The sequence below is a fragment of the Watersipora subatra genome, chromosome 2 (genome assembly GCF_963576615.1).
Source record: "Watersipora subatra chromosome 2, tzWatSuba1.1, whole genome shotgun sequence".
NCBI lineage: Eukaryota > Metazoa > Bryozoa > Gymnolaemata > Cheilostomatida > Watersiporidae > Watersipora > Watersipora subatra.
This window is the reverse complement of record NC_088709.1, coordinates 31,839,008-32,127,365: the sequence shown is the minus strand read 5'-3', so window position 1 is coordinate 32,127,365 and position 288,358 is coordinate 31,839,008. Positions and strand designations below refer to the sequence as shown.

The 288,358-nt window shown below is 36.7% G+C and overlaps 11 protein-coding genes and 2 long non-coding RNA genes across 14 annotated transcripts; 6 read left to right on the top strand and 7 right to left on the bottom strand.

The window, feature by feature from the left end:
- Nucleotides 1-27,706: 27,706 nt before the first annotated feature.
- Nucleotides 27,707-39,442, bottom strand: LOC137388129 (uncharacterized). Its single transcript, XM_068074641.1, has 10 exons — nt 39,129-39,442; nt 38,097-38,280; nt 37,539-37,692; nt 36,990-37,149; nt 36,485-36,681; nt 32,624-32,795; nt 32,279-32,313; nt 32,011-32,119; nt 28,657-29,361; nt 27,707-28,233 (listed from the first exon to the last, which is right to left on the bottom strand). Exons 2-10 carry the CDS (start codon nt 38,264-38,266, stop codon nt 28,094-28,096), a joined length of 1,842 nt encoding a protein of 613 aa, XP_067930742.1. The 5' UTR covers nt 38,267-38,280; nt 39,129-39,442; the 3' UTR covers nt 27,707-28,093.
- Nucleotides 39,443-53,176: 13,734 nt separating this feature from the next.
- On the bottom strand, nt 53,177-55,424 carry LOC137388699 (uncharacterized). Its single transcript, XR_010977999.1, has 3 exons — nt 55,367-55,424; nt 53,918-54,037; nt 53,177-53,280 (listed from the first exon to the last, which is right to left on the bottom strand). It is a non-coding gene; the product is annotated as an uncharacterized lncRNA (long non-coding RNA).
- Nucleotides 55,425-56,132: 708 nt separating this feature from the next.
- Nucleotides 56,133-58,937, top strand: LOC137387780 (uncharacterized). Of its 2 annotated transcripts, XR_010977947.1 has the most exons (4): nt 56,133-56,356; nt 56,809-56,967; nt 57,767-57,861; nt 57,964-58,937. It is a non-coding gene; the product is annotated as an uncharacterized lncRNA (long non-coding RNA). The 2 variants fall into 2 exon arrangements; XR_010977946.1 differs by lacking the exon at nt 57,767-57,861 and having other exon boundaries at nt 57,964-58,866.
- A 20,943-nt stretch (nt 58,938-79,880) lies between these two features.
- Nucleotides 79,881-98,063, top strand: LOC137387364 (ankyrin and armadillo repeat-containing protein-like). Its single transcript, XM_068073767.1, has 11 exons — nt 79,881-79,997; nt 81,807-81,959; nt 85,076-85,279; nt 86,797-86,799; nt 86,912-88,078; nt 88,857-88,959; nt 90,056-90,206; nt 91,163-91,319; nt 92,623-92,770; nt 93,588-93,707; nt 97,392-98,063. The coding sequence occupies exons 1-11, from the start codon at nt 79,943-79,945 to the stop codon at nt 97,651-97,653; spliced, it is 2,523 nt and encodes an 840-aa protein (XP_067929868.1). The 5' UTR covers nt 79,881-79,942; the 3' UTR covers nt 97,654-98,063.
- Nucleotides 98,064-100,014: 1,951 nt separating this feature from the next.
- LOC137388774 (pre-rRNA 2'-O-ribose RNA methyltransferase FTSJ3-like) lies at nt 100,015-133,685 on the top strand. The gene is made up of 16 exons (XM_068075224.1): nt 100,015-100,143; nt 101,588-101,740; nt 102,268-102,447; nt 107,830-108,145; nt 109,457-109,565; nt 117,074-117,174; nt 117,755-117,919; nt 118,381-118,513; nt 118,976-119,160; nt 119,298-119,421; nt 122,284-122,377; nt 126,426-126,595; nt 126,814-126,977; nt 127,173-127,350; nt 128,897-128,997; nt 133,068-133,685. The coding sequence occupies exons 1-16, from the start codon at nt 100,074-100,076 to the stop codon at nt 133,306-133,308; spliced, it is 2,484 nt and encodes an 827-aa protein (XP_067931325.1). The 5' UTR covers nt 100,015-100,073; the 3' UTR covers nt 133,309-133,685.
- LOC137388775 (N-terminal Xaa-Pro-Lys N-methyltransferase 1-like) lies at nt 133,485-141,174 on the bottom strand. Its single transcript, XM_068075225.1, has 5 exons — nt 140,887-141,174; nt 138,850-139,249; nt 136,900-136,991; nt 134,685-134,827; nt 133,485-133,625 (listed from the first exon to the last, which is right to left on the bottom strand). The coding sequence occupies exons 2-5, from the start codon at nt 139,217-139,219 to the stop codon at nt 133,508-133,510; spliced, it is 723 nt and encodes a 240-aa protein (XP_067931326.1). The 5' UTR covers nt 139,220-139,249; nt 140,887-141,174; the 3' UTR covers nt 133,485-133,507.
- Nucleotides 141,175-141,408: 234 nt separating this feature from the next.
- LOC137387652 (kinesin-associated protein 3-like) lies at nt 141,409-165,471 on the top strand. Its single transcript, XM_068074133.1, has 18 exons — nt 141,409-141,501; nt 144,123-144,252; nt 147,195-147,354; nt 147,442-147,534; nt 148,114-148,220; nt 149,376-149,516; nt 150,527-150,713; nt 151,904-152,082; nt 153,006-153,168; nt 153,369-153,469; nt 157,240-157,369; nt 158,609-158,718; nt 160,221-160,386; nt 161,435-161,613; nt 163,819-163,997; nt 164,824-164,969; nt 165,109-165,225; nt 165,338-165,471. Exons 1-18 carry the CDS (start codon nt 141,464-141,466, stop codon nt 165,442-165,444), a joined length of 2,433 nt encoding a protein of 810 aa, XP_067930234.1. The 5' UTR covers nt 141,409-141,463; the 3' UTR covers nt 165,445-165,471.
- Nucleotides 165,472-165,610: 139 nt separating this feature from the next.
- Nucleotides 165,611-178,806, bottom strand: LOC137387653 (14-3-3 protein epsilon-like). Its single transcript, XM_068074134.1, has 6 exons — nt 178,625-178,806; nt 173,932-174,134; nt 173,503-173,609; nt 169,310-169,507; nt 167,681-167,826; nt 165,611-166,320 (listed from the first exon to the last, which is right to left on the bottom strand). The coding sequence occupies exons 1-6, from the start codon at nt 178,686-178,688 to the stop codon at nt 166,262-166,264; spliced, it is 777 nt and encodes a 258-aa protein (XP_067930235.1). The 5' UTR covers nt 178,689-178,806; the 3' UTR covers nt 165,611-166,261.
- Nucleotides 178,807-179,466: 660 nt separating this feature from the next.
- Nucleotides 179,467-198,405, bottom strand: LOC137386932 (gametogenetin-binding protein 2-like). Its single transcript, XM_068073164.1, has 13 exons — nt 198,209-198,405; nt 196,507-196,697; nt 195,241-195,396; nt 193,352-193,450; nt 191,277-191,387; nt 189,248-189,451; nt 187,751-187,925; nt 187,175-187,336; nt 184,717-184,930; nt 182,732-182,929; nt 181,534-181,613; nt 180,327-180,383; nt 179,467-180,183 (listed from the first exon to the last, which is right to left on the bottom strand). The coding sequence occupies exons 1-13, from the start codon at nt 198,293-198,295 to the stop codon at nt 179,983-179,985; spliced, it is 1,935 nt and encodes a 644-aa protein (XP_067929265.1). The 5' UTR covers nt 198,296-198,405; the 3' UTR covers nt 179,467-179,982.
- Nucleotides 198,406-198,627: 222 nt separating this feature from the next.
- LOC137387117 (ATP-dependent RNA helicase DDX55-like) lies at nt 198,628-241,469 on the top strand. Its single transcript, XM_068073423.1, has 15 exons — nt 198,628-198,763; nt 210,752-210,889; nt 212,897-213,051; nt 214,181-214,274; nt 214,674-214,729; nt 217,015-217,201; nt 220,447-220,571; nt 224,668-224,760; nt 226,230-226,322; nt 227,828-228,022; nt 230,076-230,164; nt 233,032-233,158; nt 237,003-237,135; nt 239,034-239,156; nt 241,018-241,469. Exons 1-15 carry the CDS (start codon nt 198,632-198,634, stop codon nt 241,063-241,065), a joined length of 1,788 nt encoding a protein of 595 aa, XP_067929524.1. The 5' UTR covers nt 198,628-198,631; the 3' UTR covers nt 241,066-241,469.
- Nucleotides 241,470-242,849: 1,380 nt separating this feature from the next.
- LOC137388128 (general transcription factor II-I repeat domain-containing protein 2-like) lies at nt 242,850-243,515 on the bottom strand. The gene has a single exon (XM_068074640.1). It carries the CDS (start codon nt 243,513-243,515, stop codon nt 242,850-242,852), a length of 666 nt encoding a protein of 221 aa, XP_067930741.1.
- A 6,148-nt stretch (nt 243,516-249,663) lies between these two features.
- On the bottom strand, nt 249,664-255,782 carry LOC137388127 (uncharacterized). The gene is made up of 7 exons (XM_068074639.1): nt 255,730-255,782; nt 253,632-253,713; nt 253,304-253,380; nt 253,045-253,181; nt 252,652-252,756; nt 252,437-252,482; nt 249,664-250,470 (listed from the first exon to the last, which is right to left on the bottom strand). The coding sequence occupies exons 1-5, from the start codon at nt 255,780-255,782 to the stop codon at nt 252,737-252,739; spliced, it is 369 nt and encodes a 122-aa protein (XP_067930740.1). The 3' UTR covers nt 249,664-250,470; nt 252,437-252,482; nt 252,652-252,736.
- LOC137388794 (probable serine carboxypeptidase CPVL) lies at nt 254,968-259,533 on the top strand. The gene is made up of 4 exons (XM_068075244.1): nt 254,968-255,100; nt 256,308-257,376; nt 258,295-258,464; nt 258,771-259,533. The coding sequence occupies exons 2-4, from the start codon at nt 256,315-256,317 to the stop codon at nt 258,958-258,960; spliced, it is 1,422 nt and encodes a 473-aa protein (XP_067931345.1). The 5' UTR covers nt 254,968-255,100; nt 256,308-256,314; the 3' UTR covers nt 258,961-259,533.
- The last annotated feature ends 28,825 nt before the right edge of the window (nt 259,534-288,358 follow it).

The following is a 288,358-nucleotide window of genomic DNA, read 5'->3' as shown; positions in this document are numbered from 1 at the left end:
CCAGAACATGTGTTTGTATTGGTTGGGCGTTAGCACGATCCCCAGCCATTGTTGATTATCTAGAATACTAGTTTATTATTAGCGCTATCTGAGTTTAAGAGTGCCGATTGCCACAGAAAAGCGCAGATTCAATGGCAGCGAAAGGGATTGACGACCTAAGGCTAAAGGATAATTATGACATCACATTGTGAGAACCACAACCAAGTGTTTTTTATTGCAGGACATACTTTTGACACCCTGTTTTTCATAGTTCTATTATTCTTTGTGTATTGAATATAGGCTCATTCGAAAGCCAAGACTCTGATGCACCAAAATGTATGATAAAAGTACTTATGTAATTTATGTGCTTTAAGTTAAAAGGGCTTTAACAACTTCTCATGATGCTGGCATGGTCAACATAGAACTATTTAAAATACTATATTATCACATTATAAAATTAGCATCTACAGAAGCCTTTATGTGTTCAACAGACCTTAGTTTAACTTTATTTCATTATTTACTTACTTTCATTCATTTTTTAATAACTACCCAACTTTTTGAAGTCATTATCGCCATGTTTTAGTTCTATATACTGCTGGAATATAACATACACTAGATCAAGTTTATACATAGAAAAAGTGACACTCACCTCTAGGTGTCTACTACACATCTTTCTATTACAAGTGCTGCAGTAACTAACTGCTACTTCATCTTTCACCTCTTTCTCTACACAACTATCACAAACTCTCTCTTCTTGACCAGCGGTACCAGGAAGTCTGGCTAATGTCACATCAAATACCTCTCTGAAACAATGTCTCAATTATATAGCAGTAGCATGTGAGATAATGTAAGCCAATTATAGAGATCTACCAACAATCACTCTATAAGTGCTAACTAGATAAGAGCTGTATTTTCAGAATGACTTCAGAAAGTCAAGATAACTCAATAATTGTTCATAGTTCACTTGTCATCAAAAATTCAAATTAGTAATCATAAATTACATTACTGAGGTAAAAATAATAAAGTTCTTTAGAACATCTTTTATACTAATTTAAAAGTATGAACAAAATTAAAATAAGAAGTCGTAGAACAAGAAAAAAGCAAAGATAGATAACAAAAGCAAAGACTAGATGAATCTGCAGATATCACTTAAATGCACGCATAGTAACTACAGTATGTTAGACACTATACTAGTCTATTAACTTACCTGCATGTGCCACATTTGACTATTCTCCGAGTCTCAAAATCTCTCACCAAACAAGGGTAGCAATGAGTATGTTTACAAGGGAGTGACCTTGGGTCAATCAGCTGGTCATTTTGCTCCATACAAAAACCACATCTGATTGGTTCTTTTGGCTCCAAGCCTGCTCTTGCCATTCTAGAGAGATAACTAATAGTTTTATGTGTAAATAAATAGGTAGTTTAGAAGGGCAAAAAATGATGTAGCAATGTGCAATACAACACAAAATATGTAAGTTTTGTAACAAACAGGGACATCGCAACAACAACTCCCCAGTTCTCTATTTATTTGACGATGAAGCTTGCAGATGCAGTGTCTGCCTAATGAAAATTGTGTAGCGATTGTCAGAAACGGTGTTAATTTAGAGCATTATTCTTTTAGATGTTCCTATTGTATTTTGAAAAAAACACTAGAGTTATAATCTTGTTAGTTTTAGTGATGTATTAATGTTAACATTGTTGTTTATCAAGTACATTGATATGTGCAAAATTAGTATACCTGACTAGCACATAGAAACAAAGAACTACAAATTATACATAGTAGGCTATAGCTAACGCAGTTGCCCTTCCGAAACAAAAGCCATGATTCATGACTGGCATATCCTATGAACTAAGCATTACCATCTAATTATACATACTTCAACGGAACCAATGCTGATGTAAGAATTAATAATTTAACCTTGAAAGACACACAGCATTGGATCCCTTATGGCTCAAATAAGGGTAAAGACAGCCTACCAGTTTCTAGATACTGCCTCTGAGTGGTTGATTTTAGAACAAGAAATCTGCAGCTCCCAATCTCGGTGAGCTCCAGAGACTTGAAGTTGGACAACCAACACTCAGAGGTAGACATACCGACGAGCCCTGCAACAAGTCGCAAGCCTAAGTACTTTGGTGAGTTAATGTGCTCTCTTGTTTTCTATGATTCATAGCCTGTAAATACTTATCATGACTAATTAACGGTATAATTAAATAGAGCAACACAAAAGGCTTACACGTTGATATCAAGTTATATGTAAACAGTGGAACAGTGAAAACAAACACTGCATCTTAAGGATAATGTATCTTACGGACAGTGTTCGAAATGGAGGGGTACGCAGGGGTACGGCGTACCCCTAAGAAGAATTAGTGGGGGTACTCTCTAGGACGCGTACCCCCTCATATAAGGTTGCTCATATCTTATTAAATGCGGTAAAACCGGAATGAAGTGAGATATTCATACAACGTTTTTTCCTTTTCTTCCCGAACATATATTAGTTCGAGTTCATTACATCGAAAACAGTGCGCGTTTTCGAGACGAGAAAGTTACGCTACTGATCTTTAATCAGTTTTTTGCTCTTATAGCGGATCAACTAGATTGTTTTGTTAAAAACCTAAGAACCGATCAGTTTTCTATCAACCGACACAATCGACGGGACCCTGTGTCGGCCGCCCTGTGGAATCTTCGAATAGCTTAAGATTAATCATTGCTTGGAGTCCTCTCTTGTGTTTTGGATGGTAGTTTTGAATAAATTCTTGCTTATTATACTAGTTTCTTCGTTTCTTTCAATTCATAATGAAACAGCATGGGCCAATAGATAGCTTCTTTAAAGGTGAGTAAGAATTAGTGACTGTCATGAATTTAGAGTCTGTATTTTTAAAAAATAGTGAGTGGACTGAGCTTATCATATAATAATATTCATGGTGGCTTGGAGATGGGATTGTCTTGTGTCTGGGGTCTGTGTGGACTGTCCATAGGGTTTTTTGGCTCACTCACATCACAACCTGGAGTCTCCATAGTCATAGAGCACACAGGTTGTGCAGCTAAGCCCACTTTTAATTTCTTACTGAACACAACACAGGGTTTTAAGTTATGGAAAACAGCATAATTTAGGAGCATTCATGCTAAAAAAATTTCCGGGGGAGTACCCCCGGACCCCCCTTTACTGAGAGGACCCAGCACCCCTCTCAGACTCACCCTGTGAGCGGCGAGCAGGGCCATTGGCCCTTGAAACTACCCTCCTGGCATGACAGAGAGTACCCCCAAGAATCTCTCTCCACTTCAGACACTGCTTACGGAGTTGAAGCTGCTTTTGGAACAAATGTGAACAACTTATCATATGTTTCACAAGCATTTTTGGTGTTATTATCGCATTTTCTATAAATAGGCGTATGGTTGATATACAAACAACTTGTACATTACTAGTTGTATCGCCTTTGTTTAAAGTGACAGACTCAGGTGCTGATGCATTAGATGTAAAATAAAGGTTATAAAATTATGCTGAAAGCTCATTTATTACTCACATTGGCATGTATATGAATATTCTTGTTCGGGTATTTCGTAATTAGTGGGCGTTGCAAACACCTACTCAGATATTTTGCTGACAGAAACGAAACTGCCAGCTCGTAGCGCGAAAGGTAGAAATATAGCAGTTGTGGTTTGAACCACGACTGGTAACAAAACCAAAACTAATGCTCGGACGCTATGCGAAAAATATATCCCTGAACTCCGCTATCACGTTTCGTAAGTACCAAGCCGAAGTTGTGAAGAGTCTTTGTAGGGGAGCACACAAGTCGCCTAACTATTCGTTGTGAAATCGTGTTTTGTAATGAAATAGATACCTCGTTTGTCACATACCGTACACTGCGTACAGGATGAAAATCTTCGTTGGTTTTAAAAATTCGTGATTTTGCGAACAGACAACTCCGCGAATTATAAAATTCCGTGAATAATTAGTTCTATTTTTAATCACAAGGGAGAATAACTACTGCAACAAATTAAAAACTAGCCGCTAGGCTGGTTTTTAATATCAATACTAAACGTAGTTGAGTTTCAAAACATTTTTAAAATCATTGCCTAAGCTTTGAGCTAACACCATCACATTTCTTTACAAATTTATTCAAGGTTGTCACAATATATGCAGAATGGCGTCATCGCAAAAATAGCCACTATGCAGAAGTACTAAACGTAGCCGAGTTCCAAAACTTCTTTAAAATCATCGCCGGGCTTCGAGTTTTATTGCCATTGCATCAAACTTTACAAAATTATTCAAGGTTTTTACAAGTTATTCGGCATGACTTCGTCATCGCAAAAAATCTCTCCTAGTCTTTTTACATTAAAATCAACTCCATCAATCTCTAATACCGAAGTTGAGGACGATTCTGATCTGGACATTATGGTATGTGTTTGCTTTGCAGTGCAGATACGTTTTTTTCCCATAGTTAACTGCATTAGTTAATTTGTTTGTTTAAAAAACGATCGCTTTCATTAAATACTTCAGCTATTGTTTTTGTACTTTCTTAACGCTTATTAATATTTTTTCTTTTTTGTGTTTACTGCATATTGAGAATGAAACAACCTACTCCAATTACGAAAACTAGAGACAAGTAGTAATATTCACCGTGGCAGAAATATTGGCAGAGAAGCAACCAGTCAACCTAGATCATCCCTTCATCGACAACAACTCCTTGATATCGCTGCAGCAAACATGATTAAATTATGTATTTTATTTCATGTATAGATATATTACAATTTATTACAAACTTGAGTGTACAAATTAAATATTTCAAATACAAATAAAATTTTACAAACGATGAATGGAGTAAATATAAACAGTTTAGTCTATATGGCGGCTGTCTAGAGCAATAAAATTAAACTGATACTCTTGATAAGTGAATACTAGGGTGTAATGGTGTTATATTGACATTTCACTAAAACTCGATACCGACACGGAATGGAACAGATTACAGTGCACCCTCGAGATACGATGTTGATTCGTTCCAGAGTTGGCATCGTATGGTGAAAAATTCGTATATCGGGGTATAAAGACCATTGTAATTATACAATGCAAACACCCCCTGGTAAAAATCGTCATTTTGTTTATAAAAATGTGTACATATTGACAATTAGCAACAAAATAGTATGTTAACTTCAGTAATTATAGTTACCTGCAGTAACTGTATTGTATTTAGTGTATTTTAATGGTTATGATCTGCAATAAAACGCAAAATTATAATGTGTGTACCAAATGTAGTACGTACGGTAAGGAGTTCTTGCCTTCAAAAGGTACGCATAACATAAACTTTGAATTCACTTCAAGTAAGTTTAGCTTGCTAAGCCTACACTTAAAACTAAGTTTTAGTATGTATTTTGAACTATTTTACTGAATTTCAACTTTTTATTACGAAATTTTATCCTTCAGCAGTTCCTATCGTCACTTTCACTATAAACTTTAGCCTATCTGGTAGAAATCTTATTCGACCTAAATCAATAAGGCCGAGCGATGCAGTTATAGAAAGCGGCCTCTCGCACACTTGACCATTTAATGGCTACCGAAAAGAAAAATAAAGTTATATTTTCTATACTGGACGTACATGCCTTTGGAGTAACATAGCTGGTACATGTAGCGGGTAAAGCAGAGAGGAGGCAAAAACGTATCAATGTTAATTATGGTGCTGTACACTTGAAAATAAATTTAAAACGTAATGAATTGGAATTTTCTAGCACACTAAAAGAAGTTGTCCATTCCTGTCCAATTTTTCTACGAAAAAATTGATGGTGCAATGCAGAAAATTGCTAGCTAGCGCTTGTAAAAGGATCCAGAGAATGTGGTACAGTAGTTTGTCTTGTATGAAATGTGCACAAGAATCAATGTAACCATACATACAAAGTTTGTACATATTTGTACCCTATGGGGGACAGGGCTTTAGCAAGTTTCAGAAAGTAATGTGGATGCGTCAACTATCTTGAGTAGCTAGTTATATGAGTTACATACATACATACGATGAATTGTGTTCACTCAGAAAATAACAAGCCCATATGCAAAGACATGGTTAAACAAGAAAATATAACATAAAATCAAAAGGAAACAAATAAAATGAATAAAATATGAAAAACATGTCACACAAGAGATAAATAATATATATTACACATGCATTGTTTTAATGTACCAGTCCACATCAGTAAATTAAACACTTGAAACATTTCTGCGAATGTGGGATTTTCTAAATCCTCGCCTTTACTAAATGGTTGCTCCTTTTGAATGCTGATCGCGTGCATGACCTAGCTAATTCAAATCTTCAGTCGGAAGCTCTTTCTTGTGCTTGCTTTAATGGAGTTCTTGTTTTAATAATAATTGCAAATGCTGATTGGTTGCGATCATATTCCTTGACAATGTTAATAATACGGGTCCCTTCTTCTTATTTACGACATCCAACGTTGTTGACATAGAAATCATTTTTACTTCGTTTTGTAACGTTTGCATCGGTCTCAAATTCCATAGAGAACGAATTAAATGTAGATAGTTGTAGTTATATACGTATGCTGACTTGAATGTTTATAGTAAAAGCTATAATAACGCTACAAATGAATATTTGCTCTCGCTTGTGTATTTTACACGAAATTTTCCACACGGACATGAGAGAAGTCGATCATCGTGTCTCTTCTAAATGTTCTAAGAATGTTTTCGGTAAACTATATTTCAGTGTCTCTTTTATCTCGACGTGTGTTATGAGCACACCGACGGCCAAATTTTAAACTTTTAAAGAACTCTAAACTTAGAAGATACAACCACCACTAGAAGCTGAAATCCAATCTTCTGCCAGCTGACACCGGACACTGACAAACTAACTGAATATATCATCACATTAATCTGGTGAATTTCCCTGACGTACACAACAGAAGCAACATCATGCAACTACAACACTCGCCCCACCAGGACAGCGCTTTTCCGTTGACGTACTCGAAGTCAGTGCTCCCTCAATGACCAACCACAGTAACATAGAGACACAACCCTTAACACTTATACGTCTACCCTCAGGCTAATCATATGCCTATAAAAGAGAACATTTGTAGTAGTTTATCCCCTTTTGACTGTGACCTCTTGTAGACGTACAAGACAGAGCTTAAGGGCAGATTCAACTAGTTGTTGGCGTAAGATATATTTTATTACTTAGCTTTTATTACTTATTGTTGCTTTGCTTTATTTTAGAATTTTGCTATTTGTGTATTAAGGATTTGGTTTATGAGAATAAAGAGTATTTCTATTGCTACTCTGACAGCTAATAAATAGCATAGTTAGACTTGCACTAAAATCTGGGTCAAGTCCTATAAATTGAATTCTTGGCAACAATTCTTGACAACCATAATAAGGCGGCTTGCCTTCAGAGACACTAATCATAAAAGCATAGTCTGGATAAAGTGAGACAAGGTAATCACTAATCACTGATGTTAGTGTGGTGTTCGAGTGAGTAAATTCCTTAAATACCACACATAACAATGGTGCTCTCTGATTAGTTATTTTGGTAATATCAGCTCTATATCGCTGTCACTGTCTTGGGTAGATGTTAAAGGCGATTCTCTCGCTACTACATAGCTGATAAGGAAGTTATCATCAGAACTCTCCTCGTGGCTTACTATTGCAAAGTTCTGCCGGTTGGCCAAAGATTTGTGCTCGTAAAGGCGTTTTTGTTCCTTTTTTTAAACAGATATATTCTCTTCGTAAGTAGCTGCGGTCACTTCTGCCTCAATTTCCAGACCTCCCTGAATAATTGGTGATCTTTTAAGAATGACATATACCACCCTTGCAGTCATTGTGCTTGCGTGTATGATGAAAAATCTCTCTCTCACACTAAAACAAATATTGAAGCGGTAAGGATGGAAAAAATAAATATTGCGTTATACCGAAGAACCAAAGTAAAATTGAACTAATTTAGTAAATGGTTTTGAAAAAAAACTCATTACTTACCACAAATTGTTGGTTCATCAAAGGCCTCCAAATCTATGAATAATTATAAAAAAACCTCTGAACGCAGCAAAAAAAATTATAGCTTAGCCCGATCGACCCGTAGTTGTAAGCTAAATTGAAAACGAAACACGCAATGCGGGCATGCGTATGATTAACTCTATTGGTAGACGTAATAGAGTTAACTCTTCATAGAGAGTGACAGTTTTCAGCCGCGAATAAATTAATCCGCGAATATGCATGAAATGTTTATTTTCGCGAAATATAACTCTGCGAATAAATTCATCCTGTAGGGTATAGGTACTAGGTAGGTTAGTTATAAACCTGCTGGAAGAGAGTTTAATGCAGCTAAACTATTACATGGAGAACAATGGAGAACACAGATTAATTACATATTTAATACTTCTGGATTTTTAAGGCTTTCGATTCAGTGAGCCACTGAAAGCTCTTATTTAAGTTGGCTAAGATTGGAATAAGCCCTGAATTTGTAAACTAGGCAAAAATTATCTTTAGTAATCGAAAACAGGAAGTTGTAGATGATGGCTAGGAGTCATCCTGTGGTGAAGTCTTGTCAGGGGTACCACGGGGATCTGTGTTAGGCCCGAGTTAAAACCTTTTTTATTTTTAAATTACACAAACGGTGTACCTTCGGGTCACCTTCAGGTATTACATATAAATGTCGATTATTTGCAGATGATGCTATGCTTTATAATATCCGAGATAAAAGTAACATCTTACAAATAGACTTTACTAAACTTGAGCTTCAAGCTAAAACATGGCAACTATCTTTTAATGCTAAAAAGTGCTCAGTACTTTCAGCGGAGGAAATGAACTCACAATAAAGGTTTTTTCTAAATGGGAAGCTGCTCCAGAATGTCAATTCCCATCCCTACTTAGGTATTGAGTTGAGTAATAATCTCAAATGGGAACAACATATAAATAACGTTTCTTCCAAAGCTACCAGACTTTTTAGAATACTTGAAAAATTTTAACAGATACAGACACCCAAAACTAAAAAAGTGGCTTACGAGGCCCTTGTTCGACCAATTCTTGAATACGAGTGTCAGGCTTGGGATCCATACCTGAAGGATGACATGAAAAAATTAAAGATCGAGCTTTTAAAAAAGAGTCAGTCAAGGACTAAAATTGAAGGCATAACAGTGATGGAATAAAATGCATTTATTGTTTTGCAAAATCTGAATTGTCTAGTTTCACACATGCCGTAACAATAATATTTACACAGTTGTAAGTAAGCACAGCTGATTCCAATTAGCTTTTTGTTGTTGTAATGGCTTCTTGACTCAAATTCATGAAGTAAAAGATTCTAAATGGGAACTCATCATTAGATGATTTAAGCCGCCACTTGTCTTTCCAATGTAATACTATTTCATATTTTCAATAGAACTCATCTTATACTAGCTGTCCTTTTCATGATGACACTATCTAACATCAAATAAAATATAACTTTCTATATATGATAGAGAATATTCTTTTATGTCATTTTAAAGCTAATTAGTTTAGCGTCTATAAATTAAACTACAGTGCACCCTCAGGATACGATGTTGATCCGTTCAAGGGTTGGCATCGTATGGTGAAAAATTTGTGAGTAATATCTTGAGTAGCTAATTATATATGAGTTACATACATACAATGATTTGAATTTACGTAGTAGAAAACAGGGCCACCTGCAAAAACTTTGTTAAACAAAAAAATAAAATTAAGTCAAAATTAAATAAATAAAACAAAATAAAATGAATAAAACAAAAAAAAACATGCCACACAAAGAAGATAAATAATGATATATGTTATACATGCATTGTACAGTATAGTTTTTATGTACCAGTCCGCATCAGTAAATTAAACACTTGAAATTTGTTTGCCAATGTAGGTTTTTTTGTCTCCTTTACTTCCTCGCCACCACCAAATGGCTGCTCCTCTTGAATGCTGATCTCGTGCATGGCCTTCAAATCGTCAGTCGTAAGCTCATCCTTGTGCTTGCTTTAATGGAGTTCTAGTTTTTAATAATTATTGCAATGGTTGATTAGTTGCGACCATATTCTTTGGCAATATTAACAATACGGGCGCCTTCTTCCTATTTATTTATAACCTCTAACTTTGTTGAAAAGGGAATCATTTTTCCTTCGTCTTGTAACGTTTTATCGGTCTCAGATTCCATAGCTAACAAATTAAATATAGATACTTGTAGTTATATGCGCATGCTGATTAAAAGTTTATAGTAAAAGGAAGTATAACGCTAAAGACGAATATTTGTTTTCGCTTATGCACTTTTTACAAGATTTCCAACGCAGAATGCTGTCCTGAGAAAAGCCGGTCATCGTGTCTCTTCTAAACGTTGTGAAAATGTTCTTGGCAAACCGTATTTCAGCCTCTTTGTTATTTCAACGTACGTAATAAGCACACCGACTGCCAAATTTGAACTCAAACGAAAATTTTCTTGACTTCGTATTGTGAAATAAAATTTGTATGTTGAGGTGAAAACCTCACCATGTTCAACTTCGTAAGATGAAAAAGTCATATATCAGCGTAATCGTATCCTGAGGGTGCGCTGTACATGATTTATTTTGAGAATTCTGTAGTTATTTCAAGTTTGGCATGTGAAAGCCTTGTTGTGTTGTCATCAGTGTACATCTAAACTACAAGCAACTACTAATAGTTCTCAGCAAGTATATATGATCATGATACTGTATATGGCTACTCATTAACTCTGGTATTTATCTGCATTGCCAGTTTAATGAGTATCTAAGTTCAGTTCTAACAACCTAAATCAACTGTACGAGTCTGTGATATAGTTAGTTGGCCATTTCATTATCAATGTTGTACAGAATTATTGGCCTTATTGTAGCTTTAATTGACTGTACAGTGTATGTGTGGAGACTAACGTGAACAGCTAACACGACTAACACAAATGTGACTAACGTTTGTGTCTCTGAGACAACCACTTTAGGTTGTCTCAGAGAAACAAAATTTTTGTTAGGTTGATAGAAAAAAAAACTGGTGTAACATAGCTTTGCACACAAAGAAGGTCAATCTGGAACTCTGTCAGTACAATGGAGTTGTCATACTTTTTGAAAACAGAACTAAGTCACTCACTGGTTAGTCACAAGTCTTCTCATCTGTTCTGATGCAATACAACTGACTGCCACTCTCTATCAATAGAACACATTCTTACTAGGTTTTCAACTGTTAAGTATCTTTACTCTAAAGACATGAAAAATATGATACAAAAACCTTTCAGTATTAACAAGGATGACAACCAGGTTGTATGAGATGCAAAGTAGGATGGTAAATTCACCAAACTACTAGTGCAATCCTTATGACTATGAAAAAGGATTCTAGCGAACCTATAACAAAAAACGAATAATTAAGAAACAATACCATATACCCTGTTATTTAATTTGAACAGGAGAGAATTGCAATGTACATTATAACTTCTGTGGAAGGAGTGAAGGTGCTTTCATTGTCTTTAACTCATCTGATTTTACGCTGCTAATCACTTATGAGGTCTGTACCTGTTTATACTGCTAGTATTTTGAATGTTAGTAGTTAAACAGAACAAGAATATTTAAACAATAATTACTAACTTAGTATGTACTCAAAGTACGTACATATTATGTACAGTATTAGAACTTACACTTCTATATATATTGTGACTATGGAGATGGCTCACTATCACTGTGTGTGGTATAATTTAGATAACCCAAAATAATCACTGTGTGTGGTATAACTTGAAAACATCAACGGTTTTCTACAGTATATTTTTCATTATAAATAATAACTGTGTGTATATTTTAATCACTGTGTGTGGTATAATTTGAAAACATCAATAATTTCTTGCAGACCCTTCTGAGCCTTTCTGTCGTCTTTTTAGAAATCCCGTCATTCAGTTTCCAGTTTGGTCAAAATGAGCCAATTGTCTACAAGGACACAGGGTTGGGTGGCACCTACCACACTAAAACTAGATGAGTGTGAGAAGAAACTAGTAGATGTTGTATCACTATTTACAAAACTAATAAAGTAAGGTTATTAGGAATGTTTACCTTGAGATAACAATGTAAATATATGGTTATAGCTCTGAAATGTGATGGCAATTCATTGTTATTCTACTTCAATTATCAGTCCTTCATCACAGGCTGCCTCATAGCTGCTCATCTGAGTATGAATATTGTGAACTTACACACCAATTCTCTCTTGGACTATGTGATTCATTCCAAGATCCTTCTTCTTAAACAATTGCTTGGTGTGGATATTTACTCTCTGATCTTTGAGAATGAGGAGCACTTACCGTGTCGTGTCAGACCAAACTGTCAACAATCATCCATTCAACCAGTCTCTAAAGCAAATTCTACATATGATTCATCAGGTAACAAAAAGTCAAGTTTGAAGAAAGTTGGTAAACTGATCTCTTTACCAAGTATTAAGAGGAGTTTGCTTTTCACCTTGATAGGGAAAAATAGAGTTAAATTATCAAAATGCCCAAGAAATGAACTTGAACAATTTAGTTCAGCTGATATTAACCAAAGTACAGTGAAACGAAACCAAACACATAAAAACCCTGATGTCCAGAATATAATCAAGCAAAAAATTATAAATGGCAAAGCTCAGCCGTTTTCACATTCAACAGCTGACTATAAAAGATGCGCATTGCCTTCTATGAAGAAAGTTGCTTTTCAAAAAGCTCGGTCTGCAACTACAGCTATCATATTCCATCATTAGTTTTAAAACGTGACAATACTGTTGACCACAAAGCAATGAATGGGAATCAAAATACAATAAAAACCAGAAAAGTCAAGTGGACAATCAAAAGAGGATATACCAAGTCAGCAGAGTGTTTATCTATGACCAACTGTGAAGAAAATGAAATTCAGCCAAGCTCTGTATATAGTGAGTCATTCACCTATCATCCCCTAACACTAACCAACTTCTCTGCCGGTGATAGCACTTCACTTTCAATTACCCGCAACAGAAAGTCCATTTCTGAAGTAACTAGTCAACTTGCATTTGTCAATAAAGTTGAGCCTGATTACAAAACAAACAGGACACCAAACAAGGGAAGAAAAGTTATTTGTACTCGCAACCAAACAGAAATCTCAAAAGATGAAAGCATTTTGGCTGAATCGACTAATGCTAATTTTTCCATGCCAAATGTCAGCAGTCAGGGTGATGGGATACAAGATAAGCACTTCGATAGAGAAGAGACCCGATCAGACATTGTCTCAGTTTACAATGAAACAGTTGAGAGCAGCAGCTACAGAATTATGCAAGATGCTAATCAGCAATCTCCCTCTCTGTGTGCACATCGGAAGACATGTTCTGACGTTTCTCTTCCATCACTACCGAACACATCTCCATTTCATCATGAACTCTTTGCTACCTTCACCCCTACAGGGTCCTTACAAGATGTCATTACTAAGCAAAATAAACATGGGGATAATTAGAAGGTTCTTGAAAGGAATGTTATGAGGAATGTGAAGAACTTTACAGGATACCAAAGAAATACTCGATCAAACAAGAGAGGAAATAAAAACAGACAATTTGACGTACCTATAAAAAAACTAGATGAGTCAGTCTCACTATCAGAAATGTCTATGAGCAGTCGAAGTGGTGCTGACCAGAGAATAAGCCAAGCAAGGACACATCTAGGCAACTCCAGTTTTCTTCAGGTATTAGATAGTCATTGTTATGCTGTCTTTAGAATATGGTTTGCTTAGTATATTACTAGGGAAATCTTCTTTCTTTTACCTCTGATGAATCATAGCACATTCTTTTTTTGAGGCATAAGATAATATGTAATTTCTGAGAATACATGTATTTAATAAATTAATTAAAAGAAATATGACAGAATATGGTAGTGTTTTGGAGTTTAAATTATATTAGAACAGTGTCTGCAAAAAATAGTGAGATGAAAAATTAATATTGATAATAAAGATTGGAAACTAACAAAGTGATAATATTAGTGATAGGAAAATGAACAATGCTTAAACCTAAAATGAGATATTCAAATTATGTTTAAAAAAATGCAAATTTAAATAATAACGATAATGAAAAAACTTTAAAAACTTATACTATGAACTTCAAAAGTTATTAGAAGTTTATAAATGTAATAATAAAATGTAAATTTCTATATATGAATGTAAATATAAGAGTGTGAGGAATAACTGATAGTAACCTTACATGATAGTATCGTAGTCTTACAGATGTTTGTTGTAAAATGTGAAATTAATCATGGATTACTTATTGGTTAGGTTTAGAAGGAAAGATGTGTAAGCTAATACACAAAGCGAGCACTGATAATAAACATTGTGAAACAAGTGTGTAACGAAATCAAAATTCATCTTTTGGAAAAAGGAAATTACTCATGCTAATATACTATATTGATATTAAAATAAACATACAAACAAAAATGTTTTAAACTTCTTGAAGAAGTTATTTGAATTTTAAAAAATAACGTAAAAGCCATAAATAAATAAAAGATTTTGTTTGTATTTAATGATTGTGGAACACAAGGTACCAAATGAGAATCAAGGAAACATAGGGTAGCTGGAAAAAAATTCTTCTGAGCATATAGAATAAGTTAGTAGAAAAAATAAATGTAGATGTGAAATAAATAGCAAGTATGTAAACTACGAAACAGATGATTTGTTAATGATACTGTTATGGATTACAGGGTCGTTCACAACAGGTAGAATACGTCTGTAGGAATTTGGGCAGAGTCTTGGTCTAAAGCTAAATTGGTAACTTTGTATCTTGTTCACGTAACCACAGTCTCTTGGTAGACCAATCCAGTCTTGCCAGAGTTTCGCCTACAAGCAAGAGGCTAGATTCTTCCCACTATACCTGTTACCAGATGGGCTACTCTAGCCATGGTTCAGCAATAAGTTCTATAGCAAATGGGCCTCTCCATCCAAGGTTTGCCAATTATTGAATGGGACGTGCCCACCCACAGCTCAATAAAACTAGTTTGGTGATGAGGAAGACAATCCGTCCATTGCTCATCGGGTTATTCCAATTGCAAGAGTATAGCTTAGATCCTGGCTTTTACTAACCTAGTCTGATAAATAATTTACAGTCTATGTTTGGTCTAACATTGACCATGTACGTAGAGCAATGCAAAGCCAATTCAATCTAACCTACTAAGTAGAGAGAGTTGGGAATTGTATGAGGTTCACACATATTCTGATTCTATTATACCAGAGCCGCAGCTGATTACATACATCTCATTTTACTGTGATTGACTAGACTGCATCATCAAATGATAACCAATGAGAAAACAAGAACACAGATGCGGTATTGATGAATCAGAATCCAATATTTCTGAAAACAGCCGATCGCGAGAATGCTCAAAACAGGATACGGCTAATACTCAAACAGAAAATCTAAGTAGCGCTTTTGGTTAGTAACAAGTACACTGTAAAAAGAAATCCACCACCTATAAAATATAATTGACTATTATTAAAACGAGTATTTAAATTTGGCAATAAGACTTTAGAAAAATTGAAATTCAAGATAAGATGCGAGAATAGCACTACTGAGAATACTAATAAAGTCTATATGTATATACACATATATATATTTATATATACAGTCAAACATGGATAACTCGAACTTCACGGGACCGAGCAAAAGTGTTCGAATTATCAGAGCGTTCAAGTTATCAGAGCACTGTCACAAGTCCATGTATTTACTTATTTATTAGTAGATACATGTACATATGCAAACTATAATATAAATCAAAAGCACAAATGGCTTGTTTCAAATTAAATGCTTCTAATGTAAAGTTTAAAACGTTTTTATCAAAAAGTATAGAGATTTTTCTATCACTTGAGATTGGTTTGTTGTTTGAGGTGATGTTATTGCCAGGACGTTTTTTTAGATTGACATTGGCTAAACTTGATCGTTGTTGAAATGCTCAAAAGAAAAGACATCTTTTTCTTTTGAGCGTTTTACCCACGATCAATTTTGCCGATTTTTCTTGAAGTTTATGCAACTTCAAGAAAAAGTTACCAAAGAAAAATCCCTTACTTTACCTGGGATTCGTTAAGAGTAACACTCCGAGGCAGTTCAATTAAAAGTTTTACGAGGTTTAACGGTACATTGTATATCACTCACGCTTTTTGAATGGATACTTATTGAATGTACACACGTATTCTGTGTTTAGGTCAAACGATGAATAGTTTTTTTAGCTAAGACAACGTATAAGTTTAATAAAAACAAATTTTAAGACGTTTTAAACATTCAACATTCCGTGTTGAATCAACGTCAGAAAACTATTCGTCACGGGCTAGCCGGGACACGCACTCAAGGATTTTCGCCACGCACATACAAAACAACATGATGTTTTTGTTTTGTATGTGCGTGGCGAAAATCCTTGCGCGCGTGACCCGGCAAGCCCGTGCTATTAATCGTATAGCAGTATAAATCAAATTTGACCAAACCTTTAGAAAAGTCATTGACAAAATTATTTTGCCGATGGTGGTAATAACGACGCTTATGAATTACGAAAAGATGAGGTTTACCTCTATGGCTTTGAATAAAGTGATTTTCTAAAGCGATAACAACCGTTTCAGTAGCCGTTGGGCAAAAAAACAGTTCGAATTAACAGTGTTGAGTTCGAGTTATCTATAGCAATTTATCATTACGTGGGAACGGACCAAAGAAACCGTTCGAATTAACCATGTGTTCGAGCTATCCGTGGACGAGTTATCCATGTTTGACTGTATAGAGATATATATATATATATATACTACAGGACAGATAGCACAGTTGATAAGGTATGGGGACCGTGATCATTAGGTCCTCAGTTCAAACCCCAACAACTGCACTTTTCTGGTGGTCCTTAGACAAGACCCTTGCTTGTATAATGTCTATGAGTGCAATAACCAAAGCCATGCCGGCTCAAACGTCGCCCGGTCAAACAAGGTCCGCGCTGCCTGTAGCTGAACCAGGACAAGGCAGTGAAAAATGGGCTACTGGTTCAAAACGGATGAAATGGACTCGGACTGATAACACGGACCTCATGCAGTGCTACTTTATGAGTGAACCTCAAAAGTGGGGCTACATGGGAAGGATGCGTCAACTGTGGATAAACATGCGCCCTGAATTGCCACTAACCGCTAAGCAACTTGTAGCTCAGAGAAGTAACTTAATCAAGCGGCACCTCATATCGGAACTTGAGGTAGATGAAATTAGGGAACAGTTCCGAGGTAACCTCGTCGACCACTGAGGAGTGCATATCAACACACACTGTCACACATACACGATCATGTGTTGACTCACGGGTTGAAGAAAACATGCACTTGGACCTTGACCCAAGGGTGAGAGAGTTTGCGGAAAATATCATCAACAAGATGTCAGCTGCTAATGATTATGGAAGCAGGGTACCACTACGAAGAGTTAGCAAGGCCATAGAAGCTGTTAGAAGACATTAACTTCACTGGAGTCGATCTCAACTGGATCAATCAGTGAGACTAATGCCCTAATCTACAGTACAGCAACCGTCAATTTGGAGGAGATGGGTAAGCCACTGCCATTCCATCCTGGCAGCTGAGGCTACAATATAAGATCAAGGACTTGCGCAAGAAAGTTAGTAGGCTCAGTGAGAGATCTAACCACAGTTTGGAGCGTCCAAAAGCTCTAGAATCTGCCAAACAGCAGCTAGTAGCACTCTCGGCATGACTGAATTGGTACACCAAAGAGCGGGATAACAAGAGAATGAATAAACTGTTCATCAATAATTCATCTAAAGTGTATTCTCTGTTCAAAGGCGAACTGCGAAGGTCAATGTCAGATCCTCCCCGATCTAGCACCTCAAAGTTCTGGAAAGACATCTGGGAGAAAGAGACTACTCATAACACCACTGCAAATTGGCTGAAGAGGCTTAAAGAGAGCCACCAACACACTGTGGCTCAGCAAGGACTCACCATCAGCGAAGTGGGCATCAAGTGCAAAGTGCAGCGTATGAAGAACTGGGCAGCACCTGGCCATGACATGATTCAAGCCTTCTGGTTGAAGAAATTGACATCACTTCACACTAGAATGGCTAAGCAGATGGAATGCCTAATAGAACAAGGTGACCATCCGGAATGGCTGACCAAAGGACAAAATGTACTTCTGATAAAAGATCCAAAGCAGGGGCCGATTCCCAAGAACTATCGACCAATAACGTGCTGGCCCACCACCTGGAAACTGCTCTCAGGAATAGTTGTAGACAAACTAGAAAAACACATGAGTCACTATATGACCAGTGCTCAGAAAGGAATTGGGCGCAACACCCGAGGAGCCAAATATCAGTTATTGGTGGATCGGACGGTCTGTCAAGACAGCAGGAGAAGGCAAACCAATCTTGCCATGGCTTGGATTGACTACAAAAAGGTCTATGACTCAATTCCCATAGTTGGATACTTGAGTGCCTCAGTATGTACAATGTTCACCCTGCTCTTGTGGCATTCATCAAGATGTCAATGACCAAATGGAAGACGGAACTGGAGGCTACTGACAAAAAGCTGGCGAGTGTAAAAATTAATCGAGGTACAGTATCTACCAAGGTGACTCCTTATCACCGCTGCTCTTCTGCATATGCCTAAACCCTCTAAGCAATATGCTGGAGGAGACTCAATATGGGTACCAGTTTAAGAGTGGCACCAAGATAAACCACCTCTTCTGCATGGATGACATCAAGCTGTACGCTAACAAAGAAAGGAACATTGATTCGCTAATACACCTCACTCAGGTATACAGCAAGGACATCGGAATGACCTTCGGTATTGAGAAATTTGGAAGGCTAATTCTTAAGAAAGGCCATTCTATGCTCACAGATGGCCTAAGAATGCCAAATGGTACTATCAAAGATATAGAAGAAGGGTACAAGTACTTGGGGATTATGCAAAGCAACATCAACCCCGAAGCCGAGGTACGTCACAAAACCATTACCTAATACAAGAAACGCCTTCGGCAGGTCTTACGGAGCCAGCTCAATGCCAAGAATCAAGTAATGGCAATAAATACCTACGCACTGCCAGTAATAAGATATCCAGCAGGCATAATAAAGTGGACTGAGGAAGCCATCAGAGAAACAGATATAGGAACTCGTAAACTGCTGACCATGCATGGAGCACTCCACCCAAAATCTGATACTACTAGATTGTATCTCGATAGGAAAGATGGCGGTAGGGGACTCAAAAGTGTACAGCAGACAGTGAAAGAGGAGGAGCAAAGCATCAAAGCATATGCAGCTTCCATGGCCACTTCAGATAAGTTGCTAGCTGAATTTCAATCAGCTGCTCTTACAACGGACCTACACCCTGATGGTGAGGAAATTGACTGGCACACGAAACCTCTTCATGGTGCTTACCACCAACAAATATCTAAGGTTGGCGATCTTCACCAGACATATATGTGGCTGAACAAAGGAAACCTAACGGCTAATACAGAGTCGCTAATCATGGCAGCCAAGGAGCAAGTGCTCCCAACAAGGCAACTCCAAACAAAAATCTATCACACTAGAGACGATCCTAGATGCAGATTGTGCAAAGATGCACCTGAGACCATCCAACACATCATCAGTGGATGCAAGCAGCTTGCAGGAAACGCATACACTGAGCGGCATAATCATGTCGCAGGTGTTGTGTATAGAAGTCTATGTGATGAGTATGGCCTTAATAACCCACAACACTGGTGGGAAGCTCCTGGTAAGGTCAATAAAAATTACCGCGCTAAGATCCTCTAGGGCTTCTACATCCGAACTGACAAGCATGTCCTAGCAAACCAACCAGATATAGTGGTGGTAGACAATTAGAACAAGAGGGCTACTATAATTATAGATATAGCAGTACCCAATGACTACAATATAGCCAGCAAAGAAAAAGAAAAGGTAGAGAAATATCTCCCTCTTGGAGAAGAGATTGAAAAATGCTGGAATGTAAGAACAACTGTAATCCCAGTAGTCATTGGGGCACTGGGCGCAATAACACCGGTGCATAAAATGTGGCTTGCCCAAATACCAACAGCAATCAACTCAGGTGAGTTGCAGAAAAGTACGTTATTGGGAACAGCTAAGATCTTGAGGCGAGTGCTCAAACTCCCAGGTCTCTGGTAGGAGACCCGAGTTAGAGCAGAATTTACACCCATACGAGGTAGCCGGGGTGAAGAAACAATTTTCTACATATTTATATGTATACATATATATATACCGTATATATATACATATATATGTACCGTATATATATACCGTATATATATACCATATATATGTAAATACATACATATGTATATCCGTATATATATGTTATACATATGGTATATACACACCGTATATATACCGACAGCATATATATGGTATATATATATATATGTATGTATGTATATATACATATACTGTATATGGTATATATATGTATGTATATATACCATATGTTATATATATGGTATATACATACCGCATTTATACCGACGGTATATATACGGTATATATATATATGTATGTATATATACATATATATATACTGTATATATATATTCATATATATAAATATAAACACATTTATATATAAATCTGTGTGAGCGTGCGTGCGTGTCACGTGGTGTGGTGGGTGTGGGTCTGTGTGTTTGTGTATACACAAAGTACCAAACTACAATACGTTTAGTAAAAAAACCGAAATAAAAAACTAAATAAAAACCAAATAAAAATCGTTACAAACTAATAGAAATCAGTACAACAATCGTCAAATTTCTATTTCAAGATAAATGTTTGTTCATATTGTTTGACGGAAAGCACCATGATTTATAGGGGCGTAGTAACCTGTAAGCGCAATGTATCAATAAATAGTACGTAATTTGGCTAAAATTCTGTCATTTATTTGTTTGCGAATCTGTTTTTGCTACAACGAATAACGATAAACTCGCCATGGCGAGCAACGTATATCTCTTAATTCTTTCACTACCATAAGCCAATGTATCGGCTTATCAATAGGGTTTCACTTTTCTTTTTGTTACGAAACCTACACATTAGCTAGACCAATCAAATTTTGTCTCCAATGAAATAACCTTGCTACCAATCATATACAATCAATCAAAAGTTTTTTTGGCTCAGTAATTCCATTTCTAATTATTTTTTCAAACGAGAAAATTAGATCGTTATTGTCATGGCAATACAAAACCCACCGCAATTATTCAACGCAAAAAAAAGCGTTGGAGGTTTTGCAAGAATGGGGTTCACTAAAAAATTTTATACTTATCTTATAGAAATTTATGTTTAGAATAAGATGCAATTTACAGTAAAACTGTATCTGCATTGATGCTCAAGATATTGCCTAAATACTAGCAATATATCAATTTTTCAAAACTTCGTTTGAATTAATTTGGTCAGAATAACAATTTTAGCGCAGTAGTGAAATAGTTAATAACATTCATATCACGGTAATGTATATAATCAGTACACAAATTACCAAATTTTAATTTCGAAATAAATTATTGTTGATATTGTGATGAATTTACCAAGCTGAGCTGCTTTAATTACCATAAGTGTTCAGCTATGTCAGATTAGCCCTGTAATTTATAAGCCAGCTTGCGTGGAAAGCCCGTACATTAACGCTCAGCCCTTGCTATATAAGCAAATGTGCTCCAGTGTTAAGGATGGGAACACAAACGAACGACAAAACAAAGAACTGAGAATTACGAAGAGTTATGAATCATTAAGAACGGTGTGGTAACATTAACTTACATGTATCTCTGTGCAGCTTTGTGTATACATATATGTCTTGACATTCTTACATTTACAAGAGTAACTGTTTGAGTATTTATTATTTTGTAAACTCAATTCAGCTTACATTCAATACATTATTTAGCTTAATTCAATACAATTATGCTTAATTGTATTGAATTGTATTTTAATTGTACTGTCTTTTAATACTTATAAAGCTTGTGTAATAGAAAGCCACTCTCATTCACCAGTCACTTTGCTTGCAACAACTACAGTTGTGCATGAGAGCTATTACTCATTTGGTGTAAGACAACTTGTACGCAAGAACCACTTGCAAGTGGCTAGTCAGCGCTGACTTCCACAACATTGGTGGCAGCAGTGGGATATCTGTAAACCTGTTGCTACTGAAAGTTTAGCTGTACGCACAACCTAGTAATTGTTAAACAGTTCTCTGGAAAGAACAGTTAGTGCTGTTTTCCACAGCAATATCGTGTGGCAAATTAGCCCTAACCCGAAAAATACAAAGAAGCATCGTGTTGTATAGAGTTAGGCCAAAACTATTTCTTAACAGAAACATCGCAGCGCGTAGGCGCAGTGCTAAAATAATACCTCATGTAGCGTGTGCTTACACCATACGGTACATGGTGGTGTCTTGATCATATCCTTATAATAACGAACAAACTAGAGATAAAACAACTCTGTGTCGTGATTTTGTTAGTTAACCAAGCTAACATGTCAAACATGTATTGGTTGTATGAATCATTATATACAGGATTGTTATAGTTAGGTTAACTGTTCTTCAATATTACGCATTGCTTACTTTAGCACTAAACCTTTTAGATTCAAAGGTTGCTCTTTGAAATATATAATAATTATATTTATGTACCATTCCGTGAAACACAAGATAGATTGAACTTCCTATAACAAGCGATGTTTAAAGTAATTTATTTAAGCAAGAGCAGACAACCCGTGTAGGACATTTAATTTTAGCCAAGTCTAAATTGTTTTTTCATTATACACCATTTGCATTTGTCTCAAATTCTTTCAAAATTTTAACCCTTTGCATATATGGTTGTTCTTGCTCGGTCTAGGGTACTTACATATACTGCATTGTCTTCCTTACCACTACACTGTAAATCATATATTAGGTTACTTATTTAAATAATATAATTATGTTAAAGTAACATTCCATGAATCACACTAACAAGTCGGCCTCCTAAAATAAGTGATGATTCTCGTAGTATGCCAGAGCAAGAACAGAGAATTCTAAAAGCTAATTTTTAATTCATCACATTGACTTGCCTCACCCTTCACTTTGGTCCCAATCCCCTCCAAACACTGCAAGTCAAGATCCGCTTTTGAATTTTAGAATCCTTGGTCTCATCTTTGATGTAGATACCCTTTACCCCCTTGGAGCTAGAAAGTCCACCTCTCCAGCTACCAGTGTTTTCATAAGTTATAGTGTTAGTAGCTACAGCTACCTGATTTTCTCTGCAGAGTCACTAGTTATCAGTGCTGCCATCAGTACTAGTGTTGGTCATTACAGCAGTATTGCCATAATATTCTCCTTTCTACAGCATTACTGGTTGCACTACGTCCTCTGCAGGTGCTATCGACAATTGGATTCTAGCCAACTGTGGTTCTACTTCAGTATCATGTTATAGAACTTTCTACATAAACAGACACAGTCTGTTTCATGACAACAATTTAATGGACCATTACGAACTATCTCTGAAAGCATGCTATGATCTATAGCCATAAACTCTCAAATGTAGCCTTATTTCTTACGCTGCAGTACAGCCCTTCCCACAATCTACGTTTAAGCATATAAGGCTTGAAATTATAATTCTATTGTAAACTACAGCCATCTCTTCAGCATTTCATAAGTTCACTCCTTACTACAGACTTACCGGTTGCACTACATTCTCTGCTAGTGCTACCATCAATCAGATTCTAGCCAACTGCGGTTCTGCTGCAGTACAATTTTATAGATCTTTCTAGATAAACAGGTACGCTCTGTTTCACTACAACAGTTTGAGGGCATTGAGAATTTACTCTAAAAACATACTATGATCTACAGCCATAAACTCTGCAATGTAGCCTGATTTCTTACGTTGCAGTACAGCCTTTCATGCAATCTATGCTTAAGCTTATTTAACAATTTATAATTCCATTGTAAATTTGTTACTGAACTTCCTCTGATGAGAGTTTTACCATAGTCGGGCCAGCTAGCTGAGCTAACTTTTATATCTATTTATAGCTGATACATTGATCATTAACAAAGGTACAAAACAATATGGGTTATAATATAGCAATTTGTTTGTTAAATTTAATTCCTAAATCACTTTATTGGTTTTGTACTCTGGGATCAAGTCACTCCAAATAAAAGATTTTAATTACAACGTGACTGAAAACAACTAGAATATTTCTACCAGAAAATTAGCACTTACCAAGAAGTGTTTCACTAGTCTTCTGTTCAACCAATTACTACAATCAGACCCGTATTTCCTGGAGCGGCTGGGTGGCTGAGCCGCCCCAAACTTCTTAGTACTCTGGCTGGGTGGCTGAGCCGCCAGAGTACTAAGAATTACGTTCTAAGCTCATTCATTTGGAATTTCCAAGTTTTGAAATTCCAAGACCGGTTGGAATTCCAATAACTAATCTATTAGGTAGCTACCAGCGTTCTACTAGTATAATTGTCTCCGTGGTGATCTTGCCAAATGAGTGATCTTGTAAGACTTTGTTAAGACTTGCAAACTGAACTTTATTGCTTATAGTTGGGGATGTGAAGATGACCCCAAACTTGCATCTTCACTGATTTTCATGCTCACTAATCTTTGGTATTGGTTTTGCCTGCCAGTAATGCAGTGAGTGAGAGTTCCTTTTCTGCATTGAAGCAAATCAAAACATCAACGAGGAGCACTATGGAGCAGGCTCGGCTAAATAATTTTCTAATATTATACAGATATAAAGATGTCGAAATAGATACAGAATCAATTTTGAAAGATTTCTGTCATCGACACATTGACACAACTATGGCTATTGCAATAAAGAAGGAATAGCTCTTGTTCTGTCAATGCCCCTTACAGAAATCTGTAGTGTCATGAGCTTTATATCATTCGTTAAATAAAGAAAACGTTTTGCCTACTATAAACCATAAGCAATATTTTTATGTAGATTTTGATGCTTACAATTGATTGCATTTATGCATACATTGAGGTTGTTGATGCTTCAAAGGTCCAAACCTCCAGGTGTTCATAACTAGTCGCCTAATATTTGCAGGCCCAACTTACAACCAGGGAATACAGGTCTGACTACAATAAGTCCCGTGTCTGGTTCATCTGTTGAGAATGAATTTTGAAGACTGAAAAAACTGCGATACTTGATAGATAGTAGTTGCTAGCACGCCATAAAACCAGTATAAAAGTATCAAGAATTTTAAAAGCTGACCTAATCTAATTTGATAGAATCAACAATCCACAATGAGCTCTCCACTACCCTAACAACTATGTTAACACTTACAGGATATTGTTGCTAGACAACAGAAACAGACTAGTCAGTAGACTATTAAGAGGAATGTTTTAAGGATTGTGAGGCATTTGGCAGGATGCCAGATAAATGTTCTATCACAAGAGAGAAAAAAAGAAAACCACGTTGATGTGACTATGAAAAAGGAATAGTCTACAAGCAGTCTCAGTGTCATGCTGACAAGGAAACAAGTTAAAGAAAAACATGTTTGAAATTCTAATTTTTTTCAGGTAACAACAGACCATTGTCTCGTTTTCGTTATAATCTACCAAGTTTAGTATATTACTAGGTAAAGTGTATATAAATCATATTTGGTAATGTCTTGGGGAAGGTAAAACTTTTAGTTAGTAGAATGTTATTTCTAACCTTCAGTATCTTAAAAATAAAGTTTAACACATTCTGTAAGCCAATCTGTTGGTCCAGTACGACTTTGTTCTGGGATATAAAAAGTTGCTTGTCATGTCAGCCCTTTTTCCTGTTACAGAAACTAGTCTGGTATCTAAACAAGTTTGACAATCTGCACCTACCTTAGCCATATGTCCTCCCAATTACTAACTAATAAATTACATTGTTATATCCAGTGCGCCCTCAAGATACGACTATATTCCATTACAGGGTTGGCATCGAAAAGTGAAAAAATTGTATGGTGGGGCATAGAAACCATAGTAATTATATAGTACCAACATCTCCTGGTAAAAATCATCAAAATTGTATACAAGTACTGTACTAATTAAAAATTAGTAACAAAATAGTATGTTAAACATAGTAATTAAAATTATTTACAATAATTTTAGCATATTTAGTGTATTTATTGGTTATGATCTGCATTAAAATGTAACATTGCAATGTATTTATGTGCAGTACATACCATAGAGAGTTCTGAACTTCAAAACAAATGTACGTATAACATTAATTGTGAATTCACTTTGAATAAGTTTAGCTTACTAAACACACACATAAAGCTAAGTTTTGGTATTTATTTTAAACTATTTTCCTAAATTTCAACTTTTTATCACTAAGATTTTAGCACCTATTAGCTTCTGGCTTCATTTTCAATATAATTTAAGTCGATCTCATTAAAACCTTTTTCAACTTATTTTGGCAAGAAAACTCAAATGATGCTGTTTTTGTGATGAAATTGATTTTTGTTAGCATGTTAAGAAAATTTGTCTGACCACTAGACCTTCTGTACAAAGAGATCGCACCTCCAACTTCTCTACTCATTTCAAAAGAAAAATATTAGGCCTACTGTTTTACACACAAGAATTGCTGAGCTGAGAGAGCACAGCCATCATGTCTCTTTCAGGCATTGTGAAAATGTTTTCGGCGAACAGCAGGTCAGCAGCAGAACAGTAGGTCAACAATCACTCTTCGAGTGATTGTTGACCTACTATTACTATGTTTATAGTTGTACTATGTACCTAAAAACTTATATACATGTAATAGCTTATGACAATCCTAGTTTCAGTGAGCGCTTTTACGAAAAATTTCACTTTGAGCTCTGGAGTGAACTTTAAAACTTTAGCAGAACATGGAAAGCTATATGTAAAGCTTAGTTGCAACTATGGTAATGAATCATTATCTTGAAGAGGTCATTGTTGCAGCTTTGATAACTCTGTGACAGTTAACCGTACTTTTAAGAGGTCATTGTGATAGACTAACCTATTTGAACAAAAAGAGGTAGTTTGTCTAAACTAAGTTTATTCGCATGCACTGTAACCACAGTGGCAGACACTGTGGTAACAGTGGCAGACACTGTTACCACAGTGTCTGCCACTGTAACCACAGTGGCAGACACTGTGGTAACAGTGGCAGACACTGTTACCACAGTGTCTGCCACTGTAACCACAGTGGCAGACACTGTGGTAACAGTGGCAGACACTGTGGTATGTCCTGGGGATAGACAGAGAAGACCTCAACTAGACATCTTGAAGGGTTACTTGTGGACCTACTACAATAATGAGAATGAATAAGATGAGTTTCTCTTAACTTCAGCACTTGAAGCTCTGATCTCAGGTTCACCCAGATTCAGTGGTCTTTTAGCTGAAACAGTATTAAATCCCAGGTTCAACTAGCTTTTAGTGCACGACTAGCATGAGCATTTTTCATGGTGATGGAATGAACCGACTGATTTCACACAAGGTCAAAGTTTTTCCATGCAAGACATTAATTGTAGATCAGGTGGTCATGTCTTTGACTCTGTCTGGGCGGTAGCACAGAGCACCTTTATCTGGTAGCAATGGTAACCCTCTGATTTCTGCGCATGGTAATTTTTTCTTGCTGGTTTTTATGGCTAGTTAGGAATATATATCGTTATGCAGAGGCAAGATTATGCCGTCAGATCAAAATGTCAGACATTTGTAAAAATTTCCAATAAAATTCTTCTGCTCTGCCATTCATTAATATCAATACCTTGTAAACACACAAAATTACTGACAATGTTGTATTATAATGAAGTGTTTCCTTGCTAGTTGTACAGCTTGTCGCTCTTCAGTTATTGAACAGTCTGCTATAGAGCTGACAATAAAATTATTATCTTTTATTGTATTTTAGAAAAAAACTAAAAGAGAGATACAGATTTTAAGGAGAAAATAACCCAAATCTTTATACAGTATTAAAAGCTGAACAGATCACTAAGTTCAATATATAATGTTGAAGAGGAACTGTAACATATTTTACCATGTTTAAAAACAATCACGACAAAACAAACTCTCTACAAGTTCACCTATACCACAGACTGAGCTCTGCCCTGCAGTTGTCTCCAGTGTTCCATTTATGGAAACTGTCATGCTGTCATTGAAGCTGTAGAAATATCTAACCAGCAGCAAATAATTTGTTACATTATTAGTACATGTTACCAAAGATAATACTGTTTAGCTATTGCTGTAAAGTTATTCTCCTTTTAATTCCCTCACTTACTCATCAATTTATAGTATAACACTGCATTCTGATTCTTTCTTGGTACTATAAGAGTGTCTCCTTTTACACACAAGTCAAGCACTTCAGAGACAGCTCTCTTCTCTGTATCCATCAGTTTACCAACATGATTACCTGAGAGAACAGATAAACTACAATGCAAAAAAGCGTCGGAGGTTTTGCAAAAGTGGAGTTCACTAAAAATTTTATACTTATCTTAAAGAACTTTATGTTTAGAATAAGATACAATTTACAGTAAAACTGTATCTGCATTGATGCTCGAGATATTGCTTAAATACTAGCGATTTATCAATTTTTCAAAACTTCGTTTGAAATACATCGCTTTGGTACATCTATCACAACAGAATATAACAATAAAGTAAAGTGTTTAGTCAGTGAAGGTAAAGTCATGTAACAAGTTCTACCTGTTAAATAGACTATTAGTAAGACTATATATAATATAAGAATCATATCAGTCAGTGAAGATCAAGTAGTGTAACAGGTTCTATAAGTAGTATAATATTATATTACATGATAACAGTAGAACTTACTACATACCAGTATCAGCGTGTAGTATGTGTATCTCTGTATGGTCAGACTCTATAGGTGTCACCAATATGTACTTTTTTGTATAGCAGGTTACTCCACCAGGCTTAGTCACAGCTGTAGAAGTCCACACCACCTCCCCTGTTTCTATATTCACTCTGAACACTGTTGATGTGTTATCAGAAGATACCACAACAGATTCTTGGTCAGGAGCACAGAGAGCCATAGCTTTCAATTCACCATCTTGTGGACAAGGTATGTGTTTAATAACCTGTCCATCTAGTGAATAGACTGAGATACGTTTGTTAGACCTATCAGGGACTACTACCTTTTCTCCAGTAACAACTAGTTTATTAATATAAGTACATTTATCAGGATGAACCCAGCTGGTGATTTGTGTAGCTGTCATATCAGTTATAATAACTTTGAATGGATATGCCAGGATATACAGTTTTTCCTCATAAACACAGAGTCCATTAATGGCAAGTACTCCTTCTATAGATGGAAGAGAAGAAACTGAACTGTCATAGTCATTTATCTTATACACATTTTTCTCTTTACCACCTACATATGTGACTCCATCAGAGTGACAGACTGAATGGCACTCTACTACATTATCAACTACATTATTGAACATAAGGGATGTCGGAGGAAATAGTTGGCAGACAGGTATATCGACAGCATCCACCATCTTCAACTCTATTTCTCTTGCTTCAGCTGTAGAAATATAAAGACAGCTGAACAGAGACCAATATTATAATAACATAAGCACATATATACTTCACCGTGAACTTTAACCTGAGTTGTAATGTAAATACGTCAAGTTCACAATTGGTTAGTGACGCAGAAACTTTAGTACACATCTGACTACTAATATTATAACTTTAAACCATAACTGCCGCGTACAACTTTTATAATATTTTTAGGTAAATCAGACACATTGATTCCGATTTTGTACTCAAAATAAAAATCCGTAAACTAACTTTCAAAGTCATGGAGGCTTTTTTAAAGAGTTTCAATATTCGTCTCAAAAACAACACAATCGGCATAACAAGCCCCGCCCATAAATGTGTGACGTAGCCTAGCTTTTTAGGAACAGAAGTTAGGGATGTTCATTCCGATTTAGAATGATAGAGATGAGTGTCTAAAACCCATTACTATCTAAATTCAGTCAGCAAAATCTTCTCAGTTTTTATGAAAGGTAGATAAACCATTTAAAATTGCTCGTAGCTTGTTACAGGATGTTTAATAGGCTGAACGTCAAGAAAAATTAGCTCAAAAAAAGTGCGATTTAATTACAAGCTAGCATTGTTATCGCGCTTTTTTGAGCTCATTTTTAAATATGCAATGTTAAGTAGCTTATCTTCCTTTCAAAAAAGACTGAGAATATTTTGAAGGCTGAATTTAGATAATAATGGGTTCTAAGACACCCATCTCTATCATTCTAAATCAGACTAAACATCCCTAACTTCCGTTCCCGTTCCTAAGAAGCTAGGTTACATCGAATATTTATGGGCGGAGCTTTTTGTGTCGATTGTGTTGTTTTCGAGACCGATATTAAAACGCTGTAAAAAGCCTTCATTACTTTGAAAGTAGGTGCATGAATCAATATTTATTTTGAGTACAAAATCGGAATCAGGGTGTCTGATTTACCTAGAAAATACGATAAAAGATGTATGTGGCAGTTATGGTTTAAATACTATTCTATAATGTTGAGTTTGCCCTGCATTGCTACATGTAAAGAGAGCTAAAATTACAGGTCCATAGTCTAATTTCCTACATGTTCTCAGACATATTTATGGAAGGAAAACTTATCAAATTATCAATAGTAATAAACTGAAAATTTCTGAAGTGGAAACATTTCAACAAAACTACAGGTCAATAAGTTATTTTCCTCAGTGGTCTCAGACATATTTATCAGGCAAATTTATCAAATATGCAATAGTAATAAACTGAAAATTCATCCATATTAATTATTTTATACATTCACCAGGAGAGATTACATACAATAGATGCTATTATAACGTAAACCTATAAAGTAAATTCCACATAACGCAAAGAATTTATGTAGTTTTTACTTTGTACTAAGTAAAAGATTTCATGTAATGTAAATTATCAAGCTGGCGCAAGCTGTCAAACTTGATTTGAATAATAAGAATCTTGTAATTAGCCTTAATAATATTTCTTTCTTTCTTGCCGCATTTGGAAGAGAAAAACCACATAACCCCTCGATTATATATGATTGTACACTAGTATGATTAATAAAGTTTTGCTTCCTAACAAGTACCAAAATTATGAGAGGAGCAGATTAATATCTATGTCTGAGAAGGTAGAGGTGGAACGAGACACGAGACGTCTCGAGTATCGACCTGTCTCGTCTCGTATCGGTCTCGTCTCGACTTAACTATTGCCAAACTCGAGACAGGAAATAGAACTAAAGCGCCTGCGCACGGTTGTTAAAACATGGCTTCTTGCGGTAGCAACAACTCCATATATTGTAATGGATTGCGGGCAACTGCCTTTAAAGTTATACCCGGTCCATTACTACCTGTTGCTACTGATTATGTTGGCCACTGAGTCTAATCATGTAGTCCGGACAACGGCCCTGTTATTTTTTAGTTCGGTTCTGTGTCCTTAAAACAGATACCGGGTCGTATCTAATTACTCTTCGGATAATCCAATTTAATAAATTAGACTTTTGCGGGTAAAATGTCTGTATTTTATCGTATAGTGTCTAAACACCAACTGCCCTTCATAAAATTCGGGCCTCTTTTACGTATATACTACCAATCGCGGGTAAAACTTGCCCGGACACAGAGAAACGAACGAAAGGCCGTGTCGACCATAGTCCGTGTTCGGTTAACAATGACGTTTTGTTAGCTCAATATAAGAATATACATGTGCATGTATACAGTAATTAATATAATTTCATGAGTACAATTTAAATATAATTCACATACTACAGCTAATGCACAAACAAAACTTAACATTAATGAAACGATAAGAATGAAAGTGTTATCGTGTGTTCTTTTAGTTGCGGTATTTCTTTGTAGAGCGACGGCTATCGGTTTCATTACACATTACATTAAAAAGTAAGAACTATTCAATAGATGGTAAAAATATACATGTACAAAGCAATATGTTTATAATAATTATGATCAATCAAGCTCAAAATTCTTAGAATATATAACTTCGGTATTTTAGAGCTGTTTGTGTCACTTTTGTTTACAAAAACTACATGCATATCACTATTAAAATGTTGTATTTAAATCGTTTACACCAGAAGTGTAAACGAATGATAAATGAATCACTAGAGTGGCCTAAAACTTCCTATTCATGATGAACTCTAATGAACTACTAAGATACCTTGGGTGGAGAGAGCTTTCTGATTGGTCAGTTTAAAGGAAGGCAGGTCTTCGTCAATAAACCTCTGGATGTCATTGGCTGTAGTAGCATAACGTTCTGCTAAGTCAACCTAATCAATAGTCATATAATATGGTAAGTTATGTACTAGAGTCATACATAAATTATTGTAGTAGAGAATCTGAAAGGAAGTCATAAGATAATATGAAACTATATATTAAAGATAATAGTTAGATGAATCATCGGACAATCTAGAAAAAACTGTTATTACAGCTATTTGATTGAATGGCTCAAAGAAAAACTTTACTTTAAAGCCAATTACATAAAAACACAGAATCATAGCTATAGAGTCCCTAGCTAGTACTGATATCCAATATGGCAACTATCAAGGGACATCATATTCCATAAGCTATCTCTAAGTTAGTGACATATTAGTAGATGTAAACACTTCATATATAGTGAAGATAGAATAAGTTCTATATTGACATCAAATATAAATAATTACACAATATGCTTATTACTAACATATTGTAGACTGTCTCCTAGTCAGTCACACCATCTGTACTAGACTATCTATAGCAAGTCTGCAAATCAGTGGAAAGATAACTCTCATTACCTGGTTGTGCATCCTTGAACCTGGTGTTTTGCATAAGTAGTAGAGTATTAATCTCCGTCATTCTCACTCCAACTTCTCTCTCCATAAATTTCACCAACTGTTCTTTTGACCTCCTCCTGTTTTCTAGAAGGTCTTTTTCAAGGTCATCATATTTGTTACGTAACTCGGCAAGCTGGAGAGAAGTTTAATGAAACTATTAATAATACGGGAATTCAAACACAATTCACCAATCAGAATATCAGAAGTCAATAACACCTGGCGATTATGCCCTAATGGCGGCAATAAATTTGGACGCCACATGTGCCAGCGGATGTGGAGTGGAGGCTGTGCTGTCCCAAGTACAGGAGGGGTGCGAGAGGGTCATTGCCTACTACAGCAAAACCCTCATCCCCTCGGAACGCAATTACTGCGTCAATCGACGAGAATTGCTTGCGGTAGTCAAGGCAGTTAAGCACTTTCGGCCTTTTCTGTATGGTCAGGAGTTTTTCCTACGGATGGACCACGCTTCATTCCGATGGCTATGTAGGAGGGAACCCTCAAACCAAGTAGCCCAGTGGCTCAAGATCCTGGTGGAGTTCCGCTACGTTCTGGAACATCGGTCAGGGACTCGCCACTGGAACGCAGATGGGCTGAGCAGGCAAACCTATGAGGACTGCCGGCAATGCGCGAACATTAAGCAGAGGGACGGGGGCCCCTCACAGAAGGAGTTGGCAAGGGAACAAGGGCCATTAGCCGCGTGGGTACCGACCAGTTGCCTGGATGGGTCCCCCGCTCTCGACAGGGCGGGATCGATCCTGGGCAACGTCGCATACCCCGGGAAGCTGGCCGGCAACTCACACGGGACTCTCGCCCCAACAGTGGCGGATTGAACCTGGCTGCCGGAGGTTCCTCCGAGGAGCTACCGGCCACACCAGGGATGACAGGACCGAAGGGCAAGCTGGCAAGGACACAGGCCACCGGACATCATGTATCGTGCCATCGCCACAAGAGAAGAGATGCCAGCGGAACACCTGTAAGTCGGAAGCAGAGAGCTGAGTATCCTGCATCACATGCGAGGCTTTCTACGCATACGACAGGACAGCGTACTTGAAGCACGCGTGGCCCCGCAGGGCCACGCCAGATTGAGGCGCCATCTGCCCCCCGGCCATGCAGGAGACCACGGTGTGCCAAACGCATACCCTGGCTTACTCTGGGGTGGGAAGAACGATAAGCTGCCTCCAGCTGACTTGGTACTGGCCTGGACTGACGTCCACAGTCAGTCGGCTCATCAAAAGTTGTGAGGCGTGCCAGGCCGCAAAGCATGGAGGGAAAAACACGGCCAGAGAGAAACGAAGGCTCTACGCCGGGAGGCCCTGGCAGAAGGTGGCCGTAGATTTGGTCAGGCCATTTCAGGCCACTCCAAGAGGAAATGAGTGAGTGCTGGTCCTCACTGACCACTTCACCCAATAGCAGGACGCGCCGGCACTGCCTGACGCCACGGCACCAATGGTCGCGAACACGCTGGACGAGCGGGTGTTCTGCTACCTGGGGCTTCCAGAGCAGATCCACACGAACCAGGGGGCGCAGTTCAAGAGCCAACTGATGGCCAAACTGTGCCAACTCTGGAACATGGAGAAGACACATACCACTCCTTACAACCCACAGGCCAATGAATCGTAGAACGGAATGCCGATGACTCTGAGATTTCTTGAGGGCATTACTCCTGGCCCAGGGACAGGATGAATGGGATCTGTTGCTTCCGCACCTGATGAGGGCATACCAAGGCACCCCCCACTCGGCAACTGGAGAAACAGTCAACATGCTGATGCTGGGACAGGAGCTGAGGTTGCCAGACCAACTGGAGAGTCACCCTCCACCGACCGAGTTTTTTCCTGCCCACAAGCACACCCTCAAGGTGCTGCAAAGGCTACAAACCGTACACGAGGCTCTACGACAGAGCCAGATAGAGGTGAGACAGGAGGACCGGGAGGAGCCACCGCTGTACGCCCCAGGCAACTGGGTATGGCTCATGAACAAATGCTGGAAACGGGGAGAAAATCTCAAGCTGTAGGCGAAGTTCGTGGGACCATACCAGGTCCTGAAGGCTTGGGGCAACCACACATATCTGGTGGAGCGACCGGGCCAGTCTTCTATCCAGAGCGAGGCAAGACTGAAGCCATACCATGCTTGCCCAGAAAGACTGGGACAAGCCCCGGCCACTCTGGAGCCAAGGAGGGGGTCTAACATGAAAGGGGCTCAACCCAGCAGGTCGGAGAGAGAGCCGGAGGAAGTCAGGAGTGACCCAGTGCCAATGATGCCCCCCCACTGTGGAAAATTGTTGATGGAGGCCACAAAAAAATGAGGACAGGAGACAACTCCCAAGGAAAACCCGACCGAACCGGAAAAAGGAGAGTGCCAAAGACCGAGTTCAGTAAAAATCAATCCGGTCCCACTAAGAGAAGAAGTTCCGGGAGAACCGGAATCAAACTCGGAGGAAGCCGGAGAAACTGCGAATCCAGAAATCCCATCAACTCCAGAAATCCCATCAGCTCCAGTCCGGCACAATCCGAGACCGGCCCAGCCCACTAGGAAGCCGGAATGGTACGGAGATGGGGTATGCTACTCCATGGAAGTGTCGGAAAACGGTCCGAAGGTCGAACAGGGAGGCAGTTAAACGGTCCTCACGGACGCGACCAAAGCTTTCCTTTTAAAACACTCGTTTTCTCTAGACGACGTTAGAGCACTCGAGAAGATGGACACTGAAGGTAACATCTCGCTACAGGATTTATTGACGTTGGTCACAACTAGCTTGAAAGAAGCTGAGGAAGCACTGGGTGCACTGGAGCCGGTAGGTGTGGCAGCACCTAAAAGAGATCAGGAATGGGAGGAGGAGACTGTCGAGGCCAGCACGGGCTGCCCCGGAGAAGCTGTCTCCGAAACAGAAGACAAGGACCTGGAAAGAACCTTGACAGGAGAGAAGGTCTGCCGAGTGACTACTATAAGCTCTCTCCCAAGGTCTAGATTGGAGACCGTGGTCACCAATGGAGGGGAGAGTGTTGTGGAATGTGATCCACTGAGAGCTGAGCCTAGGGCTGAGCCAAGCCGAGCCGGGCTGGGGTCAGTCAGGCAGAATAACGAGGTGAGAGTTAAGCCAGTCAGAGCCAAGCCGAGCCAAGTAGAGCCAAGCCAAACCCAAGCCGAGCCGGCCCAGCCAAGCAGAACGAGAGGGGGGCCTACCCGCTATATAAGCCTGAACATTTGTGCTAGAGAGCGGAGCTGTTCTGGGCCTGTTCATTGCCTCTTACTTAATCATTCTTGTACAACTTATGAACTAAGCAGAAAATATATGTATAAACTTATGCACCGAGTCTTGTACTAGTGGAGAAAAGTGAAGGTCACACAAAACCTTTACAATATAGCAGACTGAAGTCAGTCTATAACAACTGTGTTGGTTAAACCTATGACCGAATGGGCACAAATTTGAAAACCAAAAAGTACATTTCTCCTGCTACACATTCATCAATCAATTACACAGCGGCTTACCAATAATACTTAAGCACATACTAGCATGTTGATGTTGAACATAAGAGATAATAAAGCTTGGTAATAAAGAACATAAGCTTGTTGGTCAGATTTGTCATAAGTGCAGTTTTGAAGCATTATGGGAACCAGTTTCAAAATTCTCTAACGTCGTTTACAACAAGTACTGAACATATACAGGTAGCCATTGATGACATCAGAAGTCACTGAAGCAAGAGTAAGCAACTGTTACTGATAGAAATAGTGAATTCAATAAAGGTGATCCATTGTGGTGATTTACAGGAACTAACTAGCCTGGATTCCACAGTTATCATGCAAAACACTATAGATGCCAGTCCTGACCTGTTTATCTCTAGTACTGTGCAGTTGTTTAATCAGTTCCTCTGTCTTCTTCTCATAGTCAGAGTGTACTTTGGTACTATATTTGAGGAGAGCAGATAACTCCCCTTCTCTGATCTGAGCCTCGGCCTTCGCTTTGTCTCTTTTAACCTTTAGGAGTTTCACTAGTTCTTCCAGAGAGACTTGAGAATGAGCTGTATCTAAAATATCAACTTTTTGCTGCAGCAGATAAACAAATAAAATAATTACAAACAGCTGGTAATGTTGATATATTCACTTTGGCTTTGCAAAGCTCAGATGTGTATCTATGAGGATCAGGATCAGATCTAGAGAGTTTATCGCCATGTAAATTTGTGATCAGACAAACAGACAGATTTCATGACTTTTTATAGTATATTAGAACTAACTGCCCACTGAATGGGTGAAAATGTCAGAGGTCGACTAGAAATGATTAAATTAAATAAAAAACAGCCAATCAATGTGATAAATAGTAAATAAATGGACTCACCATTATCACACCCATTTTTATCAACTATACAAGTAGTGCAGAGAGCTCTACAGCAAGTTGAACACCCAGTTGTGATTGGTAAATCTTCGTGTCTTGAGCAGCTTCTATACTCCTCTATTTTAGGGACATCTCTATGTAGAGGGAAAAACTCCTCATGAAACTGACACAAAAAAAATGGATAAATTTATTAAACTACTACATATTCATGCTTTACATAAGCTTTAATGTGCTGCACCAGCCTATATTTAACCTTAAGTTAAAAGGACATTAATAACTTCTTATGATGCTGGTATGGTCAAAATAAAACTATTTAAAATAGTATATTATTATATTATAAAATTTGCCTTTACAGAAGCCTTTATGTGTTAAACAGGCCTTAGTTTAGCTTTATATTGAAACGTGTTTATGAAAATGAATAAAAATATTTTATTTATTTTTTAATAACTACCCAAATTTTTGAAGTCATTATCGCCATGTCTTTAATTCTATATACTGCTAGAATATAACATACACTAGATCAAGTTTATACTTGGAAAAAGTGACACTCACCTCTAGGTGTTTACGACACATCTTTCTATTACAGCTGCTGCAGTAACTAACTGCTACTTCTTCATTCACCTCTTTCTCTACACAACTATCACAAACTCTCTCTTTTTGACCGGCTGTACCAGGAAGTCTGGCTAATGTCACATCAAATACCTCTCTGAAACAATGTCTCAACTATATAGCAGTAGCATGTGAGATAATGTAAACCAGTTATATAGATCTACCAACAGCCACTGTAAAAGAACTAACTATATAGGAGTTGTATTTTCAGAGCTACTTCAGAAAGTCAAGATAACTGAATAATTGTTCATAGTTCACTTGTCACCAAAAATTCAAATTAGTAATCATAAATTACATTACCGAGGTAAAAATAATAAAGTTTTTTAGAACATATTTTATACTAATTTAAAAGTATGAACAAAAATTAAATAAGAAGTCGTAGAACAAGAAAAAAGCAAAGATAGATAACAAAAGTAAAGACTAGACGAATCTGCAGATATCACTTAAATGCACGCATATTAACTACAGTATGTTAGACACTATACTAGTCTATTAACTTACCTGCATGTACCACATTTGACTATTCTCCGAGTCTCAAAATCTCTCACCAAACAAGGGTAGCAATGAGTATGTTTACAAGGGAGTGACCTTGGGTCAATCAGCTGGTCATTTTGCTCCATACAGAAACCACATTCGATTGGTTCTTTTGGCTCCAAGCTTGCTCTTGCCATTGTATAGGATTGTTCTAGAGAGATAACTAATATTTTTATGTGTAAATAAATAGGTAGTTAAGAAGAGCGTAAAACAATGCAGCAATGTGCATTACAACACAAAATATGTAATTTTTGTAACAAACAGGGAGACCACAACAACAACTCCCCAATTCTCTATTTATTTTATGATGAAGCTTGCAGATGCAGTGTCTGCCTCATGAAAATTGTGTAACGATTGTCAAAAATGGTGTTAATTTAGAGCATTATTTTTTTAGATGTTCCTACTGTATTTTGAAAAAACTGCTAGGGTTATAATCTTGTTAGTTTGTTAGTTATTAATATTAATCTTGTTGTTTATCAAGTACACATAAGGCTTACACGTTGTTATCAAGTTATATGTAAGCAGTGGAACAGTGAAAACAAACACTGCATCTTAGGGATAATGTATCCTACAGAGTTGAAGCTGCTTTTGGAACAAATGTGAACAACTTATCATTTGTTTCGCAAGCATTTTTTGTGTTATTATCGAATTTTCTATAAATAGTCGTATGGTTGATATACATGTACATACCTGCCAACTCTCACGCATTGGGCGTGAGACTTACGCAATCACCCCAAAGAAAAAATGAAAATGCGTGAGATTTTTGCACCAATTTCCACAATTTTATATATACTACCATTGATACATCAATTGCCCCAAAACCAAATCTCACGCATTGCCCCACTCTTGGGTTGGCAGGCCTGTTGATATACAAACAACTTGTGCATTACTAGTTGTACCACATTCGTTTAAAGCAACAGACTCAGATACTGATATGATGATGCATTAACTATAAAATAAAAGCTATAAAATTAATTTGAAAGATCTTTTATTACTCACATTGGACTGTATATGAATATTCCCGTTCGGGTATTTCGTAATAAGTGGGCGTTACAAACACCTGCTCAGATATTTTGCTGACAGAAACGAAACTGCCAGCTCGTAGACCGAAAGGTAGAAATATCGCAGTTTTGATTCAAACCATGCATGGTCACAAAACCAAAACTCTGAAACTATGTAAAAATTATATCCGTATACTCGCCATCACGTTTCGTAAGTACCAAGCCGAAGTTCCGATCCGTCTTTGTAGAGGAGCGCATAAGTCGCCTAACTATTCATTGTGAAATCGTGTTTGGTAATAAAACTGATATCATGAAAGTATGGCGCCTTACAGTGCCTCGCGTTGCGTGTTCGCAACTCGAGTTGATCAACTCGAGTTGCACAACTCGAGTTGTGAACGCGCAACACGACTTTTCAAAAGTAAGGTGCAATATATTGGTATTACGGTAGAATAACCGTAGATCTGGTTATATTAACAATGGTATATCAATAGGCACCCGTTAGCTAATAGAAATTAAACTGTATGTACTGTAAAACTACAGCTAATAGCGAATTATTAGAATTATACTGTGCCGAGTTTGCAACTCGAGTTGTACAACTCGAGTTGTGCAACTCGAGTTGTACAACTCGAGTTATATTTACAAACTCGAGTTGTACAACTCGAGTTGTGCAACTCGAGTTGTACAACTCGAGTTGCAAACTCGGCACAGTATAATTCTAATAATTCGCTATTAGCTTTAGTTTTACAGTACATACATATAGTCTGGTGGCCACAGGGTTTTTGTGTCGTTTTTTTTGCCAAGGTGGCACGACAATGGGGTATGACGAATCTTAGATTTAATGGATAGAATAAAACATCTCCTAACTTTTTTATTAAACCTACCGGAATTATTCTTATCAAGCAGTGATTATTTGCCATTAAAAGATGGGTAGAAATGCATAAATGAGATTTCCCTTGCGCCATGCGCAATTAGCCATATCAGCCAATCAGCTAGGTAAACATAAATCTATACATTTGTTTAATACGGGGCGTATTTGCATTCACCGATAACATTTGTGCCCTTAGTCTGTTTCCGCTGTTCCGTGTTAGAAACTGCCGTATACGTCAGTAAGTAGTAACGCAAATTTAGTATCTTCTATTTAAATTGATTACCACAGCTAGCTATTATCAGGTACATAATTCATTATAATCAAGTTTTACATGCTAAGAAGTCAACAAAGTTTTACTAACGGAAAAAAGCGATAATCCAAAGTTTTTATGAGATGTAGAGCACCATCTACAAACAGCCAGATCGCAGCTCGCAGTGTTAGTCGTATGTAAATGCCACACTGAATGATTGAGGAAGATTGCTAGTGAGTCGAAATAACAAAGAGCTTCTCAAGTTGCAAAGAATCTCAAACCCCTGAAAAAAATAAGGTGAGATGATAGCAAACTCATTTTACTTAATATTTATGAATAATTAATCAAAGATTAAATGCATTGCTTTATTGAAAATCTTGCGTTTCCTTCACTGTGTACTGTAGTCAGTTGGATCAATGAGTGATAGGTGTTGATTATAATGAATCAAACTCTCAAGTCAAACTTCTCAGTCCAGATTTTACATATTGGTTACAAACTATACAATAAACTAATCTCTGTCGTAGGTATTGTTGCTGTGTCTTCAGACACTCACTGTTTCATACACTCAATAGCTTAACTCAGTTTGTTTAATTTTTAGGCTAAAACGGTAGCACTACATAACATTATAAGCTACTTATATTACTTATACTAGAATACCTAGATTGGGTATTTTTTTAATAAACCAGTAATACTGGACTATTTGTAATATAGAATGCCTCTGCTGATTTTTATTAAGACTTAGCTCGCCTATTTACAAAATTGGAGACTGTATTGCTCTTTGAAACGTCAAACCAATATCAACACAAAGTGTAGTACCTTTATGCAAATGTATGATTGTTATTTAACTGATGGTTTGGTTAGTTTTAAGTTTCTATATTGTGTCATGCAGAACTTATCAGTACTGTATTATTATGTTATTACACTATATTCTATTGTATTACAATAGCTGTATTATGTTGTATTGAACTGATTTGAATTGTGCTATAGGACTGATATGTTGCATTATGTTGTGTCATATTATATATATTAATACATATTTTGTTGTATTTTAATCAATTATATTGTATCATTATAGCACTCACATATCAATTATTACCTTACAGAAGTATGCGATGTATGAGTTAACTAATTATTGTTGTGGTTAAAGCTAAAGGGGGTACATCTATTACTTTTATGTAGGGCTATGCACATTGCGTACACGTTCAAATCAGTATTGTAGCTCTTCCTATTTTCAAGTTTTAAATTTATTGCTACATGCTTTGATAGATCGTTTTTTGGGTAGGTTATGATCGATAAATATTGCACCATAAATGTATGTCAGCTCTTATATGTCTATATGATCATTTTGTATTTTGAACTCATTGTCTCTAATGGATGCGATTCTTTACATTGTAGTCTGCCGCCAGGGACTTGATATGACAAACATTTTTCGCCATCGCCTTAGCCACTGATCTGCCAGAAACCCTCTTCATACTCGTTACATTGATACCTGTACAACTACTGATTGACAGGCTATACTGTATACCTCATTGGGTACACTGGTTGTGACGCAGACTAACTAACAAATCTAATGTAAACTTAATCTTTTTAAATGAAATTATTATTATTAAAATTATTTCTTTTTTATTTAACTGACATCAATATGTGAAATTTCTGGCTTAGCTTTAGATTTATTGTACTGGTAGCATGTTAACACCATGCAGTATTTTGAAACCATGTATGGTTGAAATGTTGAATGTAACCAGTGTGATGGAATGTGTGGTTCAGTATGTTCGATGACAACCAACTTTCTGGATGATTAATTAATATCATGTCTTTGTATGGGTATCTTAGTACTTATGATGACTAGTATGAAGACTATGAAGACTTATGAAGACTAGTATGATTATTATATAGCATGTTTACCAAAGTACATAGTCTGTTTATCATGATACATCAAAAACTGTTAATTGTTTCTAGAAAGCATATTGCAAAAGTATTCAATAAAACTATTACATAATTATAATCTTAAAGCTCATCATCACCGTCTAATTGATTACCATCCTCAATCTCGTCAGTCATTTCATTACTGCACTCTACACAGCCGCATAGACTTGCAAACTTTTTTTTTGCATGAGCAACTGGTCCATTGGACAAGCTGCCTAGGAATAGCTCTTTGCTCATCAGGAAAGCATTGCCCAGAAATCTCATCATCATCTTTACTCCAGACATGGTTTGTGGGATCTGGGGGCACCATTAATGGTTGAATTTTCCACTGCTGTATTGCTGCTTAGTAATTGACCCTCATTAAATGCCGACGGAGAGAACCCTCTTGGTGGAAGGTTTTTTTCATAAGATGTCCTTGATGAGAACAACCTGTATCTGGCGTCGGCTTCACTTGTAGAATCAGACTTGCCATAAAGATGCAGTGTTGAACGTGTTAGTGCGTTGAACAACCTTTTATCTAATATAATGTAGTAGTTGATTATATTGAATTATGTAATCCATGACAGCTAGCTTTGGAAATCGGTATAATTAGTAAATTAAAGTTTTTGATCATTACTCCAAACGCCGGCGGTCGCTCGATGAGACAGGAAACTGACAACAAACCTAATTGATATCGGGGTAATTTAATACCCCCGTACTACAACATGAGGTAAATGTTGGTCTACGGCTCTGATTAGCTGGTCCGACTGACTGCACACGGCGTAAGAAAAAATTTATTTTTGTATAACTACTCACCATTAATGGCAAATTACTCTTAGCTTATCAACTAAAATAGCGGTAGAAAACTAAATTAGTAATGAATAAATTAGAAACATGTTAAAAGTGTCAAGTTACCATAGACCCCATCTTCTGCCACCTGTTGACACGATAATGCCCTGTGGCCACCAGACTAATAGTTTAATTTCTATTAGCTAACGGGTGCCTATTGATATACCATTGTTAATATAACCAGATCTACGGTTATTCTACCGTAATACCACTATATTGCACCTAACTTTTGAAAAGTCGTGTTGCGCGTTCACAACTCGAGTTGTGCAACTCGAGTTGATCAACTCGAGTTGTGAACGCGCAAGGCGAGGCACTGTAAGGCGCCATATGAAAGTGCTGGAGGAGAGATGTAGTTTGATGTCCTTGACATTATACAAAATAAAAACCGACGAGGCGTTTCAACGCTACACCTAGGCTGCCGATTAAAAAGTTATACTTGTGCGTATAACTTGGTTCTGTTAAATGGTAAGAAAATGAGTAGATCAATGCAGTGTGGTCACACCTGATGTAAAAGAAACTCTATTACCGTCTGAAAGAAACCCATGGCTATACGTTTAATGATCTAGCTATAAATCGAGAACACGGACTAATTACATATTTAATAATTCTGGATTTTCCAAGGCATTCGATTCAGTAAGCCACTGAACCTTTTATTTAAATTGGATAAGATTGGAATAAGCCCTGAATTGGTAAATTGATCGAAAAAAAAATTTAGTAATCAAAAACAGGCAGTTGTAGACGGGTGCCAGAGATTACGCCTACAAGTGATTTTGCCTACAGGAGATTACGCCTACAAGTGATTTTGCCTACAGGAGATTACGCCTACAAGTGATTTTGCCTACAGGAGATTACGTCTACAAGTGATTTTGCCTACAGGAGATTACGTCTACAAGCTGATAGACTATGCCTACGATCTAGGATATTGCCCCTACTTTAATTCTGTGAATTGTGATGCAGAAAATTACGAATGGCACGATGAATGCATGTTATGAACGTGTGTTGATGTATTTTATTATGTAAATTATTTTTTATATCAAATCCTATAATCATCCATATATCAAATCCTTGCAAATATATAAATTTAATTCGAGTTGATTATTGGGAACCATGGTGATTTAACAGTCGTTTATTTGCAACAAACCGTGTTATTGAAGTTAAAACCACATTTTTATTGAATTATTAAGCAAAAAACAAGCGTATGTATTTTTGAAGTTGTTACTCTTATACATACAGACACATGTCAATAACTGAGTATTTCTATGTTATCAGCAGCCCATCACTAAAAGTGATCAATGGTTGTTGGTCAATACATCATTTCATAACTTTGGAGTTGTTTTTTTTTATCTCCTATTGCATACCATTATGTTTCACTTTTACATGGAGCCTCCCTCACAGCCGGTTGAGATCACCCTTTGGTACATATGCATATATACAGAGTAAATTACAAATACAAGTTATATGATTTACAATAGTGTCATCCATCATAAATGAGCAAAAGAAGGCTCTCATAAAAATTTGATTTTTCTGCATATAACCTGTTATTTCACTTTGATACAAAAGAAATTATTTACTAAACAATATTGTTTTAGCAAGAAAAAATATGACATATAAAGGAGCCAACTCTAAATTAACAAAAAGACCACAAAACAATTAAGCACGTTTGATAAAATTATGCTAAAGTGGCCATAGCTTCAACCACATTGTAATGCTGTAATAAATATCTTTGAAATGAAAGTAAAAACCCATTTCTCAATCTCCTTGCATGGCTACTATAACTGCTCCTTCTCTTTAGCTTTGCTATATAATAAGCATACATTAAAAGACTATTTCGAAGTGAATATCATTTAGACTTATACAAAATTACTCACTTTTGTATAATTTGGAGGAATTGGGCTACTTTTGTACACACAACAGTTCATATGCTAAGTACACATTCTTGCAGTATTTTTACTTGCTGAAGTTTTCCTATTTCATCAATTGAATCAATAGATAGATTATAAGTTTAGGATTTATTCTGCAAAAAAATACAAACATCCAGTTACAGATTTATTTGCTCCATTTTCTCATTCATCACATATAAGCACCATCATGTCAGTGATACATCTTAAAATGGTAGTGTAGCGAAAATGCCACGAATCGAGATGACAGCAGGTTTTGCGGTGGTTTAAACTGAACTGATCGTATTCTGGTAGATATGACTGTTTATTTTACTGATAGCCAGAATAGACCGTGAAGTCTACAAAAGTACATGTCACAATAAAACTACAGTGTAAAGCATAATAACATAAAACAAACATTATACAATTGACATGAAAGTCACATTAAAACAAAAGCATTCAATTTAGTGAAATCAAATACATATAAGTATATAATAAAACTGACCTTTTGCCTCCGTAGGCCTGCTAGTCTCTCACTTATAATTTTGTCACTTATTGATAATAAAACTTTCTGTGCTGAGTTACATGCTGCCCACAGCACTAAAACTGATACTGTGTGGCTAATCTGAAACTGGCGTATATATATGTAAAGGCAAATATGAGTCAGCACGTACAATGTCACCATTAAGGAAACCAGTGGAAGTCGTTTAGAAAAACCGTTTCCAGCGCGGCAGCATGAGTATGTTTTAATAAGCAGTGTAATTATGGCATAACTGATATTTTAATGTGTTTCGGCAAGGTTAATGGGTTTCATGCGTGGCCCGGTGGTGGCAGCGAACTATAGACATTACAATGAACTGTAATTTGTGAGTGCATAGGAAATGGTACTAGCTGACTTTACACTTCACACTCCCACCTAAATTTGCATTAAATTTAAGATGAAGGTTGTTCAAGTTTTGTTTTGTATTATGTAAATATAATTGAACAGTAATATGAATTCACTATTCAAGTTGCATATGATCATACGATAAAGTGGACTATAAGCAATTGAATAAATGTACTAGCTAACATTCTTAAGGTGACACAAGCAGGATCAGTTTCTGTACTGGTCTATCTATAACCTTTCTATTGTCGATAGGTTTTCCCTTAGCGTCCAGATCTGGTGTTGCAAGCATTACTGTTGCTTTTCTCACTCGTGAGTCAGCTCCGAAATGTAAGGCAACTATCTTTCCAGTTGACCAAAAGTTCCTGGGCTGGTTTTCGTCTATGATCAAAACAACATCTCCCACCTTGAGGTTTGGCTGCGGATGCTGCCATTTACTTCTCGTTTCTATTTTGCTTAAATATTGACTGTTCCACATTTCCCAGAATTCCTGTGCTAGCTGTTGGGTTTTCCTATACATGTGCCTTCCATACAGCTCATCCGATGTGAATTCTCCTGGGGGTGGTAAAATATTCTGAGATTTGCCCGTCAGTAAATGGTTGATCGTTATAACTGGTTCGGTGTCCGTTGCACTTATGGTTGAGAGAGGCCTGTTGTTTATGGCTGCTGTAATTTCCATGAAGGCTGTATGCAAACTTTCTGTGGTTAGTCGTGCGGAATATTTTGGAGTCATGCTGTTGAGGATACTTCGGATTGTGCGTATTTGTCGTTCCCACAAGCCCCCCTGATGACTTGCTGAGGGCGTATTCATTTTGAACTGTATTTTGTTGTCTAATAAAAATTGTTTGGCTCTGGAGTCTTTCATTTCTAATAGATCCCTTTCTAGCTGATTTCTCCCACCAACGAAATTTGTGCCATTATCGCAGAATATTGTTCGTACTTGTCCTCTTATGGCTTGAAACCTTCTCAAAGCTTGCAAGAAACTATCAGTTGTCAAGTTGTCAATCAGTTCGATATGGATACCTCTGGTATAAGTACATGTGAACACTATGCCCCATCTTTTAATCTCTGACCTACGCTCTTTGACAAGAAAGTGACCAAATACGTCGAGCCCAATGTGAGTAAATGGCGGAGAAGGGGTGGTGCGTTCTTCAGGTAGCAATCCCATGATCTGCTCTGTCGGTCTGCTTCGCTGTAGACGGCACTTGACGCAGTTAAAAACAATTGATCTCGCTAGGGCTGTAGCTCCTGTGACCCAGTAGCCAGCTTGTCTGACTGCTGACACAGTCACATTAGTGCCTGAATGATGAGTGGACTGGTGAAAGTGGCTGATGAGCAGTTTGGCTAAGTCTGTTTTGGGAATGATTAGCGGCCGCTTTTCTTGAAAGGTTAAGATAGACGTCGACCTACTATTGACTCGTAGCAATCCAGACTCATCAAGAAATGGTGTCAAACTGCGGATTTTGCTGTCCTTGTTGATTTGTTTCCCAACTGCTAACTTCTTGATTTCTTGCAAATAAGTTGTTTGTTGTAGTAGTCGAACTATAGCTGTCTCAGCGTCTTGCATTTGCTCTACAGAAAGTTTCAACACTTTCTTCAAGCTCTTGTTTCTTAAAATGGATTGAACGTTTGCTATGGCTCTAACGAAATGTCTCCACGAGCTGAATTTCTTTGAAATTGTCTCAATGAAGGATTCTGAAGTACTTTTGGCCATTAGCGCTGTTTTAAGGTTCTTTACCTCTGGGTCGTTTTTTAAAGTTTCTTGATAGTCTTTGTCACTCTTTACTTGTTCATCGATAGTAAGTTGCTGGAGAAAGGCTGGTCCTTTGTACCAATTGCTTGCTGCTAGTTGTTCGGCTGAAGCACCCCGTGATACAATGTCGGCTGGATTTTCAACTCCTGAGATATGGTACCACTGGTTGGGGTTGCTGCTCTCTCGGATCTCATTAACTCTGTTTGCTGTGAACATGCGGAATTGAGTATCACTGTTCTTAATATATCCCAAGGTGGTTGTAGAGTCTGACCAAAAGTATTCTTGGTCAATATGTGTCTGCAGCTCTGTTCTAATAAAGTTGGCAAGTCTCACCGCTTCCACTGCTGCTTGTAACTCTAAGCGAGGAATCGTTAGCCCTTTGACAGGTACTACTCTAGATTTGGCAGAGATCAGTGCAACGTGCACTCTTTTTTCTTTGTTGATAATCCTCAAATAGGCACAGGCACCAAACCCTTGCAAACTTGCATCACCAAAATAATGCAGCTCACTTCTGAGAGCCTCTCCAAAACCAGCTGGTTTTAGACACCTTGGTATTTTAATGTTTTGGAGTTGGTCAAAACCATCATTCCATTTTCTCCATTTTTCTTGTAAATCAGGGGATACGGTTTGGTCCCAACTTTTGTCCTCTTTACAAGACTGCTGCATCAAGATTTTTCCTTGAAGGGTAAAAGGTGCGATAAGACCAATAGGATCGTACAATTGGGATACAGAAGAAAGAATGCCCCTTTTAGTAGGTGGCTTCTCAGTCTTATTGTTAGTAAAAGTGAAGGTGTCACTGTCTGTGCACCATTCCAGGCCAAGTGTTCTTTCTGAAGGTAGCTTGTCTTTGTAGATGTCGAGTCCTTGCAAGTTCTTGCTTACTTCAGTGTTTGGGATGGTTTCAAGCACATTTCTGTTGTTGCTGAGAAACTTGTGCAAACGAAGGTTGACTTTTTTGCATATGCTCACTGCATTCTCGATCAAGTCTGTGGCTTCCTGTTCGGTTTTGACGCTAGTTATGCCATCATCTACATAAAAGTCATTTATGATGAACTTTGCTGCTTCGGGATATTTGTCTGAAGAGTCGGCTGCTACCTTGTTTAGAGCAAAGGTAGCTACTCCTGGAGAGCTTGTAGCTCCGAATAGATGTACAGTCATCCGATACTCTTTGACAGTCTGCAAATCAGCCTCTACCCACAAAAACCGTAAATAGTTTCTATCTTTTTCGTCGACTTTGAAATTGTGAAACATCTTCTGTATGTCGCATGATATGGCTATAGGTTCGCGACGAAATCTTAATAAAATTCCACGCAAGTTGTTCATTTGGTCAGGCCCAGATAGCAGTTCTTCATTGAGACTTCTGTTTCCATACCTTGCACTGGCATCAAATACAACTCGAAGACTTTGCTTTTTAGGATGAAATACAGCGAAATGTGGTAAATACCATGTCTGCCCTTCAGGTGTGCTTCCGTCAGGCACAGGTTCTGCGTGTCCACTGTTTATCATATCCTGCATAAACTTGAAGTACTCACTCTTTAGAATGGCATCACCCTGCAATCTTTTGATGAGCTGTTTAAGTCTTTTCAAGGCTTGAGATTTGTTGTTTGGCATGTATGGAGTAGTAGTAAAAGGTAATGGTAACGAAAGAGAACCATCATCTGTCGTTTTAGTTCCACTTTCTAGTATTTTGAGGAAGGTCATGTCATTTTGCGACATCTTTCTTTGATCGCTTATGTCATCAAACTCGTCGCTTTGTGTGGCGAAACAGCTCAATGGGAGTGCATCAGCGCTTGGATTTCCTCCACATAGTGTCTAACCTAAAACTGTTCTTATAGCAAACGGCTCTGACGCATCTGCAATTATCGACTCATGTGGTGCTAATAGGTGAGAATTGTCTCGTCCAATCAGCATGTCTACAGCAAGGTCCAGCTTTGGTGAGATGAGGTGGGCAATATGACTCAAATGAGGAATGGACTTTGCTACCTTTTCAGTTGGTGTTTGGTTCTCATTGTGAGGTATAGTTTTCTGCTCTAGCGCAACAATTGAAAAACTAGAGCTATCTGCCGCTGGTCCTGTTCCTTTAATGGAGAACTTATACTTCTTTCTGTACCTAGTTTCTTCTCCTGCCAAAGTACAAATTGTAACCTTTTCTGGTTCACCATAAGATTTCAGCTTTATCTGATCTACAGCATTTTCTGTGATATATGTTGTGTCAGATCCATTGTCTAGTAACGCATAGACTGTCATTTCGCGTCCATTTCCTGATAAGATCGTTACTGGAAGAAGCATACTTAGTAGTCCGATTTGGTTGGGTTGTTTAGCCATAGCCACAATATGTTGCTTAGATGGTTGAGTTGAGTCTTTAGGGCTTGCTTGCGAGCTCTGAGCTACGGGCATTTTTTCTGTTTTGTTGTACTGCTGAGGCTTTTCACTTTCCCAATCGCTGCGTGATTTATGGAGACAATCTGGATGTCCACGTTTACAGACCTTGCACTTCCACCGATTAGAGCATTCATTGTGTTTGTGATTACCCTTTCCACAATGGAAACAGAGGTGATTTTCCTTAAAGAACTGTAAGGCTTCTTCGTATGTGGCCTTGACAAGCAAATTACACTGGGCTGTATGGTGATTGTATTGATCACACTTCTTGCAATACTTGGTCGATTGTTCTGTTGTCATGCTTTTCCTGTCTTTCGATGTTAAAGCTTGCAATGTTTGCAACTGCTTCGAATTTGCTCTTCTATTTAGCTCCGAAAACTTGTCACTGCGTGTACTTTCTTTGGTTCCCAAGATGTTAGCTGTTGAAGCTTCCTCATTAATGAACTCCTTGAATACGCTGAAGGGAGGGTAGTCATCATGGTCTTTTTCATACTTACGTATTTGGTACTTCCACTTGATCTTTAACCAGTCAGGCAGCTTCTCGAGCATTTCTTCGTTGCTTTCAGATTCATCAAGACTGTTCAAATGTGAGACTGCTTGTTTTGCGCTAAGTAAATGACTGAGAAAGTCTGCAAACTGTTGCAATGCTTGACCATCCCTGTTTCCTATTTTAGGCCAATCTTTGAGTTTTTTCTTCAGATGACGAGCTATGTTCACCTTTTTCCCAAATCGTTCTTGTAAGAGTTTTCTTGCTTCAGTATACGAATTTAATGAGTCATACAGCAAAAAGCCTTCAACACATCGGCGAGCATCGCCACTGATAAACTTCTTGAGTATGCGCATCTTTCTAGCACTTGTTGTGATGCCTTCCGCGTCGAGAAATTCATCAAAATCGGATTCCCAATCTCTAAACTTCATCGGGTCGCCGTAGAAGATTGTGGGTTCGACTATAGTACGTTTTGTAATTTTGACTGCTTCTGTGATGGAGTTTGTTAGTCGTTCTAGAGCACCGTACTCCTGACTCGTGCTTGTGAGCTTTGGTGTCGATTCCTGTGAGAGGCGATTGCTTGCGTGTTGTGTTGGCGACGACTTCACAACTGACCTAGAGAGAACTGGCTGCTCATTTAAACTTCGAGAAGGAGATTGCATATCAATGGTTGTTGGCATCTCCACTTCTGCTGATTGGTCAAGTTCAACACTGAGTGGTTGACTAGTAACTCTTCTCAGTGTTGGGTTCAACCGTTCTTGAAATGCTCTTCTTGCTTCTGCTTGCCTCTTCCTTTGCTCCTCCAGCATTGCTAGCCGTCTCTCCATCTCTTGCTCTATTAAAGCTTTCTCCTCCTCTTCCTTAGCTTCGATCTCATCCAAAAGCGCATTTAATGATGCAACATTTTCTTCTCGCTCGCTGCGATAAATTGCTCTCAGGTTTTCAACTTGTTCATCTGTTTTATTATTACACAGAGTATAAAATTCTTCACAAAGCAATTGTATTTCACTACCATCATCTTTCTCAAGGTGAGACAAATAGGTATACAATGCATCATAATCAGTTCTGTCTATGCTAGAAAAACTCTTTTCAAAAGAATCTAGCTTTGAGCTAATCACACTGATTATTTCTGTTTTTAGTTGGCTGGCTTTATTCTGTTTACTTTTTTCAGATGGCTTTCTATAGCTTCGCTGTTTTACAACATCTATACTGCTCAAATGTGTCGTACTTTGTTCACTAGCTGCCATGCTTACAGATGGTGCCTCTGCACTTTCTGTTTCAGTTACATTTTCAAAAGAATTTGTGGCATGATTTTCTTCATCAGCCATCGTTACTCAACACGGTGACACACCAAATATTATGTGTAAAATCAAAGTTTCTAATAGCTGTGATGAGTATTGCACTTGGTTAATTACTGCTGCTGCCAAATCTGCACGTATTACCCACAATGCCGCGGCAGCAAACCACAAAATATGTAAGGATTGCGATGAGTTTGTGCCAATATTAATAGCCTATTAATTCATCTCACGCGCAAGCGACAATAGAACGGCTGACTAAACTTCTTCCACCGTAACCACAAACGCTGGTGACACTCTAGCTGCTTTTAACAATTAACGAACACAAATTTTCATGTAACTGCCTTTCAGATTAGCCAGCACGGTTTACAATATGATTCTAAATAAATCAAAACCAAATTGTCTAAACAAAGACTGATAGCAAGCTTGTTCCAAGTTACTAAAACTGGAGTTGATTGCAAGTTTGAAAAGAAAGCTTGCAAAAACACTGATTGAAAAGTAAGAATAGAAATAAATTGCTTATCTGTTCCTGTTGAGGAAAGTTGGGATGCTGTGGTTTTCTGCTGATGCAATAGGTAACTGCCTTTTGCTGAGTTGACTGCTTTAAGACGATAATGTCCTGTACTGATAAATGTTACGTATCCTGATTCTCTTGATATACTGATCGACTGCTGTGGTTCTTTCGTTCCACGAATAACTGATTGTTCAACAATTCTAACGATATGTCTCTTACATTGAATAGCTGACTGTTTTCTGATGATCCAGAAGATTTGTTGCTTCTGTGCTGATTTACTGATTGTTTCTTATTCCACCATAGGATAAGACTTCACTGTAGCGAAAATGCCACGAATCGAGATGACAGCAGGTTTTGCGGTGGTTTAAACTGAACTGATCGTATTCTGGTAGATATGACTGTTTATTTTACTGATAGCCAGAATAGACCGTGAAGTCTACAAAAGTACATGTCACAATAAAACTACAGTGTAAAGCATAATAACATAAAACAAACATTATACAATTGACATGAAAGTCACATTAAAACAAAAGCATTCAATTTAGTGAAATCAAATACATATAAGTATATAATAAAACTGACCTTTTGCCTCCGTAGGCCTGCTAGTCTCTCACTTATAATTTTGTCACTTATTGATAATAAAACTTTCTGTGCTGAGTTACATGCTGCCCACAGCACTAAAACTGATACTGTGTGGCTAATCTGAAACTGGCGTATATATATGTAAAGGCAAATATGAGTCAGCACGTACAATGTCACCATTAAGGAAACCAGTGGAAGTCGTTTAGAAAAACCGTTTCCAGCGCGGCAGCATGAGTATGTTTTAATAAGCAGTGTAATTATGGCATAACTGATATTTTAATGTGTTTCGGCAAGGTTAATGGGTTTCATGCGTGGCCCGGTGGTGGCAGCGAACTATAGACATTACAATGAACTGTAATTTGTGAGTGCATAGGAAATGGTACTAGCTGACTTTACACTTTACAGGTAGTATCTGTACTTGTACTAGTATTTGTACAATAACGTATGTATCGTCATATCACCCTATCTTCTGACTGTCATCATTCTTTCTCAATCGACTTTCAATGTTCTACAAAGTAGAGTAGAAGGTCATAAAAAAGCAATATGTTTTTTGAGAATATTAGAAAGTATGATAATGCAATTTACTTTCTCTAGCTCGATACATCAGAAACCCAACACTGAGCGGATAAGAAAATTTGCACAGAGAACAAATGCAAGATTTTGCAAGATTTTTGCAAGATACAGAACAAATCAACTTAAGCTAGGTTATAGGTATAATATTCTAAAATGTTCAAACAGTAATATAATGATTAAACTTTTGCTTCATTTTTGTGAGCCAAAAGCCCTGCTAATCATTGTATGAGCTAATTTAGCCTGTTTAGACTAGCTTTAAGAAAGGAGTCGTGTGTTCAACAACAGCAAAACTCTAACAGACAACTCCCAAACCGCTTGTTGAGAGAGTCTAGAGCTATTTTTGTGCCTGCTACATATTGCATAAAATGATGCTTGGTAGGCTAAGAGACGAGGTATTAAGGGACTCCATGCGAGTGCCAAGAAAGTGGCCGAAGATGAACTGACAACTTAGCTGATAACACAAAGCCTCAACAGCTACACAAGACAAAGCTCCCATGCTGCAACAAGATTTATGCTCTCTTGAATCTTGAGCCAAAATTTGGCAGCTGAAATTTAATCCACAAAAGTATTACCATCTCTCTATTGGCAAGTCGTCTTTGCCGATGGATACAAATAACTTTCTCATCTTATATGATCACCATCTTCAAAGTGTGACTTCTAATCCTTATTTTGTGGTAGAGTTGCAGAGTGATCTGAAATTTAATCAACATATTTTTAAAATTGAATCCGAGGAAAAGCAATTAATCGGCATGCTTACAATGGTTCTGAAAGATGCAGATCAAAAGACAAGAAAGATAGCTGATACTTCACGAGTTAGACCTGGTCCTGAGTATGGCTGCATGGTTTGGGACCTTTACCTTACAAAGGATATTACTTTACTAAAGTGAACTCAAAACGCTACACTGAGATTTTTGTATAAACAAAAAAGCAGAGTTAGTTTTCTTCAACTATGAGAAATTAATTATTTTGAAACCTTGAAAGACAGATGAGTTAAACTTTGTCATAATGTTTTTAGTAAAATTCTGGGTGGTGATATTGACTTATTGATCAGGACCAATATCAATATACCAATATTGACATTGGTCCCATTCGCTACCTGGGACTTGTAATTTAGATGTTGCGTACAAAGCTACATACATGGAAAATGGTAGCGTACAGCCTGCTACACGGTATTGGCGTTTCATAATTTACAGTTTTAGACTAATTGTACTGCTCAGAGGATGAAATTTTTAATGTAATGTTACTTATCACAATTAGCCATCCCAAGACAAACAGTTTTAACTCATGATTCAACCTTTCGATCAATCAACCTTGCTTGCAACACAAAATAATAAAACCACTACATAATTATATGTAATATATATTATGTATATGGTATAATATACCAAAGATATAATATTACTACTACTATGTATATATTAGCAATGCATAAGACATTGCTAAAACAATGTTTTACAAAGCAAGCTAAAACAAAGCAATGCGTAAAACATTAAAAGTGACCAGAAGAATGGAACAATTTAGTTATAAAACAACTATTTATTTTTTTGTTATTTATTCGCAAATAATCATATTATTTTGTCTCATTCATTTACCCACACTCGTTTGACTATTAAATTACTATAAGCAGACAGACCAATGCCCAATATATCGAATTATTAATACTAGTTCACCGTTAGTTGCAGACTATTAATTAATTACAAACTATCAATAAATAATAATTCGTAGTACAACGAATGGTACTACCACCCTAAGGTGGTGATGATTTTATCAGACTCAAAGCATCTACCAAAGCTTTGAGATTTTAAGCACACATCTTAGCGTTCTTGTGGCTCCGAACAGCCACCAGTAGTAATAGTAGCAGTGGTAGTAATCGTTAAGAAAGCCAAGAAAGGAAAGGAGATAATAAATTGTTTTTATTTTACACTTCCACGATTTTCGTTCTGATTGATAGATGACTTTAATCAATAGTATGTTTTTCAATCAATGTTAAGTGAAAACACTATTATTGCATTACTTCTTACCATTTTTCTTACATTTTTTCTTCAACAATCAATGGTATGCACCATCTCCATAACTGTAGACGTAATCTCCAGGAAGTGTAGACGTAACCTCCAGGAAGTGTAGACGTAACCTCCAGGAAGTGCAGGCGAAACCTCTTGTAGCCGAATCCTCTTGTAGGCGTAATCTCTGTAACCCTTGTAGACGATGGCTAAGAGTCATCCTGTTGTGAAGTCTTGTCAGGGGTACCACGGGATCTGTGTTAGGACCACGGGCTAGCCGGGTCACGAACTCAAGGATTTTCGCCACGCTCATACAAAACAAAAACAACAGGGTAGACACACTTTTCGCGGTCTTCCGCACGAATATTCAAAAATACTAACAGATGTCAATTCTATCGGCCAAACACAACCTACTAATGGATGAGCAACCTATTAATGTATCCGAATACCTCATATAAAGTAAGCCAACCAGGTTACATAAAGGTTAATACCCACTTTATCTCTGGAAATATGCCTGCCCGCGGTTTTTGGCCAAGATTAACCAGGGTTCATCATACACCAAAATGTCTCTTACGGGTTCTGTAGGTAGTCCGTTATTTAATATTATCGGGTGGGTCCATTGTCCCCGTACCAAAACTTAAACTATTTTTAAGCCAACCAAATTCACGCGTTGAATAAATCATGAGCACGTAAATGAACTACCCATTGAACTTAAAACCCCTGGAATGGCAAGGGGTCATTCGCGAGTACGGAAATCCGGTCGACGCCATTATCAGTTAATGTTCAAGTTAATTTCATTGTGTTCAATGTGAGAAAGAAATCTAATTTCAGATTTAACAGCTATGGAAGGTCACGAATACACCGCTCAATCAAAGGAACAGGCTACTGAGATTGCTACTAATAATTTATGTACGAGAGATAAGGGTGTAGGTGCACAGTGCTATTGCTATTCCATGAACTGCAAAAACCGCAAGAATGGACTTTTAAAGGAAAAGGCATGACATTTCACAAGTGAGTCACTTCTACTACTAGTTCTGTTACTATTGCTCAAGTCTACGACTACTAATAGTTGTGCTACTACTAGTTAGTACTGCTACTAGTTAGTTCTACTACACTAGTCACTGGGTGAGTGAGAGTCGATCAGTGTCACTACTGAGTGTACGAGTTTGACTGTATTTTGTCGGTGATTAGATAAATTTATAAGCTAGTGAGTGAAATGTTCTTCCTTCAGAACGAAGGTTTTTTATTATTTAAATTTTGAATTTTTTTTATATTAATAGTTTGGAACTACACCCCATTAGGTTATTTCTAAATATTTATATTTGAAGGAAGTGTTTGTCGTGCTTATAATATTATTTATTGTTGTACCTGGATCTAGCTAGCAGTAAGGAGATAAGAGTAATAATACTATTGTTATTACTACTGTTGCTAACTAACTACTACAGTTTCATTTTAATTTTTAGATTTCCAAACAAAGCAACTGAGAACTCTCGTTATTTACAATGGTATCGCAACCGCAGAAGAGTGAATAAGCCTGATCCTTGAGCACTTATCTGCAACGAACATTTCAATGATCCATGTTTTAACAGCAGGTTAAAACGTTCGACTGAAGCCATTTAAAGGTAATATTTTTCAATGTTGAATGATACTTTTCAATGATTAAATTTAAAACCATATTGTCAAGCACAGTGCTGCAAGGTTGCTCAACTTAAAGTAGCTATATCTAAAAAAAATTTAGAAGCCTCAAACAGCACCCAAAACAGTGACAGCTGCCACAGCAAGTGCCTATGAATATGTCTGCAGCTTAGCAGTTGTGTGATCTGTTCTCTGTGATTCTTCATCTTTGTTTCTGGGATTTAATGTCCAACGCATAAATTATGCTGTCCTTTTTATCGAATGTTAACTGTGTAAATGTTTTTTTCATTTCCTAGTTGTTGTAATAAAACTACATAATACTCCTGCAAATCATAAATTCCAAATTGATAGCAATAACTTGCAATTTAGAACACAAAACATCTTTTTGGAACAAAAAAAATCAAAAAAATCAATTTAAATTAAAAAAAATCAAATAAAACAATAGAAATCGATTTTTTTGATTTAAAAAAAATCATCGATTTTCAACAACCCTGCCTACAACACAACAGGGTAAAACATGGTGAATCTTTTCATATCAAATAACGGTAATGTGAATTTTGTTGCAAGTCAACCATTAAGCTTTATGCCTAAGATGGGTGTGAATGACTTCCAGTGAAAATTGCTACATTTTCATTTTGCATAGCGATATGGTAGCATTTTGAGCGGTTTTATTTTCATTTATTTTATTACTTGTATGGTTGTTTATTAAGGGTACTATGTTTATGTGAATAAGACATTCATTTTTGTTGATTTTATGTAATTGTTATAATTGATGCTTTTGTTTAGGGGGTTGGAATAATAATCCTACTGTTACTCAGTTTAAGGCTACCTTCGCAAACTTATCATCAAATGTGGTGCAGAATCAGATGCTAGTAAGACAGGTAATGTTACTGCTCAAAACGAGATTCTCATCATACTGGCTACTCCAGAAGTTGATCAGTTTGTGGAACTCAATGATTTCAGATGTCAAATTTCTGTTATAGGTAACAGTATAGTCTATATAGCTGGCTACATTGTGCAAAAGCTAACTAAAGTGCTGTCGTGACATTGGCCGTCAGTTGCTGGTTACCACTAAGTCAAATATCCAGTACCGACATCTCTATACTCTACTCAAGCTACAAAACAATGGAGGATTGGTGCGTCCATCAGACGATGTCATCAGGATCCTGCTAGTTGCAGATCAATACTTTCGTATTCATACAAAGCCAGATCCACTCCATTGTGTGGTGTATTTTATCAGTAGTGTAAGGTCTAGTGATGTGTTATGCTTTGGGAAACACCTTACGGATACGGCAGATGGCATATCCAACCACTGCATCATTGATGAAAAACTTCATTCAGTCGTTTTATGATCTCCGACAGCATCATTATGCTAAAATCCTGCACTCAAACTGCAAGGTGCATCTTTGTGGCATACAATACTAAAGTAGTACTTTTTAAAGGCCAGTAACAATATAATCACTGTAATATTCATCTGCAGCTGTTGTTGTGCTGTTATTCCTAATCTAATTTAGTTCTAAGAAACATGCACCTTGGCTCAATATCCACTTCTATACAAATCTCCTTTTACACAGTTTCTGTATCGTGTATGTATAAGTTTAATCATCTGATTACACTAATTCCTGCATTTCCTTGTTTGCATTATTTTGATTATTCTCTATTACAACGGTTTTTAATTTCTGTTTAGTTGTTGCAGTAGTTCATTCCATCTTTTACAGATACTGTATTATACATATCATACATTCATAAGCTATTATCACTTAAATCTTGAAAACAGTTTCTGTTTTGACAGCATACCTATGTGTTGTTTTTATCGAAATACTTCATGTGCTAAGTTTTTCCATATGCATTTATGCATATGTAATATAAATTTTAATATAATGGAACAGTTGTTATTTGCCTGAATATATCATTTGCTGGGTTTATGCATTTGTAATACAACAGTTTGTATGAGTAACATGGTCCACGAAAATCTATTATACATCTACTTATCATTTGATATATCCTACTCCATATGTTATAAATAGGTTTTCTTCTATCAGGGTTCTCTAAACGTTGTGTAGGAGTAGCTTTCATTAACACCCAGCTGGAAAATAACTATTCAACATGTACATTTCTGTCATTTTTCACCGTTTGTTTACAAACGGTACTAGCATTCGATTAGCTCTCCAATATGGCGCATACGTTTACGTATTATTATCAACGTAAAAGTCACGTGATTGCCATTCCAGGGATTTTAAGTTCAATGGAACTACCACTCCACTACTACAACTAGCGCGTAGGTACCGTATTGTATGGCGTTGTGATTAGCTTACATTGTGGCTTCTATTCGGGACAGGGTGTTTATATGGACGCCCGAACTTAATAAACAGAACGGGGTCCCTCCGGAACCCGTAATATACATTTTTGTGTATGATGAACCCTGGTTAATCTTGGCCAAAAACCGCGGGCAGGCATATTTCCAGAGATAAAGTGGGTATTAACCTTTATGTAACCTGGTTGGCTTACTTTATATGAGGTATTCGGATACATTAATAGGTTGCTCATCCATTAGTAGGTTGTGTTTGACCGATAGAATTGACATCTGTTAGTATTTTTGAATATTCGTGTGGAAGACCGCGAAAAGTGTGTCTACCCTGTTGTTTTTGTTTTGTATGAGCGTGGCGAAAATCCTTGAGTTCGTGACCCGGCTAGCCCGTGGTTAGGACCCTTTTTATTTTTAAATTACATAAACGATGTACCTTTAGTTATTATATCTAAATGTTGATTATTTGCAGATGATGCTTTGCTTTATAATACCCGAGATAAAAGTAACGTCCTACAAATTGACCTTACTAAACTTAAAATTTAGGCCATAACATGGCAACTATCTTTTAATGCTAAAAAGTGCTCGGTACTTTCATTGTGCAAATGAACTCACAACAAAGGTTTATTTCTTAGTGGGAAGCTGCTCCAGAATGCCAGTTCCCATCCCTACTGAGGCATTGAGTCGAGTAATAATCGAAAATGGGAACAACATATAAATAACGTTTCTTCCAAAACTTCCATACTTTTTAGAATGCTTAAAGTTTTAAAATATACAGACACCAAAACTAAAGAAGTGGCTTACGAGACCCTTGTTCGACCAATTCTTAATTACGAGTGTCAGGCTTGGGATCCATGCCTGACAAATGACATGAAAACATTCAAAATAGAACTCTTTGTTTTATTTTTCGTTTGAAAAATACAGTTAGTTTTACTAAGCTGCAAGCTGACACAAATTTTCCTTGATTGTCGAAGAGAAAACAAGATGAAAGCTTAATTCTCTTTGTAAAGGTGAAAGCAAGAAATGTCATAGACGACTCATTTGATATTTTTAGAAAACACTCGCACAATACAAGACAAAAAAATGGCTTGTTTGTGCCAGCATTAAAAACCACAGCATTATTCAACTCTTTTTGGCCAAGAACAACCAGAGGCATTCACGACAAACCAAGTAGAGTTGTAGATGAGTGAAGTACTTGCAGGTGTATTTTATTTATTTTCTGTACTGTCTTACTTTTAATCTAAACTGCAAAATATTATTAATACAAATACTAATTAATACTAAATTACCACGATAGACAAAATATATGCATGTATAGTTATGTAGTACGGGTTAAAACAATATAATTTCAAAATAATAAAAAAACATCATTATCACCATGATGGACAAAGTACATGCATATATCATTATAGACCAGAAATATTAATATAGCCACTAACAAAAGTAAAATTAAAACATTGAGCAGAATTTTTTTGCTAAGAGTTCCCACGCTGTTGCCTCATTTTGAGGATTTTAAGGGAAACTTTTTAATCTGATCTGATTACCGTTAATTTATAAATAAGCTACGCAGGATCACTTCAGGTACTTAGGAAAACTATCAAAACTCAAATGAATTACTGTATCTATAGTATTTATCATTAATAAAATGCAGCACAGATATTCACTTAATCGTTACTATGTAATCACTTTTTTGTTGAAATTTTTGGCTAAATATTTGGTCATATTCTTGGCTTGCAGCATTAATTCTCATACCAAGAAAAGTGAGCCGTTACAATTGTTACAGGCGAATTTGTTGAACAGCTAAAGTGAAGAATTTAAAAGAAATACAATTTCTAATAAAATGGCCGTCAGACGACTACTTACAAATGATAATAGTAGCAGCGTCAGTCAAGGACTAAAATTGAAGGCATGACACTGATGGAATAAAAATGCATTTATTATTTTGCAAAATCTGAATTGTCTAGTTTCACAGATGCCGTAACAATAATATATTACACTGTTGTAAGTAAGCGCAGCTGATTGCAATTAGATTTTTGTTGTAGTAATTGCATCTTGACCCAAATTCATAGTCAGAGATTCTAAATGGGAACTCATCATTAAATGATTTAGGCTGCCACTTGGCTTTCCAATGTAATACTATTTCATTTTGTCAATAGAACCTCTGTTATACTAGCTATCCTTTTAATGATGACATTATCTAACATCAAATAAAATAGAACATTCTATCGATGAGAGAGAATATTATTTTGTCGTTTTAAAGCTAATTAGTTTAGCGTCTTTAAATTGAACTACAGTGCACCCTCAGGATACGATGTTGATCTGTTCAAGGGTTGGCATTGTATGGTGAAAAATTTGTTTGTAGGGGTATTGAGACCATTGTAATTATACAATGCAAACATTCCCGGGTAAAAATCGTCAAAAATTTATAAAAATGTGGACATTTAAAAATCAGTATCATAGTAGCATGTTAACTTTAGTGATTATAATTACCTACAGTAACTGTATTGTATTTAGTGTATTTTAATGGTTATGATCTGCAATAGAATGCAACATTATAATGTGTGTACCAAATGCAGTACTAACGGTAAGGAATTCTTACCTTCAAGACGTATGTATAACATAAACTTCGAATTCACTTCAAATAAGTTTAGCTTACTAAACTCACACTTAAACTTAAAGGTTGACTTGCAACAAAATTCACATTACAGTTATTTGGTATCATAAGATTCACCATGTCTTACTCTGTTGTGTTGTAGGTGCAAAATATATGGAAATGTGATTGCAAGCTATTAAAAGGTAAAAAACGAACAGTTAATCGCAGCCACGCGAGACCGCCGTAGTTTGGATTCGCTTTCCAAAACGGCTCAAATGGGATGTAGTTGTTACAGGATGGTTTCTGTTTACACTTTCATGCAACCTCATTCGTCGAAATATTTTCACAAATATACTTCACGCGTTCAATAAAACCATGTCTACTGTTCTTACGCGTCTGTTTTATCCTCATTGTAATGCTGTCACTTTTAGCACTGATATCTTATAACTTACCGTACAAAATCGTTAAACTTTTTAACCTTAACTCGAAGGAGTACATATCATTGTCTAATAATCATGACGAGCCTGTTGGTTACCTGTGATAATCGAAAAGTGCTGCAAAAATTATTTGCGAAGTATTGGGTCACGTGATCAAATTACGACTTGACGATTGAATAATGCCGAAACAAAACTAAAGTAGCGAGCATCTATATTTAATACGGGGACTTCGGTAAAACCCGAAGTGTTTGTCATAAACTAGTGCTACGATATGTTTTATAGTGAGCTTTTTATTGGCCTTTCAATACATGTGAGAACATCACTTGACAAGACGATAACCAAACTGTAATAACTACGTCAGATAAATAAAGAGATTCCAATCTACGGCGGCTTTTTGTTTTTGAGCTTTTAAGGGCTTGTAATCACATTTCCACATATTTGGCACCTACAACACAACAGAGTAAGACATGGTGAATCTTTTGATACCAAATAACTGTAATGTGAATTTTGTTGCAAGTCAACCTTTAAGTTTTAGTATGTAGCTTAACTATTTTACTGAATTTCAACTTTTTATCACAAAGTTTTTATCCTTGATTAGTTTCTGTCTTTATTTTCACTATAACATTTAGTGTTTCTTGTTAAAACCTATTTTAACCTAATTCAACAAGAAAGACCGAGTGATGCAGTTATCGAAAGCGGCCTCTCGCACACTTGACCGTTTAATGGCTATCGAAAATGAAATTTTATTTACTATACAAAACGTACATACCTTTGGAGTAACGTGACTTGAGCTGGTACATGTAGCGAGTAGAGCAAAGAGGAGGCAAAGGCGTATCAATGCTAATTATGTTACTGTACACTTGAAAATAAATTTAATACGTAATGAAATGGAATTGTTTTAGCAGGCTGAAAGAAGTTGTCTAATCCTGTCAAATTTTTCTACTGGTTTTAAAAGAAAACGTTTACCACTTTTGGGTCCTGAAAAGCAGAAATGGCCAGAAAGACGCAGTTTTCATACTGGTGCAGAAAGTGCTTTAAGAAAGCAAACTAACTTGGTGCAATGTAGAAGATAGCCTATTTGATCACTTATTGAAGATGATGCTTGCTAGTGCACTGTAAATGCTGGGGCAATGCTGAAAATTGCTAGCTAGCTAACGCTTGTAAAAGGAACTAGGGAAGGTTGTACAGTAGTTTGTCTTGTATGAAACGTGCACAAGAATCGATGTAACCATACATACAGAAGTTTGTACCTATTTATACCCTAGAGGACAAGGCTTTAGCAAGTTTTAGAAAGTAATGTGGATGCTTCAACTATCTTGAGTAGCTAATTATATGAGTTACATACATAAAATGATTTGTATTTACGCAGTAGAAAACAGGGCCGCCTGCAAAGACATGGTTAAACAAAAAAATAAAACAAAATCAAAATGAAATAAATAAAACAAAGTAAAACATAAAATGAAATGAATAAAACAAAAAAAACATGCCACACAAAGAAGATAAATAATGATATACGTTATACATGCATTGTACAGTATAGTTTTTATGTACCAGTCCGCATCAGTAAATTACATACTTGAAATTTTTTAGCCGATGTAGGTCTTTCTGTCTGCTTTACTTCCTCGCCGCCACCAAATGGTGGTGGCGCCACCAAATCAATTCCTCTTGAATGCTGATCTCGGGCATGGCCTTCAAATCGTCAGTCGTAAGCTCATCCTTGTGCTTGCTTTAATGGAGTTCTAGTTTTTAATAATTATTGCAATGGTTGATTGGTTGCGACCATGTTCTTTGGCAATATTAACCCTTTCGCGGGCAAAGCGACATTTTTGTCACTTCGCGATACTCCTTCAAATTGGCAGAGCGACATTTTTGTCACCATAGAAACATTTATTTTATTGCGGCTTTTGGTTAGCTAAATGCCGTCTTTTGTTTACTTTTTCGATCGATAGCAAGCTACGATATATTGCTTTCAGTTAGCCTCAAAAAAATGTTTTCTATTTGCTCAAAACAATCGTTTTTAGCAGTAATAAATGAATAAAAATTGCGAAAAAAAATTAGAAAAACGTTCTAAATAATTTTTAATTATTTTTTTCGTTTTGGTTCTGTTTTAGCCGTTTTTACTCAAAGCTTCGAGAGTTTTAATTTAGTTTATCGTCATGAAAACTTCTAAGAGAACCCTCCGTGATTATTCTAATACAGCAAGTACTAGTACCGGAGTTACTAAGAGAATCACAGCTGACTGACTTTAGATTTAGTAGCCAAAGATGACAATGAATCAGGTTCAAATTGTGATTCTAATTATTTTACATCTGGAAGTGATATTGACGAAGAAGCTGGTAGCAGTAATGATGATGAGGCTGGTGGGGTGATGCCAGTGCCTGGAGAAATATTACCAATATGAAGAGAGATAAATCTCCTACCATTCATCAGTTTGTAGTAGTGAAAGGTCCAGTATTTACTCCAGTAGATGCTGTGTCATTGGTACAAAAAGACAAGAATAAGCACATGGTGCAAAGACTGTGATGTAGGCCTTTGTAAAGGAGAATGCTTTTGGATATATACAGAAATTGTGCTTATTAAAGTGTACACTTGTATCATAAAAAGATATACAATATATATCTATATTTATCTTGGTAGATCTACATATATAAATATTTTTATTTTATACATTTTTATTCATTTATAATAGATATATATATCTGGACATATATGTACATGTATACATATGCATGTTTATACATATATGTTAGCAATATTACGAGGATATTGCTGCGCAGCACCAAGCTGCTACGATGACACACCAACCTCTCCTTTGCCACCAGCCTTCACCACCACGGCGAAACACGCCCACAGCAGAATGCTGTCACCGATCTCACGGCAGTACAAATATGCCAACCCATAGGCAAACCAAATCAGCAGCCTCACTGCTACCCAATGGACTCTCAAGTCCGATCTCCACAGCGCAAATTGCTTGTCAGTAGAAGCACGGCAATACAGATGATCAGCTCACTTGCTTTCCACTGAGCCTTCTGCCAAGCATCTGTTTAACGCCTACTTATATAGCGAGACCCGTTAGGCCTCCAGCTTTTCCTTGCTTTAAGCTGGCGCTTTTCGTGAAAAGCTAGCTTTTCAATAGCTCTGGCTTCCCAAGATAGCCAGCCCTTGCATTACCGGCTAATCACTGAAAAGCCTCAGATATTTACATAATATCCCACATCTCCCCCAGCTTCTTACAAAGCTCACAAGAAAGATGCATTGGTCTCGAGTGACTAGCACTCATAGTCATCCAAATACGCAGGACGCCGTCACAAACGCTGCCACCGTCTAGGCGGTTCAGGCTGCTCAGGCAGTCTAGCCGCTTCGACCGCTGGCCTGTCTGCATTAGCCTTGGGTTCGACTTCCTCAGCTGGCAGCTGCGCTCCATCGCCTCCCTGATTTTCTGTCGCCTCCTCATCGGCCTCACTTAGAGGCCCAACAGGCAGTACAGGGTCAATAGCCAGCTCCACCGGCGGCATATTGACGGCATCCACTTCCGGAAAGTGGTTGCCACCTAAACCCAATGATCTAGGTCGAATGTCACTGACAGGTTCATGGCTGACATGGTCAGTACCTATGTCATTGCCATAGCGCCATCGCCTGACATCCCTTACATGCCTAGGCGTGCCATCCACACACACTGTGTGCTAAGAGACGACGCTGGTAACCTGACCTAGCCTCCACTGTTTTATGCAAGATGGGGGTATGGTTTCACCCACACCTCATCACCCACACTAAAACAGCTCTCAACATCTTCCTCAGATGTTTTACTGTTGATATCAAAGGGCACTCGCCATTGGTATCGAAATAGCACATTCGAAGGAACAGAGGTCTCCTCCATTTCCTTCCGAGGCGTTACATTATACCAAAAAGTCGCCTCCAGGGTGATCCCACTCCTTTCGGCAATCCTCTTGATTGTCCGATGATTTCTCTCAAATATTCCATTACCGCCAGGGGTGTAGGCAGCTCGAAAACGAAGAGAAATTCTCCACCTGTGTGCAAACTGATGAACAGCTGCTGACCTGAACGTCGCTGAGTTGTCCAGCAACAACTCATAACATGGCCCGAGCTCAACCATGGTGCTACACAGCTGAGTCACTATCTAGGCTGCAGACTCAGTTTGCAGCCTACGCCAAATGGCAAACCGCGACGGGCCACAGTCCACCATTGACAGAAAAGGACTGTCACCATAATGAGTCACATCAATAGCAACTCGGCACCAGTTCTCCTCTACAGCCAAATCTCCAACGGCCACAATACTCTCGCCCCGCAATGCAGGGTCAATGCGCTGGCATGCCTCACACCCAGCCAAGTTAGTCTTTACCTGCTCCCGTGACAGATCATTACGAATCTGTTGTGCAAGGTAAAGCGTCCTGTCAACCCCCAAATAGTGCGGCAAATGTGCTGCCCAAATGGCGTCTTCAGGACTTTCGCCACTGACAATCACAGCTAACACCTCAGCTGCTTCACAGTCAGCCTCTCGGTTTAGCCAACGCCTTGGTACCCTGGTCATCCGATCAGCTTTATTTTCTACGAAAGGAACAAAGTGAACAGACACTGCAAGTCCATACTCGGCTATAGTGTCCATTGGATCACCCCCAAACGACGCTTCACAAGCATCTCCGCAACACCCTTTGTTCGGGCGCGGTTTCGTCTATCAATGGTGTTGGTCAACCAGTTAACAACTGTAAGCGAATCAATGGCCAACGTAAAAGTTTTGAACCCCCACTCAATTGCCAAATTGATCCCCGACCAACCGCCTCCAACTCGGCAACATTGATGTGCTGATGGTCAGACTCCTTTCGGAGCCATGAAGCATTCTCCACAATGTTGCCATCGACCTCCAAGGCCACACCCATGCCAAGAGAGCTTGCATCAGTTCACACTGTAACAGAACCACGAGGGTTCACCCTCCAAACTCCTTTGACTGGGTCCTCGCGGCGGGCTCTTGCCAAGAGCTCATCAGCCAGACTGCCGACAGGAGAGTCCCAAGCTCCACTGCAGCCCAGCCGTTTTAAAAAACTGCACTGCGGACGCAGCCACTCTGCCACAGGGTAGTGGCCAACCAGTCGGCCACCTATCAAAAACAGCTCCCTCTTCGTGAGCGCTGATGGCTCAAAATTGTACTCAGAAAGAGCTGTTCTCCTCGACATCTGCAGATGCCCACTGGAATCTTTCTGCAAAGCCCATAGTAGATCTACATATATAAATATTTTTATGTTATACGTTTTTATTCATTTATAATAGATATATATATCTGGACATATATGTACATGTATACATATGCATGTTTATATATATATATGTTAGCAATATAACGAGGATATTGCTGTGCAGCGCCAAGCTGCTACGATGACACACCAACCTCCCCTTTGCCACCAGCCTTCACCACCACGGCGAAACATGCCCACAGCAGAATGCTGTCACCGATCTCACGGCAGTACAAATCTGCCAACCTGTAGGCAAACCAAATCAGCAGCCTCACTGCTACCCAATGGACTCTCAAGTCCGATCTCCACAGCGCAAATTGCTTGTCAGTAGAAGCACGGCAATACAGATGATCAGCTCACTTGCTCTCCACAGAGCCTTCTGCCAAGCATCTGTTTAATGCCTGCTTGTATAGCGAGACCTGTTAGTCTCCCAGCTATTCCTTGCTTTAAGCTGGTGCTTTCCATGAAAAGCCAGCTTTTCGTGAAAAGCCAGCTTTTCGGGAAAAGCCAGCTTTTCAATAGCTCTGGCTTCTCAAAATAGTCAACCCTTGCATTACCGGCTAATCACTGAAAAGCTACGGATATTTACATAATATCCCACAATATATGCACAGAACAACATACATGTACAAAAGAGTGTATAAACCTTTTAAAAGAAATTGATTTTCCGGAAAATTAATTCGCCCAGGGGTCTGATATAATCGTGAAAATTTGCTCGCGAAAAGGTTAACAATACAGGCGCCTTCTTTCTATTTATCTATAACCTCTAACTTTGTTGAAGAGGAAATCTTTTTTCCTTTGTCTTGGAATGTTTTTATCGGTCTCAGATGCCATAGCTAACGAATTAAATATAGATACTTGTAGTTATATACGCATGCTGAATAAAAGTTTATAGTAAAAGGGAGTATAACGCTAAAGATGAATATGTGCTTTCCCTTATGTACTTTTCACAGGATTTCCAATGCGAAATGCTGACCTCAGAGAAGTCGGTCATCGTGTCTCTTCTAAACGTTGTGAAAATGTTTTCGGCGAACTGTATTTCGGCCTCTTTGTTATTTCGACGTACATATTAAGCACACCGACTGCCAAATTTGAACTTGGGCAAAAATTTTCTTGAATTCATATTGTGAAATAAAAGTCATATAATGAGGTGAAAACCTCACCATGTTCAACTTCATGAGGTGAAAAAATCGTATATCAGGGTAATCGTATCCTGAGGGTGCACTGTACATGATTTATTTTAAGAATTTCTTAATTATTTCAAGTTTGGCATGTGTCAGGCTTGTTGTGCTGTCCTTGATGTACATCAAAACTACAAGCAATCACTAGTAGTTTTCAGCAAGTATATATGTTCATGATACTGTATATGGTTACTCATTAACTCTGGTATTTATCTGCATTGCCAGTTTAATGAGTATCTATGTTCAGTTCTAACAATTTACATCAACTGTACGAGTCTGATTTGCCTAGTAGATCATTTCATTATCAATGCTGTACAGAACTATTGACCTTATTGTAGTTTATTTTTGACTGTACAGTGTATGTGTGGAGACTAACATGAACAGTCACTTTAGGTTGTCTCAGAGAAACAAAATCCTTGTTAGGTTGATAGAAAAACCTGGTGTAACATAACTTGGCACACAAAGAAGGTCAATCTGTGTTGCATACCTGGCACTCTGTCAGTATAATGGAGTTGACATACTTTTCTAGAAGAAAACAAAGCTAGCAATGGTTAGTCACTGGTCTTCTCATCTGTTCTGATGCAATACAACTGACTGCCACTCTCTATCAATAGAACACATTCTTACTAGGTTTTCAACTGCTAAGTATCTTTACTCTAAAGACACAAAAAATATGATACAAAAACCTTTCAGTATTAACAAGGATGACAATCAGGTTGTATGAGATGCAAAGTAGAATGGTAAATTCACCAGACTACTAGCAGAATCTTTATGACTATGAAAAAGGATACTAGCAAACCTATAAGTAGAAACGAATAATTATGAAACAATACCATATACCCTGTTATTTAATTTGAACAGGAGCGAATGGCAATGTACATTATAACTTCTGTGGAAGGAGTGAAGGTGCTTTCATTGTCTCTTTAACTCATTGTTTGATTTTATGCTGCTAATCACTGATTAGGTCTGTAGCTGCTTATGCTGCTAGTATTTTGAATATTTGTAGTTGAACAGCACAAGAATATTTAGATAATTACTAACTTATTACATACTGAAAGTATGTACAATATATGTTCCGTATTAGAACTTATACTTCTATATATATTGTGACAATGGAGATGGCTCACTATCACTGTGTGTGGTATAATTTAGATAGTCCAAAATAATCACTGTGTGTGGTATAACTTGAAAACATCAATGGTTTTCTACAGTATATGTTTCATTGTAAAAAGTAACAGTGTATATTTTAATCACTGTGTGTGGTATAATTTGAAAACATCAATAATTTCTTGCAGACCCTTCTGAGCCTTTCTGTCGTCGTTTTAGAAGTCCCGTCATTCAGTTTCCAGTTGGGTCAAAATGAGCCAATTGTCTACAAAGACACGGGGTCGGGTGGCACTTACCACACTAAAACTAGATGAGTGTGAGAATAAACTAGTAGATGTTGTATCACTATTTACAAAACTAATAAAGTAAGGTCATTAGGAATGTTTACCTTGAGACAACAATGTAAATATATGGTTATAGCTCTGAAATGTGATGGAAATTCATTGTTATTCTACTTCAATTATCAGTCCTTCATCACAGGCTGCCTCATAGCTACTCATCTGAGTATGAATATTGTGAACTTACACTCCAACTCTCTCTTGGACTATGTGATTCATTCAAAGATCCTTCTTCTTAAACAATTGCTTGGTGTGGATATTTACTCTCTGATCTTTGAGCATGAGGAGCACTTACCTAGATGTGTCAGACCAAACTGTCAACGATCATCCATTCAACCAGTCTCTAAAGCAAATTCTACATATGATTCATCAGGTAACAAAAAGTCAAGTTTGAAGAAAGTCGGCAAACTGATCTCTTTACCAAGTATTAAGAGGAGTTTGTGTTTCACCTCGATACGGAAAAATGGAGTTAAATTATCAAAATGCCCAACAAATGAACTTGAACAATTTAGTTCAGCTGATATTAACCGAAGTACGGTGAAACGAAACCAAACACAAAAACACCCTGATGTCCGGAATATAATCAAGCAAGAAATTATAAATGGCAAAGCTCAGCCATTTTCACATTCAACAGCCGACTATAAAAGATGCGCATTGCCTTCTATGAAGAAAGTTGCTTTTCAAAAAGCTCGGTCTACAACTACAGCTATCAAGAATCCATCATTAGTTTTAAAACGTGGCAATGCTATTAACCACAAAGTAATGAATGGGAATCAAAATACAATAAAAACCAGAAAAGTCAAGCGGACGATCAAAAGAGGATATACCAAGTCAGCAGAGTGTTTATCTATGGCCAACTGTGAAGAAAATGAAATTCAGTCAAGCTCTGCATATAGTGAGTCATCCGCTTATCATCCCCTAACACTAGTCAACTTCTCTGCCGGTGATAGCACTTCACTTTCAATTACCCGCAACAGAAAGTCCATTTCTGAAGTAACTAGTCAACTTGCATTTGTCAATAAAGTTGAGCCTGATTACAAAACAAACAGGACACCAAACAAGGGAAGAAAAGTTATTTGTACTCGCAACCAAACCGAAATCTCAAAAGATGAAAGCATTTTGGCGGAATCGACTAATGCTAATTTTTCCATTGCCAACGTCAGTAGTCACGGTGATGGGATACAAAAAAAGCACTTCGATAGAGAAGAGACCCGATCAGACATTGACTCAGTTTACAATGAAACAGTTGAGAGCAGCAGCTACAGAATTATGCAAGATGGTAACATGCAATCTACCTCTCTGTGTGCCCCTTGGAAGACGTGTTCTGACATTTCTCTTCCATCACTACCGAACACGTCTCCATTTCACCATGAACTCTTTGCTACCTTCACACCTACAGGGTCCTTACAGGATGTCATTACTAAGCAAAATAAACATGGGGATAATCAGAAGGTTCTTGAAAGGAATGTTATGAGGAATGTGAAGAACTTTACAGGATACCAGAGAAATACTCGATCAAACGAAAGAGGAAATAAAAACAGACAGGTTGACATACCTATAAAAGAACTAGATAAGTCACCCTCACTATCAGAAATGTCTATGAGTAGTCGAAGTGGTGCTGACCAGAGAATAAGCCAAGCAAGGACACATCTAGGCAACTCCAGTTTTCTTCAGGTATTAGATAGCCATTGCTATGCTGTCTTTAGAATATGCTGTGCTTAGTATATTACTAGAAAGTAGTATTTCATATGTACATGTACTTGGTCATATTATTGTAAAGTTAAAACCGCAAAAACATTGAGCTAGTTTCATTTTGTCTGTTAACAATAACATACTATAGATTTTCATGGGTGCATATTGTGCTATTTTTAGCCAAGTCAACTCAGTGTGGAACATGCTAGAGCATCAAAAAACACATTCCTTTCAAAGGATGTTGTCATGAAAGCTTCAGTGCTGCCTGCAGAAGCATCCTTAATAGACAAAACCAGCCTTGTCAACGGTAAAGTGCTTTTTTACCGTCGTATTAACTTTTCCTTGTTCAAAGTTAACATGTGATCTAATGTTATGCATATGAAAGGCTTTACATGAAAACTGGTTTTATATACGTATAATTGTATCCTTACCCTACTTAAAGCATAACTGCCACAAATCAGCTTTCATTAATTTTATAAGTAAATTAGACAAGCTGATTCCGATTTTGTACTCAAAATCATAATCAGCGGAATCAAAATATTGGTTCATTAACTTTCAAAGTCATTTTGGTTTTTGAAGGCTTTTTCGCAGCGATTCAATATTGGTGTCGCAAACGACACAATGGACACAACAAACCTTGCCCATAAATATGTGACGTAACCTAGCTTTTTAGGAACGGAAGTTGGGAATGTTTAGTCTGATCTAGAATTATAGAGATTGGTGTCTTAAAACCCACTATTCCCTAAATTCAGCCTTCAAAATAATCTCAGTCTTTTCTGAAAGGTAGATAGGCTGTTTAACATTGCTTGTAGCTTGTTACAGGATGTTTAATAGGCTGAACACCAAGAAAAATAAGCACAGAAAGGCGCGATTTTATCACAGGCTAGCGTTGTTATCGCGCTTTTGTGAGTACATTTTTTTTATAAAGTTCAACTGGTAAAATATTCGCCTGGCCAATGGGAGGGTCCAAGATCCAATCCAGCATGAACAGAATATTTCTTTTTTAAATTTTAAAGGCGCTAATAATATGATATGACAATACCTGTAGATATAAAATGGCAGGACAGCACATATGGCCAAGATGCAGTGAAGCAGGTCACGCAGTCTCTCCTTGGTTCGGAGATGGTTACAAGCTCAAAGGTTAATGAGAAGTAAGTCTACTCTTCAACCATAAATCCCTGGCGTTTGTGATGTAAAGTGGTAAGAGCTAACAACTCTCCAGAATACAGCTAATGTCAATGAAAGCTCTAGTATAGTAGCCTCTGGTCACCATGCACAGTGAAATATCTACTCTAGAAATTAACTCCTTTTGGAAAATGCTTCTTATTTAGAAAACTTCATAAGCAGAAACTATTCATCCCATTTAATTGCCCCAGTCTGTTGCAAGACTTTACAAAACTCATTTGTATAAGTCAGTTTTGTGAAGCTTCTAACCTTTACTCTAACATGTAATGATTTCAACTCGTAACACCCACATGCTAAAATTATATTACTGCATAATATATAGAAAAGTATGCATAGGAAAAAGAGCGAACATAGAAATAATAAATAAAATCTAAAAACAATATTTTTGGTAGTTCGTTTGTTTACCTTTGGAGTTGTCCGTCTAGACGAGTGAAAACGATGACCGACGGAAGTTGGAGGACAGTGGTCAGGAAAAGTGGTTGTTGCATTGTAGGCTTCCTTCTGTTTCACTCAGAATAAATGTTTGGACTAATGATCGTAAATAAATATACATATGTATAACATTATAAACTAAAACTCAATATCTTACAGATAACACAGAACTTGAATTGCTAGAAGCGAAAGCTGTCCTACTTTGTAAGTGGTAGATAATAATTCCAAAGTAGGTAATAAACGATCACCAAAACACTTATCCGGTACGTCATACGTGTATTCATTCTTGTTCATAAATAAAACTGAGACACGATGTACGTCGAGCGTGCGGAAAGCAAATGTACTGAGACCAACCAACGGGCCAAAGTATGAAAGGCATTTTGTATCTAAAAACATTTGTCGCAGGTCGAAGCAGAATGTCTATCAAAAGATGTTTCATAACTTGTAAACTTCATACGTAGAGTCTTTGGTTAATACCAGTTCCACTGTACATCCATGTATATCACTTCTATATCTACAATATACAATGTTTGTCTTCTCTTTTAGCGCACTGCAGTTGAAGCTAAGGTCTCCTCTTCAAATTCTTAATCTATTCTAGTTTTGCTCACAGGCACTGCTTCTTGATATAGTAGATGACACTAGAGCATACTTACATTCACTTACTTTATCTCTGTGATAGCAAAAGTATGTCTTTAAAGTATGTCAATGACAGGAACCTGTTTACATGTTCACAGACAGACACCTGCAGAGTCTCTCAAACTACAAAGAGGCCTCAACTCTAACAGTCTAGAGCATTGCGACAAATGTGGACTGGGACTGTGGAAGATGCAACAACCTTCACCTAAGTGAGTCATTTGTCTACTTAACTAACAGCTCACGATTATTAGCTTTTTAAGTGGCTACTAGTTACACATGGACTACTAAAACATCTATTTTTATGGCCATTAATTGCTGTATAAAGTTTTGTTTTGTAAGCTCTTGTTTACAGTCTATTATAAATTACAAAGTTGTTCCAGGTTTTTACTGACTTCTTCAAAAACTTGATGGTCAGCATTGGCCTTTATTATAGGAGTTATCTCATCTTTTCAAGTTTCAAATCATCCACATTGAAAAAAAGCCAATCATGTGATTGTATAGTTTAGTTTTATTAATTTATTTTTAAACTGTTGGAAGGAGTAGTTTACTAAGTTTAGCAAAAATTCAAAAAGAGTCTACAGAATACTGACACAATTTGGTACTAGTGCAGACACTATACTCAGACTATTTATACAGGTTCATCAACCTTAGTTTGATTATGTTAGCTTTTGTTGAGAGCAATAGGAGCCATCTTAGTACTGTAAGCAGAGTGGTTGAATCAACAAGGAGTGTATATGGACTCATTGAGATGATCAAACAAGAACAAGGTATGCATGCCTTCTACAACTCCTGTACATATATACACGAATGTGTTAATAAGTTAATAATATCCTTGAAGTCTATATTCATGTTTGAAGTGACATATTTAATAAGATCAGTAATAAAGCTATTGTATAAGTATAAAGAAGACTGTGCTTGTTTATGTTATCACCTGATACTATCAAAAGTACCTTTTAACATAGTTATCAATATCTTATCTATCATTATTACTACTGTTATTACCTCAGTTATCAATATAACTATTTCATATTCTTACTTGCTATTTATAGTAGCTCTTTTAGGAATCACTTTTGTGGTGCAAATAAATTAATACAGATTATTATAAAATGTTTCGCAATGATTCTAGTAATAAAAATACACTATTTATAGCAACAAGTTATAAATATTAATCTAATAGGCTTGTACTTTGCATAAAATTCAGATAAATAGTGCAAAAGCTAGTGAACAGACTATATAATATGCTAGTTGATGTGTTGTATAAAGAGTTGTCTGCCCAATTGTAATGAACTGTTGAGAGTATAAATTGTAGTTAAATGTCATGTTTAATGCTGTGTTATCTCAAGGCTGTATATAAAAATTGTTAACCAGTTGGTGATGGAGAGCTGTGTTTGAAGTATAAGATGCTAACAATAGTAGTGTTTAGATCATATTATTTGCATGTTTGATGTGAAGAGTTATCTACCCAATTAGAATAAGTTGTATTGAGTGTGTAAAATGTTGATAAGAACACTCTTCAATGTAGTAGTATCAATATGTCTCATATAAGGAGTTATCTACTCAATTTCAATGAAGGTCCAGAGTAAAGAATACTGACAGTAATATTTATGAGGAGTTATCTATTCTATTGCAATGACAACTGCATTAAAGCTGTAGATGTTTGCTAACACCATTAAAACATCTACTTTCCCATTATTACAGATGTAGCCTCTAGTACTATACGCATATACAGAGACAAGTCAAGGCTTCGTAGCGCTATACTCCCTTCTGATGCTACGCTAGAAGAATGTGGCTATGAAGGGAGGGATGATTGGTACCAACCTAAGGATCTCATTCTATATTATGATTATGATTGTGACTACTATGATTGTCCCATACTTATATCTGATTTCTACTTTATAAACAGAAAAAGACCAGCCACTCTTCATAACGGAAACTAGTAGCACCACCTTTCAAATGGTCAACGAACATATTTCAAATTATAATGAATTTTTAATTGCATTATTATAACTTTGAAAACATTTAAAATATTTAGGATAAAAAAATGTGAGAGATGAATTTGAGGAATTTATTGTAGTTGTGTACCAGCAATATTACAGAGTTGCAAGAATACATGGTGATGTAACTTTAAGATTATTGGCTGTTTTTCTAAAATATTTTTTATAAGATAGCTGCTCGAAGGAAGATAACAAAATATAAAAAACATTGAAATATGTGTAAAAGTCTTCTTTTATTTTGTGATGTTTCGCTAGGTGCCAACTCCAATTGAGTTACCTTTGTTTGTAAGTTGTCTCACCATAAAACTAGCTTATGTTCTTCCATAGAATATTTGTTACTAATTCTAAAAATAAGGTATGTTTGCATGGAATAGTTACAACATTTAGTTTGCAAGAAAGTACAAAAAAGTTATTTGTAAAAATATAAATGAACTGTTTGCAAAGAAGATCCAGCATTATATCGGTTTAGGAGGCAGATTGGTCCATCAGTCAAGTATTTATCAGAACTCAGCTAGACCAGGTTAGTAATCAGGTGTAGTAGGGTCCCTAGTGCAAGGTTTTTGTGAATTTTCATTTGATTTTAACAAATATGCATCATTCTTTGTCAGCTGATCATGCTTACTCAATTTCAACATAACAAATGTATGTCGAACATTGACCTTGAAAGAAATTAGAGTGGGACCATCACGAGTTTTCAGTTTGTGTGAGCGGGTCGTGCAGTCGACAATAGAACACTCTAGTTAAGCAACAACCTTTTAGTATCACAAGTCACTCGTATTGGGCTTGTGTGTTTATACATTGTCGCAACCTTGTTATTTTACAATTTAATCAATTCTCTCAACGTCGCACGCAAGAATAACAGCTGTTATTGTTAGACTTTGTAAAGAGGATAAACACTCACTAAGGTCATGCAATTATATGATTGCTAGGCAGCGTGACTCCTAACTCAGGCGATAAACCTGAGTAGAGCACTAGTGTCAGCCTCCTAGTGTCGTCTGATAAAGTACTAAAAAAGGTAGGCTGCTTACAATTTGTTCTGTTTATCTCAACATTTTCTCTATCAAATGTCAGCATTCATTCTAGTCTCAGTGTCTTTTTTAAATGAGAAATTTTTTATTCTAACTGCTACTTGTTTTCCTTCAATTTGGTATCAGAGACATTAATTATTCAAACATTGCTATCGGGATGTCAGTGTTAGTCAAGTGCGATAGTAACATTTATTAGTATATAATCATTTGAGACTCCCAGTATTTCCCATATCTTAATATTTCCTTATCCAACCTATTCCATCTCTCTACCTAAGCTCTCTACTCAACTAAAGGTAACTCTCTAACCTATAGCTTGTGTTAATGAACTGGGTTTTCTCTACTAATTGTTTACTAACCATAGAATACATTCATGTGTGTGTATAGCTTAGTTGTTCATCTAGAGTTGATCTACCAGAATTTAGAGTAATACTTCAAATGAGCTTTAATATGGTATAGAATTTGCTTAGAATAGTTTAAGCTTACAAGGGCATCAACTCAACTCTACACAGTCACTAACCGATGCTGTTTGAAGGTTTAGTAGGTCACATGTAACCTATCAGATAATCATTACAGCTGAAAGCGGTCATTGCAATGCTATGAATTATTGATAGAATAAAGGAAATGGCTGATCAAATGAAGTAAAATAAACTTGTCAGTTCATAAAAAGGACTGGCTGAGTGCCCAGCATTGCACAGGTATTAACTAAACTTTTGCACAGAAAACTTACTTTTACTCAACATATACAACATTTACCATTTTAATCTGTAAATGAAGGTGCTTTGTTTATTTCTGTGTACTGTGTTCATTGATGTGTACCATGTTTATTTCTGTGTAATTCATACTGTACCGGCTGCAGTGCCAACTACAGCCCTATACTGATTGCATTATTATCATCGGTCATGTGAGTTCAAGAATTTTTCTTCACATATGGGCACATCTTTTTTCTGGTATGGTTTCACCCATAACGCTGGATGCAGTGTTTAGCTTTAAGTCATGAAATATTGGTGCGTGTAATAAGTATGTGCCACAATTTATTCCATAGTATAGCCAGGTGGAAAATATTGTGTAGTAGATAAATTCCTGTCTACAGAATGAATAGTTCAAAGCTCACATTCAGTGTGCTGCAGATTTTTCATTCCTGAAACTTTATGGCTATAACCAGACACACAGACAGACATACATTGAATTTTGTTTATATAGACTCAGTGACGGAGATTTACTGACAAATGACTTTTTGAATATCATGATTTAAGTGGGAGGCCACATATGCTCATGCTCTAGCTGGTTACAGAACTTTAGCGGTTATATAAAACTCAAAAAAGCTTTAAAAAGCTCTAAAAAGCTTTAAAAAACTCAGGCAAGTATTAAACAGCATTAATAGGCCCTAACAAGCTTTTTAAAGCTTAAAAAAGCTTTGAGAAGGTTTAAAAAACTTATAGACTGCCTAGTTAGGAGCAGTTAGTCAATGAGCTAGTTAGGACACAAGGCAGCACAGGCAGTTTATAAAGTGTAAAGCACAAATTTATGCATATGAATTCCATGCAGTGTAGTGAACACAATGAAGCCATGGTTAGGTATGCCAATTTAACAGAGAGGTATGTAGCAGTTCATAGGATGGAAATGTTTTATCATTAACATTTTAGATATTCTTAAATTACTAGAAGACTCCTTTTCACAAATGTGAAATATTATATACACTGTATTTCATTTCTTTCTGCCCTTCAAGCGCTCCCATAATGATTGTTCGTAAAATTGGCTTGCTATTGGGAGAGTTCTTGTTTAATAAAACCTAATTACAACTTGAAGGTCGCTACTATGGCTGCTCCACTTCTGTCTTATACCTTGCTAGTAGGTTTCCACTAGATTATCTCCAAACTAAAACATTCATGCATCTCGGCATTACTTGAGTGACCAGCTAAAATCAGCCAGAAAGTGAATCATCATTCCTAAACTTCTAGAAGCTTCTAAACTATTCAAGATAGTTTCACAAGTTTCTGCCCACAAGTATTGACCACTGCGTGTCATGTTTTGACAAGCTTATTTTTATATGCTGAGCAATCAAGTTGGTTGTGATAATTTGATCTAAAAGGTATTATTAGCACGGCTATCTGATCCCTTGACACCGGTTACTTGCAAAAAAGATACGCATTGTGTTGTTGTTATTTATGACTGACTAATGCTCAACATTTGTTCCCTAAATGCTTGCGTACCAAACATGCGTCCGCATGCATATCTTTCATAAACCGATTCATTACCGATAACTGCACTCACGTTTCAATGTTTTTCTTGCAAACAGAAGCTATTGATCAGGAATAAGCTGGCAAGCACTGAGCTGTGAATTCCTGCATAACGTTCCATTGATGCATGTGATTTGTCTATTGTTTTTCAACACCTCAACATTCATAAGAGTGTGTTAGTAAATGTTTGGCTATCATAGAGGGTATTGTGTGTGCTAAAAATGTGAAAGCAAATGGTTAATTAGAGCTTTCGGGTTAGATAATCAAAGCGGTGTCACATCAGGTTGGCAGGGGTAGTGTTCTACCTTGACTACTGACAAGGTTTGTACTCAACGGTTGGCTCTGCTTACCCCTAACAAGAAGGTACTAAGAACCAAACTAGTGAAACGCATTTCATCAATTTGTCATGTTTTCTAACTACATTATTGTTTGAGTAAACAGAGATTAACCCAACCTGATAGCGGCAGTAATTGCTTCATTTGTTTCCTTAGGAAGCCAACAAGCGGAAGAGCGAGGCATCTTTGTGTCAAGTCTGGTGAACAGAGGTCGCCATGAATGAGGTAGATGAAAATGGCTGGGCACACATCCACCATGCCTCAAAGAAAGGTCAGCGTGTGCCTACATTGCGTTATTTTCAAAACATATTTTCGCCATAGTATTACTATGTTAATATGTGACACCAACTCAGATCGAGGATTATGTCATCTATAATTGTATAGGAGAGTAAATTAAATGCTTGTTTACTTATTTACTGCTAAAGCAGTTTGAAAAATAGAAAAAAACAAACCAGATATACCTAGTCTATCTCGTAGATCAGCAACAAGTAAATCTTGCTGTGTTCTATGAGCTAAATTATATTTATTGTCTTTGGCGTGGTTGAATCAGACCCACGACCATTTACCATTGTTACGTATTGCATAACTTCATTAGATATCATTTAATGTCGTTGCATGTGGTCCAATATTGTTAAATGTCCACAAATATCTTTACAGCTAATTGTTTGTTATTTAGTTAAATTTAATTCTGTTCATTGTGAGATTTTTAAATGCTTTCTTGACAGTCAATAAGCATGATTAATAAGTCCATCAATTATATATATATAATAACAATCGCAGCTTGTCTAAGCTCATGAGTGAGACGAAAATGCTCACACCATGTGTCAAGATATAGATACGCAAGTTCACTGATAATAATTTATTCCATTGACTCTTTTGTCATAGACATTGACATAGGACTTTGTGAAATTTGTAGTTTGTTTAAAATGTTTATGAGCAAAGATATGAAAATATGCAAACAAAGGTTTCATTATAACTAATTTGGTAGACATAGGCAGAAATCAAGCAAATAACTAAATCGGTCATCTACAATCTATACACATAATCTATTTCCTCACTCCAATTAAACCAAGGGGATGGTAATATCTGGATGTCCTACTAGAGATCTGAGAGTTTAGCTGTTCCTTAGCCGTTCCTTAGCCGTTCCTTAGCCGTTCCTTAGCCGTTCCTTAGCCGTTTCTTAGCCGTTCCTTAGCCGTTCCTTAGCAGTTCCTTAGCCGTTCCTTAGCAGTTCCCTAGCCGTTCCTTAGCCGTTCCTTAGCCGTTCCTTAGCCGTTCCTTAGCCGTTCCTTAGCCGTTCCTTAGCCGTTCCTTAGCCGTTCCTTAGCCGTTCCTTAGCCGTTCCTTAGCCGTTCCTTAGCCGTTCCTTAGCCGTTCCTTAGCCGTTCCTTAGCCGTTCCTTAGCCGTTCCTTAGCCGTTCCTTAGCCGTTCCTTAGCCGTTCCTTAGCCGTTCCTTAGCCGTTCCTTAGCCGTTCCTTAGCCGTTCCTTAGCCGTTCTCAATGACACGACTTTTTGCAAATCATGCGTGTTGATCGTTGCAGGTATTTGGGCAAGCCCCATTATATGTGCAAGTGTTATTATTACACCCAATACTCCAATGACTATGGAATTACTGTCGTTTTTACATGCCAACACTTTTCAATCTCTTCTCCGAGTAGAAGATATTCTTCTCTGTTTTCTTATCTTTGCTGGCTATGTTGTAGTCATTGCGTACTGCTATATATTATAGTAGCTCTCTTGCTTTCCTCTACCACCATAATATCTGACTGGTTTACTAATGTGTGCTTGTCTCTCTGAATATATGTATAAATCGAATAGCTATTTGTGAACGAGTCGTTCCTATCAGTAAATGTTAAGTAATTAAAACAATATATCTATTTTTTCCACTCGGATGGTTAAAATTAACTCAAAGCAGATAGCCTGAAACATTATCTAGACTGATGTTTAGGCATTTAGACTAACTTCGTGGTAGTATGCCCTTCTATTACATATGTTACAAAAACTGTCCGTATGTTTCTATAGAAGAAAAATGAAAGAACGCGTCTAATGAAATGCATCTTTATTCTTGATTTAAACAGGTTACTTCAAGTCGGTAGAGAAGTTTGTTAAGAACACTGAAGGTCAGCTAGAGTTCGAGACAGAAGACGAGCTTCGAGAAACACCTCTACTCGTAGCTACTAGAGCTGGCATCGCAAATATTGAAACAATCAACATTCTCATTGACTGTGGAGGTAGGAAAGTGTGTCATAAGAACACAAACTTTAGATCTTGCGCCAATCACAGATTTTTAAAAAGCTCTGAAAATCTTCAAAAAGCTGTAAAAGCGTAAAAAAGCTTTGAAGAGCTTTATACGGCATTCATAGGCTCTAAAAAGTTTTTTAAAGCTATAAAGGTTTTCAAAAGAGTGGCAAAAAAGAAATGCTTTTGAAAACTTTTTGTAGCTTTAAAAACCTTTTTAAAACTATAAAAAGTTTTTTAAAGCTTTTTATAGCTTTCAAAAGATTTTAAAGCTATAAAAAGCTTTAATCAGGTGGATGAAAAAGTGGTATTTTGTTTTTAGGGAGATTTTCAATGATACAAGATGACACAATAATTTAGCACGATGAAAATATTGTGTTGATATCATGCAAGTGAGGAGTTAGCTAAACATGCATCTTCTACCCGATATAAAAGGAATTACTGGAGTCTGATACATAGCACTTAGCAACCAGACTCTGAGTTAACGGATGGTTTTGCAACTTTAATATGGAACATTTTAGTTTTTATTATCTTTCACCTTAGTAAAGCCTTCAATTCAATGCTAATGAAGTGGGAGTCTTTTAAGATAACATGTGGTTAACATACCTTCTACCGGTAGCCTTCTATTCCAAAAGTGTTTATCACTCCATGGATAACCATCTGTTGCAACGCTCTTTCAATAGACTTTTGCACTCGTTGAAAGGGCTGTCCAGTTGAACGTTCTGGTTCATTTAACCCTTTGGCTTGTAATCCGAAGATATTGGAAGAGGTTTGAATCAATTGTGTTTCGATACTAATCTGCAGTCGGTAAACAGGTGACCAGAAATTAATTAATGTGCTTCATTTCATTTATACTAAAATTAATTGAAAAACCAGCTTACAGCGACAAGTGTTTTTTCAAAAGCTAGAGTTGCAAGTATTAACAGAGTTTCATACATGGCTTTGTTAATTTTACAGATAAGCTTCACGCATTAGAGACTCATAGTACATTTAAACATACCTATATTAGTAATTTTCACCTTGTCATCGTGTGTTTGTATGTTAGTCTGTGTAAACCTGTGTGTTTCCACATGTTTGGCCAATGTTATCTAAGCTTCACAAGCCTATGCTCCTATGCCTACCGCCAGGTTGTTAAAACTATTTGGGTTCAAAGCTCCTGGTTCCTAAGAACCAGTCTCACAAAAACCCACCTACAGGCTATCTCATTAAAAATGACAGGAATACTGGGATTGTCAGGCTTACTGTTAGTTTGACATAAAAGTTACGGTGAAAAAATTATCATAGCTGCATATGTCTCAAATAGTATTTGTAGGTATAACTGTTTCTAATTAGTGTTTAACTAAAAGTGGTATTTTATGACAAAGGGCGATCTAAGCCCGCTAAATGTATAGCCAGTTAAGTGTATAGTTTATAAAATAGATGCACAAAAATTAGGTATATGCCGCTTAAAGGTTGACTTGCAACAAAATTCACATTACAGTTATTTGGTATCAAAAAATTCACCATGTCTTACTTCGCTGTGTTGTAGCTGCAAAATACCTGGAAATGTGATTACAAGCTCTTAAAAGCTCAAAAACCAACAGTTAATCGCAGCCATCACGAAAACCCCGTAGATTGGAATCCCTTTCCAAAACGGCTCAAATGGGACGTAGTTGAACACGATGGCTTCTGTTTACACTTTCATGCAACCTCATTCGTCGAAATATTTTCACAAATATACTTCACGCACTCAATTAAACCATGATTATTGTCCTTGCGCGTCCATTTCATCATCATTGTAATGCTGTCACTTTCAGCACTGATATCTCAAAACCTAGCCTAAAAATTCGTTGTTTAATTTTTTAACCTTAGCTCGAAGGAGTGCATATCATCTTCTGATAAACATGACGAGCCTGTTGGTCAACTGTGATAGTCGAAAAATGCTGAAGAAATTTTTCGCGATATTTGGCAGGAAGTATGATTCACATGATCAGATTACGACTAGATGATTAGATCAGGCTGAAGCGAAACTGTAAAATAGCGAGCATCTATATTTGATACAGGCTTTCTGGTAGAACCCAAAGTGATTTTCGTAAATTTGTGCTACAAGAAGTTTCATATTGAGCCTTTCATTGGCCTTTAATTGGCCTTTAATTTCAGATGATAACATAGCGTGTCAAAACAATAACCACAATGTTTGAGTACGTCATCAAAATAAAGGGATTCCAATCTATGGCGGTCTCGTGATGACTGCGATTAACTGTTCGTTTTTGAGCTTTTAAGAGCTTGTAATCACATTTCCACATATTTTGCATCTACAACACAGCAGAGTAAGACATGGTGAACCTTTTGATACCAAATAACTGTAATGTGAATTTTTTGTAAGTCAAATGTAGCTTAAAATAGTCTGTTAGACTTATACCGAGAGTCCAAATCTATAAATATAGCCTTTCATCAAACTTCACTGCCTAACATACAGTAGGTCTTGCTGTACCTCACAATTGTTAGATTGCATTATTCAATGATTGACCAGTGGCATAAATGGCAGAAAAGCATAATTTAAGTAAAATTCTTACTTTTCGAAGGTAGAGAGGTAGATCACATGCATAAACCCGCAAAACTTATTCAAAGAATAGAGAAAAGGCTTACACTCAAATAACGAAAAAATCTATCCACAATCTTTTGCGAGCTGTTCCTATTAGTTTTAGAACAATTCCAATTCAAATATAGACAAGCAATGCTTTTACGATTTACGACCAATGCTTTCATATGAACTTTTGTCATTTTATGGCCAAAGCTTTCACATGAACTTGTGGCATGTTGATAAGTATATGTGAACAGAGCAAAATATGCCGAAGTTTTATAACTCTAAATACTTATAGGTATGTTAATAGTGCTGCCTTTTAATGGTGCTGCCTGTTAATTAGTTCTTCAGCATGTTATTAATTTTTATAGCAAATAATTGATACCTTGTTCATTTTTGAAATGTTTTATCACTTCGATTCAAGATGAATAAAGATAATTCTAGAAAGTTCTGTAAAACTCATATACTATTCTTTTACTGGGTCTGTTAACGCAAACACTTATGTAAGAGCAGTTATGACTCAAATATAAATCTTTTTTTTCATAGGCAACTTACAGGCTAAAAACACGTTAAACCATGGGATTGTTGAGATATGCTGCATGGAGGGACACACAGCTGTCCTTGAGCATTTTATCAAGCTCGGCCATGAGGATGTTCCAGTGTGGGAAAAGATATTGAAGTTGATCAGCTCTAGTTCTGAGGAAGAGTCAGCAGCAGCAGGGAACTCACTGAGTGACCTCACCAAACCAGGTAGATATAGCAATCTACTTGTATATGCTTTAACTAGATGAGTATAACTGTTATACATATTTACTAGTCGAATGCCAGGCATTACTTAAGAGTAATTAAAAAGTTTTTGCATAGAAAATTTATTTCAATTTACTAAGTTTTTACCTAATGGATTTGAGTAAATTAAGCTAGTTAATCTTACTATAATAAGAGCCGTTAGTATAACTTGAGCCAGCGTTGCGAAAAAAGATTATGTGGCGCTTTTTAAGCCTCAGCTAGCTGAAGCACGAGTATTTTAACAGATCGAATCGGTATTGAAGATTATTAAGTGTAATAAGTATGTTAATAAGTATGTTGTGCAGTGTTATTTATTGCTATGGCAATGTAGTCTAGTGCTTTAGCATGCCCGTTTGCAGCCCCAGAGTTTCAGAGAGCAAATCCAGTACGAAGCTGATTTTTTGCTCCTAAAACTGCATCACTATAACTGGACTCGGGAGCGACAAATGACAAACAACAAACACTGAGAATTACATATATAGATGTAAAACTATGCATGGCGCATTTGTATTTAACACATAAAGGGTTTTAATGGTAATGAAAGTGTAGTTTATTGAAATATGACATTGTTCTTTTTTCTCTAAAAGGGAAGGCTTCCATCATGCCCAGAATAAACTCTGCCCAGAATATTTGTGTTTATCCTTCCACACATATGACAAACATAGTTTTCTATTCCATGCCACCAACATGCTACATCCACCATCATATGTTTCAGTTCATAAACTTTCTGTTACTACAACCTCCAATTCACTATCCTGACTCCTCTACAATACTACTAGATTATCAACTCTTACAACACTTTTGTTCAACTCACTCAATAATTCCTGAATGTAATGAAAGACACTGTTTTGTAGATGATTTACTATTGCCAATGAAAGGTTATACATAAGTGCAGACATAATATTGCTAGTTTACTTAATTGCTGTCAGATTCTGTGGCTGAAAAATTCATTATTTCATTCCTCTGCATTAACTCTCAGTACAATGATTATTGGTGAATTGATGTTGACATAGAGACTGACGTCATAGTTTATTTGTCCATTATAGAGTTACAACTGTTTAACTCAAGTTAATACGTAGAGAATTTGATTTCTTACATTTTGGAATTTCACTATGAATGTTAAAGTCAATACAGAATTTGAGCCAGACTTTGATCTCTATACACAAACCTAATTCCAGAGTTCTATCAGCTATTCTTGAAACAAACAAAGGACAAAAATGGTGCTAATTTTAATAGCTTACATATGATTATTAGAACATCTGTATGTATGATTTGGGTCGAGGCAAAACATTAGACTTCTTAACCATATTTATAATTAGAGGTCACTGCATTAACTCACGGCATCATTGTTGCTATTCTTTGAGCAGACCAAAGCCATACCAGTATTACCTAAGGTTTTTGACTATATTGTGGCTGTGACCTGGTAATCTAGAAGACCTGACCTGCAAACTGCAAAGCTTTAATTAGGTTAATTATCAAAGTTAGTATTCGTCTTTTTCAGTCATCACTTCCACATTCATGTCATCACTTCCACATTCATGTCATCTCAATAGAATTGCTTGGTCAAGTTCAAGTTTTTTTCACATGCAGATGCAGATGGCACGGTGAATGACTACTGGAAGAGAGTGTTTGACCACGGTGCTATTCCAATCCTGGTGAAGGTCATCAAAAGTTCAATAGGTGACAAGGCAAAGGCGGCTTCCCTCCAGTGCATCATAAACATCCTCACTCAGAGGCAGGTGAAAGAGCAGCTGGTGGCCAACTCTGGTATTGAGATCCTAATCAAACGTCTTACAGCTAAAACAGGTCTGGTGGTACAGCGGACCTCGCAAGCTCTCTCCATTCTCTGCACAGTCATGAAATATGCTGATCAAGCTTCTAACCAAGGAGCTATTCCCGTTTTGGTCAATGTCCTCAGTACTCCTCATGAACCTGAAGTTCTCGTCGAAGTTCTTAACGCACTCGGCGTTATCTGTGACAAAAATGAACCGCGACAGACATTATTAAACTCTACAGCAAACAGCATCAAAAATATCGCCTCCCTTCTCCAAGAAGCAGTAAATCCAAATCTGTTGCTAGCATTAAACAATTGTATTAGCCGCATAACCCGGCATCATGAAGTAAACCAAAATTCGATCGCCGATGCTGGTATTATGCCAACTATCATCTCCTTATGCAACATTAACAACAAAGACATTCAACTGAGTGCTGTCGACACCATACATATGGTTGTCGATGACAACAACTACACTCAAAAATATGTGATGCAAGAAGGAGCGATCGGACCCCTAATGACACTTCTTCGACGCAGTAAGGTGCAAATATTTCAAGAGAAGACCGCGAGTGCGCTTTGGGCTCTAGCGGGAAGTGGTGCCGAAGATCGAAGAGCGATGGCAGCGAGAATAGAGGTAAATCAATTGATCGAATTTTTAGGTTCATTGTCGGAAACTTTAAAATACATCGGTTCGGAGGGTCTAGGAGTGTTAGCCCAAGGAGCGCACAATAGGCAGGATGAAATCGCAGATGCCAACGGCGTTTATCCATTAGTCAGAGTGCTAAAAGAAGACAAGGAATATCTGGTTGTAAGCGCAATTAGAAGCATTCGTCACCTCTGTCTTTCCGTTGGCTATATTCCTCACAAACGCAATCAGTCTACGACAGCGCAAGCTCGTGGCCTTAAGACTCTTATTGCCCTGATGACCTTGAGTAAAAGTGAACTCATCCAAGTTGAGGCAGCGTTGACCTTGGCCAGCATTTCTCTAGGTAAGATCATCGAGTGTCATGGCTGGAATAACTGGGTTAAAGGAAATGTGTAGATATAGATGAAGCTCTGTGTAGCTCTGCATAGTTGAGAGTTATAATATTATTTATAGCAAGCTAATGGTAGAAATGCTGTCAGTAGCTTGACTTCGGACAGGTTTTATAGCTGAATAATATGCCATTAGTCAAATAAGCACGTCGGTGGCATTTGAGAATGCAAACGCCCTTATAATTTGACTGTTATTGAGCTTTTAAGCATAATGATATTAGTAGGTGAATTCATATAAGCGTATCTATGTACATTTCTTTAGACATGTTAGCACATCTCTGAGCTAAGCAGTGCGCAATTGTATTATGGCTAAAGAATCCCTAAAAATGTTGTTATATTCTGAGCTGATTAATATACCACTTACTGTGCTGCGACATATACAGAGTGACTAAGATGTCATTGTATAGACTCTCATCTGCCCCAAATAACATGCTATTATTATTTAACGGTAAACGACTAACATGCTGTCAATTAACTTATATACTAATTGGTAGGAAATTGCATTTTAGGATATTTTGGACAAGCCTTGTTAAGCACACATGAATATCTCATTCACTGCAAATAAGAGCTCCCAATTCAGTTAGTCATGCTAGATAGCTAGATAGCTCTATTAAATGTTATCTTTATGATTGAAGAAAAATTATTTGTCTCAAATGCATTGATAAAGAGAAGCTCAAACAAATGCAATGAATATTAACGGAAGTTGCAAGTAGTATCCACTTTGTTTAACAGGAAATGCTGAGGTTCTGGAGGAACTGTGGAGTGGTTCTCAAGCCCTAGAGTTCAGCTATGTGCGAATCCTCAAACTTTTATACTCAGAAGATGCTGTTGTCAGGTGATTAGATAGCTGTCTTTACTGTAGGAACTCAAGCTATGCACCCTCTTAACAGATTGCTAAGGATTACAATTTACACATATAAGTTTTTCTGCTCGTACCACTTATATAAATACATTTTAATACTGTGTTTGATATCATACATGAAATATGTGGTATGTTCACCAAATGTTTACCATAAGCAAACGTGGGTAGCAGGTGAAATCCAATTATAAATATATGTGGAAGAAAATCTAAGATGGAGTTGGAATTACAAAATTAAGAGTTGTCATTTCTATGATAATAGTTAAAACTATAAAAAGAGTACACTGTTTATTACATCACAGTGTATTGTGGGTCGCTGAATTTAGTTGAATGCTTGTCTAAACCATTATTAGATTATATTATAATGCATTTCATGTTATTATGTTATATATATTATATATATTATATTATATATTATATAATATATATTATATTATATATATTATACTAGCAGTAAGCACGGCAAAGACCAGGATTCCTTTCACTGTCAATCAGATATCCCGCAGGTGGGTGTTTAATAGGCTGGTTCATAAGAACCTGATCGTTCAAAATAAAATATTTTTAGGTTCTTGGTGGAAGCCAAGGAGCATATGTGAGAAAATCTTGGACGAAATCGATCAAAAAATGTGGAAACGCATGTTTATGTGGACTAACAGACATACACAATGGCAAAATTAGATTTAATATGTAGATTAAATTATAGCACAGATTATGTTATATACTTAATGAAATTTAAGTATATAATTAATATTATCAGCATGAACAATTTTTTCCTTTTAACTACTATCTATAGAATCTTTATTTATAAATATTGACCAATGAATTCCCGGCGTAGCTCGGGTAATAAAAATGTCTGTGCACAGAAAATTTATTTTTATTCAACATATAGCAACAGTTACCATTCTTACTTTCAAACTTTATTTATGAGTTTACTGTAAATAAGCAAACAAAATTGACTAATGAAAGAGTCTAACATTTTCTGGTACACTAGACCTTTTGTTACCATTTGCCATATCATCCATTGCTGTTGATTTACCAGCATTTTATTCTTATGAAATTTGTTGCTGCACAGGCTGCTAGCAGGAGGAGCCCTAGCAACATTTGCCTTTAACAACATGACCCAGCAGCAGGCCATTGCTGCCGAGGGTGGAGTAAGGTTCTCGTGCTTCCTTGATTTCCTACAAAGTGATGACGAGTTTTTCAGATGCAATGCTGCCTTCCAGGTATGTGTAGAAAGTATACCACTCTTGAAACTGTTACTTGTAGGTTAGTCGTAGTCACTCTGGCTTCATTGTTGGTTGTGTGTCAGAAGTTACCTCTCTGATATTGCCCTAGTTCACTTTCTGATATTGCCCTAGTTCCCTCTCTGATATTGCCTCAATTAACTCTCTGCTATTGCCTTAGTTCCCTCTTTGATATTGCCCTAGTTCACTCTCTGATATTGACCTTAGTTCACTCTCTGATATTGCCCTAGTTCACTCTCTGATATTGCCCTAGTTCACTCTCTGATATTGCCTCAATTAACTCTCTGATATTGCCTTAGTACACTCTCTGATATTGCCCTAGTTCACTCTCCAATATTGCTCTAGCTGACCCTTTGATATTGCTTTAGTTCCCTCTCTGACATTGCTCTAGATAAACTCAATAGAGTAAACACACTTCTCAAACACACTCTGCGCAATTACACATTAGAGAAAAACGAAGCCATAGCACCGACATCTGTACATAAAACTGCCCTTTCTGAAGGCTTTCTCAAAACAAAAACAGATTGCTAGTATTACCAGCAGTAACAAGCATTTTAGTTCTGTAGAACCTACAATATACATTTTTTATATATTATCAAGGCAGCTGAGTTTTTGCTCAGCTGCCTTGGTAATATTTATGTGCTTTTCAAACATCGATTTTTGGCTTTTGAAATTGTTAAACTTTCAAAACTTCAATTTTTGGGTTGGCTTACTAAATTAAGTTTGAAAACAGATGTAACCAGGCCAGATGTGGCTACATACTCCTGCGACACTGTGAAAGGGTGCTGACATACTCTTGCAGCACCCTCTCACACAAGTTCATGTGGCATATAATATATATAAATAATTATTTTTCTTTTATCAAGCTTCTGAAGACCTCTCATTTACTATATGTTTGGTTCAGTAATAGAAATAAGTATATCTCTGCTGTGCAGGTAATAGTGCTGTCTCGGGTTATACCTGATGAAGAGCAAGCAGTCGTATCGGCAGCAGGAATAAAGCTGATATCTGATGTTCTGCATGAATCTCGCAGTCCTGTCATACAAGCATTAGCAGCCGACTGTGTTGCTAGGCTAGCTCACACACGAGCAGGTACTGTCAGCATTTTTAGTCCATTCACAGGCATCCGCTTTTTGCAAGTTGATATATGTTTCAGATTGATTATTTAGCTACGGACATCGACTAAATGAATCATCAATAAGTAGTGTGGATATTTTCTGTCGCTACACACACGGATTCTACTAAAGGATGCATCCTACTGGCGATTAGAATGACCAATGAAAACTTTCGTCACTTGTGTGAACACATAATGTCTTTGCTAGAATTTTCAGTCCCATCGTTGAGGTGTCGTCAAGATATCTGTATTATAACAAAGACCATCATTTACGATTAATATTATTATCATCAATGATTTATGATAGCGACAGCAATTATACAACTATTTGCATTGATATACATGTACATGTATTTTGCTCAGAAGGAAATGTTACAAGTTAACAAAAAACAAAAAATCACACAAATGTTCTATGGCATATATTAAACTACAAAAAATATTTTAACTCATGTAATTATAAAAAGGTTATTTAAAATATTTTATAAACATTTCCAATTGGCACTAGCGATTCTCATATATAGGGTATGTTAACAATGAGAATATCTTTGTTCACATATAGATAGTTGTTTGTGAGAAGCATTTCTGCCACAGTGATTTAAAAGTCAATCTTGAGCGCACTTGAACACATTTATTGCAACAAAAGCATTTAAAAATTTGTATGGTTTTATAGCCAGCGATGGTGGTTTGTATTATTTAGACATAAATCAACTGATGGTTGGTTAAAAGCTCTATTTGCGTATATACATGTAGATATATGATATTTGAGTATACGAGATGATAGATACATGTACATGTAGATGCGTACATGTAGATGCGTAACACTTGAACATACTTTGATAAAATAAACAACAAGCCTAGATGAGTTAATCAACTTTTAAACAAAAGAGGCAAAATCGTTTGGTCATGATTTATAAATTGAGTTATAGAGCAGGTTGTGTCTAGTGAGAAGACAACTCCTCATAACACTGCCTGTCCGTGTCTCTTAACACCTGTTAATGATATCTCTTGTAGATAAACGCTTGGGTAATATGGCTGAAAAGAGTTCTGTTTTATGTGATTGTCATAGTTATTTATTCTAGAAATAATGTAGATAGTAACTTTGTTATAACTTGTGGTAACACATGTTAACAAAGTTGTGGTAACATATGTTGCTCTAGTTAGATTTTATTTCTTTTATTTGTTTGCCTATTGGTTAGTAGATTATAGAAAAATTGGCTGTTAATTCTGTTCAAAACTGACAAAAGATTTCATAATTATTAACTGTTGTTGGTGCTGACATAGGCATTCCGGCAGCACTGGTTGCCATAGAGATCGTGGAGAGGCTGTGTGACCTCATGCTATCGGACCATCCGCAGGTCAGAGGGTGCATGGCAATTGCTCTTGCCTATCTTTCATTTAATCATAAAGCAGAACGAGAACTCCTCAACAGGTAAGTTTGCAGTTACCGTAGCGATTCACTCAATTAGTTTCACTCTGAAGGCATTCCTAAGTAAATGAATATTCACTTGATGTAGCATAGCGTATTACAAATCATGGACTTTGGATAGCAAGTCCAACATTGTGAGTGAACAACTCCTGATAGCACACTGAATAATTGTAGCGCATAGTCCTTGTTATCTCCCAAGTAGAGTTTTTACACCATGGCAGCGATCAATCTGGGATACTCAGATGATGCAGGTAAAGGCTTTTTTGCTGTAGTTGGTTGGAAAAAATTAGAATAACAGTAAGTAGTGTTTAGTTCATGGCAAAACGACATTCTTTCTAACACAAAACAATGTGTTTCATTGTTTTGCATTAGAACGTTTTGCATTTTGTGTGAGATGATCGGCCTCAATTGTGTGAAATCTTAATTTCCTCGCAGGATTTTTCAGTCCCGTTATTGAAATGTAATCAGGATATTTGTTTTAAAACACAGACCATTAATGATTTGTGATAGTAATAGCATTTATGCATCTACAAGTTAATGATGAAGCCATTACAGAAATACTTTATGGCATATAATAAACTACAGAGAAAAATATTTTAACAAATGTAATCACAAACAATTATATTTGAACTGTTTCACACAGCGTGTGACCTTGGTGAATGTATGATACCTCTATAGCTTCTAGCTACTGGCTCTATTATAGCAGGCATGTAGTCATTGTTGCCATAGAAATAGTGACATTGCAAGTGAATCAAAGCAACCCGTCATAAAACTATTGTTGAGTAGACAACTCCTATCACGTGAGTACTCTTTGCCACAGGTGCAGAGTAGATCCGTATCTCATCAAATGTCTTTTCTACTATGCGGATAAGAGTAGAATATCTCCTCAGTTTCTGCATGAATGGAAACACTATAAGAAGATTGGCCTTCCTCCCATTCAGTAAGTACAATATATTATATATATAAACAATATATTATATATAAACGATGTATTATACTAACAGTAAGCCAGTTGATGGCCAAGACTTCCGTTTTCAATCTGACAGTCTGCAGGTGGGCGTTTAAAAGACTGGTTCTCACGAATCAGACAAAGTTTGAAACCAAATATTTTTAGCTACTAGGCGAAAGGATTGTGTGTGAGTTTTAGACAAAGCCCTTTATGCAAGCTGATAGACACACATGCACCACACATACCACGCCACACACCACACTACACTAATGCACAACGTCACATACACCACATACACACACATCACGTACACCATACGCACTACACATCACACCACACACATATCACACAGGCACGCGCACACACACACAATTATTTGTGATATTTCAGCTTAGAAAGTTTTCAATCATTCAATTTGTTTTCACGAAGGAGATTATAAAAATAGCTCAGTTCAGTAACATTTTGTAGCAACCTTTACAAGAATGGATGAAACCTCCACAGCTGTCTCCACTATTCTATACATAACTTTCTTCTGGCTTTAACAGTTATAATAGATTGTCATTTTGGAAGTACTCCTCAAAGTTTTTAACGACTTTTAATAAGTTCTCTGTCACCGCAACTTAAACTATAAAGCACAGTTACCGTGGCTAAACTATCAAGCACGATGAACACGTAATTTAAAAAGTTCAGCATTGAAATCACGCTTATTTTTCTCTGATAAATGTTTACAAATGAATTATGGAGTTGAGACATTTAATTTTTTGTAGAAATCATTTATTTAAACTACTAAACACTATAATATAGAAAAATGTAAAAGAATTTGTAGTCAGTAAACTAACAGATTCTAAACAATATTTTGTTTGTTTCAACCTAGAAAACGGTGCAAGTGAAGGAAAGAGTTTGGCATTGTAGCAAGACAAAAGTGCTCGTCAAAAAGATGCAAAGTTTTTTGCTTTGTTTTTGTTCTACCTTTGCCTGTCTTTCCTTTCATTGTTTAATACGTAGATACATCCCCAAAAATATGTATTTTTGTGTATCTTTGAACATACAATTTTAATCTTAAATTACAAATGAGATTATAGCATTCAGAGCAAAATATTTTGTCTCAGTAAACAGACAAACTCTAATATTGGTGACAGCATTTGTGAGAAATATGACAGCAAGGCACAGTGTATCTATAATAGTCAAGTCTTGTCATTCAAGCTTTATTTGAATTTAAATATTTACCTGATAGAGTGATTTGTTTGTTTATAAAACTTGACATTTTAATCGTAGTATCTAAATTAAAAAATACTGTTGACTCAGTTATTTCTCACAACATATTAGTTTAATGAACTGACATGTCACAATACATTTATCAATAGGACGTGTAGAGATCCCATAACTTAGAAATCAGTTTCGTAGAATCGGAGGCAAGCTGAAGTCTGACAAGAGAGGTTCACGGCTCACTTGTCATTGTAGAGAAAAAACATCGAGCCTCAAATCACTATTAGAAATGATAACTGGATTCAATTGGGCCATCAGATAATCAGAACAAGGGGTTAAGTTGACAGCTGTGTCACTTTGACAGTTATGTCACTTTGACAGCAATGTCACTTTGACAGCAATGTCACTTTGACAGCTGTGTCACATTGACAGCTGTGCTCTTTTTACAGCTGTGTCACTGTGACAGCTGTGTTACTTTGACAGCAATGTCACTTTGACAGCTGTGTCACATTGACAGCTGTGCTCTTACTACAGCTGTGTCCTTGTGACAGTTGTGTCACTTTGACAGCAATGTCACTTTGACAGCTGTGTCACATTGACAGCTGTGCTCTTTTTACAGCTGTGTCACTGTGACAGCTGTGTTACTTTGACAGCAATGTCACTTTGACAGCTGTGTCACATTGACAGCTGTGCTCTTACTACAGCTGTGTCATTGTGACAGTTGTGTCACTTTGACAGCAATGTCACTTTGACAGCTGTGTCACATTGACAGCTGTGCTCTTTTTACAGCTGTGTCACTGTGACAGCTGTGTCACTTTGATAGCAATGTCACTTTGACAGCTGTGTCACATTGACAGCTGTGCTCTTTTTACAGCTGTGTCACTGTGACAGCTGTGTTACTTTGACAGCAATGTCACTTTGACAGCTGTGTCACATTGACAGCTGTGCTCTTACTACAGCTGTGTCATTGTGACAGTTGTGTCACTTTGACAGCAATGTCACTTTGACAGCTGTGTCACATTGACAGCTGTGCTCTTTTTACAGCTGTGTCACTGTGACAGCTGTGTCACTTTGATAGCAATGTCACTTTGACAGCTGTGTCACATTGACAGCTGTGCTCTTTTTACAGCTGTGTCACTTTGACAGCAATGTAACTTTGGCAGCTGTGTCACATTGACAGCCGTGCTCTTTTTACAGCTGTGTCAATGTGACAGCTGTGTCACTTTGACAGCTGTGTCACTTTGACAGCTGTGTCACTTTGACAGCTGCGTTGTTTGCTATCTAAAATGCGTAACTCAAACTGTTTGACCAAATCAAGCAATATTAGATTTTTAGCTCAGAGATGATTAATGGGTATTTTGGTTTTTGACAACAGTTATAGAATATTTTAGTAGTGAGAGAAACACTAGCAATTAAGATTATATGTATATACTACTGAAATCCCGGCATTGCACGGGTAATAAAAAACAGCTGATACGCAGTGGCAGGTAATGTAGCTACTATTGGCTACGTTTTACCATGTCTCCTCAAATTAGCAAATTGGCTAGTTTGAGTAACTTACTATAATAAGAGCCATGAGCCGTGAAAGCGGCTCTAGTGACGTCATGTGTTACACACCGTCGCTATGAGTATTTGAACCGATGTCATGACTGTGAGTACAATTGAACTACTGCACTGAAAGTAGCTCATGCGTCTCAATGAATTAGCTTGCTTGCCTCAATAACTGGAGATGCTGAGTTCAAATCCAGTGCGAAGTGCATTTTTTGTTGCTAAAGGTTTATCCCTCTAACTGGACACACGGCAGATCAACCAACAGACAAACACTCATATTTTGTATATAGACTAGCACTAAGCCCAGCAATGTCTGAGATTTGATTAATTTTCGATGCAAATTTGTTCACGGCAAGGATTCATGAATGCATTCATTAAGGGCAATTTTCATTAACCTGCACGAAGACAGATTTTTCAGTTTCTAATCAGATAGATCATGGCACATTTACACCGGAAACAAAAATTCTAAGATTACTGATTGAGTCTGTCATTGCCTGAAGTGGGGCTACCTTTGTGAATTAAATAAGTCGTAGTGAGTCTGCTGTGATAACTCTTCTCTCATATCACGCCATGAAACATCATGGAACATCCCGGAATGCCACCGAACATCACGGAATGTCATCGAACATCACGGAACATTATACAGTGTCGGCCACGAGTTTGACACCCATAAAAGCAACCTTTTATTTGGCACTTTAATTACCGCGTTTCTTCAATGTGACCTTTTCAAAATTACCGCGTCCCAGTTTTATAACATAGTAGATAGATAAAGCTGATACAGATTTAAAAGGGCAGCAAGCAAGATGGCTAATCATACCTTAAAAAACTTGAATCATATGTAAGAGTTGCATTAGAATAATCGGTGACCAATTAAATCATATTTACCAGCAATTAACTCATTTTATTCTATGATTACAGAGAAGGACGCCCGACATTAGTGAGCCAACAAGGTTATCGGATATCCACTACTATGCCAAAACCATCTGATGGCCCAACAAGGTTGAGCAACTCCAAATCAAATGCGCTACATGGTTCTAACAATTCTCTCTCTCATTCTCAACATCACGAAGAAGCTGATGCCGTTTCGACCAGAGCTTCAGTCTATGAACGAGCTAACAGCAATGCTGCTGACAGAGTCTCTGACAGATCACACTCTCGAGCAGTCACTGTTGCAGAGTGAAACCCCGTCAATGTGCTTCAAGAAATTATTTATTTTTGTAAAATCATAGATAGGATTTTAAATCTGGTGAATGATTTATATGAAGTGCATGCTGTTTTGTGTCTTTTTTGTCATTATATAAAGTAGAATCTATACCAAATTATTTTAAAAGTTTTCTTAAGATGATAGTAGCATTGTATATTTTAAATTTAAGGTGTTATTTCATTATAAACTTTCAAATTTTTATTACTTAATTCGGTGTTTTACTGTTGTGTGCCGTGCTGCTAAGGACGTGATACTGAAGTGAGGTTAAGTTATCTGTGAAGAATACTATGATTGTTTCTATTAACTTCAACACTATGAATTAGTAAACAAGTCTTCTTCCACTTTTCCCAATTTCCTGTTGAATTGCAACTTTACGCCTGTCTGTTTGTGTAAGATCACTGCAAAAGCGAGTAATGGGTTATTTAGCTTTATTGCCCTAAAATATAGTTGAAAAAAGTTTGTCTGAGTACATAATAAATGGGATTAAAGAAGAAGAGGTACATCATGAAGCGACATTCACTCAGCCTTCATCAGTTGATACATGAGAGACTAGGTTATATAAACCTGCTACTAGTGATACATACAATCTGTTACCTCCGTGTGCATGGATTGGGCAGACGGCGACTAAACCGTCAAACCTATACAAATTAAGAGGGTGAACCAGGAAGCCTTCCAGAACCAAAAACAACATCTGCAAAAGCACTGCGATATACCAGTTATGCACTATAGACAGTTTTAATTGCCTCTACTAACGAGAGAGGAGAGAGAGGAGAAAGAGAAGAGAGAGAGAGGGAGAAAGATCGGAGCGGAGAGAGAGAGGAGAGAGAGAGGAGGGAGAAAGATAGGAGCGGAGAGAGACATGAGGAGAGAGACATCGGGAGAGAGAGGGGGAGAGAGAGAGTGGAGAGAGAGAGAGAGAGGGGACAGAGAGAGAGAGAAGGAGAGAGGGAAGGAAAAAGAGGGGAAAAGGAGGGAGAGAGAGGGAGAGAGAGGGAGAGAGAGGGAGGAAGAGGGAGGGAGAGAGAGAGGGAGAGAGAGGGAGGGAGAGAGAGAGAGGGTATTTAGTATTGACAACTACAGAGCTATAATAGTAGTGTTATCACCTATTATCATTCTTTAGTTCACAAAGGGTCATGTAAAGGCTCAGCAGCGCTGCTAAATAATGTTTTGTCAGCTTAAAAAATCAAACCTTTTATATTCGCTATATTCATTGGCACTTTCAGTAAAATCATTTTAATGCTTCTAGGTTATAATACTTCCTCTTTTGTATACCAATAATTTTTCAAAAAACTGGCATACATGTAATTACTGTACATAAACACCCATCAAATCACATCATTAAATGTCAAGAACAAAATGGGTAAAGAAGTGTGATGTTTGCGATGATGATGATTAAATGCATTTACATGTAGGTATATTAATCTAAAATTAGAGCAGTCACCAAGTTGAGTAACCAAAGATTCGCAAAGGGAAGGCTTGTTGATGGAAGTGGTAGCTGTTAGCTCTACAATTACCAAATTACATAAAAATTGTGCCATTTTTTAAAAGTGTGCTTGGCTTTTTAAATCCATTGTAAATCAATGACAAAACGGACAACTCTTCAAATGTGTTATTGGCAGAAAATATCATATAGGCATTAGTGGTGCATGAAAAAATGTGCTCACTCAACAATTAATTTTAAAAGATTAGTTGGTATTCACTGACACCAGTAGTGAGAATATGATGGTAGTTTTTAATTTGTTGCTAATTTATAGCTTTATTCCTCAATAGTATGTCTATTATGATTGTTAGATGAGGGGTTAGCTGTGCCTAGAGTTAACCATGGGCGCATACCTGCCAACGCTCACGCATTGGGGGTGAGACTCACACAATCACCCCAAAGAAAAAATGAAAATGCGTGAGAAATGCGTGAGATTTTTGCCCCAATTTCCACAATTTCATATATACTATCATTGATACATCAATTGCCCAAAACCAAATCTCACGCATTGCCCCACTCTTGGGTTGGCAGGTCTGCATGGGTGAATACTAAAAACAGTCACTTGTTAAGTTGATATGAACAAGCAAAGCACAAACAGCCAGTCTCTGATAGATTGTAAATACATTACATTTACAGTATATTATTGACGCCTAAAGCAATAATAGAAACTCGTTTGAAGAATTACTTTATAGAACTGTTACTAAGTTACAAATGGACGGGAAGGAGCGATAACTCTAGCGATCATACTTTTGTCTATGGCTAGACTGAACAACGCGCAGGTAATATTTTTATTTCCATTAATTAACATAAATCTTACCTATCGTTTAAAGAACTAAACTGTTCCATCTTCGCTACTAGTCCACATGGTTAGTCGCATCGCGCTCGTAATCCGTGAATCAGCGTCAACAAAAAGAATATGGGTGGCTCGAAGAAGAAGGTTGGAAAGGCTCGAAGAGATAAATTTTATCATTTAGCTAAAGAAACTGGTAAGTGCTTGTTTTTTTCGCGTACAAGTATCGCTCGCCAGGATCCTTTTACAAACCCTAGATACTAGTTTGTCAACGAACAATTCGAAGATTGTATTTATTAATTGTTCATTCATTAATAGTGTACACAAACAAGCTTAGAGTTAAGTACAATGCGCACGATTTATGTTTAGATTGTATTTTCTTTAACATGTTCTGTTTGTACGTTATGACACGTACCACAAGCTTGTTATAAACAGTCGGGTTATAATTATGTTAGATGTTATCCTTTTAGCAGATATAGGTACAACTATGATGACTCAGACAGAAGACGAATGTAAAATTTTGTTCTTAATATCACAAGGACTAATAGCGACAGACAAAGTAATATATGAGGTGTATTATCATAAAGAATATGCACATCATATCTGGTAAACGCTACATGTCAACTGGTCCAATATAAAAAATGATTGTTGCAAGAGTATTTATTGTAATTACGTTAATTCGATTGGCGCTTTACATGAACCCTGGCAGTCAGCTTAATATCTATAAACTCAAATTTGACTCATTAAACCCTGTTTTAACTTTAGGGAGTCATTGTTGGTAGTTTGCATAAAAACCTGCTCTGGTTCCTCTATCTTTGAAGCTTATGTAGATCTGCAACCAAAAGCAAATAATTTGCTTCGTGTGATCCCTTGAAGTTTATTGTTTCAGCCAGCCGTGTGCACTCTCCATCAACTTATTGTAAAATTACCTCGAACGGGCCTCTAACATGGTCTTTATATAAAACCAGTGAGATTGATCAGAAAAAGAGAAAAGTAGTCGAGGTGAACCAATAATACTGCAGTTACAATTCAGGCCACAAATTAAAAAAGTCAAGTCAGGTTTTTCCATTCTGTATGCTAAAGGGGTGAGTTTGGAAAGATCTTGAATTGGATTAGGTAATTTACATGTATTTTACTGTTCCTATAGCGTAAAATCCCTATAACACAAACGTTCCTGGAACGGATTATTTACGTAGGAGTGCCTACTTTATAAGTCATTTAGATAAGCCATATATAGGCCTATGACTTGAAATAAGCAATTCAAAATGTATGTGGCGTGGTAATATCTGTACTATTGCTTTCTTCAGCTATTAAAAATGAAATGTTCTGAATTTTGCCTACGTAATCATTCGAAAATATAAGTTTACAGATGTTTGATTTATGTATTTCAAATCAGGACAAAATGAGGATTAATTTAATATATAATTTATGGCTATTGACTAAATGCACAATGAGTAACAATGTTGAAAATGAAAATTTTAGTTTTCCTACATATTATTCCTACACCGAGATCCTGGTATTTCGCACACCGCTGCAGGTTATTTCTTCATCTCTCATATGGCTCATCACAGATGCTAGCTCTTGATGCACCTAGATGTCTGTGTTGTTCAATAAGCATTGTAATGCTGCTTCTATTTTAGGTTACAGAGCTCGGTCTGCTTTTAAATTAATACAGTTAAATAGAAAGTTTGGATTTTTGGAGAAATCTCGAGCTTGTCTTGATTTATGCGCCGCTCCAGGAGGATGGTGCCAGGTGGCTGCAAATCACATGCCTGTGTCTAGTATTATCATAGGTGAGTATCTGGTTTTACTTAGGCATTGCAATTCACTTATCAACTCTTTCCCTGCCAAATAAATTTCTTTACGTATCACATATTTGGTAAAACCTAATATTTGACAAGAGTGCGTATAAATTCTCATAACTTTTAAACCACACAGTCTATAAAAAATATTTCGATACCATTCCTATTTGAACACCACCTGTCAGAGATGGCCATTATTATGAGGAAGGGTTAAAAAATGGTGCCCCATGGCTTGCAAATAGAGGTTTTACGGTAGTTAAAAAGATATGCAGCATGGTTAAATATAGTCCAGCTACAGTACCTGGTTCTTGATTCCTCATAGTATGAATTGAAGCTGGCAGTGGTCTCTGGTTTGGACGATTACTGTCTTGTTTACTCTATACTTTAGCACATGTTTATAGACCAACCTTTGTGCAGCTATTGCAGTCAGTTGATGGAGAATAATTATGCTTTTGACTCGTTGAATGAATTCTTTTGCAATGATTTCCTCTTATGCTTGTGTTAACCTTCTGCTACAGGTGTTGATTTGGTGCCGATTAAGCCAATCCCCAAGGTGACAACGCTGGTTGATGACATCACAACGGAAAAGTGTCGGTCAGATCTTAAGAAGGAACTCAAGAACTGGAAAGTTGATGTGGTGCTCAATGACGGTGCTCCCAATGTCGGACAAAATTGGTTGCAGGATGCCTTCTCTCAAGGTCAGTCGCATCATGATACGAGCTTCTGTTGGTTTTGTTAAATGAACACATACATATAATACATGTATATACAGTCAAACTTGGATAACTCGTCCTCGGATAGCTCAAACACATGGTTTACTCGAACGGTTTTTTTGGTTCGCTCCCACATAATGATAAATTGCTTTAGATAACTCGACTTCAACTCTATTAACTCGAACAGTTTTTTGCCTATCGGCTACCGAAACGGTTGTTATTGCTTTAGAAAATCACTTTATTCCAAGCCATAGAGATAAGCCTCAACTTTTCATAGTTCATAGGCTTCGTTATTACCATCATCGGCAAAATATTTTTGTCAACGACTTTTCTAAAGGTTTAGTGAAATTTGATTTTCACCAAACATCCGCTTAGCCATCGCTAAGCGGATGTTTGGTGAAAATGCTTTCCACTTTTCCTAGCCCTTCGGAAGCTAGGAAAAGTGAGGTAACCTTCGCATGAACTTCAAGAAAAATTGGCAAAATGGATCTTGGTTAAAACGCTCAGAGAAAAAAAGATGTCTTTTCTTCTGATCATTTCAACAGCGATAAAGTTTTGCCGATTTTAATATAAAAAATGTCCCGGCAATAACATCACCTCAAACAACAAACCAATCTCAAGTGATAGAACAATCTCTATATTTTTTGATAACTATTTTTTAAACTTTACATTAGAAGCATTTAATTTGAAACAAGCCATTTATGCTTTTGATTTATATTATAGTTTGTATATGTACATATATCTACTAATAAATAAATACATGGACTTGTGACAGTGCGCTGATAACTTGAACGCTCTGATAACTCGAACACTTTCGCTCGGTCCTGTGAAGTTGAGTTATCCATGTTTGACTGTATATTGTTCAGGTAGGGGTGTCTTATTCTATCATCAGTTGCAGTGCTAGTTATGCATGGTCAAACCTCCACATACAAAGTTCATTTGTCCCAAGATTTGTATCGTATGTTGAAACCACATCACATGCTGAAGTAAATTTTCTCTTAAAAGTGCACTATGATTTGTTTACTTCATTCAATAGGCCAATAAACCTGTGATATATCCTTACTACCCTAGGACACTTTTATTTCGCTAGTATTTAGTTTCGTGAGTAGCACACAGAGTAAAATTTCGCTGCAACTTTATTTCGCGGCTCTGATGAGTGCGAAAATATAGTGATGTGAAAATAAATGCAGCGAAAAAACAGATTACATTCCTCAGGTCCAGTTCGCTAATAAGAAAAAAGTTCAATTTGGGACTAGTTCGTATTTGTAAACCGCAGGTTGAAATGTGTGGGTGAGATCAATAATTCAATTTGATCACTTCCTGCCATTTGTTTCTTGGACTATCTATGACGTCTGGGTCCCTCCCGCCGTGACTTTTACACTCGAATCTCAATAAGAAAATAGATAGGTAACAACCAACTTCACAACCAAAACTGTATAACCCTTTCGCTGCCATAAATGCATTTATGCGTTTTCTAGGGGCCACTGCCATAAACGCATGTTTGGACTTTCTCAGCAATTGCGCGGTAACCTGATTTTATAATTTGTTGACCACATAACCCACGGTCTTTAAGAGTTTTATGAAATTGACTGTGTTGTCCGAAGATTTCTCTATAAAATCAGCCTGAAAACAACGAAGCAATTTTAAACTTTTGTTTGAGAATTTCTAATCTAAAAACGAACATTTTTCTGTGAGTTCATTAACTACCGCGCGCGAGTCATAAAACAGGTAATTAGTTGTTGATGACATTATAGCCAATTAAGATTTAGATATTCGTGATTATACAGATAATTAAAGTAGCAGCACTGTCTCTGACAGTGGTGAGAGTAATAGTTTTGTAAGAGTAAGGAACATTGTGGAGGATCGTTTTAGCTTCGGATCGATCGTAGCTTCACATAGCTTTATCATCGCGCACAAGTAGAGATACATTGAATTTTTGCATAGCAATATTGGTTAAAATGTTGGCAAAATAAAATATCTAACAAAAATGTTCTAGATAGAGATTGAACTTGAAAAAATACTGTATACATATCATGAAGCAATATCGGCAATTTCGGTAAAATGGCTGGCACTAGGCCGATAGCGAATTTGTACATGGTTGGCAGTGAAAGAGATGATGTGGTTAGACCTGATGAAGGTCGATATTGTTTTTGGTTGGTAATAAAATTCATCACTACAATAATTATTCTTCAATTTTATGGCTTCACCTACCGGACTTTCATCCTCATCAGTTACAAATTCGGTGACTAAACTGATATCATCTTAATTTGCTTTGTCATGCTGCTCAGTCGGTGTATTAGCTATAATGAGTTTACCAGAAATTTCCCATGGAGCCCAACCACAGACGAAAATTGCCTGCATTTCTAATATGACAATTTTATTGTCGATATCAATGAACAAAGCTACAGTCGAACATGGATAACTCAAACTTCACGGGACCGAGCGAAAGTGTTTGAGTTATCAGAGCGTTCAAGTTATTAGAGCACTGTCACAAGTGCATGCATTTAACAGAAGATACACGTACATATACGAACTATGTATAAAGCAAAATCATAGATTGCTTGTTACAAGTTATAGGGCCCCTCATGTAAAGTTTCAAAAGTATTTATCAGGAAGTAAAGATGTTTTTCTATTACTTGAGTTTTGTTTGTTGTTTTAGGTGATGTACTGCCATGAGGTTTTAAGATTAAAATTGGCAAAACTTGATCGTCGTCGAAACACTCAGAAAAAATCCATCTTTTTCTTCTGAGCGTTTTAACAGGAATCAATTTTGCCAATTTTAATCTTAAAACATCTTGGCAGTCACATCACCTAAAACTACAAACAAATCTTAGCTGACAGAAAAATATCCTAATTTTCGGGTAATTTTTAAAACTTCACACGAGTAAACATTTACGACCAATCCAAAAACGCATGCTTCACATCTGAGTAGTTGTTTCATTTAAAAAACCTATCGAGTGTAGTCTGTAAAAAGGTGTGTTATCCTTATACAGTCAAACATGGATAACTCGCCCACGGATAGCTCGAACACATGGTTAATTTGAACGGTTTCTTTGGTCCGTTTCCACGTAATGATAAATTGCTATAGATAACTCGAACTCAACACTGTTAACTCGAACTGTTTTTTGCCCAACGGCTACCGAAACGGTTGTTATCGCATTAGAAAATCACTTTATTCCAAGCCATAGAGGCAAACCTCAACTTTTCGTAATTAATAAGCGTCGTTATTACCACCATCGGCAAAATATTTTTGTCAACGACTTTTCTAAAGGTTTGGTAAAATTTGATTTATACCAAACATCCGCTTAGCGATCGCCCTTCGGAAGCGAGGAAAGTGGTATTCGTTAAGAGCAACACTCCGAGGCAGTTCAATTAGAAGTTTTACGAGGTTTTATGGTACATTGTATATCACTTTATCTCTCACGCTTTTTGAATGGATACTTATTGAACGTACATGTATTCTGTGTTTAGGTCAAACGATGAATAGTTTTCTGACGTTGATTCCGTGTTGAATCAACGTCGGAATGTTGAATGTTTAAAACGTCTTAAAAATTGTTGTAATTAAACGTATATGTTGTCTTAGCTAAAAAAAACTATTCATCGTTTGACCTAAACACAGAATACGTGTGTACATTCAATAAGTATCCATTAAAAAAAGCATGAGGGATATACAATGTACCGTAAAACTTCTAATTGAACTGCTTCGGAGTGTTGCTCTTAACGAATCCCAGGTAAAGTGAGGTAATCTTTGCATAAACTTCAAGAAAAGTCGGCAAAATTGATCGTGGGTAAAACGCTCAAAAGAAAAAGATTTCTTTTGAGCATTTCAACAACGATCAAGTTTTGCCAATGTCAATCTAAAAAATGTCCTGGCAATAACATCACCTCAAACAACAAACCAATCTCAAGTGATAGAAAAATCTCTATACTTTTTGATAAAAACGTTTTAAACTTTACATTAGAAGCATTTAATTTGAAACAAGCCATTTGTGCTTTTGATTTATATTATAGTTTGTATATGTACATGTATCTACTAATAAATAAGTAAATACATGGACTTGTGACAGTGCTCTGATAACTTGAACGCTCTGATAATTCGAACACTTTCGCTCGGTCCTGTGAAGTTCGAGTTATCCATGTTTGACTGTATATCCACATATAATCACTCTTACAATATGCATTTTGCATGTTGTGTCGATCTTTATTAAATTTTTATCGCTAATAATTTTTAACGTTTTTAGTTTGGCCGTAACTTAGCTGGCGTGTTAGCGACCCCATTAATCAGGTTTTATACGGTCTCCAAATCGGTTCCATTATACGGCACGGGGGAAATATATGTACACTATATACCTATAGGGAGCACTTTAATCGCTAGGAAGGCAGAGTAGTCGTAGCTCCGTGATTGATGTAAATTTCTTCGGATTAAAACAAACCAAAGTTTGTTTTAAGTTTGTTCCTTCGGCAAAAAACTGTTTGAGTTAACCGTGTTAAGTTCGAGTTATCTAAAGCAATTTATCATTGCGTAGGAACGGACCAAAGAATCCGTTCGAGTTAACAATGTGTTCGAAATATCCGTGGCCGAGTTATCCATGTTTGACTGTATTTAACTTCGCGTTTTTGCTCGTTCGTTATGATAGTTTAGTTTCACTCATGAAATTTTCGCGAGAGGATGACACCGCCAAAATGCGAAAGTTAGATGACGCGAATACATAAGTGTCCTAGGGTAACTGTTGTAGTTAATTAGGGATTGGAAGAAAACAAACTCATTACATGAAACTATTTGATGAACTTTAGTAATAATCATTATAAATAGCGATGATTAGAAAAAAGAGGTGGTTATTATTACATTTGAAATAAGAACAAACGTGTAGGTTGAGAAGGAGAATGGTGCTAGATATCCTGGCATCGCTTACTCTAATTTCGCTTGGAGAAGTTTAAATCAACCATGTAACTTTACACATTTGTTTATTGCATATAATTTTATGTTATATTTTTATTTGCTTCTTTACTTGCACTAACAAAACCGCAATATTTCAAAAAATTTCATAAGTCATACGTTGGAACATACCTAGGGTCTAGGGCAAAATATTTGTTCCTAATATATCTAGAAAAATTATATGTTCGAGTATATTTCAGTGTCGGTTTTTTAAGTTTTCACTGTCTCTGTCTACGTGGAAGGCTTGCCTAAGCCTAGAGCTACAATGTTGTTATAATGTTATATCCCCCAGCTATTTTGTTGGGACAATTATTATTATTTGCATAGTTTTTTAATATTTAGCAATTATTTCACAGTCCAGGTGTATTTTCCAATTTGTATATCTCCCCGTTGTATTTGTTGTAGCAAAGTTTGTTTTCTTTATTCTTCAGCTGGACTAACTCTGCACGCCCTCAAGCTTGCATCAGAGTTCCTACGAAAAGGGGGGTGGTTTGTGACGAAGGTATTCCGGTCACAAGACTACCATGCCTTGCTCTGGGTCTTCAGACAGCTCTTCCATAAGGTCCATGCCACAAAGCCACAGGCCTCTAGGAATGAGTCTGCTGAAATATTCGTTGTCTGTCAGGGTTTTGTAGCTCCCGACAAGCTTGATCCCAAGTTTCTGGATCCAAAGTCAGTATTCAAGGACGTACAGGAAGAGCCTGAGAACAGGATCAATCTTCTTCAGCCTGCATCAAAAAAGAAAAAGTAAGAATTTATATAAATCTCAGTGTTTGTTTGTCTGTCTGTCATGTGTCCAGTTATAACGATAAAGTTATAGGAACGAAAAATCCGCTTCATACTGGATTTGAAGTCGGAACCTCCAGGTCTGCAGACAGGCGTACTATCCTCTAGGGGGGCTAGGCCAAGCGGCTACATCGCTATACAATGGAATAATTGTGTTCATATCCATACATCGGTTAAAATACGAAAATGGGAAAATACTATTGGTTACTACTAACACGCTTAAAGAGCATGATTGATTGCGTGAAAGATCATGATGCATAACGATCACAAACTGGCTTCACCGCTCTTATTATAGTAAAGGTTGGGCTAACTCAGTTACTAGCTTAAGTTACTCAAATTCGTCGGGTAATTATTTTAATAACTTTGCCATGCCAGGCATTCATCTAGTTATAATATAATTATAATCCACTCATACTCTGCTCTTTCTTGTTTATACAGAGTAACCATTGTTGTACGCAATGTTCAGTGTTGTGACTGTTTGCTGATGAGGGTGTAAGTGGTGCAGCCTACTATCACTATGTTTCCATCACGTGGTTAATCAGTAATTTTTTGTCTTTCGTCATCTGCAAGATGGAAACATCGAAAGCCCGCAAGTCAATCGAGTTTTATCTCTCTCAAATTTTTATTGGATGTTTCATGCTTGCAAAAGATGGAAATTACTCGCGTTGCGAATGATGCTCAAGAAAATACCACGCAATCTATTTCATTTTAAACACTCCATATTTTAGTTGTTCATATTTTAAAAGCGCGCCGCTAAGCGAGACAGGAGTGCGCTGCTATGACCTCTGGCGTAGAGTTTCATACATTTTTAGCAAAGCGCCAGCGTTAATCTGTTACATGTTAATCTATTCATTGAAACATTGCACTGTAACTCAATGTGCGCACAACTCCAAATCAGTATCATCCGCGCAATGGAAACATACTGTATCATTGTGTGAATGGCATAGAGCTGTTAAGTATTGCTAGTCAATATCCCTTAGTTTGTTTTCTATCAAAAGATGGTAATGTAGCGGTTTTATTATTTCTCTCAACCATAAATCCATTCTTACAATCATGACTGCTAATGGGAAATGGCACTGAGTGTCTAAAGAATTACCATATAAGTTGAAGAACACATGCCAATACTGATTCTCCTATGAGGTGAATGCACTCTCACATGGGCTTGATTAGTTGCACACTCAGTGGCTCCTCACCTGATTTAGCCTGTTGTCCTACAACCCACATCGTTAGGTTTTTAACTTTTTAGGTTATATACATATTTTACTATTACAGGAAGGCAGAGGGCTATCAGGAAGGTGACTATACCCAACATACTAAACTCACAGTCACAGACTTTATCAACGATGTCAAGTACCTTGACAGACTTGCCCTCTCTAGTCAGGTATTCTCTGACAGGTGTCGGTGTGCTTTATGCGAGACTATTTTGTGATTATCTTTATTACATCAATGCACAAGTGTCAGCTTTGCAGTTATTAAAGAATATTATGCTGAAACAGTTTAGTACAAAGCCATGTATTCCTATGTACTTGTGTTTGCTTGAGTATGTCATGAAGAGTACTAATCACAGACCCATTGCTTACTCTCTTTTGATTTTGGATTTGTTCTCATAGAGGGACTCAGATACTTACTTAAAAGTTTAACTGCTGGTGCCAAATATTATTGCAATTAAAATTACAGATTGGGCAGAAATGTTTGAGTAATTTCGACCAGGTTTTATTAGCATTTTCAAGTCGTGAAACTAGACAGATAGATCCGCAGTCTATGCAAAACAGAAACAGCTGTGACTATGAGTATATAAAAACTACTCATTTTCTGAACTAGATAATCTAGAAATCATATGTTTAAATTCCTTATTCGTGGCAGCCATAGAGTTATCTCCCCCTAGAGTGATAACTACACGAGCGTTTCCGGTGCCAACAAGGAGCGTTTAGGCCACGCCCCTTTTTGTGCTAGTCAGTCGTAGTGATTGACTAGATCAATAACATCAGCCATGAGAAGGGTTAAACAAGGATCATGAACTTCCAGTTAAGATAGTAATTAATGCTCATATTAAAGAAATGATGATTATAGTTTATTACTGTAATATATGCTTATTATTTAAAGCAATTCAATACCTACCAGGGATCGCTAAACATATTATGGAAATGTTTACTTTTCCATATCCATAAACATAAATATTCCCAAAATTTTAGGGAAGTAGATATGGAATTTTGTTTTAGAAATATGGAAATGGAAATAATATAAAAATGAATTGTGGAAATGCTATGGAAATGGAAATAATATGGAAATGAATTATGGAAATACTATGGAAATGAATTATGGAAATACTATGTAAATGAATTATGGAAGTGTTATGGAAATGGAAATAATATGGAGATGAAGTAGGGGAAATTTTATGGAAATGGAAATAAAAGGGAAATGAATTATGGAAATGGAAATGAATTATGGAAATTTTATGGAAATGGAAATAATATAGAAATGAAGTAGGGAAATGTTATGGAAACGGTAATAATATGGAAATGAATTATGGAAATGTTATGGAAATGGAAATAATATAGAAATGAAGTAGGGAAATGTTATGGAAACGGAAATGAATTATGGAAATGGAAATGTTATGGAAATGGAAATAATATGGAAATGAAGTAGGGAAATGTTATGAAAATGGAATTAATATGGAAATAAATAATGGAAATTTTTTGGAAATGGAAGTAATATGGAAATGAGTTATGGAAATGGAAATTGTGACATACAAGTAATCCCTGATACCTACATGACTTGCAAAGGCACTGAATAGATAGTGTTAAGTGAGTTAATGCAATCAGTTACTCATAGATAAGATAGATAGTCATACTGGGGTTGTATTACATTAGTGGGATGGGAAGCTAATCGACTGCCATCAACTATGAGCTGTCCTACCCGAGTTGCCCGAGTAATAAAAAAGTCTTTGGACAGAAAATTTATTTTTATATAACATTTACCATTCTAACTTTTAAACTTCATATCATGAGAAAATATTTTTAAGCAGTTCAAATGAATTAAGAGGAAAAAGAAGACAACTGTAAAGGTTTTCAAGCTTTTTCAAACAACTGCAACTTTTAAATTTCATATCATGAAAGAAGTGTTTTGTTGAAATAAATTACGAAAAGAAAAAAAATTGTAAATGTGTTTAAATATAAAATATTTAGCAAGTAATGGCTAAATATAATTTGTTTAGCTATGATTACAATGAAAAATTATTTAATAAATAAGGTAATAAAACGTCTATTTTATTTTATATGATTATAATTTAGTATAATTAAGTATAATTTATTTTTATTTAACAACATTTGCCACTTTAACTTTCAAACTACATATTATGAGAAGTGTTTTGTATAATTGAAATAAATGAAGAGAAGAGAGATAATAAAAACAACTGTAAATGTTTTCAAGCTTTTTCAAACAACTACAACTTTTAATTTTCATATCATGAAAGAAGTTTTTCGTTGAAATGAATTAGGAAGAAAAATGAAACTGCAAATGTGTTCAAATGTAAATGTGAAATAATTAGCAAGTAATGGCTAAATATAATCTGTTTAGCTATGATTACAATAAAAAATTATTTAATAAATAAAGTAATAAAAAAGTCTATTTTATTTTAAAATAATTATAATTTAGTATAATTAAGTATAATTTATTTTTATCTAATATATAACAACATTGGCCATTCTAACTTTCCAACTTTTTGCTTGCTTACATCAAGCAAAGATGTCCACTAACTAGTGGACATCTTTGCTTCAAGCTAGTCTATGTATTTGATTGATATGTATTGAAATCTAATATTACATGCAAGGGCTGTTTGTGAACTGTGGTGTCAATGAATCACTCTATCACCATACAATGTCAATACTTTCAGTTGATGGCAGTCGATTAGCTTCCCATCACACCAATGTAATACAACCCCAATATGACTATCTATCTTATCTATGAGTAACCAATGATATACAGCCCCCCATGTAGGAGGGCTGTATATCATTGGAGTAACTGATTGCATTAACTCACTTACTTAACACTATCTATTCAGTGCCTTCGCAAGGCATGTAGGTATTGAATTGCTTTAAATAATAAGCATATATTAGAGTAATAAACTATAATCACCATTTCTTTAATATGAGCAATAATTACTATCTTAACTGTGGAAATTCATGATCGTTCTCATGGCTGATGTTATCGTTTTGTCAATCACTACGACTGACTGGCACAAAAAAGGGGCGTGGCCTAAACGCTCCTTGTTGGCACCGGAAACGCTCGTGTTGTTGACGGCACAGTTATCACTCTAGTGGGAGATAACTCTATGGTGGCAGCTGAGCTTGTGTTATTGGGTTTTACATAGATGACTTTCGAGAATAGCAAATTTGTATGGACTATTTTTTAATCTCCCATTTGTATAAAGGAAAACTATTTTGCTGGCTCATGCCACCGGATGTGACACACAAGCCGATTGACATATTTCCTTTAGCACTCCTCGAACATTAATGCGGCACTTATAATTATGACACAGGCCTTTTCGGTATTTTCATTATAATTATCTACCGTGTTGTGTAACCAAAATACACAGCAAGGCGACTAGATTGGAAAAATGTATTAGAGTGGTAGCCACCAGAAGCGTTTCCATGCATTGGATAATTGTCGGCATTGTCATTCATATGTCTGTTTTGCCAAAAGATGGACTCTTTGTGTCACAGCTTGGAGCTGGCATTGTGAGATTTTTTGTCTCCGAAACTGGTTGTTTGTTTGTCTAACATCTTAATAATTTCTTCAAGATGAAAGATCATGATTATATTGTTATACTAGCTGTGCTACTCGGCGTTGCCCGGGTAATAAAAATCAGCTTATAAAACAATAACTAATAAGAGGTGCCTATCACTTGCTATTAGCCTGGAAGATTGCCAATGGAAAATTTTGGTAAGCTAAAGCCTGGTTTCCATATGACAGCGCAAGGCGCGCATTAAGGCGCACGACGTCATGCATAGGCCAGCTGTGATATGGAAACGTCAACGCGCGACGATCGCGTGACCTGCGTACGCTGATTGCAATGATCCAACAGAATGGATCCTTGCGATGGGTGCGCGCGACGATGTATCCCACAATACATCGCTAGATCTTTTTAACCTTTCCCACAATTCAAACAGAGAGCTGTTTTCCAAAGAAATCGGTCTCCCGTACGAAAGAGTAAGCCTGGTTTTCATACGACTGCAATTTCGCAACGGAGGGCTGTTTTTTCCGAAGAAATCTGTCTCCTACGAAAAAGTAAGAAAATTATCCACCCGGTCCAATGCAAGCACGGCGCCTACGCGCGATATAGAAACACTGCATCGCGGCCCAAGAAATGCATTGCGCACAATCTCTGGGCCTCGCACGATCATTGCGCTGCCATATGGAAACCAGGCTTAACTAATGACAATCACTTAACGCAAGCCGTTGGGTATGTGCAACAATATAGTGACTTATATACTGCCCTGTGCTGACATAACCCTATATCTCCGGAATGTGAAATTGTTCAACAGAGATGATTTAAGAGTGCTTGTTGTCTAGCCTTACCATATGAATATAATAAAAAAAATTTCTTTCACAATGTTTGTATGGTTATCTCAAATATAATTATCAAGTGAAATTTTGGTTCGAGTTAAACAATGGGGTAAACAATGGGATAATTGGTTTAGTGAGCTAATATTGTCATTTGTTGACTAAAATTATGCAGACAAAACCCTTTACCTTGAGATATAGGGCTTTGTCTGCATTTTATCACCTGCAATAATCCACATATTAGCATGTATGTTTGAACAAATATGTATCGAATTATTGATATATGGTTTAGAAGAGAGAAACATCGCGTAACACATATGGAGATCAGCCAAACATAATTATTATGCCACATTATAAAATTATAATTTTATAAAATATAAAATTATTTTATAAAATTATCAGATTATAAAAACTCGGTAACGCATATAATAATTGAAGGATCATTTGCTAAACATATAGTTATATGGGTCTACTCAAAGTCAGTGACCAAGTCTACAACATTGCTGACTACCAAATTTTTCCAAAATCAGTGACGGCTCGGTGGCATATGTTTCTCAACCAGGTTCTTGACCAGTCCCTGCTTCTTCTGCTCGCTTACTCCCCGATGTGCTGACTGCGACAGTCCTTGGTCAGCCGAAAGTTTATACCGTGACTTTAGAAAGTCGAACTCCAGCTATGGAGTGTCATTTTCATGATTAAGTTTGTAGAAGTTTCTGCTTCCTCTTACAAACTTTATCACACTAACTTCAATGAGCATTGGACAGCCAGCTGCTTGCAGCTTAGGTTGCGATTGGTGGCTCTTGTAGTTAACAAACTGAGTAACCTCTGGCACTGTAACCTTAACTGAGGCTGCTGCCACACACTTTGTGAAGTCATCAAAGTCGTAAACATTTACAGCCTTCTTCATTCTGCCCTCCACCTCAGCATGAACCGAGTCGGCGCTCATAAATGTGTGTCCAGCTTCAAGGTATTTCAGTGTGATGCTGCTAGATTCAGTTTCATCAGAGTTTATGAAATTGGTGAGCACGGTAAACAGAGTCCAGTTTTTATTCTGACCTGCGCAGTTGTCCATGTAGTATGTGATGTGTTGATAGTCACGATCTTTTCGTAGTGCTATGACAAACGCAGAAGCTATGTCTTGACACTTGCGACCAGCTATGCCTTCGTGCCATACAACACTCTCTGTTGGCCTGAGGCTAGTTTTGTATGCTCCAACAGGGGCAAATGTTTCGTGGAATGCAACTAGGCGACGAGTAAAACATACAGTTTTCAGTCCAGAAATGCGTGGTAACATGATTACCTTTTGCAGGTCCACACTCTTAACAATTGATCCATCTGCCACGGATATCCCGTCCGCTTCATATGCCTGTCGGGCTTGAGTATACGCTACTTTATGGGCAGCACGTTTGTTGCAGGGCCTACACGTCTCCAAGCAGGTGCCATCGACCTTGTCATGTTCCATGAGCTTTATCTCATCACAGATTTCGCATTCCTCCATGCCCGTGTGGCAAAGCTGATGTTTTTGCTGTGCACATGCCTCAGATAGGTGGTATAATGTACACTATTCGCAGGATATTTTAAGATATAGTCACTCCACATTTCGTCTACAGTGAGCTCATGTGGGAGATACAGGCGTTTGGGAGCGTGTGCCCTGCAGTAGTGAGAGATGCCAGGGTTGTATGAATCAATGTGATTGTCAATCAGCTGGTGATCAGAAGCATGTGCGGGTCTATGCTTTCCACGCCGATCTTGTGCAGCGGTGAGGGAGTGGTCTGGAGTGGAGCTTAAGGTGTCGTGGACAATGCTGCTTCCTCTGCTATATCCTAATGTGGCGAGGAAGAACACCTTGCAGATGTTGACTTTTTGTTCACTAGCATTGGTTAGCTTGTACTTGTTGAATATGTTGCGCTTTCGAGTAGATTCTGCTGATGCTTTAGCGCTACATTTATCCACAGACTGATATATAAAGTTTTTACGTTCATAATAGTTCAGCTTCCAATATGCTATCCAGATGTTGATTCGACTTCTCTGTGGAATCTTGTCTATGCATTTGTCCTTCCAGGTACATGGCTCCCGCAAGGGATGCTTCTCAATATCATGCTGCCTCTTTGCCTCATCTGTCCTCCTACGCTTTGGTGCCAATATCATTTTGGTTTCCTAAAACATAAACCATAAGTTAATTAATGTCACCGAAATATACTAAAATATGACAAGATAAATATGCTATATCATATTAATATGGGAACAAGTTTATCGCACAAAATTTACTCGTAGTGGATGGATCGCAATTATGAAATAGGCATACCTGCTGCTGCTGGAGCTCCGATATCAAGTGGTCCGGCTTCTCCATCCATTTGGATATGAGGAAATATAAATTAAAAGTAGTACTTAGTTGTAAAGTTGAATATATCTGTGAGTTGTAAAGTTGAATATATCTGTGAACTCTTGCTGTTGGTTGACTAGCACTCACTGGTAAAATTAGTCTGCCAGCAAAACTTATATTACACAACTTCAGACAATGTGATAGGATTCCATGGACTCAGAATACATTACCATTCTGCAAATCATATCCATGAAGCCTCACAGTCTAGTCATTAACAACAAGGCAAACTTATAGCGACAGGAATTGCAAACAATTGATGGCATAATGTTGTTGATTGTCTTTGTCTGCAGGTTGGACATCAATTGAATAGCGTATTATGCAGACAAAACCCTGTATTAACGGATATAGGGTTATGTCCGCAGTTTATATTTTATTAGTGGGAGATATAGGGTTTATGAAGTGTAAAAAAATGGCTTTCCCGTGGAAATTTTTGAGAAATTTTTTTCCAGTTTACATTGAGCAAGGAAAATGAGTTTGAGAATAAAAAATCAATTTTGAAAAATTGAAGAGATATAGGGTTATGTCAACATAGGGCAGTATAGGCTAGCTGTCAACTCATTCTGTGTGGCCTATTGGGTAGGGTGTCGGACTGGTGAATGGTAGTGCCTGAGATCAAATCATCTTCGATGTGGATTCTTTATTCCAAGATTTTAATAACTATAGCTGGAATGGATCTAAACGGACATTCTTTGAAAAAATATATATAGAAGTAGATGTAATTTCAAAAGTACGTCAGCTAACCTTTAATGGATAACTTTTAAACCAAGCTTATATATTTTACAGAGTTGGCGACATCTTTATTTGTGTAAGATTTAAACAGAAAATGTAGTAGGGTGACATTTATGGTATAATTTATATTACTTTTATGTATAACTTGGGAAATGACTGTTCATCATCTTTACTCTTGCTGAAATTGACCCACATGGCTGTATGCACTCTTTCAGCTGGTGCTTGACAAAGAGGAATACTTGAAGCACCCAGCAACCACCTCAGAAATTATTGAATGCTGTAAAGATATAAAGATACTTGGCAAGCCTGATATAAAGTTAGTATGTTTGCTTGACCAGACAGTGGCTTATCTATTATATGTATCGTATATCCTCGCATATAAACCGATCTCGTATGTAAGCCGACCCTTAAAATATTTCTAAAATGCTGAGTTGATAAAAATTCACATGTAACCCAGTCCTGTAAATCATTCACTATTCTCACCTATCAAAGGAAAAGGTTGCAAAGGAGAATTAATGAAAATATTAATTATTATTGCTGTTTTACTTTTATTAATAATGGTAAAAACTTTATTTTGTTTGAGTGTGGAGTTATGCGCAAATGAACTCACACCTTATTTGGTAACTTTAGTTTGAGTTTTGAACCCGACTTATACATGAGGATATACGATAAGTCAGTCCTTTTTCAAGGAATGAGAGTTTATAGAAGATTATTTTAAGTTTTATAGAATCATCCTGTTGCTGTACTGAGTTTACGACTCAGTACAACAACTCAGACGGTCAGTTTACGACTCAGTACAACAACTCAGACGGTCAGTTTACGGCAATGTAACGATGGCAGAGATCAGAGTTTAATCCTTTACTAACTGATATCTCGTCTTTCTAACCACCTGGCAGGTCTCTGATTCTGTGGAGGAAGAAGTTGGTGAAAACAAAGGAGCTTGAACAGGTGGAGGAGGTTGAGGAAGTGACTCAAGAAGATGATAATTCAGAGAAGGAAGAGCAGGAAATGGATGAAGAGGTCGCCAATCTGAGGGCAGAAGTAGAACAGGATGCCAAACGGTTCGTTTACAAGTGTACAGCTACGTCTTTTTCTTTCATCAAAAGAACCGAAATGATTGGCTGTTTGCAGCTGTAGCGATGTTGAGTATTATTGTACTCATTTGTTTGTTCGTACTTTAAAAGGCATCAGCCAGACTTGAGCAGGAGACTTTATATCAGTAGTGACTGTGCTCTGCTAGACCATCTCTGTTTTTAATATCTCAACTTGCTCTGCATTGACATCGCTCAAACAACTTTGATTTGCAATTCTGCAAGAAACTACTGACCACTGAGCTCTTGAAACATTATTTTTACCTCATATCTGGTGTCGTACATAGTATAATTTATAAGTGTTTAGTTAGCCAACCCATCAGCCATACATGGGTTTAAATAACATGGACGTTTGTCTCAGTCCTTAGTGCGTAGCAAGTTGACAGACTTGGTGTGCAGTCAATTAGACTGTGTTCTTGCTTGTCGAGTAGGAAAAAAAAGAAGGCAGGTAAAGTGAAAGCAAAGCTAAGAGAGAAAATGAGGCTGAATATGATCAGACCCGGTGATAGAATCGAGCAGCAGGATGATGAGAATCTCTTCGACCTGAACAGAATGAAAACCAAGGTGGGTGTCTAATTTCACTCTCTCATCTCTCTTGTGCCTCTCCCTTCTCTCTCATCTCCTCTCTCGCTCTTTTCTCTCCCATCTATTGCATATACAGGACCACGGCTGGCTCATTTGGCAGCCATTCTAATAAATTCTCAATTTGAAATTTTTATTTCTCAAACAGTTAGTCTAGAATAGTTTGTTTGTTGAATTTTATTGGTTAGGAACTTGGATGGGATTATGAAGTTCCTGGTCTGGATAGCTTGTAACAACATTCTGTTGGAAATGCTATGGCTGGTCCATCACTAGTGTTACATGCTACGAAGTTTTGTCGTATTTTTCATCTTCGTAGCATGTAAATGGTTTAAAACGTTGAATCTTTAAATCTTCGAAGCGATTCAAATATGGCTAGTCCGTGTGTGATAAAAACTACTGAAAGACCTCTTGGACACTTATTGAGCCTCTTTCTCCTTTCTCCAGAATCAACTCGAAGAGGTCGAGTCATTTGCTGTAGCCGGTGCTGAACCTGACCTAGAGTGGGAGAGTGACAGTGAGTCCGAATCTGTTCCTCGAGAAGTTTTATACGACCGCACAGAGGAGCAAACTGAGGCTTGGAGTGACGGAGGAGAGGAGGCAGACGACTACGATGACATGGATGTTGCAAGGTCAGGCAGTCACTTGCTCGTCCCCTTGATTTGTCTCTGAATAGTGGTCGCTGCTTATTCTAATTCAATTAATATCTCCTTTCTATGGAGCACCCGTTGTTGATTGCCATTTAGAGACGGACGCAAACATATTGTAGTGACCTGGAGGAAGGCAGCGATGGAGAGAGTGAAGAGTCAACCAGTCAACCTAACCCTCTCCTCGCTGACTTAGGCTCCAAGGAGGAACAACTCTCTAAACAGGCCAGCCTCTGGTTTAAAAGGGTTTGTGTTAATATTGCAGCTATATTAGCCAGCATGTGTGATAGCAATTCTTATTAATAATAGCAATATTTTTTAACAATTATTTTTGTTATCTTATAAAACGTAGCATTAGGATAATTTTTCATTAAGATGGTAACTGTCTCTTGGCATGTAGTACTAATAATCATATACAGTCAAACATGGATAACTCGAACTTCAAGGGACCGAGCAAAAGTGTTCGAATTATCAGAGCATTCAAGTTATCAGAGCACTGTCACAAGTCCATATATTTACTTATTTATTAGTAGATACATGTACATATACAAACTATAATATAAATCAAAAGCACAAATGGCTTGTTTTAAATTAAATGCTTCTAATGTAAAGTTTAAAACGTTTTCATGAAAAAGTATAGAGATTTTTCTATCACTTGAGATTGGTTTGTTGTTTGAGGTGATGTTATTGCCAGGACGTTTCTCAGATTGACATTGGCAAAACTTGATCGTTGTTGAAATGCTCAAAAGAAAAGACATTTTTTTCTTTTGGGGTTTTACCCACGAACAATTTTGCCGTTTTTTCTTGAAGTTTATGCAGATTACTTTACTTTACCTGGGATTCGTTAAGAGCAACACTCCGAGGCAGTTCAATTAGAAGTTTTACGAGGTTTTACGGTACATTCTATATCACTCACGCTTTTTTAATAGATACTTATTGAATGTACACACGTATTCTGTGTTTAGGTCAAACGATGAATAGTTTTTTGTAGCTCAGACAACGTATACGTTTAATTACAACATTTTTTAAGACGTTTTAAACATTCAACATTCCGACGTTGATTCAACACGGAATCAACGTCGGAAAACTATTCATCACGGGCTAGCTGAGTCACGCACTCAAGGATTTTCGCCACGCACATACAAAACAACATGCGATTTTTGTTTTGTATGTGCGTGACGAAAATTCTTGCGCGCGTGACCCGGTTAGCCCGTGCTATTCATCGTATCGCTGTATAAATCAAATTTCACCAAACTTTTAGAAAAGTCGTTGACAAAAATATTTTGCCGATGGTGGTAATAACGACGCTTATGAATTACGAAAAGATGAAGTTTACCTCTATGGCTTTGAATAAAGTGATTTTCTAAAGCGAAAACAACCGTTTCGGTAGCTGTTGGGCAAAAAAACAGTTCGAATTAACAGTGTTGAATTCGAGTTATCTATAGCAATTTATCATTACGTGGGAACGGACCAAAGGAAATGTTCGAATTAACCATTTTTTCGAGCTATCCGTGGACGAGTTATCCATGTTTGACTGTACTTGGTAAAGTTTGGTTCTCAATCGTGTTTAACTCCGTCACATTTGAGCCGTTTTGAGAGGGATTCTAACCTAAGACGTTTTTGTGATGTCTGCGATTAATTGTTCGTTTTTGAGCTTTCAAGAGCTTGTTATCACTTTTCCACATATTTTGCACCTACAGCACAACAGAGTAAGACATGGTGAACTTTTTTATACCAAATAACCGTAATGTGAATTCTGTTGCAAGTCAACCTTTAAGAAAGTGTCTTTAAGTCAATGTAGATTAACCACGAACACGATACTTCGAGCTTACTGTGGGCACTTTTTTCACTGCTTTCTTTGACTACTTTGTATTCTAATAATCTAGGTCAAGGTCAATATGTGTTCTGCACGGGTCAGAAAATAATTCCGTATTGTATCTATATGTCTCATGTCAGTCTTCGTGTGAAATCGCATGTAGAATTACAGAATTACAGAATTTTTCGTGTGAAAAATAAACGGGCCTCCCAAAGAATTCCAACTAAAATCTGTAAATGCAAGGAACGTCTCCTCAAACCATTTATGCTAATGAAAACAGATTTGGTTAATGTCACATCCCAAATTCTAGACTTGAGTTGAATGATAAAGAAAAAATCAGAATAGAGCAATTTTACAGTAAGTTACTATAATTGTCTGTGAACAAACCCTGATTGACTTGGTGGCCCTAAAAAGGGCTGTTGGGGTTGTTTCAAATCAATCAGGGTTTGTTCACAGACAATTATAGTAACTTACTGTAAATTTGCTCTTTTCTGATTTTTCCACCATCATTCAACTCAAGTCTAGAATTTGGAATGTGACATTAACCAAATCTGTTTTCATTAGCATAACTGGGTTGAGGAGACTTTCAGCTTCAATTTGATATATAACAAGTGCAATTGTAGGGTGCAATAAGTGATGTGTGAGTGGGTCTTCATTCTAGTATTGTTGTTGGTTATACTTATAAGCATCGACAAATATTTTAGGAGGTTCCAATGGTTTCTTTTAAGAGATTTGGCTGTTTTGTGTAGATTAATTGTCTTAAAGTGTGTAGATTAATTTGGTGTTTATTCTCATTACTGTTCATTCCTGTCTCTGTTGTTCTTCCCATCACAATATTGACGATTAGGATATTATAGTGGATAATGAAGGCATAGCCGTTGTAAGCATAGCAGTTGTAAGCATAGCAGTTGTAGGCGTAGCCGTTGTAAGCGTAGCCGTTGTAAGCGTAGCCGTTGTAAGCGTAGCCGTTGTAAGCGTAGCCGTTGTAAGCGTAGCCGTTGTAAGCGTAGCAGTTGTAAGCGTAGCAGTTGTAAGCGTAGCAGTTGTAAGCGTAGCAGTTGTAAGCGTAGCAGTTGTAAGCGTAGCAGTTGTAAGCGTAGCAGTTGTAAGCGTAGCAGTTGTAAGCGTAGCAGTTGTAAGCGTAGCAGTTGTAAGCGTAGCAGTTGCAAGCGTAGCAGTTGCAAGCGTAGCAGTTGTAAGCGTAGTAGATGTAGCGCTATGGGCAGGTAGAGTATTGTTAGTGTACAGGTAAAACAGCGATGTTGTTGTGTAACGATGTGCTGACCATACAGGAGGCATTTGATGGTCTGGACTTGGAGGAAGACGAGGACTATGATATGCAGCAGATGATCACTCACTACCAAAAACAGGGAGGAAAGGTCAAAGGTGAGTCATTATTCTCTTATGAAAGGTCAAATATGGGTTATCATACTTTCGTAAAAGGCCAAAGGTTATTTGTTATCTTCATATCAAATGTGTGTCTTTATTTTCTTGTGAAAGGTCAAAGGTGAGTCATCTCCCTATGAAAGGTCAAATGTTAGTAAATACTTCCCCATGAAATGGTTAGTTCCATTTAAGCACTCATGTGTTCTGCACCTGTTCTTGTCTACTAAACTCTCTATTAATAGAGTTCACTTCTCATCTTTGAGAATTTGTACTCCACTTGTTCCTGGCAGTCTGGTGTGCTGTGAAAGATCATCAGTTGTAATAGCTATACACACAATTATTCCAAAATGTGGTAGGACAACTGTCCTACCAAATGTGGTAGGACAGTTGAGTAGGACAGTTGAGCTGTGCTGTTAGAGCTGTGCTCTAACAGCACAGGTGTTAGAGCGTCGGTCTAAAAAGATGAATGTCACGAGTTTGAGTCTCGTACAATGCAATGTTTTTTCTTAAAGGTTCACTTGCAACAAAATTCACATTACAGTTATTTGGTATCAAAAGATTCACATGTCTTACTCTGTTGTGTTGTAGGTGCAAAATATGTGGAAGTGTGAATACAAGCTCTTGAAAGCTCAAAAACTAAAAGCCGCCGTAGATTGGAATCTGTTTATTTCTCTGACGTAGTCATGGCAGTTTGGTTATTGTCTTGTCACGTGATGTTCTCACGTGAATTGAAAGACCAATAAAAAGCTCAATATAAACTTATCGTAGCACTAGTTTATGACAAACCCTTCGGGTTTTACCGAAGACCCCGTATCAAATATAGATGCTCGCTACTTTACAGTTTTGTTTCGGCTTGGTCTAATCGTTAAGTCGTAATCTGATCATTTGACCCAATACTTCGCAAATAATTTTTGCAGCACTTTTCGATTATCACAGGTGACTAACAGGCTTGTCATGATTATCAGACAATGATATGTACTCCTTCGAGCTAAGGTTAAAAATTTTAACAAATTTTTACGGTAAGTTATAAGATATCAGTGCTAAAAGTGACAGCATTACAATTACGATAAAATATACGCATGAGAACAATAGACCTAGTTTTATTGAATGCGTGAAGTATATTTGTGAAAATATTTCGATGAATGAGGTTGCGTGAAAGTGTAAACAGAAACCATCCTGTAACAACTACGTCACATTTGAGCCGTTTTGGAAAGCGAATCCAAACTACGGCGGTCTCATGTGGCTGCGATTAATTGTTCGTTTTTTAGCTTTTAAGAGCTTTTAATCACATTCCCATATATTTTGCACCTACAACACAACAGAGTAAGACATGGTGAATCTTTTGATATCAAATAACTGTAATGTGAATTTTGTTGCAAGTCAACCTTTAACATCCTCTTGTGGCTTCAGACGGTCACTGCTCTTATAATACACGTTGTCAGTCTCATCTCGTGCCAACGCTGCTGCATTCTGATGGAAAATCATTTCTCGTCTCTCCATCTCAGATTCTCTGGGCATAAGTATTTTAATATATGTAATGTAAAGATTTTTGCAAGTCATATCTTTTACACATTGGAGCTATCCTCATTTTGGTAAATACTATTCATAAGAGTGGTACAGTAGACGTTCCTATAACATATACCTCCTGTGACGTAAATTCCAGACAACATAAAAATTTTACGGTAAATTTTGCTTCCTGCTACATAAAAATTCCATATACCGTAAAGTGCCAAGTCGGGCGAGTTCTCAAATTCGATTTAAACATTAATTTATCTCGCCGCACTGCAGAAGAAAAATTGACTTGCATATAGCGTTATACCTACATGATATAATTATACGTATACAACTTTCACAACAATCTAGTTCGTCGTGATGGATTGTCAGATGTGTCGACAAAACATAGAATAGGGTAGCTGAGTATTGTTCATGAATACATAAGGCGATCGATTGGTGTGGGTGCTGCAGCGTCGGTCTACCAATCCGAGTGTCACGAGTTAGAGTATCGTCGAAAGTTCTCTTTCATCTGAACCTTGTCCCCCGGTTACAAATAGATGACTAACAGGTAGTACTGCTTTTTTTCTAAAATAACTTGCTTTTTTGCTTGTAGACGTATAAAATATTTGTTATTAGTTTTGCTTGGAAAAATACGCATTGCTGTTTAGTTAATTAAGCAAATCGTTATAAATGATCGTCGAAAATGTGTGCTCCCCATCAACTTATAGAATAACCGCAATTATGGTCCATAAAAACCAGTAAGAGATAATAAAAAGGAGAAAAGTCGTCTGTGCAAACTGATGACGCTGGAGTTATAGTACAGCCCTAAAATTGAAAAAGTCAAGTCAAATTTTTCCTTGTTGTATGCCAAAGGTGGTGAGTTTGGAAAGATCTTGGAACGGATTATGCAGTTTACATGTATTTTACTGTTCTTATAACGTGAAACCCTTATAACGTAAATGTCCCTGGAATGGATTATTTATGTTGTAGGAGCCTGTACTGTACACAACAACTGCCTAGAGCGTTTAGTTGATTGCTTCAGCATAACTTTATAAAGGATATTGACAGTAAAACTTCTAAAGAATAAGTTAATTCTTTCTGAGATTTGCCTTGTATGTTAAAACTGCCCATGCTAGGCAAATATTCACATGAGCAGACACTATAATTTGTTAAACTTGTTGCTCAAAACCTTTGATAACTCCCTAATAATCTAGGGTAATACAAACGACGTTTAAATAGCTTCCTTAAATAAAACTCTCTAAAACACTAATTTTATTGAAAAATGATTAACCTAATAAAGTGATAATCGATAAAAACCTCTTGGTGGTTTTTATTGATTATCACTTTATTAGCAAACAGAAGTTCTCAGCAATGCATAGGTTCAGAGGTAGGGACAGACAACTGCTGTACCTTACTCTAATTTGTACTAAATGTAGTTTTAAGTAGTTCAACTTATAATTACTTTAATCCTTATTTTTCATTTTATTTATTATTAGCTTTTTTAGTTTTTTAGCTGCAATTTACTTTTAAAACTGCAATTTTTAGTTATATTGAAACTTCACTCAAATTTTTCATCATATGCTTAAAAACACATGAGCTGATGTCATCATGTTCTGAGGTTTAACTCTCATCTGGTACCAGTTTATTGTTGTTCTACTTGCTGGATATTATTTGTTATACTTGCTAGAAATTATTTTTTAATCATTCACTTGATTACACACATATTCTCTACAAAATGTTTGAAAAACAGAGCTTGTGTAGAGTGGCTAGAATAATAACATTTTGTTTTGAATTTAATTGTTATATCCATTATAATATATTATAATAGATATAATAATGATATATTATATAGGTGTTATGTATGCGCTTAACCAATTTGCGACAGCGGTCTGAAATATTTACACTCATTAGAGAAACCACTTTGTTTTGATATATAATAAGATACTCATCAAACCATTTTTCATAACTTAAAAGTACTACACATCACCATTGCAAGTTTTGTGTTTTCTCCTTACCTAGTTCATGGTTAGTAAATACCCCAACTCACCAAAGTTCTAATATGGTTCTAATGGATCATGGTATATTGTACCTTGTTCATTCAGTTACAAGCCATATCATGTTGCTATGTCAACTATTCTCAAGTCAACCATAGTTGATACGCACGTTTAATATTCTAATCACGAAAAATTTAAGCAATATTCATGCATAAGTGTTCATTTTCTGCTCTACATTTATGAGGGAAAGTCTGCCTTTTTCATTTTTTTGCTAGATTGAGTCATACCGACCACTGCGTAAGCAGTTTTATGTTTTGTAAAAGAGACTAGGTGGAAGTCTGTATAAGTATCGGTAAATGCTTGGCACTAAAGCTATGGTATTGACAGATATTAAGTAGTTATAAGAGTGAACATTGACATAGCACAGTAATCAAATAATTATTGCAGCACATTGAGCGTACGCAATATGCAAGTAATGGCTTGTAATAGTCAAATCAAGGTCTACGCTATTTTAAAGTGTGGTTATTTCAGCATGTAATCAAGTATATGTATATTTGTAGGTGCTCCACAATTGTCAGAAGTCGAATCGGAGGATAAACAAAAGAAGAAGTCGAAGAAACCAGCAAAGGAGCCACAGTTGACATCTGATGGCCAATCAGACGAGGAGAGTGACTCTGAGGCCTCCAGTGACAGCGATGAGTCCGATTATGGTCAGATGTATGACCAAAAGGTCAGCAGCTCATCTTGAGTCACTTGTTAGTAAAACTAGACTATAACGAAGTGTGTAACGCAGTTAACCCTAAATCTTTCTGTCTGTTACAGTACAGAGTTTGAAACGACAAGTGTGAATGATTTGGTGGTCAGGCAAGGTAGTTGATTGAAAGTTAGGATTCTATATTTTGCATAAGTTTTTATTTTGGCTTTGGCATTGTTTATGACGTGCTTTAGAGATACAAGGATGGTAAAAAGGTTGAAGAGGAATCAGATGGCATGCAGGTGGTGAAGGCTGAAGAGCCAGTACCGAAGTTGGATGCGGTTGGTTTAGCTCTTGGTTCCAAGCTGATTGCGTCAAAGAAGGCTAGACGGCAACTCATGGATGACTCATATAACAGGTGCTTTGTCTCATGACTTTCACTCATGTGTGAGATGTTCTACTCTTGCTGAGTCATAGTAAAAGTGCCCGGTTCATGTCAAAACAAGCGCTGCTGTTGCTCAGCTCTTTCTCAGTGGCAGTATGGTTGCTTTGTTTATGCTGACAGAGACTACAGGTACTCTCTGTATAGTTACCATCTTGTTGTGTATGTCAGGTATGCCTTCCATGACGATCATTTGCCAGACTGGTTTGCTAAGGATGAGAAAAAACACCAGGCAAGGCACTTGCCTGTGACGAAGGCCGAGATTCAGGAGTACAAAGACCAGCTGAAGGCCATTAATGCTCGTCCGATTAAAAAGATCGCTGAGGCTAAAGGACGGAAAAAGCATAAGGTTAGTCCAAGGCTGCACTTCTGACCTTAAAAGAATATCTACTGGCTAACAATAGTCCGCAGCTGCAATGCTTTTATACCAAAGAATTCATTTTGTTAGAAATAGGTCACATGGAAATAGGTCATATGGAAAGCAAACCTGCCTGGAAGCTCACTCGGCAATTTCAATTGAAGTCATGCTCATCTGCAATTTCAATTCGCCTGCTAGACTAAAATCTACTTTTTTCGCGTTCTCTGTGTATTATTACATGTATATATGGTACAGTATGTATTATTATATATATGGTACAGTATGTATTATTATATATGGTACAGTATGTATTATTATATTTGGTACACTATGTATTATTATATATGGTACAGTATGTATTATTATATATGGTACAGTATGTATTATTTTATATGGTACAGTATGTATTATTATATATGGTAATGCATGTATTGTTATATATGGTACAGTATGTATTATTATATATGGTACAGTATGTATTATTATATATGGTACAGTATGTATTATTATATATGGTACAGTATGTATTATTATATATGGTACAGCGTGTATTATTATATATGGTACAGCATGTATTATTATATATGGTACAGTATGTATTACTATATGGTACAGTATGTATTACTATATGATACAGTATGTATTATTATATATGGTACAGTGTGTATTATTGTATACGGTACAGTATTATTATATATGGTACAGCATGTATTATTATATACGGTACAGCATGTATTATTATATACGATACAGTATGTATTATTATATACGGTACAGCATGTATTATTATATACGGTACAGTATGTATTATTGTATACGGTACAGTACATGTATGTAGCAGTTAGATAGCTTTAGCATGTCTTTGTCTGCTTCGTCTTCCAACTTTTCGTACAGCAAATACTTGAGCAATCACCCTCTAGACATGTGTACAATCATCAACTGTGTATTTAATTGTGAAGTGAGCACCAAAATAGATAACGATTGAATTATTAAGGTCATTGGAATCAGAGGGGAGAACCTCTCCTAGATGTCCCTCTTGGTCTTCAAAGCTTGGTAGCCAGTAATCTTGCAGTTACTCTCTATTTGTCTTTTGATTAAAGAGCCAGTTCTTTAGATGCTAGTCTGATTCTCTATTAGTTCTCTACCAATCCAGTTGTCCGCTAGTCCAGTTGTCCGCTAGTCCAGCTGTCCGCTAGTCCAGTTGTCCGCTAGTCCAGTTGTCCGCTAGTCCAGTTGTCCGCTAGTCCAGTTGTCCACTAGTCCAGTTGTCCGCTAGTACAGTTGTCCGCTAGTCTAGTTGTCCGCTAGTCCAGTTGTCCGCTAGTCCAGTTGTCCTCTAGTCCAGTTGTCCGCTAGTCCAGTTGTCCGCTAGTCCAGTTGTCCGCTAGTTCAGTTGTCCGCTAGTTTGTTGCTTTACAGTTTCTCGAGATAGTTTAAATGGCTATGGTAAACCTATGTAGATGTTTAGAGAGGGGATTGCTTGTCCATGCTCGCAATTGCTCAGTTGAGAAGTATAATGGTAAATGTCCTGCTGTAGATGATGAAGAGATTGGAGAAGGCCAGGAAAAAGGCAGAGGCCCTTGAGGGAGTCGATGGTGATGGCGTATCGGAGAAAGAAAAATGGCAGCAAATAAAAAGGTGGGGAAACAGTTTGGAATGTTTTATTTTTGTGTCAGAATTTGGACTTTGGTATTTACATATTTATTGCGCTTTCATTTTACTTTGTGGTAAAGTAATGTCACTTTGTGGTGGGTGCCATTTAACATAAAAAGCTGCAAATCTTAACCTTACAAAATCTGTAATTTGCACATTAAGTTCAAGGGCAGTTCTTATATCTCTTGCTGCCAGAGGGTCAGTCACGCCTTTTGCTCATTGTCACAGGATGTTCAGTTTTTAGGATTAATACGACACTACATTGTTGATTTATTTGGTAGCAAGTCAAGTATTTCTTTAAATTACTTCAGGGTTATGTTGTTACATTTTATTACAGTGCACCCTCAGAATACGACTTCCCTGATTCATATACGATTTTTTTACCTTATGAAGTGGAACATGATGATTTTTTCACCTCACCATTCGAATCTTATTTCACCATACGATTTCAACAAAATTTTCACCCCAGTTCAACTGTGGCAGTCGGTGTGCTTATTATGTACGTAAAAAAAACAAAAAGGCTGAAATATCGTTCGTTGAAAACATTTTCACAACGTCGGAAATAGACACGATGACCGATTTCTTTCAGCTCAGCCTTTCTTGTGCGTAAAATAATTATATTTTTTTGTTAAAACCAGTAGCAAAGTTGGAGTTGTGATCTCTTCAAACGAATGGTAGTAGTCAGACAACTCCCTTTAACCTGCTAACAAAATCTACTTCATTGCGAAAACTGCATCATCTGGGCTTTCTCGCCAAATTCGTTTGTAAAAGGTTTCAATGAGATTCTCTAAAATTGTATTGAAAACGAACCCAGAAACTAATAGGTGATAAAATTTTAGTGATAAAAAATTGAAATTCATTAAAATAATTAAAAATATGTACTAAAGCTTAGCTTCAAGTGTGTGTTTAGTAAGCGAAACTTATTGAAAGTGAATTTAAAGTTTATGGTATACATACGTCTGTCTTGAAGGTGAGAATTCTCTACGGTACGTGCTGCACATAGCAACATTACATTTTAACGCAGATTATAACCATTAAATACACCAAATATATTAAAGTTACTGTAGGTCACTATAGTTACTAAGATTAACATACTATTTTGTTATTAATTTTTAATATGTACAGAACCTGTATAAGATTTTGATGATTTTTACCAGGGGATGTTTGCACTACTAATGCATTACTAATGATAACTATGGTGTCTGTACCCCTCCATACGATTTTTTCACCATACGAAGCCAACCCTGGAATATATTAAAATTGTATCCTGATGGTGCAGTGTATCTCTATAAATTCTTCAGCAATAAGCCAAGTAAAACACCAAAAGTCTAGCTGAAAATATTTTGCAGTCATGAGCAGTTTATGAAACAGTGCAAACAGTGTGTACGCAAAACAGCTTCTTACCATTAATAACCATTTGAAACTCAATCAGAGCAATTTATAACTGTTTTACCACTGTAATCGCGACTGTTATGACCTAGTGTGATTTCTAAAGCTTAGTTGACACTGTGTCGCCTTAGGTTGGCGTTGCACTTTCGGCGTGCATCGTCGACTATATGCACAGGCGGCCGATAGCATTGACGAAACAATGCGAAAACGTCGGGAACTTTCTGGATACTTCGCCAAGCATTGACGACATCCTATACAATGTGAACCATTTCAGCGATAGCAATTTGCGGTCACGGATAGCGTGATGTATTTATTTTTGTTTATGATAATTGCCGCAGGACTAGTATTTTATTCGAGGATGCGAAAACAAAGAGTTTTCTTCGCAAAAAAGAATGAGAACATTACGTCAGAGTATTTGATGATGCAAACGCGATGGGTTTGTGAGTGTGAGCATTGTTATCACTGAAGTATTGTTGCATCGAGATACAGCGATGTAGTGTGAACCAGCCTTTAAGAAAGCCATAGCAATATTTAAACATTTTCCGGTAAAAACTAAGAGTCGAAGTGTCATGTTTTGGCTATTAAAGACAAGTGACAAATGATTTATCAAAGATCTCATTTTAAATGAACGAAAACGTATATCTCAAACTTTATGAAACTCATTCAAAGTGGCTGTTTCAAGCTTCTCAAATTTTATCTCACCCGCAGCGTGGTGAAACCTTCATGAAAAAAATGTCATATTTTTATTAGACCAATTACTGCTACTAGGTTATGGTACAAATTTTTAAGACCGATTTCGAGAGGTTTGCCATGATTTACCACAGAATACAAACTTTTGATGTATCATGTCTCACAGCAGTTAATGTAATATTCTTCTACATGATATTGTTGGAATAGATCTATGGCTGAGCAAGTTTGTTGGACTAACCAGCTACTTTTAAAATATCATGCTTGTGCTGAACCCATGCAAATCTGATACAAAAGTCTTTGGTTCAACCTTGGAACCGAGGTTTCTTACTGTTTCAACTTAAATTTTTGTCATTGACCAATTGTGTTAGAGACCCACCATCTCAGGTGAAGAGACTAAGTCATCCTTTTTGCTGTAATATTCATATATCAAAATTTCTTCGAGACTCTGGGAAATCATTGATTTCTGGATCAAAGATGGTGATATTTATGATGATGATATAAATGATGATATATATGATGATGATAAATACTCACTAATAAAATAATGTCTCAGGCGTTTTGATCTCACTGTAAACCAATCATTTTAGGGTGTTTTTCATCCTCTAGTTCAGTGAGACCATTACTAGCATTTATGTACATTACTAGCTAGTAACATGGTTACCAGTTCTGCTACAAGGCCACTTGTTGAAAAATTCTAAACCTTCCTGCATAATATTTCTCTCTTTGTAGCATAGACCTTGTCTTGAAAAATGTGAAAAAATTCGATTGCAATTGACATTGAAGGTGTGTGCCCCTCTTAACTTAACATAAAATTACCATAATCGTGAATCCTAAACCAAGTGAAAGAATAAAAGAGAAAAAAGGTGTTGATACAAACTATTAATAAGGACAGTCTGTACAGTCATTAGATTGAAAAGTTAAACCATAACTGTCACGTACAACTTTTATCGTATGTTCTAGGTAAATCAGCCACGCTGATTCCGATTTTGTATTCAAAATTAAGATTGGTCCACTAACCTTCAAAGTCATTTAGGCTTTTTTAAAGCGTTTCAATAACGTTTCGAAAACAACACAATCGGCATTACAAGCTCCACACATAAATATGTGACGAAACCTAGCTTTTTCAGGAATGGAAGTTAGGAATGTTTAGTCCGATTTAGAATAATAGAGATGGGTGTCTTAAAACCCATTATTATCTAAATCCAGCCTGTAAAATAATTTCAGTCTTTTATGAAAGGTATATAAACTATTTAAAATTGCTCGTAGCTTGTTACATGATGTTTAAATGGGCTGAACACCGAGAAAAATGAGCTCAAAAAGCGCGGTTTTATCACAAGCTAGCGTTGTTATCCCGCTTTTTTAAATATGCAATGTTAAATAGCTTATCTACCTTTCAGAAAAGACTGAGATTATTTTTAAGGCTGATTTTAGATATTAATGGATTTTAAAACACCCATCTCTATTATTCTAAATCGGTCTGAACATCTCTACGTAACTTCTGTTCCTAAAATCCCAGGTTACATCACGTATTTATGGGCGGAGCTTGTTGTGCCAATCGTGTTGTTTTCGAGACCGATATTAAAACGCTGTAAAAAAGCCTTCATTACTCTGAAAGTTAGTGGACTAATCTTTATTTTGAGTACAAAATCGGAATCAGCATGTCTGCTTCACCTAGTAAATGCGATAAAAGTTGTACGTGGCGGTTATGGTTTAGGTTTTTTTTTATTTGAAGAGCCAAAGAGGTAAGTTTAGGACAATATTGGGACAGATTAGGTAATTTAGATGTATATTACTGCTTGTATAACAAAATCCCTATAATGGAAACGTTCTCAAATCGGATTATTCACGTTGTAGGAGCGTCTACTGTATATTCTTATCGATAACTATTTTCATCACTGTTGACCAGCATGGCTAACATGGTTGGCCATTTCTTCATGCCTACAGCAATAACGGCTGTCCATTGGGTTCTGTTGCAGCATTTACAAGAAAGCAACCAGACAAAAGAAAGTGGAGACGACATATGTAGTTGCAAAGAAGGGTACCGGGAAAAGAGTATCTCGACCTTCAGGCGTCAAAGGACGTTTCAAAGTAGTCGATCCTAGGTTGAAAAAGGACAATAGGAAAACAAAGGCAGACAGTAAAAACAAAAGTCGAAAGGGCAAAGGACCCAAACCAAAGCAGCCACGAGGAAAGCAGATGAAAGGCAAAAAGAGATGATTTACCGGTTAGGTAGACGGTTAGGTAGAATGAGTAAGCTACTTGCAAGAGCTGTAGGATAAATGGCAACCATACAATGAGATGACAATGGTGATAAAAACAGCTAAGATTTGATATGGGTATATATGTATATTTATATAAAAAGTCTTTCAGTAATGTAATTAAACATTGAAGTTTGTTGCACTATTATGGATACATGCTATCTAAAAGCCAGCATTGGTACATCATATATATCTGGTGGGAAACCCTGCTGCATCTCTTCTTTGATTATAGTCAGACCTGCATCCTCTATGACCTCTTTTGTTTCTTTTAAAGACCTTCAATGGAATTAAACAAATAAACGCTATTGCGGTGCAACAAAACACTGAATTCTTGCACTTATATTTTTGTTTCATGTTTACAGCTAAATGATTGTCCACAAATTCACACCACACAAACTTAGGGCATATTGCAAACAAACTAAAGTCTCGAAAGTGACTATATCTTGACTAAAGCTAGTAATGTGTTGTCAGACAAGCCTGGATGGAAGGAAGGTTTTAGTGAATAAACGGCAGTGTTAAATGCATTTCTTTGAAAACACAGAAAATCGTTGCAGTCTCAAAAAAACAGTATCGATGCTATTTAATATTTTATTTTTTTAGAGACCCATCCCAAATACAATATTCTCATGTGGTTGCGCATAGCTCAACTGATAACGGCAATTGCATGTTTGTAAAGAAATTACAGAATTTACAATAAGAAGTTAGTTAACAAAACCTAGAAATCGTGGGAAAGCATGAAAGACAAGCTTGGTCCAGTGAACAGCTTGCTTGACATCCTAGTGTTGCCATGAAAGACACAAAAATATTTGCTTCTCTAGATCTTTTCAAGTGAAATGCGAAGCGCTTCTAAACGAATAGCCTTTTGTGAAAATGTTTTGTCAATAGCATGATTACATTCACCTGCATTTGCCAAATGTATAATGAAAATATCTATGCTTTATCAATGAAGAGAAAACAACTCCAACACAAATGAATATTGCTCTTCATAAAGGTTGTTTTGAAGAAGAATGTACAAGACACATGGAAGATTGTCTGAATTACTATTGCAAAAAGCCAACCAACCTCTAAGCAACATTACTGTGTAGGTATATATTCAAGCAGTTTTTTCAAATGTCACCTAAAATACGAATTGCTTGCAAGCAAAATGGGTCATAATTATTTAAATACTCCAGTTTGACCTTCAGAATTGCATTGTAAATCTCTTTAATCTCTTTATATGCAAATTAATTCAGATGTCGCTTAAAAGATATTTTATTTACTCAATCAGTATTTTGGCTCATCACATGATTTGAACTGCGCCGCTTACTACCATAGAAAATAACTGAATATACTAACCTCATTAGGGAGCTGTCGGTCTTATCAAAAAGTCCATAGTTGGCTACGTTATCTTTTATACAGATGATTCCATTCTTATTCAAGGCCTTCTTACATCTTTGTAAGAATTCTGAGAGATGCCGGTCTGTTAGATGCCCTACAACCTATAGCAGGGACAAAGATAACAGCTATTGTAAGCAGTGCAGCACAACTCCATTTTATCAACTTGACATTGCTTTAGTTACATACGGACTTTTTCTAACACCGTTTCAGAGGAACATATACAGAGCAGACTTATGATTCGAGGAACTTAGCCTAGAAATGATATGAGCAGTCATTTGAGCATTGCAAGTTTAGTGTCAGTCACTGTAGTAGTTCGTCATCACCTAGTCTCAAAGTAGGTACAACTAAAGTACATCAACTATACCGAGAAAGTTTCACATAGCTATCCATTGTGTGACTGTGTGGTCTTCTACGATGATGGCAAGAGTCGATCAGAATGTCACCAGTCAACAGTAATGCTATTAGTTAACTCTGAAGTGTCACACATTGATGTCATGAAATCACCATGATGTCATGAGATCAATGTGGGCATTGTGAGGTCACAAGTTTGCCATTATGCCCACAGTTCCACCAGGATGTCAGAAGTCCACAACAGCACCACGATACCACCAAAATGTCACAAATCTGTTGTGATGCCACAAATCCAGTATGATATTACTGTGATGCAAATCACAAATCCACTGTGATGCAACGAGACCGTTTTGATTTAACTAGTCCACTGTGATGTCACGAATTTACCAAATCCCATATCTGTTGTGATGTGATGGGTCCACCACAATTTAACCCAAGTCTACTGTGATGTCACAAATCCACCTTAATGTCAAAATGACAAAAAATACCACTAATATGACTAAATACCATGAAATCACGAGTCTACTGTCTACAGTGAACCATGTGGTAAGGGCAAATGTAATATTCACTGATTGTTATTGATTCCATGATGCATTCTTCTAGAAACACCATAAACCATAACCGCCAAGACTGAAATTGCTAAATAAAAATTCAACAGTTAAAGAAAAACGGAGTTGTGGCGATAAACATTACAATAATTTTCATGCAATGTAAGATAACCAGAGTCCAATAATAAGCATACCTACAATGTATTAGCTCCTCAAATACCAGTTCACAAAGTCACTTATGTTCACTTTAGCCCAGGAAAATAATATCAAGATCTTAATAATTTAGAAGAAAGACATTCATCTCTTCCCCAGCACATGAAACTTGATTACCCGCAGCAGACAGTAAGACTAGAGTGTCACACTAAGCGCAGGGACAGCCTCCCTTCGCGATAGTTCGTTGAGCATCCACGACAGTGTATGCAATGTGCGTCACTACGGCGATGATTATTGGCCATCGTGGATTGCTCCATCTATATTTTCTTTTATGGCAGTTGCTGCAGGACTAGTATTTCATTTCTTCAGCGGCATTGTATAATGAGAACGCTATACCATCAACTATTTCTGCTGTAAACGCAAATGGGTTTATGATAGTGTGAACATCGTTATTACAGACGATCACCGAAGTACTGTGCAATTAACACCGACATACGGCGATATAGTCTGAACCCTCCTTATGTGTATTATTGCTCATCCATCACACAACACAGTCCATTAGCTAATTGTGTGGATTATTGAATGGTGTGGTGGAGGCTAGTTGAGACTCTATGGGACCAGTCGGTCTGAATACCGAACCGACTTGAAACTGGCTGATCCGGTACGGCAAAGATGGTGCAGGCCCTAAATGGTGGGAGGAGCTAGACTCCGTAGTTATTTAAAACCGGGCTGAGCCTCTCTTACGTGCACAAAAAGAGAGAAGCAACGACAGAAGAGACACACACAGATCCATGCTATTATTTATAAATTACCGATTGTTATATACTTTACACTCTGAGGAATAATAAATTATTGATATTGACAAATATTGATGTCATCAATATTTGGTTAAGTAAAGGTTTAGCCTTGTTTAAAGGTTTAGCTTTCTACTTGTGAAGTCTTCCTTGGTGTTAAATGATGACAAAAATCAAAAAACTATAAAGCATCCATAACCAATAGCTACATATAATAATAGTACATAGGGTAACTACACTGTATGTCGAAATTATACAAGCGTAACGAGTTAATTTCAGTCTGGCATGTATCTAAAATTATTTATTTGATACGCTATGCAGACTTACCCACTGACACCAGATGACATCATATGTATGAGATGGTGTGAAGTCTTGCATCCCTTTACATATGTATTCACCTACACGATCTTTCTCCGCACCTGTAAGAGGAAGGTAAACATTCAGAGCCCACTAGTTTCAGTGTACCAACTTGTCAGGCCAGTTGACCAGCAGAAACAGTTATATGAAAAACAGTTGGTATGGACTCGAAATCCATCTAAAAATTTCAGTAAGCTTAACAGAAGAGCTGATTTGGTCTCTACGAGCTCACACGTTTGAGCTTGTCCGATATTACTTCCTGCATTTTTCGTAATAAAAATCCTCTCATATGGTAATATAAACTTTTCAAGCACTGGTATGTGCGTTATTGAAAATAAAGATAAGTTACGATGCGAGTTATTTTTTGTTCACAGTGATTTATCAAAAATCTGTATTACCGTAAAACCTCTAATTGAACGCCACCTTTATTTGACTGCCACTATGAGAAAATGGATGAAAAATAGAGCGCCACTTTCTATTTAAACGCCACCTCCATTTGATTGCCACTATAAAAATCTTTGATCTTTATGAACCCATAATATCAAGTGATCAGTAGAAAAGTGTCTACAAAATTGTATTAATGATGAATCGTTTATATTAATAACAATCAATTCTCTCGTTGTCCAATGCCAAAGCATTTCGCTTTTTTTCGCTAAAACTTTAAAAGCAACACCATAAAAATAATTAATAACTGTCTCAGGCTTATAGTAGTTCCTCGGTTAACACGGTCTTGATACTTCGAAGTACATGTACAGCCTATATAAAAAACAGTTTACTTTCACGACGGTAGATGAGCGACTAGTTTTAGGCTGAACGCTACGTGTAACGAGCAAAACCTTTACACATTGCTTTTGTGCTAAATGCAACATGTAAATGTTTTGCTTTGCCAAAACATTGTTTGGATGCTAGTATCGACAAGTTCAGCAGAGCAGAAGAAGAGTTAAGATCAGGAAACATTGTGGAAAGTATTGGACAATCAGAAGATGTTCGTTCCATCGAAAGCAACAATTAGAACGCAGCTACCCGAGCAAAAGATGCAAATATTTTTGTTTTAAAAACATTTTTGTTTCTGCATGTAATATAGGTAAGTAGGCCATGGTTCATTTATGTCATTTGTTCATGAACATATTATATTTGTAGTATTTGATAGATTATTATTATATAATTTATAAATTTGCAGATTTATAGCACTTTATAGCATCATTGCGGTAATCTGATCTTACAATTGATCAACCTTGTAACTCCTTTTCTATTGCAGATAAAAAGCTAGTTTTGGCTGCAAACTGTAGTAAACATATCAATGAAAGCAATGAGCTTCTATGCAACATTGTTAAATAAAGATACAAAAATATGTCTTCAAATTTAGAATGGAATAAAAATTGAAAGCTACAACAAATTGCACAGCAGGACACAGACTATAATATCATGGCAGGTTAACTGCAAGCAATAGATATCAAATGGTAGAGACATTTTTCAGTTTCTCAACGCATATTTATTAAAAGATCTTTGACAAATTAGAAGTTAGCAGATTTATTGCATCCAAAAGGTTCAATATCTCTCTACCGGAAAAAGAGGGCAAAACATAAGCGACATTCGCTTCGCCCGTAAAAGGGCTAAAATTGTATTCCCTAAATTCTGACAAGTTATTTGAAAAATACAATGCCAGTCACTATTTGAATGCCACTTGCAATTGACCGCCATTATAGAGGAAGAGTTGAAAAATAGAGCGCCATGGCGTTCAATTAGAGGTTTTACGGTATCTCCTAATCCTGGACAGATTTTCAAAGGGCTGGCAACATTCAACCTCTTACTAAGCTAAAATGCAACAGAAAACTTTAAATATTATCGATATACAAGTCAATTGTCACCAAGTTCGTCTTTCTCCCAAGCAGCAGGAAGTACAACAATCAAAAGACTCACCTATATATGCAGGAGCCTCGGCTAAAAACTTTGGGTTGACTTCAAGAAGGTCAACTATGTCAAACAATGGTAACAGCAGGTTTTTCGTGACTCTCCCAATTCCGGCCCCGCAGTCAAGTACTCTTGATCGCCCAATCTGTTCGCTGTTCATGACTTCAGTGAGAAAAACCGTTGATCCGCTAACATCTGTCTTTGTAATATATTCCAGGCCTCCCAACATCCCATCCACTGTTGGTGGAATACTAGACCAGTAAGTTAGAGCGTCTGTATAAAACTTATCCTTAGTATCGATGTCTTTGAAAGGAGCCTTGTAAGCTGTGCTGGGCTCAGAAGGTTGATCAAACATTGCTTGCATCGCCTCTCCATCCATCGCAAAAATAACACTAGGAAACTTTCACGTCTACAAAATCAAAAGGCACGTGACTTGAATGATTATGTTATTACATGTTTTCAACTTAAATAAGTTGATTTTTAACAGCTCGAATGAATGAAACAATTTTCCTATTCCCATATTTTTGTACAAACTGAGAAAGAATAATGTAGGAGGTTAACCAGTTGACTGACCAGTTACTAACAAAGTAGCATTGCACTGCAAAAAATAAAAAACAAACAATTGGCTCTAACAATGAACACATATCTGCATCTCACTGAACATTAAATTCATCTATGATATTTTTAGTTTTGTGAAAACACAAACCTCCTATATGAAAAAAGGATTAATGATACTAAACAACATTCTATCTGTCACCACAAAAATTTTCTCTCAATTCAACTTTGATTTACATACAATTCATTAAGCAGGGTTACAATAACCTAGAAATTCCCTTGTCATACAGCCCACGACCAAACTGGTATTGGAAAAAAAGGGTACTGCTGGTTGAGAAATGCAATATTAGCAGTCAAATGGCACTGCAGTGCAATAGGATAACTGCAATGGTAGCTGCAATCATAGAGTTATCAACCCCTAGAGTGATAACAGTGCCTTCAACACCACGAGCGATTCCGGTGCCAACAAGGAGCGTTTAAGCCATGCCCCTTTTTTGTGCTAGTCAATCGTAGTGATCGACTAGATTAATAAGAATGGTTAAACAAGGATCATGAATTTTCACAGTTAAGATAGTAATTGATGCTCATATTAAAGAAATGATGATTATAGTTTATTACTCTAATATATACTTATTATTTGAAACAATTTAATACCTACATGACTTGCAAAGGCACTGAATAGATAGTATTAAGTAAGTGAGTTAATGCAACCAGTTACTCATGGATAAGATAGATAGTCATACTGGGGTTGTATTGTATTACATTGGTGTGATGGGATGCTAATCGACTGCCATCAACTATGAGCTGTACTACCCAAGAAAGTTCAGCACTTATTTGCTGAGAGTCGAGAAAAACAGTCATCATACTCCAACAGGTCCAGGAAACCTCTACGCAATCTACAATCTGGAGATATGGTCAGAGTTAAAACTGATAAGGGTTATGGAGACCTATCTAAAGCATTAAACCAGGGACCTACATATAGCTCCTATATTATTCGAACCAGTAATGGAAATGCACTGAAGAGAACTCGAGAGCAACTACTCAAAGTTTCCTCAAGACCAACCTCTAATGCAACCACAATACCAAACCATGATGGAAAAGGCTCAGATGAATCCGCATCACATCCACCTACACCTTATAAAGCTTTGAGTCTTACGCAGGTCAACCCATCCCTCAGAGAAACAACCCCCAACATCACTGCTAACCCTACAACCCCATCAAGCACGATCGTACCACATTCTACAGGAGATATACCAACCCCCAAAACACCAGTTCGGCCGGCATCTTCTCGCTATGGTTCAGCATCTATCCATCCATTTTCTAGACCTAAAAATCCTTATGTCTATAACTAGAAACGAGAGGATGTGATATTACTCATACTGACTAATACCCTATCCAACCTCACAACCCAATGGACAATGTATTGTAGTGTTTTCACATGTTTACATATTTCATGTTTCATAGTAGTTCTGTTTGTTTTGTTGCTCACACCCTATTTAGCATTCATTATTCTTGTGTTGTAGAGTGCCACGGTGACGGGCTTCACTATCCCATCTTGAGTTACTTATTCAATAAACAGTGACTAAGTTCGGACTTGCTGATGTTGGGACTGTTTCCCGTTGAATATATAAAGCGGAATAATAGAAATACTAATTCGCAAAGCAGAAAATATTCGAGCAAAGCTTTCAATTTTTTCGCAAAAAATAAAAATGATAGTTTTCGTGCATTTAAATGTGTAGTAGCTAAGGTCAATAATGTTACAACTATTTCACGGCGAGCGATTCATGCCGACGACGACCTTCACCTAAAGATAGTCCCAAAAATTAGACTCACCAAGGTGGTATCGCTTCTCACAACAACGAACAAACATTGCTAATATGAAGCGATTTAAAGAACTGAGCAAGCATTCTTGCTTACAGGTATCGGACTAAAGCATTTTGTTCAACAGAGACAGCAAAGGAAGGATAGCGTTTGATATGATACTAAAGCAGGTCAATTAGAAAAGCCAGGCCAAAATATTTAGTCAAAATTAATTTTATTGAATTATTTTTGCTTAAAAGTTGTAAAGATGGATATGATGCCAGAGGAAGCCAGATTCTTGAAAAGGTAAATTTTCATCTTATTTATGCTATCGTGTGTTTAACCGATTATTAGGCCTACAAGATTCTTTTGAAAACTTACTTTAGACTTATTTGCTAATTTTATTTCTGTATAGTTTCGATACAGTTTAAATAATATCATACATTTAATAGATTCGGAATAATATAAGAAAAATGCAAAGCCTTGTGAGTCAAATTTCATGCGGTGCTTAGCGTCTCTCTTTATAATTAATTGTGGGGAAATTTGAATCTTGTCATCTAATTATTTAACATCTGGTTATACAGTTTTTGTTCCTGAAAATTGATTGCGTTTACAAACTCAAATGTTCAGTTATTATTTCTAATTACCAGGCATATCTTTCATGTGTGTGTACAAAGATCTCGACGAACTACAGTGTATGTTGAAGTGTTGTTTTCACAAAGTTGTAGAATTGGCTGTTACTTAGATTCCTGTTGTAGTGGCAGCTCAGCTAAGTTTGGTTATGATAGCGTCACAGTTTTTTTTTATCTCAAATACTAGTTATCATAATTATACTCTAAGTTAGGCAGACAATCACCTTAATATTATTTTCAATTCCTTCCTGAACGTTTATATATCTATAGATTATTTTGGTTGGTGTTGTACAAGTGCAATATTGGCTAATACTGTTGGTAATGAATACACTGCGCAAGAAAATTACAAATGCTTCCCATATGTTTTGCATAATTTTTATTATGAAAAACTGTAATAACTTTGAATAATACAATTGAAATTAAAAATTGACACTACCTTGAATCATCCTAACACACCTGAAATGCATGTCAATGTAATATTATTTGGTCTATACTTTGATCGTATGCTTTACTTAGATTTCATTCAGGTTCAGTTTGTAAACATGCTAGTGTGTAAACATATGAACATATAAACAGTATGTATACATATGGTAACTAGAAAATCCACTGTCATACAGTCCACGACCAAAAGTGATATTGGAAAAAAGAAAGGGTACTGATGGTTGAGAAATGTAATATTAGCAGTCAAATGGCACTGCAGTGCAATAGGATAATTGCAATGGTAGTTGTAATGTACTGGGTGTGGGTGTTATTATATACAACAAACAACAATAATGAAAGGAAAAGATTATACCTTTATATCTCTCCCCTGCAATAGGAGAAATGCAATATTGGCCAATATTAGAAGTACAATGCACTGTTATTATTAGAATAACCAATATTATTAATATAGTAATAATATAAAGCCAATGTACAATTTTGTTTACATTTCAAAACATCATAGCTAGCAATATCAAGAAGTTGTGACATTTATATAGATTTTTAGAAAATCTATTTAAAAATGTGTTCGGTCATGACAAACAGCAATAATGAAATGAAAAGATTATATGTTTATATCTCTCCCCCTGCAATAGGAGAAATGCAATATTAGAAGTAAAATGCACTGATATTATTAGAATAACCAATATTATTAATACAGTAATAATAGAAAACCAATGCACAATTTTGCTTACATTTCAAAACGTCATAGCTAACAATATCAAGAAGAATATTCAAACTTATAATTAAATATTGTAATAATCTCATTAGAATCGTTAGAAAAAAATATCATCGTCATTTCCTTTACTTTCACTGCTTTGGACATCAGCTAGAATGCCAGAGTACTCAAAAGTTTCCAAAATGTCAGTTACTTTGAAATCGGCAAAAAGGAAACGATTTCTGTACTTCTACGTTAATTACAGAAACCGTCGCCAATTCGACAATGCTATAGACTGGGGAAATGTGCACATTACTTTTTTGTGAAATGCGCACGACTTAATTGTTCTCTTTTCTGTCGCTCGGCATTTCGTTTGGCGGTCTCAATGTTGATAAAAGTAAGGCTTGGCCAGTTTTAATAACGATTTTCGGCCAAATAAATCTGTCTATTTATGTATAATCCGATCAGATGGGTTAGTTTTAAGATTTTGCGGTAACCTTTCAAAGACTTGGTAACATGTTTAAATAGGTTTGTATGTGTTTTGTATCATTATTATACTTTAATCTATCTACAAAAAAATGGTTAAATTTGTTGATGAGATTTCGATGCAAGGGTTTCGACATTGTTGATGAATAATTTTCGTAAGTTGGGTGCACATGCATTTATTATAAAATCTCTCAAACATTCGCTCCGCTCGTGTTTGGTCATGAGATAATGAGCTTAGCATGTTCTGTTTGTGTATGATTTTAAATATTTTATTTTTGCAAATAGAGTAGCCAAGCATACGTAAACATTCATGCTCTGGACACATTTGGCCTAAATTAAATGTTGACCAAGGTGTACCTAAAGTCGATATGATCAGCTTGCTGTTGGTGTGTTCGTTGGTCTGGGGTGGGTTGATGTTTGTTGTAAGGGTTCAAGAGCCAACTTTGTTGATATTAATCATTAAGTTCATTCCTCAGCAGATAACCAATAAAATCACCTGTCTTGTAATATAATGCAGCATCATATGGGAGTTGTCACAACTTATATTGGCAAACTAACATGATGGGACAACTTTTAATTATCTAAAATTTGTTTCAGTTGTCTCAATCATCTACATAGCTTGTATCGCAGTGCTATATAAATAAAAGCATTGTCGAACCTGTTTATTTTGACAGAAAGGTGAAAGGTGGTAGCATAGACGTTCATCCAACAGAGAAGGCTTTGATTGTTAACTATGAATTGGAAGCGACAATACTTGGAGAAATGGGAGACGCCATGCTCGGAGAGAGAAAGGAGTGTCAAAAGGTACATGACAGAATTTATTTAGACTCGTCACTCTAGTTTAGCTCTTTAAACTGGGGAAGTAAAGTTGCCATATTGCAATGTCAACTTTCTATGTTTATGCATTCTGAAGACCTCATTTCATGCTTTTGGCTAGAAAGCAAGGGCTATTATAGCAACAGAACCTCTGAAATGTTGGGGATAATTTTAAAAAAACAGTCATTTAGTTTTAGAGGTCTTTGTTTGTGGTTAAGGAAGATAACTTCTGGTTGAGTATTAACATCACTGTTAATACTCTACCAGAATCTGTTAATCAAGCTGTTCAATGCTCTAGGATGAGAAGGCCGGTGTAGTCACTTGTTGCCTGTTCTCTTTAACTAGACGGTTCTGAATCGATCTGTCATAAAAATATATATACTTTTAACACTTTCTGTTCTGCCAGCAAATAAATACTTTTTTTTTACTTGATGAGGAAATATATTTGTCTCTTCAAATAAAACGCACCCGACTTCACCTTGGGACCATTCTTAATGTACAAGTATTACACGTAAGGGCTTTGACTACTGATCTGTTTGTCTGCTGAATTTTTTTATGTGGTTTAGCTTCTTCATTGCTTAATACTCTAGAGTGTAAGATCTGCCCATTCAGTAAATAGAATTTTAGGCTTGGGTGTTTGTAACAAAATATAATATTTTGTAGTGATTTGTATTTTCCCCAATCACTCCATAATTCTCTCACTAGCAATGTACTGCTTTAGAACTAGTTTTAGCAAATCTGGAAGTTTCTTTTTTGACTTTCCTATTTAAAAAGCTTTAAAACGATTGCAGGTTTTGCAAATTTACTAATTCGGTTATCTAATGAATGCATTTAATTCAGGGCTGTTTTGTCCAAAGAAAAAGTGGTCAGGAGACTGTCAGTCAGTAGTTGCCGAAGACTGACTCGACCGTGCGGGGAGGGTCTGGGAGGGGAGCAGAAGCACCCTCCCAGAGAAGGGGGTTCGGGGGACCTCCCCCGAGAAAATTTTGAGAATTAACAGCAAAATTAGAGCATTTTAAAGTGTATCTTGTATTATTTAAAGGTTGAATTGCGACAAAATTCACATTACAGTTATTTGGTATCAAAAGATTCACCATGTCTTACTCACTTGTGTTGTAGGTTCCAAATATGTGGAAAGGTGATTACAAGCTCTTAAAAGCTCAAAAGCGAAAAGCCGCCATAGATTGGAATCTCTTTATTTTTCTGACGTAGTCATGAAATTTGGTTATTGTCTTGTCACATGATGTTCTCACGTGAGTTGAAAGGCCAATAAAAATCTCAATATAAAACTTATCGTAGCACTAGTTTATGACAAACACTTCGGGTTTTACCGAAGACCCCGTATCAAATATAGATGCTCGCTACTTTACAGTTTTGTTTCGGTTTAGTCTAATCGGCAAGTCGTAATTGGATCATGTGACCCAATACTTGGCAAATAATTTCTGCAGCACTTTTCGATTATCACAAGTGACCAAAGGCTCATCATGATTATCAGACAATGATATGTGCTCCTTCAAGCTAAGGCTAAAAATTAAACGAATTTTTACAGTAAGTTACAAGATATCACTGCTGAAAGTGATAGCATTACAATGACGATAAAACAAACTCATAAGAACAATAGACATGGTTTTATTGAATGCGTGAAGTACATTTTTGAAAATATTTCGACGAATAAGGTTGCATGAAAGTGTAAACAGAAACCATCTACTACAACTACGTCACATTTGAGCCGTTTTAGAAAGAGAATCCAAACTACAGCGGTCTCGTGCGACTGCGATTAACTGTTGGTTTTTGAGCTTTTAAGAGCTTGTAATCACATTTCCACATATTTTGCACCTACAACACAACAGAGTAAAATCTGAGTGAATCTTTCCATATCAAATAACTGCAATGTGAATTTTGTTGCAAGTCAACCTTTAAGGTGGATATCCAGGTCCTCCCAAGTTGAGTCATTTCAAGTCTTGCAAAGAGAGCTAGCTACAGAATTATATGGTTTTGAGTTGTAACCATATATATGTATATTTACATTTATATTCCTAAATATACATACATGTACATGTGTACATAGAAGATTGATTGTTATAGCTTGACACTTGTCTTTTAAAATTTAAATTCAAGAGCACCTGTTTCAGTTATATTAATAAGTTTAAATAATATTTTACATGCACCAGGGAAAGACAACAAATAAATTACTTGGCCTGCTTAAAACTTTCTATGTTTAAATTATGGCCACTTAGGAATACAATGAGCAACAAACTTGGCCTGCAAACACAAACATACATGTACATGTGTACATAGAAGATTGATTGTTGTAGCTTGAAACTTGTCTTTTAAAAAGCTCTTCTTCTGTCAATGTGTCCATGGCAGAAATATTTTACAACTGATTCTGTATCTATTTCATCATCTTTATATATGTGTAACATTAGAAGATTATTTAGACAGCTTGCCCCATGGTGTTCCTCATCAATCTTTAGATTCGCTTCAATGCAGAAAAGTATCTCTCGCCTACTGCATTGGTGGCAGGCAAAACCAATACTTAGATTGGTGATATCCAAGGGAGATAACCAATACTAGATTAGTGAGCCTCTCCACTTCATCGCCAGTTGCTAGAGCGCAACGTTGCGCTGGAGCGCTAGGTAATTAGTTGTTGGAAATTCCAAGTGAATGAGCTTAGACTGAAATTCTTACTAATTAGCCGTCGAAGATCACTAGAAGGTTGGGGCTACTCAGCTGCCCAGCCGCCTCAGGGAATACGGGCCTGTGAATTTTAGTGTCACGTAATGATTTCCACTATGTACGCTATGTCGATTTCACAATTTCCGAGATTTTGACTGAAGAAAAGTGCTCCGGATGGTTCCGGGGTCTCCTAATAGGACAATACAGTACTGATTTAATTGCTTCATGATTAATGCTCTGCCTGTGCCCTTTAGGTGATTCGAATTCGTACTCTCAATGAGAATACAAACATTGGTGCACTCTCACGAGAGATTATCGACAAGTGTAGGCTTATACACCCCACAAAACTGCCAGAGGTGGAACAGCTGTTATACTATCTTCAAAACAGAAAGGAGTCATCTTCTGCTGGCACAGGTTGGTTTATTTTGAGTCAACAGCAATTGTCTTCTCTGTGTTTTTCCTGTCAGCTGATTAAATAATGAGTTTATATCTTTTCTGCAGGCTCCACGAAAAAGTCCGAGTTGAGTGAGCGTCCTCTTGATGGTGATTTAGATACTACAGAGATTGATGAAACGGCCAACATTAATGATGTCGGTGAGTGAATAAGGTCGACATAGAATAACCACAAAAATTGCTAACTGTAGTTGGTTGCCATGACAATCAAACAGCAACTCTACATTATTTCAACATACACATTTTGGTTATAAAATTTTTCAAATATTTACTCAATTTTTAAAACTTTGCGGTAAGTTTTAATTCAACACTATAAATAATTTCTATGATCAAACAGCAACTCGACATTATTTTAACATATACATTTTAACAAAAATTTTCAAATATTTACTCAATTTTTTAAAATTTGCGTAAATATTTAATTCAACACTCTGAATAATTTCTGTACATATTGCCTGATGTTTCGCAAAACATAGTATTGAACGTATATATCTAGTGTTGTAAGTCTGTACATATATACGCAGGTTTCCTTTATATAGTTGGGTTCAAATGATATTAAAGAGCTCCCCACCTTCAGTTTGTAGTCTTAAAATCCTAAGGAGTCTAATGTAACCTGCAGTGATGATAAAGAAGAATGCGATTTAATGGTGTTATGTTACATTTGTCTATGATGCCAACAGCAGTCTGGTGTAAAAGAGAAATATATTGGAAACATTTCAGAGGAGTATCTCGAGCTCATGTATGAAGACCTTCCAGAGAAACAGCGGGCATCAGCATTAATACTCCAGCTGGCGAGGAACCCAGACAACCTGCAGGAGTTGTTTGAGGTATGTTTTAGGTCTCTTGATGTGCGGCCGCTGTTGACATACATGCATCTATATATATATATATATATATATATATCTTAATGTTTGTTTGTCTGTCCTTCTGTACTTTTGTCTGTCCAGCTAGTACATGTATATTTACATGTATTTGCATATCTCATTCAGATTCAAAATACCTTAGCTGTATATTCTTACATACAGTGTCTTTGTAAAGTAATTTTGCATTTACTACATACTCTTAATGTATAATGAGCCAAAGACATAATTACTGTAATAATGTGGGAGATCATCACATATAAAGGTAGGTTTTAGACAATATTGAAAAACTGAATTTATTCGAAGTGCTTTAAAGCCAAACCTTCCACATCTACAAGTAAATCATATGAAATGACATAAATGTGTTTATCTGCTCCTCCACGTAAGATTAAGTTTTTATCTTAGTTCTGGTTAAAATCAAACCGTGTTCATACACCCGTTAGTTATATAGTAGAAAACTTATCATTATTTTTATACAATATAGTCATAGTATTTAAATTCAATATCAGTTCAAGTTCTCTTTACATGAATGTACATACACAAGTGATATCTTGTATGCACTTTAGTATTCTCTATACTTGCTTTTTAGAAAATTTTAACCAACTGGTTTCTATAGCAGTATTGGCAAATTTCTGAACATCACCAACATCACCGAACTGTAGCTAGTTGATTTCTGGATTATTTAAACCAGAAAGTGTAGCGGTGCTTATTTAATATCCACTATGTTTTTCATCATATCTTCCTCTATCGCTGCACATTGATGAAGCTTGCAGTGCCCACAATTAATAATAATTAGTTTTTACATAATGCTTTCTTTGTCGATTTTAGCTACTTAACTGTTTTTGTAAACTACCAGTGCATATGTTGTTGTTACTTCTGAAGTTTTTTATTCGACTCTGAAGCATTTTCAATGAGACTATCCAGTGAAAGTATCAAATATATAACATCCTAGACACTTGTTTGCACTTCATCAAAGCAACTTTTACTCTGTAATTTAGAAAATTTAGCACTATCTTAAAACATGTGTTTGAAGTCGATGTTTATTAGTTTTAAAATTCTTGCCAAGGTGCTCAGAAAATGACAGCTTATTTGATGAGTGCCAAAACCAAAATGCTGTTGTAGAATGAGACCGTGGTTGGAGCTCTCGCTCGAGTTCTTCGAGAGGATTGGAAGAAATCTATGGAACTCAGTACAAATATAGTCTATGTGTTTTTTTGTTTCTCTTCTTTCTCACAGTTCCACGGAGTGATCGCTCATTTTAAGGTCAGTAGGTCGACTCACAGCTCACGAGTTTTGTTTACCGTCATCATTTCTTAAATTTTATTTGTAGTCGTCATTTTAACAAAGTGGCTAGGGATAGTTCGTACATCAAGCGCATTGATATATTCTGGTCAATCCGCTGAACAATTTGCATTTGGTTCATACTTGAAAACTTTCTCTCGATGATGCAGGTGTATCAGTATTGCTGAAGTACAGTTAATGTTTGTGATATTCTTTGTGTTCAATTCAACTATAAAGCTTTAATTGTTGAGATTGTTGTATGTAATATCGCTAGGTGCCATTTCTGTTAAATCAATCGTGCTGTTATTGCATCACATGTTGCGATGGCAGCCGTTGTGCATTGGAGTGTTTGCATGGTGCTGAATATTGTGTCTATTCTGAGGTATCACAAATTTTAGGTTCGTGTTATCAATGTTTATACTTTTGTGATGCCAATTGTTGTATTACTAGTTACTGTCTTGTCAACTGTTGTGTTGCTAGTTACTGTAGCGTCAACCGTTGTGCTACTTGTTACTGCAGTTTCAACTGTTGTGCTACTTGTTACTGTAGTGTCAACTGTTGCGCTACTTGTTACTGTAGTGTCAACTGTTGTGCTATTTGTTACTGTAGTTTCAACTGTTGTGTTACTTGTTACTGTAGTGTCAACTGTTGTGCTACTTGTTACTGTGATGTCAACTGTTGTGCTACTTGTTACTGTAGGGTCAACTGTTGTGCTACTTGTCACTGTAGTATCAACTGTTGTGTTACTTGTTACTGTAGTGTCAACTGTTGTGCTACTTGTTACTGTAGTATCAACTGTTGTGCTACTTGTTACTGTAGTGTCAACTGTTGTGCTACTTATTACTGTAGTGTCAACTGTTGTGCTACTTGTTACTGTAGTGTCAACTGTTGTGCTACTTGTTACTGTAGTTGCAACGGTTGTGCTACTTGTTACTGTAGCGTCAACTGTTGTACTACTTGTTACTGTAGTGTCAAATGTTACATTATTGCAGATAGGTGCGCTGACAATGCAGATAATAGAACATGAAATGAAGAAGTATGCTCTATGGAAAGAGGAACTGTCAAGGAAAGCAAAGCCAGTTGAGGGAAAGGCTGGTGATAAGGCTGCCATGAAGGACTATGATAAGACAAAAAAGAAGTTTGATGGTTTAGTCAAGAAACAGGATCAACTCTTAAGAGGTACAGACCAATATTACTTCTTTGAGTGTGAACTGTTTAGTCGTATATCTATATCCTGTTACCTTATATTTGAGCATACTCAGTGTAGCTGAAACTTTTGTTTATTGTAACCCTTTCAGTGTATAAATAACTAATAACTTAATAATTAACCTAATAAATAACTTAAATAACTAACAGTTTTGTGCATACAAATCATAAATATTGGCACGCCACAAGACATAGTGTATGACTGGCTTCCTTAGACTTTGTCTGTCTACTGGGACCTTTTGTAGACTGATTACAACATGCACTATAACCAAATTGTTACATAATAGATATTTAAATGCAGGAGTTGTCATCGATTTTACAGGCATTGTACATCTATGATTCTGTGAAAAGGTCAACAACTCCTACGGTTAATTGTGGTTTGACCCAAATAGCTGATGAGATTATTATTAACACTCAAGTAATGATGCCATAGTTAGTGTAATATAGCACTTTCTAGCAACTGCAATGAGATGGCTCTTTGTGTAATTAACAATATGCGTGATCATTTGTCAAACAAATTATTACCAATATATAAAAAGTTGTATTATAATTATACCAATTTTTGCTGAATATATATTTTCATGTGGAGCTCACGCAAGTAAAATATGTATAAGTTTAATAGTTAATTAAATTTATTGTTTATGAAACATGTTTGGCTGTCTAATATTTATACCTGATGTTTACAGTGTGTTTCTACCTGATGTTTATACCCGATGTTTATAGTGTTTCTACCTGATGTTTATAGTGTGTTTGTATCTGATGTTTATACCTGATGTTTAGACCTGATGTTTATACCTGATGTTTATAGTGTGTTTTTACCTGGTGTTTATACCCGATGGTTATAGTGTTTCTACCTGATGTTTATAGTGTGTTTATATCTGATGTTTATACTTGATGTTTAGACCTGATGTTTATACCTGATGTTTATAGTGTGTTTCTACCTGATGTTTGTACCCGATGTTTATAGTGTTTCTACCTGATGTTTATAGTGTGTTTATATCTGATGTTTATACTTGATGTTTAGACCTGATGTTTATACCTGATGTTTATAGTGTGTTTCTACCTGATGTTTATACCCAATGTTTATAGTGTTTCTACCTGATGTTTATACTTGATGTTTATACCTGATGTTTATACCTGATGTTTATACCTGATGTTTATAGTGTGCTTTTACCTGCTACTCAACCTGTCTGAGGTACTGGATGTGGAGCGTAAAATGAGAAACAAGTCGATAGTAAAGATGCTTGTCAGCTGCCTGGACCGAGAGCACCATGAGCTCCTCATCCTGGTTGTCAGCTTTCTAAAGAAGCTCAGTATTTTCATTGAGAACAAGACAGAGATGGTGAGAGTTTACCTGCCATCCTTGAGTTTGCTATTAGTTAGCCTTTTGGATAGTCAGCAGGCTTTGTAATAGTCATCAGGTTTTTGATAGTCAGCAAGTTTTTTGATAGTCAGCAGGTTTTTTGATAGTCAGCAGGTTTTTTGATAGTCAGCAGGTTTTTTGATAGTCAGCAGGTTTTTTGATAGTCAGCAGGTTTTTTGATAGTCAGCAGGTTTTTTGATAGTCAGCAGGTTTTTTGATAGTCAGCAGGTTTTTTGATAGTCAGCAGGTTTTTTGATAGTCAGCAGGTTTTTTGATAGTCAGCAGGTTTTTTGATAGTCAGCAGGTTTTTTGATAGTCAGCAGGTTTTTTGATAGTCAGCAGGTTTTTTGATAGTCAGCAGGTTTTGTCTCAAGCTTGTATCTGACTTACAGCACAGTAAAGTCAAATACATTTATAATGTTCAACAGTTGCTGAAATGTTTTGCGTGCTTCAGTTATGACATGCATAGCATGTGCTTTCGATGGTCCAACTATTCAGTATTTGTGCAGAACACATTTATCCTGTTCAGATACCATTAGCTGATTGATTCTTTGAGCCTCAAACACACTTGATGGATTTTTAAAGCTCTAAAAAATACTTAGCTCACCATTGCAAAAGATTTGTTCGCATATAAAAAAATAGAAGGCAATTTTTAAAATGCCCTTCAATGCTGAGCTTTAATGGTCATGATCATTTTTTATACAACCATAAAGAAGAAAATATCAGCAAGACCTGTTAGGTGTAGCCACCCAAAAAATCCGTGATTTTTGCATTGTTCTGATAGAAATTCATGTATGTATTTCCATTAGCCCAGTCATTGTGTCATTTTAATGTATATTTCGCCCAGTGAGTAATTGTGTTCATCTTGTGTGTATCCATCAACCCTTCAATGCTTCATGTAGGCCGAGTGCAATGTGATAGAAAAGCTTACGAAGTTGGTGCCAGTTGACCACGAGGACCTACTCAACATCACTCTAAGGCTACTGCTCAACCTAAGTTTTGACGGCGAAGAAAGGTCAAAGATGGTCAAGTATGGAATGCTTCCCAAGCTTGTCAGTCTTCTCAGTGAGTCCTCCGTAGATCTTATATAGATCTCTAAGGTTTGGTCATTTCCCATTTTACCATTGCTGCACATTTTGTCAAAGACCTATCGCTATTATCTGTGCTCACATTTTACTGTTATTGACACTCTCAATACTTGGGTACTCATGAGTACTCTGTAGTAATAGTACTTACAGTAGTAATAGTACTTATCCATTTTACAGATAATGACAATCATCAACTCATTGTGCTCTCTATACTCTACCATATCAGTATGGATGACAAGTGTAAGTCTATGTTTACTTACACTGACTGCATTCCTATGGTAAGTCCAACAATATATTTGTGCTGTCATATAGCGACTCTTGTTTGTGGTTTTGGAGTTGTGTTACCATATTTCAATGAGAGGACAATTCAATCCATCTTATTACAACATTACCAATGGCTAGCATCTAGCCAGAAATATCACTACATAACTCAACTGTGACAAAAAGTGAGGGTAAAAATTATTTTACCATAGCAAAAAATCATCATAGATAGCTTGGCAGAAGGTTTGGGTGGTATGTACGTCTGTCAACTCGAAGTTTCGCGAATGGACTTTAAAGAAGCATTCGATTATTATAGTTTATGAATCTAAGGCTATCTTTTCACTCTGATAGGTGCTCATAAGTGTTTTAAATCATCCAATATTAGCGTGAGTTGGGTACCTCTATGGTTTGAACATCCTAACTTTTCACCAAATAGCTAGACATCACATCTTATTGTCCTCGAGCAAGAGTCATGCTGTTTACCTTCGAGTGTAGCAAGTCACCCAAAATGCACTAACTGAAAAATAATGTATTCGCAAAAATGATATTAAATACAAATGTATTTTTGTTAGTGAGCTTCGATAAGTAATGATCTTTTCTTAAAATCATTAGAGCTGTTTATGAATATTTTTGTTAAATTTATGTGAAATAGTGTAATCCAGGGCGAGTTTAATAGAAATGATCGTAAACAACTTAAAGTCGATGAAGAGTAATTCCGATGTGAATCACTGAAACTACTGTAAATCGTCGACTTGGGAAGTTAATCTGTATTAATAATTACTCTGCCCTGTATGTTGAAACTAATATGTTGGAGCAAATATTCTCACTGGAGAATGTTGCATTTTGTTTAAGTCATCCCATAGCCCAAAAAAGCTTGAATGACAAGTACTTCAGGTACTTCAGGTACTTCAGGTACTTCAGGTACTTCAGGTACTTCAAGTACTTCAGGTAACAAAAATAAAAAAGCGTCATTTAAAATATTAAATTATATGTGAAAAACTAAGTAAATAAAATGTCAATAAATAAAAACAGGTTTTATTGTCTTATTGACTTTACACAAAGGAACGTAAGTTTAGCCTAGGTGATATGGGACATGAACAGTGTATAAGGGTGGGATACAAATTTTGAGTTAGTATAACTTGGACTGCATGAACCTTAAAGTAACATGTCAGATTTTTATATTGGTTGTTTTACGTTTCATTTTAAATTATCCCAACCAACCTCTTCACTTTCACTCATTTCACGTTTTTCTTGTGTACCTTTAACTTTCTGCCTTACAATAACTCCATTATCTCTTTTACAATAACTTCTGGAAGGTTTTGGGTACTTTTTACAGAATTGAGTGGAAAATGTTTGCGCATGTTTTTTTAGATGTTTTTATTGCCTTTTACACCACAAATAACATTCTAGCTGGTTTTCTTGGGTTTTGTAATTATAGAAGGAAGGTATAAAACGCTACTACCGAGAACCAAACTATGTGAAAGAGAACTGCATGTATATCGTACTCATTTACAAAGTACATTGTTTCAAGGAACTTCTTACGTCATATGTTAGAAGTTGATTGTCATGCGAAGACAAACATTTGCTCCAATATTCTGTCATATGTCACAAGCCCGTGTATTGAGGTGATCTTTTGAGGTTGAGGTTTGACTGTTTAATCAGTCATTCACAGAGCTTCATGTTCCTAGTAACCACTTTTACTGAAAACTGCATTTGTTCTCAGAGATATCTTACAGGTTTATACAGTTAATAATAGTCGTCTTTTGGCAATAATCAATTGAGCTCATAGACATTTGTAATCTTATGTTCTGCTTGACATAACAGCATTTCATGAAAGTCAGTCTGGCCTTGGATGTGGAAGGGTTGATGACTAATTTAGATTTCACTTGTGTTACATGGTAATCCTTCACTGTTGTTTAACTTGCTATCAATAATTTGCTATCAATAATATTTTGCTATTCATGTTTTTGAGATTTTATAAAATTTTTGCCAGTTTTTTTAGCATATTGTGACTTCACATACAGTTAAATATGTCAAGTAAAGCCTCATCCCAGCTTTATATTATAAATGAAACCATCCATAGTAACACCTTTGGTCAACTTCTTTTTGTAATTTCAATTCATCCATGATTACTCAATCATTAAAAGATAGTTCTGTGAGTATACCCACTGAACATATATGATATAATTAACAGACAAATTCCCTTCATCAAAGGTTATACAACTTTACATAGAGGCAACAGTCCCCGACTTTTGATCCTACAAGACACAACTAATCAATGATAGCAACAGCCCAAATGCGTCTAACAACAAAATCAATTTGCAATCATAAAAACAAATCGGTGATGCTATATGAATTTTTTATATCAAGCAATAAAGTTTGACAGCAGTTTGTACCGTAAAGCTACATAAAAAACACTGAATGAGCGTCAATATTGCATAACATAGAATATGGGACTATTTGTCATATACAGTCAAACATGGATAACTCGAACTTCAAGGGACCGAGCAAAAGTGTTCGAATTATCAGAGCGTTCAAGTTATCAGAGCACTGTCACAAGTCCATATATTTACTTATTTATTAGTAGATACATGTACATATACAAACTATAATATAAATCAAAAGCACAAATGGCTTGTTTCAAATTAAATGCTTCTAATGTAAAGTTTAAAACGTTTTCATGAAAAAGTATAAAGATTTTTCTATCACTTGAAATTGGTTTGTTGTTTGAGGTGATGTTATTGCCAGGACGTTTTTCAGATTGACATTGGCAAAACTTGATCGTTGTTGAAATGCTCAAAAGAAAAGACATTTTTTTCTTTTGGGGTTTTACCCACGATCAATTTTGCCGTTTTTTCTTGAAGTTTATGCAGATTACCTTACTTTACCTGGGATTCGTTAAGAGCAACACTCCGAGGCAGTTCAATTAGAAGTTTTACGGTACATTCTATATCACTCACGCTTTTTTAATAGATACTTATTGAATGTACACACGTATACTGTGTTTAGGTAAAACGGTGAATAGTTTTTTGTAGCTCAGACAACGTATACGTTTAATTACAACATTTTTTAAGACGTTTTAAACATTCAACATTCCGACGTTGATTCAACACGGAATCAACGTCGGAAAACTATTCATCACGGGCTAGCCGGGTCACGCACTCAAGGATTTTCGCCACGCACATACAAAACAACATGCGATTTTTGTTTTGTCTGTGCGTGGCGAAAATCCTTGCGCGCGTGACCCGGCTAGCCCGTGCTATTCATCGTATCGCAGTATAAATCAAATTTCACCAAACTTTTAGAAAAGTCGTTGACAAAAATATTTTGCCGATGGTGGTAATAACGACGCCTATGAATTACGAAAAGATGAAGTTTACCTCTATGGCTTTGAATAAAGTGATTTTCTAAAGCGATAACAACCGTTTCGGTAGCCGTTGGGCAAAAAACAGTTCGAATTAACAGTGTTGAGTTCGAGTTATCTATAGCAATTTATCATTACGTGGGAACGGACCAAAGGAAATGTTCGAATTAACCATGTGTTCGAGCTATCCGTGGACGAGTTATCCATGTTTGACTGTACTAAGAAAAGATTTAAAGTGGTTTCAAGACATCTGTAAAAGCTTGTATGAATGATAAATGATGTCATGTATTTTCATCATATAGAATGTTCAGTATGGGTAGATTAAAAAACCTCCAATTATTACCGTAGGATTATTGATTTCCAGATGCGTGACGCTTCTAATGGTTGCACACAACACACGCTTGCAGGTTTTCATGTTTACAGGTAATGAAGATGATCCTGGAAGCTCCCGGAGACAGGGTGGACCTTGAGCTTATGTGTCTTTCCATAAATCTGGCCTGTCACAAGAGGAATGCTCAGATCATTTGCGAAAGCAAAGGCAAAGGTCCCTCAGGTATTTGTTCTAGCCAGGTATATCTTCATTGTGATTGATCACGCGCGTGAGACCTCTCAATTCTTGTAAAAGTATTTTATTGTTTCTTATGAATTGTTGGCTTTATGGTACAAGTTGATCTGATGAAATTTATTGATTTGTCTAAAAAAACTCATAACATCACTGAGTTGTTTTCCTTTTTTGAAATTGATTTTATTTTTAGACATATCTGGACTGTTGCTATCATTGATTAGTTCTGTCTTGTCAGATCAAAAATTGGGAATTGTCACCTCTACATAAATTTAATAGCTCTCAGTGAGGACAATGTATTTGTCATAATTATATCATATTAGCATTAAGGCCAGTGTTGTCCTGGATTTCCTTAATTTCAATCAGATAGCCCCCAGCGCGCGTGTAGATTTTAATGCAAATTGTTACACCTCTTTTACGACAACAATCCATGTGCTTGTTCATGAAGTGCATTTGTCCTTAATGAATGTGAAGGTGAGTCCTAGAGTTTCTAATCTGATGGCTGTTTAAGAGCCTGGTTCTCAGGAACGTGGCAGAGTTAGCAAATGATGGCAGACTAACAAATAGGCATACACACCCACATGACACTCACGCTCGTGTGCACACATACAATGATAAAGTGTGATTTATTGATAGAGGTATTGTCTACGGGCATACTCACAAAACTATCTTTAAATTATTGAGTAATCGAGGATTGATTGAAGTTACTAAAACATGCACCATCAGATCAGCAAATAGAGTCTTAAAGTGGCTATTGTCTGCTCCTGTCTTTAGTTACTTCCTACTCCTACCAACAATCCACTTCATGTAAACAAATTGTAATCACAGACGAAGCAACGGTGCTGCCACTTTTTGGCATCTTTTAATTTATGACTCTGTTGATAGTTTTATAAAGTTTCGATAGCTATGAGTTATAGATGAATACAGTCGAACCTTCGCATGTGTATTTAATTTCCTGTGAAATATTGTGGAGCAAGGATTTTCCTAAGAATACACTCTAGTTTGTTTGCAGCACAAAAAGCCTACAGCGGATGCATCAATAGATAGTGCCATTCATTTCTGCATTACATAATCTATGACTCCATAGATGTAGGTTACGTGCGGGTACTGTACACAGTTCCATAGATGTAGGTTATGTGCGGGTACTGTACACAACTAATACTAACGACAATTTCATATCTAACCTGGGCTGGTTACCATGGTTACGCTAACATAAGTATTGCTTTGCAGGTCTTCATGTGCTCATGAAAAGGGCTTTCAAGTTCAAAGACTCGTTCATTCTCAAGATGCTAAGGAACATTTCTCAGCATGACGACCTTGAGATTAAGATGAAGTTTGTTGTGAGTATCACTCGCTGTTGAAATATAGCAGCATGGAGGAGGAAAGTTGGGGGTGGAGGAAAGTTGGGGGGGAGAGAAGTTGGGGAGGAGGGAAGTTGGGGGTGGAGGGAAGTTGGAGGTGGAGGGGAGCTGGGGGTGGAGGGAAGTTGGGGGTGAAGGGAAGTTGGGGGTGGAGGGAAGTTAGGGGTGGAGGGAAGTTGGAGGTGGAGGGAAGCTGGGGGTGGAGGGAAGCTGGGGGTGGAGGGAGGGGTGAGGTAGTTAACATGGGGTCTATTCTCTTCTACCAAACTGCACAAGCACTGGGGATGTAATTGTTTATGTTCAGAAATATGACACAATGCTAATCAGAAAGCGGTCTAGTTTATCAAAAGTTCAGGTCTTTTTCTTGTGCTTGATTTTGTTAACAGGCTGATAGTTATCAATTCTTGCTTTCTATTTGGCTTTGGAAGCTCCAAACAATCCCGCCTTACCCACTACTTCCTTTATTGAATTCTCTTATCAAAAATCTGTTTGGTAGTAGTAAATCTAATGTGCTTTTCATTTCCTTATAGTGTTGCTTTTGCAGTTTCAATGCAAATGGCTTACTACAGGTCATACTGGTAGTCGAAAGTGGTCTGTCATAATTTTCCCGTGTGAACAAATCAGTAAATCTTTATTCTAAAAAGGAAAACAAGTTTACACTATGAAATGTAGCATTTTAAATGTGCTAAAATATAGAGTGGAAAGTAATTCAATGTTCTAAAGCTGGTTTATGTAGACACATATGTAGCCTGTAGTTTCTGAGGAAACTTCCACAGAGTTAGAGATCGTACAGTTCTCATGAGCAAAGCTCTTAGGCTATTGATTCGCACCGGTTCAGTGAGCTGGTGAAAGCAAATCTCAAGCATTTTATAGATTCACGAAACTAGTAAAATGCTAAAATTACATGAATCCATGAACAATAGGGTCATCTGATTGCAAAATGTTAAGCTGAAAAAAAAGCAATTCCTCAAAATTCTCATGTTTAAGATTTCATACCTGTGTACGCATTTACTGTACGATCACTCTTAGACAGTTAACAGTTACGCAGTGTTTTACCTTGCAAAATTATTGTTTTTAATGATCTTTTTTAAAAGCTTGTTTTTAAAAAAAATTTTGTAAAAAAGTCTATTTATGAAGTTTTCCATGATTGCATTTTCACAGAAATGTATGGACAAAAACTAAATCAAAGCCTTGAAAAACGACATTTCAAGGCTATTGAGATAGCTTGTTTTATGGCACCGTCGACTTGGTACCGGCATTGTTTATCACAAGATCGATATTGTTTATCACAAGATCAATATCGTTTACCACAAGATCGATATCGTTTATCACAAGATCGATATCGTTTATCACAAGATCGATATTGTTTATCACAAGATCGATATCGTTTATCACAAGATCGATATCGTTTATCACAAGATCGATATCGTTTATCACAAGATCGATATTGTTTGAACTGTGAAAGTCTTGAACTCATTTAGGATTACATCAGCGACCTGACAACAGCGATCATGAAAAATAATGAGGACGACTTCATCTTGGAATGTGTCGGCATCCTCGCCAATCTCACCATCGCTGACCTCGATTATGAACTTCTTCTCAAGGAGTACAATCTTATCCCATGGATACACAGCAAGCTCAAGCCAGGTACTATTCATTCCTTCATTCATTGGTTTATTCATCAATTCATTCATTCCTTCATTCATTGATTCATTCATTGATTTATTCATTGATTCATTCATTGATCGATTCATTTATTTTCACTGAATCGTCAAAATATTCTACTAATACATGAGACTTTCATATGTTATATTGTATCCATGCAGCTTTTCTTTATCACGCTAGTAAATATTAACATTAATTTTATGTAAAACAAATTTACTATGCTATGATTTCATTCGTGAATCTGGATTTTTGAAAATGTATTTTTATAATGTTTGAGTTTGTGATCTGGCTGCAATAAATGGTACTTTGGAATGGAAGCACTGTAGGTTTATAAAGTTGTGATTAATCAGCCATTGAACAATATGGCCTCAATGAGCTTGCTTTAGGCCTAGGTGGAATGTTAGGTACTCGGTCTTTTGTAAAATAGTTTCATTCATGGATATTTGATGGTCAAATGAATTGTCCAACTCTGTGTAGTTTTCAAGTTGCCTACCATTACTGAGTCAACAGGGTTATACTTCTAATTATAAATTTAATTTGTCCCAATATCTGCATTGTATGTTAAAACCTTCATATGTTAGATCAAATGTTCCTATAAACATGCATTGTAATTCATTCAATTCGTTCCGCAGTCTCACAGCATATAATAGCTGCAAAAATTATGGCAATAAATTGAATGCATTAATTGTAAAATTTAAGGAGAGGCTTTGATAATAGTGATGTCATCATAATAGCCTGTCATCTCTAGTTTAGACCAGGTGAAGTTTAGACTAGCTTAGCTTATAAATTACTCTTCGCCTGTATTTTTTCACCTTTCACCTATCTCTTCAGTTTAATTCATGAAATTTCGATGCATAAAGGAGCTTCCAATGTCGCATGTTGGCAATAAATTTGGGTGTCAAATACTTGCTTCTTTTGCGTGTTAAAAATTTGTATTCTTGGATGTAAGTAGGAATTTCTAGGGGTTTGACACGGGATCATTGACATTACGAAGCGTTTAATATCTGACTGTTGGTGACACGCATTGCAGGTGCTTGCGAGGATGATCTGATGTTAGAGGTTATCATGCTGTGTGGTACTGTCTGTAATGATGACACCTGTGCAAAGCTGCTTGCAGATTCGGGCATCATACAAAGTCTCATCGATCTCCTAAATGCCAAGCAGGAAGACGATGAGATTGTCTGTCAGATTATTTATGTGTTTTATCAGGTATGTACCGTTGTTTGTTTTCATTAGTGTTACTATTATAGTTATAAATATTTAATGGTTTGTATGTTTCTAAGGTATACAGGATGTAGATATCAATCAACTTCGAGTAAAAGAAACATAAATGTTGTACAGTAGACGCTCCTGCAACAAATAATCCATGAATGTTTACGTTATGGGAATTTATATTATACGAAGCATAAAATACATGTAAATACTTAATCCATGGGTCAGGAACCTTTTTGTCTGAGAGAGCCACAAAACCCACATGTTTTGAAATTTAATTCTAGGAGAGCCATATGTATATTTTGAATCTCAAAAACATAAAATGGAAAAGGAAAACCAACAAATTTATCAAGTTTGAGCAGTTTTAGGGAATAAAAAAGTGGATTTATTTTGAACAACAGCGTTATAACAAATATATTTTTATAAGTACTTCTTACTATTAATGCGACTTCTGATGTTGCATGTTTTTGCTGATAGCTTTGTAGTCTGGTTGATACGTAGTGAAGTTCAGTTTCATGCAGGCATTTACGCTTCCATCTGTTTAGCATGACCGCAGGTTCGTCTTAATATTCTTCATGTGTGAGGATGACTGCTCGCATACATATGTAGAGCCAAACTTGGTCCAAACGTACAGCGGAGTACAGAAAACACTAAAAACTCTTTGCTGCACGTGCCACATCAAAAAGTCGCAAATGAAAATATATTTTTATTAAATGGACGTTATTTGTTTTTGTTTGTTGTTACTGTAATTTCAGCATTATTTTTATTATTGTTACTTAAATTAACAGCAAAATTATAGATTATTTTTTCCACTGATTTATCTAAGAGCCAGATGAAATTATCAAATCATCATCACCTATTGCTGTAGGCCACATATGGCTTTACAGACATAGGTTCCTTACCCCTGGCCTAATCTATTCCAAGATTTTTCTAAACTTACCCTTTTGGCCTTTCCAAAAATAAAAAAACTAAACCTAGTTTTTAATTTAATGAATGTAGAGTAACTGTGATATTTGTATCGACAACTTTTCCCTGCCCCTTATCACTTTCACTTGGTTTAGGTTCATGACTATGGTAAAATTATGCTAAGGAGACAGCACACCTTCAATGTCAATTTAAATCGATTTTTCTACACAGCCAGATTTTTGCTGCATAGAAGAGAAAAGTTATTGTGTATGTCTAAACTAGTGTAAAACAAAAAATATATCTTTACTATAATAAAAGCAGTTTTTGTCTGCTTCTCTTCAACCAGGGTTAGAGGTTAGCACAAAGGATGCATCATTCTGGATTAGAACACATGACATTCAGCTTGCTAGGCCAACAAACCAACATTTCAACATTTAGTTATTATACCTGATTGTCTCTCATGGCCCACTAGACCACTAGAGTGCTAGTGTTATTAATAATACATTTGGCTCTGACTCATACGTAACAACAAGGATTTGATTCGCTACATTCTTTATGCATAAAATGGTTTACAGTTGATGTGGGTTGTTCCTTGAATGTATTGATGTAAATAGTGATTAGCGGACCTTGCGTGAGTCAGAAGGCCTTATTGGTAGTTTTATTAACACCTCTATTCGGTGCGGTCCTCGGTTGATTGTTAAGCTTTTTATGTTTGCCTCACATCCATCAAACTTCCACGAAGTTTTATATGTAAAATGGTGTTGCATTTCATACATTTATTTTACTCTCAGATTGTCTAGAAATCCAGCCAAGATTATAAGAATTTATAATTAATATAGTTTTGGAGTTATATTTTGCCGACATAGATTTTACAGCCATATATTTTTCAAATGGAAAACTTTGTCACCGCTAGCGCAAGTTGTCCATTGTTAGGTATCAACAGCAAATATTGTTACGGTAATGCTAATAAAGAAGTGTTATTTATAGCTACAACCTTACATCTTTAAAGGTACACAGGCTATGTGAAATTTTTCAATGCTCATTCCATTTAGTGACTCTTTAAGCATGGCCAGTTTACCAATTCATTTTACTTTTTTTATAAACGATATTGATTTTTTTAATTCCATAAATTCATTTCTCATCATCCCGGTCTTTTCACCAAGCTTCTGGTGTAGTAGGAACTTTGTGTGATAGAAGCTGTTGAGATAGCATTCACCGCTAGTTCTACTATATCTTATACCTTTCTGGCATCGCTGACCGCTGGTCTAAAAACCTGACATGATTAAATTTTGACAGATGATATTTCACGAGTCAACGACGGAGGTGATAATAAAACAGACGCAAGCTCCGGCGTATCTTATCGACCTCATGCATGATAAAAATGCGGAGATCAGGAGGGTATGCGAGAATACCCTTGATATCATTGCTGAAGTTGACCAAGACTGGACAATGAAGATACAACAGGAAAAATTCAGGTAGATAGATATGACACGTTTCATAATTATTGCATAGGTGAAACAGTCAAGATGAGACAACTCAGTGTTAAAACCAAACAGCAAAAATATTATACCGAATGCTACCAACTAGCTTTGAGTGTATGAGGAAAATCAAATACCTGACTTTGTCTGACTTGTCAGTGCGCACCAAATCGCATGAAATCACAAAATTTAAAAATGATTGCAGCATGAAAGGTAGCATGATAGCTTCATTTATGTTTATGTATTGATGTTATGTAGCATTTTTTGCAATCATTGCAAAATCTGCTACATAACATTAATTAGTACTAACTTGAGCTTTATAGCCTTATAAACTGAGACATCTACCCTCGAGCAGTGTCACTTATTCTTGACATTCATACATTACAATCTCTCTTATAATGCATGTAATATAAATATTCCATATTTTTGATGAAATGGTTATATTTTTAAGCAATTATTTTCAAGTGACTCGGTAATCATTTCAAATCAAATTTTTTCAGTACATTTGGAATTTTATTTTAAGAATCGCTACCTGCTCATCAGTGCATTAGTCATAATAAAGCATGAGTCATATGATGGAGGATTTGTAAATATAAAGCACTACTGAAATGCACAGGGTCTATTCTCTTAATATTTCTCCATCGTTTATCCTCAACCATTTACACTTTGGAATTTTATGCACCAGTATATATGACTTGAATAATTTGGCTTAGACCACATTGGTCAACCAAAGTCTAGTTCACAAGGTTAGCAAAATGGCTGCTTCATAAAATAATCCAGAAATGGTTTGCGTGCTGAAATGAATCTCTCAGTAATTCTTAAGGTGGCACAACTCTCAATGGCTGGAGATGGTTGAGAATCGATCGATGGACGATGATCTAAATGGGGAATATGACAGGCCTGACCATGATGCTGATGCATATATTCAAGGCACTGAAGCCCTCGATCGCCCAGAATACATGTTTGCAGGTGACCATTTCACGAATTACTTGTGAATGACAATCAAATCAGAAAATGACATCATTTCCATGTTTTAATCTCCTTGGAATGCTGGATAACATAAATTAAACGTTAATTATATCACTCTCCATGTTCTTTATTATATTAGACTACAATGACATGATGATGGAGGGTAATGTCACCCCTGAATATATAGATGAGCCAGCTTATGTTGACAATGGGCGCTACATCAACGTGCCACCAGACATGCTGGAACAAAATGGAGGTAGGCTATTTTGCTGTCTTAGGTCCTTTTACCCCGTAGACAATGTACAATTTTTAGTGGTTCATCTGAAAAATTATAATAACCTCATATTTTAGCATAGACTATGTTGCAGGAATTGGTGGAGACTATTACAACACCCCTCCTCCTCACTATGGTTACTCAGATCGCCAGTACTACCAAGATCCTTACGGACGACCTGTTAGTCGTGGTGGCTACTGAAGACAATCGAGCCAGTTGCATATAGTATGGCTCTGAAAGTAGCATGCCAATCATCCAAAATGTCCGTCCATATCTACTACTTATTTGACTACTCGCAATCATATTTATTTTGCTTTGTCATATTAGTTCTCAGAGTTGTAAGCTGCTAAGTATTAGCATTGTATAAAAAAGTTTTATAATATATTATTATTGCAACTCTAGCAACTACTGGTGCAACACACAACAAGCCTGGATGAGCAGATAACGACAATTACGCTTACATATCCATCCAATTTACATAGCACTAAGTCATTCAAGGTGTACAACAATCTTTTAATAGTGCCAACTACAAAACAACAGTTCTCAGAAATGTGTGAAAAATGTGCTTGGTATTACAGGCCATGGTCAACTAACAACCTATTCATTCGATCTTATGCAGAGCAAGTAGAGGCAAAACAGAAGAGAGCTAAAGAGACCATGATCAGATAATCAATGTATCAGTTGGATGATGGTTAAGTTTGGTCATAAATGCCAATACACAAAACTGATATACATCTGATGCCAAAAACCTCGGACATAATGAAAAGCGATATAGTAACCATGTCATCTAGAACTAATTGATCAATAAAAGTTATACCAAGAGCGTAATATTTTAGTAACAAAACAGTGTAAATATGCTATCAATGAATGAGAGAAGTCAGTTTAAGGGTTCGCTCAATCACAACATTGAAGGCCTAAAGAACAGTAAAATGGCATTCCCTGTGTTGTGATATTATATAAATGAAGCAATCAGAAGTTTTGCGATATAGGAGAAAGTCTTGCTATGACTTAACAAGGACTATGATGCCTCAGTGCCTTCTAAGTCTTGTACCTCGGCATCGCCAGGATTACCTCCATCTAAAAGAAGAAAGGTTGAGTTGACTAACAGGTGTAGCAAACTGCACCTATCAAGAAAATGTTAAAAAATCTGATGTGGAAAGTCAGTATCATACCGCGTGTACGCGAGGATCCGTTGAATATGTGTGGTAGTTTCATAAAAACTAATAGGTCATAGCTTGTCTACTGCTACGCATATTTTAAAATTCCGTAAGCACTGGGAAGTGCATGGCAAGGACTACTATTTAGGATTGACTACAGACTACAATGATAAAACAGCAAAACCATTTTAAAACAATTTAAGGCAGTGTGTACATAGCATCACACAAATGGATGACCAATTTTCATGATTATCACTTAGAATTCTTCAGCTCGTTTGTTTTATCTTAAACCGATTCAAAACTTAATCCAATTCTGAAAGGCTTAGAAAGAGTTTGATACACCAGTCAAATTGCACGCTATTTAATTGTTGCTATTGTTTTTTGTTCCACTTAGGTTGATATAAGCAAGAAACAGACAGAATAGAGCGATACAACAGGTGTCAATGCTAAAATCTCTACTTCATTTCATGAAAGACATTTAATATAACATTTCAATAAAAATGCTTCATTTGCTGAACAAGTATTTTTCACATTGACTGTAACCTATCAGTGCTTCTAACTAAAGCGGCTTCAGATAGTACTAACAATGATGCATCATCCCACAACCAAACACGAGCGGAGCAATGGTTTGGGAGATTTACGATAATTGTTTATGTGCACACAACTCACGAAAACTATTCATCTAGGGCCGTCGCAAACCCTTGTACCGAAATCTCATCAATGAATTTAACCATTTTTCAATCGGGTCGTTTAAGTATAACAACGATACAAAACCTATTTAAATATGTTACAAAGTCTTTATCATTTGTAGACAATTTCCTAAGCCTTACCCATCTGATCGGATTATACATAACTAGACAAATTAATTTGGCCTGAAATCATTATTAAAACTTGACTAGCCTATTTTGGTCAAAAGTAAGACCGGCAAACGACACACCGAGCGACAGAGAATAGAACCATTAAGTCGTGTGCATTTCACGAAAAAATAACGTGCACATTTCACCAGTCTACAGCATTATTATCTTGTCTATACAGACAAGTATTAATTCAGCAAATTCAACAGGGTTTACTGTTTTTAGTAGTAATAGCTGATGGCTTTGATTCTGTTACAGAACAACTTGGCTACTTTAAAGTTGCGCAACAGACCAAAAGGTTTGTTTAAAATTCATAAAACGATGACTAACCAACATGAATTTATCGACTACCAGCACTTACAAAGTTTCAGGAACCATGATGCGAGTAGTAGTAGTAGTAATAGTAGTAGTAATAGTAGTGCATACCTTCGCCTTGCATATCAGAAGTCCAGAGAGTCAGGTTGTCCCTCAGGAGCTGCATGATAAGTGTCGAATCTTTGTAGCTCTCCTCATTCAGTGTGTCCAGCTCGGCGATGGCCTCATCAAATGCTGTCTTAGCGAGAGTGCATGCTCTGCAAAGAAGGTTTCTCTATGAATATTCTCGATCCGTGACATACATTTAGATAATCTAAGCCTTTGACCAAGTAAATTGTAGCTATCAGAACAGAGAACTAGTTAAAGGGAGAAGTAGCTCACACCTGAATACCAGAGATGAAAACAAAATATTATATTAAGTCCTTGCCACTTCGTGCCTAACCTTTCCCTCCCTCAGCACAATGCAGTATTTCAATAGTAAGTTCTTTCATGGAAGACACAAGGAATGTCAATTTTAAACAATTTAAACAATTCAAGTTGGCACTTCAATCACAGAATGGATAGTTAAAACCAACATTGTTGTAATAGCTATAAGCCTGAATAGGTGAAGGTCATTTAAAAGAAATGTTTCACAAAGATGAACAAAAAAGCCAATTTAAACTATTGTCTTCAGCCAAAGCAAAACGGATAACCAAATCTGTTAAGGTGTTCTATTTTTCGGCAGAAACTGACTCGCAGTTTACGCTCTAATTTGTGTAAAAAGGGTGAGACTACTTCCATTTTTCAATCGGTGCTAGTCAACATTAACTATAACCTCGAGTGAAAGCTGTGGGTTGTTTGATTAAAATCATACACATCCATTGTTCAAAGCTTTAAGTGAACTAACAGCAGTTTTTCCTTGCTAATCAAATGAAAGAGAAAAATTGCAATTACAGCATCAAATTTTTAGCTGTAACCATTCTTAAGAGACATACTGGCTTCAAACATCACATTAGCAGCAACTCTGAAAAGCTACAATAGTTTGAAACTCTGCTTACAGGGAGAAACTTTCCGTAAGAAACTGATTTATGGGAGTAAAAATATACTTCCTGTCTTCTAGGGTACCACTGAGCACCAAAGTCAGCAATACCAGCATGTCAGATGCGGCTTGTGTATAACAAATTGCATATTATTAGGAACAATAAGTCTGAGATGGAAACATGAAACCAGCCAATAAAGTAAAAGTATTTTGCGATCTTTCAACGATATCAGATTAGGAAAAATCGGTGTTGAGGAGTTATAATAATTCATATGATATGTTTATACATGTAGTTAGCAGGGGAACTAACTTTATATCACACTTTTCCTAAATCCTTTAATTTTTATTATTGATAAAAGGTTAAACAATTAAGAAAAGAATGTCTTCACAGTCGGCCGTAAGCATATCTTTAGCTAGTCATTAAACTGTAGGTAGTATTGCAACCAGCGCCTTTTCCCTTGTCCTCTAAATGCACCTGCTGACATATTTGCTTTGGCTTAATTAACCATATTCACCGGCACACATTTACTGGAACGTATTATGGAGTGGGCACAGAGTGCTCTCCAAAAAAAACCAAGGAAATATTTTCAGAGGATAAATTGCTGTTGGGAAATTATAGGCTGATAGAATACCCTATTACTGACCATATACATTGCGGTGCATCTAAATAAACCATCGGCATTGTACGATGAGACACGCCTGATTACATATCACTCACATACCTGTCAGGAGAGTTCAAGATTTCATAGTAGAATACAGAAAAGTTAAGGGCAAGTCCGAGACGGATAGGATGAGTGGTCGTCAGCTCTCCGGATGCAACCTCACTCGCCGTTTTGTATGCTACCAAGCTGTTTTCTGCTGCTTCCTTTCTTTCATTGCCAGTAGCGAATTCAGCGAGATATCTATGATAATCTCCCTTCCTAAAAGAATGAGCGAATAATGCAATATATTGTAGCAAGGATGACAGACACTGATAACTAAAAAATAAATAAAAAAAACTGCTAGTAGCTGAAAATAAACATATTTCAACCTCGCGTATTAAAGAAAATCCTAACTATTTCTTAATGATGGCTAGTGAATACTCATTGTCAATATCTCTGCATGAATTGAATTTGCACACAACTTGTTAGCTAGGAACTACGCATCATCCTAACACTAATTGCAAGTATAAGAGGGTCACTAAAATCGATGACAGTCAATTGGCCATAAGCTGTAGCACTACCAGAGCAGTTGCATCATTAACTGGTATGCTCAACGTGATCCGTGTCCAGTTGTCCAATTAAACATTAAGCAATAGTCAATCACACTTAGCACAACTGCCTGGTATTTTAACGAGAGGCTTCCACAGCAGGCCCATCAAAAGTACTGCCACAATTCCACAGTGGAGCAACCCTAATCTATAAGAATTGTTTTGCATCAGAAGGCAAAGGCATAGACCGTCTGCGAGCAGGCTAGCAAATTTCAAACTGTTTGGCATCCTAGTTAAGACTGCATTTAAACATACCCTAAGACATTTACTTCAACTTATTCAAATTTCATTTAACGAATAACGAATGATAACATAACATGCAAAATGAAGTTTTTATATAAGATAATTTAACGAACAATAAAATAATAACCAACATAAAATTATAAGACGAGAAATATGATACAAGACATATAATACAAAATAACATGGTGATTAGCGGTATGTAATAAAATGTCTAATGATGAAAACCAAATGATATATTGCTATTGCACCATCTCTCGTCATTCTCTAGAACTTGCTCATCAGCGTCAAATAGTTAATTGTCATTTTTTTAATGCCAGCATCAGCCCGCGCATGCTGGAGACAATCGGGTCTAGTCTTAATCGAGTCGCCTGACCTGAAACTATGAACCTTGTTGTCTAAAGCGTTGTTAGCTCACGTCTCCTGAACGACTTGACGATTGGTGTCTTCGAACTCGAGCCTGCTCGGCATGTCTGTCAAAGTTTATAGGTATGTTCTCGCAGTTCTCTGAATATGTTCAACTTCCAACTTAAGCCTAAATAGTGTTTTAATCGAAAGCCAAGGCCTCAATGAAGTAGGCTCACTCTTCAGGCGCATTTATTCACTGTTTGATGCATGCGTGTGATCAATACATTTAATATTGGCCCACAAAACTCAAAGTCTATCGAAATTCGCTGGTCATTTGGTACAATACGCCTAATTAGGTAACTGATTACCAATTAGCTGTGATGCATGTCAAAGTGTCCGCGCAAAAAATAAAGGGAGGCAATTTTTCAACCTTTTCCCTGTCGTGGTGTTCAAATAGAGGTGGCCTTCAAATAAATGTAGTGTTCGAATACAGGTTTTACGATATTAATGTAGATGATGGAAACTGACTGAGTACTTTCATATATTGGAGCTCTTCTATTGGGTGGATGAATCCCCAGCTAAGGAGAAGGGACTTCTCCAATTATACTCCTATTGAAATGAGTTATGCAATGTCAGTCAGTCGATTAAAGGAGACGCAACATGAAGGTTTAAATAGCTTTATGAAGTAATGGTCAGAAAATGCACACATTTCAAAGATAGACCACCATCACATTCTGAAACATTACAACCTATTGAATAGTTGGTGAGCAAATGAAAACATCCCGGAGTTCGAATAAACCAAAATCAAAACTACATCATAGTACAGCCTACAGTTAGTGCAAATGCGCATGCATTGCAAGAAATTTATTAAGCAATTATAGTGCTTTCATTACGAACAGTCATCCGCATAAGCTACTAACCTGTCAATATAACCCAAAACCCATAAAAATGTATTATAAACAAGAAAATGTAACTTTTTAAAATAGGATGCCATAAATGGCAACACTATAATCAGAGACAGCTCAACTTGCCATAAACCCAATATAGATTAATTTAAGGAAGAGCAGTGATGAAGTACTGATTAATTTCTTATTAAATAACAGCGCGTGAGTAAAAGGACAAACAAAAATATCAGTGAAAACTAAACTCCATCGTTTATGCAAACTCCGTGCAATGTGTCGCATAAGACGACAAATATCTGGAAAAACTGCGAAACTGGCATGAATGTTGTGATACAGCTATACAAATTTCAATTTGAATGAAGGAAATTGACAATCAAGAAAAAATGACTAAGAAATTACAACTCTAAAAAATATGTAAATATATATAATATATACTATAATATATAAATATATAAAAATATATACTTATTGGCTACATCAATAATAAAAATTGGGGCTACCAAAGCAACACCTCAAGCTTCTCAAACGTGTCTAAAGATAGGATTTTAAAAGATGTATAGGTTTCATTTCATCGCAAACTGACTGAGTCAGTAGACAAGGACATGCTAGAGCAATTACCACAACTATGCAAGATATGTAAAACTGCCATCTGGTACAGGCATATATAAGCCGAGTACACGCCAACAATATCAACGACTGAACCTTACGGGGTCAAGTTCTCAGTTGACTACCTTGATCTTTGCCCTAGTAAACACCACCTCTTTCAGCAAATCATTAGACCGTTACCGGTTCTACCTCAAACTTAACACATCCTTACCGGTTCTACCTCAAACTTAACACATCCGCTCGTTATCTTACTGTCATATTCTTTCAGGTTTTTACATATTGTTTTATCTATTGCTCCCTCTTTACATTTTGCGTGTGACTTACACTAACATAACACTAACCCAAATAAGGTGAGCAGTGAATAAAATGCCTTAACAATTATAGTTGGCTACAACAGATGCTTCCCAATTAGAGGATCCTATCATCAATCGAAGCATATTACTTATTTGACTAGTAGTGAACTTGCTAAACATCTACAGTCAAATCAATTCTTTAGATTGGGTTAACGTACAAATTTCTTAAAATACAGCATAAAATTGCAGCAAAATTTTAACATAAGATGTTCCATGTTTTTGAGGCATCACGGATTCATACATCAAAATGAGAAGGACTAGTGAATGATAAAGAATGTAAAAACATAATACAAATACAAGATATATACGCTGACTTCGGCATTCAGTCTAGGTTAGAGTAAGTAATGTCACTAGATTTTTACCTTTGAGCCTATGCATTTCCAAACCTACACTTCTGTTTGCATACAGTTGAGGTGAAATAGGACAAACATTGTTGATTGAACACTTTATTAAATCAATTCTTATATAGAGGTTAGTTTTGAAGATGTTAATATACATGTATAATGCATTCACCATAATGCCATGGTTTATTTATTAGAGTTACCCTAGGTTTTTAGGCTAATGAATGAGTTACGCGTATCAGTGTACCCACTCATACATGTATATATCTCCCCCCCCATGTGACAGCTTCAACGCGCAAAGTACTGTAGATGCCAGAAAGAATAAACTTTGTATCTGAAGTTTTGAAGCTTAGTATGTACATAAAGCATAAACGTCATTCTATCATTGATAATAAATGTAATTGCAGCAGCTGGGTTTATGCTGATTGAGTAATACAGTGGGTATTACATATTACACAGTATGCGAAGCTATCCTCATCTCCACATTCCTAGCACACGATAACAAGCAAGTGTTGAGACATATCAACTACCGTAGGTGCAGACAGCTTCACACAACCAAACTTGTGACAGCTACTTCTACAGGAAACAACTGATATGATTCGTAAATATAATGTAGCACAAAGGGCCATGCAGAGATTTCATATACTCTGGTTTGTAAAACCTCTATGACATATGCTATTTCGCTGGATATATATGAATAAGTCTGCTTAAAACAAACAAATATTTTAGTATCTAAAGTAAAACAACAGCAAGGCGCGAGGGAATAATGCAGATGTGTTTAAACCTTCATGATAATTTTGGAAAATGCAAAAAAAACACAAACCATTTGTTGTGTTTAACTTCTACAATGAACCTATTTTTCATACAAAAACTTACATTTTATAGTAGAATACTTTTGACTCCCCTTGACTGGCGCTCTGAATTAGATGCTGATCAAGTATATTTAGAATGTCATTACAGATGTCTTTCAATTCCTGTTCTATCTGTAAGTGTATGCAACAACCTTGAAACAATTTCATATAGACCATGAAACTGGTTAATTTACAACCAGCTCAATCAGAATAAAAAGAAAGAAAATTGAACGAAGTCTAAAATATTTTTAATGCGTAACATGGTATTCATTTACTGTTGCTTGCAAGTTTCAGTTGTTATAGCTGGTGACAAGGCAAATATAAAATGAAAACATTTCCATCTCATTTTCATATAGCCTCACTGTTTTGAGGAATTACACCAAATTAACAACTAAGAAATCAGTAAAATGATAAAATAATTGATACACAAAAATCAACCTTGCTAGATAAGCACCTGTAATCTATATTCTTTGACTTCTTTTAGTTTACTTCCATTGGGATCTTTAGCTTCTTCTTTGTGCTCAATACTGCTGACTATCCTCCATGATGCTCGACGAGCTCCGATAACATTCTTGTATGCAACAGATAACAAGTTTCGTTCCTCCACTGAAAGTTCTACATCCATGGTTGCTACCAGTTTCATACTCGCCACCATTTCTGTAAAATATCTTTCTTATACAGAGCTTGTAACTATATCTGACATTATATATGATAATAATTTGACTAACCCATCTAATAAAAAACTGGGTAAGAATGAAATACAAGCGTATTACTGTGTTTAAACATCAAGGATGTTTTGACAACCTTAATCAAGGTCTAAGCACACTGAGACATTTGCGCCCAAGGAACTTTATTTTAATTAGTAGTTATTTGCTGATGGAATAATTTTTAATCATTACTTGCATAGAAATAGAGCACGCCAATGAAAAACACAAATCCTCTCCATTATAGGTTTCTAATGAACTATCTACATTACTTGGCTAACTTGTTTATGTTTATGCTATGATCAACCTACTCCCGCACGGGTTTCATCTATCTAACGCGTCTATAGAGCGTAGCATAAGATAGTCTAACAGTTGTTTTAAAATCTCACTGTCAATATAATTACATAGGGTAGTTGTGATAAAAAATGAGGACAATACTTTTCTTGTACCTTAAGGAACAAAAATATAAAAAACAATGAACAAACATATTTGTATTATTTAACAAAATTATGGAAAAGTCATTGCAAAAGAGAAAATGACTGTGATGCGAAGCGATAGTTAAGATGTTTAAAATATTTGGTATATGCACATATAACCCAAATTTGTTAAATGTTGATTTCTTACATTGTCAGTATTTACTTGGTTTTATATAATGCAAATTAGTTGATTTAAACCTATATATATATAACTGCCTGATTTTATCGCTGTTTTTGAGCTGCTGAGCATATTAGACAATGCAGTATATGTTTATAATATTTGCTCAGGCATGTGACGGCTTTGATCAACAAAGAAAATTCCGGAGCGGATTTAATTTGTATGTTGATATTACAGTGCATTTAAATCATTTGAAATTGTGACAGCAAAAATATGTTTTAACCCTCAGCATATCAAATAATTTCATTTTTTTCCAGCTTAATTATCTCCATAAACAATTATCAGTCAACAGCTCACTGATAACTGATTTCATTGCTCCGGAAAAGGCTGAGATATGACAGAGGTAAAGCTTAAACATTTTGCCAAACTGTTTACAGAACAAATAACGTTTGCTTTGTTAGGAGTAATTTCATCATGAAACAATTTTCGATTATTCGGTATGCTGACACATGAACAGAACGGTCAGTAACCAAGGCTAAATCTAATCACTATGGTTACCTAACCGAACATCTACTGAACTGGAAGATTTGTCAAGGCAACAGAAAACATTAAAAAAAAACATTTTTTAAGATATCCTAAAATTCTTCAGGAAAACCAATCTTATTAAATATATAATATGAGAATTATAGGTGTTGTCATTCAGCCAATTCTTTGGAGACGCACTATATATATTCTATAATTTGTCCACTTGCTGTCTATCAACATGTGCAATTTCCTATCACTATTGTAGATCAAAAGTTCGAAAAAGATGAAGTTGGTCAATTTTTGTTGTGTTATTATTAAACTTAATCAAATATAACAAAAGAAGTACATGCAGCGTCTACCAAGTTAACATTAAAATTGTTTTTATTCAATATCTTGCTAGTAATCGATATCTGAAGTGATGTGTCATGAACATCTCTAGTTATCAGCATTTAAATAGCCCATTACCCAAATACACCAGAGGAGAGAAATCCATTATTTGATTTGGCGTGCACTCAAACCTCAACATACAGAGATAATCAATTCCAACTGTTGATTTTTTGTTAAAACAGTTTTACGCCACAGCAAATACATTTTTAAGAATGCATAGCACTTGGTTTAATTTTAAGCTAATCATTTCTTGCTCAAAAATTTATCGATGAAGACTTCCACTAATTACATATGACATTAACAAATGCACTATACATAAAAACGTGAGAAAAAATTCAAGTGTACGTAACAAGTACGTAACTAAATGAAGAGAATCAATAAAAACAGGTGTCATTGTCATTTGATCTTCATGTTAAAGACAGGTGAACTGAGGTGTAAAACTGATTATACGAATAACAAATAGTGCTCAGTAGTCTCTAAAGAGATGCGGAGTTATATTAACTTACACTATGTGAACAACTATATGCATTGTATTTTCAATCATCACAGCTACCCTCTCCACTTTTAATATTTTCAGCTCTTTTTTGCATTACTTTTACTTGATTCTTCCCAATAACTACTAGTCAACGTTGATATCTTTGTAGTAAATACTTGAATACAAGACGTTTGCTGATGCTTTTTTAACGTAGCTGTTGTTATATTTGTAGCGAAAGCAATGCAAATTGACTTTTCACCACTACTGAAGGGTAGGCCACACACACCGACGAAAAGCTGATGGCATAGCCAACACACCTGAAGAGAAAAAACCAACGCAACTGTGATTGGACAAAATAGTTAAATATACAGTTCGATTTAATTTTATTCGTTTCCAACGTATCAAGTTGCGCACAAGATTGATTCTTGAATGACAATAGTGCCTCACGAAAAATATTTATATAAAGAGAAACATATTATTTTTGTAATAGCTAAATGACAGCTACACTATTTCAAATTCAAACTTTTGACAAAACATTTCAGATAATTCTATCAGGGATTGACTGTTAAAATGCTTTTTGTAGTTTATTGAAGCCATGAACTTCATTATTTTTGCACTAGAGCTGTTTTTGTTATGAAAGTATAGCACATTTTTCCTTCAGGAGAAAATAATGATACAAATTACTGGTTATTGCCATGCAAATGGTATTGCTCTCATAAATCTTTGATGATTCATAATAGATAACAAATATCCTGACAATACTCAAGTAAGTGTACAAGAAAATCAAACAATGATGTTATTTGATTCATACTGATGAGGTCAATTCTTAGTGGTAAATATATTAGTCAACACAACATTTCGTTTATTAGCCGTCGCATAGCCCAATATATCAAAAAGAAAGGCGTAAGGTAGTGTAGAGAGAGCCAAAGCTTAGGAAGAAGATCTGCTTACACTTGTATTCATTTACAAAACTTTAATGAATAAAGGTTATTTGAATGTTGGTAATTAAATGCTGAGACACATATTTACACAGATTATACATTGTATGTAAGAGATTTGCATGTCGTAATGATTATATGTCTAAGTTTGACTAACTACAAACACAAAGAAATTATTAGAGCATAAAGCTGTTCAAATGCTTGATAGGAGGCGGCTCCACAGCAGTCAAAACGAAACCTTTCAAAGGAGCAAATCTCGACTGAAGCAACTGATGTTTGTAATGCGTGGCTACCAAATTTCAAACAGAACTCAGCAAATTAACATCGTTCCAGAGATTGCATTTATGTTTTATTTTCTACCTACCGATGAGACATTAAATGAAAAATACATTAGCTATAATGTCTTGTCCAATGAAACGCGAGTTTTTGCTCAAGTATGTCTGTGAACTGTTTGAGATAGTTAAGAAATTCATTTACAGTTGTTCTTAACCAAATTACAACAGGTTAATAAACACAGGATGTTACCATGCAAAATAATTACACCCAGAATAAATGCAGGCCACAATTTGGACCTGTTGTGTACACATTATCTTGCATCTTACAAACATCAACATTAAATGTATTAGCTTATTTGGAAGACCTGTTGAAGACTGCTAAACAGTCATTTCTTAACCATATTCAGATTTATGGTAGAAATAAACACATTCACAGCAGTTTGAAACTTACCCGAGTGTTTCCCTAAGAAGCTTCAAATAACACTCAACTTTAAAAATTAATCATTATAACCACTAGTTGTTAGCTGTTTTTCAACGAAATATCATGTATGTGTTGAAACTACTAAGCCCTACGTGCATGTTGTTTTACTACAATGACATGCCAAATGTTTCATGAGTCATTCTTTATATGAGAATGGTAATACATTTGTATTAAGTGTGCAGATATGCAGCGCTATGGCAAAAACCTGTCTTGGCCAGAGACTGCTCCGGGATACAGGTTTTTAAATATATTGCTAGCCTTATATTTGAATTGTCTCAAAACGAATAAGCTTAGTGAAAAGACTGCCAAACCTTATTTAGCGTTATACATAATGCACTGTGGACATGATTGCCAGACACGATTTATAGGTCATCATTACAAACTGTGTAAGTTTTCCCATTGAGCTAATCACAAGTCAAACGAGTGGAAGCCAACCAGACTGTTCCTTCAGTAATTAATGCTATGATAATTTTAAATATATATAAATGGGATACAAGACTCTGTTGTGTTGCGTACGAAGCTAGCTGATACTGATGCATCCATGAGTGATACATAACGCGAATTATCAATTTTAGGGTGAAATATTTCTCTATCTAATAAACACACTTACAAGCGCCATCCCACTAATATAATTGATTAAAACTAATACCAGCTTGCGTTTATGTAAAAACAGCTTTTGGCATTGCTCCAAAATGAATACGCTATCTAGCAAACAAGTTAAAACCAGTTCAAACGAAACCTTGAGTAATTGCTGTACGATCCGCTTACCATCATAACGTTCAGCTTGTTCGGCAAGCTTTGCTTGATAAACACGGTCTTCTCTTTCAGCCATGGCTGATGTCTAGCAAATAATCCAGAAAATTTGGATATATACGCTACTATCTAACAGAACCGATCAGGTAGATTTTGGAACACTGTCGTCAATCGACCGCTCAATATGGCCGTTTCGATTAACCAATCAAAAGTCATCGACAGTATTTTCAACCAACTCTTGCCATCGATGTGCTAATCCGCGGTATAAAAATTTTAAAATTATTGTTGTTTCAGCGTGTTTAGTAATGTATTAATAAAATTTTACAATTGTGGATTATTAAAATTAAACTTTAAAAACGGATGAATAAAACAAAATTGCAAATAAAACCGCAAAAAGTGCGAGTATAGTTATGTTGTTGTGGATACCAGAAGGTTTCGCATCAGATTAGTGAGCCAGATTCGCGAAAAAGGCCAGTCGGCATGATAACTCCAAATAAACACGAAAAATCTTTCTCCGTTTCCTTTGCCCATACTTATAGTCTCGGCCGGTTTTCAACAGTTCTCTGATGGTGGTGGCTCTTTCGAAACATAAAACTGTTGTAAACGTTTTATGAACACATTTTCTCACCCTTTACTGAATTTTAAAGTATTTATGAAGCTTATACACTCACAGCTTATAAACACTGCGCATAGTATGATAGAAGAGTGGTGCATCATATGGTGAAATTACCATCGTTACCTATATTAATAGTTTGGCAAATACATTCTGTAATGTCATTGGTACTTTGAAAGTATAATAACCAATGCATTGTGCTCAACAAATAAATGGCTTTTGTAATACCAAAGCAAATCAGAAGTTAAAATATTGAACTTTATTGATTCCATCATGGAATGTAGCCAGCATACAATAATGTTGCTCATCAAGTATGGGCAGGAAATGCTTTTGCATATGACATGATAGTTGTACAAGAAAATTCATCATCATTAAAAATATTTCCAATCATTAGCATCCACACAATTCATTACACGCAGATTACATTAAATATCAATAAAACTAATAGGTTACCAAAAATACAAATAATTTAATGCCGAACAATATATTAAAATCATTTCAACAGTTCTTTGAAACTACAAAACATTAAGCACGCTACATTGTGTAACATTTACTTTTTCACAAAAGTCAACCTAAGCATTTGGTATGACAGCGGAATTATATAACCAGATATTACATGGTTACCATCATCAGCTAAATTAGAAGCCATCAAACAATGCTTGCCGCGACAAATCTTTCTGAGTGCTAATGACAAGTAGGAAAAAAACTGTCAATTGTATGATGACAGGCAAGGCGGGTACTCCTTGGCCACAATGGAACATTAACATTTATCACAAAGGCATTCTTCGCCCACCCGGTTACAGCACTGTCGCTGTTTCTGCATTCGATCATCAAAGCGCTGCTTCAGTGTCTCACGCAGGGCAAGACGAGCTTTTATTACTTTAGGCTTGTTGGCTTTGAATGCTGCAATATCTGCTGCAGATATGTACTCTTCCGTCTCTTCACCCTTCTCGCCACATGACTATATAAAAGTTGTGATACCAATTAATATATAATATATTAATATATACTAGAAAAATATGAATGAGAAATTAAATGCAATTGAGGAAATAAACATAAAACAATTTTTGTTAAAGAATCTTAGAGAAGAAACTCTGAACTCACCTCCAACATATCTTGCAGCGTGGAGTGAAACTTGCTCATTTGACCAGCATCAGACTTCTACAAGTAAAACAGAGGAAGGTTGTCTACAACTATGAAAATATTATTACAATGGAACCTCGGTTCTCGAACAAAATCCGTTCCGAAAGGTTATTCAAAAACCGAGTTGTTCGAGATTCAAAACAATTATTCTCATTAGAATAAATGTACAGGTATGTAAATTTTAATCCGTTCCAAGTCAAGAAAACAACTTCGGTAAAGTATTTGTTAAAGATTTTACGCCATAAACTGTACTGTATACTGCATACTATAAATAAAAACGGTGGATATAGATCGTGTTTATTTCTAATAAAAGATTTTCTATCTATGATGATGAAAACAGAAAACAAAAAGTAAACATTTCGTATGTTTTGATCTTAAAACATCAAAAACGTTAAAGGTTAAGATACAATACCAAAAATTGCAGAAATTGATAATGAAACAGCAAAGAATACAACAAATATGTTACATCAAAAGTCGTGTTAAAAGAAAATATAAACAGCAATGGCAAATTTACTTTACATATTTGAAGGAGAATCTTTCTCCAAAACAATTTACGCTAACTCGACTAGAGGAGTTGTCTCTCTAGAAAATCTCTTCGGTAGAGAGACATCGTCCTAGATGGTTTCTTCCTCTTTGTAAAGAATTTATGAAGCGTAACTTGCTTCTCCCTTTGTTAACGAACGCTTCCATGCTGTTTCCGGAGCTGTTCCAAACGTTTAATTTTAATGCAGATGCTCCAGTTTGGTCGAGAACCGAATTTATGTTTGAGATGCGAGACGAACAAATCTCAATTTTTTTGGTCGATCCCCGAAGCGTTCGAGAACCGAAGCGTTTGAGAACCGAGGTTCCACTGTATTAACTACAATAAAGTAGCAACAAAAAAACAGTTTACAACATACAGAAAATATTTTGGGTTCAATGCAATCTTTTTCCCTGTAATACGTATTGTCATAGCGAAATAATTTGCGGATGATTTTGAAGAATCATCATCACTCTGTCATGTCTCAAGCTTTATTTTTCATTTGCAAACTTCAGTCTCCTACCTCAGGTACTGAATGGCAGTGTTTGTACTCAGGTACTGAACGAAAATGATTGTTCACAACTAGATAATAAATGACAACGTTTTACTCAAATTGGGTGTGAGAATCGGCAATGACAAAGTACGTACTTGAGTTGAAGGTGATGCACTGCTGGACAGGCCACAGCCACACGTGGTCGACTCACAGGAATGGTCCAGACTCGCCTCATCTGCACAAGAGACAAGAGCATTTAAAATATGCCCACCGTATGACTACAGCAGTTTGTACATCGACAAGTCTACTAAGCTATCCAGATAAAAACACAAACGCCTAGCCGATAGAAAACTTACTCCAAGGATTCATACAAAATTTTCCAACATTTCGTCAATTCTGTTCATATTTTTTACAGTAAACATAACATTAGAAGCTTTTCCCAAATTAAGAGACTCAGTTGTTCGCAAAAATGAAAAATTATTTAGCTCTTATCACTCTACAAAGAATAAGGATTTGAATCCAACTTATTTGAATCCAAACATTATTATATTATGGACTGAGATGTCATAGCAGTGTTTTAAAGCTGTGGCTGTTATAACAGCAACCACATGATAGCAATATGACCACATGATAGCAATATGACCACATGATAGCAATATGACCACATGATAGCAATATGACCACATGATAGCAATATGACCACATGATAGCAATATGACCACATGATAGCAATATGACCACATGATAGCAATATGACCACATGATAGCAATATGACCACATGATAGCAATATGACCACATGATAGCAATATGACCACATGATAGCCGTGTGACCACATGATAGCCGTGTGACCACATGATAGCCGTGTGACCACATGATAGCCGTGTGACCACATGATAGCCGTGTGACCACATGATAGCCGTGTGACCACATGATAGCCGTGTGACCACATGATAGCCGTGTGACCACATGATAGCAGCGTGACCACATGATAGCAGCGTGACCACATGATAGCAACGTGACCACATGATAGCAATATGACTAATTAATGACCTTGAGATGAACTTTAGTAGGCAAGTTGTCGCCCTTCTGAAGTCATGATTATGACAATCGGTGTTTTAATAGTCACTGCTATAATGTGGTCGCCAATTTGAAACCACCAACCAAGTCATGTGAAGCTGTTTTAACAGTTGCAATATAGCCTTGATAGCTATACAGAGGTAACGTCTTCTGGAAATCGTTCAACAAAACACATGAATCGAGCTTAGGCCTATGAGTCAAGAAATTTAGCTTTTAGTGATGCGGCGTATCTCCCTACTAACTTCTAGTCTTAGAACCTTTGAGCAGGCATACCTGAAGTAGGTTTATCGCAGTCAGGGTCGATGAGGAGGGCTCCAGGTTCAGTGTCATTGCTCGATGCGCTACACGAGTCGCAACCGTCAAAACCGGATGAATAGCCAAGGTCGCTGGTGCTCGTCTTTACTGCACAGTTGTATGGAAGCAAAGTTGCCATTGGTTTGACATGTACTGGCGATTGGCTAACTTCGCTGTCTGCAAGACACAATAACATAACTCCTGAATAGTGACCATGGCAAGTAGAGATGTTCTGGTACAGAAGACATAGTATCAATCCACTACTAGCCATATTTTTATGGTGCTGATGCTCTCAGCATCTATTATAACATCTGCACGATGATCAAATGAACTATGATCAAATGAATGAGCTGCAAATCAAGCAAGGCCAAATACTGAAAGATCAGAAACCGGTAATCCGTTAAAATAGCCCAATGTTAAGGTCAATGTCTATTATGAATGCAACATTGTTGTAGACTTGGTATGTAATTATTGCAACACCAGAGAAGTCAGCATAACGATTAAAGAGTCAGCAAAGCAAAGTTCTCCTCGTCAGTTTTTTAATAGTTCTCTAATAAAACACAGTTGAATAACAAGTAGAATAGTGATTATACGCATATGTAGATAGTCTAACTAGGCCATGTGAACATTAAATTATTATAGAATATTATACTATTTTATTTCTACGTTCGCTATTTTCGCTTGTTGTAGGTTTGTTCCCCACCCTGTTCCTCGTGATATCTCCTGATAAAAAAGAAAGTATGAAACAGTTTGATATTATTTGACTAGCAAAGTGAAAAAGAGCTGCGTACAGTGAATCCCCGAGTTATAGGGTCCCTGTCTTAGTCTTTCCGTTTTTCGATGTGGAACATAAAGTTTTTTCTGGCACCTCGTTATGGCATTTTCCCCACTATTTGACATCAACATGTCCCTCTGAAATTCAAATTTGCACATCATCATTCAATCTTTTTTGTTAAAATAATTTGAAAAAATGTTTTACTAAAGGTCGACTAAAAGTAATAAAGAAAGCGAGGCAAAAAGCACAAAACCGGAAACGGGTAATAAAAAACTATGACGATGACAAAATTAAAGTTAAGGGTTGTAAAATACTAAAACTAAGTTTTGTGTGTATGTAGCAGCATTACAAGTCTAGTGCACTGAACTGCGACCAACTTTCTCTCACACCGCTGTTAGACATTGTCTGTCTGGAAGGTAAAAACTCCATACAGTACCATTCATAGTAATGTTACATGTTATTGCAGATCATAACCATTGAATAGGTAATTATAGTTAGTAAGGTTAACATACTATTTTGTTACTTATTTTAACATGTACTCATATAAATATAAAATGTTTTTACCGGGGAGGTGTGCCTTAGATAATTACTATAGGTTCCCATACCGTTCCATACGACATTTTCACCTTACGATCCCAACACTAGAACGAGCTAATGCCGTATGATGAGAGTTCCCTGTACATATGTACTGATTTACCAAACCGCTTTATTTCAAGAGACTTCAAACACCCGTGTTGAAATTACTTCGGGTTAAGAGACAAACCTAAAGTTAAGGTATAAGGGTTAAAATAATTATATATAACTATTTTATATTATAATTATAATTAACATATATGTTAAGACGACATCAAAGCTTGACTGATTTCATATAATAAAAAAACAATGTACATCTTAGTAAGATAGCTTCGGAGCTAGCATAAAATCGGTTTACCCATCTATACTGTAGTTTAAAAAGAATCCACGCCTCGAAGATGACGGTAAGGAATATTTCTTAATAGACTATAGAAATACATATAAATTGGTCATGATGCCTGTAAGCATATCTCACACCTGAGACAATGCATAGATGATCGGCGTCAAAACTATCCATTCAGATAAGATAACTCATAACATTAACTTATAACTCCAAATTGCAATTTTCTACTCTCAGCCATCAATAAAAGTTGTTGCTCAGCACTCTAGCACAAACCTGTTTCTGAGTGGTGACTGGTTTCATCCCGATCACAGCTGCACAAAGTTGTAGAAGTGGGTTTGGTCTGGGACTTGGCTGAAACGGGTGAGGTGCTGGTTGGGTAACGATTGGGACTGAGAGAGTTGCATGGGATGCACCTGTCTGGGGATGTCATCTGTCCATGAGACAACTCCGAACATTGGTTACATCCACCCACAACACACTCTTCACTCTATGCAACAGACAGAACAAGTTTGTTAGAGCGTATTATGACAGGGTATTAATATAGATACCTGTATATGATGACTGTACTAGCCTCAATTGATATCATAGATAAGATATCAATGGAGTTATAGTATCTATTTTAGATATGATAAATAAGCAAAAAAAGTTTGAATAAAATAATAAGAATAGCCTTTATAGGTTACCATCGTTTACTTGTTTTCTATTTAACCCTGAGGATCAGTATTTAGGGCACCTGCAGTTGATTGTCAAAATAGACTCGCTGCATAAGAGTTTACCACACCCATGCCTCGTAAGACCAAGAGGCCCTGTAACACTACTAAATTAGTAAAATGTTCTAGTTGCCAGGAATTGCAATAATTTAAGACTACATGGCTTTAGTAATCTGATATAAAGTGGGCGCTCAGATATGTGAGGAACATGCTTTTGAGGTACACATGTGCAATTGGGATTCCAATCATCTACCTATCACAATTATAAGTTTCTGTCTTGATCGATGTACACGAGTGTACAAGATAACAGAGTCCAATAGACTTCATTGACAGTGGACAAGCGCATCACAAAAAACAGTGCTCCGAGATGTATATAAATAGTTCATTCTTGCAGACTATCGCAACCAAACATGTGCTGCTTCACCAACAAATTTTATTGAATTCGAATACCATGTGATTATCCAATAGATGGAGTAATAATCATGTTAATTGCTTATCTTTGAAGGCAGCACATCAACAATAACTCCAAGTTCAGGGAAACATGTAGGCCTAAATGATGGCTTATCTATCATGTATCGATAAGTATTTTATTATAAACCACCTTGTGTACACGGATAGACTCTAAAGCAGCCTAAACACCAGTTTTGTGAGTGAAATTGAATTTTTAAAGTTACACTTTGGGTACTCTAAATATGCAACAAGCTATATCAAAACTATTGGCTGATGATGTGGGTCAATAACTGGTTTTTATAAGGTTATCATGTGATCTTGTGTTGGCAGGTCAACCCAGAATATTAATTTCCAAACTTGGGATAAGTTGCAGAGCTTGACTGATTCCACGTCCGAAGGTAGATATAAATGGCACACATGATTTTCAATTTTATTTTTGCGCCTACCAATATTGTTCATCCAATCAGTAGAAGCTCGTCAAAAAACTAGCCAATGTGATTCCATACACAAAGTTAAACAATGATACATCGATCATAACAGTTCTGAAACTACAGTATGTCAACAGGTCGTCTTTCGATGCACTAAATCTCTCTAACTATCGACGTAACGTGACCTCATGAAAACAGCAAAAGCTATATATGTGTGAGAAGCTTGCTAATAATCACTAGTCAATGTACAACTAGTAATATAATACAGTTTTTTATATACATATACAATCTAGCAGTAAGCCTGGCGATGCTTATAATTTCTTTCAATTTAAATCAGATAGTCAGCGGGTGGGTGTCTAGGCTGGAAACAGACAAAGTTTTAAAACCAATGTTTTTGGTGACCTGGCAGAAGGCGCATAGGACGCACTTACACACCCTAACAATGTATGATGTATTAATATAGATGTGCAGGTACGTATATAAAAAAGGTGATAGTGCATATATAAAAGGAAAAACTTGTTGAAAACATGAGCATGCCATAAAATGTTCAGAAGTTCAGGAATTTTCTCTGAACTGTATCGCCTGTCTCCATCCACCCACCAACATATCTCAATATGTACCAACATATCTCATCGTGTACCAACATATCTCATCGTGTACTAACATATCTCAACGTGTACCAACATATCTCAACGTGTACCAACATATCTCAACGTGTACCAACATATCTCAACGTGTACCGACATAGCTCAACGTGTACCGACATATCTCAACGTGTCCCGACATATCTCAACGTGTACCGACATATCTCAACGTGTACCGACATATCTCAACGTGTACCGACAGATCTTAACGTGTACCGACATATCTCAACGTGTACCGACATATCTCAACGTGTACCGACATATCTCAACGTGTACCGACATATTTCAACGTGTACCGACATATTTCAACGTGTACCGACATATTTCAACGTGTACCGACATATCTCAACGTGTACCGACATATCTCAACGTGTACCGACATATCTCAACGTGTACCGACATATCTCAACGTGTACCGACATATCTCAACGTGTACCAACATATCTCAACGTGTACCAACATATCTCAATGTGTACAACCCTAACACGCAGTAACAAACCTCATTGTCAGGGGAGTTCTCCTTGTTCTTTTTACTCAGTTTGGACTTTTTCTTCTTTTTCCTCTTCATTTCCTTTTTATGCTCTTTGTTCTTCTCCTCGAGCTCAAGTTCAGAGCAGAGCAGCTCGAGCTGTGAAATCCCTTGCTTCTCCTCAAGCGCCACCTGTCGAGACAGCAACAAGTTTATCCTAGCAAAAAATATTCTACTGAACCTTTCTACACCTGATAGAAGTAGTGGCTCCACCTCGAGTGTCACCTGTCAGCATTGTATCATATGATATGGTGGTCGTTGTTGTTGAGTCACCTGTCAGCATCGTATCATATGATGGCTGATGTCTAGAGACAAATGGGCCCACTGATCAAACCAAACGATAGTAAAGAGTGGCAATACTTATTTGACATTGTCGGCAGCGGCTATAGGAAATTGATTAAACCAGCTCATCCTTACAAACACTCCGAAGTGTCAACAATTATAAAGTCTGTCCTTCTGCGAGTTGTTACAGCCATTAGCATTTGCCACTTGTTACCATTACCTGCACAACAGTGACACCAAATCTCTATTAATCCACATATTTACCTCAAAGTTCTGCTTCAGGCAGCAAATACCAATGTAAAATAACTGCTGCCATGTCTGTTCCTCGAGTTTTATTTTTTGAAGGAGACGATTAAACCTGACGTAAAGGTAGGAGCCGAGGCAGGTCAGCACCTCTTCTTGGGCGATGTCCAAAGTTTTGGCGTGTCTCTCCCGACGACTGCGAAAAGAAAAACAAAGCGAAATGCACAAACAGATTTAACCGGTAGGTTTACTAACATTGAAACATAAAAGGATAAAAGAAGGTTAATCTATATTTTCCAATAGGATACCGAGCCTAGTCATTGGCTAAACCAACAAAGTTGTTTTAATCTAAATTAAGGTGCTCGTAGACACAGTTCTAAATCATTTGTCATAGCATTAATAGCAGCACTGCCTTTCAGACCTGAAATCTTCATGAAGCCTGTTAAGTCTAAATTTTCTTGAAACAGTACAATTTTGTGGAAAAAGGTAAAAAAGCTGGTAAAAATAAAAAATTAAATGCAAAGTAATAAAAGTATAAGGATTAGGTCAATGCAAGTTCTATATAGTGTGAGTTAGAATAAGTTATTCTGTGTAGTTCTAATACTCACTCTACCGCAGAACATGCGCATCACAGACACTCCGCTACAGGCACTACAGGTCACGCATTTTCAAGGAAACAAATAAAACCTCTTATTACTGATTATTACTGTTAATTTAGTTTTTGCATATAGTTGAGGTTTTTACTTAAATCTGTTACATTGAGTTATACAATGTGCACATTTGTATTATCACCACGTGTAATTACTTCAAGTATTCATCATTGATAAGCAGTACAACAAGCGATCCTAAATAAGACAGAGCCGCAGTAGCTTATCAGTGGAATACAGCAACTCAGCGCACAGCTGACCTTCAGTCTATCACTTGACAGTATCACTGTCAGACTGGTGATCTAAAATAATTAAATCTTAATAGGTTTTCCATGAATGGCTTAGATAGTCACAAACTGATATTTTAAGAATTGATCAAACATTGGAAATTCCAGCCAAGACTTCTGAACCATGTTGACACATTGGAATACCTATCCAACCCTGAGACCACAAACTTCAGGGATGTTGATAAAATGGAATCCCTAACCAACCATGAGAGCACAACCTGTATGTATATTGACACACCGGAATTCCCAGTCAAGAGTTCGCAACCTTAGTGTGTGTCGATACACTGGAATTCCCAGTCGAGAGATCACAACCTTAGTGTATGTTGAAACACCGGAATCCCTAACCATCCAAGAGACCATCACCTTTGTATATGTTGACACATTGGCGTTTCTACCCAACCATTAGAACACATGACACATTGGCATCTCTAGACAATTATGAGAATCTCCCGATCATGTCGACATATTAGAATACCTAGCCAATCATGAAACTCTGAACCAATACTTCTAATCTCCTGTAAAGTTCCGTCAAGAAAGTGTCTGAAGCATCATTTATTTTACTAACTGACTTTGGGGGCTCTCACCTGCCCATGAGATCTGGTTCCGCACGAGCTATAAGGTTTGCAATAAACTCCACCTCATTCTTGACGTGCACATGCTTGGCATTCTTGCAGTAGTTGATGCCCTCATAGAGGGCTGGGCAGTAGCTTTTATCCTTTTTCTTCCCATCGTCTCCGATGAGCAGTCCGTGAGCGTGCAGCACTTTGGTTTTGCACTCGATACAAAATCTGTAACGCCGTATGTAAGATTAAAACCACCAACTTTATAACGAGGAATGTTTTGTACATTGCCATATTTAAAATATCCAGAACGAGACATGTGCACTTTTATATTATTCAAATAAAAGAGTTTCACATTTTCACTGTGTCCAACCCAGAACTATATTTGGTTATTAGAGATCTTTTTAAATAATGCTGGAGCAAAGAGTAAATCTAATAAACAACAAACTTAATTAAGTTTAGAAAATATAATGCATTCATACCTCGACATGCAAGTGACCCAACATTCGAGAAAATTGAGATAAGAGCAGAATTTCGAGTAAGTTACTGCTTGGAGATACGAGAAATATTTGAGACTCGAGCAGGTTCTCGAAGCCCACTAAATAGTGAAGTATGCGAGAGGCCACGTTCGAGAACAGCATCAATCGGTCTTTCTCGCCACATCAGTTTGAAATAGTTTTAATAAGGTCTGCTAATAAGCGAGGGAAAACGCGTCAAGCCAGAAACAAATAATCAAAAATTAAGACGATGACATAATTAAAATTAAGTTTGGTAAAAGATTAAAACTTAGCATTAAAGCCCGGTGCTCACTCCACAGTAAGGAGCCGCGGCAGCGCAACCGGCAGCTGCCGATGTTGCTGAGAACCGACAGGCTGGCAAGAGTCGGCGGCAATTTCTCTGCCAGTGGTGGCCGCTGGCAAAGTTCAGCGAGTTGAACTTTTACACAGTCCCAGGTGTAGGTACAAGGATGTCGTCAGTAGTGAGAACAGTGCACAGGTGGCCCGCGCAGCCAGAATGCATTGAGCGTTTTGATTTCCCTAATTTCCATTTTCCAATTAATCCGTATGTCCGATTAGAGTTAAGGAATTAATAAGACCTTTACCCGAAAACACATGTTATATCTTAACTCCATGCATAAAAGATACCATTGTCTAAGAGCAGGCAATTCCTGAATTGCATGATCGCTGCGTGCACCAAAGACGCTAAGAGCATTGTCTTCTCGGGCACCACCAAAGACCGCAGATACACCACCAGCTGTTCACAGTCGGGTAAGAAACACGCTTTAATTGTGTTTAACGAGGTAAATTCATTCAAGTTAAATTGAAAGTTTATGATAAGTTACAAGAATATGATATGTTCATGAAGTCTAGCGTACTGAACGCGTACTGTCAAGTCTCTTTCACACTACGTCGAAAGTAAAAACCCCATACAGTACTGTACATAGCAATGTTACATTTTATTGCAGAACATAACCACTAAAAGCATAGGTACTGAATTACAACAATTAGAAACACGTTCTTCCATCCTAATATCCCGTTTTAGGTGACTTTTCCGAAGTATGGGAACAGATTAATTTGTGTTTAGTTACTTTATATAAGGAATATAATATTGATATACAAGCACATTGGCATACGAGCTCAGTTTCAGAATGCATTAAGCTCGTATGTCAAGGTACGACTGTATAATTGTATGACAACTCAATGCGTGAGTTGTCTGCCCACACAAAGGTTTTATTCATCTGTTTTGTTATCATGTAATTTTGCAGAAAGTTTGCATAAAACATGAAAGACAAAACTTAATTGACAGTTCTTTTCAAATACAAGAGAAGATAACTCTAATCCCAAGAAAAACCATTCTGCAGTAGAATGTGCAACCAACAACAAACAACCAGAATAATGTACTGCTATTTGCATCAACTAGAATTTCATTTTACTATAAACAAATATTGTAGTACAGCCAAAAAAATAAATGAAATAACTTTGACAAGAGGAATTTGTAATGAACTCCTCAAATAGCCAGTGCTCTGACGCATACTGTAGGTAACATTACAAACCTGTGCTTCTCGAGGTAAACAACCATTGCCTCCATAAACTTCTGGTAGTCAATCATTAGCACCTCCTCTCGGCACTCATCTGTGAGAAGAGCCCACAGATCCACCCAGTTACTACCAAGGAAATGAGGAATGAAATGAATACCCTCATATGAGTAGGTAGATGTCTCATGCTATCAAAACTCTATATATAGCAATAAGTTTTTCATGTTGATTTATGTTAAAACCAATTTAATACTCTGAAGCTTAACCTTTAATACACCAGAAAGTCCATAAGCCTAAATCCTAATAACGACTTTCTATCAACTGTGAAAGCACGCAGAAGAGTACAATTTCTTTGGAACTGAATATCATATTGAAGCTCCAAGCTTGTAGAAGTCGAAGAAAAAACCAAAATTCAAATATGGTCCTTTTCACATTTTTCAAAGATGTGATGGTTTAAAGGTAACCGAAGAAACAATGAATGATGCATACCGACCCTAATAGAGTGAATATATTTTTTATGAATTGAAACGCAAATAGTTTTATTGTGCAGCTTTTGACGCTGAGGAGAAGAACCTTTCTAGTTTTATCTATTTATGATATTCATTACTAAATATGTCAGGATGTAATTAGAAACTAATATTCTGAGGGGCAGCCATTTTTTATTTTTTGGTGGGTGAGAAGTGCTTTTGGCATTTTTGAAACATCTCAAAAACTAATACGTCAGTCAGCATGGAACCTTGAAATTGTACTAAAAACTTGTATCACACAAATCGGCCAAAAGTCCGTAATCCTACGTAAAGCGGAAGTACGGAAAAACAAACCAAAGCTATGAAACAATGTTCACTTGTACGTAGGATCTGGTGAAAAAGCATGTCGGCGAATTATGTCAAGCCCAGACTCCAGTGTTAAACTCGCCTCCCTTAGCCCACATACATTGTACAGTGGCATGGCCACACGCTGCCTATTACGCACTCTTACCGCTGCCTACACATTACTTTCTAAAAGCATACTTAACAAAAAACTTTATCAATGAACCATTTCCATGTTTCCGCGTTTCTAGTGCAACTACAAGCATGAGATTCTGTTTATATTCTGCTTTTATAATAAAAACAAACATGAAAGTTATAAAACTTTGCTGACTTTCGCATTACTGAAATAACTGTAGAAAAAGGGCTTGAATCAATAGACAGTGGGTTGGTTGAATATTTGCAATAGTTGTTCACAGTAAGACTTGGTGTTACTACGAATATTAGGCTATCTTAAACAAAATAACACAAAGCAAAACAAGGAAGTAGCAATGGCATACACTTTTTGTTATTGAGTAGATATTTAACTATAAGTATATGTAGCTTTAACAACGGACTTCACATTCGTGCAGAGTACATGAAACGATTATAAATCACTTTGAAAGAAATAGAAATGAATAAAATGAAAGCTGACTGCCCAATAATTTTATCAAAAATACACAGACTTTGTTCAGCCTGCTTAAAATTACTTTAACACTCCACAGCAACAAGCAATCATATTCTCCCCAAGTTCACCCAAAAGCTCTGGCAAGGCGGCTAATATATGGCACCAATTCGGAGACCGATGACTGGGTCTGACATTTAACACTCGTGTGCTTGGTGCATGTGTTTGCAGTTCTATGCCCAGCATACCCTTCATTTTTTCGTGACGTCATTTTATCGTTGTCGGCCATATTTATAGACAATTTTATCGTTAAAAACATGAAGCTTTTGCAATGAATTTTTGACAACGATGCTTTAGGTTGCAGATTTTTTATTATAGTATCAAAACAACACCAAAAAAGTACTATCAAACCAAAGAATAACGAATGTTTTCTAAAAATATGGCAGCTTTTTTAAGAACGAGCGTTATGTGCAAATGGCTTGATGACGTAAAAAAAATGATGGATTGGTGTTAGTTTAGAATACCTTTGGCTTATTGGCTACTTCCGATACTACTGAGTTTTTAAAAAACAAGGATCACTGTAAATATCTTGGAATGTGTAACTTTATTTGACAATTATCCTGCTACCAGCTGGGAGCAGGTAGTAAAATATTACAGATTCTGATGAACAGAAAACTGCATACCTCGTAGATTTGGTTTTCTGGGTGTCGAGAGAATGTAACTGACATCTCTTATTCTTTTTACTTCTTGGAATAGCTCCAACATACTCCTGCAGCTTGTTGCTAGATAGCAAATAATGATCATTTAGACTGCTGTACTAGTAACATCGAACTATGTACAAAAAGGTCAAGCAATATAAACCAAATGCTTTGCTCATTGTAAAATATTTCCAGACAAACTACCGCAAGACCATTGAGTGTACATTTTGCGTAATTTCCATATTAATTTCTTTTTATCTAAAAGAAGTAAAAATGGGCAATTATACTAGTAAAAGGGATTTCCCAATGACATATTGATTAGCAAGTGCAATAATCTGGCATAATTATACTTTACAGCAAACTAATTCCTGCATTTGAAAGTGGACGGTTGGTATTTAAATGATCAGCACATGTTTTGTAACTTTCATGGCTGTTATGTATTCATAGCCTTCATGAAGACTCTACAAAGAGTTTCTTAAAGTCATTGTGAAGTTGTGATAGCAGTAAAAACTGATAAGATGGAAAACCCATAACCTTTTTCCAACACTGTGACTCATGATATACCTAGTATCAAGCATGCAATGGAGCTCATAAAGGAATAAGATTTGTCAACTGCAAAAGGAAACTGCTCTGGTGAAGAAAAAATCCATTCGTAATTGATAAGGCAGTCAACGGTCAACCCATGAACAAACAATAGACATGCTTGCAACCACAAACTGACTATATGACTAGGGAATTTAAAAAAAGGATATATTCATTAGTGTTTGCGCAGTAGCATTGTGAACTTGAACACTTTGTTCTGCTACAAAGAAAAGGAGTTAGCTATTCCAGTGCATTACACAGGTTTACTCATTTATGCATCTTACAACACTCACAGATATATGCCATACTGCTCATAGATATATGCCATACTGCTCATACAGGCCTTACAACACTCATAGATATATGCCATACTGCTCACAGATATATGCCATACTGCTCATACAGGTCTTACAACACTCAGAGATATATGCCATACTGCTCACAGATATATATGCCATACTGCTCATACAGGTCTTACAACACTCAGAGATATATGCCATACTGCTCACAGATATATATGCCATACTGCTCATACAGGTCTTACAACACTCAGAGATATATGCCATACTGCTCACAGATATATATGCCATACTGCTCATACAGGTCTTACAACACTCAGAGATATATGCCATACTGCTCACAGATATATATGCCATACTGCTCATACAGGTCTTACAACACTCAGAGATATATGCCATACTGCTTATACAGGTCTTACAACACTCATAGATATATGCCATACTGCTCATAGATATATGCCATACTGCTCATACAGGGTTTAGAACATTCTGACAGAATGACACGAAAAGTGACATTTTGTTGGCCAAAATAATAACATCAATCAAGGCTGTTGAACCACCAAATAATCAGGCAACACAGCAAACTAGAATAAATCAGAAGTGCGTTAAGATGTGTGTGCATATACAGCACATCAGCAACAAAAAAATTAGTCTCTTATGCTTCCAAATGAATTATATATAAACACTTTTAGGACCAGCTGGTTCAACCAAAGAGAGCCATTTGTATGCTTCCAAGCGTATAAATGGCCTTTGCCAGCAGGCTAGAGTGGGGAACTTTGAACCAAAGTATGGCAACAGATTGATTAAAACTCCACATCGGTTCCTTGTACATTACCCAACACCAAAACATATCAAACATTTCCTCAGGGCTCGCATGCAGTGTACAGTCAAACTCAGAATTCTCGTAGCACCCTAATCGTACCACAAGGTTGTATAAAATCTCAAACTGGAATGTGTGAATCGAGGACACAAGTCTAAAGGTAATAGGCATACCCATAAATGTAGAACATGGCAAACAGCAGCTTAGGGTCATCCCTGAAATTCCTCTTCAATGTAATCTGACAGTGCTTGGCTCGGGAGCTACTGATTTGCATAGGATCCAAGGTCGAATTTCCAGAAAGGGCGAGGTGATCTAACATACGCTCAACACTGGCAAAAGATGACATGCGTAATGACACTGTTGGTCATTTAAAAATGTCTGACAAGCAATAGTGAGCATACTTTAACACTCTACAACTATCAGAGACAAAAGTAAGATGTAGAAGTAAAACTTTGTCAATTATCAGCTTTTCTGAATCAAAGAGAATGTTCATCTATTTCCTGTTGATTAATTTTGCTAGCTTAACAACAACAAAAATTATTTACTAGTAATTTAAAATTATTACCGGCATGAACAGCTTTAGCTACCCATTCACAGTATGCTATTATAGATTACATACATTCTTAACTAATTTAAAAAACAAATTTAAAAAAAGAGTTTTATCGTTTGTTTCAAATACTCAATGGTGTTAACTGACTCTTCTTCATCTAAATATGTATTCTCCTTAATTGTTGTTTCAAATACTCAATGGTGTTAACTGACTCTTCTTCAACTAAATATGTATTCTCCTTAATTGTTGTTTCTAAAAATATCTGAGTTTAAATGATGTTTCTAAAAATGTAGTACAATGCTCTGCAAGAAAAAGCTTGTTTGTCCATTTTTAAAATTGTATATACTGTACATGTAGAGGCTTGCCGCGGCTGACCAACATGGTCAGATAATGAGAGCGTAAAGCAAAAAAATTCTTACTGGCATTGTTAAGCCTAACTGTAATGTTTAGAAACATGTCACCTCAGTTATGGTGCTTTTAAGGAAATATTTACTCCACCAGCCATTTTGTTAAAGCAAAAAATATGTTCCAAAAAATATTCTACAAAATTAAAGATCTGCTCAGATAACTAATAAAAAAACGACAGAAGTCGCAAAAAAAACTGGCTTGCATCAACCACAAGCAACCCTATGACAACAGCTCAACACAACCACTATTGAAATGTTTCGCAAGTCTTGCAGATTTCCATAGTTAACACTACAATTCTATGAACAAGTCTGACCACTTTAACAATACATACTACATACCCGGGTACATACTCAGACATCCACACATTCAAAGCATGACTGATAATCACTGCATTACAGTACACTCTAAATAGGCCTGGTAAAAGAATGTGCTAATACAAGGTACTGACTTCAAAAGACTAGTCAATGAACAAAGTACGGACCTTTTGCGACACCCAACACAGGGAACGAGACTAGCGAGTTGCTCAGCAATCTCACTCTGATTTGTTGTGGTCGCTGAAAGCCTCTCACTCGCATCTAGACTCGTGTACTTAGAGATGAACCTATCAACCTCAATTTGGGAAGCGTTTCCCAAACCACAATTCAAACAACTGTCAGAAAACTGTAACACCATCTAAAATAACAGAATATTTACACAGACTAAATATTACAATCTCAACATAAATGCAAGTTATATGGTACAATGTACTCACCAACTGAAAGTGAGTGTGACAGCCTGGGAAAGTTGTCATTGAAACAACTGAGCTTAATGAAGATTAAGTGACAAATCTAGAGACTGCAGAGACCTGCAGAGGTTTCAAGGCTGACAAGGTTCAAAGGTTGACAGAATAAAGATCTTTTAAATGTAGAATTCAAAAGTTAGCATTCCTGAAGTACTCCTTATGTGATTGTGAAAAGCCTAGCTACATTGTAATAAAATAAAAAAGAACAGCTTACGTCATAAAGATTAACAATTTTGACTAAAACTAAACCCATGGAATACAGCTTGTTTGAAATGCCAAAGATTTTCTAGGAATTATTAGGTAGTTCCTGTGATAATCTACTAAAACACAATAATAGCATTCTAAAAAGGCAATAAATCGATTCGAATGCAAAAAAATAATGAGGCAGAGATCTGAGAAATTTTTGGATTACATAAACCTACAATCTAAAAATAGTTTACTTGGTGATGGCCTTTTAAAGCTCAAAATAAATTTCTATGCAACATGTTATGAACCAGGTCTATGCCTTCTTGTTGTGCTAACTGATGTGTTGGGAATTGACATTTACAAAGTTTTTTCCAGATAAGGATTCTGAAAAAGTTTATGGAAGCAGCAAGCATACAGATATTACTATGTTGTCTACAATGTAGAGTAGCTTGCGATTACAATACCTTTAAGTATGACATCAAGTTTGCACCATAATAAATTTCATTATAGTAGTGTTCCTTTGGGGTATTTCAGATCAGAGATTTTCCCACCGAAATCCTCAAAATGAGGCAACAGCGTGGGAACTCATTGCAAAAGACTCTGCACAATGTTTTAATTTCACTTTTGTTAGTAGTTATATCTGTACATATATATATTTTTGAAATATTGTTTTAATACATACTACATAAATTATACATGTATATATTTTCTGTCCATCATGGTAATTTAGTATTAATTAGCATTTGTATTAGTAATATTTTGCAGTTTACATTAAAAGTAAGACAGTGCAGAAAATAAATAAAATACTCTTGCAAGTACCTCACTCATCTAGAACTCTACTTGATTTGTCGCGAATGTCTCTGGTTGTTCTTGGCCAGAAAGAGTTTGTTGTTGACATATTTAATGACTTTGATTTAGCTTTGCAGTTGTGGAGCTATTGTTTAAAATTAGTAGCCAAATAATGAGCAATAGCAAACTCTGTAAATCAAAATTTAGAATGCAACTTAATGAATGTTATTCAATAGTCTACCTTCATTGAAGGTTTTTCTTTTACAGCTAACGATGGAAAACGTATCCAGCAAAAACTGATGGTGTCAAATAAAGTTATGAAGTCAGAAAAGCGATATCCGCTATGGTATGTCATAATGCAACTACATTTATGCAGGAATCACGAGTTAAAGTAATAGTTGGTGTTACGTTCAAACACGATACTCACCGTTACGTTGTCTTCAACAACTAAGGGCATTTGTCTTTTAGCGTACGTATGGTCGCCACTTTTGACGACTGAAACTAGCTTAGCCATGATCACTAAAATTTTTAAACAGAGATAGCTTTCAAGCTTGCTATATCAACCAAATTTAATCAAATAAAGAAGTGACCATAACATTAATTCGCCAATAGACGGTTTGTTTTGCAATAGGTAACTCCAAAAGTGGTAGACAGTTAGTGTTGCGATTGGACGTGGAAATTGATATTGACCCCGCTATACAGATACCCGGTTGAACATAGGAATTGTGTTTTAAAAATTTACAAACTTTTGAAAAATGTATAAAATTATTTTAAAACAACTTGAAAAATTTTTAAACGCAAACCTAAAGAATTTTTTTTTTGGCGAGTCAAGTTCATCAACTCGCTTAACATGGCGGCCTCCACTAAGCGTGAAGTGAGCAGTACCCTAAACCAAAGTTGGAATGACCTAGGCTACAGTATTCATTCTTGCATACATTCTACACTTGCCAGGTTGGAATTTGACACACCGACACCTGTTCAGGTTGGAATAAACTATAATATGTTCTTTGCGCCAAAACATGCTTAATAAGAACTGCCAGTTGTCTTTAACAGTTCCCTTAATACATTTACCGTATGTTCAGGTTTATAGCCAGATTCAGGCTCTCTCTCACTATTCATTTTACTATATTTTTTCTTTCAACAGGTTTGTACATTTAAGTCATTTGTATATTTAAAAGGAGATTTTTGTTGCCAGTTATGCCAGTTGCCTACTAATAGCCTAAATCTGGATCTGGATCTGGATAAATTAGGTCCCAAGACCTCTTGAGCCGAGTAAAATGTGGGACCCTCTGACCACTGAATCGTAAAAATTGAGAGTCATTAAAATGAAAAGTTAATTTTTTTACTGTAAGATTTATATCTAAAATTGATTGTTAAAAATCCACCCTAAAAGTATGCACGTTATAGCACCATATTAGAACGACAGTTTCATGTGCCTATCAAAATATTGTTAAACCCATTTATTCAATAAAAAATTTACATAAAAAAATCTATAGTAATATTAGTTTTTTTTTTTTTAAAAATCATCAAGAATTTCTCCTGTGCGAATTTCCCTTGCCGTTCGTACTAAAAAACTCTGTAAAAACAAGCTTGACTCACAAGCAATAGCATTGTAACCCTGAGTGCGAGTACTCATACTGTGAGTTGAGCTTTGCATAAAATTTAAAGTGTCCTCAAAAGAAGGAAGCAAATAGTTATCTGTTGTAACACGACAAAATAAAGAAATTCTTTGCAATTGCCTTCTTTTTTGAAGTGAGGTCAGCCCCGCTTCAATTTTGCTGTCAGTCACTGAAATATCTCGACCCTTGATGTTTTTTACAAAGCGAATAGCTTTACTTTGGATATTCTCTAATTGAGTAGAATGAGATTTAGTTACTGGGTCCCATACCTCCGCAGCATATTCAAGCAAGGGCCGACAAATAGTCTTATATGCAAGCAGTTTAATTTTCTGAGGAGCACTGTAAAGTGAGTGCTTGAGTAGACCCAGAATGCGTAGTGCCTTTGTATACACTGCAGTAATGTGGTGATGCCATTTCATGTCCTGTGAAATAATGACTCCCAAGTATTTAATTGTGGTGCATGCGTTTAAGACACTCTTGTCAAGTTTGTATATGTACGCGTTCAGTGTTTTGTCTCCAAAGGATATAAAGTTACTCTTTCCTGCATTAAATCTCATCTTATTTATTTTTGCCCATGATGTTAAACTATTTAAATCATCCTGCAGTTCAGCCTGTTCGCCAGGGCCAGTAATGGGATGGTATATTAGAGTGTCGTCAGCAAACAATCGAATAGTGCTGTTGGACACACAGTCCACAATGTCGTTGATAAAGAGTATAAACAATGCTGGTCCCAACACACTACCCTGCGGGACACCAGATGTGACAACAGTCAAATCAGAGTTTTCGCCATTCAGAATTACTCTCTGATATCGCTCACTAAGAAATGATGAAACCCACCGAATAATAATAGGATTGATCTTAAGTTTAATCATTTTACTTAAAAGTAATTGGTGGTCTACTACGTCGAAAGCCTTCGAGAAGTCTAGAACTATGGCATGAACAGAGACACCTTTCTCAATACTTTTCAGAATGTCGTGAGTTACCGTAGCCAGCTGAGTAACGCATGACAACCCTTTACGGAAACCATGCTGGTTTTCGTGTAAAATCTCATCAAGCTGCTTACTCAGATGATGATGAACAATGTGTTCAAGGAGTTTGCAGCATATGCATGTAAGAGACACCGGTCTGTAATTTGAGGGACTGCTTCGGCCGCCCTGTTTGTAAATGGGGGTCACATGCGCCAATTTCCACTCATCTGGTAGAGCTCCGGTTTGAATAGATTGGTTAAAAATACATACCAAAATGTCTGCAGTTTTGTCTAAATTAATTGACAAGTACTCCTGGGTTATTTTGTCTGGTCCTGGTGCCTTTCCAGACTTGAGAGATTTTAAAAGATTTATAACTCCTTCCTTGTCAATCTGAATATCAACAGCACTATCTACAGAGGGCAGATTTGGTAGTGGAGACGACTTTGTAAAAACACTATTGAAAAAATTATTAAGGGTATTGGCAATATCTACCGAGTCCTGTGTTAGTGCTCCGTTTGCTTTTTCCATAGACATTATTTGATTGCTGTTACCTTTCAAATCTTTTACATATCTATAGAAAGGTTTTGAGTTCCCACAGCTTAGTGGTTTGTACAATCTGTTCGTCATGTACGATTTTTTCAGGGCTTTGAACATGTTTTTGTTAGAACGTCTCAGGTTTTTATATTTTGCCATCGTGCTTTGGTCCTTTGTTTTTTTATATAAGGAGTATAATTTCCGTTGTTTATTGCATGCCCGCCTAGCCATACTATTGAACCATAAAGGTTCATTGTCATTCTTAATTGTGCACTTGCGTGTAGGAACATGACTGTCAACAGCATTGTGTAATCCAGTTGTGAAAGTTGACCATAAGGTATTCATATCTGCCCCTTGGTTAATCTGATCTTTAATCTCTGTGTAAACAAGATCTAGGTCATCACTAAATTGTGCAAAGTCCACTTTGTGGAATAGTTTAACAGGTGGTCTAAGTGACTTACTTTTCTCAGTCTGAGTGGCAAGGATCTTAGCTTCAATCATGAAGTGATCGCTAATTCCTGGTTGGATAACGCTTACATTTTCAATTTTAAATGCCAAGTCTGTACATAGTAAGTCCAGTGTGTTGCCAGCTATATGTGTAGGCTCATGAATGAGTTGTTCTAGATTGTGCTCTGCCAGTAAATTAATAAAATCAATATAAAAAGGCCTCCAAGAAGTCGACAACTCCACTTTGTTCCAATTAATACCAGGTAAATTAAAATCTCCGGTTATGAGTGTTTTATTTGTGGGGTGGAGAGATTTGATGGTATCTATATATGACAAAAACGAGTTAAGATCATTATTTGATGGTGGCCTGTAGTAGCATGTTAAGTTGCAATACTCGTCGCCACAGAGTTTAAAACATATCGAAACCACCTCCGCGCTAGAATCACATGCAATCTCTCTGTGAGGAATACTAGCTTTAATGGCCACAAGAACTCCTCCACCATATAAATTCCGATCCCTCCTATACATTACTTTATCTTGAGACATAAACAACTGAGAGTTGAAAAAATTGTTATCTAAGTGAGTCTCGGTGATACAAATAATGTCATAGTCTACAGCCAGAGATTCAATTTCAGCTACCTTTCCTCGCAGTGATCTGGCATTTAAAGAAAGCAATCTTACACTACTCCCAGCAAAACCTACTGGTCCAGGTCCCCCACTCTGGTTACTTTTCCTTTCACAATTTTGAATATTTTGCCTGGATTGTTCGCTTTTGTCTCTTTTAGCTCCTTTCTCAGGAGAAAATCCGCCTCTTGTTCTTTTTTGTTAAGGTCAAGCCGAGCAAAAACCCCCTTTACCTTCTGATTGTTAATACGCGTCAGGAACTCCCATTTTTGGGGTTCACTACTCAAAGTTAGTCTGATAGGCCTGAATTTACCTTCTTTTTTTTGACCAAGTCTTGTTGTGTTTGTTTTAGATGTTTCGTGTTTCAAGTTACATTCTTTCAGAAATGTGGAAACTTTAGCGACTGATTCGTCTAAGGATTCGTCTAAACGCAGACCTTAAAGCACATCAATTACATAAGTACTGTTTCAGCTTATTCAGGTTCTTCAGTATCTTGGCTTTCAAATGAGCCATTGTTTGACATGGTGAAACAGACATTGGTTGGTGTTTATAGGATTTCCCCAGAGCTCTACCGCAGAAATCTTCAATAGTATATGCTCGGAAATTGTGACGTCACAATTTTCATATTTGGTATTGTGCGCTCTTACCGCTTATTTTATCGCTTACCGCTTATATTTATCAACTACGATAGGAACGCTTGTGGCAGACGAAGGTAGGACAACTCCAGAGAACCAAATATAACAAAGGAATCAGTGTCATTTGCTCTCCATTTACAGATTATTTTTATGATAAATAACTCAAATTCTAAGCACCATACTGTATTTTCCCGATAATATTATGCACTAGCCCTCTCTTTTTATTGTGATGTTGAGGAGCACGAGTGAGGCTAATTAATTTCAAGAATTGCGTGATCTTGCAAGAGTGCAATCTACATATAGTTCTAGGACCACGCCACTGCAGGTCACAATTTAATCAATGTGATTTCATTACCTTTACCACCATGGGTGGTTAACTACCAGGTATGTTGTTAGTAGTCATTTCTGTTTTTGTTTAATTTTGTTGTAGAAGACAATTGAATTGAATCAATCGTTGGGGTTGACTCACTGCACTCCAGGACTGTTTAAAATAGAGAAGCCTACTGTAAATAACCTAATCTGCCTATAAAATAGTATCATACACAAAGTGATTAATTTAAAGGTTGACTTGCAACGAAATTCACATTACAGTTATTTGGTATCAAAAGATTCACCATGTCTTACTCTGTTCTGTTGTAGGTGCGAAATATGTGGAGATGTGATTACAAGCTCTTAAAAGCTCAAAAACGAACAGTTAATCGCCGCCACCATGAGACCGCCGTAGATTAGAATCTCTTTCCAAAACGGCTCAAATGGGACGTAGTTGTACAAGATGGCTTCTGTTTACACTTTCACGCAAACTCATTCGTCGAAATATTTTCGCAAATATACTTCACGCATTCAATAAAACCATGTCTATTGTTCTTACGCGTCTGTTTCATCATCATTGTAATGCTCTCATTTCGATCACTGATATCTCAAAACCTACCGTAAGAATTTGTTTAATTTTTTAACCTTAGCTCGAAGGGGTGCATATCATCCTCTGATAAACATGACGAGCCTGTTGGTCACCTGTGATAGTCGAAAAATGCTGCAGATATTATTCGCACTGTTTGGCAGGAAGTATGCGTCACATTAGCCTGGGCATGGCTCTCGTGGCTCTCGCTGTATCGTGACATGACTGTTATTAATATCTGTAACAAATCATGATTAAAGTTGTTCAGCACAACATTTTACATATATTTACTATCTGGCGAGTTTTTTCCTTTCTGATAGCAATTGAAAACCTGTGTCTTCTCTCATTTTCATTAAGGTAATGCGACCCTTCAATCTAAATATAAAATGCAAGACCTGATTTCGAACTTTTTCTAGTTTGGTAACATGCATTTTGATAGGAATCCCATGATTGAGAAGCAAATTTGATACAAGCTCTAACAATAGAGAAATATGCTATTTTTCTTGTTTGCGTATTCGAATCTTTTAAAACTGCGGAGCATATTTAACTGTTTGATGGCTCTAAAAACATTAGTGTCAATATGAGAGTCCCATTTTATATCCTTTTGCAAAATAATTCCCAAATAAGGGTGAGTGAAAACCTTAGGAGCACGATCAGTTAAATAGAAGTGAGGATCTGCCGGATTTGTACCACCCACTTTAATGAAAAAACACTTAGAAACATTAAATTTCATTTGCCATTTATCAGCCCGATCACTAAGCTCTTTAAGATCTTGTTGCAACATATTACCATCAGTGCTATAAAAAAAGCAATTTTCTTTATCTGTTAATGACAATATGTGATTTGCATTGCATCAGCATTTGCCCTAGCTGAGTCGCGCAAGAGTGACTTGCTCTGAAATCGTGTTTACTGTCAGAAAAAATTCCCATGTTTGAGCAGAGTATTCAGATGATCTTGCGTTAAAGATGTTGATTGCGTCAAAAAAGTCCAAACGGACCAAATAATAAGAGCTCAACAGATTTTATGGTCCACGCTGCTAAGTGAAAACCTGTAAATCCACAAACCCCCTACCAGGTTCAAAAATGGCTTTATTAACCCTTTGCCAGATTAGGTGGATTGATTTATTTCAAAGAAATTGACGCTTTGCATTCACTATTTCGGTCAACTTATTACGCCATTTTTTTAGTACTTGAATCAACTAATCAAATGTGACCAGTGAATTTTTTTCTACAAATTGATACCAATAATAACTCGATAATGTTGACTATACAATATACATGACTTTTTAGGGATGCAGTTGGTTTCACCATATATTCGAACATAGTCTTTTCAAAGACGCAGCTTGCTTATTTTACTTAGTAACTAGTTTCCGGTGTGGGTAGCGACGGACCTTATTCTACTTAGTTTGTTTGACCTATTTACCGTAGACCGGTAGAATTGGGAGTTGGTACTCAGATGTTTACACAGCATGTAGAAGACGCTAATATGACAAGTTTTTAATTTCCTTTATTTGAGGCGTTTGAGACTTTTATAATAATGTGTCTGTAGCGGGATTTAAAATTTTATTATAGCCAAAATGAGCAAATACAAAATAAAATATATGCCGATGGAGCTGCATAGGACTAGACTTTTATCGCATTAGCCGATGTAAATACGAGAGATAGAAAAAGGTTGTATCCCTAGTTACATCATTTTGGGCAAGTCTGGGCATGTCTTTTTATCCTGAGCGTTTTTACCGTGATCAATTTTTGTCAATTTTAATGTTCAAATATCTTGACATATCAACTGATAGACAAAAAAATACATTCGTTTAAAACCAACTAAAATTTGACGCAATCACATCTTTAACTATTAGGCCTGATGGCTATAACATGTATAGGCAGCTTAAAATGGTACCATGTGTTTGAACGTTGCTTTTATTATTAATAGAGAATCAAGTAGATAAAAAGTATGATATTTTATTCATAGTCGATTCATCAATAAGCAACTGTTTACTAAGTCTAAAGCTTAATAGTCATCACTTAAGTAGCCTATGTCGTGAATAATATTTGGTATTTTGATTAGCATCTGTGCTTGTATCAGCATAAAAGTAAGAAAAACTGACCATTGATGTATGCTCCGTTTTAATAGTGCACGTCATATTTTAATAATAGTGTCACGAGATATGAGTGTTATGACTATATAATTTCACTTGTCACTTTTTACCTCATTTTCTAATTCATGATGAAAAAATCATTTTACAAAATTGAAATGAATTGAATTTGTAATTTACGTAATATACCACTAGCTTTGACATGTTGAACAAACTGGTTTTATTGCAGACCTTTGAATTTCCCTCAACATCACTTACCAGTAGAATTATATTTATCTCCTTAACCAAATCCTGGTTACACTTCTGTCACAAAATATTATTTTGCTGTATTCTCTTTAATAGCATTTTTGGTACACTTTGTTGTTCCTGAGCTTAGATTTATTAAAAACCTAAACCTACAAAAAAATCTAATCTCGTCGTAGGAAAATGTTTTTTTGCACCATTGCAAACTAATGTTTCTTGCATTTTCTTATTCATTTGCAAACAACTTGGCCAAGTCTAAAGTGAATAAGTTAACTTAACATCCAATTGTTGAAGGTGTATTTCGTTATTAAAAGAATAGACATAGTATGAGCTCAGCTTAAAGTGAAAGTAAACACATAATTTTAACATTGTTTTATATGATTGGTAATGCATGATACTATGTTAATTGAATGAGAAAACAAAATTTTAGCCGATATTTCTACTAGTTTAGCAAGTTCAAAGTTGAAAATATATTTTGGTGCATTTACGTCGGACCACCGCTGAATCCTAATAAAGCCATTTCCAGTAACGAGTTCATTACTTATTCGTTAGTAATTCAACTCATTTTATTTTCTTTTAACCACAGTCAGTTAATTACGATGGGTAGATGTCTCTTTGCTAGTTGTGAATCTGACACTACAAGTCGTAGCATAACCCTTTCTAGAGTTCCTGTCTCTCAGTCGCCAAATTTAGCAAAACTATGGCTGTTTAAGGCCAAGCGTGCCGACTTAACTTTTCGCAGACTACTTGCTAGTGCGGTCGTGTGCATTAGGCACTTCCATGAGAGCCAGCTTTATTCGGAGCAATTTAGGACAACTACAAGATTAAGGGTGAAAGAGGGAGAAGTTCCATTCCCTAATGGTGTGGTACCATACAGCGAGAGGGCATCATCAAACAGGAAAACCTCAACCGTAAGTAATTTATGTAGAATTTTAAATAAATATTAATCACAAATATAGTTATTTTATAATATAAATTAATAAATATAATAATTAGAAATATTTAGTACTGTACATGAGTGCAAAGCAATGATTTAATATGACTGGGTGACAATGAGACTCAGGCTGGGTTTCACACGTTTGATTTTAACCTGATTCACTTGAATTATCTTGGCTAACTGAGTAAAAGTTAGTCAGGGAATTTAAATTTTCTGTTCGATCTGGATTGTCGGAAATGCCCTAATTGTTCATAAAATACATGACTAATACAATCATAAAATTTGGATTGCATTACTATTTTTATATTCATGCTACCATTACTAATATAGGTTTTACAGATCGCTTGAAGTGATTAGCCTATACTTACAATCAGGTATAACTATTTAACTATGTGTAGTGTTAGTGTGTGTTGGTAATGGTGGTAGATAGTGGTTATGGTGATAGTATTTGTGGTAGCGGTGGTGACACTGTAGGTAATGGTTTAGAAGCAATTTAAACGTATTAACTTTAGTGGTATTTACATGTATTTGTAATTTTTTGATAGGATGTATGTCATTGGACCAAGAATCTGGCCAAAAATCTGACTGGAGCGAATGTTCGCAAAGATCAAAAAGAGTTGCTCTCTTGGATAGATGAAATAAAGAACCATGTGTGGTATTCTGCGGTTCAATGTGAAGGCGATGCTGAGCTATTTGTTGAGATGGTACTTAGCATAAGATAGGCTACCATGTTGCTAATATTCATAGGAGCTTTCCAGGACACGACAAGTTCATCCACTGCTCTCATGAACCAATTCATCCGTGAGTGATGAAAAAATATATTATTTGCACCCAATGTTGGCATGAAAGCTGTATGTTGAATCTAATAATATATTCAGAAATAACAAAGCACAGGCAAATGTGTAATATAATATTTTATATATCACTTACAATGCCTTTGGTTTGTGATATAAGATGTAGTCATTTATTGCATAATACTAAACAGAGATTGTACAAATGGTAAATATTCTGCAGCTGGTTGACGTTTGAATAAACCGAAACCTTGCAGATTTATAATATATTGAAAAATAACAACAAATAATGTGATATGTTTACAGAGAAATGGAAAGAAAGGTGAAATTCCAGGAAGTGCAGGGCACAAAGTCCTTTGTGATGCGTTAGGGCAAGCGAGACTGCTAAACACATTGCGTCTGTTGAACCATGGTCAACACACTGGTGTTTTAGAAACCTCCACAGCCTCATATTAAGTTATACACCAAAGCGAATAGACTTTGATCCTCCAAGATACTTTATGAGAATCAAACTAGCAGTGATAGATCACAACATGAATGTGGGAAGAGAAGTTCTGACTGGTAAGCTGTATCTACAATAAAATTATATATGGATTATACTACTCTTCAGCAGGGATACCACTTTCACAGCTTGAACAACATTAAAGATTAATTTCTGCAGAAATTGTATTAACACAACTGATAACTGACATTAAATTCTAAATATTATAAATCATTTATTAAAGATAGCGATGGGGAACTGAAGATGACGGTATATTACTCTAAAGAAGCTAAAGGCTTTCGCACAAGAAGTGTATATGCTGGAAAGACATTTGAATTTCAAAGAGAGCACATTTTTGCGCCAAGATGTTGGTTAAATTAGTCACTGTCACACAGTCTGCAGAATAATGCATGAACATACAGTCACCATGCAGTCTTAAATTACCTTAACACTACCACATTCTGAAATTAGTATGATGATGGTGTAACACACACAAAAATTGAAACCAGTTTGTTATACTTTTAATTGCTCTACATGTAAATAATATTTATGTTGTGAATAAATATATGAATTGCAGGACAGAGCAGCTCCACTTTCAAAACATCTTACAAAGCCAGATGGTAGAACAGCAATAGAAATGCACAGGTCAAGATTCACATGAAAGTTCTACCCAATCCTAAATTTTATATGAGGTATCGTTTTGATAAAATTAATATAACAGGCTATTCAAATTATAAATATGCTGTTCTTTGCATAACATGATTTAGATTTATGTAACGTAAGCTGTTAAATGTGATGTTTTTATGTCATGGCGCAAGTCAAATGATTGAAATACAATTATTCATCAAACCACACATTATGATTGTATTTGTTATAATCACTGTACAAGACATGAACATCAGCTAAGTAAAGATGCTGTCAGATTCAGTTAAAATATTTTTGAAAACTATATTTTTCTCAACTCACAACTGAACTTACATTAATTTCCTTCATCCATAATAAAAAGCTCCACTTCATCTGCGTCATTCTGATCATCATCTTCTGATTCTACATATTTGAAGCCTGCATAACTCCCATTTGGATCAGGCAACATTTTGTAGAAAACAACACATGAAGGAATAACTTTTCGGTTTTTTCTTCCAAGGTACCCGTAGACAAAATATCTATATAGTTTCTATACCAGTACTGTATTGTCCTATTAGGAGACTCCGGAACCATCCGGAGCACTTTTCTTCCAAGGCACCCGTAGATGAGCAAGAAGTAGTTGTTTTAGCAGTGAGTCTTTTAGCCTTCGTATTGTGAACGTAAAAAAAGAATGATAGAAATAAATTATAGTTGAAATTTTTTAGAGATACGTTTTAGCAAAGACGAGCATAGATTGTGTTCTATATGTTCACTTGTTTCCGGGGTGTCACAATTGCGGAGACGTGCGGTCTTCATCACATTAGATAATAACGAATCGAGTCAAACGCTATGTTTCGCATGATTGAATGATGGATTAAGATTCAGCGTTCCCAGTGGCGAATCCGTTTCACACACATTTTTGCTATGGCGTATTTATCCGATTTTTGCAAAATATGCAGTTGAAAAAAGTCTCCGTACTCCGTTATATGTGAGTGCACGAGCATTTTTTGTTTTTAAAATATGATTCTGAGTATCTGTTGTAAGAAATAATTTATGTTTTGCTAAATGTAGTAAATTACACAAAACAAATAGGGTAAAAGTTGGCCTCCATCAGTAAATTGTGTTTACTTTCCCTTTAACATGTTGATGCTTTTTATTGCTCCGTGTCAAACGCATCAGCAAGAGTTTCTCTCAGTTGTTTTTTGTTTACTTTTATTTGATCTTACAGTAAATAGTCTGTCTGAGCCATCTCTCAAAGATCGAATATTATGTTTGCTTAGCCTGCTGCAAGCAGAGGCTGTGCAAGTTTTTTAAGAGTACTGTTGTACAAATTATGGCTCTCTCATCTTGGCTGAAAATGTCTGAGTCTAGTAGCAAGGGAACCTTGATAACAGTTGTAGAGAGAAATTTGAGGTTGGGTGCCATTCCTGGACATTCCCCAAGTGGGCTTTTTTAGGAGTTGAACCATAGACTGTTTGCAGGTCAGGCACTCTAGATGACTAGGCCATGGTTACTCTCCTAGATGGTCCAAATAGTTGGCCAAAGCTCTTGATGGGTTGCGTTAAAATTAGTCAGTTTAAAAACTTATTAAATTATCTCATATTGTAGCGTGTCTGTATTTTGTTAAACTTGAATGGGAAATCTCTGCTAGTTACTTGCTATTAGGTCAATTTTGTATAAAGATTTCTTAACAAGTTACTGGTGTTTAATAGAGCCTATCGATATGGGACATATCTTTACTTTAATGTTCACTAAATGTTTATCACTAGCAGTTGAGGTGCCAGGCAGTTGATAAAATTGAAATGGTATATGCTGTTACCCAGGGAAGCTCTGGACGCTGCAAGTTGGCAGTCATGATTCTCCTTTTACTAGATTTTCACCTACAGCTGTCTATGCTTGGAGTAGATTACTCCAACTTTTTGGTTGCAATGTCATAAATTACTTTTAACCATGCTCACTACTCCTTGACCAAAGAACTAACAGTTCATATATTCAGTCAATGCACTTGGAGTTAAATAGAAATACCAATGTTTGTTAGTGTAGTCTGGATGCTATATATATTCTTATTTTTTTCTTTTAGAGGGCATGCATTCCCTTGCTGTCACAAAATAAAGATGTCGCTGTTGAAGCAGTTACTGGCAGCGGGAAGACCATAGCTTTTGTTATTCCAATGCTTGAAATTCTAGGCAAGCGAAGTCCATCTCTTCGTCAACATGAGGTTTTTTTAAAATTTCTGTATCTGTATGCATAGAACTTATAAATATATATATGGTTCGTTTAAACTAGAGATGCCCCGATTCTAATTTCACCAGCCGATTCAGATACCGATCCGATATACCGATTCTTGTTGAAAAATAATCCGATTCAGATCTTTTGTGTTGCATAGATAATTGTTAATTTTATTATGCAAATATAAATATAATGCAAAGAAAATATAAATATTGATGTATTTATTTGTTTGTATTTATGGAAAAAAGATATACATGTATATATATTTACATACTGACATACTACAGAAACAAATATCTAGTAACAAAACAGTCCATGTTTCTTGTAATTTGTTATTAATAATGGTAATTATTGTTGGTGGTACAGCTTTCTCTGTGATAATAAAGTCTCTCTTCTATTGCTGAATGAACTGTTGCGCCTGTACATGTTTAGAGCAAATCAATGATTCTTTTAATTACCGTTAGTGATTCAATTCTCTCAGTGAGACCTTTCTAACTTCTATCACTAACGATGTAGCCAGTCGTACTGAATCACTCACTTGCCTCAGATGATGAAAGACATGCTAAATACCGATAAGCCACAGAGATTATTTTATGCGATACAAACGACACATCATATCGTCAGGGTCAAGAGAGACAGAAATAGATAACTTTATGCGTCCACTGCTCAAATTACTTTCGTAATGTTATTAAATAGAAATATTACACCGCATTTTTGTTTCCCACCATTGTTATCTTGTTCGTTATTGGCAGCAATAATCATATCGCTGTAATTGGGAAATAGCGCACTTTGTGACAATGTCCTGACTAAAGCCAAAATATTCCTCAGCTGTGTGGAGGTTTATTAGGCTATAGACATGAAATAGATTGTGTGACAGGCCTCGAATTCATTGGGTCTAAGTAAGAAACTTGCAACTGATTATTTTTTATTAGTGTAGCAGGCTAAAATACGGTTTTCTGCTAAAAAGCTGATCTGTAAAAAGTATCTGAAGTTTCCGATTTTTAAAGAAAAGATCGGCCGATACCGATTCAAATACTTAACACCCATATCGGCACCGATTCCGATATCAAAATCGGGGCAACTCTAGTTTAAACCATGGGCATTAAAGTAGGCTTGTAAAAGTAGTGAGAAAAAATTTTTCTTATTAAACCATTTAGTTTAAATTGGTCCTTGACACAAACTTCAAAACCAAAATGGTTTTTATACTGGTCCAGCTAAGTAGCTACATAAATTAGATGAACAGTGATAAAATACAATTAGGCAATCCAATGAATTGCTTACTCTATCCGTAATGTTGATAGAATGAAAGAGAGGACAAGTCTTTAAAGATAAGTTACTATATAATATAACCAGTAGTTATGGAGTCTAGTAAGTTGTGCTATAATTTGTGCTTCTAATCTGTAAGTTCCAGCTCACACCTGTTGCAGTATTTTACTAAAACTCTTTATAAAAAATTTTATCTTTTAATTACTTGGTTAATATTGATAAAACTGGTAATGATCTCTTCAGACATGTTAATCCTTTATTATCTTTGGTATTTTAAAGCAGGTCTGGTCATAGATTTGATATTGAAATCTGTTGTATGTATTATGATTATTTTTAAATTGACCGATTTGAGGCATTTCGGGCTGCATGTTTTAAGGTTGTGAAGTTCAACAAAAGTAGCATATCATTGCATTGTACATTTGACATATTATTTTGTTGTACATTAGACATATTATTATATTGTACATTTGACATATCATTGTGTTGCACAATTAGCATATCATAATGTTTTCTGGCTTTATGATTTATCATTAATTTGCAAATGTTTTTCCTAATCGTATAAAGTGATTACGATTACTTTTATCTATAAAACTTTGAGAAACCTTCGATTTATTGTTGATTATTTATGTTTATTTTGCATGTCAAAAATTGTCAGCCTCAGTGTTACTTTTGTTACTTCACTCTGGCCTACCTTGTCGGCTGAGTTGTGGCATTTGCCTTGGCATTGCAGATTGGTGCTCTTATTGTCTCTCCTACGAGAGAACTTGCTACACAGATCAGCCAAGTGGTTGATGAGTTCCTTAAGGATATGCCCCAGTTCACTAAAGGCCTATTTATCGGAGGGTCAAGCTTAACTGAGGACCTGAATCTAATACAGAACGAGGGGTTAGTGTTTTATAGCATTATTTTCTCAAATTGACACTTTCAATTTGAGAGAAGACTTTTGGTATAAACGTAACGTAGGCTACCAATTAAAGGTACAGCCACACGTGCCATAAATTTTGAAAGTTTTAGTTGAAATCACAAAATAGACGAAAATATTTGTCCGAAACTCACAAAATTGTCAAAGCTGTGCGTGCTCACCGAAATCGTCAACGAAATTTTTTTAATTGGTTTACCAAATTATTAGCGAGCGCGATTTTAGCAGCTTTCGGGATTTGTTTAGTCCGAGACACATATAACGACACGCAAATAGGGAATACGATCCGATTAATTTGTTTCCGCTAGAGGTGGCACATTTTTTAATCAGTTGCATCGTATTTATTATGTTGAATTGGGATGGTATCTTTTGCTTATCGTTACTTGTGTCTCGGACTGAACAAGTCGCGAAAGCTGCTAAAATCCCTCTCGCTAATTATTTTTTTAGCCAGTTGAAAGCGTTTTGTTGACGATTTCAGTGAGCATGCACAGCTTTGACCATTCTGTGAGTTTCGACAAATATTTTCGTGTTTCTATCTATTTTGTGATTTCAACTGAAACTTCTGAAATATTTTGCTTATGTTGCCGTACCTTAATACTTTGCACGCACATTTGTCTCTTGAGACCTTCATAAATGTGGTTGAATAAGGTCATGTCATAACAGGTTATCCCTTTTTGACTAGATATCTTTGTAGGACATGATCATTTGTTGCTGAATATGTTTCCCATCATTCGTTCTAGAAAAAGCCTACAATGAAGACAGACTATTGGATGACATTCATGTAGCTTCATTTTATTTTAATTTGGAAGAGTTTGTCATCACTCATTACTTGACTACTAATTTTTAATTAATAGCTACTTAACTGTGAAACTACATCAAAATCATTAAAGATGTTATCACAAATATCCCAAAGAAACACAACTGACATCATGACATGAACACCACTAATGCAAAATCTGATGTCATACTTTTATGTATTGCAATCACAAGCAACTTTAAGTTGTAAACAAAATGGTAAAATAAGCACAAAAATAAAGCATAGATCTAGTTTGTCACATGTTATCACCCTGTTAATATGATTTATATGTCTTTTAGATGTCATATAATGATAGGAACACCGGGGAGACTGGAGGAGATTTTAATGAAGAAGTCTGAAGAAGTAAACATTCCAAAGTCTATTAAACAGCTAGTAAGTTAATCAACCAGACTACTGAGTATAAGTCTATCAAACAGCTAGTGAGTTAATCAACCAGACTACTGAGTATAAGTCTATGCCTCTGTCTATTAGCTATCAACCACACTGCTGAGTATAAATCTATGACTCTGTTTATTAGCTACCAACCATAGAATATTCAATACGCTTGTTTGGTACTGCATGTTACGCATTACCAAAAATTTTGGTTTGCATGGAAAATAGAGTCACATAAAAACTTTGTGTTAATTTTCCATGTGACCTTTATTTATTGTGATTTATTAGTCTGCTGTCAAATGTACAACATAATGATATAACAAATGTACAACATAGTGATATGTTGGACACCATATTTAGTTTATGGTGGATATTTGGAGCTGTCTAGCTGTGTTGTAGGAGGTACTTATTCTTGATGAGGCCGACAGGATCTTAGATCTGGGATTTGAGACAAGGTAGTGTTACTGGTTTATTCGCACAATTTTTCGTTAATCTCTGTCATCCATTCATTTTGCCTTCCTAGTCGCGAGTGGTTCAGCTCCATAATTTTATAAAATATGTAAAATATTTATATCATGATATCTTAAACTAACGCTATGGCAACAAAGAAGAAAGATGGCCAGTTGGACATAACTTTCCACTTATGATAGTTTGGTGAGGCACCGTACTCTGCATCTACCATTGGTTATCGTCAGTGTTACAGTAGACCAATAGTTGCTGCAGAGTTTGATGTCTCAATCATAAGTGGAATGTTATGTCCAACTGGCTACCTTTCTTCCTTGTTGCCATAGCGTTAGTTGAAGATATTATTTTATATATGTTATAGAGTTGGTATTCTCATACCAACTCTATAACATATATAAAGCCCTACGGGTTTATGTCCTTGTGGAGTTGTGTTCTTATGAGTTAGAGCCATATGTAGTTGTGTCCTTATTACCCAAGGACACTTATGTATTCGCCTCATCTAACGTTTGCGTTTTCGCGGAGTCATCCTTTCACGAAAATCTCATGACCGAAACTAAACTATCATAACGAACGAGTGAAAACGCGGAATTAAATAGCTTTGTTCATTGATACTGTAGAATGGAATTTTATAACGACATTTATTTTAACGTTTTTAACGACCACTATAGCATCGTTAAAATATAAACCAACAAAATAATTTGACTGTCAAAATTTTTTACGTTATTATTTTGCACTTAATTATGATTATTTTCCCATTAATAATGATTTATAATGATAGGAATTTGATGTCAATGCACATGCATTAGTAGCTTTATTGTTTGTTGGGGGCATCAATCAATGCAGTGAGCACCGCGTGTTGAAAGAAAATAAGACACTGACACTCACAGTACTACACAAGCAGCATGGCTCTGGAAAGGTTTGGATTCACCACTGACACCTCTTCAATAACTTGTAATGATTCAGAAGATGAGGCAATAGAGAAAGAGTTAGCTCTGATAAATAACACTAATGAAAAAGGAAGAGAAGAAGTTATAATAACTACACACTGTGCTAGTATCTGTGGTATTACTAGCAGCTGTATCATGTATGTATTTGTATACAACTTGTAATTACTGTAATAAAGATGTTCAGCAATTATTAGCAGCAGTTGAGTGTTTGGGAAAACGTTAAAATTAATACCTATACACAACACCGTTGATCGTTAAAATTAAAATACGTTAATATAAAAAGAAGCTAAATTGTGACAAAAACTTTAAAATTTTCAGCGTAATTAAATTCCATTTTACAGTAGTCCAAGAAACAAATGGCAGCAAGTGATCAAATTGCATTATCGATCTCGGCCATACAGTTCTACCTGCGGTTCACAATTACAACCTAGTCCAAAAATGAAAATTTTTTCTTACCGTCGAACCGAACTTGAGGAATGTAATTATGTTTGTTCCACTGCATTTATTTTCACATCATTATATATTCGCACTCATCAGAGTTTCAAAATTAAGTTGCAGCAAAATTTTACTCTGTATGCTACTCACGAAACTAAATACTAGCGAAATATAAGTGTCCTAGGGTAGGTTGTGTCCCTATTGAGTTATGGTCATATGAGGTTTATCCTTGTTGAGTTGTGTCCTTATGGAGTTATGGTCATTTGAGGTTTATCCTTGTTGAGTTGCGTCCTTATGGAGTTATGGTCATATGTGGTTGTATCCTTATTGAGTTGTGTCCTTGTGGAGTTATAGCTTTGTGGAGTGATTGCCATACGGAGTTATTGCCGTACAGAGTTATGGCCTTATGGAGTTGTCTCCTCATGAAGTTGTGGCTTCTTGAATTTATGACTTTATGGAATTATTTATGGATCATCCACTGAGAAAAGACACCATTGCTTAGCCGGCAGAGAATCATTTTGGATTTACCCTGCAGCAGTTTTATTGAACCAATTGTGGCAGTAAGAAATAAATACTTATTTTCATGTTGGTGTCAACAAGTTTATAGCTGAAGTACGGTTCACAGAATCATTCTGGTGAAGAGCATACAATCAAGAATACCAAATAAAATATGGATCATGTAACTTTCTATCTAATACTAACCTGAAAAATCATTTTTAGAGGTGGCTCCCTACTTTGTTAGATTTAATTGTTTTGTGTAACAGCTATAATACTAACACGATCTTTCAATTTTAAGACCTTCAACAAAATCTCTCGTCTTCATTTATGATAATGTTTTTAAGCGTAACATCATTTTTAGTAGCAGCAAAAATATTTAATATTCAATGTTGCAGCATCAACACAATCCTGCAGTGTCTACCAAAGCAGAGACGCACAGGGTTATTCTCAGCGACACAAACAGAGCGAGTTGTCGACCTGATACGGGCAGGTCTACGGAATCCTGTGAAGGTGAAGGTAGTTGAAAAGGATAAGGCAGATGAGAGTAGCAAGATACCATTAGGATTGTCAATATATTCCATGGTTAGTAAGTGAATTTTACTGCTTGTGGAGTTATGGCTTTGCGGAGTAATTGCCATACTTGTTGATAATGTTTCTGTCACATCGACATGCGGAATGAGTCAGTCAAATAAAACCATGTTGATGCTGTTAAATATCTATTAATTGGCTAATAAATAACTTATAACTAAGCTTGAGTGAGAACCGCATGTTGGCTATTCTCGGCAGTCATTTTTATTTTTAATGATTTCCGATTAGGAACCTTTGGTTCTCTACAAACCTTTTCTCTCAAACCCAGGACTGTTGAGCAAATTTAGGATTTTTCCTTCTAAGCATTTGTTTCCTGAAAGTCTCTTTTTTCTGATTATTTTGCTTTTATTCAAACACTTATCTCGGGCGTGTCAAAAGTTAAGCTTAAAAGATAGGCAGAACTTCTGTTGAAGTACAGACGGTCCCCAACCCACGAACGAGTTACGTTCGGAACGAGTTACGTTCCGAACGATTGTTTGTACGGTGAATTTTTTCGTAAGTTGCTTCAGTGCTATATTTTGTATTATAATTTATGTTTAAGGCCTATATAAGTATATTGAAGGTTTATATAAGTATGCTTAAGGCTTGTATAAGTAACCTGTATTGGTTTGTACTGAAAAAAATTTAATAAAATGGAGAGAATACTGTTGTGGACGTCGGGCCATGACACTGCATTTCTTATTTATTGTATGTGTTGTCCTTTTTTATTATATCGTTGTTTTAATCGTTATGCTATCACTTATCGTTGTTGTCTTTTTTGCATGTGTTGTCCTTTTATTATATCGTTGTTTCACTCGTTATGCTATTGTTATATCTGCTATCCAGTCATAACACTATCACTTATCGTCACTTTTGTTGTCGTACCAACGCGCTAGCGGTCCTATTTATTCACCTTGTTAGCCGGTGTTCTTGCCGTTAGCCGGAACGGTTGATATTATTGTATATAAAGGAGCGCGCTCATTTAGTTGAGCAGATAGCCGTACGCGCCTCGGCTAGTGAAATTTCCTTCGCTAATAAAAAGCTGAATGAAACTCCACGCACTCTCTTCTCTTTATTTATTTATTAGTCTAGATCGTGCCAAGTAATGGCCGACAAATTCCTTTACAATATGTACAGTAAAAATAAAAAAGTTCTTTGCGCGCTGGAGATACGTTCACGCACTTATGCACTGCAACGAACTGGGCAGAGGAAGGTGGATGCTGGGTGGTGCTTCTGAGTAGTGCCTCTTTCTGCCGCTAATACGTGGGTAATACCGTCAGTATTAGCGGCGGATATACGCGCAGACCTGTTCGTATGTACCATTGTTTGTAACTCGAATGTTCGTAAGTAGGGGACCGTCTGTACTTCAATTGTAAGGGGGAATGGACTATTAAAATTTCCAAAGGCTTGCTTAGCCTACTGCAGACGGGTGTTTTTTGAAGCATCAAGGCTCCCTTGCCATCGTGCTCAGCGGCCCTTGATATAGTCAACAGGGCTCCGCTGTGCAATGGAGCATGACACGCGGGACATGGACGATCTTGGAATGAACGGAATCCATCTGAGATGGATTCTGATCACTATCAAACTCAGTCATAACCACCGTAACGCCATGGAAACCCCTGGGAAATCCTTTTCGTGAATGCTATATGATCTCTGAATGAGATGCGCAGTTTGGCATGAGTGAGATAGTGATCAGAAAACAACCAAAAACGTCATTATTTTTCAATAAATACCTATCTCAGCTGTTCACAATTGACTTATTTAACCATTAAATATTTAAAAATAGCAAAATATACTAATATAAATAGAGATCATACAAAAGTCTGTTAAAAAGTCTGTAAGCCAATTTTGGTGCGGAAACATATCTGGGGCATCTGCCGATCTTGGAATGAACGGAATCCATCTGAGAGCACACTAATAAGCAGACATCTTGTAAATCGAGGGATTGCAAACAGCGACTAAATATAAACATGAAAAAGAGCTTCAGAATTCGTATGGCTCTGTTTACATCTACATTTTCTGTAGATTCTCCTCTATATGACTCCAAACCTGATGGTCCTTTGATATGATCAAAAGCGACCTTTCTATTCTTTCAAGAATTCGTTATGTCAATAATAATATAATAAAACATAAACTATATAAAAATATAATAAATATTTTAATAGCTACAGCTGGACTGACCGACAAATATCCAAACAAACGACGGTGGACATACAATGTACTTTAAGATTAATATATACATATATAGATTTGTGAAACATACACGCAACACTTGTAACGTGTAAACCGCAATTACACAACTAGAACATGTCAAACATAAACCTAATATTCTTGATTGAAAAATGCATCACGTTTTTTACACTACCAGCTCTCATCAGTGCTCAAGTGATTTCGGATGTGAAAGGGTTTGTTTACATCTGGTAAGTTTGAAACATAATACAATGTATTGAACAACTTTATTCGCATATCGCCTACACGCTAGCTATGTAGCTTCCATGAGGTCACCATCGCTTCAACTACAATATAATAGCTTAGTTAGTGATGCTTGTTTGTATAACCTATTCAAGTAGATCGCACTGATGCTGCCTGTGAATCAAATTGACCATTTCAGGCCCTTACCGCGTATTTTTAGCAAAAGCTTGAAAGAGATTCATCGCTCTTGCATTATTATGTTGTTGTAAAGTGTTATTTTTGTTCTAGTCACTGCTGTTTTATACTCGTTACTCTGCCGGTCAGCAGCTTGTAGTTTTCAATTTTTACACATAATTGACAGTCATAGTTGACATACGAGAGATCAAGTTTTTTACATGGGTAGAAAGCCATAGAGGTGTGCAATTTATATTATTATGTTATTATTATTAATTTATTTCATTCATCTAATTCTTGTAGCATCTGTGTATTATAAACTTAATATTTTGGTTATTTCACAATGCTTCGAATTGTTACAAATCGCCTGCATATATAAGCCTATATAAACACGTGTTAAAATATTTTACGTCATTCTGTTACGCTTTGATTGTATTTTTCACAGTTTTGGGTTCCGAATAAACAATATGAATCTGAAATAGTTGAACTCAGTTTTTTAACCCTGTAAGGACAGTACATATAAAGTCTGTGAGTTTTCCACCATTGGTGGTGCCTTTAGTTTCCTAAGATAATTTCTCTATTTGTATGTGACAACACATTTGAATATCACCAGTTTGTCAATCCGCTGCCCTGTCGAAGCCTCTATGGACACTTATTTATAGATCTATTTATAGATCTGTGAGGCTGATGAGAAATTCAATCAGCTCATCTACTTCCTCAAGCAAAACAAAAAGTCTAAGCACATGGTCTTCTTTAGTACCTGCGCTTGTGTCGAGTTCTATGCCAAGGCTATGCAAAGGTAAGACTTGGACTCAGGTAATCAAACATGTGCTGGATGTAACTGTATTCGCTTATAGATTGGCAGCTTCTATTTCTAACAGACTGGTATCAGAATATTTAAAGCTAATTAAGTGGATGGCTGTTTATCCAGGTAATTAATGGACTTCAAGAATAGTTGCATCAGTAATTAACTTAACAAATTAATTCAAGTTAAATCGTGCAATAAATTCACAAATTAATTTATAAAATAATGGCATTAATAATTAAATTTATATAATAATTGCAATGATAATTAAATTAACAAATTAATGTCAATTGACAGCTAAGTTTCAAATGAATATTCATTAATAGACGTACCGTAAGTCCTCATGCTCAAGCCGCGAGGATTGTGCTCACAAACAGACGACTGTCCAAGGAAAAAATAATCCTCCAACAAACGGTTTTGCTCTCAGTTTGGTCCATAGTTTCTGCTTCGATGTCAGCAGGTATTAACACGCTCCCAACCACTTGTCTCTCACTCGTGTGTCACGAATTTATCTCGACTTAGAGTGATAAATTCATCTTGAGTCTAAAGTATTCCATAAACGAGTAGGTCGCCCAAACCCCTGTACATAAAAGTGTATCATGAATGCGATTCTATGGTTATAGCGCAGGAGCTGAGCAGAAACCGGATTTATCGAGAAGCCGCCCCGAGCCCCACGTAAGTTTTAAAAGAATGGCTTTAAGCTGCGGTCTATGACCTTGAACCAGAAGCCGCGCCCAATGACAAGCCGCGCGGTTTGAGCATGAGGTCTTACGGTACAAATTTAGCCATGTTTACGGATAAGCCGTTTATTTTATTAGTGTACTCTTGATTTCGTATTTACTGTTTGACTTGTATTCTCTTCCTTAGTTCAAAACTTCACTCTGTTAGAACCATGCTTCGTGTGAGCTAAATGAACAAGGGAAACACTGCAGCCATACAGGTTGTCAAATTGTGACCACGCAGATAACTACCGTACTTTTCGGACTATTAGCCGCTACTTTTTTCTGATGATTTGAGCCATGTGGCTTATATAAGGTTGCGGCTATTCTGTGGCTTTTTCTTTGACCGCTAGGGCGCATTAACCAGAATCTACGGTTAGTGCGCCTTTAGCGATGAAAGAAAATACGAAACAATGCCTAACGATACTGTTCCGTTAGGCACTAGGTTAAAAAGCGTCGGTTAATACGAAACAGTGCCGTTAGACACTGTTCCATTTTAAACAGCAAAGTTGCCGCCGTGTTAAAAAGCACCGTCCTGAGTTATGCGGCCTATACAAAGGTGCGGCCTATGTATTGTTTTATTGTCGGTTTTTGGAAAATAAAGCAGATGCGGCATATATAGGGGTGCGGTTTATAGTCCGAAAAGTACGGTAATTAGAAAGTTTCGGCTACAACTGAAAGGGCATGTTTATTCATTCATGTGCTGTAGAACAAGCTTAGGAGTTTGAAATGAATATAGATATTGATATTCGCAGTTAGCTAGCATCGTCATGTATCTAGTTCACATGTGTCAAACTCACTGCTGCGGGCCACATCTGTCCCACTAGGGTTGGCTCGGTTTAAACCGAGCGGTTTGAACCAGCCGAAAAAACCGGTTTTTTCGGTTTTTTCATTATTTTTTGTGAAAATAAAAATTTTAAACTCCTAGTGGTTTATGTGCGGTAGAAATGCAATTATATGTAATTATCAGCTGTGGAAGTTTATTTAGGACACAGTAGTAAATTGATGGCAGAGTTCATGTTGAAACTACATTAAATCCTAACACAACAATGAATTAGTGAATATCATTTTCAATTGCTTTTATCAAGTGATATAATGATCTCTTTAATGATGAAATATAAAAACCATGTGAAATATACTAATCCAATTATCGTCTCTAATAATGAATGAATACTTTCTCAAGTCTAGCCAGTGCGAAAGGATTATGTATAATTAGAAATTAAAACAATAAAATCCTTTTGGCAAAAGCGTTAAGTTTACAAACTATTATTTCATTTATTGGGCACAAGCCAAAGTAGTTGGATTGTTAGAATTCCGTTTATCAAGTTTTTTGTGTTTTGAAAAGTTAAAGTTGTGCCTCAAATTTCCGACATGCCTGGCAAGCAGGATCTCGTTTGGCAGTTTTTCACTCGAAGTGCGGAAGGCAAAGATTTCAAGGCCAACTGTAATAGGTGTGCTGTCGCTGTCGTAATACGAGGTCACGCAGATAGGCTTAAAGCTCATGTAGCAAAATGTCAAGCTGACAGCACCAATTTAGACAGTGATGCTAGTATTCAAGAGATAAAATTTGAGTCATCTGCCACTGCTCCTAACACTAGCGATGCATCTGCATTATGCTCTGCTCTACACTACCACACGACTAATCACTTGGATTAAAATTCCTACTTATACATCGAGCTGTATGTAAAATATTCACTTTATGTGATAAGGTTTCTGCTCAGTATTTCATCAATCATGTTTGATTAAAGACTCAGTCCGAAATTTCCATGTTTTTTCTCTTTTTTCCCATAACAACTCCCACATTACCATCTTTAACAGATGATTCCACATATGTATGTTCAATACATATGTATGTTCAATCATTCAGCTATAGTAAGTGATGTTAATTAGACTTAAAGTTGCAAAAACCTTGGTAAGATTATAGAAACCATAAAAACCGGTTTAAACCATAAAAACCGGTTTAAACAAAAAACATGGTTTTTTTTCATTAAAACCGTGTTTTTTTCTAACCCTGCGGCCCACCTTGTAATCATATCTGGCCCACAAGATCATTTTACATTATCATTATTCATGGCCCATCGATATGAAGCTGATGGCATAATACTGCACAGAACTACAGGTCCCATTATGCAACGCTTTAGCTGCCTTACTGCGAACTTCTGGGGTCAATTTAACCTGAAGTTTGTTTCAGAATGATATTCCTGTTTGTTTTCATCCATATTTATTTTTCAAAAACATTTAGTTTTAGTGTGTTCAATAAATGTTTATCCTGTTTGGCCCGCGACCTAGGTTGTGTTTTTAATTTTGGCCCCTGTACAATTAAGTTTGACATCCCTGATTCTAGTTGCTTCACATCTGCATGTACAGAAAAAAAAATTTTCTATGTCGAGTCTAGCTAGTGATGACGACTGCCATTCATGACGCATTAATACCTTTGTTACGTGAGACACTTGTGAGAAAAGGTATTTCTTCTCACAAATGAGAATTTCTTCTTATTTCTTAATTTCTGGAATATTTGTGATAAGCTCCAGCCATCTAGCTTGCTCCACAAAGGGTGAATAAAGAGTACGCAGAGAACAGTGTTATCCGCTGTTGCGCTTCACGCTTTAAGGTGTTTTGTGCATATCTAACTGGTCTTTTCCTTCTTAATCGAAACACTAGATTTCCAGCTGTTAAAATAAACAGTAAAAATGATTAGGCTATTTCAGTAGGATTAAAAAGCTACTGTGTGACCCTCATGAAAGAAATTACTTGCTTTCTCAAACAGCTGACTCGAAATTTAATAGTGGCTCATGTTGGGCAGGATACTCCTAAATAGTTACTGAAAGTCAACAGATCTCCTATATGAAAGAGTTTACGAATTGCACCAAACAGCGATGTCACCAGTTGTCTTATTAACAAGACTTAGAAGGTTTACTAATGCTGCAACTGAAGAAGTGGTTTGTTTTTTTTTCGAAGTCATCTTGTACTTTTTGGCGCAAAATTCATCTGAAGGAATGAGTTTTGTACTAACTGCTCCTGGCATACACCTGAGGCAGCACAACAATGTGTACATTTTACATCAGACATGGTGTTATGGTATTATAAACAGAGACAGCTAGCGGTAGATTTACTATTACATACTGTAAAATCATGTCAGACATGGTAATATATATATAATCATAATTATACCTTACTACGGGTTTGGTGTTGTATGTTGTATACAGACATCTATGTATACAGACATCTATGTAGTGCCACTACTGTTTACAGATCCATCTTATGTAGTGTCAGATAGTCATACATATAGATACATCTAGCAGGTGTCGGTATAATATAAAACTACATTGAGAGATTTAATAAGGGAATGTATTATTATATATTATTTGCAGTATTCTACCCAAGGTCATTGAAGTTATTGCTTTGCATGGCAAGATGAAAAAGAAACGGAACAGATTATTTGAGAAGTTTCGTTCTATGGACAGGTAAGACATCGAATGCTCCTCCGCGTCTTTATGTATGTAGGTTTTTAATCAATTCACAGGCATTCATTTAATACAGGCAAAATATTTTGTTTTTCTTGTAAATTGACCTCGTTAACTGTTTCCCCGTATCTCATTCACAGACATATATGATTATAACAGAAGAGGTGTTTAAGAAAGATGCAGCAAGGTGTTAGAAAAACTCTAATAGAAAATAGTTGAAAAACTAAATGTTTCAACCAATCATGATCTATTTCCGAAGTAGGGAAGAGAAATTCAAAGAATAAGTATGTTGAAGCAAATATTCATATGAAAATACATTTCATTTTGTTTACTTCATTCCAGAGCTTAAAAACTGAAATATATATTTCAAGTAAAAGTACTTCTTGGTCATCTTACAGGCTGGTAAGCAAGATTCCATCATACGGGACTCGAATCATGATACTCGCCTTAGCAACCCGACATTTATGCTAATTGTTCACATTCTATTATTTCAGAACATTTGTATACATACTTGTTCTCCGCGTTTTATTGGCACACCTGACAATCTCACATGTCACACCAGGCTGCTAGAGTACTCATCACAGCTATATCAGCCGAATGTACATGTTAGTTCTCTCAATTTGACCTTTGTTTGACCTCTCAATTTGACCCGCAAAGTTTAAGGGCTGAATGCTTTTTCAACTTTGTATGTTCTGCAGTATCAGAAAAAATCAAGTCTTTGTTGTTCATACCGACCGATGTTCTAAAAAGATATAAACAAATTAACATAGCTTTTCCTAGTTACCATAAGTTTGTTCTGAGGTAAAGCGCATTCATTTATTGCTAAAGCAATACAAATGTACTTTTATAAAACCAGTCAGCGATAACCTTATAGTTAGTCAAATAGTTCATTAATTGCTACTAGTTGTTATATTAACATGAAACTATGAGATCGTAGCCAACTAGGTACTACGGTATGCAACAAGAATGGATATTTGTAAGTAATTTTACAACACTATTATTAAGTCACTGACTTTTGAACACATATTCTATGCATCTTTCACCCCATTTCTTGTGCATTCTGAATCTGTACACGTATTCTTATGCACTCCAGCCGAGCTGGATTTATGGTTTAATGATGTAGAACTTTAGCTAAAAATCTGTCACAGTTGAGGCCAATACGAGATGTGATACTATTGCAAGAATTTGAAAAGTTCAGAATTATAATGGTTTTATTGTCCGACTCTGTATTATTTTCAACTTCTTTTACATTTATCAGGTTGCATCATTTATTTTGCTAACATTTTAAAGGCTACCACAGATTTAGACATAACCATTAACCGCGCCATTTACCACTTTGTTAATGATGACAAACATTTGAATAAATTTTGGTGATATGACTTATGGGCTGTACATTATGCAGCTGGCATGAAATCGGAAATTGCAATAATTCAGTTATATTGACCTTGTTGATGGCTCTTCGCTTGCAGCGGAGTACTTGTGTGCACAGATGTGATGGCCCGTGGAATTGATATACCCAACATAGACTATGTGCTCCAGTATGACCCACCAAGTCAGGCCAGGTATGTGATATTTTATATAAGTCAACTTATGTTGATTCTGATTATTCTTTCAGGCACTCCAAGGGCAAGGCAACATCCAATAAGATCACATTTTACATATTCCTACAAGGAACAGATAACTTTTAATTTCATTGGCTCATTTTTGAGTTGATAATTGCTTGGGCATCAGACGACTAGTTTTAACATATTCATTTTTTTGTTAAGTCAGTCAGCTTAAAGCAAATAATGAAACCTAAAATCTAAAATATCTTATCTAAAATACTTCAGTACAAAAAAGACTACAAGTAGTTCATTCATCTTTATTGGTTTGTAGACAAGAGTTACAATTGTATGCAAACTTTTCTTTAATAAGAGCCATATTCATCTGAAACCACGGTTGAGATTGTGAAAAAAGAGCTCATCGTTTGGGATTCGAACTCATAAACTCGTAGACTACACTCTAACAACTGTGCCACTCAACCACTCACTAGCATGTCCAAATAATTGTACTTATTGTACGCATAGTTATTACATTTGACTATCTCTCATGGCCCACTAGACTGCCGGAATACTTGTCACCATAATATCAGTCTGGTTTCTTTTTGGTGGATTATAACATTTGCATGTTTCTATATTCATCTTGTTCAAGAAACTTCTGTAACTAGAAAATGGACTAACTCAAATGTGACAGCTTCGTCATTTGCACTGAAACTCCATTATTGTCACCTGTTTTTCTTAAAATGTGATGCATTAATATCAAATTAGAGTCAAACCTCTCAATGCAATCACTTAAACACATGAAGTTATCAACTTGCAGAAGTTGAGGAAATATCTGGCTACACTCGAAGTAATCATCAACATTTCAAAGTTCAAAGTTTTTTTAAACTTCACACTTTCATAAGTAGAAGTATATAGGTGAGTGCAAATTTAAAATAAAACGTATTAAATATAAAAATGAGAAACGGTAATAGAAAAGTTAGTACCGGTATAAGCTAAGTAGGTTAAGATATCACCTTGTTTATATTAGAGCAAACTAAGGCACATTTCTGTCACTAACTCTCTCTCTGAATCTATGCATTCCTCAGTTTACACTTACATTGGCGAGTATACACCTACGTATACTTACATTGGCCAGTATCTGAGGTAACTTACCAATCATAGTAATCCTTACCATGATAAGAACCACGTAGATGTCAGGAAAAAGATGATTTTCAACGGGATTCAAGCTCATGACTTTCCACTTGCAAGTCCGACACTCTGCCACTTGCGTCAATCAATCACTTTGCTGCATTTAATAATTTTTTACTTACCTGATGATCGGGGCTGCTAGGGCACCAGTAATAATAACATCTCTTTCTGATTATTACTTCAATTCGGTTGCTAAAACATTATTTATTTTCTTCAGTTAATTAACTTGGTTTTGTATGATGCATTTGCTAATTTCAACCCACTCATAGCCTTTACAAATTTTGGTACAACTGCTTCAATATTATTAGTACCAGTGTTTGGTCATTATTATTACACAGCTCATTCGTGCACCGGTGTGGTCGTACGGCGAGAATTGGCAATGAAGGAAAAGCTATCGTATGGCTACTGCCGCAGGAAGATGCTTATATACACTTCATATCCATCAACCAGAAGGTCACAATAGGAGACATGCAGCCCGTCGTTGGGGTCGCAAACTCATCCGCAAAGTTGAGGAAGCTCTGTTTGAAAGACCGGTGAGACAAACAATGCTTCTAGAACTTTCTCACTTTGAGTTTACTAGGCATAGTTGGTAATAGTAATATATTTGACTAGCTGAATGCCCGGTGGTGCACGGGTCATAAGAAAAAGTTTTTGCATAAAAAAGTGATTTTTAATTGGCTAAGTTCCTATACCCAATCAATTTGAGTAACTCAAGCTATAACTATAATAAGAGTCGTTATTATAACTCGCGCTACCATTAGGAAAAGAGATTGCGTCATGATCTTTGAGCATACTAGCTGAAGCATGAGTATTTTAACCAATCAGCATTGAAAATTGGCAGGTGCATAAGTATGTTAACAATTATTCATCGCTAAGGCCAGGTAGACACGTAGTCTAGCGGTTTAGCATGCCTCTCTGCATACCTTGAGGTTGGAAGAATAAAATCCAGTGGAAACTGGATGTTTTATTTCTAAAAATGTATCGCCATAACTGGACACATGGACGACAGACCAACAAACAGACAAACAACAAACACTGAGATTTACATAGATTATCATCCTCAGTAGCTCTTATTTGCACTGTGGTAGGAATACAGGATTAGCATTTCTTGTGCGTAAATCATTATCTATCACACTGTCTAACTTTTTTGGCCCTATTGGCATACACAATAAACACGCATACAAAAAGTTGGTGCTTGTCTATTTTATTTTCCGATGTCTGAAAATGAAACATTAGCAAGAATGAGCTTTTTTATATTTAAAATTGCAGTTTTATTCAGAGTTTATGTTTCATTAAATTTTGTAGACTGCTAAAATGCTAATAAATCAGCCAACCTTTTTATTTTAACTACAATGAGGGTACACCAATTTCTTATAAAATATTTCGATTTGCTCAAAGCTGTGTTCAACAGCCATTTCTGTTATGCCAAAGCAATTGTTGGTGTTTGTTTTTAAACAGCACCGCAGTTTTTGAACATGCTGCGCTTTTGAGCTGTCCCAACCAAGATAGTCAATCATTTATGTTGGTCTTCAGCGACACATGTTCTTGGGAGTTCATATTTTTTTACATTGCTGTTTCTCTGTCTACTGCTACACCCTGACTTCCTGCCCTACCAATGAGTACACTTTGACCCCTCCTGCCCTACCAATGCCTACACCCTGACCCCTCCTGCCCTACCAATGACTACACCCTGACCCCTCCTGCCCTACCAATGATTACGCTTTGACCTCTCCTGCCCTACCAATGACTACACTTTGACCCCTCCTGCCCTACCAATGACTACACCCTGACCCCTCTTGCCCTACCAATGATTACACCCTGACCCCTCCTGCCCTACCAATGACTACACGCTGACCCCTCCTGCCCTACCAATGACTATACCCTGGCAACTTTCACCACAAGTTGATTGTATCGTATGGTATAAATAACTAATCATGGAGAGATAGTTTGATTTTCTAAAACCATTGGTGAATTATTGGTAGTAGAATGGAACACCACTTTTTGCACAACCTTATACTAACATGGCTTATAGTTAACTAAAACCGCTTGCGTGTAGATATATAATAATTAAGTGATAAATTTATCACTTCTAATAACTATCTCGTAGTTTTGTGTTATGATCTTAGCGCATGGTAGTATGCAATAACTGAGTCCTGTAGGTCATATTGCCTGTAACTATGTGTGTATGCTTCTCGATGTATCAGTAGAAACCTTAGCTTGAGATCTTTTTCAATAGTTAATATTTTATTTTACATGCACCATTTTACAAACATCCTTATTGGAAACTAAAAATATTTTTATTGGATTTCTTGTTCTTTTATTGATAAAGTATTTACTATGTCATTTGGACAGCAGTAAGTAGAGGTTAACTCCAAGGTTAGGTATGGCTGTCAGCCCAAGTGATAGCTTATTTTGTACTCTAATCAGCAAGAGATATTTCTTCACATTTCCTGGAGGGGTATGCGTAGGGAAACCAAAGATGTCCTTAATTAAGTGCATCAAACCTCTAGTATTTAAAGCTGATTGCAGGTACAAATAGCAGGTGCATGCAAATATAATTCATTCGATGCATTTGCTTCCTTTTAGGGCTATGTATGAGAAATCTCTACGAGCGTTTGTGTCCTTTATACAAGGTTACGCCAAGCACGAATGTCATCTGATATTCAGGTTTAAAGGTGAGCATTGGAAGGCATTTAGTACAAATGGTACTACAGTCATTGGTCGACATGCGAGCTTAACGCATTCCAAGACAGAGCTCATATGTCGATTCTCTCATATCTCAAATCCACTTTCCTTATATAGAATAACTAAAGACAAATAAATCCATTCCCACCCTCTAAAAACAGTCCATCCAAAAACAGGATACGTGTATTACAATGCAAAAAAGTGACAACTACTTATTTAATGGTTATGATCTGCAACAGATTATAACATTATTATTTACAGTACTGTATGGAGTTCTTACCTTCGAGACAGGCAGTAGCGGCAAACATCAGTGTGAGAGAGAGTTGATGGCAACATGTTCGGTCTGCTACACTTTTGTGACTCTAACATAACGTAAACTTGAAATTTGACTTGCTTTAAATAAATTTAGCTTACTAAGCACACACTTAAAAATAAGTTTTATTTTTTCACTAAACTTTATTCTAAATTTGTTATTATCTTCTAGCCTAGCTTGGCGCTTTCGTATTCCCTTTTTGCATGTTTTTTTAAAACTTTTTAAACAGATTCGATGAGAAAGACTGAGCGATGCTAAACTCATAAACTGCCTCTCGCAGATTCGACCACCTTTATCGCAAACCGTCTCGTATCCTTGTATTTCAAGGCAAAAATTTGCTCATAATTTTGTTTGTATCTCAAATTTCTCGTAGGTTCGGTCACTCATATGTCGGGGTGTAACCGTACTACACTAGAGCTTATCAATGCTAGCATTTGATTAATGCTATTTTAGAGTGAATCCTAGCAAACAAGAGGCGTAAGAGTGGATAACTCTATACATTTCGCAAAAGTAATTACAGGACAGATATTTTTTATTAAGCGCAGTTTTGTAATAAAATAATTCAAATTATTTTCAGTAGCGTATATCAATGGCAAACTTAAAAGGTTTTCACTACAGTTTTGTAAATGACTATCTACTCAGCTAACACAAACTGTGCTAAACTGTACAAACTGTGCTAAACTGTACAAACTGTGCTAAACTGTACAAACTGTGCTAAACTGTACAAACTGTGCTAAACTGTACAAACTGTGCTAAACTGTACAAACAATTGCTGACACAAACAAATTGCTGACACAAACTGTGCTAAGGGCATCTGATTAATTGCTGACACAAACTGTGCTAAGGGCATCTGATTAATTGCTAACACAAACTGTGCTAAGGGCATCTGATTAATTGCTAACACAAACTGTGCTAAGGGCATCTGATTAATTGCTGCTCGCTAAATTGTTCAATTTTTACAAAGACGTAGTTTATCACTTTTGGTTGACGAGATTTTTGAAAACTGATTGATTCAAGTTTAAAAAGTATAGATTCAATTTATACAGTCAAACCTTGACTTGCGATCACCACTAACTATGACATAAAATATGAAGAAAATATTTTGTCAACCCGCAACGTAATTTTTGACACGCAACATCCGAGTGTTCTCAAAATATTTAAAATTTTGAAATGAAAGTAAAATTATGTGGTATAAAAATGAACCATAAACTAATAAAAACTGAATTAAGTTTATATCTAGAGTAAAATCTACCATGCATACGTCTTTTAGTCAGTCTTCTACCTAACCTATGCATGAGTTCAGTAAAATGCATACTAAAGCTTAGCTTGAAATGTGTGTTTAGTAAGCTAAATTCATTTAAGCTAAATTCAAAGTTTATGTTATATGTACGCCTCGAAGGTAAAAACTCTCTATAGTATGGACTGCACATAGTACGTTGTAATGTTACATTTTATTGCAGACCGTAACCACTACACTAAGTTACTGTAGGTAACTATAGTTGCTAAAGTTGACAGACTGCTTTATTACTAATTTTTATTATGTACAATAATATATATAAAATTTTGATGTTTTTTGCCAGAGGTTGTTTGAATTACATAATTACTATGGGCTTCTATACCCCTCTATACGACATTTCCGCTTCATGATGCCAACACTGGAACGAATTAATGTCGTATGGCGGGGGGGGGTCCATTGTACTGGTGTTCCTACTATATAATAACAATATCTGTGCAGCCTCATAAACTTATGGTAGATAACTCCCAAATGCAATAACCATGGTAGACAGAAGCCTCTTGTTTGTGGAAACTAAGGCTTTTTGTATTTCACTAAGCATTGGCTTGTAAATTAAAATCTAAGGTAGGATAATTCTGTTAATCAATATAGCTACATGTAGGTAGAAATCTCCTTTCAATAAAAATTTCAGATTGAAGAAAAGCTATCATCTATGCATTCATAGCAGTCTTAAAGTTTAGTGTACGCTCAATGGTAACCCGATGTCTAAATAATGTAACTTTTGAGCTTTAAAGACTTTGATCCCGACTAGTACATATTTCGTTGGCAATCTTTTCAATAACTGGCTACACTTTTGTAAGTTAACAACATGGTAGTTGTCTTCCCTACCTATCCAGACTCTGCGCCTTTCTTTTGAACAAGGTTGATTGGACTACAACTATGTTAACTCCTCCCATCTTTCTTTTATTAATCTTGACATTTGACAGCATCTTATTTTTTATGTCAAACTGTCACTTATTAATAAGCAAACAAATAAAATACATTCATTTGACCTTAAAAAGGTAACAAATATTGTGTGACTTATTTTTACAACATAGATATGCGAGTGAGTGGTCTAACTCATTATAGCTGCTGGAACTGGCCAGCTTGAAACAATTAAATGATGTGAGAAAATGTCTAAAAATAAACTTCATTCATTCGATTATTGAAGTAGCAATTTTTAGTGTTTGTCTTTCTGGTTTTATCCTAGAACCCTTAGACAAGTCATTCTAGTCTATCAGATTGTAAAGTAAGTGACCATTTTGTTATAGATTTAGGCATAGCTGCACTTGCAAGGAGCTTTGGTCTTCTGCATCTTCCTTCCATGCCTGAGCTTAAAGGCAAGAAGTTTCCGGACTTTGAAACTACTGATATTGACTACGACAGCATTCCATACTTGTGAGCATCATAGTTCTGCTTTCACCACCTCTGACCTTGAGCTGTTGGCATGTTTAATATGTTTATAACAGATACAGTTAAACCTCTTTTTGCTAAGTCAAATATGTTTTGAGTCTGTCGGAGGTCAGAGCGAGTATTTCTATAACAATATTATGTACAATAGTCGCTCGCTCTAACAATGTAAATTAAATCTGTTCTGAAAATGTTTAAGTTGTAGCGATTTTACATTATAAGAACACTAAAATACATGAAAATTGTCTAATCTGTTCGAAGATCTTTCCAAACTCACTGGCTCTTCAAATAGGAAACACTAAACAACTTTTTAACTGTGGTATTTTCGGTTTGTATCGACCACCTTTCTCTTTTTTATCACTTTTACTCGGTTTATTGTGCATGATTACAATAATAATGTGTTAAGTTAAAGCACATCAATTACATAAGTACTGTTTCAGTTTATTCAGGTTCTTCAGTATCTTGGCTTTTAAATGAGCCATTGTTTGACATGGTGAGACAGACATTGGTTGGTGTTTATAGGATTTCCCCAGAGCTCTACTGCAGAAATTTTCAATGGCATAGGCTGGGAAATTGTGACGTCACAATTTTCATATTCGGTTTTGTGTGCTCTTACTGCTTATTTTTATCGCTAACTGCTTATATTATCAATTACGATAATGACGCGAGTGGCAGGCGAAGGTAGGACAACTCCAGATAACCAATGAAGATGACAAAAGAATCAGTGTCATTAGCTCTCCATGTACAAATCATTTTTATGATAAATAACTCAGATTCTAAGCACCATAGTATATTTTCCCGATGATATTATGCACTAGCCCTCTCTTTTTATTGTGATGTTGAGGGACACAACTTAGGCTAATTAATTTTAAGCATTGCGTGATCACGCAAGAGTGCAATTTACATATAGTCCTAGGACCATGCCACTGCAGGTCACAATTTAATCGATGTGATTTCATTATCTTTACCACCATGGGTGGTTAACAACCAGGTATGTTGTTAGTAGTCATTTCTGTTTTTGTTTAATTTTGTTGTAGAAGTCAATTCAATTAAATCAATCGTTGGGGTTGACTCACTGCACTCCAGGATTGTTCAAAATAGAGAAATCTACTGTAAATAACTTAATCTGCCTATAAGCTAGCATCATACAGAATGTGATTAATTTAACTGTCCAATACACCTGTTTTCTATTTTCCATATACTGTAGTTTATTCGAATATAATATAAATATTTGGATTTTTAGCTTTGATATTTAATTACTAATTAGTTATTAATCAAGTTATTAATAATTTCTGTATGGGACAAACAATGCCATCATATAAAACGATGTGATAATAATTACTATAAATGTTTAAAATGAACGAAAGGATGAACAAAGTAAACTCTAACAATCACCCGAAATATATTAACCCAGAACATGTGTTTGTATTGGAATTGTTGATTATCTAGAATGCTAGTTTATTATTAGCGCTCTTTGGGTTTGCGAGCACCGATTGTCACAGAAAAGCGCAGCCTCAATGGCAGCGAAAGGGATCGATGACCTAAGGCTAAATGATAATTATGACATCACATTGTGGGAACCACATTTAAGTGTTTTTTTATTGCAGGACATACTTTTGACACCCTGTTTTTCATAGTTCTATTATTCTTAGTGTATTGAATATAGGCTCATTCGAAAGCCAAGACTCTGATGTACTGAAATATATGATAAAAGTACTTATGTAATTGATGTGCTTTAAGGGGAGCCACACCTTCAATGTTAACTTAAAATGATTTTTTTTCACACTTTTGCTTGACAACAAGGTCTATGTTGGAAATGAAAAAACTGGAAATGAATAATGTTTTCCTTTATTTCAGCACATGTCTGAAACAAAGGAAAACAAAAATAATGACTATCCTAAGAGCAGTGTGTGTCTGTCCATTTTTCCAAAACAAGAGTTCGTTGCTAGTATAAAAGCTAGCTTTCAATGAGATTCCAATTCATGGCATTCAGATTGGTAGACCGACACTCTAATACCTGCATCTATTGACTGCCTCTATTGGTAGACCGACACTCTAATACCTGCATCTATTGACTGCCTCTATTGGTAGACCGACACTCTAATACCTGCATCTATTGACTGCATCTATTGGTAGACCGACACTCTAATACCTGCATCTATTGACTGCATCTATTGGTAGACCGACACTCTAATACCTGCATCTATTGACTGCATCTATTGGTAGACCGACACTCTAATACCTGCATCTATTTACTGCATCTATTGGTAGACCGACACTCTAATACCTGCATCTATTGACTGCATCTATTGGTAGACCGACACTCTAATACCTGCATCTATTTACTGCATCTATTGGTAGACCAACACTCTAATACCTGCATCTATTGACTGCATCTATTGGTAGACCGACACTCTAATACCTGCATCTATTGACTGCATCTATTGGTAGACCGACACTCTAATACCTGCATCTATTGACTGCATCTATTGGTAGACCGACACTCTAATACCTGCATCTATTGACTGCATCTATTGGTAGACCGACACTCTAATACTTGCATCTATTGACTGCATCTATTGGTAGACCGACACTCTAATACTTGCATCTATTGACTGCATCTATTGGTAGACCGACACTCTAATACCTGCATCTTTTGACTGCATCTATTGGTAGACCGACACTCTACCTGCATCTATTGACTGCATCTATTGGTAGACCGACACTCTAATACCTGCATCTATTGACTGCATCTATTGGTAGACCGACACTCTAATACCTGCATCTATTTACTGCATCTATTGGTAGACCGACACTCTAATACCTGCATCTATTGACTGCATCTATTGGTAGACCGACACTCTAATACCTGCATCTATTTACTGCATCTATTGGTAGACCGACACTCTAATACCTGCATCTATTGACTGCATCTATTGGTAGACCGACACTCTAATACCTGCATCTATTGACTGCATCTATTGGTAGACCGACACTCTAATACCTGCATCTATTGACTGCATCTATTGGTAGACCGACACTCTAATACCTGCATCTATTGACTGCCTTTAGGTATTTCTGAATAATTGTGCAGCTACATATTATCTTTACCTTATCAGCACACCTGACAACTGCGACTGCTAGTATATATAATAGAGATTCCCCTGTTTGTTGTTTTCTCTTTTGAGTGCAGCAAGATAAAAAACAGCATTTTGAAAGCTAAATATTAATATTCATTAATCAAATCGAGTTTGAGAATTTTCACTCTCGTTTACAAACTGCAATATTTCGACAATCTCTGAAGTTATACTCCGTATACAGTTGGTTGACTGAGCATTCATGAAATTGTAGTTTTGAACAAAAATTTTTGTAAGTTCAGCTAAGAAGGATGAAATATGAGTGTGCTTGTAGGCAAGGAGACTTGTGCTCATTTTTAATGCTTTTTGTGAAATGAAAAACTAATAATTTTGTTGATAATAATTAAACAGAATTGTTTGCCATGAATAATCTTATATGATAATATTCTGTGCACTGAATATCTAGATACAGTAAGTTTCTGAAAACAAGTGAACAGGTCGTAGATTGTCCTTTATAAATAAGCTTTTAGTTTTATATTCAGTTGAACCATTTTTCTTAGTACTATATTTGTAATTGTTTGTTTTTTTCAATAACTTCCATTTACATTAAAAAACAAGCTTTTTGTTAAATTTGTCATTCAGAGCAGACCACCCACCGGAGATGTGGTAGAAACCTTTATCTAGGCCCTCGGTAAGGCCCCAGTTTGTAATTTGTATGTTTCCATTCGTAAGCTGATAATTACTGTACTTGGCAGGGATAAGAACAGAGAGACACTTCGCCAAGAGAAGCTCAAGTTGAAAGCGGAAGGAAAACTCGAAAGCAAGAAAAAATTCAGTACAAAAAACAAACCATGGTCACAGCAAAGGGAGTTGAAGTCTAAGAAAAAGGCAAGTTTAACAGCCAGTGTTTACTGATAAAACCAACTATACAGTGGTCTAGCATGGATATTTAAATTTCTTGTACTTTTTGATTCCTCTTAATTGAGGCTTTTCGCTCTTCTTCAGGTCTTTAGCTCAACTTTGGGTTGAATTCCTTGAAAATTTCATTTCACTTTACAAAATATGTACAGTCATACCTATGTGAGCTTAATGCATTCTGGGGTTGTCAATTCTCTCGTATCACAAAGCAATATTTTCTATATAAAGTAACTAAATACAAATTAATCCGTTTCCATATTCAGAAAAAACCATCTAAAACAGGATATTACGAAGGAAAAACGCCTTTTTACTTGCTCTAATTCTCTATCTACGCTCACCAAGTAATAAATACTTATTAAGTGGTCATGATCTGCAATAAAATGTAATATTTTCGAGATAGAGGTAGCGGCTAACCGTGATGGGAGAGAAACTCGACTGCAACACGTTCTGTACACTACGCTGTCACAGGACAAATAATGTTAATAATTTTAATTCATCTGCAAGCTAGAAACTGAGTATCATTCACCGTGTATAACTCTATATAAAGAGGACGGGTAACATATAAAGTATACTGAATTCCTCATAAACTATCAATAAAGGAGGCCAGACTCGAGAAAGTATTACCATATCTATAGCAACTTGTACCCTAGTCTCATTTTGTCAGATCTTTGTATAAAATAAGTTGGTATAAAATAGCTTGTGAGCTCTGTTGTAGTAGAAGATAAAAACTAAATAATAGAAAAACTAAATATTACACTAATATGTTACTATGTTACAGAAAACAGTTAGTTTATCATAAACCACTGGCACATCAGCAAATATCTGTCCAATACTAGATATAACAAGAGATAGCGTCATCCATGAGGTTGCATTTGCTTATCCGTTCGGGTTCTACATTGTTGTTTAGAATCGGATGCAGAAAAGACTCAATATTTTTGTTTAAACTATGATTTGTTGGAGAGTAGAGATGTTTAAATACCGACTTTGGACAGTATATTGAAAGTGATATTCCTTAAACCATAACTGTCACGAACAACTTTTATCGTATTTTCTAGGTAAATCAGCCACGCTGATTCCGATTTTGTACTCAAAATAAAGATTGGTCCACTAACCTTCAAAGTCATTTAGACTTTGTTAAAGCGTTTCACTATCCGTTTCGAAAACAACACAATCAGCATTACAAGCTCCGCCCCTAAATATGTGACGAAACCTAGTTTTTTCAGGTATGGAAGTTGGGAATGTTTTGTCCGATTTAGAATAATAGAGATGGGTGTCTTAAAACTCATTATTATCTAAATCCAGCCTGTAAAATAATCTCAGTCTTTTATGAAAGGTATATAAACTATGTAAAATTGTTCGTATCTTGTTACATGATGTTTAAATAAGGCTGAACGCCGAGAAAAGTGAGCTCAAAAAGCGCGGTTTTATCACAAGCTAGCATTGTTATCGCGCTTTTTTAAATATGCAATGTTAAATAGCTTATCTACCTTTCAGAAAAGACATATTATTTTTAAGGCTGAATTTAGATATTAATGGATTTAAAACACCCATCTCTATTATTCTAAATCGGTCTAAACATCCCTACGTAATTTCTGTTCCTAAAAAGCTAGGTTACGTCACGTATTTACAGGCGGAGCTTGTTGTGCCGATCGTGTTGTTTTCGAGACCGATATTAAAACGCTGTAAAAAAGCCTTCATTACTCTGAAAGTTAGTGGACTAATCTTTATTTTGAGTACAAAATCGGAATCAGCGTGTCTGATTTACCTAGTAAATGCGATAAAAGTTGTACGTGACAGTTATGGTTTAAATAAGCCTTAAACTTGTGCATTGTCATGAGACTCGTGTGATGAGTTGTCCTATCATACAGGAAAGGAGAGAGAAACGACAATTGGCTAAGGTAAGGAAGCGCAAGGCTGCAGAGATGACTGAGGAAGAAATGAATGACCTCAGTAAGGATGCATCACTCGTCAAAAAGCTAAAAAATAAAAAGGTAAACGGAAGCATTCGTTTCGACCTCGTCTTGCTTGGTTTCTTTTTTTTAATTAGCCAAAGCACTATGTTGGGATTACCCGGTGGAGTTTGAAAAGAGAGATTTATGTTGTTAACTTGTCTTTCTACATCTCCGTCGTCTCCTCAAGTTAAAATAATACATCTAGAATAGACTAAAATATTTTTGTTGTTACTTGAAATGAAATTGTTATATGGCGGTCACACACTTCTTTACATATCACCTGCTTCCTCAGTGCATCTCAGATTTTGCAATAGCCAGATTTCTATAGAATGTGTTGCAAAGGTAGGTGACTGTGTGACCATAAATTCAACAGTAGTTGGATCATATGCTCTGACCCTCGTATTAAAAACTAGATTTAGGAAAGGTCTAGGACTAGACTAAGCTGTTGTTTGTTAAAAGGTTCTGTAAAAGGTTACAGGGGTGAAGGTCATTCACAAGAATCGCTCTATTCTCGTTAACTATTTCTAAGTGAAGAATCACTCTTTTAGGCATGTCGGTCAACCAAAAGTTTTTTCTCAGATAGTGAGCTCAGTGGTACACAATTTGGCTCATTCTATTGAGTAGTTCATGTAGCATAGAACAGATGTTTATAAAGTTTTTGTTATCTTAAACTATCAAAGGATGACCTGTGCACTAACATCAAAGACTTGTTTTCCATAAAAGCACTATAAAAGTGTGTTTTATATAAATGAAAATGTATGTAAAATTAACTTGCGGTTGGCCAATAATAATGTCGGGGACTAAAGTGAACTGAATTAGCATGACTAGCTACGGTCTGGAGAACTCAAACACTACATGATCCGTCATGGTCGTCACCCACAGATGTATTTCGTTAGTCTTTGCACCCGCTTTACTTCTTCCAACACAATACTGTATTATGTTAGTATAAAGTAATGGTGAATGTTAGTATTTAGCATCCAGAGATTCCTATAGTCACGTCTTACATTTAGTGAAGTTCCTGGACTGTCCAGTAGGCTGTCACTTCAACAATAGATTGTCCAATAGGCAGTCACCTCAACAGTAGATTGTACAATAGGCAGTCACTTCGACAATATGTAGAATAGCTTATCTCAATTAAAAGCTTGAAAATTTGACAGGCTTTAGCATGTGCCTTTGACACTTTTTTGGTTTTCATTGATACTCTGACAGGCATTGGCATTATCATTTAAAAAGTTTAAGCTGTTTGCAATAACTAGAATATAACACAAGGAAGCAATTATATGTCACACAAATGACCAAACTTTTTTGTCCCATGAAGATGTTCATATTTGTGATTCTGATTATGGAAACACCCCTTCATGATGGATACGCAATTACAACTTAATCACTGTACGTCACAATAATCTAGTGTGTATGGGAAAGGTGCCCGACATGGGCACAATGAGTAAGCACGCTATTGATCATGCAAATAATCTCTAGTATAGATAAGATTGAGGGGGTGTGAGGTGTTTGTCTGGCTAGGCGCATTGACTGTTATCACAAACCGTATCAACGTAAACCGGTGCTATGTTATGGGATTATGTGCGCATCAGGAGATTGTCAGGTAACAGCATAGCCTTATACCGGCATGTGGCGGCGTGTGAATGCCAGCATTGGCAACCTACCATACCAGGTTTCTCAATCCTTTTCCTGGTGCTTGTATCTTGTTCAATGATCGTTTAGGTTTTTATATAGAACTTACCCAACTATCAGTGGCACAGACATGAGGATTTTTTTGTAAGAATTATCTATTTTTTAGCTAGTTATGGTTGCTGTACTAGTATGTATTTACCTATTTACTTACACGTGTTTTGAACTCCTGTTTGCAATCAAGCTGTTCTTATCTTGCTCAACATTTCAGATTACCAGCGAAGAGTTTGACGAACAATTTGAACAAAGCAAAACATGAAAGTGTTGGTTTGCCATTTGGAGTAGATGATTTCAGTGGAGCCAAGGTCGCCGGACCGGACCATTCTACCTGCCGCATTCAGAGTTGGGCTTACAGCGACATGCCCATACAAGTCCTGCAAAATAGCTTTTAAGTTTTCTTTCTACCAATTGATGTCTTTTTAAATTGAAAGTGAAAGAAACTATATTTTACTTTAAATATTTTGTTTATGGATGGAAGCTTGTGTCTATATTACCTGTCGTCACTAGACAGTATTAACTGATACTGTAGACACATTTGATCTGTTTGCTTTGCAACTGGAATTCATTTTTGTAAAACAGTATTGTCGTTAATTTGCTCGCTCCCACCTTGCTCCACGGGCTCGTTATGGAGTCTCATGATTATATTGTGGATCAATTCCTGTAGATCAGGGGTCTCAAACTCAAATTGCTCCGAGGGCCAAGTGATGACTTCTAAAGTACCTCGAGGGCCGCATAGCCAGAAATTGTTAAAAATTATAAAAAGTTAATAAACAAGACAACATAATAAGAACGTAGTGCTTTACAAACCTTCTAAAATCCATTTATTGCAAATGTAATGTAGTCAATTTAAGTACCGTATTTGGCGTATCTGTATTTGGTTAACTTAGGTTTCAGTCACTTTCTGTACTGACTGCTGACCTGGCAGCGTTTTGCGTCAACAAGGGCATCAATATTAGGCTTGATTTTATGAGAAGAAACCAATCTCAGTGTTGCTTGCAAATGTTCATTAGTGAGCTGTGACCTCAGTACAGATTTGTTAACTTTCATGGATGAGAAAAATTGTTCACATGCAAACGTACTGCCAAACATTGCAAGAATCCTTGCAGTAGCAGAGAGTAACCTTGGAAATCTTTCTCGTGAAAGAAATGTGTAGAATTCGGGTATCCCTACTTCTGCATATTTTTGCTTCAAGATAGTATCACACTAGAGTTCCACCAACTCCATTTGCAATTCCTCTGCAATAGCGTCAATTTCTACAGCAAACGGCGTCGAAAAAAGTTGAAATTGTGGCTCCAGTAACTTAAAGTCTGCAAAACGCACATCAAACTGTTGAAGTAACTCAGACATCAAATCTGCATATTCTTTCAAGCATTTGGTCTCAACTTTGCCTAAGGAATTCAGAGTTGAGAAATGGGCCAAATTGCCCTCACCAAGTTGCTTCATCCACAAACGTAGTTTAACTCTGAAGGATTTCACACTGTCGTACATCTGTGTAATAATCTGTTGTTTACCTTGAAGCTTTATGTTCAGTGTATTCAAGTGATCCGTAATATCAGTTAGAAAAGCAAGGTGGCATTGAAATGTAGAATCAGTCAGTAAAGGAACTGCCTTATTTTTCATTGTCATGAATGAAGCGATTTCATGTCTAAGTGCAAAGAAACGCCTCAAAACTTTTCCACGACTTAGCCATCTTACTTCAGTGTGATAAGTTCACCATACTCAGATTTCATATCTGCAAGAAATGAAGTGAACTGCCTGTGATTCAGCCCCCGAGAACGTATATAGTTGACAGTTTTAACTACTACATCCATCACCTCTTTCATCTGTAGGCTTTTACTACAAAGGGCTTCTTGATGCAAAATGCAGTGTATACTAGTGAAATTGATTCCTGCTGTTTCAAGGCTGTTTAATTTGCTTTTCACCAATCCAACAACGCCTACATTTTGAGAACACATTGACGGTGCACCATCTGTGGCCAAAGATACAAGTTTATCCCATGGCAAGTTATACTTCTCAATGCATTTTTCCAGGGCTTGAAATAAATCACGTCCAGTTATAGTACCCTTCAATGGTAATAGTTCCAGGAATTCTGTCACATTTAAATTGCGGTCCACACCTCTGATAAACAGCACATTGTGCGGTATCTGAGGCATCTGTGCTCTCGTCGAGAGCAATTGAAAATGCTTCAAAGTCCATAGATGTCTCAGTTAATTGCATCTCCACATTTGCTGCTAAATCTGTAATCCTGCTGGCTACTGTATTGGCTGACAAGCTTATGCCTTCAAACAGTTTCTTTTGATTCGGACATAAAATGTCACTTGCAGTTAAAAGACATTCTTTTATAAAAGAACCCTCTGTAAAGGGTCGTGATGACTTCGCTATCATCTCACTTAATGCAAAACTTACTCTCACAGAATCCTTGTTGGACTGGTTAATTTTGGTGAAGAAACTTCTTTGTTTGCATAATGCTGATTTAAGTTGAATAACTTTATCCTGTCTGACTTTGCCGGTGTACATGTCATATTTCACACGGTGCATTGTTTCGTAGTGTCGACGCACATTGAACTCCTTCGGAACCGCTATCGTTTGCTGACAAACGAGACAATGAATTTTATCGCTGACTTCAGTCACAAAATATAAATCCTCCCATCTGACTTGAAAAACTCTCTTTTCATCTGCGAGTTTTCTTTTTTTCGAAACAGAAGACATGGGCACTTGTTTAAAAAAATATATTAAAATCAAATTTATACAATGCAATCAACAGTGAGTGATAATAAACCGGATGTATGCTTTGAGCGCTACACAGAAATCAATGGAAAGACTACGAATAAATAAGTAGGTAAGATTTTCTCCTGGTTAAGATGGCGCTTTTGCAAAAGTCTAAATACCGACAATAGAAATGTGTCGCGGGCCGCATGAAATGCCTTTGCGGGCCGCGTGTTTGAGACCCCTGCTGTAGATGATGGTCTCTCTGCTTTACTGCTGTTTCTAATACATTTGTCAATATCAACATCTAAGAACATCTTTTCAGGCTCTAATGAAACTGTTGTTATAGACGATTAACTTATTTTGAAAAAATATACAAAGTCATTTGTGGGCTCTTATCACCTATTTTCTTTTTTCTAGTACTTGATTGGTTCAACTTAGCAGTCTGGCCGCTAACTGCTTAGACCTTCTTCTGTATGCTTTCCAGGATCACAAATACGTACAACAATGTCAGTTTTCAAAAGTAAGGAGGTTTTAATGTTGAAAAAGCACCCTATTATAAGTTGGATTAAAAATACAAGCCAACTTTTTGCTATCATTTTGGTATATATATTACCAATTCTAAACTCGGTATTTTTTGAGTTTGAATGGATGCCTTAGCTCTGAGAATCATCTCGGCTTATGCATTTACATGCCTAGAAATATTAGTGTTATAACCCTCTGCTCTAGTTTGTCATGGTTCTGTCTACTAAGTAGATTTATTTTCTGTTGAAATTGTTACGAACTGAATTATAAGCTTTATGCTAGAATTTATATTGATAGACTGGTGCATATATATATATATATATAAATTGTTTCCTCACCCCGGTTAACCCGTATGGGTGGTAGTTTCTGCTCTAACTCGGGTCTCCTACCAGAGACCTGGGAGTTTGAGCACTCGCCTCAAGATCATAGCTGTTACCAATAGCGCAATTTTCTGCAACTCACCTGAGTTGACTGCTGTTGGTATTTGGGCAAGCCGCATTTTATGCGCCAGTGTTATTGCGCCCAGTGCCCCAATGACTACTGGGATTACAGTTGTTCTTGCATCCCAGCATTTTTCAATCTCTTCTCCAAGAAGGAGATATTTTTCTACCTTTTCTTTTTCTTTGCTGGCTATATTGTAGTCATTGGGTACTGCTATATCTATTATAGTAGCCCTCTTGTTCTCCTTGTCCACCACCACTATATCTGGTTGGTTTGCTAGGACATGCTTGTCAGTCCAGATGTAGAAGTCCCAGAGGATCTTAGCGCGGTCATTTTCATTGACCTTACCAGGAGCTTCCCACCAGTGTTGCGGTTTATTAAGGCCATACTCGTCACATAGACTTCTATACACAACACCTGCAACATGATTATGCCGCTCAGTGTATGCGTTTCCTGCTAGCTGCTTGCATCCACTGATGATGTGTTGGATGGTCTCAGGTGCATCTTTGCACAGTCTGCATCTAGGATCGTCTCTAGTGTGATAGATTTTCGTTTGGAGTTGCCTTGTTGGGAGCACTTGCTCTTGGGCTACCATGATTAGCGACTCTGTATTGGCCGTTAGGTTTCCTTTGTTCAACCACATATATGTCTGGTGAAGATCGCCAACCTTAGATATTTGTCGGTGGTAAGTACCATGAAGAGGTTTCGTGTGCCAGTCAATTTCCTCATCATCAGGGCGAAGGTCCATTGTAAGAGCAGCCAATTGAAATTCAGCTAGCAACTTATCTGAAGTGGCCATGGAGGCTGCATAGGCTTTGATGCTTTGCTCTTCCTCTTTCACTGTCTGCTGTACACTTTTGAGTTCCCTACCGCCATCTTTCCTATCGAGATACAATCTAGTAGTATCAGAGTTTGGGTGGAGTGCTCCATGCATGGTCAGCAGTTTACGAGTTGCTATATCTGTTTCCTTGATGGCTTCCTCAGTCCACTTTATTATGCCTGCTGGATATCTTATTACTGGCAGTGCGTAGGTATTTATTGCCATGACTTGGTTCTTGGCATTGAGCTGGCTCTGTAGGACCTGCCGAAGGCGTTTCTTGTATTCAGTAATGGCTTTGTGACGTACCTCGGCTTCGTGGTTGATGTTGCTTTGCATAATCCCCAAGTACTTGTACCCTTCTTCTATATCTTTGATGGTACCATTTGGCATTCTTAGGCCATCTGTGAGCATAGAATGGTCTTTCTTAAGACTTAGCCTTCCACATTTCTCAATACCGAAGGTCATTCCGATATTCTTGCTGTATACCTGAGTGAGGTGTATTAGCGAATCAATGTCCCTTTTTTTGTTAGCGTACAGCTTGATGTCATCCATGTAGAAGAGGTGGTTTATCTTGGTGCCACTTTTAAACTGGTACCCATATTGAGTCTTCTCCAGCATGTTGCTTAGAGGGTTTAGGCATATGCAGAAGAGCAGCGGTGATAAGGAGTCACCTTGATAGATGTCTCGCTTAATTTTTACACTCGCCAGCTTTTTGCCATTAGCCTTAAGTTCCGTCTTCCATTTGGTCATTGACATCTTGATGAATACCACAAGAGCAGGGTGAAAATTGTACATATTGAGGCACTCAAGTATCCAACTATGGGGAATTGAGTCATAAGCTTTTTTGTAGTCGATCCAAGCCATGGCAAGATTGGTATGCCTTCTCCTGCTGTCTTGACAGACCGTCCGATCCACCAGTAACTGATGTTTGGCTCCTCGGGTGTTGCGCCCAATTCCTTTCTGAGCACTGGTCATATAGTGACTCATGTGCTCTTCCAGTTTGTCTGCAACTATTCCTGAGAGCAGTTTCCAGGTGGTGGGCAAGCATGTTATTGGTCGATGGTTCTTGGGAATTGGCCCCTGCTTTGGATCTTTTATCAGAAGTACAGTTCGTCCTTTGGTCAGCCATTCCGGATGGTCGCCTTCTTCTATTAGGCATTCCATCTGCTTAGCCATTCTAGTGTAAAGTGATGTCAATTTCTTCAACCAGAAGGCTTGAATCATGCAGGACAGATAGCGCAGTTGGTAAGGTATCGGGACAGTGATCATTAGGTCATAGGTTCAAACCCCAACAACCGCACCCTTCTGGTGGTCCTTGGACAAGACCCTTGCTTGTATACAAGGTTACTGCACTCAACCTCTATGATGAGTGCAGTAACCTTGTTTGATGTCGCCCGGTCAAACAAGGTTTGCACTGCCTGTAGCTGAACCAGGACAAGGCAGTAAAAAATGGGCTACTGGTTCAAAACGGATGAAATGGACTCGGACTGGTAACACGGACCTCATTAGTGCTGCTTTATGAGTGAACCTCAAAAGTGGGGCTATATGGGAAGGATGTGTCAACTGTGGATAAACATGCGCCCTGAATTGCCACAAACCGCTAAGCAACTTGTAGCTCAGAGGAGTAACATAGTCAAGCGGAGCCTCATATCAGAACTTGGGGTAGATGAAATTAGGGAACAGTTCACCCAAGTAACCTCGACCAACGAGGAGTACATATCAACACACACCATCACACATACACGATCTTGTGTTGACTCACAAGTTGAAGAAGACATGCACATTGACCTTGACCCAAGGGTGAAGGAGCTTGCGGAAAATATCATCAACAAGATGCCAGCTGCTAATGATTATGGAAGCAGGGTATCACTATACAGAGTTAGCAAGACCATACCCAAAAAACTGTTAGAAGACATTAACTTGGCACTGAAGTCGATCTCAACTGGATCGATCAGTGAGACTAATGCCTTAATCTACAGTACGGCAACCGTCGTCTTGGAGGAGATGGGTATTAAGCCACTGTCAACAAGGCTTCAAGCCATTCCATCTTGGCAGCTGAGGCTACAAGATCAAGGGTTTGCGCAAGAAAGTTAGTAGGCTCAGTGAGAGATCTAACCACAGTTTGGAGCGTCCAAAAAGGGAAGCCACAATAGAAGCTCTAGAATCTGCCAAACAGCAGCTAGTAGCACTCTCGGCACGACTGAAGCGGTACACCAAAGAGCGGGATAACAAGAGAATGAACAAACTGTTCATCAATAATCCATCTAAAGTGTATTCTCAGTTCAAAGGTGAACTGCGGAGGCCAATGTCAGATCTTCCCCGATCCAGCACCTCAAAGTTCTGGAAGGACATCTGGGAGAAAGAGACTACTCATAACACCACTGCCAATTGGCTGAAGAGGCTTAAAGAGAGCCACCAACACACTGTGGCTCAGCAAGGACTCACCATCAGCGAAGTGGACATCAAGTGGATATATATAGTCAAGGCACTGATATTCAATCAAGGCACTCAATATTCACACAAGCTATATATATATACTGCATATTCAAATTTGTCCAATACGCCAGAAGGCATTGCATGGACATAAATTTAAAATGTTTCAAATGAATGATTAAAATAATGTTTTAGGTTAAAAGTAGTAGCAATCTCTGGCCATGTAATGTTTGGTGCCATTCCATAATAAAATGTATATTTGCATTGACCTATTCTAAAATTTGGGTTCAATATGCTATGAAGGATCTGGTGGGAGGGGTTATAACATGTAGAGTTAGAGGAACCGCAAATTATATGAATTTTCAAAATTTAAGGCCATGAGTTTTTTTCTCGGTTCTGCTTAGTTTAAGAGGTCTAATGCGTATAGACCAAACTCTAATCTCTTTTAAAAATTGTAAATCAGTCTCTTCCCTTTTGCTCTCAATTTCTGGATGCTAACTTCTTTTATACAATCACTAACCCTATTCATGAGACCTAGTCTAAGCATCCATCTCACAACCCTCCGTTGAATGGTCTCTAACTTGTCTGTCAGGTCCTTAGTGTGAGGTGATAGCCCACAGTGTTGGTCGTTTGTTTTGAGATAAAATACTTCGTTTTTCTCATGTCTTTATTACTATCTTCCATACATTCTTCCTATTCATAGCATCCATATTGGCCTTGCGCGTCAAGCAGCCGCTGACGGAGGCGTGGTTTTTATACGATCACGTGTTAGCTAAACCGCGCGTCTGTCTGTTGTCAGGCGATCTTTCCGGACGGGTATAACTGGAGTATCTCAGAACCTGATTGCAACCTCAGAACCTCTATGTATGTTTGCATACATGCATGTATGCATGCATACATGCATGTATGCATGCATACATGCATGTATGCATGCATACATAGAGGTTCTGAGGTTGCAATCAGGTTCTGAGATACTCCAGTTATACCCGTCCGAGCCGTATAGCTTCACGAAGTCTCGTGACCAAAACCGGAAACAAAACGATCATTTTCTAACAAACGCGATCGACATACTGCTCTAATGGAATATTTATGGTCAGATCTAAAAAAGATAACGATTTGTGAGTTTCTAGCCGTAATTCCTAACTCGGTTGCGGAATGTACACAGAAAAAATTTTGGCGCTTACAATATAACTGCACGTTGACAAGGTCGTTTCTACGGAACTACAAAACTGCTAATGCTAATTGTACTGCGTAGTAGGCTGTTGTTGTAAATGGTTTTTAGTATACTCTTGAATACGACTTGTACATTGATACTATTATTATTACAAACTATTACGTGTGTACTACATTGCAAAGCAGTTATTTTATATGACTACAGCAGGTTTTGGCTTGCCCACAAAACAGTTATACTTTTTCTTCTAATTACAATACGAATTAGAACCTGACTTTTCAGCAATTATTAGCCTAGCTGCAAAACAGTTATATTTCTATTAAATACATATTGGAACCTGACTTTTCAGCAAATATTAGTCTAGCTACAAAACAGTTATATTTCTATTAAATACATGGTAGAACCTGACTTTTCAGCAATTATTAGCCTAGCTACAAAACAGTTATCTTATTTCAACTTCATGGACTTGAACAGCAATTATTAGCCTAGCTACAAAACAGTTATATTTCTATTAAATACATATTGGAACCTAACTTTTCAGCAAGTATTAGCCTGGCTACAAAACAGTTATCTTATTTCAACTTCATGGACTTGAACAGCAAGTATTAGCCTGGCTACATAAAAGTTTTATGACTTCATACAAACTAAAGCTTAGAGTTATGAGAAGGTATTATCATTGAATGTTGTATGTAAAAGTTATATATTATTTAGATTTACATAGCATCTCTCAACGAAATATAATATGGACCAAATAGAAAAACCCGTTGAAAATGTTGAATACACCAAGTTGCAAAATTGTATAAAGAAAAAGTACACACTGAGTACAGCTGAGTACACACTGCCTTGACGCATATTCCACTAATGCAAACAAACTGACTAGAAATACAGGATGGCTAAACTATATAAATGTATGCAACATAAAAGTTAATAAAACAGTAGTTACTACTGGATCAGGGAATCAAATAACGGGTAATACACTATAATAGTCCGGTGTGAACATACAATAAAATTTTGTATTAAAACATATTGAAGATATGCCAGTTATCCGCGTGTACAGTTATACATGTGTACATTGGAAAGCATAACAGGAAAACATGTTTAGCTATGCGTAATGGATTTTTCCATACTATAATATGCTGGAGATGGCCTACTATTGTCATCTTCTGGAGTCAACTTCTTACACCATGACTCGTAAGCTTCTAGTACAGCTGGACTCAATCTAATAAGTTGCCGACTAATGACCTGATAGTCAGAGCTATTCTTTTCAAGATAATATAAAATGGTCTCATTTACCGTCTGAATACCATCATACATTCCAGATATATGCTCCTGTCGACAATGTTCATAATCTTCGGCTGGAACTACATTAAATACACCATAACTAGCATGGTGTGTTTTATAGCGCTTCAGGTACTTGATTTTATAATACTTAAGCTGAGCATCTAGTGAGACAGCAGGAAATTCCACAGGGTTTTCTGTAAGCTCTTTGCCATTCCAGTTGGTAGCTTCATGATTTTCTGTTGTCGTGAAACACTTCACTGCTCCTTCTCTGGTGGATTCTTCCTTGGCTATTACACAAATAAATAAACAGAAAACGTTACAGACTACTTCACAAAGTTTTGATCTAGTTAACCCTTTGCTTACGAAATCCGTAAATGCCCGGAATGCGAGCATTGTCTCAGCGTACGGATCCCGAAATAATTCGGCCTTCGATAGACCTTTTTTAAAATATATTATTTATTAAAAAAACAGCATTAAAATTTAAAATAGTAATTTGATCAATTTCCGTTGGCTTTGTAATACTGTTTTGAGGCTATAAATAATTCCTAATACGCATGTGCAAGCAATACGCATTGCAAAGATGCGATCTTTTATGGAGATCTATTCATCATGAACACACGCGGTTGTTCAAGCTCTGCTAAAAAAGCTTGTTTAGAGGAAGACATCGACTGGTTTGGAAGTGAAGAAGAGGATATCAGGTCGGAAGAATGTGGGGAAGACGATGAAAGTGAAAAATAAGATCAACAGGGTGAATTGGATTGCGAAAGTGAGAGTGAAACGGCCGGCGATGAAACCGGGAGTATTTACGGATTTCAAAGAGGAGCTGACTTAAAACCAAAAAAATTACATTTTGCTAACAGCTTGGCAGGAGTAAGTTCGAATTCTTAAACAGGTAAGTATTTTTAATAACATCGGTCATTATAAATGTTATATTTAACAAAACGACTAAATATGGCCTCCAAAAACATTCCGATGCTTCGGAGCCTGTTGATGGTAAAGATATTTGGCGAGTTATTTATTTGGTTTTGCATATAAGAATTTTAAAAAAGCCTACTCTGTTGTCTTACTGGTCCACAATCCTTTATTATCTACGCTGATTTTTAATAAAATTAAAATAGAAAGAAAAATAGAAGCAAGTTTAATTTCTACTGTGCATTTTGCTGACAATTTTGAACAGCCTGATAGCAATAAATTTTTCAAGTTAGAAGATGTTTTTGCCATGATATGCGACCGGTTATATTCTGTTTTGCTGCCTGATAAATTCAAATCTATAGATGAAAGCTTGCTGGCTTGGAAAGGACAATTTGGACAACCAGTTTCTCTGCAAACTCTTGCAAACATATGACACCGCGCAGATGCTTATCATAAACCATTTTCACAGAGTTATTGCTTCCAAAAATGTATTTGTTATCGATGTTTTATGATAGAAAGGTGGCAACTTTGACACATCACAATTTTGATAGAAATATTCACAGACGAATAGATTTGCAGGGAATAAATGGCTGCCTGTTGAGAAATTTCTAAGCCTTCAAATGCATATTCATTTATAGCTCTATTCCAATTTGCATGTTAAGTTATAGCGAAGTTTAGGCGACATTGTCAGGCCTCCATTGGTCGCTGGTCTTTTGAGTCATGCACTGAGAATTTCGAGTGGCGCTCCCGCCATGCATCGGAGCTCATAAATCCACATTCAATGCTCTTTGACGACCAATTTCTTTAGCAAATTGTTGAGAACCTATGAATCTGTGCAAGTATTATTTATACAGCATTGTCAATTACCTTTATCAATTAGAAAAATACAATTGAAAATGGCGAATAAAAAAAATTAATAGCTTCAACAAATTTAGACTTGCTGGAAAGCATTTGCAAGCTATCTGCATAGAAAAAATATCAGCTTGTAGAGAAATTTCTCAGCTTTCCTATGCATATTAATTTATGTAACTACCAGAATTGTGATGTAAGTTACTGCAGTTTTTATGCAGTCATGTCGAAGGCTCAAATCGCCTTAGTAATTGCCTCTGTACGCTGGTATTTTCCCAGCCGTAAGCGCGCCGTAGCCAAAGGGTTAAGAACATGCATTAGATATATATAAAGCAGGTAATGTCTGTAGATACCAACACTATACTATTTAAAGATATCAGAATAATATTCTCGTGCTCTAGATCGGTGAACACAGTAAAATAATTTTTATGTATTAACATGATACAAATATAAAACTTGTTAGCCTGTATGTGGCTTACATCTTCAACCTACCCGCTTCAATAGAGAGCTTGATATCCGCCAATGCTCGACCATCTTCCTAACATAAATAAAGACAAATGGTTAAAAACGAAATTCAATGCAAAAATGTTAAAAAGTTGTTCAGCTTGAAAAAATTAAAACAAATAAGTGAAGAAGTATCTTAACATATATTTACATACAAGATATACAGATGTGCTAAATCTGCTGGGAATAGTTGTTTCACATACCTTTATACTTGCCAATAATTCTTTACGGTATGTGGAAGGATTTAAAGACATATCACCATCTTTTCTATTTTCTAGCTCAAACGATTCAACATATCGTTGCGCATGCTGAAAATATTAATAACATTATAAAAATAGAGATTCTTAGAATTATTTTTTAATAAGTTAACAAAAAAAAAATTTGCCAAATATCTAGAAAGTTCAAGATTATTGCATAACACCCTACAAGGAATCACACTAATTTTGCTGAAAAAACATTGTGGTTAACAGTGAAAATTGACAGAATAGGACTAGGTTCCCTAGTAATAGTTAATGTGTAGATAAATATCCAACCAGACGTTTCCTACTGATAATTGTTGAAGTCTTGAGACCTCTACGAATGAGAGTGTCACTCACCTTGATAACATACAGCCCACAGCTTCACTTTGATAACATACAGTCCACAGCTTACACAATCTTTCTGTTGCATAGCCGCCATCTCACCATCTGTCACAGCATAATCAGCAAACCTCTCATCAACAGAAACAAGCTTCCTGCAAATATTGTTACTAACAGTGAGTTTTTGGATTAAACCATTTATGCTAGAATGCAAAGGCAATAACTGTTGCTTTTTGTAAGATTTACCAACAAACCTAGTGAAGTATTTCATGCTCACCTTTTTTCAATGGTCTGTTGTCCTTTGTAAGAAAGAGAGTCCATTAAATGAATTTTCCTAAGTTTCCTATCTACCAGCTGCAAACAGAATACCATATACAACTTGTATATAAAGCTATGCAAGTTGCATGTTATAGATACACGCAGAGCAAGTATTCCCGTGCCTACAAAACAGTTATCTTATTCAAGTTACACGCTATATAAAAGATGTGCTGTTTTAAATTTTTAAAGCAATTATAACTATGCACAGCCATGCAACACTAATTGTTCTCAAAAATAATATCTTGACATAGTCTTTTAGTATAAAAGTGCAGCATAAGAATACTAACCATTAGGGAGTAGTGACTTCGCTCAGAATCATGTCTTGGTACTATAACAATGTCAGCAGGCTGGTCTAATGCGTTAGTGAGACTATCATGGATTAGTAGAGCATGAAACTGAAAATAAACATTTGATAAAGATAAAAAAAGTTAACGAATAATACAATATGGCAAGATCTTTTCTGCTTCGTTAAGCGTTGCATAATAAGTTTATAAAATATATATTTTGTGGATGTAACAAAAATTATGATAAAATTAATCCCGTGATGAACTTTAACCGCTGATTAAATGAAATAGAGATATTTTGGCAGCATCACGTCACATCAACTTTAGATCACAACCTCAGAAAGACATATCTTGATTGTTGATTTCGACTTGGAAATCACCAGTTTTATGCCAACATTTACCACCTAAAATAAGTAAAATAAAATCTAAAACTTAGTCCAATATTTCGAAGGAAAATTACAATTAGAAATTTAACAGACTGCACTAGAAAACACTGTTGCAACACAAACTGTCATCAAGAACATAGTTGCTTATAAAACATCTGTCTAGGATCTATTTTTAGCAGCGTAACATTTTATTAAAAGCAGTAAACCTTTTCGGTATTTTTTCAATGTATTGTTTTTATCACTCTTTTATATATATACCTTATATTTCTAGTATCTAGAATAAATCTAGGCATTTCCAGCACCAGCAAAACACCAGTAACCATTCTTTAATGCCAGTAATCATTCTTAATTTTCAAGAAGACTTTTGACTGCAAGCATGCAGCACGATGCTGGGCCCACGATGCCGCTTGCTTTAGAAATGCAAAAAAGAAACAAATATTGCCCGCTAGAGCAAGACGTTTAACACTGATGTCAAAGGATTCTTTTAAAAGTTATACAAAACTGTTTTCGTACGTCTATGATACTACTGATTACATATAATCGCCAAAACAGCTACACAGTTTTCAAACCGAGTTTGGAACTACGGGCTAGAAACTCACAAATCGTTATCTTTTTTAGATCTGACCAATATTTATACCTTGCTCTCATTACCTCTCTTTTTTGCATTTACTTTACATTTTCACTAAAAAATTATTAGTAGCTTTTGTAGGAAATTTTGCTTTCTTTCAAGTAGTGTATAATACAATGATCAATTTTAGAGTGACTGTCAATAGAAGTAATTTTTGTTGGTTAATGTAACTAGTAGGCGTGGCCTGTTTGTTAGGAAAAAGCGAGCTCCCATATACGCTCCCATAATTATACGCTCCTTGGGCTCTGCGAAGCTATACACGGCATTGTACGTACTAACAAACATAACAAACGCTAAGGAACTGAACTACATATAGAAGAGTTCACGTGATTTCACGTCACGTGCTTGCAACACCAGATCATTGAATCGCAAATTGCCAAACCAGCAACCGAAAATTATATGAATTTTCAATAATTAAAGCGATACGTTTTTTACTCAGTTAGTTCTGCTTGGATAAGGTAAGGGTATACTTTTGCATGCTAATACACAAGTTATTTTCGTTTTTCGCTGCATCAAATAAAATGTTGCAGCATCTACCAATAGCTAGAAAATAAATGCTACCTTTGATGTTTCGCTAATTAAAAAGTACAATACAAATCAGTCAACGAAAATAACGTCAACATTTTTATAAAGGTCAGTGTGTTAACGTTAGTACATCGTAGGATGATTGTCTGTTTTTTATCCGTTATAATGTAACGACGAAGCTTTGGAACGTCAGGATTTTCATACACAACTGAGAAGGAATAGGGGTTTCATTGATGAAATATTAATTGTTTAGGAGATGTTTTGCAGTTTGTGCAATTCGGAATGTGATGTTCATCTGTGATGATCCAGGTCTTGGGCAGCTTCAGATTTGTGCTATAATCACATGCCAACGGTTTTGTTTGTTCCAGTATAGGGGAAGACGAGGCACAGTGAGTCAATTTTTTTGTTTCTCAAATAAAATATAAGTGACTGCTTGAATTGAAAAGAAACTTGGTTTATAGAAAGTTCAACAAGTTGTTATTATTGTATTTGAATTCCAATGCTCCACTTTGGATCAATCGCGAGAATTTATTGTTTTTGCAACATGTTACACCTGGCTCACTTTGCCCCACTACCGGGGCAAAGTGATCCACCCAATGGGGCAAGGTGAGTCATAGTAATAAATATGTGATTTGATTGCACATAATATATATTTGATACCTTTAACTGTGTTAAAAATAAAATGTGGCAATTGGCTAACCAAATTTGACTCATGACTAAGACATAGAACGTGGTAAACTAAATATACATAGTTTATAACATAAAATGCGGGAGCAAGTTGTATAAGCATTATCGTGATATAATGTAGTAAAAAGTTTAATTACAAAAAATGTCAAAAATCAGTTTTTTGTTAATAAATTTCTTACCTTCAGCTTTCCAGTGCTCTTTCTTTATTCAAAAGGGCCTCCAGTGATCACATAACCTCTTGTAAAAAGGATAACTCCAAATACAATTAACAATTAAAAAAATACGTGGTGGATCACTTTGCTCTTTGGCACACTGTACCTCGCCTTCCCCTAGGAACCTTATTGCTTTTCCATGTAAAAAGGGAGTTGCAATTAAGCTGAATAAAGTGAATTTATTTATTAGTCGTTAGTTCTAATGTATATACACATATTTCAAGGTTTTTTTCTTTTGCAGACTCGAAATGCGGTGGCAATTAGCCTTGTTGCTGACATCTGTTTATCTAGTCAATGGCATATCTAGACGCAAGCTGTTTGGCAGCAATGGACCATTGGGAGTCATTGGAAATGGTGACCCGGGACAACCATTATATTTGAGTCCGCTCATAAAGGCTGGCAAGCTCGATGAAGCTAGATCGATGAGTGAAGTTGATTCAACTGCCTTTCTTGGCATAAAAAGTCATTCTGGTTATTTGACAGTTAACGAAACCTGTGGCAGTAATATGTTTTTTTGGTATTTCCCTACAACATTTGCAGATCCGAAGGCACCCGTTTTGCTTTGGTTGCAAGGAGGGCCTGGTGGATCGTCTTTGTTCGGATTATTCAATGAGCACGGACCATTTTATGTCGACGCTAATATGACATTACATAAACGAATGTATACATGGACCAAGAAATATTCAGTCGTCTACATTGATAATCCTGTAGGTACAGGATTCAGTTTCACCGAGCAAGATTCCTGTTATTCCAAAAATGAAGATGACGTTGCTGTGAATCTGTATAGCGCATTGTCACAGTTTTTTATGGTTTTCGCTGATGTACAGCCAAATGATTTTTATGCAACTGGAGAATCGTATGCCGGAAAGTACGTACCCGCAATAACGCTGAAAATTCATCAAGAAAATATGCAGGCACCAAAGGTGAAGATAAATCTCCGAGGTATGATTATTGGAGACGGGCTCTGTGATCCTGAAAGTATGTTCCCGCAGTACGCCCCTTTCTTATACAACATTGGACTGCTTGATGAGAACCAACAGAAATATTTCGATACATGGGTGAGCATCGCTGTCGGGTACATACAATCAAAAGAGTATATGCAAGCTTTCAAAATTTTTGATAATTTACTTAACGGTGATCTGACAGGATACAAGTCGTGGTTCTACAATCAAACGGGCTTGGACTTTTATTTCAACTATTTATTGCCAGTTGCCCCCGAGTCTTTTGTCTACCTCAACACGTTTCTTCCTCAAGACAGCGTACGCAGAAGCATTCACGTGGGCAATAAAACATTCAATGATGGTAACAAGGTACGTTCTAGTTGTGTTTTATTCGCTAATCTTATATTAATCCATAAATGTAGTGTGAAGTTAATGAAAGCTTTGAAAGGAGAGCAGCTGTGGCGTAATAACCTTGAACTCCTGACCTGCAAACAACCGGTTGGGAGTTCTCCAAAAAGGCTGCTGGTGGTTACAGGAATGACATCCCATCTTAAATTGCTCTCACACATGATAATATCTAGTCAATCGCAGTACTAATTTGCTTTTTAGTATGCAATGACAATTTTTAGTTGCAGATTCAGATTTTCATGTTGGCGAACACTAGTTTAACCTTGATAATCTAGAGTGCTGTGCTGGCAACATCGTAAGTTATTCATAATATTTGTTATGAGCAAATATGTTATAAAATTCCTCACTTTAAAATTTACTTCTTCTTTAATACAGAACTAGCTGTGCCACCCGGCGTTGCCCGTGTAATAGAAGAGTATTTGGACAGAAAATTGATTTGTATTTAACATATAACAAAATTTGCCATTCTAACTTTCAAACTACATATCATGAAAAAAGTTTTTTGTCTTATAAACAATGAGTAGTGAGAGTTTTGCTATTAGCCAGTTTAATAATGTGAGCGAACAGCTTCTCGTGACGTTATGCTATGACCCGCGTCATCCGCAAAGCAGTTAGGTTTTGCTCTGATATAATGACTTATATTAGCAGGCTAGCAATTCGACCTCCGTAGTCTAGTGGGCAAGGCGTCAGACTGGTGAATGGCTTGTTCCGAGATCGAATCCTCTTCAGTATGGAACATTTGTACCAAGATTTTAAAATCTATAGCCGGATTTCCGACGACGACACACGGACAGACTTTGAGAAATATATACCGGTATATAGATGCTTTGATTGCTCGCAAATTTAAAGTTTGACATGACCTTTAATATAATTGTTTAGGTTGAGATGATACTGAGAAATGACATGATGGACACAGTGAAGCCACGAGTCGCTCAGATTCTTGATGCCAATTATAAGGTTCTCATGTACAGCGGTGTATTAGACATCATTGTGGCTTTGCCCCTCACTGAAGCTTTTCTGCAGACCGTCCCTTGGTCTGGCCTGGAAGGGTTAGTAGTTAACAATTAGTTAACAATTGTCATATCTTAGCTGTGTTCCCGCATTAGTCAACTTTGTATATATGTGAGTCGTCTTCTCTTCATTTGATATCTTAAAACTTGAGCTTCTTTCATGAAAGGCTAAGTTTCGTTGTTTAATTAGATGGACATTCTTTTTCTTACACTACATTTAATATAACCTTGATAGTGTTGCAGTTTCATCAATGGCACATTTTCATAATAAGGTACCAAGGCATCGTGTTAAATTTTGTGTTACATTAGCTATCACAGAATTATTCATGCGTTATATTACTACAGTTATAAAAGCGCTCCACGGGAGATCTGGAAGCTACAGAAAACGGATGTGGATGTGGCAGGCTATGTCAGAGTCTATAAGAATCTGGTTCAAGTGGCTGTGAGAGGAGCGGGTCATATCCTGCCATATGATCAACCTGAGAGAGCCTGGCAAATGGTTGATGCGTTCATCAGCGAGTTCCATCCAAAATAGTGTGCTATTAAATAACTTGTTTTGCCAAAACTTTCTTTGTGAACCCTAGCGGTGGATATACATGGTACAATCTTACAGGATTTATTGTATATCTATAAAGCAAATAATCACAAATAACACAAATTGTTTTATTAGTTTATCGATTATAAAATTTTTTAACATTTGATATTTACACTATGTGACACTGTTGCGACAAGATATGCAAACAGGTTTTAAGTTTCTTGCTTTGTTAAGGGTACCATTTTATTGCTAGGATAGATGAGTATTTTTGGATAGAGCCATCTGTTTTTCTATGTTGGTGCACAAACTCATGTTCGATTCAGGACTATCCTCACTGCAGTGTGTGAACCATTCCTTCTTGTGGGAAACATGTCGATCTCGTCAGATAGATATAGTCATCACAGAAAGCTCGATTAGGTTTAATGCTTTCTCGTAATAAAGCAGTTTTACACAATAGTTGATAGTTGTCTACTCGTGGCTGTTTCAAGTATTTTTAAATTGACTTTCCAGTTCAATGTTACTTCTATCTAAAAATGATTCAATGGTGAATTTAATAAATAAATAATAATTGCATGCTTTTGTTTGGTAAAAAAATGCACATCTTCAGCTCGTTGTGGATCTTTAATGTGTCAGATTTGTCTGTTGTGGATCATGGCCAAGATGATTTGGCCATCCCTGGTCTAGGCTTTTTACAGAAATAATAAACTGGGTAATGAGGCTTTTTCTAACAGAAAATTGCTGTATTAAAGCTCTGTCACCACACATCAGGTCAGATGATAAACTTCTAAGAATCACCAATATGCATGGGTAGGTATTATCGCTCAGACTACATAGTGTAGCTAAATTAGCTATACTATACTCATTCTGTAGCTAAAATACTTATTTGCTGAAGCTAACAACGTAGTCTACTCAAATATTATTTGCCAACCAACCTATTCCTCCGCCACCGATTTTTGTCAAGATGACCCATAACTGTATTATTTTGCCAACCTGGAAAATTCTGTTGCCAACTTAGTGTCATTTACAGTATTAGTAAAATGATTCGATTAAGGCTATCAAATATTCGCGGGCTACTTTGCCACCCCTTGTGTAAAAATTGTCTTGTAACCTATCGACACGAGAATACTTTATTATGGGTTACAAGGGCCGATATAAAAAACGGTAGTACAGGAAGACAAATTTAAAAGTGGAGGCAGAAGTTCTAATCGACAATATTGAGTGAAAACCAGCGGGTCGCGCATAAAATTGACACATACTCATAACTGTCAACTGCAGTAAATATCAGAACTGAACAAAGACAACATCTAAGCCGGGTACAAAGGTACTGCTGCTGAAGTCATATTAGTTGCGGTAAGTTAGTTTGAACTTCATCTAGTATAGGTAAGTTAGAGTAAGTTACTCCGGGTTTCTTCAGTACAACTTTTACATTTGAACTAATGCATTGCTGAAATAACACACAGAAACATTTTTATTGTTATGGAAGCTTTTGCATACATTATAATTTGTTACATCATTGTATATAATATTTATTTTGATGTTTTTTTTGTGTATCAATAACCAACAGTATTTATCAAGAAGGTTTTAAGGCTGTGGAATAAATCTAATAAATTATAATGTATTCTTATTGGAATAGTTGATGTAAATTACAATTGACTTATAAGATTTTTAATTCTAGCTAACTTTAACATATGAATCAGGTCTAAGAACAAATTACTTTGTATGTGAAAGTATGTGAAGCTTAGCTGTGGTTTGTAGACAAACCGTGTCGCAGGTTAATAATGAAGAAACTCTTATTTTAGTACAATACAATCTTCATTATAATAAGAGCTCTGTCTGTCTGTCCGAAGTACAGAAAGATGTTGGGAAAAAAGGTTGCATCGCATGGGATTCAAACCTCAGTAGCCAGGCAGCCTTCACACTACCATCTGCGCTACTCTATCACCGTACTGCATTTTGGATTAACTGTATGCATATAGTTTTTAGGCCTGATGATCTCTGGTAGTGCACTGGACTGCCAGGATACTACCTCTACTTTAGGCACTTTAAAATAACTGATATTTTGGGCTGAAAACTTGCGTTAACAATAAATCATTACCAAAAAAACTTTGAACAAATTGTCATAACTTTTTGCATTCAAATTCATAAATGACAGAGTAACTCATGGGAATTTGACTAAGAATTGTTTTGTATGCAACAGTGTTGCTGATGTTCAAGGCTGAAAGTTAAGAGTTACTTTTCCTCTTTTTGAGATGAAAGGCTATATGAATCTCTGAACAAATACCTTTTATAAATAATAATTACCCAATTCAATTAATTTTGCAGCTTTATTTAATTGTTGTTATTTTTACATTTTTCAAAGCGGAGACTTATCAATGACATTGACAACAAAATTTAATAAAACAATGGCCATATATTGATAGAACGTTCATCTTGTTGATAATAATAATCTTTAGTGAGATTGCAACCTCAACCTGTTGGTTGTCCAATGAGCAGTCTGACCTTTGCACTATTTTTGCTGTTGTAACATATTACACATGGGCCAGTGACTTGATGCAGAAGTAAGACATGTAAACCAGAAATCTAGCCAACTTTTCGCCTAAACCAGCTTGCTTACCGAAATTTGTCTTATTCTATTACACTAACCTATCAGTAAACTGGGAGAGGGAAACGCAAGAGTTGTGACTCCATGTTAGTTATACAAATACATTATACTGTACGTATATGTAAATGTATGTTCAGCAAGCCTCTATTACTTAAATGTTGGAAAGTGGAAAGAACCTTGAAAGTTATAATGGTAAATGTTATTATATGTTAAATACAAATAAATTTTTTGCCCAAGGACTTTTTTATTACCCGGGCAACGCCCGGTAGTACAGCTAGTTCATTTATATAACACTGCGACACAAGCTACGTATGAATCAAATTGAGATAATTCAGTGGACTATGCATAGGAAAACCTCAAATCTAGACGTAATGTAATACGCTTATATTTGAGATAAATGCTAAGCGATTTTATGATGATGAGCTGTTTATTGATAAAATAAAATATGATATACAACAATGAAACAAAATCTTTTTGCAGGCAAAGATGAAATAAAATTGTATGGTCCGATTATAGTAGATATGAACCTGAACAAATTGTAATATATATTTTAGCAAAAAATTGGATAATATTGTATACAATTAAAATGGACGTGTTTATTTTGATTGTTCATGTTTTGCAATGTTGACTGTTTGGCAAAAAATTTCCACAATCAGGATTGTATTGAGAGTTTAGCATGATAGTCTTAAGCGTTTGGCAAGAACTGTCTTGAGTGGTTGGGTTGACAGTATCTGCAAATATCTGCAACGCTGGTCTAATCCTGATGTCAGACGGCCCTAGATGCCATAAAGTGTTAGTGTTAGTCGAGTTAACGCCTGACCAGGGCTATAATATTATTGTATGTTGTCATGTGAACATGAGACGACGGGTGACTTGCAGGAAGTCTATTGTAGAGTCCTAACCATTTTCTGTTGGCTGTGTGTGTGATCTTGCATCTTTGTAATCTGAACATATATGGAGATAAAGTGAGCGGATTCGTCTTCTTTTAAACAAGTGCAAGTTGGACTGTAACTCAATCCTGATCTGAATTGGAATAGTTGAAGTCTGCTTTGGACCGTTAAGAGGTCACATGGAGCCCCAAGATTTTCTCTTTCGGTGTTCAGTTTTATTGATTGTTTGAAGACATGATATGGGTGTAGATTTAGAGAAGGCCATATGGGCATGTCCCATCTCTGATTAGAGCTGTCAATTATCGTTTCCATTCTTTTTCTACTCAATTGTTGGCTTTGATTTTCGATATATCATCTAGGGTGACACTTTGAGTGGCACTGAACGGTGAATTAGTTTTCTGTCTGTTACAAAAACTACTGTTATTGGGCTTTTCAAGGTGCTAGTGAGCTCATCCAATTGGTTACATTTTACCAATCCTCTCACAATCATCATTCTTTCCTTCATGCATAATAATTTAATTGAAGGGATGTTAATCAGTAGGTGTAGTGAGTCGCTCAGTGGGTTATAATGGGCTCCTAAAAAGAGCTTGATGTATGGAGGTAGAGCAAGATTTTTGGGTTGATGTCTCAGAGCGAGGCCCCAGAGAGTGCTTTTGACAATATGACTTGAGTAAATATTTTCCTGGCAGTTCACAGCTGAGGCCAGCGTAGATGAAAAGTTTCAGCATATTGAATCGCTGTGTTAGACTTCTTATGCTGGAGCAGCGCTGTTTAACAAAGAGTTGATGGTCAATGGTAATACCTAAAACTTTTGATGTGGGAGACAACTGGCTAGAGTTCAAGTTCATGGTTGGGAAGAGATGGTTCCATTGAACACCACAGTTTCTGTTTTCTGGTAGTTGATTTGCAATTTCCATTTTGCCATCCATTTTTCTATTTTATTTTCAGCATTCCTAGTAGTTCAGAGTCATCCCTTGCAGAAAACAGCTCAGTGCAGTCATTTGCATATTGGAGAGATGTTTCTTCCGGCAATTTGAAATCCTAAGGTTTTTGCCGTAATTTTTTAAAAGTCACATTTAAATGGTTATGAGATTTTTTAGTAATTTAGTAATCTTTGATTTTGCTGATAATAAAATTACAAAAAGCCTCTATTTGCAGGTTATCATATTATCCAATAAAATGGAAACTGTAAAAGTAAATTGAATGCAAGATAGTAGTGAACAATTCATGTTTAATTTGAAATTATTTGTATAAAAATAAAATTTACATAAAAAAGATGACTTCAAATAAGTAATGCAGGGTAACTTATACAAAAAATAAATTGATTCATATTATATACAAGGGTTCAGTTCTGAAGAATAGATCCTTTATGAGTATTGATTGTGGCAAGATCGATTGTTAATTAATAATTGTATGACTATAATATGGATTGTATCATCTGTCTATGTAAGTATCATTGATATTCACTTCTATGGTTTATCTGCAGTGGGTTAAATTTCAATTGAATCAGCCGCTTTCATGTACAAATTTTAGCAGATGTTGATAGCTGTGAGGGTTAGGGAATGTTTTTTTTCTTAAATTGGTGTAATTGCTGCATCTGTATAGGTAATGGTCCACTGTTTCGTCTTCATCCAGGCATGTGCATGTTGGTGTAAATTTTAAATTGAGTTTGTATAAGTGATATTGTTAGGTTGTGTGGCCTGTGAAGAGCCCGGTTAAAATTGATATTTGTCTCCTTGGTAATATAAGTGGAATCAATGATATACAGCCCCCCTATGGGGAGCTGTATATCATTGGTGGAATAGGATTTTTCTCCAGATGATCTGTTTCTAGGTCATTTAATAAACAGTGTCCTGTTATGAGATGAGTTTTCCATCAGTGTTGCCGATCATTAATCAGTTGCTTTCGAATAGTGGATCTTCTAAAATGACTTGATGACATATCAGCTATAGTTGTTTCTACCATTTAGGCTTACAATGTGAGAATGTATTTTCTTTTGAAGTTTGCTTTTTGTAGATAACAAAGTTTTTGCGAAATAACTTTGTCCTATTGCCATTCTACAGTATGTATATATGTCTCTGGAGCTGAAAGACTCAGTTGTTGGTATGTTTGTGATATGGTGGAGTGCTTCTATCGAGGGATTAGTCTTTGCTCCTAGTATGTCTTTCAAACAACTATTGAAAGAGATGTCAGCTTTTTGATCCCATATAAAACTATTGTAAAGAACTTTCGGTATTATGGTTGATTCTAGTATCTTTTTAGAATATTATGGATTTAACCCTGCATTGATGAACGGGAGAAGTAGTCTTCATTTTTTGGCCAATATCGCTTTTGATTCTTCTCTTTGTGTGTTGAATGCTAACTTAGAGTTTTGGGTTAAACCTATCACTTTAGTAGAATTGGTAATGTTTACGTTTTCTCCGCTGACTTGGAGTTGTTTTGATTGTGATTGGGCGATAGTTGTTTGTTGTGGTGTAATCTTTTTTTCCCAGGCTTTCTCAAGAAAATTAGTACATTGTTAAAAAATGGCCACTTGCCTGAGGTAAGGATACTGTCAAAGAGGATTTTGAGTGTAATTTGAAACTGGAAACTTGCATTTTTTATCATTGAAAGGTGTTAGTCGTAGTCAGGTCCTTTTCTTCTAGTTTTAACTTGTTCTGTAGACTTGATTATTTCTTCTATTGTGACTGGCGTAGTCAAGTGTGGAAATCTAGGTTTGTTTTGCAGTTCTTCTGCAACTCTTTTGTTCACATGCGTCCCTAACGAGTCCCTGATGACTGAGTCTGGTGTAGAGAACATTGAGGTGTTTGCCTTTGAAGATGTGGTCATAGAAGAGTTCTGCTTTAGTTGAATCGGTGGTTAGAATTTTGCTGGTGGTACTTAAATCGCCAATCTTACCATTAGTATAGTTATAAGAGGTCTGCTTAAATTTCTTCCAAAACTGTGGCCCATTACTGCAGTTGAGGGCATCAGGTTTTGTTTCCAAAAATTTTGTCTTTGCATCTTTTAGTGCTTTTCTGAATCTTTGTTTTGACAATTCAAGCATATCACCATTCTTAAAAGAACTTCTGTATTTGAATTTTACCTTTGCCTGTCTTAGTTCTTTTGACAAGGTTGACAGTTCTTCAGTACAGTAAGGTTTGCAGTGCCCTGATAGCCTATTTTTTGGGACATTCGATTCTTTGCAATGAGTAAGATTGGTAAGAGTTTTGTTCCATTTAAGGTAGTTGTAAGATCTGTTTCTGCTACGATCCCTGGGATTGTTTCTTTTGAAAGTATCTTTAATTGTGTAGTATATTTAATCCACTCACATCTGTTCCAAGATTATGAGCTTTTCGGTTGTGTTTTCATCTTTCGTGTTGTAAACAATGTCCACACCGGAATGTGGCCCCTTGTTAGTGCTCTTGAGAAAAGTTCTGTGAAGTCATCTGTGTACTGGTTGCTTATTATTGTTGCGTATTTCGGGTTGTTATGATAAGGTCTATAACACTTTCGCCATTATTGCAGAGGAAAGTGAAATCTGGGTTTGGCTATCACTTCAAAGTTTGTGTAGTGTGTTTTGTGTGTGTGGGGGGGGGGTTGGTGGGTGTGGCGGAAATCCTTGAGTGCGGGACTAGGCTAGCCCATGGTCTGCACTGAGTGCTTGAGCTACTAACTTCAAATGATTTAGCAGTTCTATCACCTCAACAAATAAAAATGGTAACTGGATGGTTAACAATTATAAGGTCAACAATTTGGAACCATTTACAACTTGCTAGGTAAGCCGATTAATTATTTTTATGATCAAACCGAAGACCTCGTTTATTCACGATGATAGCCCTCAATTCATTGTAATTGAAAATTAAGAACGGTGTCCATATTTCCCATATTAATATAATGATTCAATTACTATTTACTGACGCTACATTTTAAGCAACTAACAGATGTCATCACAGACCAGATTTTACATGTGATGTGGTTAAATATTCCATTGTAACCTGCTGTTTTTTATTTAAATTTGATGATCATGATGATCTATCTATCATTCAAGGCCAATCAACATGATTTGAACTGAAGACCTAACATGAGGAAACGCTTAGACTCAACTCAATAAGTTATTAACTTTTCTTTACTGCTTGTCATGTGATCTGCCTACTAGATTCCAGTAAATTATTATATGAATAAGATCTGATGTTATGTTGTTATTGACACCAACCATAACTGGCCATATCTCCAACCCTGACCTTAGTTTGTGTTCTGAATAGCCAAAACAAGGTTGGCTCTACAGCTGGAATGTTTTGTAGAGCACTCACAGATTTGATAAACGGAGGTGATGCGCTTCAAGCACATCAACCTTGTTACATTAAGTTTACCCATAGAAGAAACTTATAGAGGGCACATTCTGAACAACAAGTAAGTTTAATGACTTATCATGTAAGACACAGCGTCTTAGCTTTCCGACTGCCTGTCCCTACCAACTTTCTCACTGAAAACTATCAAAGTTTCAATACTGAAGTATTGAATAAGATCACACTGAAGTTCATCCTTCAGCTGCGCTACCAACTGCTGCTAAATTTTGATGACCTCCCTAGTATGCTCTCAAACTACAAGCTGCATTCTTTCTCATACGTTTGTCATTGTTTTCTTAGCTAAACAGGCTGAAGGAAAACTAGATTTACAGACTCTGACTAGGGAATTAAAGACTACAGGCTCATTCCTAAATTTATGTTTTATTTTTATAGCCGAGTACATCCACACCTCTGAGTATTGAGGCCTCAAATTCCTTTCAAGACTCATATGAGCCTCGTCTCAAATGATCAAAGACAGGCTCTAGTCAAATATTAGACCCAGTATGTGTCATATGTGGTGGTGACGCTAAGTCAAAGAGGATTACTCGGAAGGGAAAACGCATCAATGACAAACTGTGTAAGGCACAGACTATCAATGCTGGTAAGTTTTTTTTTCAATTGCATCAAATAATAAACCTTTTGATGCTTTTAGTGCTCAAAAAGCAGCCAAATTTAACAAATTTCTCATCCTTTTTTTGACCCTTTCTGCTAAAACATATGTCAAGAATAGATCATAAGCACGCCGATGACTTCAACCACTGTTAAATAATCACAGTTTAGCACAGTTATTTTATAGTGATTTCTCATAAGACATAATTTTATTTCATGTTCGCAGGCACCATACATTATCATGTGGAAAGTTTTTAAATGTATATGAATGTGTTGAAAGGAACAATTTATTATTGGTATATTTCAGTTGCAGTTTTTGATTCTGTTAAATACCTTAAACCCAAACCCCCAAACACAGTAAAAGGGGGCTTAAACATTATAGATTGGTTATATTTGCTTCAAGTTGTAAGACCTTAGTTGGTGTTATTTACGACTGTGTTCTGCCAATGCAAGACCTCGTGTGATGGGAGGTGCTTTTGCCAGAAGCAAGAATTACCTTGCACTTGATAACTGTTCAAATTGGAATGTAGAAGAGGATTGTGTCTCAGACACCGAAGGTTAGTGTGTTTGTCTGGCAGATGATACACTATGCATCATAATAGTAATAGAAAATAGCATAGCCAAGCGTGTGTGTTTGTGTGTGGTGTGACCCATCAGGCAAAATGATATCTATTTCCTATACTGTATTTTTGCAATGAATTTAACTTGAGTGTATCTATAATATTGTTAACCAAGCATTGAGAAAGATTCCACCAATGCCCCAAACACAGTTTTTACAAGTTGTTACACTCGTAGCTCATCACTGTTGATATTGAGCAGGTTTGCTATCCTCAAAACATTAATTGTCAGCAAAATGAAATTGCTATCAGATTTGCTATTGTGTATATTATTTTATTTGCAGATTAGGCCGATTGAAGATGAAGCATCAACCGTGTGAAAGTGTATGTTTCTATTGGATCTCAGGAGATGTAAATCAACTACAATTATTTAATAAAACAAAATCAAATGCTTTAACCAAGTTCACTTGTTACAACAGATGCTATTAAGTGTTCTTTGACCAGTTCTCGCCCCTGAACGCTCTCCCTGGAAGGGTTTTAGTTCTTATAACATGCAAGCTTATTAGGAAAAAGGTACCACAACTCCGAAAGATAACACAGCTCCGAATAAACTTCAAGTGCTGCCGACGGCAACAGAATGGTTGTACAGGGTGCAAGGCCTAATCTTATCACCACTAGGGCTAAAACTACTGGTTCAGTTCAAAAAATTGCATAAGTTGAGAAAGGGAATAGAAATGTTTTTTTTTATGACAGATACGGTAAAGGGGTGGTCACATGAGAGCTGAAAAACAAACTAAACGACGCAAAACGACGTCGCTGTCAGTTGTAAACTGTACTGCACCTGATGCGTCAGCTGCACTTATTGGGAGTTGTTCTCTTCCGTCTATGCAGCGTGGTTGCGATGTTGTCGGTCGCTCCATTGGTAATCATAGCGCAGATTGGCGCAAAAATTTATGCAGAAAAAAATAAGATAACAACATTTAACCAAAGACCAGTCTCTGTTGTAAACTTTAATAGAACTTGACAATAAAATAAATTGAAAATAAAATCCATACAAACTCAATTTAACATTTGCACCAACATGCACATGCCTGGATGAGGACGAAACAGTGGACCATTACCTATACAGATGCAGCAATTACACCAACCTAAGAAAGAAAATATTCCCTAACACTCACAACTATCAACACCTGCTAGAATTTGTAAATGAAAGCGGCCGATTCAGTTGAAAGCATAATTAACCCACTGCAAATAAACCATAGAAGTAAACATCAATGATACTTACACAGACAGATGGTACAGACCATATTATAGTCATTCAATTATTAATAACAATCAATCTTGCCACAATCAATACTCATAGAGGATCTATTCTTCAGACCTGAACCCTTGTATATAATACATATCAATCAATTTATCTTTGTATAAGTTATCCTGAATTACTTATTTGAAGTCATCCTCTCATGTAAATTTTATTTTAATTTTTACACAAATAGTCTCAAACTAAATATGAATTGTTCATTACTATCTTGCATTCAGGATTCTTCTACATTTTCCGCTTTATTAGATAATATGCCTGCAAATAGAGGCTTTTTGTTATTTTGTTATCAGCAAAAACAAAGATTACTAACTAACTAATAAAATCCATAAGAACAAATAAAACTGACTGATACAAAAATAGAAATAAAACTGACTGAGCACATAAATAACGACATGTTTAGTCGCTGTTGTGGCCGAAGTTCTCAAGTTCTACTAAAGTTTACCGCCGAGACTGGTCGCTGGTTAAACGTTGTAATCTTATTTTTTTCTACATAAATTTTTGCGCCAATTCGATATATGATTACCAATGGAGTGACCGACATAACATCGCAACCGAGCCGCATAGACGGAAGAGAACAACTCTCAATAAGTGCAGCTTACGCATCAGATGCAATACTATATACGTATGAGTATAATTATAATATACGTCTTGTGACAAGCTGTTGTGTTGCTCGCCCATTTGACAGAGAGACAACTCCGCAAAAACAACAGTTTGTCAAGACAGGTTAGTTTCGGCCAGAATACCTGATCGAAATTTCGTGACCGAACCCTTGTTCTTATTGGCTGGTTAGAATTCTAGCGAGCACGCATCATATTTCTCCTTACGGGCGTGTGAGCGAAGTTAAAAATAAATGGGACGATTTTTTTATTTCGTAAATAAACAACATGAAGCAATTTACGACAAGGCTCACCCGGACTTGTGATTGTGTTGCATGAATCTAAGACGCTGCACTTAGGTTTTGCATAAGTGTAAGATAATGGTTGTGGTTTTGATGTATTATTCTATATAATTACCTTAGTAGTCTTTAGTAGGGAATGAAGCTGTTGACTATTATATATTCATAAGTAATTATATTATAGCTTGGGATGGCTGGCCAGCCTGAAGAACCTGTTTATTCGGTAGATGTTTAGAGATTAACATATCAGTTTTTAGTTTGAAACTTTACTCTGTCATCTCTATGTCTCGTCTCCCGTTTCCGGTTTTTCGTGAGTTTCTTATATCACCTTTTTGTTCAAGGTCATTTAAATGTTTCTTTGAGGTTATAATATAAATGTTCAAACCATGAACAATGCAACATCTTTCTTTTCTTATAGTAGAGAAACAAAAGCGATTAGACATATGATAATAGCAGCGTAGATATAGTGTCTATGTAAATATAGTGTTGATGATGAAATATTTAATTACTTCATCTCGTAATCCCCATATTTTGGGTGTGGGATGCCACGCGAGGCACGTGGAGCCCGAGGCGATCTAACATCAGGAAGGACGCTTGGGCCCGACGTAGCTTCTGCAGAGGAGTGAAGATTTGATGCCGGATCTACAGGGACAGCGGCACCAGTGGGTTGACGATAAGGTATCGCTGGTTCTTCTGGCCGTTCGAATAAGGGCTGAGATTTAATGTGTGCCCGATTGCGTCTCACTACATTCTTCCCGTTATCGACGAGATAAGACCTAGGCGCGTTATGTTCAGCAACAATCGTGCCGGGTCTCCACTCTTCTTGTTCGTCTGTGCATAGATAAGCACTGTCACCAGGTTCAAGACTCGACAGTGGTCTGGTTCCTTTATCGTAATACTCTTTCTGTTTCACTTGTTTTTGCAATAACGACTGATGTCCAGCTCTTACAGCCGGTTTGAGCGATTCTGTCGTCCTTGGAAGCCCACTTCGAATACTCCTATTGAACAACATTTCGGCCGGGCTGTAGGGACACCCAGACATCGGAGTTTCTCTGTAGGCTAGCAAAGATCTGTAGACATCTTCACCAGTGACTTCACATCTCTTTAGAAATTGCTTTACTGTTTGGACGTACCGCTCCGCGAAACCATTGGAGTGGTGATAGTGAGGGCTTGACGTTACTATAGTAAAATTCCAATCGTCGCTAAACTCTCTCATTACATGACTGTTAAAAGTCATGTTATCCGACATGATTTGTACAGGAATACCATGCACTGAGAAGACAGACTTGAGGGCCATGACAACATCTTCAGCCCTCTTGTGTTTTAAGATTCTGAGTTCAGGGAAATGAGAGTAACAATCTACCACTACTAGATAACTGCAAGATTTATATTCAAGAATGTCCATGGCCACCTTGCTCCATGGCAGTTCGGGAATATCCTGTGGTATGAGAGGTTCCCGTAGCTGTCGATTGCTGAATTTCGCACAAGCATTGCAGTTGGAGACTTCAACCTGAATGTCGTTAGATAAACCCGGCCAGTAAACGGAACTCTTGGCTCGGTCACGACATTTCTGGATGCCAAGATGACCAGCATGTAGCATGTTGAGGACATATCTACGCTCTTTGTGAGGAATCACTAACCTTTCACCGAGATATATGAAGCCATCTTGTTGATACAGCTCGTCTTTTACATTCCAGTAGGATGAATCACTGATGGAGCCTCGCTCCTTGCACTCCAAGGCCATCCTGACTGTATAGCTTGAAACACTTGGTGCATTGCATTATCTTCATTGTAAGCCAAAACGAGTTTCTCTTCAAATCCACAGTTGATTTCCAAGGTATGAATCATTACAACTTCAGTTTCCAAATCTCTTTGATCACTGGTTATCTTTTGGAGGTACGCTCGCGATAGAGTGTCGGCAATGTGCAAATATCTGCCTGGTACATAGGTTACGGTTGCTATCTGATACCTCTGGAGTCGCAATAGTAGTCGCTGAAGTCTAGGTGAAGCTTTTTGGAGTGGCTTATTGACAATACTCACCAGAGGCCTATGATATGTTTGCACGTTAACTGGGCGACCGTAAAGGTAGCTGTGGAATCTTTCGCATCTGAAGACAATGGCCAATAACTCCTTATCGATTTGTGGCCAATTATGCTCAGCATTAGTAAGTGCTCTCGAGGCATAGGTTACGGGTTGGCCACCTTGAAGCAATACAGCCCCAAGCCCACTTTGTGAGGCATCTACTTGTAGTTGTACATCTGCCTTTACGTCAAAGTACTTCAAAATTGGCTCACTGGTCAATAACCGCTTGATCATTTTCATCGATTCTTCCTGGGCAGGCCCCCAAGACCACTCATCTGTTTTCATGAGCGCTCGTAGGTGCTCGGTAAGAGCAGACATGTTGGGGATGTATGAGCGCAGAAAATTTAGAGTGCCCGATATCCGCTGAATGCCCAGCTTGTCTGTGGGATTGGGCATTTCGCTTATCGCCTCCAGCTTGTCAGGATCTGGTTTCAGTCCTTCACCAGACACAATATGACCCAGATACTTGACTTGATACTGATTGAGTTGGATTTTGCTTCTTTTGAATTTTACATTTTTCTCTCTAAATCTTTGTAGGACCTTCTCCAGATTTTCATCATGTTCGATCTGAGTGTGACCTGCCACAATCAAGTCATCAAAATAGATAGCCATGGGGATTCCTTCGAAGCATTGCTCCACTTTCTTTTCAAAAACTTCAGCTGCTGAATGAAGGCCAAATGGTAATCGACGATAACAGTATCGCCCAAACGGGGTGTTGAATGTCGTCAACAGACTGCTCTTCTTTGATAAAGGTATGTGCCAATACCCATGCTTCATGTCCAGTATTGTAAAGTACCTCATGCCTGGGAACTTTGAGGCTATGTCTTCCATTGTAGATATTCGATGGTGCTCTCTCATGACAGCTTTGTTCAAATCTTTCGGATCTAGACATATTCTCAAGCTTCCGTCCTTTTTTTCAACACACACAAGACTGTTTACCCATGGTGTAGGTTCTTCGACTTTAGCAATAATGTTCGATTTCTCCATGCTCTCGAGTTCACTCTTGAGTTTATCTGTCACACTGATAGGTACTCTCCGTGGAGCATGAATGACAGGTTTCACTGTGGGATCCACAGAGATTTCATGTTCACCTGACAAACAACCAATACCTTCAAACACATCTGCATATTTCTCCAGTAGATCAGAGGTGGTTACTTCATTGACACGCTTCTTAATGCCTAACATTTCGGATGCTTCTAGGCCTAAAATAGGACACAGTCCATTATCGACTACTTCAAACCTTTTCACACTCTGTTCTTGTCTGTGTTTGACCTTCAGCTCCACATATCCATGATTTGTTATGTCAACATTGTTGTAGCCTTTCAGTTTCACGTTGCTGGGTTTCATTTCGGCATTCAGTTTGTTGAGGATCTCTTTGGTAACAGCATTGGTCTGAGCACCAGTATCAATTTTAAAAGCTACCGAACTGTGATCATTACAGCTTGAAAGAACTAGAGTCTCATACCAGGATTTAGAAACCGTCTCCGGAGCATTAACCATACCAATGAATAACGTTTCCATCTGCTTCTCATTATTAGTTTCTATGGCTTTCACAGACTGCCTTGGCCCTGCGGCATTGCATGCTTTCTCAAAGTGATTGGCACCTCCACATTTTCGGCACTGCTTCCCATATGCCGGGCATCTACCTCTCGAGTGAGAGTATGTGCAAAACTTGCAGTTTGTTATATAACTTTTATTGGCTGTCGCTGGCTTGTCCACTGAGTTTGTTATATAACTTTTATTGGCAGTCGCTGGCTTGTCCACTACAACAGCAGCTATAGAGGATTTATCACCTTCAGCCATTTTGGTCAATTGCTGTTTAGTTATCTCAGCGGCTCTTATTATATCCATAGCCCCAACAAGTGTGATATCACCATCGCGAAGTAGCCTCTCTTTCAGTTTGTTATCAGACAACCCAAAAACGATCCTACACAACAACATCCTGTCTTTCAATTGGTCAAATTCGCACTTGGCAGCTTGAGTTTTCAATCTCTTGACAAAGAGGTCTATTGGCTCATCATCGGACTGCGATAACGACCAAAAGACAAACCACTCATACAATATATTTTTTCTTGGATTGCAGTAGGCTTCAAACTTTTCTAGAACATCATCTAGCACGTCAGCATTTTTTCCTCCTTGAAACTCAAATTGACTGAAAATTTCATCTGCCTCCTCACCGGCACAGTGCAACAAAACCGCAACTTGCCTCTCTGCAATGGCTATATTCCCAACTGGTTCAACAAGAGGAGTCCCAACTGCTGGAGCCAGAACCAGATTGACAGCGAACAAGTAGTTTTGAAATGGTCTTTTCCATTTACGCCAGTTTTCCGCAACATTGCCATCAAAGGACAGCTCACCAGGAGGCTTTAGACCATCCATAACTATCAGTCAGCAAAGTAACAAAATTCATTAAAAGATCCAAAACACTGCAGTGTGAACAATCACAATCAGTAGAAATCCAGTTCTCCAGTTTAGTGGCCTTCAGTGTAGTCGTAGTGAGTGCATTCTACCGTGGTACCATGATGTATTATTCTATATAATTACCTTAGTAGTCTTTAGTAGGGAATGAAGCTGTTGACTATTATATATTCATAAGTAATTATATTATAGCTTGGGATGGCTGGCCAGCCTGAAGAACCTGTTTATTCGGTAGATGTCTAGAGATTAACATATCAGTTTTTAGTTTGAAACTTTACTCTGTCATCTCCATGTCTCGTCTCCCGTTTCCGGTTTTTCGCAAGTTTCTTATATCACCTTTTTGTTCAAGGTCATTTAAATGTTTCTTTGAGGTTATAATATAAATGTTCAAACCATGAACAATGCAACAGGTTTTCTTTCTTGTAGAATAGAAGTAATGTGTCATACTCATCCTGATGAAGAATCATTGACTGATTTATTTATGTAAAACCACAGTACTATGATAAAGACTGTTTTTGTTTGTTATGTACTCAGCATAGAAAATCGTTCATATATTAACAAAAACTATAATTTTGTTGATGGGAAGGGTTGGCAAAACCTTTGTGCTGAGTGATTTGTTTTGAGCTGAACGATCTTCTGATAAATCTGCTGCGTAATTATAATTATTAATTGTTCCTCAAAGTTTGAAAAGAGTCACGTCAACTTGACTTGAGTGTGAAAAGAAAATTGCGTGTTCTGATCAGGAGTGTTTTGTTTTAAACATTTGTTTGTGATTTCGTTACGTTTATAGGATTTGCGGGATACAACTTACCAGTAGTTTGAAGATCATTTTAACAAATTCTCTAATTGCTTTATATGATTTGGTCAAAACGTATAAAGTTATTGTATGATACGCTGATGACATTAATTACTATCGATTTGTATTCTAACATTAATTGTACGCAGCCATCATGTTTTGTAGCAGGAAACGGAAACCTTCTTTATTCTTCACAATCTAGCGAGCCTAATAACTATACAGTAATGATATATATATAACTCATGTAGCGAGTCCGATAAAGCAATATACAACATCCCCCTTTCAAGCGACAGTAACAGACATTACAGGTTGGTTAAGCAACATATAGGAAAGTCTCCAGAGCAGTTCCACTAAGGCTAAGCCGATGAATAACATATGTGTATATAAATTTTGTGCAAACACTAGAGTCTACTGAGTGTTAGATCACTAGTCTGTGTGACGAGTATTTGTAGGTTGATTGTCTTGTATTGTTACTTGAGTATGTCCGGTACCATATAGTCCTCTAGGCGCTTTGGCCTCTTCCGCTCTCTGGGTAGAGCACATAACCTACCTGACCACGGCTGGCTGGCTATACTAGGGGTTAGATGCGAACCCAAGCCCTCTGCGCCAGGTGAGTCAGGTGCCAGCGCTCCACATGAGTTGGCTCTTTGTAGCACCTCTGCACTCCATGGAACCAGCAGAGGGGCTTTTAGTGTAGATACTACGGGGCCCTCCTCCCTGACGTCAACTAGAGCACTCCTGTTGCGTCTGATTACTCCCTTATCCGTTTTTACTTCGTACGATCAAGGGGCAGACTGTCCTATAACGCATCCCTCTTGACACATGTCTCTCACGTATACTGGGCATCCAGGTTTTAGCTCGGGCAACTGGTGCGCTCTATGTCGGACGTCATGGCTAAGCTTAGTTCTTAGGTTAATAGATGTTTCCTTGTCTACGAAGGAGTCCTTGGAGTGTTGTATAAACCTTTGTTCAGGCATAATTGGGAGGGTCGTACGGATGAGGCGGCCCATTAGCAGCTCTGAAGGTGTAAAGCCATTCTCTAACGAAGTAGCCCTATAGGTCATGAGGCTCAGATAAGGGTCTTTAGTCTTCTCCCACATGCGCTTGACTGTGCCAACAGCACGCTCTGCTTCACCATTAGACCTTGGATATTTTGGTGAGCTGGTGACATGTTGAAACCCATAGCTCTTGGCAAGCTCCTTGAACTCCCTGGAGCTGAACTGCGGCCCATTATCTGAGATAACTACGTCTGGAGTGGTGTGCACAGCAAAAACTGCTTTAAGCTTGCCTATGGTTGCTATTGACCCCATGGACTCCAGTCGTTTAACTTCAATGAAGCGGCTGTAGTAATCCACAACGAGAAGATAAGTTCTTTTCCGAAACTTAAAAAGGTCAGCACCTACTCTCGACCATGGCCTATCTGGGAAGCTTGAGGGACACAAGGGTTCTACTGGTGCTGGTGTGTTGATTCGGCATGTATGACAATTTTGGACCATATCTTTGATCTGTGATGAGATCCCAGGCCATCAGACGGCTCTCCTGGCTCGGGCTTGACACTTCACTATTCCTTGGTGAGCCTGGTGAATCCGTTCTAGAATCCGCAATCTTAAGTCCATAGGTACAACCACTCGTTGGTCATAAACCACGACCCCATCCACTTCTGTGAGATGGCCCTTAACATCCCAATACGGGTGAATAGCCTTAGTGGCATCCGACTTGTATGTAGGCCAACCTTTTCTGATTAATGATAGGACTTTTCGACATATAGGGTTTAGCTGTTGGGCATTTCTCATCTCCAGGATCAGAGGATCTTCACTCAGCACAGCAGCCGTAACTGATTCACCTCCTGGATGAATAGGGTGTCTACCGATGAAGGTTCCTCTGCTGGTGCCCGAGACAAAGCGTCGGCTATGTGATTGTGTGACCCCTGAACATACTCACGGTTGGTGCGTATCTCATAAGCAGGAGTCTCATCCTAAGTACTCGTGTGGGCACTTGATCTAAGTCTTTAATACCCATGAGTCTGACTAATGGCTTGTGGTCCGTCTCAACAGTAAAAGACAGTCCTCGAAGAAATTGGTCCAGCTTGTCGCAGGCCCAGGCCATGGCCAATGCTTCCTTCTCAATAGTAGCGTAGTTTCGTTCTGTCTCTGTGAGGGATCTAGATGTATAATAAACTGGTCTTCTGCTACCATCTGGCTGTACTTAGAACATTGTAGCCCCAAGTCCAGCCTGACTAGCATCTGTGCTCACGATTGTCTCCAGAGTGGGATTGTAGTGGGCCATGACCTGAGTGGAAGTAAGTAGACCTTTAATCTTCTGAAATGCCTCTTCTTGGGGCTTGTCCCATATCCACTCCCTGCCCTCCTTCAGCAGCTCACGCATGGGGGCATTCATTGAGGCGAGATGGGGGATGAACCGAGCCATTTGGTTGAGCATCCTATTGATTCTTCGCAGCTCAGTCTGGTTCTTTGGGGGAGGGAAGCCTTGAATAGCAGCAGTCTTAGCAGGATCCGGGCGGACGCCATTTCCATTTACAATATGTCCCAGAAACTTGACTTGCGATCTTCCTACTTCACACTTTGACTGATTTAGCGTGAGCCCTGCTCCCTGAAGTCTCAGCAGAACTCTCCTCAGAGCTTCGTCATGGGTGGCTCTATCTCTGCCATGAATCAGGATGTCATCCATGTGACAAATAACATTTTCCAAACCGCAAAGGAGTTTGCTCGTTGCTCGTGAAGATATCTCCGGGGCACTGGATATGCCGAACGGCAGACGGTTGAATATCTCCCAAAAGGTGTCAGAAAGGTAGTAAGCTTTCTGGAGTCTTGGTCGAGGTCGATCTGCCAAAATCCGCTATTGCCATCAAGTTTAGTAAATATTTTGCTGCCGCCCAAAAGAGCCAAGCTTTCATCTATTGATGGCATGGGGAACACTTCGCGTTTCACAGCTTTGTTTAATCCAGTCAAATCCACGCAGATTCGGACATCTCCAGAAGGTTTTCGGACGGGCACCATGCCACTACACCACTCGGTAGCTTCAGCCATTGGTGAAATCACTCCCTGGGCTACCATCTCCTCAAGTTTCCGTTTCCTCAAAACTTTCGTTTATAGCTAAAGCTACATTTCGCTATAGACTTTGGTTTTATGAAAGCTATTTTTTAAACTTGACTTGCATGTTTTTAGGCACTGTTAAATTTTGACTACGATTAACATGGATATAATATGATTGCAATTCGATAATTTTGTTTACACGCATTGAACATCGGGCATATTCACATGGGAGTTTTTTAGGAATGTTTATTTTGTGGGTGCCGTTTTCAGGCAGGAAATTTAATATATAATTAGTGTTACTGTTCACCGGCCAATCATGGGGCTGTTTTTATCGAAAGACTACCATTTTGTAGCCGACGTTTTCAAGCAGGAAAATTTATTAGTGATAAAGTTACTGTTTGCCGGCCAATCATGGCAGGTTGGTCAGTCGAGGGAATATTTCGTAATTGTGGTCATCAGGCGGGAAATTCAATAATAGATATAGGCGAGCATTGAAAATAGGAACATTGTAGCAACTACATGTAGTTAGCATGCAACCAGTTTATTACTCTTCTCTCTTCATTCACTAGCCAGAGCAATCTGCGTAGCCAGAGCCCAGCAATGCACAAAGTCGTAAATCAGTCTCACCAATCAGATACTAGTAAGCAAGCCAATACGCAATGGAAAAAGGGGATTCCCCTTCAAACTAAACAGCAACACAAAATCAGCAAATCATGCTAAAACATAAATCGTCACACCTCCCCTTGATTTCCAAATCAACAAGATCAACATTAGTAAACTTCAAAACTAAAAATTCAACACTTAATACATATGGTAGTCAGCAAGCCATGGGGGGGTTTGTCTGTTTCGTGTAGATTGCGCATAGTCACTGAGAACCACAACATTGTTAGCTAGATTACCACAGTCACCTGGAATCTGACACTGATCTGGGGCGTATTGCAAGTCATCATTGTCATGTTCTAGGCTATCGTCTTCTACTTGCTGTTCTGTGTCTGACTCATGCACTTCTATGTATGTGTCGCCCCTTTCAGCTGCAGAATGTGGGTGGCAAAGCCTCAAATCACTAATGTGTCTGGACATTGTGTCTACTTTCACTGCCAATTTGACACTAATGATGTCACCTTGCCCTTTTGCAATTGTGTCGTACACCTTGCCTGAGGTGGCTTCACAAACACAACATCTCCTTGTTTAAAAGGATTCAGCTCAGTACTCCTGGGCAGGAAGGAATTTTCAGAAACATCTGGTATATGCTGTCCTTCATACTTGTACACCTCTTCAGCAGGAATGGCCTCATCAATCTTTGGAGAGAAATATGCCAACTTGGCTGCAGTAGCATCGGCCGTTGTCCGACAAAAATTCTATGGGAGGACCCCGTTCATAAAATGTTTGTTCGAGCTTTTTCACCACCACCTCAGCTGTCTCATTTCTTAGTTTTTTCTACAAAGAGAACCTGCTAGGTCCACATTCAACTACTGTCAAGTAAGGATTCCTCGGTAATGAGTAATGTCTGATGCTAATCTTACCCACATTTCTTTAACAGCCAGTTCACCACAATCCCATCTCACTGCTGAGCGATCTACCTGCCTACAGACATGACACTCTTTGACCACCTGTTCAACATCTTTCTTTGACACTGAGTCACCCCGTTTTCAGCGGGCTAAATAAAAAGTCCTGTTGACTCCTAGGTGATTAATGTCATAAAGGTCTCTAATTGCTTGGACTGGGTGCATACCGACAACCGCTGTAGCACATGCTCGGGCCTTCAGCCATTTCTTGGGAGCTCTCGTCAGCATGTCTGCTAAGTTCTCTTCTGACTTTACCAACTTCATTTTTACATCTAAGCCGTACAGTTCTACTAACTCAGCAATCATACTGAGCCTATTTCGTGTAAGCATCTCCCCAGGCTGCATATTTTTGGTCGTTTACTGTTAGTGATAATAGACTTGACCCAACCATACACTGTAGCTGAGTCAGTGATCACACATACTGGTGTGAGGCACCATTTCACTCCACAACTAACACCTCGTATTACTGCGTCCAGCTCTGCGACATTAATATGGTTGCCATCATCTTTGCGTAAACAGCAGCCATCTTCCACCTGTTGCCCATCAATCTCCACAGACACACCGATTGCCAAGTTACTTGCGTCACACCATATTGATCCACGTCTCTTATCAGGTACTGACCACTGTCCACCTACTGGGTCTTTTTCCTTCAGCATCTCCATTGTATCATGTATCATTACCTGAACTGACTCTGGAATTGTATCATCTCGGCCACAATCATTACTTTCTCTCTTCATATAACTACAAGTCACCTTCAACCAACCACCAACTGGGTAGTGGCCTATGAACCTCCCACACAGGGAGAACAATTCCCTTTTTGTCATGCTCTCTGTCCTTAACCAGTATCATTGTCTTCGCACCACTGAAGTCTACCCGACTCATCTCTTTTAACACGGAGCCCCAATAAATATGCCAATTCGAATTTCAACAGAGTTTGTACTGATAACTCTCTAAATTTTGTAACAACTGTTACAATTTCATTATCATATACATTCGGTTATAAATACACAGAATATTCAAACAAAATCTAGTATAGCATATGAACATTATGCTTTGTAATCGTCATGATTTAAAATTCAAACAAAATTTTAAAGAACATGAGCTAAACACATCACCAGTGACAAAAATGGGAAGCCGAGATTGGCAGTTTGTCAACAGAATGTCTCTTGCGAAGTGTATGCATAATAGTCTTCAATTGTGACTATGTCTGTGAATTCAAATGATAATCTGTCGGCAACCGCGGTTTCGACAATCACCTTTCTGACTAGGCATCCATTTGCCGCCTGAAGCAATGTAGTGGTCAGTGGTCGGATAGAAAATGTTTAGAACAGATTCTGTGGTGTGTGGAAGTCCCTCTTTCCGAACACGGCCTTGAGCCATTGATTGAGACAAGACTCATTTGTGAGAGAAATTAAAAAAAAATTTAGGTGTTAGGAAACAGGATTTGCACACTGAGCTCAACTTGGGAATGGCAGGAACTCCTATTTGCCCGAATTTATCCAACAATTATTACCAGGAATTTATAATCATATCATAGCATATCCACACCCATAAAATATCTATAAAGTTTCCAAGCACACACCTATAAATTTTTAAGCTGCAAGCAATTCAGGTTTATTGTTATTACAGCCAAAAAACTGCACATTATTTTACCATACCTTTTCATGTATCTTTTGATTGGTCTGTTAAGTTCATTCATTTCATTGGTTTTCAGTTCATTTGTAAGCGAACGAGTGCACATGTAAAAGGTTATCGTTCACAATCCTTACATTGGTATTGCAACATTTGTATTCATTATGGATGTACCAGACGCACATTGTGATCCAGTACTATATTGTACATACAAAGTAATTCTTTTGCTATTTGCTTGATATGGCATCCGCTTTTAAATACAGCTCTTACATCTGTAGGGAATGATATTTTTTTAATGGTGTAGCCAATAGGTAGTCCCACACCATAGGAATGATACTAGTCCCCACACCGGTCACATTCAACCCCTTCCTCTCCATCTCTCCGCCATGTCAATCTGCACTTGCAGTAAACCTGAGAGTCCACAAAAAATTCAAATTATGCAGATTTGGACCACAAGTTTGATATGTTGAACATTGCTTATCTTTATATTTTATGCCTGCCTCCGCAATTATTGAGTGAAAGACTCATTCAGAAACTGATGCACAGGTTTTTTTTACCTTTACAGTCACATATTTTGAGTGAAGCCATTTTTCCTTCAAGCACTTGAGAAACCGTGTGAACTCTCCGTCTTTCAGGCAGTTGAACTAATGCATGCGCAAGTTTCTGGTCAAAAGTCCCCTGTTGAATACAAATATGATTTACTAATCTGTATGACCAAAGGGGCGAGTTGGAGTAGGAGAGATTAGGCAATCCACATGTATTTTACTATTCGAAGAATGTAAATTCCATATAACGTAAATGCTGCTGGAACAGATTACTTATTTTGTAGGAGCATCTACTGTACTTGAAAATTAGAAATAGTAGGTAAATAAATACTACACAGGTCGTAACAGAAAACGATTATTACGTTGATATTAGGAATCTTAATCAGAAAATGATAGATGTTATAAGCGTGGTACACATCATTAGCGAGTAAATGTTGGTACATGTAAATGACCGATTCTGCACAGTGCAAGATCACAGAGGGGTTATATTAAAACCAAGCCAATCTAAAGTGCACTAGCACAGCAGTGATTGTTCTTACCTTGGATTTCATCTGCAAGTCAGCATAGAAACATATCATCAAAAGATTGTAATTTTAGTACATACAGTTGAATGCATAGAGAACGATGGACAAAATAGCATTCTTGAAGTTTTCATTGAGCAATAAGGTTTGTGTGGTTTATTATAATTATGAAACCGGCATTTGCATTAGTTACATCATGTAAGTGTAAAACATTTCTGCCGCTTATGAGGTACATCAAATTGATTTCTGAACTTATATTGCTGCAAGTGTGAAAGAAATGATACGTCTATTCCAAAGGTTAATATATGAGAAAACAATGTTTTCTTTCATCAAAGCAAAAGTGGAATGTTATCCACATTCCACATACTAAATTCCCATAACCTTATACCTTGGCTGGGTTGAACCCAAATAGTGTCTCACCTAAGAGAGTGATTGCAAATAGCCCGCAGTCATTGGTTCCATCTTGGTTCTGCACACTTTTCCATTGGAGTCGCCGATGTGGTGCTAGGGTCTTGTGTAAACCTACATGTAAAACCAAAGTGCAAACTGTAGTTTTTAAGAAATGAATGGATATTAATGTATCCAGATGGTGCATAACATAAATGTATTTAATTAGCAAACGCGCGAAGGTCTGTGAGGTAGCACTTTTTGTGATCAGAATAAAGTACCACTATTTTTATGTTTGTGTTATAGATGCAAAGTGTTGATCCAAGCAGCATTTGTGACTTCTCTCCAAGAATTCATGAGCACCAGAAATTTAATGCTAGGGCATGATCTGGTAGCAAAGTTATTGATCAATCTCCGGTGAGTTGGCCAAGTTATTTTTCGATGTCAACTTTTACCAGACTTCGCTTTATGCATTTAGGCAAGATGCATTTTTAGGTTTAAATATCAGTCTCTATCTTTTGATGTGGTGTACAATAATGGTGTATACTTTTAAAAAATCGAGTAACCGCAAGCTTTGGATCTAGTTTGCACAAACACTTACTGGCAATCCCTTTCAGAGCTTGATCGTCAAGGTCAAAGTCAAGAGAGTCAAATAGCTGTACAAATGTGCTAGATCCTATGTTGGTGCAAGCCAGCCAATGATTCCCATTAGTGTGCAGGATCTGTAAAACAATTAGAACTTCCCATCACTTGTCAATATAGTCATACATATACCTGACTTAAAAAAGATAATGAAAGCTAAGAAATCTGGTACAGTGGACTCTCGTCATATGATTTTGTTTCATTCGAGTGTTGACATCCTAAGGTCAAAATTTCATATAGAGTGGTATAGAAACTTATAGTATTTGTTAGTTTTCGTGTATTTAGTGATTATGATCTGCAAAAAAAATGTAATGTTACAATGTACTACATGCAGTACGTATTTAACAGCACATAGCAGGGACATCGTAATCCGACAGCTGACTGCATATCAAACAGTGGCACATAACCCTTATTGGTGACAGACTGAACATGAAAATTGTAAAATGCATTGTTGAGTGAAGGGCCCTTGATGTTAGAGAATGCATGAGTTCTAAGAAATATTATGTATACCTCACAAAATTTTCAGCATTATGAAACTAGCAAATGAACCGTTATCATGGAATGGTTATTGTCACTACATCCACAAACCAGATTAACAGACTGCTTTATCATTCATTAACAGGGCATTACCTGAACATATTTAGAATGATTCGCAGTGTCAAAACCTCCTGGAAGTTGAATGTAACATGGCACCTGAGTTTTTATACCGGGCCAGTGAAACCTGATGAGATTGACTGCAAGCTCCATGTCATCTGCCAGCCACACACTGCTTATCTGAATTCTGCTGTTCAGATCTTGTAGGCACTTTTTCTTCTCCCTGCAAGTGAAAATACAGCAAGCATTATCACTGTATTCTTCAAGTAAAAAAATGGGTAGATATAAAAAAGTTAAGTGAATAAACAATTTATAACTCAAATCTTAAGATTTTTTTAGCAAGGATTGATTCCATTGCCAGTTCTTCAGTTTCTTTGTGGGTATTGGCGATAAGTAATGATGCTTTTTGAAGAAGCGTCGCTACCATGAAGTCTGCAGGAGAAAAGGGAAACTGATTTGAAATTATAACTTGCCTTCCAGCCAATTCCAATCTTGGGCCAAATCCTGGTTAGTTGCAAAGCAGTCGTCCAATGTTTCCGCAAGAGGAACTGATGTGATTCCAACCAACCGACGTCAGTATTTAAGTGGCATTCTGCGCCTCCTTTTTAGGCTGCCATCTCTAAGAGTGAGTCGACATTGTTCACTACCGCTTGTTGAAGGTCGCACGATTAGATTGGCTTTGACGTTGGCTCCAACACATAAAAGCTTCATTTCTTCTAATCTCTGTAAGACAGTATTCGCGACATCCTTCTCAACACAGTTGTAAGTCCAACTTTTGAGGAGATCCGCAAATGCCCTGATTTTTCCAACTAACTTTGCTAATGTGCTTTCATCTGAAGTAAACTCAGTTGTGAAGCACTGTGGAATAGATTCTGTATATGTAGACAACTTTGTGGGAGGTGTGTATGCATTATCCTCTATATTACCATCACAAACATCAAGGCAGATCCATGGGGTAACTGTAAGATTGCTTGGAATGCATAATTGCCCATCCTCATCGAGCCAGTGTCTGATGATGTGTTTGCAAGGGAAAGAGTGACTTGAGAAGTATTCACATGAACATGATGGCATTGAACTTTTAGCATCAACTATATACTGTACAGGTGAGTTAGAGCAGTAAAGTTCTCTTGCATTTTTCAGCCTTTTAATCACATACTTCACAAAGTCATGTGGTCTGTTGTGGAGAGCTGCTGGAATGTCTTTTGCGTACCGTCTTGACATAGAGCTGAATCTTATACATGTATTATGCATGGACATTATTAATACATTTATTATACATCTTATGTATTTCTACTAAATACCTAAAAAATAGTTGCAGAAAACTTGCATCGCAGGGCAGTCCTTCTGTAGCTACGAATGCAAAACTTGGACACACTTGTCTTTTTTAATAACTTTTATACGTACTTATTTTTACCTCAGCACCAGCTTTGATATTAGAATCATTATTATGTATGACTTCTTGTAATTACAAATCTGACTTCTTGTGATGAGCTGCAAACCAACGCATAAGTTTCCCCATCATTGCCATCAGTTTGTGCACTTGTTCCTGCAGCTATCTCGGCTTTGGCTGTCCAATTTATAGCTTGAATGCCATTGTTGGTGTTGACAGCCCTCAGCACTCTTGTGGGGCAAAAATATTTCACCCATCTCTGATTTGAAAATAAAAAATCCAGATCATTCTAATTCATTTTGAATTCGAGTTTATAATCTGTGATTCCCTGCAAATATTTCATCTGTGTAGTTCATCTGAACCAGAACAACTGTGGATATGCAGTTAAATGTTTCCCATAATTATGCTGCTGTTAATAAATTTTTTAGATAAATATAGATGCTTTACAAGGAACTCTGTAATTTTACAGTACAATTCACATCAAGTTTCAAAGCATTTCAAGTGGTACTTCAAAAAATAATAAATAAATATAAATATCTTCTTTAACCCATTTAGTCAGTGTACTGACAACCTCACCTTGTGCATTTCATTGCTAAACCATGTTTAGTTGAAGTACACTTGTGCCTTCTTGTGGTTCATTCATTCTTTGCTACCTTGCAGCTTTTTCATATTCTGGAGGTACATATATTGCTATAATAGAGAGGGAACAGGGTAGTTTGGTTTTAAGCACGAATTACTTCGTGCACAAACTGTGCATGCACATCGGACAACAGTCTTTGCCCAATGTGTGTACACGTATATAGGAAATTGTTCTACCTACTTATTTCAAATCACAGATAGTACCATGAAATCTGCAGGAGAAAAGGAAAACTGATTTGAAATTATAACTTGCCTTCCAGCCAATTCCGATCCGGGACCAAAATCCTAGTTAGTTGCAAAGCAGTCGTCCAATGTTTCCGCAAGAGGAACTGATGTGATTCCAGCCAACCGACGTCAGTATTTAAGTGGGATTCTACGCTTCCTTTTCAGGCTCCCATCTCTGAGAGTGAGTCGACATTGTTTACTACCGCTTTTTGAAGGTTGCACGATTAGGTTGGCTTTGATGTTGGTTCCAACACATAAAGGCTTCATTTCTTCTAATCTCTGTATTCGCGACAGCATTCGCGATATCTTTCTCAACACAGTTGCAAGTCTAACTTTTGAAGTCATCCGCAAATGCTCTGATTTTTCCAAGTAACTTTGCTAATGTACTTTCATCTGAAGTAAACTCATTTGGGAAGCAGTGTGGAATAGCGTCTGTATATGTAGACAGCTTTGTGAGAGGTGTGTATACATTATCCTCTCTATTACCATCACAAACATCAAGGCCGATCCATGGGGTAACTGTAAGATTGTTTGGAATGAATAACTACCCATCCTCATCGAGCCAGTTTCTGATGATGTGTTTGCACGGGAAAGAATGACGTGAGAAGTTCTCACATGAACATGATGGCATTGAACTTTTAGCATCAACTATATATTGTACAGGTGAGTTAGAGCAGTAAAGTTCTCTTGCATTTTTCAGCCTTTTAATCACATACTTCACAAAGTCATGTGGTCTGTTCTGGAGAGCTGCTGGAATGTATTCTGCGTACCGTCTTGACATAGAGATGAATCTTATACATGTATTATGTATGTACAATATTGATACATGTACATGTATTATACATATTATGTATTTCTATCTACATACCTAAAAAATAGTTGCAGGAAACTTGCATCGCAGGGCAGTCCTTCTGTAGCTACGAATGCAAAACTTGGACACACTTGTCTTTTTTAATAACTTTTATACGTACTTATTTTTACCTCAGCATCAGCTTTGATATTAGAATCATTATTATGTATGATTTACTTGTAATTACAAATCTTACTTCTTGTGATGAGCTGCAAGCCAACGCATAAGTTTCCCCATCATTGCCATCAGTTTGTGCACTTGTTCCTGCAGCTATCTCAGCTTTGGCTGCCCGATTTATAGCTTGAATGCCATTGTTGGTGTTGACAGCCCTCAGCTCTCTTGTGAGGCGAAAATATTTCACCCATATCTGATTTGAAAATAGAAAATCAGATCAATCTAATTCATTTTGAATTCTAATATATAATCTGTGATTCCCTGCCAATATTTCATCTGTGTAGAACCAGAACAACTGTGAATTTGCAGGTAAATGTTTCCCATAATTATGCTGCTGTTAATAAAATTTTTAGATAAATATAGATGCTTTACAAGGAACTCTGTAATTTTACAGTACAATTCACATCAAGTTTCAAAGCATTTCAAGTGGTACTTCAGAAAAATAATAAATTTATATAAACATCTTCTTTAACCCAACTAATCAGTGTACTGACAACCTCACCTTGTGCATTCCATTGCTAAACCATGTTTGGTTGAAGTACACTTGTGCCTTCTTGTGGTTCATCCATTCTTTGCTACCTTGTAGCTTCTTCATATTCGGGAGGTATATTGCTATAGAGAGGGAACAGGGTAGCTTGGTTTTAAGCACAAATTATTTTGTGCACAAAATATGCGTGCGCATG

Excerpts from the sequence above, each read along its gene's own strand:
- LOC137387117 (XM_068073423.1), top strand. The coding sequence starts at position 198,632 with ATGGCGGCCTCCACTAAGCGTGAAGTGAGCAGTACCCTAAACCAAAGT. Across the intron at positions 214,275-214,673 it reads CAAAGTCTATTAAACAGCTA|GAGGTACTTATTCTTGATGA; the intron begins GTAAGTTAATCA and ends GCTGTGTTGTAG. Across the intron at positions 237,136-239,033 it reads AGTTGAAGTCTAAGAAAAAG|GAAAGGAGAGAGAAACGACA; the intron begins GCAAGTTTAACA and ends CCTATCATACAG.
- LOC137388774 (XM_068075224.1), top strand. The coding sequence starts at position 100,074 with ATGGGTGGCTCGAAGAAGAAGGTTGGAAAGGCTCGAAGAGATAAATTT. Across the intron at positions 102,448-107,829 it reads GCAGGATGCCTTCTCTCAAG|CTGGACTAACTCTGCACGCC; the intron begins GTCAGTCGCATC and ends TTTATTCTTCAG. Across the intron at positions 117,175-117,754 it reads CTTGGCAAGCCTGATATAAA|GTCTCTGATTCTGTGGAGGA; the intron begins GTTAGTATGTTT and ends ACCACCTGGCAG.
- LOC137388128 (XM_068074640.1), bottom strand. The coding sequence starts at position 243,515 with ATGTCTTCTGTTTCGAAAAAAAGAAAACTCGCAGATGAAAAGAGAGTT.
- LOC137387652 (XM_068074133.1), top strand. The coding sequence starts at position 141,464 with ATGGATATGATGCCAGAGGAAGCCAGATTCTTGAAAAG. Across the intron at positions 161,614-163,818 it reads TTATTTATGTGTTTTATCAG|ATGATATTTCACGAGTCAAC; the intron begins GTATGTACCGTT and ends AAATTTTGACAG. Across the intron at positions 165,226-165,337 it reads CATGCTGGAACAAAATGGAG|GAATTGGTGGAGACTATTAC; the intron begins GTAGGCTATTTT and ends ACTATGTTGCAG.
- LOC137387364 (XM_068073767.1), top strand. The coding sequence starts at position 79,943 with ATGAATGAGGTAGATGAAAATGGCTGGGCACACATCCACCATGCCTCA. Across the intron at positions 81,960-85,075 it reads CATTCTCATTGACTGTGGAG|GCAACTTACAGGCTAAAAAC; the intron begins GTAGGAAAGTGT and ends TTTTTTTCATAG. Across the intron at positions 88,960-90,055 it reads TCAGAAGATGCTGTTGTCAG|GCTGCTAGCAGGAGGAGCCC; the intron begins GTGATTAGATAG and ends GTTGCTGCACAG.
- LOC137388775 (XM_068075225.1), bottom strand. The coding sequence starts at position 139,219 with ATGGATGGAGAGGCGATGCAAGCAATGTTTGATCAACCTTCTGAGCCC. Across the intron at positions 136,992-138,849 it reads CGAGGCTCCTGCATATATAG|GTGCGGAGAAAGATCGTGTA; the intron begins GTGAGTCTTTTG and ends TTCCTCTTACAG. Across the intron at positions 134,828-136,899 it reads ATGTCATCTGGTGTCAGTGG|GTTGTAGGGCATCTAACAGA; the intron begins GTAAGTCTGCAT and ends TCCCTGCTATAG.
- LOC137388794 (XM_068075244.1), top strand. The coding sequence starts at position 256,315 with ATGCGGTGGCAATTAGCCTTGTTGCTGACATCTGTTTATCTAGTCAAT. Across the intron at positions 257,377-258,294 it reads CATTCAATGATGGTAACAAG|GTTGAGATGATACTGAGAAA; the intron begins GTACGTTCTAGT and ends ATAATTGTTTAG. Across the intron at positions 258,465-258,770 it reads CCTTGGTCTGGCCTGGAAGG|TTATAAAAGCGCTCCACGGG; the intron begins GTTAGTAGTTAA and ends ATATTACTACAG.
- LOC137388129 (XM_068074641.1), bottom strand. The coding sequence starts at position 38,266 with ATGGCAAGAGCAAGCTTGGAGCCAAAAGAACCAATCGAATGTGGTTTC. Across the intron at positions 37,693-38,096 it reads GTCAAATGTGGTACATGCAG|AGAGGTATTTGATGTGACAT; the intron begins GTAAGTTAATAG and ends ACATTGTTTCAG. Across the intron at positions 32,120-32,278 it reads AGCCATTCAATCAAATAGCT|GTTGACTTAGCAGAACGTTA; the intron begins GTAATAACAGTT and ends ACTATTGATTAG.
- LOC137387653 (XM_068074134.1), bottom strand. The coding sequence starts at position 178,688 with ATGGCTGAAAGAGAAGACCGTGTTTATCAAGCAAAGCTTGCCGAACAA. Across the intron at positions 169,508-173,502 it reads AAAGTATTCTACTATAAAAT|GAAGGGAGATTATCATAGAT; the intron begins GTAAGTTTTTGT and ends TCATTCTTTTAG. Across the intron at positions 166,321-167,680 it reads TTCTGATATGCAAGGCGAAG|ATGGAGGTAATCCTGGCGAT; the intron begins GTATGCACTACT and ends TTCTTCTTTTAG.
- LOC137388127 (XM_068074639.1), bottom strand. The coding sequence starts at position 255,782 with ATGACTCACCTTGCCCCATTGGGTGGATCACTTTGCCCCGGTAGTGGG. Across the intron at positions 253,182-253,303 it reads CAACAGACCATTGAAAAAAG|GAAGCTTGTTTCTGTTGATG; the intron begins GTGAGCATGAAA and ends CAATATTTGCAG. Across the intron at positions 252,757-253,044 it reads GTGGGCTGTATGTTATCAAG|CATGCGCAACGATATGTTGA; the intron begins GTGAGTGACACT and ends TAATATTTTCAG.
- LOC137386932 (XM_068073164.1), bottom strand. The coding sequence starts at position 198,295 with ATGGCTAAGCTAGTTTCAGTCGTCAAAAGTGGCGACCATACGTACGCT. Across the intron at positions 196,698-198,208 it reads TTGTTGAAGACAACGTAACG|ATGGTGTTACAGTTTTCTGA; the intron begins GTGAGTATCGTG and ends CTGTTATTTTAG. Across the intron at positions 195,397-196,506 it reads TGTGTTGGGTGTCGCAAAAG|TGTTGAGCGTATGTTAGATC; the intron begins GTCCGTACTTTG and ends ATCTTTTGCCAG.